Source organism: Budorcas taxicolor, chromosome 25 (genome assembly GCF_023091745.1).
Source record: "Budorcas taxicolor isolate Tak-1 chromosome 25, Takin1.1, whole genome shotgun sequence".
Lineage (NCBI taxonomy): Eukaryota > Metazoa > Chordata > Mammalia > Artiodactyla > Bovidae > Budorcas > Budorcas taxicolor.
In genome coordinates this window covers 9,441,439-9,729,796 of record NC_068934.1, presented here as the reverse complement: position 1 = coordinate 9,729,796, position 288,358 = coordinate 9,441,439, and the positions used below count along the sequence as shown (strand labels likewise).

At 46.6% G+C, this 288,358-nt stretch overlaps 3 protein-coding genes and 1 non-coding gene across 4 annotated transcripts; 2 read left to right on the top strand and 2 right to left on the bottom strand.

The window, feature by feature from the left end:
• The first annotated feature begins 2,207 nt into the window (after positions 1–2,207).
• CCDC81 (coiled-coil domain containing 81) lies at positions 2,208–41,427 on the top strand. Its single transcript, XM_052662430.1, has 15 exons — positions 2,208–2,286; positions 8,014–8,075; positions 11,230–11,386; positions 12,856–13,112; positions 17,140–17,219; positions 19,884–20,005; positions 24,689–24,812; positions 27,502–27,595; positions 28,017–28,163; positions 28,824–28,928; positions 32,207–32,379; positions 33,998–34,076; positions 34,752–34,972; positions 38,814–38,939; positions 41,286–41,427. Exons 1-15 carry the CDS (start codon positions 2,208–2,210, stop codon positions 41,425–41,427), a joined length of 1,968 nt encoding a protein of 655 aa, XP_052518390.1.
• An 11,310-nt stretch (positions 41,428–52,737) lies between these two features.
• Positions 52,738–53,259, top strand: LOC128068997 (protein tyrosine phosphatase type IVA 1-like). Its single transcript, XM_052662280.1, has one exon. It carries the CDS (start codon positions 52,738–52,740, stop codon positions 53,257–53,259), a length of 522 nt encoding a protein of 173 aa, XP_052518240.1.
• A 7,066-nt stretch (positions 53,260–60,325) lies between these two features.
• On the bottom strand, positions 60,326–286,312 carry ME3 (malic enzyme 3). The gene is made up of 14 exons (XM_052661742.1): positions 286,130–286,312; positions 179,015–179,148; positions 175,707–175,856; positions 139,700–139,775; positions 127,142–127,303; positions 112,817–112,920; positions 86,420–86,529; positions 70,638–70,735; positions 70,250–70,363; positions 67,832–67,937; positions 67,089–67,231; positions 66,512–66,685; positions 62,190–62,288; positions 60,326–60,561 (listed from the first exon to the last, which is right to left on the bottom strand). The coding sequence occupies exons 1-14, from the start codon at positions 286,310–286,312 to the stop codon at positions 60,400–60,402; spliced, it is 1,815 nt and encodes a 604-aa protein (XP_052517702.1). The 3' UTR covers positions 60,326–60,399.
• LOC128069297 (small nucleolar RNA SNORD30) lies at positions 125,284–125,353 on the bottom strand. The gene has a single exon (XR_008201551.1). It is a non-coding gene; the product is annotated as a small nucleolar RNA SNORD30 (small nucleolar RNA).
• Positions 286,313–288,358: the final 2,046 nt, after the last annotated feature.

Here is a 288,358-nt window from a genome sequence, read left to right as displayed (position 1 = left end):
TTATCATATTTATTATTCATTGAGGTCACATCTATTAAACATGGGAAAGTTCTATTAGACTTTTATCCTGCAAGTGCACCAGGTAGAGTGGTGGTAGTGTGCTATCTATTACTTGACATGTTCTTTTTTTTTAATAGTCTGACTTGAGTTTTCCTACATTTCTTCCTTGGGAGATTATTCCATAGCTTAGTCTCAAAGTATTCTCATCTGTAATATTATCTAATTTACCTTTCTTCAGTTGTGTTACATCTTTGCCATTTCGTCTGTCAAGCGTTTATAAACAGCTGTCACTCCCAATGACATAAATCACTCTGGGGTCAATCTTCCCAAGACATGCTTTTATGCTTTTAGTTATTGGGTGGCTTTCCCTCATCTCTGTCAGAAATTTCTCTGATTGCAGTTGACCTTGAACAATGGGAGCAGGTAAGGTTTGGAGTGCCAACCCTCCCCACAGTGGAACCCCCTCCCCAACTTTACAGTCAAGTATCCCTCATGCCCCTCTACCCCCACCCTGATATCTGCTGTTCCACATCCATGGATTCAGCTATTCCAGGATCTGTGTTACTATAGCATATATATTTAGTGAAAAAAATCTGCATGCAAGGGGACCTGGGCAGTTCAGATTTGTACTGTTTGAGGATCAACTGAATAGTTTCCATCTGACATATAGATTCTTTATGCCACATAATGAAATACCAACTCCATTTTAATACTGAAGAATATAATAGTCTGTGTGAGTGATCACGTCATCTTATCCCAAAGCCTTCAGGAGCCATCTACACCTTCAAGTAAATCCCCAATCTCTTTGCTAAGCTTTCAAACCAGTCGTCTCAGAAGTAACCTCCCCCTCCTTGTACCACTATTACATTGTCTTCATATCTCAAATATGAGAGTTAATATGGAGAAGTCACTCAATGAGAAGCCCCTGATCTCGGCCACTAGAGAAAGCAGCACTTAGCAACAGAGACCCAGCACAGCCCAAACGAAAAAGTTTGTTCAAGAATGGTTGCAGCAACATTATTCCTAATAGCTCCAAAGGGAAACAATTCATGTCTCCCTCAACAGTGGAATGGATAAATCAAGTGTGCAATCGTCACACAAAGGGATAACATGCAACAGTGAAAATGAACAAATCGCTACTGAAGAAATCACAGAGGAATCTCACAGTGTTTAGTGACGGAGCCATACACCGAAGCATGCATACTGTATGCTTCTAAAAGTTCAAATACAGGTAAAATTAATTGATGGTATTTGTTGGAATAATGTCGGGAGGGGGAATGAGGTGCATTTCTGTGGTAATGGTGGAGTTCTATTTCTTGACCTGAATGGGGTTTACGTGAGTGTGCTTGCTTTGTGATAATTCATTGTCAGCAGAGGAGAGAGTATGAAAACAGTTCTGCAGGAGGAGATTCATTAAGTGTAGAAGGAAGGAGAAGCTGACTGTAATGAAAAAGAAGTCGACTCCCTCCCCAGTCCTCCTGCCCTCCATTTCCTGGGAGAGGAGTCTAGGAAAAATCAGACACGAGACAAATTCCAGCTCGCACTCAAACTCTCAAACAGACCCAGAGACTCAGAAAGTCCATCACTCGGGACAAACGCTTTTATTTCCAGATTTGTCCAGGGTGATTACCAAAGCGACACGTCTCTTCGCTGCTCAGGGCAAGAAGGAAAGGGAAAGAAAAAAATAAATAAAAAACATTGTTACTTCCCAATTTCTCTCTGCCTGGAGCTCTGATTCAACCGGGCCACCTGGGACCAGACACACCTAGGGGGCTGGGCCGCGGCCTAATTCGGACTCCCTAGCAACGGAGCGAGCCTTTATCGCGTCCTAGCAACACACTTTTCTCTGACTCTCGGCGGGCCCGCCCTCCCGCGGGCCCCTTACCCCGCTCCGCGCTCCGGCTGACCCTCTCAGTGGGCCTCCGAGAGGTCCCCAGAGCTTGGATTGGCGCTTTTTAATTCAAGTGCTGAACAGCTCTCTGAGTTCCTGTGGTGGGCACCTTTCAGGGAGAGCCAGAGTCGGGGGCAGGGGGTGGGGGACGGCAAGAAAAAAACGTTTAAGAAAGAAAAAAAAAATCGAGATTTGGTAATTTTTAAGGTACATCCAAATGTCCCAGGAGAGGGAGGCTGGAGAGTGGGACAACCACGTTTGTGTAAACTCCATCTGAAGAAGAAAGAGGCAGCATCTGGCCGACAGGGGACCAGAGATGCTGGACACCATCCTCCCTTCGCCGCAGGACGTCGGCAGGCACCTGCTGCCCACGCTGCCCTCGCTGAGCCAGGAGGGTAAGCGACAGGGGCTGGGGGCTGAGGACGAGCTTTACCTGCTTGGGGCAAAGCTAAGGGCTTCTCCCCATCCCCTGTCTCTGGAGGGCCTTGAAGGGCCCATGTTGCCTTGTCAAGCAGCTGGTAATCACAGCCGACTCATGGTGGACGTCCAAAGGCTCTTTTCATTTCTTTAGCTGTGCTGGGTCTTAGTTGCCCCTGGCTAACTCACTTGCTCAGTGTGGGAGGGACTTCCTTGACCCGGGATGGAACCCAGACCACCTGCACTTGGGAGCATTAAGTCTTAAGACACTTTTGTTTACTGAAGTAAATGAGAGAAAGGGGCCCGCTGAGGGGGGTTTAATTAAATGAGATAATGTAAACGCAGGGACGTGGAGTAAGTCTCAATAAATGCTGGCTACAAACAACCACCCCAAGTGGCTCCTTCTCAGAATTCAGGCAAGGCTGGTATCTCAGGCTTGTGTTAAGAAAGTGAGATCAAGGGACTGCCCTGGTGGTCCAGTGGTTAAGACTCTGGGCTTCAGCAAGGGAAGTGGGTGAATGGGCTCCATCCCTGGCTGGGGAAGTGAGATACTGCATGCTGCCTGTGGCAGCCAAAAAAGTTAAAAAACAACAACAACAAACTGAGATTAAAAAAAAGAAATGGCTGTTTGGAAGAAGACTTGACATCTTCTATAGAAAATTTGCTAGGCTCGGTTAGACAGTTTCTTTCTCAAAGTGACATCGAGATTAAAAAAAAAAAAGAAATCATTTTTGGCCGTCCTAGGTCTTCATTGCTTTGCCCGGGCTTTCTCCAGTTGCAGCGAGCAGGGGTTAGTTCCTCTTTGTTGCGGTTCTTAGGCTTCTCCCTGCACCATCTTCTCCTGTTGCAGAGCACAGACTCTAGGCGAACCGACTTCACTAGTTGCAGCCCGAGGGCTCAGTAGTTGTGACAACCCATGCCAGTATTTTCGCCTGGGAAATCCCAAGGACAGAGGAGCCTGGCTGGGTACAGTCCATGGGGTCACAAAAGAGTTGGACACGACTGAGCAACTAGACAACAGCAGTAGTACTTGGAGGGAACCATCATCACTTTACAGATGGGAATCGGTCGAAACTATTGAAGGCTGCACAGTGAGCAATCCATGGGGGCCGGAAGGCTGTAGGTCTCCAGACACACAGCACAGTGTGCCTTTCCACTGCACTATGCTCTGGGAATATGTTTCCTTGTCTAAATCATTCTATAATAATTTGCTCTGTTTGTATATCAATATTTTAGTTTTATAAGATGTTTTATAAAGTTAGGGGATTTATCTTTTCCTTTTGATATTAGTATCTATTTCAAGTATATATTATTCTGTAATATACATAATGGGCACTTGGTCTTTTGTTTTAAATAATGATTATATATAAGGTAAAGTGTTTCTACCTGGAATACATTTGGCATTGTGTTTAAAAATACGGTCTTGAAAGCACAAAATGTTTAGAATCTGAAGTTAAATGAAGGTTGAATTGATTATGGAAGGTACATCCAGGGATGATTTCTTGTGGTTCTTGGTATTTCAGTGTTTGGTCAAAATAAATAACCTCAGCGTTCCTAAAAATATAACAGTAGCATATTCTTTAGATTGCTTTTTAGACTGGATTAGAAGTATTTTTCTTTTGAGATTTAGTGATTCTTTTCTTGACACTTTGGAGCATGGAAAAAAATCAAAGTTAGAAATCACAGTCTGCAAGATTTCCAGGTCTGTTCCATTTGAATTACAGAGGCGTAAAGGCTTCATTTCCTGAAGGAAATTATGTACATGTTTTCCTTTTCCTTCAGTGAAAAATATAAAATTTCAGCTTAGAATAATAAACTCTGCTCTAATAAGACTTTGCCTATTATATTTTTATTATTTTATTTATTTATTTCTGACTGTGCCAGGTCTTCTTGTAGGCTTTTCTCTAGTTGCAGCGAGATGGGGTTGCCTTCTACGGGCAGCATGAGAGCTTCTCGCTGTGGTGGCTTCTCTTGTTTCTGAGCACAGGCTCTAGGGTGTGCAGACTCCAGTGAAGTGAAGTGAAGTGAAGTGAAGTGAAGTGAAAGTCACACAGTCATGTCCGACTCTTTGCGACCCCATGGGCTTTACAGTCCATGGAATTCTCTAGGCTAGAATACTGGAGTGGAGAGCCTTTCCCTTCTCCAGGGGATCTTCCCAACCCAGGGATTGAACCCCAGTCTCCCGCATTGCAGGCGGATTCTTTACCAGCTGAGCCACGAGGAGAGCCCGCAGATTCCAGTAGTTGCAATATATCCCTTGTTCTAGAGCACTGGCTCAGTAGTTGTAGTCCATGGGCTTAGCTGCCCTGCAGCATGTGGGATTTTCCCAGATCAGGGATCTAAACCGTGTCTCCTGCATTGGCAAACAGATTCTTATCCACTGTGCCACTAGGGAGGCCCCCCACTCCCACCCCATTAGATTTTATAGGGTAAAAGGACACAGTTGGACTTGAATGTATCTTTCAAATGAGGAAAGAGGATCTTCAAATTTCTAATTAAGCTCAGTCAGGTCTTTTCAGTAGGGTCTGGTTGCCAGCTATACAATTCCTCCTGGCCCTAATTAAATCATTTCATTTTGGTATAGATTGTTTTCCTGAAATGTGAGCTGCATATCATCACTCTAGGTGAAAGGCTTAACAGTTTTGACTTTGAAAAGTCTTCTTGTAAGTCTGGCTACAAGAGATTCTGTAACATTAGTGAATTAAATATTTTTAGTCATGATGAAAATTTAAATTCAGGAAACAGTTGAGACTACTAATTCTTAGCAGCCAGCAGCAGACAGGATTCTTTTGTCTGTAAGGGTGAGGAAGAGCGGGAAATACAGCAGAATGGGACAGAGTAGAAGGAATACTTGAGTATATTTAATCAACTGTATATCCATGATTTAGAGTGAAGGGCAGAGTTGGCATCCAGCTCGCTGTAGCATGCAGTCCCAGTTTTCTTGGTGAGTGAGTTTCCATCGCCCAACTTGTTCCTCGAGGCTCATAAGAGTTACTTCCATCTGTGCATGCATGCTCAGTCGTGTCCGACTCTGGACTGTAGTCTGCTGGGCTCCTCTGTCTACAGGTCTTTTCAGCAAGAATACTGGAGTGGGTTACCATTTCCTGCTCCAGGGGATCTTCCCAACCCAGGGATTGAAAGGTTGTTGCTGAGTTGTGAAAGATGCCAGAGTTCTTGACCTCCAGAGGAGAAGAATTCAATCTGGGACCAGAGACAAGGCTTGATTGCTCAGAGCTTTTGTGTAATAAAGTTTTATTAAAGTATAAAAGAGATAGAGAAAAGCTTCTGACATACACATCAGAAGGGGGCAGAAAGAGTGCCCCCGCTAGTCTTTAGCTCAGTGTTATATAGCTACCAGCAGATTGCTAATTAGAGAAAGGAAATGTCTCAAAACTCAAAGACTGTCACCAGGCCCCTCACCCACAACATACATTTTGAGATAACATTGGTACCAGGTGAGTCATCCCAGGCCATAAAATGATTGACATGAATCTTGCAGAGAGGCAGGTTTCCAAGTAAATATACAGTTTCATTAACATAGATTAGGAGAACAATGTATGAGTAAAACATACCGGTTTGTTGAGCCCTTATCAGTTTTGTGTCTTAAGTGGAGAAACTCAGAGTCTAGGGTAAATACATAGTTCATTAACATAGCTTAAAAAAAATTTCCATAAGAAAAATGCGTTGGTTAGCTCAAGGTTTGAGAAAAGTTAAGTTCAGGTGGAACCAGGTGTCATCATGGCAACACAAAATTTTAAGAGAAACCTTTTAAATTTGTATAGAGAAGGGGAAAAAAATCTAACACGTGTAGTTTCCTCCTGCCGCTTAAGAAAGAGATAAAAAACGTCTGACACTTGCAGTCTGTTTCCTCTGTTTGGAGACCCCTAGCCTTCCTGCCTGTTACCCTCTCAGTATGGAACTGGTATCTCCTGCATTGCAGATGGATTTTTTACCCACTGAGCCATTAGGGAAACCCATGAGTCACTGCTACTTCTCATTGCCCATCCTGTTCATTCTCTGGCATATTAATAAAAATATTTATAATGCTGATATACAGGATTAAATGAGTGCAATTTTCCACATTAGGTAGTGGTTTAAACCATTAGGAAAAAGAGTTACAAGAGTAAATCAAGCAGTCTCTAAAATGGGGAAAGAATGGGTTTTTGTGCCCAACTGCATCTATGCCAAGAAGTGGTAAGCTGGTATTTGCCACTGTTCTTGATCCTTTCTTTTGAGAACTGAAACACAGCACTCTTTTGATTTGCAGAAAGAGTTCACTAGTGGAAAATATCTGTAATAAACTCATGACTAAGTTTGGAATGGAAATGTCAACACAGACATGGATTTCTATATTTATGAGTATTAGTTACACCCAGAGTATTCCTTCATATCATACATTAACACTAGTAATTGACAACTACTTATTTTTCTACCGCAGCTTTCCTGGAACATAGCTCAGAACAAGAAAATAAGCATAGAAGGCCTCCCTCTGATCATTCAAAGTAGAGAGTGTGGTCTATGTCCAAATACAAAGTAAAGCCCTTTGGGCCCTTACCCAAAAGTCTGTTATTAAAAATTATTATTTTAGACATAATGTTAGTATATTTGTTGAAGGCAAGAGCACAGGTGATCAGAAGCAGTGAATTAAGACTGGGTGGTGAGCCTGCAGAGCACTCGTAGCAGAGAGGAGTGACAGCCGGAGTCCAGTGGTGACTATTGAGAGTGAAAGCAGTCAAGAATGAAGCAAAAATAAAAGTGCAGAGACAGTTAATGTACAGACAATGATCTTTCATGCTTTAGTGGCCCCTGGCCTCCTTCCTATATTATGGAATGGTGTGAGAATGAAGGCTCATGTTAATCAGATGGCACAGTGTAGACTCTTAGAAGCTTGTTGAATGGGTCATTAAGAAAAGCCTAGATTAGGGACCTCCCTGGTGGTGCAGTGGCTAAGACTCTGTGTTCACAATGCAGTGGGCCCTGGTTCGATCCCTGGTCGGGGAACTAGATCCCACATGCTGCAGCTAAGAGTTCAAAAGCCACAACTGAAAAAAGATCCTGCGTGCCACAACTGAAGGTTCCACAAGCCTCGATGAAGATTCAAGATCCCTTGTGCTGCAACTGAGACTCAGCACAGGCACATATGTATTTATATAAAAAAATAAAAGGCTAGATAACACTAGGTTAACTCAGACGGTTAAGAATCTGCCTGCAATGCAGGAGACCCAGGTTTGATCCCTGGGTCAGGAAGATCCCCTGGAGAAGGCAATGGCTACCCACTCCAGTATTGTTGTTTGGAGAATTCCAGAAACAGAGAGGCCTAGCAGGCTACAGTCCATGGGATAGCCAAGAGTCTGACACAACTAACAACAACTATGTTTATAGAATAAAGGGCCAGGTGTGACATTTCCCTTTATTCTACAAAGATTTTCTCCCCTTCCTCTCCACCTTCTCTTTCTCTTTTGCCTCCTCTTTCACATTTTTGGAATTTAAAGCAAGTTAACTTGGCTTATTAGGAAAATTAACTTTGGGGAGTGACTTTATTTTCTGTTAATTTTAATTAATTAGAAATTATTATCACTTAAATAATGTAAATTATTTATTCTGTATTTTGTATTCACATTTTTGTTTATGAACACTAAGATACTATCACAGGTGTGCTTTCATAAATTATTCATACATTATATTTTATTTACCTTGGATTTCAGAAGTTTCTACTATTTGGGGAAATGTGTCAGAATTTGTGGAACGGCAGCTGTCCTTACACAAGGTAAGATTTATACTTTAATTTTAATATAAGACATCAAAGAATGTTTCCTCCTTAGTCTCCAATAGTTTTGCTGGGAGCAAGATAGCAGATTTTAGAGCCATCCAGTGTAACCTGCAGTCTTGTGATTTTATGATGCTCACACTTAGGACTTGTGGTTGGTAGATTTAACAGATACGGATTTCACCCTTAGGTTACGAACGTGAAAGTTCTGCTGTTCCAGTGATAGGAAGTATATCGCTGATCAGCCCAGGTGTGTATAGAGGAAGCAGATGAATTCTGTCCATCTGTGATCTGGTAGTTCCTGGAGTGGCTCTAGGAGGATATGATGCTTCTTGTCTTGCCTCCTTGCAGGAAATGGATTTTAAATGAAATGTAAGAAGGCAGTCAGAGACTGAACTCTACTTGCCAAAACTGAGAACCTTTGTCCAGGGATGGGCATTTCTTCCCATCAGGTCTTGAGTTTGGATGCCACAGAACTGAACAGAGATGTTGGGAGTTTCAAGGGTGCTGGGATATTGTGAAATGTTTATATCCTACTCAGAGGTCCCAATATGAGAACCTTTGATCTGAATTCATCTGTGCAATCTATTTTGTTTGATCTGATAATTTAAATTAGTCATCAGAACTTAAAATTGGGAGAGTTTGTACAAATTTTTTTTTCTTGAAAAATCAGCCCATTAACAAAATCAGTTTTTGTTCAGTACATGTGACCCTTGGCTGAAGCTGACAAGGGTCTCTCCCCTTTAGATGGGGCATGCACTCCTTAGCCATCATATTCTCTGGCTCAGTACCTTCACTCCCTTGCATCCTTCCTTGGCTCCTGTAGCATTTGACTTTGTAACCTTTGATGTATGATGTTTCCAGGAAGACAGAGACCTAGAGTGATAGCCACAATCTTTTGCTTCTGCACATTAACCAAGATCACCACACTATAGCATGTATCTTGTATGTTTTGGGTTGTCTGATTTTAAGTGAGGGACATTAAACCTACCATAAAGAATGAGAGGGACTTCCTTGGTGGTCCAGTGGTTAATCCTCCATGCTCCCAATGCCAGGGGCTTGGGTCTGATCCCTGTTTAGGGTCCTAGATCCCACATGCCATAACTAAAAGATCCCATATGCCACAGCAAAGATCAAGACCCTGTGTGCCACAACTAAGATCTGGCGCAGACAAGTAAATAAATAGATAAACGGTTTTAAAAAGAGAAAGAGAATGAGGAAGCAGAAATTCTCTCCCCCTGATGGCAAGGGATTAAAATTTAAACTGTCACACAATTTCAGTCAGTTCAGTTCAGTCGCTCAGTTGTGTCCGACTCTGCAACACCATGGACTGCAGCATGCCAGGCTTCCCTGTCCATCACCAACACCCGGAGCTTGCTCAAACTCATGCCCATCAAGTTGGTGATGTGGCCAAAGTATTGGAGTTTCAGCTTCAGCATCAGTCCTTCCAATGAACACTCAGGACTGATTTCCTTTAGGATTGACTGGTTAGATCTCCTTGCAGTCCAAGGGACTCTTAAGGGATTTTTCCAACATCACAATTCAAAAGCATCGATTCTTTGGCACTCATCTTTCTTTATAGTCCAACTCTCACATCCATACATGACTATTGAAAAAAACATAGCTTTGACTAGATGGATCTTTGTTGGCAATGTCTCTGCTTTTTATTATGCTGTCTAGGTTGGTCATAGCTTTTCTTTCAAGGAGCAAGTGTCTTTTAATTTCATGGCTGCAGTGATTTTGAAACTCCCAAAATAGTCTGTCACTGTTTCCATTGTTTTCCCATCTATTTGCCATGAAGTGGTAGGACCAGATGCCATGATCTTAAGTTTTCTGAATGTTGAGTTTTAAGCCAACTTTTTCACTCTTTTCTTTCACTTTCATTAAGAGGCTCTTTAGTTCTTCTTCCAGTGAAGAAGGGTGCCCTAAGGGTGGTATCATCTGCGTATCTGAGGTTATTGATATTTCTCCTAGCAATCTTGATTCTAGCTTGTGCGTCATCTAGCCCGGCATTTCGCATGATGTACTCTGCTTATAAGTTAAATAAACAGGGTGACAGTATACAGCCTTGATTTTTGGAACCAGTCTGTTGTTTCAAGTCTGGTTCTAACTGTTGCTTCTTGACCTGCATACAGATTTCTCAGGAGGCAGGTAAGGTGGTCTGGTATTTCCATCTCTTTTTAGGACAAGAGTAATCTTCAGTTTAGTTCAGTTCAGTTCAGTCACTCAGTCATGTCCAACTCTTTGAGACTCCATGAATCACAGCATGCAAGTCCTCCCTGTCCATCACCAACTCCTGGAGTTCACGCAAACTCATGTCCATCGAGTCAGTGATGCCATCCAGCCATCTTATCCTCTGTCGTCCCCTTCTGCTCCTGCCCCCAATCCCTCCCAGCATCAGGGTCTTTTCCAATGAGTCAACTCTTCACATGAGGTGGCCAAAGCATTGGAGTTTCAGCTTCAGCATCAGTCCTTCCAATGAACACCCAGGACTGATCTCCTTTAGAATGGACTGGTTGGATCTCCTTGCAGTCCAAGAGACTCTCAAGAGTCTTCTCCAACACCACAGTTCAAAAGCATCAATTCTTCGGCTCAGCTTTCTTCACAGTCCAACTCTCACATCCATACATGATCACTGGAAAAACCATAGCCTTGACTAGACGGACCTTTGTTGGCAAAATCTCTGCTTAGAGTAATCTTAGATAAAGATTAAAAGCAGCTATGGCATCCATACATTAAAAAAATATATTTATTTATTTGACTATACCAGGTCTTAGTAGTGGCATGTGGGATAGAGTTCCTCCACCAGGGGTCAAACCCAGGCCCCCTGCACTGGGAACGCAGGGTCTTAGCCGCTGGACCACAGGGAACTCCCCATACATGTTTTTTTTAGTCCTCACAGCCTTTGAATGATATGGAGATGATGGATCAGCAAAGCACTGTGGATTGAGATATTACATTTTATACTTCTTTGAAAACTTACAGTCATGAAATACTAAAGCTGTAATGGGTCATAAAGAGCATTGAATTTTAAGGCACATGCTTAAATTTCTTCATGTGCTTTGGTATAACAGTGCAAAGGATTATTTTTCTTTACATTTCAGTGAATTCTCTCTGTTGCTTTTTTTTTTTTTTTTGCCCTTTGTCTTTTCAGGGAGTTCAGATTCCGGGACTTGGAACTTTCACTTTCATGAGACAAAAGCTTGAGGTGGGAAACAAGAAGTTTTTCCTAATTCAGAGGCCGGTATTTATCATGGCAGAGAAGTTAGTACAGATCCATGGACTCAAACAAAACAGAGTATATACTCCTGGTAAATAGATTTTATTTTAAAGACTTTCCCAGTATGTGACTAGACTGGGGATGAAAATGAAAAGGCAATGCTTGGGCAATTGTTGCTTTACTGGTTTTTGCTTTGAGAAGCTCTCTTTTCATGTGGTACCTTTGTCAGAGGGAGGGGCTGAGGTAGGGAGTAATATTCAGTCTTCTCGTAGGTCATTTTCAACCTCAGAAGCTCAAGGCCGGATGTGACATCAAGGCACATCACTGACTCATACAGATTTTTATTCTTATTTCAGATCTAAGAAATTAAAAGTGGTCATAAAGAAGAGAAAGTTAATTAGGGTTACTGGTTGGAAGAATCACAGTTAATATCAACTGGGAAAAGATCAACTGTGTTTCTATTGTATATCATCTAAATTATTGAAATTTAAAAGTTGTTAGAAGGAGAAGGCAATGGCACCCCACTCCAGTACTCTTGCCTGGAAAATCCCATGGACGGAGGAGCCTGGTAGGCTGCAGTCCACGGGGTCACAGAGTCGGACACTCACTGAGCAACTTCACTTTCACTTTTCACTTTCATGCATTGGAGAAGGAAATGGCAACCCACTCTAGTGTTCTTGCCTGGAGCAACTTAGTAGCAGAAGGTTAATAATTCTGTAAAGACTTAAGACCTTATACACCTCTCACATCCTAAAATCTTCCTTCTTTCCTTTGCTTCCTTATTCCCTTCCTCCCTCCTTCTTTTCCCTCCTTCCTTTTTCCCTTCCACGAATGTTTACTAAGGACTAACAACATGGCAGGCCTTGTCCCTCGTGCTAGAGACATGGCGGGGGAGACATGACACCTTCCCCAGGAGACTTGCATTCCAGTTTCAGGGTGTGGCTTTGTGTGATACCTGCTCTGGTTACTTGTGGTCGGAGGGTTCCCTCCTAATTTCTGGTTGTGTTCCTTTTGACTTTCCTTATCATATCTTCCTGCATCAGACTTATATCTGGATAAAGAGACTTCATCTACCCCCAATGCTGACAAGATGAAAGGACTGGAACTTGCCTTTCAATTAACATCTCTGGAAGTTAATTTGCAGAGTAACTTTCTACCAAAAAATGGTATATTGGAAAAACAAATGCCAACAAGCTATACTTAGAATTTGTTATGCCTGTATTCTGTATGGTAAATTTGATGGATTTTTCGACCGTTTAAAAATTTATTTATTTTTGACTACACTGGGTCTTCATTGCTTTGTGTGGGCTTTCTCTTTCAACAAAAGAGAATGAAAAGCTTGTCTGTAGCACAGTTTAGAAAGCTAATTGTGCTTGTTCTGAGCAAAAACATTCTACTTTTAGGGAAATTTTAATTGAGCATTAAAGAGTACAACTAAAGGCTTCACAGGTGCAGTTCTGTTTTTAAGTATTAAGTGAGAATCAAGTGACTATTTGTGAGTGTGTATGATATGTCTTTGTTATAATCTCCAATTCTTTGCTCTCCCCCTTTCTCCTCTAGGTGATATCCCAATAGTTCCACTTAATTTTGTCATGATATCCTTGGAGGGTCCATTTAGCAGAGATATAGTGGAAGGATGTGTGAAGGAGACGCTGCTTTTTTTGTCACGATCCATTTCCATCAAACAAAATGTGGAGTTTACATTCAAAGGAATTGGGGTCCTCATGATCAAAGACAGCAAAGTCAAGATGAGATTCTATAAGGACTTCCTTTGTACAATGGATGGAAGCGGGGCTTTGGCAAAAGCCCTAGCAAATGTAAATTACTATTTTCCTTCTCCTAACCCCTTCTTTTTTTTTTTAATTTAAATTTATTTATTTTAATTGGAGGCTAATTGCTTTACTATATTGTATTGGTTTTGCCATACATCAACATGAATCCGCCATGGATGTACACGTGTTCCCCATCCTGAATGCCCCTCCCACCTCCCTCCCCATACCATCCCTCTGGGTCGTCCCAGTGCACCAGCCCTGAGCATCCTGTATCCTGCATCGAACCTGGACTGGTGATTCGTTTTTTATATGATATTATACATGTTTCAATGCCATCCTCCCAAATCATCCCACCCTCTCCCTCTCCCACAGAGTCCAAAAGACTGTTCTATACATCTGTGTCTCTTTTGCTGTCTCGCATATAAGATTATTGTTACCATCTTTCTAAATTCCATATATATGCATTAGCATACTGTATTGGTGTTTTTCTTTCTGGCTTACTTCACTCTGTATAATAGGCTCCAGTCTCATCCATCTCATTAGAACTGATTCAAAGGTATTCTTTTTAATGGCTGAGTAATATTCCATCATGTATATGTACCACAGCTTTCTTATCCATTCGTCTGCTGATGGACATCTAGGTTGCTTCCATGTCCTGGCTATTATAAATAGTGCTGTGATGAACGTTGGGGTACACGTGTCTCTTTCAATTCTTGTTTCCTTGGTGTGTATGCCCAGCAGTGGGATTGCTGGGTCATATGGCAGTTCTATTTCCAGTTTTTTAAGGAATCTCCACACTGTTCTCCATAGTGGCTGTACTAGTTTGCATTCCCACCAACAGTGTAAGAGGGTTCCCTTTTCTCCACACCCTCTCCAGCATTTATTGCTTGTAGACTTTTGGATCACAGCTATTCTGAGTGGTGTGAAATGGTACCTCAATGTGGTTTTGATTTGGATTTCTCTGATAATGAGTGATGTTGAGCATCTTTTCATGTGTTTGTTAGCCATCTGTATGTCTTCTTTGGAGAAATGTCTGTTTAGTTCTTTGGCCCATTTTTTGATAGGGTCATTTATTTTTCTGGAATTGAGCTTCAGGAGTTGTTTATATATTTTTGAGATTAGTTGTTTGTCAGTTGCTTCATTTGCTATTATTTTCTCCCATTCTGAAGGCTGTCTTTGCACCTTGCTTATAGTTTCCTTTGTTGTGCAGAAGCTTTTAATTTTAATTAGGTCCCATTTGTTTATTTTTGCTTTTATTTCCAGTATTCTGGGAGGTGGGTCATAGAGGATCCTGCTTTGATTTATGTCGGAGAGTGTTTTGCCTATGTTCTCCTCTAGGAGTTTTATAGTTTCTGGTCTTACATTTAGATCTTTAATCCATTTTGAGTTCATTTTTGTGTATGGTGTTAGAAAGTGTTCTAGTTTTATTCTTTTACAAGTGGTTGACCAGTTTCCCCAGCACCACTTGTTAAAGAAATTGTCTTTAATCCATTGTATATTCTTGCCTCCTTTGTCAAAGATAAGGTGTCCATAGGTGCATGGATTTATCTCTGGGCTTTCCATTTTGTTCCATTGATCTCTATTTCTGTCTTTGTGCCAGTACCATACTGTGTTGATGACTGTGGCTTTGTAGTAGAGCCTGAAGTCAGGCAGGTTGATTCCTCCAGTTCCATTCTTCTTTCTCAAGATTGCTTTGGCTATTCGAGGTTTTTTGTATTTCCATACAAACTGTTAAATTATTTGTTCTAGTTCTGTGAAAAATCCCATTGGTAACTTGATAGGGATTGTATTGAATTTGTAGATTGCTTTGGGTAGTATACTCATTTTCACTATATTGATTCTTCCAATCCATGAACATGGTATATTTCTCCATTTGTTTGTGTCCTCTTTGATTTCTTTCATCAGTGTTTTATAGTTTTCTATATATAGGCCTTTTGTTTCTTTAGGTAGATATATTCTTAGTATTTCATTCTTTTCATTGCAATGGTGAATGAAATTGTGAAACTCTTTTTTAAAACCTTTTATTTTGTTTTGGGGTATAGCTGATTAACAGTGTTGTGATAGTTTCAGGTGAACAGTGAAGGGATTTGGCCATACATATACATGTATCCATTCTCCCCCAAACTCCCCTGCCATCCAGGCTGTCACATAGCATTCTTTGAGCAGAGTTCTAGGTGCTATATATACAAGTAGGTCCTTGTTGAGAACTAATTGAATCTGAATGTACTAATTTGGGATGGATGAATTGGATTATCATGAATGTTATATAATCTTGTGACCCATAGAACAAAAGCCTGACTTTCTTTTTTTTAAATGAAAGAGCTGTGAAAGAAAATGTTATACATATGGTTTAATTCTCCCTTCTGATTTCTTCTTTTACAGTGCTCTGGGATGGGGGTTTAGGAGATGGAGTAATGCATACTTAGGCCCTTGGTGTTTTCTCCACATCATGGCTTCATACATGTTGACTCAGAGGGATGCCAACCCTGTGTGTGCAGAGTGGAGACACACACACATGAGTATCACCCTCTCATTTTCATTAAAACACAGGCAGGATGTGCAAAATCAGAAACAAGGCCAAAGGTTCCATCTCTCACCCTCAGGGATTCTGCAGAACTTTGTAAGCTTTGATACATGTTTGAAGACAGGATAATGCTTCATTTGGCCTGCTGTACTCTAAGATGTACCTTTTAAGGAGAGTTTTCCAAAAGAACTGCTCTTGATGGGTATCCTATAAAAAAAGCTCTATGGGCCAAAGCACATAGGTATGTTAAAGGACCTGAGAAGTCTGGCTGGAAAGAAGCAGCTTTAACTGCCTGAAAGTATTTAATCATGGAACTTTAGGTTGAGTCAATATTCATTAATGCCTGTAAAACAGATTTTGGGAAACTGCTTAAAGTTGTGAGAGTGACTGCTTTTCCCCTAAATGTTCCATAACGTAAACCCGAGTGCTGTCTTGTAGAAGAGTTCTCTTAGGAAGTTGTGTGCCAATTTCAGTGATGCTGCTTTAGCTCAAAATATTTTTAAAACTTTGATCTTTAGAATCTCCTTCAAAGCCTTTTGTAAACCAGATCATTAATCCAAAAAGAATAATTTTACCTGTTATTCTATACTAGTATAATTTAATAATGTAATTATTATATATAATATAAAATTATTAAATAAATTATATTATAAATACAATTTGTAGATTATAATAAATATATATTATACATAATAATTGTAATTGTCTCTATTTGTGGAGTGCTTTTATGTGCTAGCCACTTATATATAGTACCTCCTAAAAGTCCTCTGAATTTGATCCCACATATCTAGGGTCTAAAGCTTTATAGCTGTTGTTTTTGTTCAGTCCCTCAGTCATGTCTGACTCTTTGTGACCCAAGGACTGCAGCATGCCAGTCTTCCCTGTCCTTCACTATCTTCCAGAGCTTGCTCAAACTCGTGTCCCTTGAGTCGATGATGCCATCCAACCATCTCATCCTCTGTCACTCCTTTCTCCTTTTGCCCTCAGTCTTTCCCAGTGTTAGGGCTTTTCCAATGAGTCAGCTGTTTGCATCAGCTGGCCAAAGTATTGGAGATTCAGCATCAGTCCTTCCAAAGAATATTCAGGGTTGGTTTCCTTTAGGATTGACTGGTTTGCTCTTCTTTCTGTTGGCAGTGTGGGCATTTAAACATGAGGGTAGCTGACTCCAAAGTCTTTCTCTCAACTACCTAGTTTCAGAGTTATTTGGGTCAAAAGTGGAACTAGCCAGCTTGCTCATATTCCTGAGAGTTTCAAGAAGTTGGCTGTCCTCTTAAAGTTCAGGAGCTGTCAACCCTGAGGGCAGTTTCCAAGGAGGAAATGGTTTGAGAAAAGGCAGCACAATGAAATTGGGATGGGACCAAGCAAGGTGACTTGTTTGATAAATGAGGTCATTCTTCATTGGATGTTAAGTTCTAGACTTTAAGCCCTAAACAGAAATAACAGTGGAGGGTATCATGGTAGTCTGAGGCCTTTGAGCAGCCTGTGGCTCTGATTGTCTGTGTCATGGACCACAGCCCAAATGTAACCTGTCTTTTTCCCTGTCCCCAGAGGCCTGACACAGTGGACTCAGTGTTGTCTAGCAGAGAGAACTTGGGGAAGCGACCCAACAGCGTGCTTGCATTTCCAAGGTCAGTGCTTTCCTCCATAGGTTCCTCCGGGCATGGCTGTCCTTGCCGACCTGTCGATAGAACTGGACAGTGTTTTGCACCTGAGTTTTCTAGCCCATGCTCCATCTAGTGCAGCTCTCTCTTGCGCTCTCTCTGTGTTCTAGCGAATGAGTTTATCGCATGCCCTTTCTGTAGTTAAGTTAGAAAATAATGGACACTTAGAATACTTTAAAAAATAACAACTCTCGGTTCCCTGGGAATTCCCTTACTGCCTCCTACCAACCTTAGTCCTTGCAAGTATCAGTAAAATTTTTCTCATCCACTAGGCTTTCTTCTACCTTTCACCCCTTCCTCTAACCTAGTCCCTTCCTCATCATGCACTCTAGACTAACAGCTGTCTAAGCTTTGATTTTTACCGCAGAAGGGGCTAGAAAGACAAGGTACAGCTTCACCCCAACAGCATAGTGAGTGTTTTCAATGGCTGCTGATGCTCCTGAATATAATGATGATAATGATAACAACATGATAATATTATAATGACAATAATAATAGCAATCATCTATGGAGCACTTACTAGTTGCCAGATATTGTTAAGCACTTTCTTAATAGTCTTGCATTTAATCTTTACTACAACCACTTGAGATATGTATTATAATTTTATAAAGGAGCAAAATTAATTATAACATCAATTCTATTTTTAATTAAAAATTTTATTGAAGTATAGTTCATTTGCAATGTTGTGTTAGTTTTAGGCATTCTTTTTTTTTTTTAACAAGTGAAGTATCTTCAGTTAGTTCAGTTGCTCAGTCGTGTCCAACTGTTTGTGACCCAATGGACTGCAGCACACCAGGCCTCCCTGTCCATCACCAACTCCCAGAGTTTACTCAAACTCATGTCCACTGAGTCAGTGATGCCATCCAACCATCTCATCCTCCGTTGTCCCCTTCTCCTCCCACCTTGAATCTTTCCCAGCATCAGGGTATTTTCCAATGAGTCAGTTCTTTGCATCAGGTGGCCAAAGTATTGGAGTTTCAGCTTCAGCATCAGTCCTTCCAGTGAATATTCAGGACTTATTTCCTTTAGGATGGACTGGTTCGATCTCCTTGCTGTCCAAGGGACTCTCAAACGTATTCGCCAACACCATAATTCAAAAGCATCAATTCTTTAGCACTCAGCTTTCTTTATAGTCCAACTCTTACTTACATCAATACATGACTACTGGAAAAACCATAACTTTGACTACATGGACCTTTGTTGGCAAAGTAATCTCTCTGCTTTTTAATATGCTGTCTAGGTTGGCCATAATTTTTCTTCCAAGGAGCAAGCATCTTTTAATTTCATGGCTGCAGTCACATCTGCAGTTTCAGGATGCTGTATTAAAAGCACTGAATAGGAGTCAGGAGACTTGGGTTTTATTTCCAGTTTGGTCGTTACTTACCCATTATGAGCTCTTAATCATTTTTTTAATCTTAATTGCTGTGCCACTAACTACTATGCATTTTGGGTAAAGGAAGTTTGGGAAATAGTAAACTATTTTCCAAAATAGTTTTCTCATTTTTTTGTCTCAGAGTATTTTCTCTTTTTTGGGGGGGGCGGGGGTGGCGTCTGACACAGCTTCTTCTGTTTGTTGGTTTGGAACCAGTCCTTCCTGGAAAAGCTATATGATACAGATCTCAGCATAGTCAGTGTGAGGGGGAGAATAAGCCTTAAAGATTAATTAGTCCAGCCTCTTCATCTTCCAGATGAAATGATTTCACAGCAGGGGGGCCAAGTCGGAAATAAAACCGTGGCCCCTGACTGTCTCAGTGCTGTTTCCACTGCAGCATCTTGCCTTACCCATTAAAAAGAAAGCCATGGGTTCAAAATAACTTTATTTTGATTGTATTTTGGGAGGCAAATTTGGCTGTCCCCTTGGACATAGTTTGGCTTAAGCACTCCAGGAGGGAAATAATTGCAGTTAGTTAAGGGACAGATGGACGGTCCTGTCCATTAGAGAGCCTGGCAATGGACAAGAGGACTCAAATCCTCAAAGCAACTGTAGGCGTTTTCTTTATGTGAAGCTTGGCCTCTGAATGTACTGCAAGCACCATGCCCGCCCCACCCTTCCTTCCCACCTCTAACCCAGCACCCCATTCCTGGGACTAGAGAAGAGCTGCCGTTACTGACATCAACTGAACAAACCCCTTCCCCCTCGCCTTTGTAAGCCCCTCACTTTTGCTGGGGAGAGGATGGAGCAGTGAGGAGGAGGAAGAGGGATGAGAGGAGTGCTCCCTTCTGGGCATACCCTGCCTACCAGGCCCTGAATCCATGCCTCCAAGTTATCCAGTGGCCACCACCCACTGTGTCAGGACTGTGGCATCTGCTTACAGAGCTAGAGAAGACAAACAAATTCAAGCTGAAATAAAACCCTGAAACTTTAATCCAGGCCTTCAGAGCAGTTTATCTATATAAGAGCTTCTTTGGGGTCCTCAGTATTGTGGGGGAGAGTCTTGGTTGGCTCCAGGCTTAACCCCAAAAGAATGAGTCAATGATTCATACTCAGCAAATAAAAGCACTCCCGCCCCCCGCCCCCCCGCCTTGAAACACGTAAGCTTATTTCATTCAGAATCCGTCAGCTCACTTGGCTGCTTCTCAGAATTAAGAGATTTACACATTCGCCTATGGACACATCTTGGCTCATTCCAGGATTGAGCTCAAGGAGATGGAGAACAAACCACCTATGGAGACCATTACAGAAGAAGATGGACAGAATAGACAGAGGAAGGACAAATTAAAAGACCAGTCAGACAAAGAAGAAGGTATCCCAGGTAGGTCATTGATTTCTGGGTATAATCTGTGACTTTTTACTACTTGTGAGCCATGCCATATTGCTTAGCAACTCTGATGGCCAAAATAAGGTTCATTTTGTGAATAATCACTGTATTCTTCTAATAAACATCTATTCCTGGAATCCTGTATCTCACCCTAACCACTTTATGACACTCAGACTTTTAGACTGTGATCTCTTTGCTGAATCTCCACTACTCAAAACTCAGCTGCCTGCAAGATCCAGCCAGGTAACAAAAATGCATGAACTGGGCTGGATGTCACGTGGTAGGGAGACATGTTAACATCAATATTTTTTATGAAAAATGAAGAGTGGTAGCTTTACATCTTTGACATCTGGATTTATAGAAGATAGCAGATTCTCATATCTGTGTCATCATATAATCTGTTGTAATATATTATTTTGGTTGGGGCATGTGAGGAAAATCGTAGGACTTCAAAGTCTTTTTTAAAGACTCCTAGGGATTCCCAGGGGTTGCCAGACTATATACTTGGAGACTTATTCCTCTAGCAGATTATTGATTTGTGGAAATGTAAGCCAGTTCAGTTCAGTTCAGTCGCTCAGTCATGTCTGACTTTTTGTGACCCCATGAATCGCAGCACGCCAGGCCTCCTTGTCCATCACCAACTCCCGGAGTTCACTCAGACTCATGTGCATTGAGTCGGTGATGCCATCCAGCCATCTCATCCTCTGTCGTCCCCTTCTCGTCCTGCCCCCAATCCCTCCCAGCATCAGAGTCTTTTCTAATGAGTCAACTCTTTGCATGAGGTGGCCAAAGTACTGGAGTTTCAGCTTCAGCATCATTCCTTCCAGAGAAATCCCAGGACTGATCTCCTTCAGAATGGACTGGTTGGATCTCCTTGCAGTCCAAGGGACCCTCAAGAGTCTTCTCCAACACCACAGTTCAAAAGCATCAATTCTTCGGCGCTCAGCCTTCTTCACAGTCCAACTCTCACATCCACACATGACCACAGGAAAAACCATAGCCTTGACTAGACGGACCTTAGTCAGCAAAGTAATGTCTCTGCTTTTGAATATACTATCTAGGTTGGTCATAACTTTTCTTCCAAGGAGTAAGCGTCTTTTAATTTCATGGCTGCAGTCACCATCTGCAGTGATTTTGGAGCCCAAAAAAAATAAAGTCTGACACTGTTTCCCCTGTTTCCCCATCTATTTCCCATGAAGTGATGGGACCGGATGCCATGATCTTTGTTTTCTGAATGTTGAGCATTAAGCCAACTTTTTCGCTCTCCTTTTCACTTTCATCAAGAGGCTTTTTAGTTCCTCTTCACTTTCTGCCATAAGGGTGGTGTCATCTGCATATCTGAGGTGATTGATATTTCTCCCGGCAATCTTGATTCCAGCTTGTGCCTCTTCCCGTCCAGCATTTCTCATGATATACTCTGCATAGAAGTTAAATAAGCAGGGTGACAATATACAGCCTTGACGTACTCCTTTTCCTGTTTGGAACCAGTCTGTTGTTCCATGTCCAGTTCTAACTGTTGCTTCCTGACCTGCATCCAGATTTCTCAAGAGGCAGTTCAGGTGGTCTGGTATTCCCATCTCTTGAAGAATTTTCCACAGTTTCTTGTGATCCACACAGTCAAAGGCTTTGGCATAGTCAATAAAGCAGAAATAGATGTTTTTCTGGAACTCTCTTGCTTTTTCGATGGTCCAGCAGCTGTTGGCAATTTGATCTCTGGTTCCTCTGCCTTTTCTAAAACCAGCTTGAACATCTGGAAGTTCATGGTTCATGTATTGCTGAAGCCTGGCTTGGAGAATTTTGAGCATTACTTTACTAGCGTGTGAGATAAGTGCAAATGTAAGCCAAGTGGTAGCAAATTGTCTAATATTTCAAGAGAAGCACAGATCCTAACTTGTGAAATCTATTAATTGTTTTAATTTAATTTATTTTAATTGGAGGATAATTATTTTACAATATTGTGATGGTTTTGCCATACATCAGCATGAATCGGTCACAGGTATACATGTGTCCCCTCCCATTCTGAACCCCCCTCCCACCTCCCTCCCCACCCCACCCCTCTGGGTTGTCACAGAACATCAGTTTTGGGTGCCCTGCTTCATGTATCGAACTTGCACTGGTCATCTGTTTTACATGTGGTAAGGTATATGTTTCAAGGCTATTCTCTCAAATCATCCCACCCTCGCCTTCTCCCACTGAGTCCAGTGTTCACTACTGTATTGACATTCAGGAAAAAAAAAGCTAACTAGGCCAAACAAAACATTTATCAGTGGGTAAATGTTGGCTTGTGAATGTTGGTTTTGTGACGTGTGGCCTATAGGATTGCACATCAGCTTTTAGCCTGATAGACGCTTTCATTCTTTAGCTTCACTGGTCAGTTTCCTATGGACTCTTTCTAGAGTTTAAGTTGTCTATCATATTCTCCTAACATGCCTTGCTCTTCCTTGACTTCAAGCTTTTGTTCACTCTCCTCCTGCCTGGAATTCCCTTCCTTTTCTTGCAGTCTATCCCAATCCTACTCTCCTCTTATCAGCCTTTTTTTTTCTTTTTCAATTAGTTTTCACTGGAGTACATTTGCCTTACAGTGGTGTGTTGGTTTCTACTCAAGAGCACAGTGACCGAGCTGTATCTGTACACATATCCCCTCTTGCTTGGACTTCTTTCCCATTCAGGCCACCGCAGTGATTGCATTAAGCAGAGCTCCCTCTCTGTTAAGTGTGTCCTCATTCATCATCTATTTTATACTTGGCATCAGTAGTACCGCTGGATCATGGAAAAAGCAAGAGAGTTCCAGAAAAACATCTATTTCTGCTTTATTGACTATGCCAAAGCCTTTGACTGTGTGGATCACAAGAAACTGTGGAAAATTCTTCAAGAGATGGGAATACCAGACCACCTGACCTGCCTCTTGAGAAATCTGGATGCAGGTCAGGAAGCAAAAGTTAGAACTGGACATGGAACAACAGACTGGTTCCAAACAGGAAAAGGAGTACGTCAAGGCTGTATATTGTCACCCTGCTTATTTAACTTCTATGCAGAGTACAGCATGAGAAACGCTGGGCTGGAAGAAGCACAAGCTGGAATCCAAGATTGCAGGGAGAAATATCAATCACTTCAGATATGCAGATGACACCACCCTTATGGCAGAAAGTGAAGAGGAACTAAAAAGCCTCTTGATGAAAGTGAAAGAGGAGAGTGAAAAAGTTGGCTTAATGCTCAACATTGAGAAAATGAAGATCATGGCATCCGGTCTCATCACTTCATGGGAAATAGATGGGGAAACAGTGGAAACAGTGTCAGACTTTATTTTTTTGGGCTCCAAAATCACTGCAGATGGTGACTGCAGCCATGAAATTAAAAGACGCTTACTCCTTGGAAGGAAAGTTATGACCAACCTAGATAGTATATTCAAAAGCAGAGACATTACTTTGCTGACTAAGGTCCGTCTAGTCAAGGCTATGGTTTTTCCTGTGGTCATGTGTGGATGTGAGAGTTGGACTGTGAAGAAGGCTGAGCGCCGAAGAATTGATGCTTTTGAACTGTGGTGTTGGAGAAGACTCTTGAGGGTCCCTTGGACTGCAAGGAGATCCAACCAGTCCATTCTGAAGGAGATCAGTCCTGGGATTTCTTTGGAAGGAATGATGCTGAAGCTGAAACTCCAGTACTTTGGCCACCTCATGCAAAGAGTTGACTCATTGGAAAAGACTCTGATGCTGGGAGGGATTGGGGGCAGGAGGAGAAGGGGATGACCGAGGATGAGATGGCTGGATGGCATCATGGACTCGATGGACGTGAGTTTGAGTGAACTTCGGGAGTTGGTGATGGACAAGGAGACCTGGCGTGCTGCGATTCCATGGGGTCGCAAAGAGTCAGACAGGACTGAGCTACTGAACTGAACTGAAACTGATCAGTAGTACTGGAGTACATAGTATAGTACCATAGTGTAGTAGTATTGGGATATGCCAACCCCAGTCTTCCAGTTCCGTCCACCCCTCACCTTTTCCCCCTTTGTGTCTGTATGTTTCTTCTCTATATCTGTGTCTCTATTTCTCTTAGTAGCCCTTTCACATCTCACTTCCTCCATGGAAACTTCTCTCATCAATGGATTCTGAACTGGCTCCCTTCATCTCCTCTGTCAGACTGTTAAAGATGGCACTGTTTATCTGAGATTCAGATATTCTGCAACCTTGTCCTGAGTTGCTACTTATAATGTGTATAAAACGCTTAGTATTTTTGGCAGGTGGAAAGACCTCCACAAATGAGAGCTCTCGTGTTTTCTGTTTGTATCTTAATTTTCCTCTCCAGCTATATTTATTGAAAAATCTTCAGGGGCAGAGACTTGCCTCTTGTATTTTTTAAAGTGCCCAGCCAGAGTCTTTACATGTAATAAGTAAACAGCAAAATAGATATTTTAACCACACTAGGGCAAGGGCTGCTGCTGCTGCTAAGTCGCTTCAGTTGTGTCTGACTCTGCGACCCCATAGACGGCAGCCCACCAGGCTCCCCTGTCCCTGGGATTCTCCAGGCAAGAACACTGGAGTGGGTTGCCATGATTTAAAATGAGAAAGTGCATTTTATGTGAAAATTTTCCCAAGTAAAATTATGAGTTTTTAAAATCGATGTTACATACAAACCACTGATTGAGAGTTGAAAGGAAACTCGCTTTCATTCATTCTACAGAGATTTTATCACCCAAGACAGCTCAAGATAGACCAGCTGTCTCTACTGCCAAAGGGACAAATGTCAGTTTGCCAAATAAACTGGAGCAGAATGGGAGTGGTGGGAAGAATATGAACCATGAAAGGTAATGCACTGGGTATTTTTTTTCTGTTGCATTTTACTAAATATATTTTCATGCCCTTTCTTGATGTAGGGAATTTTAAATAAGCATTCATTTTTTTCATTCATTCCTTCATCCACTATTCCTGATGCTACATTCTAGCATCTGGATGTTACACCTGCATGCCAGGTGATGAGGTGGTAATGATGACCAGCACTCACAACCTGTGGGAAAACCAGAGTAATAAATTATGATTCAGTAGGATAAATGCTACCACAGAGGTGGAAACAAAACAGCACAGAGGAGAAAACATCTAACTTCCCTCATGAATTCGGGAAAACCACTCTTATTTTCTGTGTGTGGATATTATAATATGACACAGGTTCATGTTTAGATCAAATTGGAAAGCATTTTTGCCAAACATGGCTTTGTTGTTGTTTAGTCACCAAGTTTGTGTGACTCTTTGCAACCCCATGGGCTGCAGCACGCCAGGCTTCCCTGTCCTTCACCAACTCCCAGAGCTTGCTCAAACTCATGTCTGTTGACTCAGTGATGCCATCCAACCATCTCATCCTCTATCGTTCCCTTCTTCTCCTACCTTCAATTTTCCCCAGCATCAGGGTCTTTTCTAATGAGTCAGTTCTTCGCATCAGATGGCCAAACTGTTGGAGCTTCAGCTTCAGCATCAGTCCTTCCAATGAATATTCAGGGTTGATTTCCTTTGGGAGTCTAATTACTAATTATTAGTGATTCCTAGTAAAGTTTTCCTATAGAAGTTGACCAAGCAACCAATTTTTTTTCTTGTTTGTTTGTTTTTGTTGTGTGTGCTAATTACAAAAGTAATATGCATTTGTCAAAGAAATTTTAGAAGAAATGAGAAAAGCAAGAGATACAAAAACAATCACCCATAACCCCACCAAACAGAAGAAGTTTTCTGTAATGTTATGGGTGTACATCCTTCATTTCAATGCATATATATTATAACATGGGCATATATTTATACTTGAAACATGTACATACATTATAAAGAAAACTGAGATTATATCATACGAACCTTTGCTATACTTAACAATTTAAGTGGTGAAAACTTCCCTATGGCTTTAAATATTCTAAAACATGAACAAATGATTGCTCATCTCATTTATTAAACCTTTTGTTTAACAAATCTCCTGTATACATAGATTATTTTTAGTTTTTTATAAATGTTGAAACAAATATAATCACATAATTCTTTGCACACACCTGCATATTCTATAGGAAAGAAGCTTTAAAGTGAAATTTCAGAGATAAGTGATGAGTCCATTTTTCATGTTTTTGATATGCATTACCAATCATCTTCAGGGCTTCCAAAGTGGTGCTAGTTTTAAAGGACCCACCACCCAAAGCAGAAGATGTAAGAGATGTGGGTTTGATCCCTGGGTCGGGAAGATCCTCCGGAGGAGGGCATGGCAACCTGCTCCAGTATTCTTGCCTGGAGAATCCCATGGACAGAGGAGCCTCGTGGAGTACAGTTCATGGGGCCGCAAAGAGTCGGACACAACTGAAGTGACTTAGCATGCATGCACCATGCACCAGTTACCCTCAAGTAGATAATACCAAAAATTATCTTCCTAGTAACGGAAATATGAAGAACTGCTGTGTTCTCTGTAGCTTTGCTAATACTGGATATGGCTCCCATTCAATGGCTGCATTCTCAACGGCTCCCTCTTCATTCTTCAGTGGCTCCCATTCTCACCCAGGATGAAAGCTAAAGTCATTACCATGGCCTTCAATATCTTGCCTGATCTCTGATCTCTCTCTTACTTCCTCCAGCCACATTGAACACAGATATGCTCCCACTTCAAGTCCTTAGCATTCATTTGCTCCACTAGATTCTTTTCCGTCAGATATCTGATTATTATTATTCTTTTACTGCCTTCAAGTTGCTCAAATGTCACCTTTCTGGTGAGAATTTCCCTGGCCATTGTATTCATGATTTAATACTCCGTTCCCCCAGCACTGCATGGTATTTGTCACCATCAAACAGACTATATAATTCATTCATCTTGTTTATTGATTGTCTACTCCCATCAGCATGTTAATTCCATGAGGATGGAGCTTTTTTTTCATATGTGTGCTTTGTTCTTCACTGCCTCTCCCATGCTGAGAGCAGTACACTTAGCAAACACTCAATAAATTTTTGTAGAATGAGTAAGTTTTATCCCAGTTTCACTGAATTGGTAACTGAGACTTTGTACAATTATCCAGTTTGTCTAATGCCAGTCAACTTCTAATAAAGCCAGGTTTTGAACCCGAATTTATCTGATATAAAGGTTAGGTTTTTAATCTGTATACATGTAGATACTCTAAAGAAAACTGCTGAGATATTTTTTATTTTCTTATATTTATGTGTGCATGCATGCTTAGTCACTTCAGTCACGTCTGACTCTTTGCAACCCTATGGACTGCAGACCACCAGGCTCCTCTGTCCATGGGATTCTCCAGGCAAGGTCACTGGAATGGGTTGCCATGCCCTCCTCCAGGGGGTCTTCCCATCCCAGGGATCGAAGCTGCATCTTTCATGTCTCCTGTATTGGTAGGCCAGTTCTTTACTACTCGTGCCACCTTGGAAGCCCTCTTATATTTATACTTGCTTCTAAAATTATCATTCATCATTGGTTATAATTGATGTCAGGCTACATTAATATTAATTAATGTTGCATTGTTTTTATAGTGTATCATTTCCAGGTGGACTGAAAAATGATCATGCATTGAAGCCTAAAATTTCTCCAGGCACTTCTTGCAAGGACCATCATAGGGCAGGACAGGTACAGTGTCTTCAAAGAAACAGAGCCCAGACAGGCTCTCCTTCTGACTTCTGCTTCTCAAAGAGAATTCGAGGAATTGCTCTTTCTTTAATACACGGGTATGGCTCAAGTACACAGGACCTATAATGGGACTGTGATAAATCTATCTACTAGTCAAAATCTACTAGCTAACAGAGATAGGTCTGGGAAATCTCTAATTTTCAGTTGCTTTAAACACATCTGTTCAAGTAAGAGTTGAATAAATCCTCTGGAATATTTGCAGGGCCCTCTCTGAAAAATCCCATTTGGATAATATCACAAATACATCCTTTTATGAAGTCTACTTCTTGACACCCCTAGCCTTTGGAGAGCTTGGGAAGGAGATGCAGAGCAAAAAAAGTAAAAGGTAAAAATCAATTTGCCCTAAAACTCGATGTTATAGGAAATGTGTTACATATGCTTGCAACGAGCACAGCGAAATTCCCCACTGAACTACACCGAGGAGAGGAGGAGGAGAGAGATGGAAGATGAGCGAGTCATCCAGGAGTATCTCATGTTGAAAGACCAAGAGACTATCTTCAAAGAGCAGGTACTTCCGCACCTCGGTTAAGGAGTGTTTAACATGGGGCAGGAGAACATGATTATCAAGCGCCATTTAAAAAGCTCCAGCGTGTAGCTTGATGGTAGTGTATTTAATCATTTATCTACTGCTGAATTCGAACTTAGGTTATGTCCAAGTTTTCACTAATAATAAACAGCCCGGGGATGAATATCTATGTAGTTGGTGTTTGCACCTGCTACTGATTTTTTTCCCTTCCCTAAGGACTGAGTTTTAAAGGTGGAATTCCTGGGTGTATATGGCTTTATTTCTGGTTTGTCATAAAATAGAACCCCAGGCAAGTCTTTCCCCTTCAGATTCACGGCCTGTCCTGAGTAAAGATGGAATGGTACCTTCACCTTCGCTCTGTCCTGATTTCCGAGCTTTTCAACAACTGGCTCTACTGCCTTCTTGTGATATCATAGGGAACCATTCCTGGAATCTTCCTTCCTTCTTACGATCCCTGTAGAAGTGGTGCCTAGAGTCCAAGAATGAGAAACAAAAGCCCACTTTAAAAAATATATATACAAACACATCAGAAAGTACCATTACCTCCCAAAGGCAGGTTTCTGCCTTAGTTGGGTTATTTTAATGTAGTAGAATTAAATTTTTAAAGACTCTCTTTCAACATGTAATGATTTTTTTTCAAAGATGAGAAGTCTGGCTAGTAGAGAACAGAATCAAAAGAATGCCGCCTATAATCTTGGAGTTGCTGAAGCTATAAGAATCCACAAGAATGAGAAACCTGAATTTTATGTAAGACTCTTTTCAAAATTTTTGTTGCTGATACCTGCCCTAGTTGTGAGCATTTGGGTCTACTCATATTGCATGTTGTGCCATTTTTTAAAAGTGGTAAGGCTGTGTGTGCGAGGTTGAAGTTTCCTTCTAAGGCAGGAGTGGTCCACTGTCTGCCTCCGCATGTTCATGTTCACAATACAGTTCCTGTTGTTGGTCACTAGAGTGCTTGTCACGGATAGCAATTCTCAGGTGGGACCTGGGAGAGGTGGGGTTAGGAGAATAGTGTATTAAATTCCTGCCCCAGGATTAAGTTAAGTCAAGTCACTCAGTCATGTCCGACTCTTTGCGACCCCATGGACTGTAGCCCACCAGGTTCCTCCATCCATGGGATTCTCTAGGCAAGAATACTGGAGTGGGTTGCCATTTCCTTCTCCAGAGGATCTTCCCTACCCAGGGATCGAACCCAGGTCTCCCATATTGGAGGCAGACGCTTTAACCTCTGAGCCACCAGGGATGCCCCAGGATTATATGATCTAAATAGAGAACAAATATCTCCTGGGAACTTGCTGGAAATACAGAATCTAGGGTGCCACTTCACACCTCACAGAATGAGAATCTACATTTCAATAAGATGCTTAGGTGATTTGTAGCTTCCTTAAGTTTGAGAGGGGCTTTCCAGGTGGCTCAGTGGTAAAGAATCTGCCTGCCAATGTAAGAGATGCAGGTTCAGTCTGTGGGTTTGGAAGATCCCCTGGAGGAGGGCATGGCAACCCACTCTAGTATTCTTGCTTGGAGAATCCTATGGACAGAGGAGCCTGGTGGGCTACAGTCCATGGGTTCGCGAAAGAGTTGGACACGACTGAAAGACTAAGCAGTAAGTTTGAGAAGTCCAGCTTCAGAGGGAGGTGAGCCATCTGCCTTGCCATTAATTGTTTTCAATCATGATGTGCCTGCCTTTATTTCTGCTTGTTCTTGCTTCTTTTTACCTCACTATCTAGGTAATGTGACACTCTGGATGTACACCTAATAAAACAGATTTTCTTTATTTAACATCAGACATTTCATTGAATTATTTTGTGCTGGCCACTGTACTAGTAAAAGATGAAGAATAAGACAAAGTCCCTCTCTAAAGACGTTTCAGGATAATGGGGGAAACAGATTTAAAGAGACAAGAGTGTGATAAACTAAATGCTATGATACATCTTTGAACAGGGCAAAGAGGGGAGTCACTTAACCCAGACCAGAGATCTGGGAAGACTTCCCGGCATACAGGAGTTAGGTCAAGAAGTGAATGGGGGAAAACCTTCCGGTCAGGGGCAGCAGGGAGTGAGGAAGAGAGAACACCATGATTTTGAGCTGTAGGCCCGATCTCTCTCTCCTCTTAGGTAGATTTAAGGTTCAGATTATATGTTTATCACTGCCCAATTTGAATCTCCTCTTTGTTATAACTGTAGATGCTTGAAGTGAAAAAGATCAAAACAGAAGTTTCGATTTCCTTTCTCAACCTGTTCTCCCAGCCTTCCCATTTTAGCAAGTGGCATCACCAGCCAGACAGTTGCATGAACCCTTACTTAAAGTGATCCCAGATCCTTTCTCCTCCATCCCCCCTCATCCAGCCATCTTTAAGCCCACTTGCCTTCATCTCCAAAATGTATCCAGCATCTCTTCACCTTCAGTGGTACCCGACCCTAGCCCAAGCCACATTTCTAGAAGGTCCAACTTTTGTGATGCTTTCCTAGGTAGGCTCGCTGCCTGCCTTCCTACAATCTAGTCTCCACATAGAAGCCAAAGTGATCTTTTAAAACTGTTCACCAGAACACACCATTCTCCATATAGAGTCTCTAATGGCCTTCCATTGAATTAAAATAAGTCTAAACACCTGACCTTGACCTCTCACATTCCCCTGGTTTGGCCCACCTCTCTCTTTGAGCCCACCTGCCATGTTTTCCCCCTGCTCACTATGCCTCAGCCACATAGACCTTCTTTCTGCTTGTTTTCATCTAGTGTCTTTGCACTTGCTGTTCCTTCTGTATGGGTCCCTGATATTTGCAGTGGAGGTGACCCAGTCACCACCTTAATAAAAGCCTTCCCTAATAACCAATTAACCCCATCTGGTTACTTGCTATGATAAAGAAGACCTCATAGCACCTTGTTGCTGTTCATGTCCAACTCTTTTACAACCCCAAGGACTGTAAGCCCACCAGGCTCCTCTGTCCATGGGATTTCCCCAGGCAAGAATACTGGAGTGGAATGCCATTTCCTTCTCCAGGGGAATCTTCCTGACCCAGGGATGGAACCCACGTCTTACACATTGGCTGCTGCTACTGCTGCTAAGTTGCTTCAGTCATGTCCGACTCTGTGCAACCCCATAGACAGCAGCCCACCAGGCTCCACTATCCCTGGGATTCTCCAGGCAAGAACACTGGAGTGGGTTGCCATTTCCTTCTTCAATGCATGAAAGTAAAAAGTGAAAGTGAAGTCGCTCAGTTGTGTCCGACTCTTGGCGACCCCATGGACTGCAGCCCACCAGGCTCCTCTGTCTGTGGGATTTTCCAGGCAAGAATACTGGAGTGGAATGCCATTTCCTTTTCCAGGGGACTCTTCCTGACCCAGGGATGTAACCTGTGTCTTACGCATTGGCAGGTGGACTCTTCTCGATTGAGCCACGAGGAAGCCCTCATAGCACACATTAATTTCTTAAATTATCTGTGTGTTGTTGCTTGTGACTGGCTGTCTCTGGCACCAGCATGTGGGATCAGTGAGAGTGAGGCTCTCTGTTGGCCTCTGTTCTTGGTCACGGCTGGGTTCCCAGTGTCGGGATCGGCCAGGCCCAAGTAGGTGCTATATTCTCCTTCTTCCACCCCCTTGCATTCCTGCTGATGCTTCTGCACTCACTCAATTTCTTCTTCTTTCAGTAAGAATGTGTAAGTACTAGTGGAGGACCAACTCCTTGAAGTCCTTTTTCATCTCCCTCTCAGTTATGAGGCTGTGGTCAGTACTATTCAGATTCATCCTTAAGTGTGCTCATATTAATCTGTGGGTCACTAGCTATTTGCCATGTTGAAGACTGGGCAAATATGATAACTTAATGTTTTCTGGTTGACATTTTCTGAATGATTACCTTTGTTCTTTGATGCTTTTTGGAGAAGGAAATGGCAGCCCACTCCTGTACTCTTGGATGCAAATTCCCATAGACGGAGGAGCTGGGTAAGCTACAGTCCATGTGACTTCACTTTCACTTTCTTTGATACCTTTTATGATTCTAGAATAAATGAGTTGCTTCTCTTTCATTCTAGAAATCCTTCCTATTTGATAAACGGCCACTCAGTCCTGAGATTAATGCTTTTAAGCAAGAGGAGTATTCCCAAAGTCTCCTGAGACAAATGGATCACAGACGGAAAAAGGACATGAAGCAAAGGCAAAACAGAGAGCTGATGGACCGCCTGGAGCAAGTGCAGCTCACAGAGGAGTGAGTCTCCAAAAAGACGGGTTTGGAATGTTCATGGGACACTTCTTCCCCTGTAGGATTGAATCATCGCTGGTAGTCCCGTTAGTACAGCTGTGCACATTAACCCAGCTAGCAGCCAGTACCATAGCATAACACTTCATTAGCAACGAGAAAAAGCCAGCATTATTATAACTATCATCATAGTAACAATGGCTGCTTATAATCATTTTGATTACAGAGTATCATTTTGTATTTTTAAGCAAGATATTATTATTTTTAAACTTTATTAATTTGGCAGCATCGGGTCTTCGTTGTGGTTTGTGGACTTTTCTCTAGCTGTGGCGTGCAGGCTCCAGGGCTGCAGCCTTAGCTGCCCCATGGCATTTGGGATCTTAGTTCCCTGACCAGGGATCCAACCTGCATCCCCTGCATTGGAAGGCAGGTTCTTAACCACTAGACCACCAGGGAAGTTCCCATTTTGAACTGTTTTGTGGTCGCTAATCCTTGTAGATGGCGGAAAGGACTTGTCTCGAGCAGGCTTCGTTCTGTTATTCCCAGATGATCTCAAGGCAAAGCTGAGTTTTATTATAACTAAGAAGGGGGGGTCCCATGGAACCCAAGGGCAGAAATGTATGGGAGACCCAGGAGGGCTGAAACCAGGGTCTAAAATCCTTGTAAAAATGCTTTCCATCTGCTAATATCCACAGCTCCTTAGTTGATATGGTCTGTATTCCAGCTGACACTTGGATGAATTTCAATCTCAATTCCAGATTTTTAGGAAAGAATCGATTTGTCCTGCATGGGCTATCGGAGACCTAGGTTAGGTCCAGGGCCACAGAGTTCAAACATGCTAGAGGGAATACACTTCTGCTACTGGAGAGAAATTAAGGAGGCTGCCGGGGTGAGAGAGAGACTTCCAAAACAAAAAAGCAGCTAGATTCTGTGGCCAAAAAGCTGTTTTCTATAAAATGCATATGTTTTGTTATATTCACTTTACAGATCATGTGGAGGTGGCATAAAACAGATGCGTGTTACAATCGGAAGATCATTCTTATACAGGAATCTTGTGATGAATCAGTTTATTGTGTTGTAGACATTTTCCGCTTTCCTATCTAGAAGTTTTAAGCATGTGGGGAGAAGGGGTGCCTGACTTACTGGCGGTGCATTTGGAAAATATGCTTGGTCAGTTGCTTATTCTCTACCTGTCTGTCCTGTCTGAGGGCTTTCCCAGTGGCTTAGAGGTAGGGAATCCGCCTGCAATGCAGGAGACCTGGGTTTGATCCCTGGGTTGGAAAGATCCCCTGGAGGAGGAAATGGCAACTCACTCCAGTGTTCTTGCCTGGAGAATCCCATGGACAGAGGAGCCTGGTGGGCTACAGTCCGTGGGGTTGCAAAGAGATGGACACAACTGAAGTAACTTAACAACAGCATCAGCTGTCCTTGTCTACTAGCCTATGGATTTGGATTTCTCTTTTCTTTCTTAAAGTAAAAGTTCCTGGAAGGAAAAAATATCACTTTTTGTTTACCAGGTTCTTATTCCTATTAATATGTATTAAACACATGTTGTTGATGTTAATCTGTGTTACGAAAAACTCTGTAAGAAACTGTGCCCTCACCTCCTCTTATTTGTAACTGCCAGACTTGCGGCGCAAAGAGCCAAATATATAAAAGATAAGATGGAAGAAACACAGTGTTACAAGAGAGCTCTGGATGCCCAGGTAAGGTGACAATTATTACTTTAAAACTGTGCAGTGTTTCTGGCTGCTTTTGGTCCCCAAGGATGGAGTCATTGAAATCTGTAGGAATGAACTGCCAAGGGCTGGAGACGTGACATATTTGGGAACAATTCTTAAACTGATTAACTAGCTGTAATATAGATTGCACTGATGCTGTAAAACCTGGACCTTGTGGGTATATCTGTTCCCAAATAAGTGTTCTCTCTCCTTTATTTCTGTAAACAGTGATGTCCATGTAGCACATGTTTAACTTTTTAAATGTTTCCCATATACGCTGCAAACTACTGTAATTTACATGTGTTTCCTTGTTGTAAATAAGCTTCTCCTCCTATCCAGATTTTTTTTGTGTATGTTTTACCAAATAACTACGTTTGCAGTTTTATTCCTTTATTATTTTTCCTACTTTGTTTAGGGAAAAAAATAGAAAAGCTGGAATCCCCACCCTCCCCTAAAAAGGCGTGCAGTGTTTCAATAGCATTCTAAAAATATGTGTGAATCGTGTAATGTTATGAATGCCCTTCTGTGTTATCCATTTGGTATTTTTTGAGGCCCTTGTTCCTCCCACCCAAGTGCTGGTTTTTGCTATGCCACGGCCTTGTGCCTGACGTCTAGTCCCTGGTTTAACTATAATCTGCATTCTGTGTGTCTCTGCCTCAGATAAAGAACAGATGCCCTCAGCTGCCTGTGTTTGAGCCAGACTCTTCTAAGCCCATCTTTGGTAAGAATGAGGGTGAGATGATGGTGGAAAAGCGAAAGAGAGACCAGAATTACATGAAACATCAGATGGAGGCCGCTGCTAACAACAAGAGGAGAGCCATCCTGCACCAGCTGGTGGACCAAAAACGGGATTTGCTGATGCTTCAGAGGACACACAAAGAGTGAGACCCCTGGCTCTTTCCTCCTCCTCCTCCTCCTCCTCTCTGCCCTTCAGAGAAGCAATCATAACAGTGAACACACTGAAGAGTTACCATGTGCAAAATAATTGTTCTACACTTATTATATGCTTTATCTTGTTTCGTCCCTACAACTCAACCTATGGACAAAAGCTTTGAAATTAATAACAGACCCATTTAAAAGGAATATTATGTATACATGTTTCTATAAACATACATATTATATAATGATGTAAGATAACCAATAATGAATTCCAAATGCATTATCTAGATTCTTATTTCATATTCTTTTCCATTATGGTTTATTATAAGATGCTGACTATAGTTCTCTTACTGCTTTTCTATTTTATATATAGTAGTTTGTATCTGTTAATCCCAAACTCCTAATTTATCCCTCCCCCGCTCCCTTTCCCTTTGGATAAGCATAAGTTTGGAGAAGTATCTGTTTCAGTCTCATACCCATTCTTATCACATTATTTATTTGCTATATTTACTATTTTGTGTTGTTTGCTTTCTTACTGTAGAGTTTTAAAAATACTCTTTAATCTCCATTAAAAAAAAATTGAAGTACTTAGCATTTCACAGTTTTAAAAGCTTTCTGGTGATTCCATTGGGCAGCTAAGTTCACAGGTGACATCTAGGTTCTGCAGGTTGGGTTAAGAAGGATATCCCTTTGGAACTATGTATTACTTGGTTGAGGTTTCCCCGGTGGCTCAGTGGTACAGAATCCACTTGCCAATGCAGGAGACAGGTTCGATCCCTGGGTCAGAAAGATCCCCTGGAGAAGGCAATGGGCTACCCACTCCAGTATTTTTGCCTGGGAAATCCCATGGACAGAAAAGCTTGGCGGGCTACAGTCCCATGGAGTCGCAAAGAATCGGGCACGACTTAGAGACTAAACAATAACAACAAAGTCTCAAACAAACTTTCTTGATCCTACTTCTCCCTCAAGTTAACTTTCCATAGTTTTCTTTCCCTGTACAGGACAATGTCTGAAAAGAGTTGTCCACCCCAGCATTGTCCATATGTGAGTCACAAATATGTTGTCCTGCTCAAGTGGACACAAAGATATGAAACTCAGATCCTTTCTCAGTTCAGTTCAGTAGTCACTCAGTCGTGTCTGACTCTTTGTGACCCCATGAATCGCAGCACGCCAGGCCTCCTTGTCCATCACCAACTCCCGGAGTTCACTCAGACTCACATCCATTGATTCGGTGATGCCATCCAGCCATCTCATCCTCTGTCGTCCCCTTCTCCTCCTGCCCCCAATCCCTCCCAGCATCAAAGTCTTTTCCAATGAGTCAACTCTTTGCATGAGGTGGCCAAAGTACTGGAGTTTCAGCTTTAGCATCAGTCCTTCCAAAGAACACCCAGGACTGATCTCCTTTAGAATGGACTGGTTGGATCTTCTTGCAGTCCAAGGGACTCTCAAGAGTCTTCTCCAACACCACACTTCAAAAGCATCAATTCTTTGGCTTAGCTTTCTTCACAGTCCAACTCTCACATCCATACATGACCACTGGAAAAACCATAGCCTTGACTAGACGGACCTTAGTCAGCAAAGTAATGTCTCTGCTTTTGAATATACTATCTAGGTTGGTCATAACTTTTCTTCCAAGGAGTAAGCGTCTTTTAATTTCATGGCTGCAATCACCATCTGCAGTGATTTTGGAGCCCAAAAAGATAAAGTCTGACACTGTTTCCACTGTTTCCCCATCTATTTCCCATGAAGTGATGGGACCAGATGCCATGATCTTTGTTTTCTGAATGTTGAGCTTTAAGCCAACTTTTTCACTTTCCTCTTCCACTTCCATCAAGAGGCTCTTTAGTTCCTCTTCGCTTTCTGCCATAAGGGTGGTGTCATCTGCATATCTGAGGTGATTGATATTTCTCCTGGCAATCTTGATTCCAGCTTGTGCTTCTTCCAGCCCAGCATTTCTCATGCTGTACTCTGCATAGAAGTTAAATAAGCAGGGTGACAATATATAGCCTTGACGTACTCCTTTCCCTGTTTGGAACCAATTTGTTGTCCCACGTACGGTTCTAACTGTTGCCTCTTGACCTGCATACAGATTTCTCAAGAGGCAGGTTAGGTGGTCTGGTATTCCCATCTCTTTCAGAATTTTCCACCATTTATTGTGATCCACACAGTCAAAGGCTTTGACATAATCATTAAAGCAGAAATAGATATTTTTCTGGAACTGTATGATTCCATAATTCTACTTCTGTGTACATAACCAAAATATTTGAAAGCATACTCTTTCAGGGATATTTGCACACTTATGTTCATAGCAGCATTATTTATGATAGCCAAGAAATAGCAACTCAAATATCTAATCACAGATGAATGGATAAGTAAAGTATGGCATACACATACATGGAATATTATGCAGCCTTAAAAAGAAAGTGCTGACACATGCAACAATGTGGATGAACCTTGAGGACATTATGTTAAGTGAAATAAACCAGCCACACACAAAAAGACATTGTATGACTTCATTTATATAAGGTAATTATAGTAGTAATTAGAGTAGTCTAATTCATGGAAACAAAGTAGAAGGGTAGTCGACAGAGGTTAGGGGAGGGAAAAGTAGAGAGTTGTTTAATGGGTTTAGAATATCAATTTTGCAAGGTGAAAAAGGTATTTTATATATGTTAGATATATTCCCACTGATTGCACAACAGTGGAACATACTTAACACCATATCTGTATGTTTGGAAATGGTTAAGAAAGTCAATTTTATGTGTTTTTTTTTTTACTATAATTTAAAAAACTGAAAAGATAAAAAAGGTTATGAAAAATGTGTATAATAGATACCATTCAGTCACTGAACTCCCATTGTGTGATAGGAACTGGCACTTTCTGTACATTATCCTACTTAATCTCCAGAATGACCACACAATAGCTATTGAATCAACGCTTGTTAGAGGATCATGTGGCTGTGCTATTTTAGAATAAGTGAACCAGCACAAAGCATGTGACAGGTTTTTATTGGCGGGTCCTGACACCTAGTGGCGGTTGGTACCTGTAACACAAGAGTCTTCAGAGCAGCAGGGTAAATCAAGGGTCACATTCAGTGAAGTCCCTTCCAGAATTTAATGAGAACTGACTATAAGAGTTTTAGCTTGGCAGGAAAGAGACACATTTATATTGAGGCCAGTTTAGGGTGATTCACAACAGCTGTGAGTATGTGTTTGGAGATCAGAGGTAGAAACAACATTGGGAATGCTGGAACACTCTACTTGAAGGGAGATATTATACTGCAGTCATTTCTTTGATGACGTGACCCTCATCAAACAGTTTTGTTTTTTTTTTTTTAAACCTTCTTCACAATGTTGGATACATTCTCCATTCACTTTCTTTTGCCTAGTCATTTGCTTCCCCCTCCCTTTCTAACCATTCATTTATATGCCTGTCTACACTGTCTTGTAAAACTCCTGGAAGAACTGGTGGGCCGGCTACTGACAGGTGAGAGTCTGGACTAAAAGGAAAGAAACAAAGTATGGGAAACCATGTGAGATGAATCTTCAGATCAGCTAAATTAGCCTCAAAGGAAATAGATGGCTTTTAAAGCTGAATTTAATTGAAAGGAGGTTTTAATACTACCTTTAAACCCAGATTGATGATGAAAAGCCTTAGATCCAGAAATTATTTGCAGGAGTTTCACCATGTTTTTACAGTGTTCATGTCTCTTAGTCTGTTTCAAAGGGTGCGGAACAAAACCAGGAAGTTTTCTGTTTAACTTAGAATAAAAGGAATGGGGCTCCTAAAGCTGGTGCCTTTCCCAGTATTACAAATGGAATCAGACTTTTCTGTTCTCTCTAGGCACTTGGCAGACAGAAATGCTGAGCTTGAGCGAGTGAACAGAATCAACCAAAGCTTACAGGATGATTGGGAAAGGAGTGCTGTCATGAAGAAGCATCGAGACTTGGAGGAGAAGGCTTTTGAGCGGTAATACCTGATTGCACCTGAAGTTTTATTTGCAAAGCAAATCCCCTCTGCATCTTGTTTAGTTCCTGCTAATCCTGGGATGACAGATAGGTTTTAAGTGTCAACTTCAGTTTATTAGCGTTGACTGCTTAGAGAGCTTAGTGAGGAGGAGAGGATTCTGGGTTCAGTGGGAAATACTGCTGTGACCTGGGATGGCAATTGCTGTGTTGTGTGCTATATGTTTGCCATCTCTGTGCTGATCTTTGCCTCTGTGTAATAGGTTTGTTTTCTTTTTGTGGAGGTTTGGGAGGCCTAGGGAGAGGGGAGGAGGGTGGAAATTCTCTTTGGAAATAATTAGCTGGAAATAGGAATAGAGTGTTTCTGCCTGAACGCATGTTAAGCTTATGGAATGGTCTCATAAGAACAGGGTCAAGGGGCTGTGGATAAGACTGGCAATCGGAAAAGTGAGATGCCCAACCAAGAACACCTTCCTGAAATGTATTATATTCCTGCTCACTCTCCCCTGCTATCTATTTACAATCTAGAGTCAGGGAATCTAGATGTTTTTAAGAATTAACACTAACTTTGGAGAGGCACCTAATACTTTTTGCCTCATTTTTTATTTCTAAGGTGGCGAAATTAAACATTTGCCTGGCTTGGCTAACACAGGAATTTGGGGGATCAAATAAAGAGATAGAAAAACATTATACTTTAAAAATTGAAAATGCTTTACACATATAAGGTATGATTTCATAGAATGTTAAAAACTTGAAGAAACAAAGTCTATACAATCAAACATTACAAAAACCTGAAAATACCAAAGTAACATTCAATTGCTAATTATCAACAAAGTTTTATCCTAAAAAGTTGTTACAGTTGGATCTTGATCTGTAACTAACCTTTTCCTTTTAGATTTAAAGGCATTCCTCACCTGTCTTTCTAATGGGCAGAACCCATATTTTGTGCCAATGAAAGAATGAGGGATGATGTGGAAAACAGATTTCAAAGAAGTGGGGTTGTTTGGCCTAGAGAAGAGGAAGAGAAAGGGAAGTTGGATATTTTAAACCATTTTCTTAATGTTGTGAAAAAGCAGGTAAAAGGCAATAAGATTAGTGTGAGGGAGATTTTAGTTGGATTTTGGAAGAAGGCTTGGCTAATGTTGCAATAAAGGATAGTGACACAACATATGCTTGAGTGGCAGGATGGCCTGACTGCTCCACGGACACAGCAAAATGGACCTCTCACCAGAAGATGTAGGCCAAGCTGTGGGCAGGGACTCAAGTGGCTGGCAGACAGGGAGGAGGAATTGGTTGGTGTTAAAAAGAAAACAAAGTAAAAGCAAAATTAAGGTTCACGTGTATGCAGATGGCTTCCCTGATAGCTCAGTTGGTAAAAAAATATCTGCCTGCAATGCAAAAACCCCGGTTCGATTCCTGGGTCGGGAAGATACACGGGAGATGGGAACGGCTACCTACTGAAGTATTCTGGCCTGGAGAATTCCATGGACTGTATAATCCATGGGGTCGCAAAGAGTTGGATACTACTGAGCGACTTTCACTTTCACTTTGTAGGCAGTTAGCTTGTGATACTCCTTCCTATCCCCAAAGGAAGCCAGGTAGGTCTCCCCTGCCCATTGACAAGGCCTTTTTTTTCTTTTGAGTATTATGAGTGATGTGGTTTTTTTTTTTTTTCAGAATCCCATCTGTACAGGAATTTTGATAGTGTAGGGGAGAACACCGTGGAGACTGTCCTGCATCATGGAGGAAAATGGCTGAAGTGGAAAAGCAGCCACTGCCATCCCTTCATCTCTGCTTTCAACTGCTTTTGTCCTCTTTCTCTGTCTCCACTTCCTTTCCTGCCCTCCACTCTCCAGAGGCTCCTGGCCCTCTGGGTCTTTTCACTGAAATCTAGTTTTCCCTGTCTTCACTGTTTGCTGATAACCAGCAGCTCAATGTCTTGGTCTTCTCTCAAAAGGTGTCTCCTGGGAAGCCCGACAGGTGAAGGCCCCACACAGGGCCAAGCAGCAAACACCAAAGCTCTGGAGTTTTCCCTTTGGCGCTGACTGTGTGACTCTGGGCGAGTCTTTTGTTCTCTGAGGGTTTAGGTTGGCTGGGTGGAGAGGACTTGGGGTCAGACAGGAAGGAACCACTCAGAGCCTGTTTTGACCAGGAAGGAGACGCGGGAGATGGCCTTCCTGGGGTGACCAGCAGGTGGCAGCGTGGGGGATCATGGATGGACCGGAAGCTCCTGGAGGGCAGGAGCCCAACGCTGCTCCTGAATGCTGTCCTGGCTCCAGCTTCCAGGTGAGGCGCGCAGCAAGGACTCAGGGGGCGCTGGCCAATGACCGCTCTTCCTCCGTCTCTGCAGGGCCTCCGACAAGCTCTTCCTGCTGGACCAATGTGAGAAGTACCGGCGCTGCAAGCAGTGCCAGAGGCGCACCTCCAACAGGGGCGAGAGCAACCTGTGGCCCCTCAACAAGTACATGCACGGCTCCCGGTTGTTCGTATAAAACCCAGAGTCTGGGCCTGCGTCTCCTGGGGAGTCTTTTTTTTAAGGGTGATGGTGAAACTTCATGTTTTTACTTTAGAGGAAAAAAAAAAAAATACTGTGCCATTCTGGTGCTTTTTGGAGTAGATCAGATTCCCGTAGACGGCTTCTCCCTGCCCGTCTCCCTCCCAGTACTCCCTAGGCCACCAAGGAGCCTGGACTGGGAAGAGGAGCCCTGCTTCACTGTGGTTGAGAGGGGGTGGCTGATCTAACCCACCACCCCCTCTGTGACTTTGTTTAGGAACCTTTATTTTTCTTCATCTATGATGAAGAGTGTCGTAATAAATACTTTCTACGAGTTTTGACTGTGCAGAACAATTCGTGATGGTGAATCATACCAAGCCTTCCCCAGCCCTAGATTTTCCCAAGGCTGGAAATGTGTGAACCGCCCAAAGGTAGGTCAGGCTATTTGCCTCAGGCGGTCATAACAATGCTTCTGGAGTTTTCTAGTTGATGACACACCTGGGACTTGTTGGGATATCTCAGGGGTATTTTTCCCTTGGTGAGCTTCTGGCCAACCATTCCACCATTCTGCCCCTTTCTGCACCACTACTGACTGTAGGTTTATTGTTTGGATAAGTGAATACTGTGAGGGAAGCCTGGCTGGCTTGCCAGGGTCCACTTTCTTCTCTCATTGCATCCAATCTGTTTTTATTGGAGTATAATTGCTTTACAATTGTGTTAGTTTCTACCAACACAAAGTGTTTTCAGACACACACATATGTATGTATATGTCCCCTCGCTCCTGAGCCTCCCTCCCTCCCACAGCTCCATCCCATCCCTCTAGCTAATCACAGAACCCCGAGCTGAGCTCCCTGTCCTATAGAGGTTCCCGCTAGCTGTCTGCTTTATACATCACAGTATATATTTGTCAATGCTACCCTCTCAATTCATCCCACCCTCTCTTACCCTCCCTGTATCTGTTCTCTATATCTGCGTCTCTACTCCTGCCCTGCAATAGGTTCATCAGTACCATTTTTCTAGATTCCGTGTATACCTGGCATCCATTCTTAAGCTGTATGTGCTATGGGTGAGGAAGAGCTTTGTGTTGAGGGACTGATATTCAGTTAAAGTATATGTGCTCTTTTTAAAAAATATTTTCTTTTTTAAAAAATTAAAATTTGCTTGCTTTTAATTGAAGGGTAATTGCTTTACAATATTTGTGCTGGTTTCTGCCAAATATCAACAAGAATCAGCCATAGGTATATGTATGTCCCCTCCTTCTTGAACCTCCCTTTCGCCTCCTATGGTTTATGTGTTCTTAACCAAAACTTTTTTCACTTATCTTTACCCTTTGGCTTTCTTCTCCCTGCCCTGTCCTACCACTTCAGGTGAAACAATTAACAAAGCAGAGCGATGTCTGGATTTCTGATATGTAAAAGCTAGGCAGAAAGTCCCTTAGACACTCTGCTTTCTGCCTGCAACGTTTTTCTTAGAAAGAAACACGTGGGGAGACACTGAGAACGTTGTACTTCCCTGGTGGCTCAGTGATAAAGAATCCGCCTGCCAACGCAGGAGACAAGGGTTTGATCCCTGGGTCAGGAAGATCCCCTGGAGGAGGAAATGGCAACCCACTCTAGTGTTCTTGCCTGAGAAATCCCATGGACAGAAGAGCCTGGCGAGATATAGTCCATGGGGTCACAAAGAGTCAGACATAACTGACTAAACAACAATCTAGAACATTGTTTGCCCTATTCCAAATACAAAATAGGAACGTTTTGAGCCTTGAATAATTGGGAAAGTATTTACTTAAATTGATATTGGGCAAATTTTGTTGCTGATGTTATCTTTTTCTATAGAAACAAGTATGCTCTCTGGTGACTGGAACTGTCTGAAGCTCTCCCCTCCCACATCCTGTATTAACCTCTTCCTTCCATTTCCCCAGAAGGTCCCTCCATGGGGGTTCCATCATCCCCAGTGTTTGAAACAATAGCCTGTCCCCAGGACTGCTTGACTTGCTTGAAAAACCCATCCCTGCCACACCCTTGGAGTACTTCTCTGTCTCTAATAAATAATAAATTCCTATAATAGTGTTGTATGAGTATATATATACAGAGAGAGACTGCCTTGTTAAAGAAAAAAAGACTTTAGGCAATGTTGATACGTTTGGGTGAAAAGATTTAAATTCATAGATATTTTTACTGTAGGAACTGACCTTATACTTTATTTTTTTAAGTATTTATTTATTTTGACTGCATCAGGTCTTAGTTGCAGTATACAGGATCTTCTAGTCGTGAACCGTGGGATCTAGTTCCCTGACCAGGGACTGAACCTGGACCCCCTGCATTGGGAATGTGTGTCTTAACCACTGGACCACCAGGGAAATCCCTGAACTTATAATGTGTTACCCTGGGTAGCAGTACTGACTCTCAGTCTGTGTCAAGCACCAAGCTAGTGACCTGGAGATTAAGACCTCTTCAGTCCTTGCCTGCCTTGGGAGCACTCACAGTGTAGTGCAGAGATGTGACTTGGAAAATCTCCCTGTAACAAAGCAGATACCTAATAGTGCTGTGCATTGCTTGTTTTGGAAAAGCAAGGTCGAGCCCCTGAGTCAGGTTAGCTTGTCAGGGAAAGCTTTTGAGAGGGATGAAGGCTGAGCTGGGTTTTTAAGGAGAAATAGGACATAGCTAGGTAAAGACTGACAAGGAGGCATGGCAACAGATGTCAAGGCCCTGTGCTCCTGTCTGTTGAGATTGAGATGGAGAAGTGGTTATGTGAGCTAGGTTATAATAGCTAATTTAAAAAAAATCATTCAGTCATTTTAAGAATCAAATTTTTTTTGATGTTCATGAACTTTAAAAATTTTTTATTTGGAGAATAATTGCTTTACAATGTTGTATTGGTTTGTGCCATACAACAACATGAATCAGCCGTAAGTATACTATATCCCCTCCCTCTTGAGCCTCCCTCCCCCAGGTGACCTCTCTAGGTCATCACAGAGCACTAGGCTGGGCTCCCTGTGTCATACAGCAGCTTCCCACTAGCTGTTTCACACATGGTAGTGTGTCTATTTCAATATTCCTCTCTCAATTCTTCCTACCCTCTCCTTCCCTTACTGTGCCCACAAGTCCATTCTCTGTATCTGTGTCTCTAAGAATCAAATTTTATTATAGTCCTGAATTAAAATAGCTGATTTCATACAAAAAAAGAAGGCACAGTCTTTTTTTTTTTGGAGCAAGTTCCCCTAATTTGGTACCTTGTTCACTGACCTTAACTGCTAATATTGTTTTAGTTTAATCCTGCTATTAGGCCAGACTCAATGAGAATGTCTTTTCTAAATCAATTTGAATTACTGTCTTCAAGTTCTGTCATTTCTGGAGCTATGGTACTGCCAGACCAGCTTAATGTATCAAAGGAGTTCCAATTTCAGTGGTTTTTAATGTTTTGGACAGTTGGGAATCTTTTGAGAATCTGGTGGAAAATATGGACTATTTCCTAGAAATATGCACATCTTCATATACAACATGTTGCATGTGATTAGGGGTATCCTAGAACACCTGGAGAAGGAAATGGCACCCCACTCCAGTACTCTTGCTTGGAGAATCCCATGGACGGAGGAGCCTGGTGGGCTACAGTCCATGGGGTCGCAAAGAGTCGGACACGACTGAGTGACTTCACTTTCACTTTAGAACACTTGGACCACAGGTTAAGAACTCTTACTCTATAAAAAGCTTTCCTTCAATGCTATTACAAACTCAAACTATCAAAAGTGAGCAAAGTGAAGGACTTTGCTTTTGAAAATGCCCTGTTAGTTCTAGGGAACTATGCCCATTTTTGCCGTCCTCTTTGACCCTACATAAAAACAGTGCAATGAAATTGGAATGGCTGTTAGAAAACACTCCAGTAGTTTTCAAAATGTTTTGAGTAAGATTCAGTAAAAGAAATACACTTCATATTGAAACACAGAACTTGTGCACACATGTAATGAGACAAAAGTTTTACAGGGCTCTACTTACCCTACCTATCTGCAATGGATTCTGATGATTTCTATTTTATTTCATTAAACATTTCTGATTAGATTGAACAGAGGTGATTTGACAGTCTGCTAGTATAAATAGATAATTTTCAGTTTGATAAACATAGTTTAATTGAATTCTTCCCTCTCATAGTGCTTTGTCAGTTCAGTTCAGTCGCTCAGTTGTGTCCAACTCTTTGCGACCTCATGAATCGCAGCACACCAGGCCTCCCTGTCCATCACCATCTCCCGGAGTTCACTCAGACTCACATCCATCGAGTCTGTGATGCCATCCAGCCATCTCATCCTCTGTCGTCCCCTTCTCCTCCTGCCCCCAATCCCTCCCAGCATCAGAGTCTTTTTCCAATGAGTCAATTCTTCGCATGAGGTGGCCAAAGTACTGGAGCTTCAGCTTTAGCATCATTCCTTCCAAAGAAATCCCAGGGTTGATCTTCTTCAGAATGGACTGGTTGGATCTCCTTGTAGTCCAAGGGACTCTCAAGAGTCTTCTCCAACACCACAGTTCAAAATCATCAATTCTTTGGCGCTCAGCCTTCTTCACAGTCCAACTCTCACATCCATACATGACCACAGGAAAAACCATAGCCTTGGCTAGATGGACCTTAGTCGGCAAAGTAATGTCTCTGCTTTTGAATATACTGTCTAGGTTGGTCATAACTTTTCTTCCAAGGAGTAAGTGTCTTTTAATTTCATGGCTGCAGTCACCATCTGCTGTGATTTTGGAGCCCCCCAAAATAAAGTCTGACACTGTTTCCCCATCCATTTCCCATGAAGTGATGGGACCGGATGCCATGATCTTTGTTTTCTGAATGTTAAGCTTTAAGCCAACTTTTTCACTCTCCTCTTTCACTTTCATCAAGAGGCTTTTTAGCTCCTCTTCACTTTCTGCCATCAGGGTGGTGTCATCTGCATATCTGAGGTGATTGATATTTCTCCTGGCAATCTTGATTCCAGCTTGTGTTTCTTCCAGTCCAGCGTTTCTCATGATGTACTCTGCATAGAAGTTAAATAAGCAGGGTGACAATATACAGCCTTGACGTACTCCTTTTCCTATTTGGAACCAGTCTTCGTAGTTGGCTGGAATTCATTAGTGGTTGAGATTGTATTATAATGGTATTCGACCAGGAGACTGAGAAATGTTTAGGTCCTGTCTGGTAACCAGACTGCCTTCTCCTGAGGAACTTTAAGAAAGTGGCTACCTTGTTAAGATCCATTGTAGGATACTGACTTTTTTTTTGAGCAAGCAAAATCTTGACATTCAGAGTGCGAGTTCTATCTCACCTGTGGGTAGAAGAGTCAGCCTCATCTCTTCCAAAAGCTTTCCCTGTCAGTCAATCCTGACTGCAAGGGCTCTGCCTGGCTCTTCCGTAATTCTCCAAGCCTGTGTTTCTTTTGGTCTATTTTTCACATGTGCGGCTTGGGAGTAATCCTGAGACTTGTGTCAATTCACACACAGATTTAAGGGATTTCTTTCTCCCGCTTTCTCCTCTCTGGAATTTCTGTGATGTTCTCCAGTGTCTTATTTCTAGTCCTCTGTCTATAAAGCCAGAGTTTTTCTTGGAGCTTTAGCAAACCAGGGCAAACCAGAAGAGGAGCAGTAAGGGACAAGACAGAAACAAACAACAGAGATTCATCCCACACTCTTCTGACCGTGGGGTGCCTTTTCCTGCTTCCCCTGGCCAGGAAGACAGGCGCTCTCAGCATCTCAGGTACTCGGAACGCCACCGCCATCACTGCTGTCACTCTGCAGTTCATGACTGCAGCTGGTCTCGGCACATGCCACGGAGGGGGAGGAGGACAAAAAGGGCTTTCCCTTTACACTCTAGTTCACAGGAAACCCCTTTCCTGTTTCTCTGGCCAGAAAAGGGGATTTCTCTTGAGTTTATGCTCTGTGTGTCATTCTGGATCTTAGATTGTCCTCAGGGCAAACCAGAAGAGGAATAAATTCAGCAGTAAATTCATCACTATGCTGATCATTCTTCAGGTTTTGACTTGCTTACATAATCCCCCTGCTATTGTTTGCTTTTTAGAGTCCTACTTGCTTTCTATATTCTGTTCAGTTACAATCAGTTGAAGAGAAACACTGTGGTGTGCTTACTCTATCTTGGCCAGCAGCAGAAGTGTTCTTTTTGGGTCTGAGTCTCTATTCTTCCTTTCACCTTTCCCCCAAATCAGGTGGTATGTCAGTCCTTTCATTTAAATTTTATTAGTTAGGATAGCACCTTAACAAAGATTAAATACCAGTAGCTTAACCACCACAATAAGTAGCTTAACCATTTTTTCAGGAAACAGTCTAGGAGCACATAGTCCAAGATGGTAAGGTGGTTCTACCAGATTCTCCTGTGGTTTCCACTACTGGGTCAAGGCAACTGTTCCTGGTATCATCTCCTAACTAGCAAGTTGGAAGAAAAAGGCAGGGTAGCCAGTGTGCTTTTTTTTTTTTTTTTAAGGAGTATAACAACCTGGAAGTGGTACCATTATTTCTGTCCATGTCCCATTGGCTAAAATTTAATCACATGGCTGCACCATGCTGCAAGGGATCTTGGAGACTGAAGTCTCTAGCTTGGTGGCCATGTGTGTAGTGAAATACTCAGGAAATGCTAGTACTAAATATGGGGGAAATAGATCCTATCGGACAACTGCCAGTCTGCCATATCCTAAAATTATGGCTGGAAGAAGCTACGAAATACCTAACAATGCCAGCTATGATATTTTTATTTTTGGAATATAATTGCTGTACAATGTGTTAATTTCTGTTTTACAGCAAAGTGAATCAGCTATATTTATACATATACCTCTCCCTCCCCCACCCCACCCCTCTAGGTCATCAAAGAGCAGAGTTGAGCACCTGTGCTATATCACAGGTTTCCACTAGCTATCTATTTTACATATGGTAGTGTGTATGTCACTCATAATCTCCCAATTCATTCCACCCTCCCCCAATATTTTAAAAATCTTTAAAAAATATAAAGCTGCAAAAAACATCTCTAGAGGCAGACACAAAGTGGGAGCAAGAATTCAGAGAAGCAAGCATCAGCTGGTGGGTTACCTATGACTTGGGCCTTTTAAATTAATGCTAGAGATAATTTAAAATTTTTCAAATAATTTCAAGCTTACAAGGATTCAAGAATGGTAAAAATATCCCACCCCCTGCCCCCAGAACTAAATAAGGGTAAGTTGATAACAAATCCCTTATCACTTCTAAATACTTTAGAGCATAATGCCTAATAAGGATAGTCTCCCATAAAACCACAATATAGCCATCAAAATCAGAAAATCAACATCTATTATTACTATATAATCCAACAACTCAATGAAAACTTTGCCAGTAGTTCCAATAATATCCTTTAAAATTAAAAAAAATTATTTTATACTTTTGGCTGCGCTGGGTCTTCGTTGCTGTTTAAGCGTACTCCTCGTTGCTGTATACAGGCTTCTCATTGTGGTGGCAGATGGCGTCACTTGTTGTGGAGCATGGGATCTAGGCATATGGGCTTCAGGAGTTGTGACATGCAGGCTCAGTAGCTGTGGCTCATGGGCTTTGTTGCCCCAAGGCATGTGGGATCTTCCTGAACCAGGGATTGAACCCATGTCCCCTGCATTGGCAGGCAGTAATGTCCTTTTAAGCAAGAGTGCAATCTGTGATCATGTTGACATATGTAGTTGACATTATTTTCCTAATCTCCTTCTACCTGAACAGTCCTCAGCCTTCACTTGACTTTCATGGCTGACACTTTTGAAGATTTCAGTCCTTCCACCTGGATGTATGACGTTTCCTCATGATAAAATTCAAGTAATGTATTTTGTTTCTCAGGAATATCACAGAAGTGCTGCTATGTTCCTTGCATGCCATTCTGTTAGGTGGTACTCAGTCTTTCTTATTACTGGTCATGTTAACTCTGATCATTTGATTGTGACCTGCTGGGTTTACCACTATCAATTTGTTTTCTTTCATAACTAATTGATACTTTATGGTAGGTACTTTTGAAAGTAAATATCCATTCCTCATCAAATTTCACTCACTAGCATGTATTGATGTTTCTTTGCTAAATGCATAATTGTGATGATGGTTGCTAAATATAGATTTTTCTAATTCCACTATTGCTGCTACATTTATTAGTTGGCAAAGAAAGCCTAAGGCAAAGTGTTTTCTTCTCCCTATTTTTATCCATATAGACTTAAGGTTTTTTTAATTTTATTCAGTGACTAGTAATTCAGTACTATTTTTGATATAAAAATCATGATCAGTGGGAGATCTTTAAGGTGGCTTCTGTGTTTTTTGTAGTTTTAAATAATTAAAAACAATTAGAACGGTTTTAGAGAATTCCTTGTACACTCCTCAGTTTCCCCCACTGTTAACATCTGTTTCTATGACATATTTGTTATAGCTAAGGAATCAACATTGGTACTTTACCATTAATTAAAGTTCACACTCTATTCAGATATCCCTTGTTTTACCCTGATACGCATAAAATGTTCTTTTGCTGTTCCAAGATTCCATCTAGTATAGCATACGTCAGGTTCTTTTTTGTCTATGTCCTTTTGTCATATGCCTATTGTTTTTTGAACACTTCCGTAACTTTGTCATAATAAATGTTCTAGGCTAGTCATATTTTTGCTGCCCTACCTTTGGAATTAGCCATTTCCCCTAGGGGACTTTTTAATGGAGAATGGTATTAGGAAACCATGATCTGAGTGCTAGTTGTTCTCATTGCTATTGGGTTGTCATTGATTTAGGCCCTCTCTGCTCTCTGAAGATGAAGCTGAGGAATTCACACACACACACACACACACACACACACACACACACACACACCCTTATCTATATTTTATATATATATTTAAATTATGAGTTTACAGTGATGCAAACAATGCCAACCCCAAATCCTACAACTAGTTATACTTTTTCCCTTTCCATATTTGTAACTCCTGTCAGAGCAGGGAGAAGCCTAATTCCCATTATTCTCAATGTATTACTAAATAAGCTCTTATGTAATCTTACTGGATAAACCCTTATGTAATCTCCGATCACCACTGCTTTCCTCCTTTGTACATGTCTTCTGTACCCTGCTTGAGCTCTGACAGTTCACACTAGGTTCCAACTGCCAGCCCACCTTTCCTTGAATGTTGTCCTCATCCATTTCCCCAGACTCCAATATCTTCTGCGTTCTCCATCTCTCATCTACCTCACAGACAACTACCTTGCTCCCCTCCATGTAGTGGACTCAGTTATTAAAGAAGTGAAGGATGGAAGAAAGAGCAAAGAATGAAGGAAGAGGAAAGAAGAAATGGGCCCAGTATAGGCCAGTAAAGAAAGCCTATACATTTTAGAAAATTCTAAAACTATTAGAAAGTTAAACTGAAAACAAGGGATATCTTCAAAGGTCTGAGAAAATATCACTGTAGAATTGCGTACTCAGTGAAACTATCAGAAATGAAAGCAAAGTAAAAGAATTATAGAAAAAAGTTTATTAAAAAAACACATGTCTACCAACAATAAAAAATATTTTACAACGATGAGAAAATGCATATTTTAAAGATTATATAAAATATTTACCAAAGTCGGTCATACAATAGGAACTAAAGGAACTGCCCCAAAATGCTGTTAGATCAGGAAGAATACTCTTAGAAGAGTTGAGATGCAAGAAATAGTGAGCAAATAAACCGCTGACATATTGGGCAAATTTAAACAAACCCTGATTTTTATAAAGAATGTTATATGTGGGGTTTAAAAACTGCTTGACAGCATTAATTAAAATGTGTTGAGCTGGGCTCAATAATAACTGCTGGGCTTCCCAGGTAGCGCAGTGGTAAAGAATCGGCCTGCCAATGCAGGAGACACAGAGAGGCTGGTTCCATGCCTTTCAACCCTGGAAGATTCCCTGGAGTAGGAAATGGCAGCCCACTCCAGTATTCCTGCCTGGGAAATATCAGACAGAGGAGCCTGATGGGCTACAGTCCATGGGGTGACAAAGATTCGGACAAGACTGAAAGAGTATGTTTGTATGACTTAAAGTAGTAGCTGCTAAGAACTTTAAACCACAATTACACATTTTCAAAACAGTGGAAAGAAAATATGAACTTAGGGGAAGAAAAATCTTACTCCAAAATAAATCAAAAGATAAGAAATACACAAGTATGTAAAATAGCACAAAATGAGAAAAACAGATGCAGAGACAGCAATAACAACATGTAACGTAAAACAAAATAATGTATAAAAATAATGTAAATAGACTTAAGTTCTTTAAAGACAAAGTTTGTCAGACCGAATCTAAAAAAGGCCTAGCAATATGTCATGGCTAAAACATGAAGCCGTCGGAGGAAGCTACAGCAGGGTCAATGGACGGGGTTCTTCCACTACCTTTCCTTTCCCACCTATCTCGGTTCGCCTCCGACTTGCTTCAGCCTCTCCCAGGTTTCGACCCGGTCCATTCCCGCCCCCAAGTCCCTCCTCAGCCCCTTTCCTCCGCGGCGGGGGGCGGGGAAGCGAGGAGGCTTAACGTCCAGCCCGTCTCCCTACACCAACCGGCTCGCTCTCCCGGCGGCCGCGGTGATGTTGCCGGGGGCGGGCCCCACACTGTCGCGCTCTATTTCTCGGCCCGCCTTTCCGCGATTGGTGAGGAAGAGCGTACGTCACGCTGCCTATAAAAGGAAGGGTTTGTGACGCAGGCGCGCCTCGGGGAGCGCCGATTGGCTCTCTGGACGCGAACGCTCGGCGGATGTCGGAGTCGTGCCGCCGTTCTCTCCGCGACGAGCGCCATTGCTCTCTCCTCTTCAGCCGACGCCACCGCCGCCTGTGCTGCGGGACCGGCTGTATGGTTAGGCCACAGTCTTTAATGAGTAAACTAAGTCCTTCCTGTGGTGGTGTTGGTCACGCATTTATGGAGTTTCTGAAGGTCCCCGGAGACTACTGCCAGGCACAGCACGACCTTCATGAGGAGAAGTGAACTGTAAAAATTCATCAGTGCTCCACCCAGAAGCCCCCATAGGAGCGTCACCCTGGACACAGACGTGTGTTCTTGAAACCATCGGAGCCTTTTACAAGAATTCCGACCCGGATGGGGTAAACCTTGGTGCTCTTCCTTTCCATTGACTCAGTCTTACTGAACTGAAGGATGGCTTCGTGTTAGGAGGTTCGTTTCATTTTCTCATTACTCCCAATTTCGTATCTAAAGCATTGAGAATTTCGAGTGGGGCATATTGGAGTAGACTTCAGTTTCTTTACATCATTTCTGCGTTCGGAAATTTAATTTTTTTTCCCGTAACCGTATCGATTTTTAAAAAAACTAAATTAACATGGCTCCACTGAACCGCCCAGCTCCTGTGGAAGTCACATACAGGAACATGAGATTTCTTATTACACACAATCCAACCAGTGCAACCTTAAGCAAATTCATAGAGGACCTTAAGAAGTACGGAGTTACGACAATAGTAAGAGTGTGTGAAGCAACTTATGACACTGCTCTGGTGGAGAAAGAAGGCATCCAGGTTTTGGATTGGCCCTTTGATGATGGTTCATCACCCTCTAACCAGATCGTGGATGACTGGTTAAGTCTTTTAAACATTAAATTTCGGGAAGAACCTGGTTGTTGCATTGCTGTTCACTGTGTTGCAGGTCTTGGGAGAACTCCAGTGCTTGTCGCCCTGGCGTTAATGGAAGGTGGAATGAAAAATGAAGAGGCAGTCCAGTTTATAAGACAAAAGCGGCGTGGAGCTTTTAACAGCAAGCAACTTTTATATTTGGAGAAATATCATTCTAAAATGCGGCTGTGCTTCAAAGACTCCAGTGGCCATAGAAACAACTGTTGCATTCAGTAAAACTTGCCTGCCTCATGCTGTTGCCTTGGACACGGAACTTGAGACAGGACTTAATTTATCATATATATTAGCATAGGCTTAATGAAGGGCAAGTCTAATGAAGCCTCCCATAGGAATACTGAAATGACACAAGCGTGACAAAATTGTAGCCTCTTTAGCTTACTACTATTCCCATGCCAGAAATAATATACAGGAAACAGAGATTAGGTACCAAAATACTCCTCAGCACAATACTGGGATATTTTTAGTATCATGTAGACTAAAAACCCAAAGAATTAAGAACAGCACTGTAAACCATATGAGGTTTATTCCTCTAGTCATCTCAAATATCGCAAGTAAGGCCTTTATGGTTATTTATCTGCTCCTATGTTTACCACCTGACACGTGTACCTGTGTACATCAGGTTTGTGTGACAATTGATTCTGTTGAATTCTTACTAGGACTTATGGTGATTATTGTCTATCTATAAATCTCATTTTGTGCTGTTGTGAAAGGCTCCAGTTTGAAAAAAAAAATCACATCTCAGAGTTCATGTAAAATATACATCATACAGAAACACGTGTGTGTTTGTAATATTTTTAGACAAAAAAAGTTTTAGAGTCAATCTGTTTACACTTGGGATGCAGTTTTGAAGGGGAGGGCCTGAAGACAGAATGGGAAGAGGCTATGGAAAATTTGTACTAGAAATTCCATGTTGCCTTAATCTTGTGCAGGATGTATAGAATAGTTCCTTTTATTTAGTAAACTTTAAAAAGGGAAAGATACTTTGTAGCTAAAACATTTCTTAATTATAAAGTTTTTGAATGTCTTGTAGTTCTTCAACACACCTATTGGAAGTTATTAACCATTATTTTTAAGTGTAGTATTTTTTCCTTGTCTTTTCAACCAAAATAGAAGAGAGTTTCTACTACTGAACTGATCAGACATCTAACATTTTATGATTTTGAACTGTGTAACTTAATAGTTAGATACTTGATACTTTGTTTTATTATGGAATTGATAAAACAGTGGTATGTATCAGGGTTAGTTCAACCATAGATTCATAGTGTGTGGAAATGTAGTTCTGTGGGAGAAATAATTTGTTAGTATTTACCTTTCATCAGCTAGTACAAAAGCTTAAACATCTAAATAATGAATTATAGGAGAGTGAGATGAACTAAGCAAGATGGTATAGCTGTGTCATTTTTAGTAAAAGTAGAAGCAAGGCATGACTAGAGATAAAATCATTACTTAAAATTTCAAAAGTTCACTTCAACAGAAAGTTACAACAATTCTAAATTCTATGTATCAAATAACATGGTTCAAAAATCTACAAAGCAAACATGGAAAGAACCACAAGGAAAATGGACAAGTTTACCAGAATGATAGGAAATTTTATTATTTTTCTTTCAGAAACAGATCAAGTAGACAAAAATTAGTAAAGATATAGATTTGAACAAAACAATAAGTTTGATCCCATGAACATAAGGACATTGCATCCAACAGTGAGCATCCATATTTTTCTAAGAGTATATGAAATATTTTATTAAATTTGACTGTATATAAGATCATATATAGTTTCAGCAAAATTCTAAAACATTTGAATAACACAAGTTTTCTGACTACAATTAAATTAGAGAAAAAAGTAACATTGGAATTTTGAAAATCTGTGTCTGGAAACTTTCACTTCTAGACAGGATGTAGTAGGTCATGGCAGCCCAACACCCTCTCTGCAATATCCATAAAAATATGGGTAGGTTTCAAGAATCATATGTTTAAAGATGTATGAGAGCTGTGAGAGCAGCATGGACTAGGTGAACAGGAATTCCGAACAGGAAGGAGTTCTCCTGAGGTGAGTGGCCATTTTGTTTGCTGGGGGCATTTACTAGGACGTATTTGCTGGGACATGGACTAAGGATCAGGCTTGGTTCTTGCAGCAGGGTCTCTACTGAGGGAAAAAGAAACCCAGTGAGGCTTCTCTTGTCACTTTGGGGCTGGTGCAACAGATTGGAAAATGGAGAGGTTTGGGCAGTTTCATGTTGCAGGTCAAGTTTCTCAGGAAACAGGTAGAGGTTTGCACTTGGAGGCTTACTGGAGCATCATCTCAACAACACTGTGATGGAGCAAGAGAACCAGCATGCTGCAGAAGCCGAATGGTGATACATACAGATGCAACAGTAGCATTAGCCAATCTCCCAGGGAGCTGTGAAGCTGGGATGGCCATTTAGGGATGTCCGCAATTGTGGCAAGGGGCTTGGACCTTTGGACTCCAGTCATTAGATGCAGGCTGTCCCTGGGGATGAGGGTGTAACCTTGAATGAAGCATCATCTTTCAGTCAAGTGCAGCTCCCAGGCAGCGCTGTGAGCCTGCAGCTGATAATACTGTTGGAGGCTGGCCATGAATGTGTGTTTTAGACCATGCGAGGGATCTGGGTGGTACTGCCACAGCATCCACAGGTACAGCCACTATACTGAAGGACACTTGCTGAGTTCTGGGACCAAGTATGAGAGGCTGGGGATTTAGAATGAAGGTTTTTAAAAGATGGAGGGTAATTTCCCTCAACTTCGTAGTGCTTAGGAGACAAAGCCCTGCTAGAAGAGGTTCTAATTTTCCCCAACACTTGGACTGTTTCTCTCTCTCTCTCTCTTTTTTTTTATTATAGCCATTCTGGTGAGTGGGAAGTGGTATCTCATTGTAGTTTTAATTTTAATAAAACTGTTAAACATCTTTTCATGTACATGTTAGCCATTTGTAATATATCAACTCAAATATTTTACCCATTTTTTTCAGTTGGGTCTTGTCATCTTACTGAGTTGTAGAAGTTCCTTATATATTCTGACTCCAATGCCTTTATCAGATATATAATTTGCTAATACTATCTCCCAATCTGTTACCTGTCATTTTCTTTCCGTTAATGGTTTGTTTCAAAGTACAGAAGTTAAAAAATTTAATGAGGTACAATTTATCTATTTTCTCTTTTATGGATCATGCTTTTAAATTGTATCTAAGAATCTCTTCAATCAGTCACAAAGACTTTTTGGCTATGTTTCCTTCTAGAAATTGTACAGATTTTAGCTCTTACATTTAGATCTGTGGTCTGTTTTGAGTTAATTTTTGTATATGGGGTGAAATAAATATCTCTTTCTCTATGTGTGTATATGTATATTTACATGTGGATATCTAGTTGTCCCCAGCATCATCTCTTCAAAAGACCATCCTTTCCTCCACTCAGGTACTTTAGTAACTGAAAAATCAACTTACCATAAATGAAGGACTCATTTCTGAATTCTCAACATTGTTTCATTGATCTATATGATTACACAGTCTTGATTACTGTAGCTTTATGGAAAGTTCTGAAATTGGATCATGTACATCATCCTTTTTCAGAAGTTTTTACTATTCTAAGTCCTTTGCATTTGCATATAAATTTTAGGATCAATGTGTCAATTTATACAAAAAATAGCCTGTAGGGATTTTGATAGGTATAGTGTTGAATTTATAAATAATTTGGAGAGAACTGCAGCCTTGATAATATTGAATCTTAAACATGTACATGGAAAATTTCCCTTAAGTTTAGTTTCTATCTTCAATGTTTTATAGCTTTCATTGTGCAAGATTTGTACCTCTTAAATTACATATTTTTTTCTTTTTGATGGTATTGTGAATGCAATGTTTTCTTAATTTTATTGCTAGTGTTCACTGCTAGTCTGTGGAAATACAGTTGATTTTTGTACATTGACTTTGCTTTCTATGAGCTTCCTAAACTCATTTGTTAGGAGAGAGAGAGGGGGAATGAGGAAGGGAGGGAGAAAGCAAAGCAAGTGCTGTTCTGTTCTTTGGCATTTTCTGCTTACAAGAATATGTCATCTGTAAATAAAGGCAGTTTTACTCTTTTTTTCCCCCAATCTGAATGCCTTTACTTTTTTTTTTTTAAATTGAATTGGCTAGACCCTCCATGTTGACCAGAAGTGGTGAAAACAAACTTCCAGATCTTAGGGAGAAAGTATTCATTCTTTCATCTTTAAGCATGATGTTAGCTGTTGGTTCTTCATTAGGTTGAGGATATTCTCTTCTATTCTTAGTTTGTTGAAAGTTTTATCATAAAACAGGTGTTGGGTATTTTAAAATGCTTTTTTCCACATCCATTGACATGATCTGGTGGTTTGTGTCCTTCATTCTAGTAAGATCATGTACTATATTGATCAGTTTTTAAATGTTAAAACAACTTTGCATTCCTGAGATAAATTCCACTTGTTTGTTGTATTTAATTCTTTTATATTGATACATTTGGCTTGCTAATATTTTGTTTAGAATTTTGCATCTATATTCATGAGGGATATTGGTCTGCAGTTTTTGTGTGTTGCTTTTTATCTGGTTTTGACATCAGGGTAGTACCAGTATTATGGAATGATTTTGGAAGTATTCCATTCTCCATTTTCTGAAAAAGTTTGTGAAAGATTGGTATTATTTATACTTTAAATATTTGATAAAATTCACCCATGAAGAATTCTTGGCCTGGGCTTTTCTTGGTGGTAAGATTTTGAATTACTAATTCAATTCTTTGATTTTTTTATAGGTCTATTGATTTCTACTCTAATCTTTGCTTGCTTTGAATTCTGTTTGCTTTTCCTGTTGTAGTTTCTTAAGGAGAAACTTTGTTATTATTTTAGGACTTTCTCCCCCCCACCCCATATTGGCATTTAAAGCTCTAAAATTTCCCTCTAGGCACTATTTTTAGCTGCTTCTGTTGCTAAGTCACTTCAGTCGTGTCCGACTCTGTGCAACCGCATAGACAGCAGCCCACCAGGTTCCCCCATCCCTGGGATTCTCCAGGCAAGAACGCTGGAGTCGGTTGCCATTTCCTTCTCCAGTGTATGAAAGTGAAAAGTGAAAGGAAAGTCGCTCAGTTGTGTCCGACTCTTAGCGACCCCATGGACTGCAGACCACCAGGTGCCTCTGTCCATGGGATTTTCCAGGCAAGCATACTGGAGTGGGGTGCCATCGCCTTCTCCGATTTTTAGCTATAACTCATTAATTTTTATTTTTCTTTATTTAATTCAACATACATAATTTATCTTGTGATTTCTTCTTACCTTGACTTACTTAGAAATATACTGTTTAATTTCCAAAGAGTTGGAAACTTCCCATTTTCTTTTTTACTGTTGTTTATTTCTAATTTAGTTATTAACTCTATCCAAGAAGACAGTGGCACCCCACTCCAGTACTCTTGCCTGGAAAATCCCATGGATGGAGCAGCCTGGTAGGCTGCAGTCCATGGGGTCGCTAAGTTGGACATGACTGAGTGACTTCACTTTCACCTTTCGCTTTTATGCATTGGAGAAGGAAATGGCAACCCACTCCAGTGTTCTTGCCTGGAGAATCCCAGGGACGGGGGAGCCTGGTGGGCTGCCGTCTATGGGGTCGCAGAGTCGGACATGACTGAAGTGACTTAGCAAGAAGACTTCCTGGAGTCAAATGTATTTGCACTCCAATGAGGAATGATGTCTCCAGGCAGAAAGCTGGTTGAACTGAAATGTAACAAAGGGCAGAGAAGCAGAGGGAAGGACTTTGCAGGCAGAGACCAAGCATGTGTAAGGGCACAGGCCTGAAAGCGCATGTGTTCAGTGTCAGCAAGATGATCCTTGTACTTGGAACACAGGAAATGTAATTATCTTCTTTTCGTTTCCATCAGTATAGCTAACGTTGGTCATTTTAGTTGATCTTGTCAACCTGGTTTCACTGATTTTCTCTACTGTTTTTCTTTTCTGTCACATTGAGTAGAAAGAAGGTGCGGTTGGGATACAGAGGAAGTTGTGGGACAGGATGTAGAAAAGATAGGTGAAAGGCTCCCTGGTGTTCAGATTCCAGCATCACTCTTCAGCCCCTCTTCTGATCACGAGAGGTTCTCGGTATGAGGCCACAGATTACAGAACAGGGATGTTTCCTCAGGGTATTCTTGGCTGAGCACCAGCACCCAGGAAGGAGGTGTTGGAAGAATTAGACCTAGGCAGGGGGTGACGTGATGTCTCTGCTAGTCACTCTTCCAGGATCCCAGGCGCCCCCCTGGCCTGTCACTGAGGGGTGGCACATAGGGCCGGCTCATGGTGGGCAGTGGAGACCCTCAGGCTGAGCCGGCAGCAGGAGGGCAGACAGTGGTAGGTCTCTGGGCATGGATTGTTCTTTCTGGTGTCACTCAATGAAAGTGGAGGCTGGATGCTGCCATGCTGGTAGATGTTAGCAATTTAGCAGGGTCTTCCATTGTGGGGGCCGCAAGCTCATTTCCCCCCCCCCCCCCCCCCCCCCCGCAATCCTCCCCAGGGCTCTGCTGGACACGACGGAGGTGAAGGCTATGACCAAACCTGGTATTAGAGACACTGTATGAAAGCTGTTCCAGTTTGCTGAACTACTTGAGAGTGTGAAGGCCTGGAGAGTTCATCCCTGAGTCAGGAACATGAAATCAAGTCTTCCCTCACACTCCCCATGGTGCCCTTCCCCTCACAGCCTCTCTCCTGCCTTGATTTGCTGCCCGTCCCCACCCACATTTCTCTGGTTTTCCTTTTGGTAATAACCACAAAGGCATGCCCACACTCAGCAGCCCACAGGGCAGTGACCGTTTCTGACTTGTGACTTGCTTTGAGCCAGACACTCAGCCCTCACGCCCTCTGAGTCTTGAAGGGTGTGTATTTGTCCAGCAGAGACTGAACTCCCTGGTGGGTGGGTCGCCATGAAGCCTTCTCTTATGCCCTCATAGGAAGGATCCTCTCCCTTCTCTGAGCACATGACCTTTATCTGCAGTTCTTTCAGGGGCTTAACCACTTTCTCCCTGATGGCAAATTGCCTTGTGCCCATATTTCATCTCCTCTACTAGACCCCAGACCTTGTCAAGGCAGATTCTAGATTTCCACAAGGTCTAGCCAAAAGTTGGCAATTGGTGGATGAAGAAATTCTTGGGAAGGAAGCCTGAGGAGGGTTACAGGAAAGTGAACCCAAGGCCTCCTTCAGGGACAAAGCTCTTACTCATCTTATGCCTGGGCCTCTCCCCTCACACCAGAAAGTTCAAAGGAAAAACACAGTGACAAGGATGGCCATTTTTGAACCCATTTATATTGTCAGTGTTACCCTGGGCTTCATCCAGCCCTATCCCAGCCTTTGAGCTTGCATCAGATGGTCTGAATGTTCATGGCTTCCTCAGGCCAAGTGTAGCTGTCCAGCGTAAAGGAGTCATATTCTGGAGTATAGACCAGGGACCTTACAAAAGCCTCCTTGTCCTCGGGCTCTGGGTAGTAGGAGGCCAGGTTGTGTTTGTACGCGAAGTCGAGGACCTAGGGAAAAATATGTGTGATTGAGGAACTGGCTCTAAGGAGGAGCCTGCCTGAAGACCCTCGCTTGGGAGCTTGTGGAAGGGGATACACCCGCGGCAGGCATGTGGCCCCTGAAGCCACTGGAGGGGAAGGAGCTAGAGCTTTCTGCCTCATAAGGGAGCTCTGACACAGTGGGATAAACATAGTCTGGGTCAAGAGGCTTCAGGCTAAAGTCTGCTTCTGCTTCCGACTGCCTGTGGGTCCTTGCTAGTGATGCCATCCTGGCGGAGCCTCAGTCCTCGCATCTGTGAAGTGGGGGGAATGACAGCTTCCTCTGGCATGGTGTGAGGATAAAGCTAGGTAGCAGGCAAAAGTGTTCAGTGCCTGATACTCTGTCTCTCCTCAACGTGGCTTGAATTGGGAGAACAGCTGGGACAATGTTCTTTGGGTATTAGCTTTGGCTTCACAAGAGTATGAAGCTAAATATCCCTGAAAGGAACTGGACAGGGTGGAGCTGGACTATCAGCTGGACAGTTGGGCTTGAGGACAACAAGCCCCACAGTCTGATTCTGGAACCCACACAGGACAACTCTTGGGGAGTGCGTGCTGTCTGTCGTACAATGCGTTTTCTGAAATTACTCTTAAAACTTATAGAAAATGTAAAATATGTATTAATAGAAATAACGATATAATAAACCCTCACATATTTGTCATCCAGATGCAACAATTATCAGTGTCAGGTCAGTCTTTAGGGTGCTATGTTCTGGTTCTCTGAATACCCATCATCTCTGCATCGTCTGTTGGGTGACATTTATACTTAGACTATTCCAAGAACTTGATCACCCCGTGCCCAGCCATCCTGAGAGAAAGAGAAAGCATGAGCATCTACTCTGGCCAGAAAGGTGCCAAGCGTGGAGCTTTTTCAAGCTCTTCTCGTTTAATGTCCTCCAAAACTCTGGGAGGTGTTTAGTTGCTCAGTCCTGTCCAATTCTCTGCAACCCCGTGGACTGTAGCCCGCCAGGCTCCTCTGTCCATGGGAGTCTCCAGACAAGAATACTGGAGTGGTTTGCCATCTCCTTCTCCAGAGAATTTTCCCAACCCAGAGAATTTTCCCAACCCAGGGATCGAACCCACATCTTCTGCTTGGCAGGTGAGTTCTTTACCACTGAGCCACCAGGGAAGACCCAAAACTCTGGGAGAGAGGAATTCTTTGGAAAAGAAGGAAACTGAGGCTCAGGGAGGTGCAGTGATTGTCCTGAGGAGCCTCTGCTGCTGACTGGCAGGGCTGGGACTCCACAGCCCAAGCTCTTTCCATGATGCTATGCAAGCTGACCTTTTTGTATAAATGGGCACTTATGATTCATTAAAAAAAAATCCCACCCACGTTCTGGTCCACAAAACTATGGACTTTGATGACCTTTCTGCCTGGTGTCTGAGGGGAAGTGCAGGAGCTTCCCAGAACTGCCCTGAGTGGGTGTCGGGATGGGGCTTGAGCTCCAGGCCAGAGTGTGTCAGCAGCCTTTGGGGAGCAGGCAGTATAGGCCAGGGAGCCAGGACATGTCCAGCACTGCCCTCCCTTCAGTCCCCCTAGAGTCAGAGGGAGTTGACAAACGCCGCTACCCGTGTTACGGGGGTGAGGTGCCCCTTACTTTGATGGCGATTCTCAGAGACACGTCTCGGATGGTGCTGAGGGGCGGGTACAGTCTCCCCTGTGACAGATGGTGTTCAGAGACCTCTTGGGCAATTTGCTGGGGAGAGACAGGGAGAGGAGTAAGCTGATTTTCTGCCTTTCCAGAACAAGCCCGACCCAGTACACTGGAGACTCGCCTTACCCCCACAGGTGGCCAGTCACTGCCGTTTCCGCTGTTGTCTTGCCACTTCGTGGCCCTAGGGTGCTTAAAGCTTAGGCTTACAACAAGGACACATCCTTTATGTCCTTTGAGACTAGCCGAGGCTTAAAACAACATGAGGCACTCTGAATTCTGAAGGAAAATCACTAGGGCCAAGATGAATAAACTAGTGACTTGCAGAGCAGCTGGTAAAGAACCCGCCTGCCAGTGCAGGAGACGCAAAGAGGTGGATTTGATCCCTGGGTCGGGAAGATCTCCTGCAGAAGGGAATTCCGACCTACTCTGGTATTCTTGCCTGCAGAATCCCATGGACAGAGGAGCCTGGTGGGTTACAGCCCCTGCGGTCGCAAAGAGTCGGACATGACTGGGCTAACTAAGCACGCGTGCACAGAGCAGACTCCGGGACCCCCCTGGCTGGCCTAGCCTGTTGCCTGGGGACGCCTGAGTCCCTCGCTTCCTAAGCTCCAACCCCTTCCACACACTTAGGAGCATCCTGGGCGTCCATCATGACCGTCCTGTGTCTCTGTATTCAGGGCTCCTTGATTCACCGTCCCAGCCCTGGCCCTGGTGAGGACTGGCTGCTTCTCCACCGAGTGACCCCACAATGGGCAGTACCTGCTCCCTGCATAAATGCTCCGAGCCTTCACCCTGGGACGCCCTCCCTGCTCCAGGGTTGCTCTCTGAGGGGCAGCCCTCCCCCGCAAGCCTCTTCCTCCTGCTGGGGGCCTGGTGCTCAGCCAGCCTTGCAGAACAGCCTTTTTGATGTGGCTCTGAGTGCACCCCCATCCCGCCTTCTTGTGTCAAGTTTCAATCTGGGGAAAAGCCACATGAGAAGTCTTGTGTCCCGGAACAGACCGGGAAAGGAGCTGGTCTTGCCTCAGAGTCTGGCAGATGGGAGGGACATGGGCCATATTTTCATGCTTGGCTTTCTCCTTTCCATTCACTCAGCCCAGCCTTCACAGAGCCCTGTGACTTGCCAGGCTCTGCACTAGGTGCAGAAGGGCATGGCGGAGAAGCCAGTCTTTTCCTTCCTGGAGGCTCAGTGGAAAATGAATGATTAGAGTGATGGCAAGGAGAGGGGACAGACAGGCACAGAGGAGGGCAGGGCCCAGCCCTCCAGGGGCCCCGCTGGTGGTCCAGTGGTTGAGACCCCATGCTTCTAGTGCAGGGGGTTTTGTTGTTTGGTCGCTAAGTCATGTCTGACTCGTTTGGGACTCCATGGACTATAGTCTGCCAGGCTTCTTGTTCATGGACTTCTCCAGGCAAGAATACTGCAGTGGTTTGCCATTTCCTCCTCCAGGGGATCTTCCCAACCCAGGGATTGAACCTGAGTCTCCTGTGTTGGCAGGTGGATTCTTTCCCACTGAGCCACCAGGGAAGCCCTCCAGTGTGGGAGACACAGGTGGATGTAAGTTCAGTCCCTGGTCAAGGAACCAAGATCCTACAATGCCTCGTGGTGAGGCAAAAAAAAAAAAAAAAGAAAATGAGGCAAGGCTGGTGACATGGGAGAGGAAGAGGGAGCAGCCGAGGTAGAGGCAGGCAGCAGAGAGAGAAGGGTAAGACCCGGTTCAGAGAGAAGAGCCAGGCGCAAACTTTTAATAAAAAAAGGCGTCCAGAAGAAAAGACAGAAGCTAAGACCTGAAGGGCCAAGTATGAGTTCCTTGAAGAGAGGAGAAGGAATAGCACACGAAAATTCTTGGAGAGGAGAGAGAGCATGACTGTGAAAAGGATGGATAGGCTGATGGCAGGGGGAGGGAAGGAGGGCCTGGGATGAGCCGCGTGAAGGGGTTTGGACTTTCCTGGGAGCACCAACGAGCCATATAAAAGTCTGAAGGTTAGGAGACAAGAGGGCCTGTTCCTGGCTTCGAAGGATCCTCTTTGTGGAGCTGTCGAGGATGGGTTGATCAGAGGGAAGCAGGATTCCCAGGGATAGATCTGCAGCTAGAAAGCTCCTGCAGTGATGAGTTAGATCGCAGTAGGTGTGGTTGCTTCTAAGACGCTGGGCATTACCCATGCTCTGATGCAGCTTCAAGGCAAATTGCCTGGGGCCCTCCTGGCGCATTGCTCACAAGCCAGGTGACCCGGGGCAAGCAACTTAAACTCTTGGTGCCTGTTTCCTTGTCTATAACACAGGGATGATCGCTGTATTTTACCAGGCTGTCAAGATGACGAGATAGTGCATGTAAATCTCCTAAAATACATATTACTTTTTATATAGAGAAATCAGATGCAACTGAAGTTATCTTAACTTAAAAGCACCCTTTTCAGAAATGTAACCTGCCACGACTTTGAAGACCAGACTGTCAGCTCCAGGGAGGCAGGGGTCTTGTGCACATAACAAGTAACTGAGAAGTAGATTGAGGAGGGGTTCCTGCTTAATTCATGGACACTATTCTGGAAACTATGGAGCAGAACTGTTCCGGAAACTAACAAGTAACTGAGAAGTAGATTGAGGAGGGGTTCCTGCTTAATTCATGGACACTATTCCGGAAACTATGGAGCGGAACTGTCCCACAGCACGAGGTGGGGGTTGGGCAGATGTCTCTAGGGCTTGCAGAGGAAGGCTCTGGCAACCGTGTTTCTGCACAACAGGGAAACTGCTTGCAGGCCAACTCCAAGCAGAAAGTGACTCTTCCTATCCAGTGGGAGTTTCAGACATTTCTGCCCATGATTGCCAAAGCACCACCACCACCAATCAGAGCAACCAGAAGAAATACAAACACAAAATACTTAGATAAGAGGGACAGAGAACCACAGCACAAAACCAGAGCTAGTGTGCACAAGGCTTGCGTGAGGCTGACGGGCCTCCAGGAGACATAGGAAGAAGGAACTTGGTGCGTGAAGCAGTTAGTTTCTTGGGGGGCTCATAGGAGCAGGGCTGGGTATGGCTGTGTGGAAGCCGTTCTGTGTCATGCTGGTTTAGGGCTCTCCCCAGTGCCCTGGTGAGAGGGGAATGCAGACACAGGCCAGAGATCACAGCTGAGCCTTTGGAGCTCACTGGGGATGAATGTATTTGATATTTGTTTATAGTTTTCAGAGTCCTTTGGACTGTAAGGAGATCAAACCAGTCAATCCTAAAGGAAATCAACCTGAATATTCACTGTAAGGGCTGATGCTGAAGCTAAAGCTCTAATACTTTGGCTACCTGATGTGAAGAGCTGACTCGTTGGAAAAGACCCTGATGCTGGGAAAGGTTGAAGGCAAAAGGAGAAAGGGGTGGTAGAGGATGAGATGGCTGGATGGCATCACCAACTCAATGGACATGAGTTTGAGCATACTCTGGGAGATAGTGGAGGACAGAGGAGCCTGGTGTGCTGCAGGCCACGGGGTCGCAGAGTCGGACACGACTGAATGATGACAACAACATAGTTCGGATTAGCTTAACTTTCCAACAGAAACATTTCTACTGCCGTGGTTCCGCAGAGTGAAGATAAATGTGAAGTGCCTGGTATTTAGTAAGCGACTGATGAATGTCGGCCACTGTAGCTGTTATTAAAAACCATTATTTTGAACGTGGGCTCTCATTCTCAGTGAATTGTTTCACTGTTTTCACCGTGTCCAGTAAAGAGCCCTTCTGGGAGCTTTTCTAGTAAGGTTCCTGGGGCAGGTGTACACCCACATCTGTGCTCAAGCTAGGGGTACTCAGAGCAGGCCAACCCAGCCTGCAACCTTCCTTATAGAAAGCTGCCCTAGTGGGGCTTATTTTGCTCCCGCTTACCAGGAACGTGGCCAGCACCCATGGTCGGAAGAATCGATTGCTTGTCATGGTTCATGAGCCCACTGTTTGAGGTGGCTTTGGTGACATTTCTGTTCTTGGCAGGCACACGAGTACTGCCGGGAGGCAGGGAGCCCCACCAGGTATGTCCCCTCAGTGCCAGGGCCTCCTGCCAACACCCCCTCCCACTGACTCTTCCTTACCCAGCTTTGCGCCCCTTAGAAACCCTGTGTGTGTTTTCAGAGACGTTCAAGCCTCAAGGTGATCTTGAGAAGCTTGACATTGGAGCCCTTTGGAGAACCACTGAAGGACTTAGCGGGCAGGGAGCAGCAGAAACAAGACAAAGCGTCTTCAAGGACTAGGGTAGGCCCTCCCGGGAGCGCGCAGGAGCAGGGAACACGGATACCTCTGCCGTCAGGAGGAAGATCTCATCCGGGATGTGCCGGATCCCGCCGGCGATGACTCCCAGGGCCACGCCGGGGAACACGTAGGCGTTGTTGCCCTGCCCGGGAAAGAAGGTCCTGCCATCTTCCAGAGTCACGCTTGGAAAAGGACTTCCGCTGGCAAAGATCCCTCGGCCCTGGGGGCGGGAAGAGAACCAGAGACGGAGCTTGGAGACGGGTTGCGGGAGTGATGGTGGCCTAGTCTGGTCTCCCGAACGTTGACCCCTTCTCCGGCTTCTCCCGAGTGCTCGGCGTTCTGCTGCGGGTGCTGAAAGCAGGCCTGTTCATCTGACCGGAAAGCCGAGCTCGCCACCTCCCCAGAGAGCCAAGCCAGGTGTGCAGACTCTACCAGCGCCTCGAGTTCTGGTCAAAGCTCTATGTGAGGGGACCCTGGGCACCAAGGCATAATGGTAAGAGCCGGGGCTTTGGAGCCAGACCTGGGTTTGGGGGCCAGCTCCATTTTTCTCCCCACCCTACTCATAGGGTGACTCATAGTCACTGAGTCCTCTCAGCCTGGGGCAGGAAGCACTCCCCGCTGACCTCGGTGACCCGGTAGCACTTCTCAGCCGTGCACTCGGCCTTGCTGGTGGGGTTGCTCAGGGCAAAGATGATAGGGTGTTCGTGGAAGGAGGCCATGTCCCTCAGGATCTGCTCCGTGAAGGCTCCTGCGATCGCGGCAACACCTACGGGGAGAAGGGGGGTAGTGGGGATGCCTACACTTTATAAACACCCCATTCCTCTCCTGGTGGTGCTGGCAGGCGACTAGATACAGCGCAGAAGGCTCAGGAGTCTTGGGGGGTGTCATCGGCCATGGGGACAACAGAGGATGAGAGAAAAGGGTCTTCCTGCTTGAGCTGGCTGAGACCCCCCATTAAGTCCTAAGGGACCACTGGTCTGTCCCAGGCCCCTGGCCAGTGAAGATACACCTGTGAAGGCATTCCTGGCCACTGCCCTTTAGGGTGGGCTGCTCCCTCAAGGAGATGGGTGATGCCAGGGTCCCCTCCAAGGAGCTCATTTCATCTTGGTCAGAGAGACCAGCCTGCGTTTTTCCACTCTATGGAGTAATTCTGCATCATGAAGCCCAGCGTGGTGCCTCCATTCTATGGTTCACATGCAGCAATACCTCAATAAAACTCAATAACTCAATAAAAGCACTGAATTGGACGTGAGGGGAAAGAGCTGCGTCTCCACAGGTTGCTGAAGCCCCCTGGTTGAGCCTCAGTCTTCGCCTGCAAGTCAAGAGAATTAGCTGGGCTGAGCAGTGGGCGGCCCCCTCCTCCTACCTATGATGGCTGTGGGCTTCACCAGCCTCACCACCTCCTCCAGGGAGTTCACTTCGGGGTGGTCCTGGGCAAACATCTCCTTTTCATGGTTCAGGTGGCTCCTCCCCTGCAGGGAAAGGAGGAGCACAATGCAGCTGTGGTGATGAGAACCACCGGGTAGGGTGGGGATGTTCCGGAGACTCTCAGAACCTTTCCTGCAGAGCCCTGTGCTTTGGGCTGAGCTGTCAGAAGTGTTGAGGCCCGTCCTCTAGATTGGAACCTGAGGTGGAAGCTAAGGATTTGAAACGTGAATGTTGTGTGTGTGTGTGTTTCTTTAATCCAAACCACATATGGAGAATCCAATAAAGCCTTTCTTTGAGCTGCTCGGGTTGTGGCTTCCTAGGCCAGGACAGAAAGGCTCGGAGGAAACGCCTGAGTCTAACTGAGACTCTTGACCCCAAGACATACAACACACAGGCCCAGTGAGGGATGGGGGCGCAAGGCACCCAGCATCGGGGTGTATTTGATAAGAGCCATTAACCTCCCCACGGGGTCGCAAGGAGTCAGACACACGATGGAGTGACGGAACTGAAACTGAAATTAACCTCTCCAGTGCCTCCCTGGTGGCTCAGATGGTAAAGAATCTGCCTGCAGTGCAGGAGACCCGAGTTTGATCCTTGACTCAAAAAGATCCCCTGGAGAAGGGCATGGCAACCCACTCCAGTATTCTTGCCCGGAGAATCCCATGGACAGAGGAGCCTGGTGGGCTACAGACCATGGGGTCGCAAAGAGTGGGACATGACTGAGCGACTAACACTTTCTCTTTCGTTAACCTCCCTATAAATAAGAATAAGCTGGGATCCAGAACTGGCTTGCAATGGCTGGCTGCTCCCAGTGAGCTCGAGATTCTTTCCACTTCTTCCTTTACAAATTTTATTGGAGTCTAGTTTATTTGCAGTGCTGTGTTAGTTTCAGATATACAGCACAGTGATTCAGTCATACATATGCATATATTCATTCTTTTGCAGGTTCATTTCCCATATAGGTTATTACAGAATATTGAGTGGAGTTCCTTGTGCTATACAGAAGGTCCTTGTTGGTTATCTATTTTATACATAGTAGTGTTTGCATGTTAATCCCAAGCTCCTAATTTTTCCCTCCCTCCCATATTTCCTTCCCTCCCATATTTCCCCTTTGGTGATGGTAAATTTGTTTTCCAAATCTGTGAATCTGTTTCTGTTTTATAAATAAGTTCATTTTTTGTGTGTGTCATATTAAAAAATTAGATTTCACACAGGAGTGATATGTGCTATTTGTCTTCCTCTGTCTGACTTACTTCACATTGTGTTAGATTCCTTCCATGTCTTCACATAGGAGGCAGTGGGTCACAGGCTGGTCAAGGATGACTCCCCTGGGTCAATTGGTCCCACGAGAACCGGAGTGAGAATGGCAGCTCTGACAGACCGTGGAGGAGGGGCGAGCTCAGTTGAGCAAAGTGATAATGAAAGGTGGGCAAGAGGCAAGCGCGGCAGCCTGCACCCATGCCTGGACCACGCTCTGGAAGGCTCTGGGGCAGGAGGCGGGGTCCAGGTCCCGGTCCCCTCCAGTGGGAGTCTGCCCTGAGAGGGTCTGTTGCTGCTTGTGGGGGACTCCACTATTCTTGGCTGAGACCCTCTTGTTCCCATCTCTGTCTTAAAAAAAAAAAAATCTCTCATGGACACATTCTATGTTAGTGGAATTTTGGGAATTAAAACATGGAGCTCTGAGTGAAATCCTAAGGAAGGAGGCCATCCAGCTGGGCCCTCAGCACACTGCAGTCAGAAGCTGGACTGTCTCCCTTACTCATTCCTTCACCAATGCCTCAGATATCAATTATGTTCTTATCACATGCTGGACACGGATATCAAGACTTACAGCCTCACGGGGAGGGAGACCAGCAGAGAGGTGCCAGCCCCATAACGTGACAAGTGTAATATCAATACACGAAGGGCAGACGGCAGTTTCCTCTAGGAGACTAACTAAGACCTCAATGCTCAAGGAACACTGCTTGAAGGAGGTGACAGATGGGGCTGAGCGGGCATGTGGGAAGGGAGATGGGCACTCGTTCCAGGCAGAGGAACAACATATGCAAAGATGGGGAAGAAAGGGAGCATGTCACTTTGGGACAACTGTGGTTTAATATGGCTGGAGGTGAGTGCAAGACAGGAAGCAGGGAGATGAGGCTGGGAGCAGGAGGCAGACACACTCGCACACACATTCAAAGCTTTTGGACAAGAGTGTTAAAGCTCCTGCGGGATGAGTCATTTGCTGTGGAGATCAGGACACTGCTGTCCTGCTCTCTATTCTGTCTGAGCAGTTTGCCCCCTGGAAGATCTCCTCCAGTCCCCTTCCGAGAGTTGCAGGTCTCAGGAAACCTGCAGGTCTCCAGACTGACAGTACCTTGACAATGAGCCCCTTGGAGTCCACCATCCAGATCTTCCTTGTGGCCTCTGCTTTGGGTACACCTTCTTTCTCTAGGGCCATGACAAGGAGGTGGGCAATGCCCATGGCTGCCTGCGAGGTGGTGTTCAGACAAAAGGCCAGAGCTACTCAGGATTTATCAGACACTTCGCCAAGATCCTCCCTTCTTCCCCCAGTCCTCCCAGGAGGCCTTGTTAAGGCCCTGCCTCGAGATACCCAAATGGTGGGGCCCAGGCGGGTGCAATGATCACCATGCTTCTGGGCTGTTTCCTCTCCTCCGGAGCCCAGAAGGCATCCCCTTGTTTCTCCTCCCCGTATTCTTATTCTCCTTCTGGAGCGACTGTAGAGAGCCCTCGCGGGGACTCACCTCACCAGCACCTTGGAAAACAAACACGTGATTGGAGAGCTTGTTCTTGGTGATCCGCAGAGCAGCCAGGATCCCTGCCACGGCCACAGAGGCTGTGCCTGCAACAGAGTGGACTGAGATGACCGTCTGGCCCCCGGGTCCCCCCGCCAAGACCCTTGGCAGAGTTCTCCGTACCTAGAACCTGTGATGGAACAAGCAGCTTTCCCTCGCCCTCACAGAGTCAAGCCTGTAGGCACGCAGGGTGTCCAGCAACTCTCTTTCGCATAATACTCTGCACGCAGGGGTGTGTCATAGCACTCCAGTGCTTCAGAACAGAAATTAACAAATCTTATTGCAATGAAAGAGAGGCAGAGCTGCTGAGGGCACAGATCCTTCAGAAATGAAGGTCTGGGTCATCTTACTAAGGGACGCTGGCAAGCCGAGGTCTTGTCGGAGAATAAGCAAACGTGGCACGGGAGACTGAGGAAGAAATACATAAACACCAACCATGGCTGCATGACTGGTGATAGAAACGAGGGATGTAGTAACCATGCAAAGTTCCTTCCTTGACTATCATGTGATGGAATGGTTCATATTAACTAATTTACTCTCCCTTTTTCTTCCTCTTATAAGTTTTGTTGAAGGTTAATTCTACAATTCAGCCTCTGGATAACAGAGTTTTCAAATGTGACTGAGTTGGAAGAGTAGTTAATCTTGCCCAGATTTGTGACTATCTTCCAGATATAAATATGTGGATTGAAAAAAAAGTGCACACTGTCAGAGTTGAGAGTTAATGCTTATTTGGGGGCAAAATGAGGACCTTAGCCTGGGAGACAGCCTTTCAAATAGTTCTGGGAACTACTCAGCAGCGATGAGGGGGAGGTCAGTATACATGTGATTTTAGGGAAGAGGGCACTGCAGTCAAGTACACATTTCGGCAGGAAGGCTGCTGCTAGTCACCAGAAGGTTATTCCTGGTCACGAGAAGCAGATGTCTCCACTAATGACTTTATGCTTTTGCAGATATGACAAGATGCAAGAAACTGGGTTCATAAAATCTTCTTCTGAAAATATCTAACTATCTGAAGGCCTGTTCTGCCTGTTTTTCCCAGGGCACAGAGGACCCCATCCTTATCGCTGCCCTGAACTCCTTTCAGGGTGTGTTGAAGGTTGGCGACTGCAGGGGCCAGAGACTTCATTCTTGTTGAAACAGACGATGAGCGACATTCTTTAGCTGGTAAACAAAAGAACTGTGGAGACTGCCTCTCCCCATTTCAGGGAGAAGGTAAGAATGTCTGCACCAGTTGGAAAGATAGTTGCATTTTATTAGGCATTTTGTTAGAATTGTTTATATTGTTATCTGGAAGTATCAATGTGTAGAATGGGTGTGCACTGATGCTGAACATCTAAAAGGGTGGGCTCTGCCAGTTACTGGATAATTGTTGCTCCTTGGTCTGCAAACCACTTTCCAGCCTTACCAGTTGGCTTTATGGCGGGCTATGCCAATAGGGGGTGCCAGGGGGTGACCGAAAGGCCAAATGAGGAGGGAAAGAACACTTTTTTCAGCATCATCCCCACCTGGGAAGATTGCTTGGTAAAATGTAAGACATTCAGTTAAATCTGATTTTTAGATAAACAAGAAATGTTTTTTTTAGCATGTGTTCCATGCATTATTATATAAATATTCTAAAAACTTATTTGTCTGAAACTCAAATTTAGCTGATCATCTGCATTTTTGTTTTTGCTAGATCTGGCAACTCCATTGTCTTGGGTTTTTTTTTTTACTCTTACAGCAGCAGTTTGTTCCAGAAGCAGTGGTTAAATCCACTTTGCACTTTGTCCATTACTTCTAGAACTAACCTCATAGCGCTCCCTACATCATCTTCCCTATGTTACCCCAGCCTATGGGGGTGGTAGCAGATCCTTAGTATTTCTTCTTGGCTTTTCAGTTCTTTAATGTATAATCCACAAGTCTTTATGTCAAGTTTTCTTTGTTAAAACCACTGATTTGGATGCTGACAGAGTCACAGTAAAGTACCTGCAGCTGGCAATGCTAAGCATTTAGGATGATCAAAGAAAAGGAAATTCAAGTGGGATTGTTTATGGCTGGTTAAAATTATACAAATAAAAAAGAAATCAATATTATCTCTGGCTGGTGAGGGAGGAGGGAAAAGAGTAAAGTCCCAGCCCACATTCCATTCTAAAGAGCTACAATCCTTTTTGGAAAACTATTTCCCAATATAAACCAAGGCATAAAATGTTTTTGCCCTTTGACCTCATGCTTCTACTTTTGGGAATCTATGTATGAAAAAAATCCAAAAGGTATGTTGTAGGGTATTTATGACACTGTCACTTATAACACAGAATGACTGGAAAAAACAAAAAATCAACAAAAGAGTGACGTTTAAGTAAATTAGCTAATGTAGACACTGAGTAGGATATTGCAGCCATTAAAAATGCTCCTTATGATAGCAACATAGAAAATGCCATGAAGTTAGTAACTGACAGCACAGATTATTCAGAGTGCTTTATAAGTCTTTTTTTTTTTTAAATTTTTTCAGAGTGCTTTACAAGTCTTAATGTAAAGACATTTAATTGTATCATAATCATCCCCATTTTACAGACTGGGAAAGTGAAGTATGGAGCAGTTTGCTGAGTTGGCCAAGATCACATAACAGAGTGAACTCGGGGAATCAGGCTCTTGGGCTGGTGCTCTTAACCCCTCCTATACGTCACTTAATTAGTTGGAAGGATGTGCGAGCATGCTCAGTTGTGTCCAGCTCTGTATGATCCTACGTAGCCCGCCAGGCTCCTCTGTCCATGGGATTGTCCAGGCAAGAATACTGGAGTGTGCTGCCATTTCCTACTCCAGGGACTCTAAATAAACACATTCACTCGCTGTGGAGATGCCGGGATTGAATCCAGGGCCTCATACATGCAAAGCATGTAATTAGTTGGAAGGAAGAGAACATTAAAACAGTCTACATAACCATGATTCTAACTGTATCAAAATATACACACAGAATCTGGATGGTGCTGTAAAATACTAATGGTTGCAGGGTGAGAATAGGAGTGTATTTTTCATTTCTGTGTCCAGTTTTCCATTGGACAGAGAGCAAGTTTTCACCTCATCTAGTTGTATTTCAGGACAGCCTTCTGCCTCCTGAAGAAAGGCAATGAAAGAATCCCAAAGAAAGGCAATGCTGAAGAGTGTTCAAACTACTGCACAATTGCTCTCATCTCACACACTAGCAAAGTCATGCTCAAAATTCTCCAAGCCAGGCTTCAACAGTACATGAACTGTGAACTTCCAGATGTTCAAGCTGGATTTAGAAAAGGCAGAGGAACCAGACATCAAATTGCCAACATCAGCTGAATCATCAAAAAGGCAAGAGAGTTCCAGAAAAACATCTACTTTTTATTGACTACGCTAAATTCTTCGACTGTGTGGATCACAACAAACTGTGGAAAATTCTTAAAGAGATGGGAATACCAGACGACTTTACCTGCCTCCTGAGAAACCTGTATGCAGGTCAAGAGGCAACAGTTAGAACCATATGTGGGACAATAGACTGGTTCCAAATCCGGAAAGGAGTCCGTCAAGGCTGTATATTGTCATCCTGCTTATTTAACTTCTATGCAGAGTACATCACGAGAAACGCTGGACTGGAAGAAGCACAGGCTGGAATCAAGATTGCCCGGAGAAATATTAATAACCTCAGATATGCAGATGACACCACCCTTATGGCAGAAAGTGAAGACGAACTAAAGAGCCTCTTGATGAAAGTGAAAGAGGAGAGTGAAAAAGTTGGCCTAAAGCTCAACATTCAGAAAACTAAGATCATGGCATCTGGTCGCATCACTTCATGGGAAATAGATGGGGAAACAATGGAAACAGTGAGAGACTTTACATTTTTGGGCTCCAAAATCACTGCAGATGGTGATTGCAGCCATGAAACTAAAAGACACTTGCTCCTTGGGAAAAAAGCTATGACCAACCTAGATAGCATATTCAAAAGCAGAGACATTACTTTGCCAACAAAAGTCCATCTAGTCAAAACTATGGTTTTTCCAGTAGTCACGTATGGGTGTGAGAGTTGGACTATAAAGAAAGCTGAGCGCTGAAGAATTGATGCTTTGGAATTGTGGTGTTGGAGAAGATTCTTGAGAGTCCCTTGGACTGCAAGGAGATCCAATCAGTCCATCCTAAAGGAAATCAGTCCTGAATATTCATTAGAAGGACTGATGCTGAAGCTGAAACTCCAATACTTTGGGCACCTGATGTGAAGAACTGACTCATTGGAAAATACCCTGATGCTGGGAAAGATTGAAGGCAGGAGAAGGGGACAACAGAGGATGAGACAGTTGGATGGCATCACTGACTCAATGGACATGAGTTTGAGTAGACTCCAGGAGTTGGTGGTGGACAGGGAAGCCTGGCGTGCTGCAGTTCATGGGGTCGCAAAGAGTCAGACAGGACTGAGCGAGGGAACTGAACTGAACTGAACTGAACTGAACTCTGCCTCCCAAAGAGATGTACCAAACATAGAACACCAGGTGGCGCCAGAGATATTTCATCAGAGGACCTCTCAAGGACCCTGCCTTCTTGATGGAGCTTGTCCTCCTTGGATGTCAAGTATCTCTGTGGTTAAACCTGCAGGCTGAACAACAGCTTACCTGCAGAAATTCAGTGCTGGATGGAGAGCACGACAGCCAACAATGGTACAGATGAGGAAACTGAGGCCAGAGAAGGACAGTGGCTTCCCCCGTCAGTCACCAAGTAAAGTGTAGTAAACAGGAAGTAACGCAGGTAAACCCGGGGTGCTGTTCCCGCCCGCTGCCTGGTCTGTGCAGCTTAGACAGCCTTTCCTGACTCTGGAGTTGAAGGCAGCAGCAGTGGCCTCCTGGGCTTTCCCTGTGGCGGTGGGGGGGAACCTGCGAAGCAGGTGGTAGTGGAGGTAGGGAAGTGAACTTAGGCTGTGGACATAATTGTTCAGCTGTGACTCTGGAAGTGGTGGAAAACACAAAAGCTAGGGAAATCTGATCGAAAAGAGTCGAAAATGTTCAAAGAATACAATGGCAACCTCTCCGAATTGATTGTTCTCACCGTGACCTTGGCTCTGTGCTATGTATATGCTTGCCTGCATTTATTTCTTCATTTATTGTTTACAACAACTCTGGGAAATAGGTACTACTGAGCATTCTTTTTTTTCTCCCAGCCCCCTCTCAGAAATGGAAAGAGAAGTTCAGGAAAATAAAAACAGCCAGGAGAAAAGTGAATTCTCTGACCATTAGGCCTATAAAACCTCTGCCTCCGGTCCGTACACTTCGCCTTTCCTCCTGTTACAGGGATGAATGATCCCTGCTCTTAGCGAAAGCCACCTCTGGGTGTGGACTGGACCCTGCCAGGTATACCTACTCCAGGAGTTTGCTTTGTAATTCTCTTCCTTTTCCTCCTCTGGCATCCTCGACTGCTCCCTTTCTAGTGGACCACTGCCATCAGCATGCAAATACGTCGTCAAGTTGCCATCCTTAGAAAGCCTCTTCTTGACCCTATGTCGTTGCCACCCCATTTTTTTTGTTGCCGCTGTTGTTTAATCACTGAGTCGTGTCCCACTCTTTTGTGACCCCATGGACTATAGTGTGCCAGGCTCCTCTGTCCATGGGGTTTCTCAGGCAAGAATACTGGAGTGGGTTACCGTTTCCTTTTCCAGGGGATCTTCCTGACTCAGAGGGTGAACCCATGTCTCCTGCATTGGCAGGTGGGTTCTTTACCACTGAGCCACCTGGGAAGCCCACCCTGCCTCTTACTTCCCTTTATAGCCAAGTTCCTTTATAGAGCTTGATACACTCATTGCTGGCTTCCCTGGTGGCTCAGATGGTAAAGAATCTGCCTACAACGCAGCAGACCTGGGTTCAATCCCTGGGTTGGGAAGATCCACTGGAGAAGGAAATGGCTACCCACTCTAGTATTCTTGCCTGGGGAATCCCATGGACAGAGGAGCCTGGTGGGCTGTAGTGGATGGAGTTGCAAAGAGTCGGACACGACTGGGCAACCAACACTTTCATACTCATGGTCTGCATTTCCTTGCTTCTTGGTCTCCCTGAAACCCAGTCCCATCCAGCGAACCTCCTGTCTTGATGCCACCAGTTCCTCCCCCTTGTCAAGCTCAGTGTCAGTCCTCAGCCCCGCTCCTCCCTGACTTTTCATTACCATTCGATACTGGTGTTCATTCTTTCCTATGGGAAACTCTGCACGTGGCTTCTGGAACCTCATGGTCATTGGCTCCCTTGCTGGCTACTTCTCATTCTCCTTTCTGGGATCTTCCTCCGAGGACATCCTCTGAAGAGGCCAGTGACCCTAATCACAGTCGAGAACTCAAGAGGGAAAACAGCAGTTCTCAAATCCTGTGTTAGAAAGTTTGGCAAATAAAGTCATCTCCATCATTAACTTTCATTTAAGTTTCATAAAGTTTCATTAAAGTTAATGAGGAGGAGGAGGGTCTTGGGTTATGCATTAAGGATTTAAAAACAGAGAGGAAGGAAGCTGCTTAGCTTTCTGGAATCAATCACCTAGAGAAGCCCGGGGGTCCAGGGTAACATCGCTTGCGCCCACACACGCCACGGGCAGCTGAAGGCATGGTTATTTGTTCCTTGTTCATGATGAAAGAAAAACAAATTTTCCTTTTCAGAGGGAGCTTTCCATAATTGCACTTCCCGCAAGCTGAGTACTGGAGGTTGTAGGTACAGAAAATAGCATAGAAGGACACGCTGAAAATGTAGTTGCTATTGGGCTTTTAATAGTCACTTTTAAATTTTATTTATTTTTTATTTTTAATTAATTGTCACTTTTGACAAAGTTGAAGAAGGTTCTATCCTAAACCATGGGTTATCAGAGAAAAGGGGAAGAACTGGCTATGTCTCAGGTGAGACGAGGCTGCCATCCTGGGCAATGAGGACAGGGAGTTAGGCTCTGCCAGGGTGTGGCCAAGGGGCCTGGAGGCTTGGAGCCAGGGCACTGGGAGGCCTCTTGAATAAGGTTGGGCCCACTTTCACAAGTGGGCTGGTCACCTTCTGGTGGCTCAGATGGTAAAGAATCCGCCTACAGTGCGGGAGAGCTGGGTTTGATCCCTGGGTTGGGAAGATCCCCTGGAGAAGGGAAAGGCTACCCACTCCAGTATTCTGGCCTGGAGAATTCCATGGACAGAGGAGCCTGGTGGGCTACAGCCCATAGGGTCGCAAAGAGTCGGACACGACTGAGTGATTTTCAGCAGGGGGAGAGGCAGCAGACCCCTGAGAGCTGGAAACAGCCCCCTGGTGTCCTGGAAACAGGGCAGACCAGCTGGACAGACGTCAGAGCTGGGCCGCTCTTCCCGCTCTGCCCCTTTCCCACCGTCCCGGCACCTGAGTCCGGGGTATTTTGCAATATTGTGCCAAGTGGGTGACCATTGCCCAATGTCACTCCTGGGCTCCTGGTGAAGGGCGGGGTCATCTTGGGGGCTGTGGAACAGGTTTGGCCCTGGGTGGGGTATCCTGGTGGGGGGCGGCGCTGAGGTTTGAGTCTTAAGGACAAAGAGAAATTGGCCAAGAGCAGAAAAGAGTTCCAGGCAGCGGGACCAGCACATTTGGAATTGCAGAGCTGGCATGAAACCCATGGAACTGAGGAAGTCAGGGGGCTGCAGAAACAGGGTGGGTGCGGAGAGTGGAGAGAGGTGAGGTGGAACCCGCCTCGCTTCTCAGCTCCCCCTGTCCTGTGCTCACACTGGTCCTCACCCCGCTCCCATCAAAGCCGCTCTGTTTCACCCCTCCCTCCCTCCCCGCCTTATGTGATTTGCGAGCCTGCGGTGCACCAGGCGTTTCAGTACTTGGTCCCGGAACCGCCTCCGGTTACATGCCTGTTCCTGCCTCTGCATCACTGCAGCCCTTACGGTAACCTGGGTGGCAGTGGGAACATTTAACAGTGCATCGGCAGAGTGTCCGTCCAGCCAGGACTGATGCTCACCTTAGCGAAGCATCCTGGTCTTTCTGGCAGTACTGGCTGAGCGCCTTTCGTGACTGTCAATACGATCATGTTCCTCTTACAGGTAAGGAAAAGAAGGCTGTGAGGAGTTAAGCCACTCGGCCAAAGTCCCAAAGCAGAAATCCCAAAGTTGGGGATTTCGACCTAGGCTTGTCTTGGAAATACAGCTCAGGGGTAGAGCATCTGACGGCAGACCCAGGCTTGTCTGAATCCAGCATCTGACGGTTAAGCACCCGGGCTCACAGATGAAAATTTGAAAGCATGAGGGCTGACACGGTGGCCTGGCACACACTGCAGGCCCCCTGAGCGGCCGTCTGCTCTCAGGAGCGAGGCAGGTCTTGAGGGCAGGGAAGGTCCAAGGAGGACTGGCGGGGCGGGGGGACGTTCTGGAGCTGACAAGCCAGCCAGCTTTCCTGGGTCCATGCGGGCAGCCAGCCATGGGGCCTGGGGCCCGCGCTCACCAGGCCAGCAGCCTCCTGGAGCTGGCTTCTTGGGAAGGACACAGCTGGTGAGTCCCCGGGGCGTGACCATTCCTATCGCTTTTCTCCTTCCAGGTCTCCCTCCTCTGCTAGGAGTAGGGACGCTTCTCTGATCCCAGCTGAAACAACAAAAGTCACCTGAGCCTCTGCCTTTTCCAGAAATTCCTGACGAGGCTGCCAGCGAATGAGTCAATGCTGGGGCGGCCGTGCTTGCTGAGAACCAGCCCGGTGGGAGGAGGCCTTCCACCAGCCTGAGCGGGAGCGGGCTGGAGCAGACATGCAGCCCTGGGGGGCCCTTGACCCTCCAGTGCTGGGGCTCCAGACGCCCCGCCGTGGGGCTGGCCACGTGGGCTTGGTGACTCCCAGCAGGGTGGAGCAGAGGACTGCCTAAGAGATGGCTCGAATCTTCTGCTGAGCCCCAAGCATGGCCCTGCCCTCCTGGAGGGTAACCCTATGGCCTTTACTCATATCTTCTCTTATTCCACGGAGGACGTGAGGCTGGGCTGCTGTTCCTTTTGTTGACTTAAAAAATATTCACGACTTAAAAGTTGGGAGTTAGGTTTTATCTGATGGGAATTTTTAGGACTTACAAGCCTGGGAAGACAGCATCTCACTCAACTAGCCCTGAGAGAACTGCTCTGAGGAGTTCTCTGAGGAGTGAGGGGTTAGAGGGGGAGAGGAGCCAGGTTACCTAGAAATCTGCAACAACGGGCAGGTAATCTGAACGTCAAAAGTATTTTTGTGAATTCAAGAAAACCAGGGTTCCCTTTTCTCCACAGCCTCTCCAGCATTTATTGCTTGTAGACTTTTGGATCGCAGCCATTCTGACTGGTGTGAAATGGTACCTCATTGTGGTTTTGATTTGCATTTCTGATAATGAGTGATGTTGAGCATCTTTTCATGCATTTGTTAGCCATCTGTATGTCTTCTTTGGAGAAATGTCTGTTTAGTTCTTTGCCTCACTTTTTGCCTGGGTCTTTTATTTTTCTGGAATTGAGCTTCAGGAGTTGCTTGTATATTTTTGAGATTAATTCTTTGTCCGTTGCTTCGCTTGCTATTATTTTCTCCCGTTCTGAAGGCTGTCTTTTCACCTTGCTTATAGTTTCCTTTGTTGTGCAGAAGCTTTTAATTTTAATTAGGTCTCATTTATTTATTTTTGCTTTTATTTCCAATATTCTGGGAGGTGGGTCATAGAGGATCCTGTTGTGGTTTATGTCAGAGAGTGTTTTGCCTATGTTTTCCTCTAGGAGTTTAATAGTTTCTGGTCTTACAAATGCAAACTAGTACAGCCACTATGGAGAACAGTGTGGAGATTCCTTAAAAAACTGAAAATAGAACTGCCATATGACCCAGCAATCCCACTGCTGGGCATACACACCGAGGAAACCAGAATTGAAAAAGACACGTGTACCCCAATGTTCATCGCAGCACTATTTATAATAGCCAGGAATGGAAGCAACCTAGATGTCCATCAGCAGATGAATGGATAAGAAAGCTGTGGTACATATACACAATGGAGTATTGCCCAGCCATTAAAAAGAATACATCTGAATCAGTTCTAATGAGGTGGATGAAACTGGAGCCTACTATACAGAGTGAAGTAAGCCAGAAAGAAAAACACCAATACAGTGTACTAACGCATATATATGGAATTTAGAAAGATGGTAATGATAACCCTGTATGCGAGACAGCAAAAGAGACACAGATGTATAGAACAGTCTTTGAGACTCTGTGGGAGAGGGCGAGGGTGGGATGATTTGGGAGAATGGCATTGAAACATGTATATTATCATATGTGAAACAGATCACCAGTCCAGGTTCGATGCATGAGACAGGATGCTTGGGGCTGGTGCACTGGGATGACCCTGAGGGATGGGATGCAGAGAGAGGTGGGAGGGGAGTTCTGGACGGGGAACACGTGTACACCCGTGGCGGACTCAAGTCAACGTATGGCAAAACTAATACAACATTGTAAAGTAAAATAAATAAATTAATTAATTTAAAAAAAAGAAAGAAAACCAGGTATCTTAGGTTAAGGAATTTAGCACTTTCCTGTGTATGGAAAGATGTAGGAGTCTGGGCTCCTTGAAGCCATTCCTGTCACACGTATCTCAGCTGTGGGGCCAGGACCCTGCGCTTTTCCATATCCTGAGCTCCCTTGAGCTCACTGTAGGGAGTGGCTGCAGTCTGATGGCTGCGAGAGTAGCCTCTCCTTCCTGAGCGCCCTTGGCTGCTGCTGCTCCTAAGTCACATCAGTCGTGTCCAACTCTGTGCGACCCCATAGACGGCAGCCCACCAGGTTCCTCCGTCCCTGGGATTCTCCAGGCAAGAACACTGGAGTGAGTTGCTGTTTCCTTCTCCCCCTGAGTGCCCTTAGGGCTCACCAGTTGACCCTGGAGGACTGCCGCTGCATTCGCTGATGACTGTGACATCCTTGTTTACTGATGTGGCAGAAAACATTCCACTTCTCAATTTCACATGGGCAGCCTGGTTCCAGCCCCCGCCTTTATGGGATTCTAGGAGATTCTGACCACGCATGCTGCTAGAGGCCTGTCCCCAGTGACCACATGGGACACGGCTGTAGTGTTGGTTTACCACTGGGATTCCTCCCACCTTCCCTCCCCACTTTCTCCCAACCTTCTCCAATTCTGTGCACTCAGGCACCCTTTCTATTTTTGAATAGATGCTTTTGAACTGTGGTGTTGGAGAAGACTCTTGAGAGTCCCTTGGACTGCAAGGAGATGCAACCAGTTTATCCTAAAGGAGATCAGTCCTGGGTGTTCATTGGAAGGACTGATGCTGAAGCTGAAACTCCAATACTTTGGCCACCTGATGTGAAGAACTGACTCATTGGAAAAGACCCTGATGCTGGGAAAGATTGAAGGTGGGAGGAGAAGGGGACGACAGAGGATGAGATGGTTGGATGGCATCACCGACTCAATGGACATGGGTTTGAGTTGGTGATGGACAGGGAGGCCTGGCGTGCTGCAGTCCATGAGGTCGCAAAGAGTCGGACATGACTGAGTGACTGAACTGAACTGATGTAGTTACAGGTTTCTTTTTACTTTTTATTTGCAAGGAAAGGGGGTCAATTCTTCCACGTTGTCCCATTAGCCCCGGACTCCTCACTAGTCTCTAACTCCCCATTCAGCAGTGAGAGTGCACAGCACAGGCTTCCGGTCCTGGCCCATCACTCACCAGCTGGTGACTGAGTGAGCCCGTCCCTTTCCCCAGGCCCCCTGCTGGGATGTGGGGACTCTGAGCCTCAAAAAGAGTGGATGGAGGAGGTGAAGAGAGCAGTGACAACCACACTGATGTGGGGTTTGGAACGTAATCCTCGGCAAAGAGGCTTTCCACCTCACCCACGGGGGCACAGGCAGCCTGACTGCTCGGAGAGACAGTGCAGAATTCCGGGTGAGAAATAATTAGGTTCTACCTACCGGATGGGCTTCCCAAGTGGCACTAGTGTTAAAGAACCCACCTGCCAATGCAGGAGATATAAGAGACGTGGGTTTCATACCTGGGTCGGGAAGATCCCCTGGAGGAGGACACGGCAACCTACTCCAGTATATTTGCCTGGAGAATCCCACGGACAGAGGAGCCTGGTGGGCTGCAGTCCATGGCGTCACAGAGAGTCAAATACAACTGAAGCGACTTAGCATGCATGCATGCACCTACTGAATAGCGCAGGGAGCTCTAGTCAATGCTCTATGGTGACCTAGGGAAGGAAATCCAAAAAAGAGGGACTATATTGGCTCAGGTGGTAAAGGATCTTCCTGTAATGTACCAGGGTTGGATCCCAGGGTCAGGAAGATCCCCTGGAGAAGGAAGTGGCTACCCACTCCAGTATTCTGGCCTGGAGGATTCCATGGACAGAGGAGCCTGGAGGGCTACAGTGCAAGGGGTCGCAGAGTCGGACACGACCGAGCAACTGCGCACACAGCACAGCCCTGGCTTTATGTCCAGCTGTGGGACCTGGAGCAATACGCTCACCAGCGACGGGGACCACGATGTCCGTTCGCCCTGCAGACGGAAGGCGGGTGAGCCAAGGGAGCTGTGAGGCCGTGTGGATGGAAAACCCTCTTGGAACCTAAAGCTCTGTGTGTGTCTGCACACCTGGAGCCTGCTTCCCCAGCTGCACTTGCCCATGACGGCTTGTGTTCCACTTCCACCCTCCGGCCTGGGCAGCCGGGGGCTCAGGAGGATGATGGCTGTCCTGCTGCCGACTCTTGGGCGAGGGTGTGACCTGGGAGCCAGTCAGGGGCTGGCAGGCAGGTGTTTCCTCCAGGGCTGCAGGCACACCCTACCCGCTGGGTCAGCAGCGAGGGGACCGCTGTTCCCGGACTGTGCCGTGTCTGCACAGCACCCCGCTTGTCCAGGGGAGGCTGGGCTGGCACCACCAATGCCTGTCCCCGACCTGGGGATGGAGTGGTGACAGGCTAGGGGTGGGGTCACCATGCCCCAGCGTCTCCTTTCCGGGCTCCTCTCTGGACACCTGCTCTTCCGGCATCGTGTGTGTGTACACACATTTTGGGTTTTCTTGCTCGTTGGGTCTTTGTTGCAACGCACAGGCTTTTTCTGGTTGCGGGGAGCGGGGGCTACCCTTGAGCTGCAGTGCGCGGGCTTTTTCGGGTTGCGGGGAGCGGGGGGCCACCCTTGAGCTGCGGTGCGTGGGCTTTTTCTGGTTGCGGGGAGCGGGGGCCTCTCTTGAGCGGCAGTGCGCTGGCTTTTTCTGGTTGCTGGGAGCCGGGGCTACCCTTGAGCTGCAGTGCGCGGGCTTTTTTGGGTTGCAGGGAGCGGGGGGGCCACCCTTGAGCTGCGGTGCGCGGGCTTTTTCTGGTTGCGGGGAGCCGGGGCCACTCTTGAGCTGCGGTGCGCGGGCTTTTTCTGGTTGCAGGGAGTGGGGGCCTCTCTTGAGCTGCGGTGGGTGCGCTGGCTTTTTCTGGTTGCGGGGAGCGGGGGCCTCTCTTGAGCTGCAGTGCGCGGGCCTTTTCTGGTTGCAGGGAGTGGGGGCCACCCTTGAGCTGCGGTGCGCGGGCTTTTTCGGGTTGCGGGGAGCGGGGGCCACCCTTGAGCTGCGGTGCACGGGCTTCTATTGGGCAGCAGGGCTCTAGGGTACAGGCAGTCGCCCCATGTGGGCTCCATACTTTCGGCTTGCGGATTCCAGAGCACAGGCTCAATAGTTGTCGCGCACAGGCTTAGTTGGGCACATGGGATGCTCCTGGACCAGGGATCAAACTCGTGTCCCTCGCATTGCGAGGCAGATTCTTAACCCCTGGACCGCCAGTGAAGCACCCGTGACCACCATAGTTTCATCTGAACTACCCTAATCCGCCTTTTAAAAATGTATGAAAGTGAAAAAGTGAAAGTGTTAGTTGCTCAGTCATGTCTGATTCTTTGCGACCTCATGGACTGTAGCCTGCCAGGCTCCTCTGTCCATGGGATTCTCCAGGTAAGAATCCTGGAGTGGGTTGCCATTCATTCCCTTCTCCAGGGGATCTTCCCAACCCAGGGATTGAACCTGGGTCTCCTACATTGTAGGCAGATTCTTTACTATCTGAACCACCAGAGAAGCCGCCTCAAAATATGGAATGCCTCACGCATTTGCATGTCATTCTTGACCAATGCAAAAAAAAAGATCATATATCATATTTCTTTAGCCTTCAGTGTGGACCACAGGGAAGGAAGAGGCATTTGGTTTTGTGATATGAGTACAAAATCTGGGTGGGGGATTATAAACTTGGAATTCAGAGTCCAAATGCCTGGTTTCAAATTTCAGCTCTACACTTACTGGCTATGAACATTAGTTACTCTGTCTGTGCTTCTGTTATTTCATTTACAAGACAGGGTTGGTAATATGTGGTAGGATTAATGTGTAAAGTGCTTAGAACCATGCTTGATGTATAATTAAGATTCGGCTCTAATCCTTAGCTATTTCTGACTAGTCTTGAATCCACCTCGGTTTCTCTCTAACTCTAGTACTTTGGCCACCTCATGCGAAGAGTTGACTCATTGGAAAAGACTCTGATGCTGGGAGGGATTAGGGGCAGGAGGAGAAGGGGACGACAGAGGATGAGATGGCTGGATGGCATCACTGACTCGATAGATGTGAGTTTGAGTGAACTCTGGGAGCCGGCGGTGGACAGGGAGGCCTGGTGTGCTGCAATTCCTGGGGTCACAAAGAGTCGGACATGGCTGAGCGACTGAACTGAACTGAACTGTCTCACTTGGAGAAAAGTTGAGACCTCTTTGGACCTCATCTGCAAGATGCTGGCCCATCTTTAAGTCCCAGGGACCAATACCTGTCCTCTACCAACTTGTTCATATTACCTGACATTTGAAAAGTTCCTCAGTTTGAAAACATCTTGCTTGCCAAACTTCATTTGTTAAATAATAACCTACAAGTCATCAAGGTTTCCATCAGGCTTCATAAAGTACTAGGAACAGCTGGCCATTCTCCTTACTGAGAAATCCTGGATGAGGTGAGATAAGGCCTGAGGGACCACCCCTCCCACTCCAGTGACATGCTGGCCTTGCCACAGCAGGAAGCAAGTGCCTTCAGATACTTCTAGCTCACTGAACAGGGCACCAAGCTGACTCTGAATGAGAAGATGCTCTTGGAGTATTCCAGGGCTCTGGTTATCACTGTGAGAGGCACTTATTCCAGCCAAGTTAAATTGCTGGTGTTTAGTCACTAAGCTGTGCCCGACTCTTTGCAACCCCATGGACTGCAGTCCACCAGGCTCCTCTGTCCATGGGATTTCCCAGATAAGAATACTGGAGTGGGTTGCTATTTCCCCCTCCAGGATATCTTCCTGATCCAGGGGTTGAACTTGCCTCTCCTGCTTGGCAGGCGGATTCTTTACCACTGAGCACAGGGGAAGCCCCCAGCCAAGTTAAGGGAAGGCCTTATCCTGCTTCCCTGACAGTGATACACCTTATGTTCAGAAACTCCAAGAGTGAGTTGTGGCTGGGGAAGGCCATTTTTATGGTGGCTGATGCTAATCATAGCATTGTTGAAAATATCTTTCGTGTCCCTAATCACCTAATTCTTGTTTTCCTCTGAAACAGTAATGTTGTACATTTTACAGGTGAGGAAACTGAGGCTTAGCAAAGCTAGAGGATGTGCCGAAGGTCACAGAGCTAAGAATTAGCCAAGTGGGAGTAAAATCTAGGTATACTGCTCTGTTTTCAACAGCTGCTGGCGGTAAACTGGCTCTCAGGGGGCCCCGCCCCACCCTGGCAGCCAGGTGAGCCTTGTGAGGCCTCAACCCGAGCGGCTTTGTCAGGCTGGGTGGAAACCTACCTTGGATGTCATCGTTGAACATGCAGTACTTGCCGCGGTATTTGTTGAGAAGGCGGAAGGCGTTGGCATTGGCAAAGTCCTCAAACTGGATGAGGCAGTTTATTCCAAACCTGTGGGGAGGGAGAGGAAGGGGCACGTGATTGCCTCCTCGAGCTGGTCCCTGGCAGATGTCAGCCTGCCCTGGGGAGGGGGAGGTGCAGGCCAGGGGCCGAGGGCACGGCTTACTCTCGCGGTGTGTGCCACGTGGCGGGCTCCTGGACTTCTGGCTCTGCCCGCCCCACTAGGGAGGAGGATGGGGAAGGCAGAGGGTATGTATGGGACCAGCTGGAGGCCAGCCAAGCCCATATCATTGTCTCTAATGTGGGCTGGTGGGCTTCCCTGGTGGCTCAGTGGTAAAGAATCCGCCTGCCAATGCAGGAGACACGGGTTTGATCCCTGGGTCGGGAAGATCCCCTGGAGGAGGAAATGGCAACCTACTCCAGGATTCTTGCCTAGAGAATCCCATGGACAGAGGAGCCAGCCTGGCAGGCTACAGTCCACGGGACTGCAAAGAGTCAGACACGTTTGAACGACTAAGCATGCTGCCTTATTTAAAATCTACACTAGAACTGCCTCGTAGGTTTCAAGGTCAGAAAGAAGGTTGTGTTTCCTAAAAAATGACCGGCCTGGTGACCCGTGCTTCCTGTTTGCGCTGTGTGTCAGGAAGCCGAGAGCTGACTTCTGCCCTTTATGGCCGGTTCCGTCAGCCGAGGCTCCCTGCACGTGCCTTCTCCTGACTCCATTCTGGCTCTTGGATCCTGCTTTTTTGCGTTGTATTGTGTCTTCTTGGAGTCTTTCTGGAAGCAAGTGTGATGTGAATTATTAAAAATGACTTAATCCATGAGCCAAAAGAGATGTCATCTCATGGGTCAATTTGTGACTGACAGCATCTGCAGTCATGTTCATTGAGAAAAAAATGCCCTGACTGATCTGTATTGGGGTGTCTGGGCACGAGGGCAGGAGAAATGCCTGCTAGTCCCAGTCGTGTGAACTGCAGGCCTGGGATCAGCTTGGGACCAGCTGTGGAAAGAAAGATGTCTGCCCTTGCAACTGGGCACACGTGGTGGGCGTCCTGTGTTGTGGAGGCGTGTGTCTGATGAGGCTGGGGGCTGTGCAGGGGGTGGAACACCAAAGTGGCCCAGAACACACTGTTTCCAACCTCAGAATTCTGTGCATGGCTTATCCTTCTTTTTTTTTTTTTTTCCAGAATATTTACCCACTTTATTAAGGAAATGGCAACCCACTCCAGTGTTCTTGCCTGGAGAATCCCAGGGACGGGGGAGCCTGGTGGGCTGCCGTTTATGGGGTCGCACAGAGTCGGACACAACTGAAGTGACTTAGCAGTTATTAACACATTGTGATTGCTCTACATTTTATCATGCATGCTCAGTCGCTTCAGTCGAGTCCAACTCTTTGTGACCCCATGGACTGTAGCCCATCAGGCTCCTCTGTCCATGGGATTCTGCAGGCAAGATTACTGGAGTGGGTTGCCATGCCCTCCTCCAGGGGATCTTCCCAACCCAGGGATCGAACTCGTGTCTCTTGCTACATTTGTGGGTGACTTCTCCAGCACTACCACCACCTGGGAAGCCCACATTTTACCATCTTACGCAGAAAATACTGGAAATACAAGCTACTTTGTAAAACCAAAGACAAACATTGAAGCCAAAGATAAGCTATGCTTTACACAATAGACCCTTATCCTGTGGCTAGTATTAAATCTTAAATACCTACTTCTTTTGTTAAAATGATTAACCTACATACTCCTTAATTACATCCGCATTACAAGCACCAGTAATTTTCAGAAACTGTTTCTAGAGGCTTGTTCTAAAAGGAGGTGCACAACCAGAAAAGGGAGAAAGCAAAAATAAGCACAGTAGAAATGTGTGCTCCTACCGCGGTCCTTCCAGAAGCTTAGTGAGTCAGGGCTGTTGATGGGGGGTCTGGAGACAGGTTCATGTTACTGAGCTGAAATGGAGAGGCGGTCACTTGCCACAGTCCGTCAGGAGGGTCAGGAGGGTCAGGAGGCTGGCGGGCCTGACCTGGCGCGGCCACTGCGACCGAGTGGTCTTATGCCTGTCACTTCTGTGTTATGCCTCAGCTTCCTGTCAACAGGCACCATAATACCCATCTGGCCAACTCTGGTGGGCTGTTGTGAGGGTTCAAAGCTGGGGGTGATTTTTTATTCGCTCACTTTTGGCTGTGGTGGGTCTTTGCTGCTCTTTTGGCTGTGTTGGGTCTAGTTGCGGTGGGCGGGGGCTTCTCTAGTCGGTGTTCGGGCTTCACACTGTGCGGGCCTCTCCTGTTGCAGAGCGTGGGGTCTGCAGCCTGGGCCTGGTGGCTGTGGCACTCAGGCTCGGCTTCCGCGTGGCATGTGGGATCTTCCCGGACCAGGGATTGCACCCGTGTCTCCTGCACTGGGAGGCAGATTCTTAACCACTGAGCCACCAGGGGAGCCCTGGGGGCGATTTTTGTCTTTTTATTAATTTTTTTTGATCTTTGGCCACACTATGCGACTGGCAGGATCTCGGTTTCCCAAGGGGGAACTGAGGTCCCTGTAGGCGATTTTTACACTGTAAGGTGCTAAACGTGTGTCACCCTGACCACAATTCTTATTTCCCGTCACAGAGCAAGTGCTGGTGGGGGCAGGGGTGGGGAGCTAGCCACGTCTCCTGACTCACCATCCCTCTTCTCCTTGTACAATGAGTATAAATGGTTTTTTCAAAAAAAGCCCTTTGCTGCATAATTATAATGCTATACTCGCCAAACCAAAATTTACTGTGAATTTTTGCTCAGGGTGTGAATTTCAAGTATTTGGATGGGGACTGGGGAACAGAATGTCTTTGGTGGCTGGTGACATTTTGATATATAGCGTCCTCACAAGACTCCCAGTGTTGCTCCCCCACTAGCCTGGAGCTAAAATGCCGAAAAGGTCAAACGGCGAAACACTGTGATGCACGTTCTCCTTTCTCGCCCATCTCTCTTTCACACACACAAACACAATCTGACCTTTAAGCAACGCCCCTCTTAGGTTAAAAAAATAAGGCAAGGATTAGAAATAAATGCCTGGGTTCAGTACATTATTGCTCTTTCATGTCAGATTCAGTGTCACATAAAAGAATCTTCCCAGGCAGTAATCTGATGAGATATAGGGTAAAATCTCATTTATTCAGGTCACTTTAATCTAACTTGGAATTGGGCAAAAGGCTATGTGAATTGCCCAGCCAGTAAACTAGTTTCAGAGTTCCTGGACCTCCTTGGATTTAAGGGCCTCCAGGGACCCTGTCCACCGAGGATACCATCCCCATGGCTGCTCCCTGGACCTTTCGTCACCAGGAGCGACTTCCACACTGCCTGGATCAGCCTCTGACCACGGCCTTTCCTCCCACCTCGCTCACTGCCACTATGCCTGTTCTTCATCTCCAGTGAGACCTGTGGACCTGTCACCATTTCCCCCCAGTCCTTCAGTAGTTGCGGCACATAGGGTTAGTCACTGTGCGGTATGGGGGAATCTTAGTTGCCTCACCAAGGATCGAACCTGCGTCCCCCACATTGCAAGGCAGATTCTTAACCACGGAAACATCAGGGAAGTCCCCTGCCAACTCATGAAACTGATTAAAAGCCAATTAAGAACAAAAATACAGTTTCAAAGTGAAGATTTAAAAAGCTTAAGTGGCAAAAGCACGTCTCTCAATTCCTTCATGTAGATCCAAATACAGGTAATGAATGGACCATCACACCAATTTCAATGTTAATGATAATATTCATTAAAATATTTCTACCAACAGCAGCAGTGACAAAAACAACTAATGGTTACAGATGGAGCTGGGCATCTGGTTGAGTTCTTTAGAAGGGAAGGTGGAAGGTGAAGTCGCTCAGTCGTGTCCGACTCTTGCGACCCCGTGGACTTCTCCAGGCTTCTCCGTCCATGGGATTCTCCAGGCAAGAATACTGGAGTGGGTTACCATTTCCTTCTCCAGGGGATCTTCCCGACCTAGGGATCGAACCCGGGTCTCTCGCATTGGAGGCAGACGCTTTAACCTCTGAGCCACCAGGGAAGCCCTCTTTAGAAGCATTATCTCAACTAATCTTCCCATGACCATATGTGGTAAGTGTCCTTTCAGAGAAGCAACTCTGAGCTACAGGATGGTCAGTTACTTGCCCCAGGGCTATTTATTCTCCTGCAATTGAAAAGTGGTGGAGCTGCAATCTGAACCTGGCTCTTTCTGACTCCAGAACTTAGTTTAGATTTCACAGCAATATGATTTTTGTAAAAGATAAAGTAGATGTTAGATTTCTTTGGACACTGAACTGGGAAACAGGAAAATCATGTTCTCCTTCTGACATAAACTCCGAGTTTTGGGTGAATTCCTTTCTCTCTGGGTCTCAGTTTCTGCTCTGAGAGCCTCAGGGGAAGAAGTAGGAGCTACTTAACATAGGGTTGGAATAGATACACTAGAAGCTTCTCTCAGATAGATGGTTAAGTCCATTGTGGGGTAGTCTGACCATTCCTGCTGAGGGTCACATGTGACAGGAACACCAGTGTTCCTGAGTCTTTTTTGAGCTGACTCAGAGCAGACCATCCGAGTGAGCAGGCCTGAGGCAGCCACCACCCAGGTCGTAGGGCTGGGGTTGCAGCAGCCCCTCCAAGGGCCCCCCGCTCAGACCCCCTGCTCAAGGCCCCGGGCAGTTTCCTGATTTCGGTGCTAGCGGCGTGTCACTGGCCTTCCACCTTGCCAGAAGCTGGCCCTCACTGGGGAGGTGGTGGTGTGTCTGTCCCCTTCTGCACTTGTGAACTCTTCACCCTGAAGCCCTGGCAGGGACTGAGGAACATCTGATGCTTCTCAGTGGAGAATTCCTGCGATGGAGAAACAGGCGCATCCCCAAGCCACACACAGAGCCGCCCAGACAACTCCACCCTGGGGACTTCGCTGGGAAAGGGCCTTGGCGCTGCCAGGGAAGGCACGCTAAGGCCGGGGCTCATTTAAAGACACAAGGCTGATGGGTGGATGTTACAAGCATTTTCCCCTCCAGCCCTCAGGCAAGAGGAAGGCTAAAAATGGCAGCTTGTGGCTGGGAGCCCTAGGGAGCTGAATGCAACAGTGAGAGGGGACCACGACGGGGCCCACCGAGCTGGGGACCTGCTATCTGGGCTGCGGGGTCAGGAGATTCTCAGGTGGCTGCTCCTCCCCTGCAGCCAGCCAACCAAAGTCAGCTGGAGAGATGTGGTGAAAGCCAAACATTCCAGGGGCTGCAGACCCGGTTTCTTTGCCCCGTAGGTCAGGACCTGCCATTCTTTCAAACACCTGGGTCTGACCTCTTTTGGGCCTGAACAAACACAGGGGACCTGGGAAGAGCAGGTGGATTTGCTCAGCCTGTCCCCAAACAGAATGACTAAAACCTACCCCTCACATTTCCATGGGAGCCCATTCCATGCCCTAACAAAGCACACACACAAGACTCCCCAGTGGCGTGCCCTCGGATGACATCAGTTACTCACGGGGGAAAGCTATTTCTTCTGTTTATTTTGTCCTTCCAGGAATGAGAGCGGACAGAATCACGAAAACACTAGATCTTGGTTTCTATTTTATCCAATCCATTAAATTCTAGTCCCTTGAGTTGCTCTCAGAAAGAGGTTACATGGCTCAGTCTGTCTGGGAAACTCTGAATGTTCATGTAACATGTACAATGTATTATATTAAAGGCTCTGAAAAGTGCTGCATCAAGACACCTGTTTAACTCAGCATATTCTAAACATATTTCACTAGAGACCTTACCCTTCTGGTGCAGCTTGACAGACATAGTTCTCTGCAGAAAGAACTCTGTACTGGGGTTGAGGGGTGTGTGTGGAGGTGAGTGGATTCAAGGGAAGGCCATCTCTCCCTGGGATTCCTGCAGTTGTTACTTCTGGTCAGGGTCCTATAATAATGGATCTCACCTCCAGCCTTATTCCCCTCCTGCCAATCCATCTACTCTATCTTTCTAAACACAAATCCTTGCACACCATTTCTGTTCTGAAAATCCTTACAGGACCCCACTGCCTTTGTGTTCAGACTCCTGAAATGGCATTCACTCGGTCCCAACCTTAATGATCACCCCTGCTCATGTCTTCCAGCACTGTGGGCATATTTTGCTGCTTCCCAACCACTGTGGGCCCTTGCACTGTTTCATATCTTTGCTCAGAGGCCTAGGAGACCTCCTTTTATCCTGGCCAACTCCTACTTAAACGTTGAGGCCCTTATGAAAGGTCATGTCTTCGAGGAAGCCTCCCCTGATCCAGCAATTTCCTTATCCGGGGTGGCAGTAACTCTTCTGTGTCTGGGCTGCCTTGCTACACTGGGCACATCTGTTAGCATGCATCACACTGCATCACAATTATTTACAGAGATTTCTATTTTAATTAGTAAAGGAATGTGTTGGGCAGAGGGTCCTCCTTGTGCCAGCAACTCTCCCGGGTATGACAGAAACATTGAGTTCAGCAGACATGTCTAAGGGGCCCACTGTGAACCAGGGACTGTCTTCCCTGCTAGATGACCAAGGCAAGTTCAAGAATTTCAAGTTTGATGGGGACACAAGAAAGTGAAAAAAAGCAGTGGTGACATCCTTCGACAAGGGCAATAATGAAGGTATGTGCTGGGAACGTGGGAAGCCTCAAAGGGAGCAGACAGCTGTGCTGGGGAGGCAGGGAGGGCTTCCAACAGCAGATCTGGAGGTGCGCCCCAGGGCAGGGCAGAGGTTCCTGGCAGACGGGGCAGGTGGGGTGGGGCGGGGGGGAGGGCGAAGGGCGCCTCAGGCAGAGGAACAGTACTCGTTTGTGCAGGGGTGGGGGTGGGGGGGGGCGAGGGGGCTTCCTGGAGCTAAAGGAGCTACCCAGAGCTGGAGCTCGGGAGGGGTGAGGACGGGGAGGCTTGGGGGGCGGCGGGGCTGGCTGGACTCTAGGGGCCGCCCTTTACACGCCTGTGGAAAGAGCCTGGACCGTCTGGGGGCAGTGAGGCCCACTGAGGGGCTGCAGGCAGGAGACAGTGGCTGCTGTTAGGACATTCGAGCGGGTGTTGGATGGACAGCTGGGCGGCTCAGGTCACGGGGCTGGGCGGGGGTCTCGGGCAGAGCGTGTGTGCGGAACGGGGAGCTAGGCCGAGGACGGAGCCCCGGGCGCAGCTGCAGCCGGGGAGCAGCAGGGTGAGCGGGGGCTGGCAAGGTGGAAGGGGCCTGCAGAGCAGCTGCCGGGCTGGGGGTGAAGCTCGGATGACCCCGTGCACTCTGCCAGAGCACGTTCAGCAGGGAGGTGGCGGGGGAGACGTTCTGCACCTTCAGGACGAGGCTTGGCTACAAACAAGGGCAGGGAGACGGCCCGTGGCGGGTGTGGGACGCAGGGACGGCCTCGGCTTTGATGGGAGGTCTGCGTAAGGGACGGAGGGGCCAGCAAGGAGGGGAGACGCGAGGGGCAATGACGGGGGTCGAGGGCCTGGGGAAACGGGAGGAGGCAGGAGCCAGAGTCCAGCTGAAGAGGGAAGAGGGCACGGTTCCTCCTTCCGGGACCTCACAGCCTCGCCGAGGGCCAGAGACGAAGCTCTGAGCCCGAAGCTCCACCACAGACCCGAAGAGGGGCTGACGCACCCTGCAGGGTGTGGTGGGAAGGGATTCAGCAGGAAGACAGCGAAACGGGTCTGCAGGTGAAGAAACTGGAAACCACAGATTGGAGAAAGGGGGACTATGGCGTCGGAAGACGAAATCCCAGTGGAATGAGGCATGAATGATTACCTTCAAAGACACGAAGGACCATTCTGTGGATGGGGAATGAAGGTAGACTAATCTTTTGTGGCCTTAAGGGAAAAAACAGAGCCGACAGGGGGCGGTCAGAAGACCAGCGATTGCAGGGCCGTACAAGGCAGAGAGCTCTAACGCGGGACGGGAGGAGGCTGTCCCTGGAAGCGATTCCAGGCTCCTCGGAGCTCTGCTGGGCGCTGAGGCTGTGGAAGGGGCTCCAGGCGCCACGGCAGGGGGTGCGAGGGGTGTGCAGGCCCTTCCCTCCCTGGTCCCACGCCGGACGGTCCCCTGGCGTGCCCGGCTCTGGCAGCCAGACTGGCGGGCTCCTGCGGCCCCCGCCCCCCGCTAGCCTGATGGGGGGAAACTCCCCCCTGGAACAGCAGTCACCGGATGCAGCAACTTCCGAGCCCAAGTGCCAGAATAACGTGTCCCTTCCGCGGTCGCTGATCTGAAGGCAGGCCCAGGCCAGGCAGAAAAAAACAAAAACCTCCAGGAACAGTGTGGACTTCCTCCTCAATTTCCCCGTGTGTCTGAGTTCCTGGGCAAACAGGCAAATGGCGCCAGAGAGCCCGGGGCTGGGCAGAGGACGGAGGCTGACCTGCCGACCTCTCGGCCTCTCAGAGGTCAGAGGCCAGACCTGAGTGCTTCCTCCAGAGCACATGGCTCGCTCCCCAGCCTCCTGCTCTTCAAGCCCAGGCGCCTTCCCAGCCACCAGCCCATGGGCGGCCGAGGGCCATGGGCTCTGATCTGCCCAGACTGTATGTTCCAACCATCCTGGGATGACAGGGTGTCCTCCGTGAAGATCCTCCGATTACTCTGGCCCACCCTGATCTCTCTGTCTGGGTGTACTGCCATTGTATCTGTTCCACACAGTCTGTCACACAGCTATGTCTTGGACTTCTAAGCATCTAATGAACTGCCCCTCTCACACGTGTCTTAAGTCACTTCAGTCGCTTTGCAGCCCTATGGACCATAGCCCGCCAGGCTCCTCTGTCCATGAGGATTCTCCAGGCAAGAATACTGGAGTGGGCTGCCGTGCCCTCTCTCATGAAACTGGCTAAATTCTACACTGAATGATGAGAGCCTGGGGTGGAGGACAATAAGGCCACAAAATCCAGTCTGTGTTTGTGGGCTTGTGAAACTGCTGTGAGTCAAAGTCAGAGAGGGGAAGCAGGGCAAGACTAAGCCAGGGTAGGGGACAGCCTCGATCCAGGCAGGCCCGGGGCAGGGTCCCTTGAGGGCAGGGAAGGTGTCTCGCTCCCCTCGTGGTGCTTACTCCCCACGTGGTGCATGACTGCTGAAAAAAGGAGCTGGAACTGACCGCCTCTTCTGCGCCCTGCTCTGAACAAATCTGCTTGAGACATCTGAGTGAGAAGAGCAAACCCACCTGTGGCTGTTTGCCCGGGGCTCTGGGCTTGCCCCGCTCAGCCCTTGCAGGTGAACAAACAGAAGCGTGGATGGTGCCTGCCAGAGAGCACTGCCCTTCCCAGGGTGGCCAGTCACATGTAGCCCATGGGACACCCTGGTCCCTGGGGGCCTGCTCTCCTCTTCCAGAGGCCGCTGTGGCCAAGAATCTTTGTATCACAATAGCTCAGTCCCGTTCCTTTACCCCAGGATCCAAGTCAATGCAAATAAGTCCACAGGCAGGAAAAGGCTTTCCAGTGAGGCTGGGAGAGCCGGCAGGAGAGAATGGAGAAAAATACCACCAAGTGTGGAGTCAGATGCATTTGGGGTGGGCCTAGATTCTTCCTTTTCTAGCTGGTGATTTTGGACAAGTTACTGAACTTTTCTGAATCTCAGTATCTTTATCTCTCAAGGTTGCTGTGATAATTAAAAGTCAAGCACCCAGTACAGAGAAAATTCTTTAGAAAAGTGAGTTGCTAGCTCTTTCCTACGAAGAAAGTCATAACTTTTAACTCCATCTAAATGTCCCAGGTGTTTGATTACCATATTCTCCCATCAACCTCAACTGACACTGCAGGCAAAGCCATTAACTAGGCGGGTGTTAAATCTACACAAACTCAGCAATAATTATTTAAGCATATTTCTATCTTTCCCCAGTCAATTAAAAACTTCTTGAGAGACAAAGGATTAATTTCCAAAATATACAAGCAGCTCATATGACTCAATACCAGAAAAACAACCCAATCAAAAAGTGGGAAAAAGACCTAAACAGACATTTCTCCAAAGAAGACCTACAGATGGTTAATAATCACATGAAAAGATGCTCAACTTTGCTCATTACTTGAGAAATGCAAATCAAAACTACAATGAGATATCACCTCACACCGGTCAGAATGGCTTTCATCAAAAAGTCTACAAACAATAAATGCTGGAGAGGGTGTGGAGAAAAGGAAACCTTTGCACTGTTGATGAGAATGTAATTTGATAGAGCCACTACGGAAGACGGTATGGAGAGTCCTTAAAAAACTAGGAATAAAACCACCATATGACCCAGCAATCCCACTCCTAGGCATATACCCCAAGGAAACCAAAACTGAAAGAGACATCTCTATCCCATTGTTCACTGCAGCACTATTTATAATAGCTAAACATGGAAGCAACCTAGATGTCCATTGACAGACGAATGGATAAAGAAGTTGTGGTACATATACACAATGGAATATTACTCAGCCATAAGAAGGAACACATTTGAGTCAGTTCTAATGAGGTGAATGGATGAACCTAGAACCTATTATATAGAGTGAAGTGAGTCAGAAAGAGAAAGATAAATGACATATATGTGCAATCTACAAAAATAGTACTGAAGAATTTACTTACAGGGGAGCAATGGAGAAACAGACACAGAGAATAGACTTGTGGACGTGAGGAGAAGGGAGGGGAGGGTGAGATGTATGGAGAGAGTAACATGGAAACTTACGTTACCATATGTAAAATAGATAGCCAACAGGAATTTGCTGTATGGCTCAGGAAACAGGGGGTCTGTATCAACTTAGAGGGGTGGGGTGGGGAGGGAGATGGGAAGGAGCTTCAAAAGGGAGGGGATATATGTATACCTATGGCTGTTGAGGTTTGACAGAAAATAGCAAAATTCTATAAAGCAATTATCCCTCAGTAAAAAATAAATTAACTTAAAAAAAACTCCTTGAGAGCAAAGTGTATTTCTGACTTACCGCTATGTTCAATAAATATCTGTCTATTAAATGAATTAATGTATGGGCAAATATATGAATAAATAGATAAAAGAGTAGTTGAATGCTGCCTTGAACTGTTTTCTGATTATTTTATGTGTCCATATTACAGTCTCAAGGGAGAATTGAACTCTAAGCAGGTCATTTCTTTGTACTGGCCACACTCTGGGACACAGTGAAGACATGACAACTACAGGCTAAATGGGAACCTGGAAGAGATTTCATGGATGATGTGAATGAGAGCAAGCAACTGGTAAGCTTCCCCTCATTTCCCACTTATTTTGTTATTATCTGACTGTGGGGAGAGAATTTTCTTTCTGGGTCTCAGTTTCTCCACCTATAAAGTGATGAAGTTGGATCAGAGAAGGTCGTTTCTTGCTCAGGTATTCTAAGATTGTGAGACTACAGCCCTAGGGAGGGCCAGGTGGGAAGATAAGACACAGATTGCACTGCAAAAGGCATTCCTAAAATTCAGTGTGCATGAAAACACTGAGCAGTGACTGTCTCAGCTAAGAGGGACTCAGTGAGTGAAAGCTCCTTGAAACATTACAATCAGGATTTAGAGCTAACATTAATGCTCTTTACAATCTTTCAAAATTAAAACCTTGAAACTTTGTCTGTAGCCTGGATGCCCTAAGCTGAGGGTTTTTCCTTTGTATTGTTTAAAACCACCAGAAGCTTGGAGCCAGAGGCTCAGTTTTTCCCCTGGGGCCCGACAGCACTGGCTGGGTTTGCAGCTTGTAGAGAGGCCTGCAGGGGACATCAGTCCCGGTGAAGGACGGGGCAACTAGTCCACTAGGCATTCGGCAGTTAAGAAGGAAGAACTGAGAAATGCCACCCAAGACCCAGATGCTGGGGAATTTTCCCCACCATCAAAAAGGAAAATGATAACTGATGTAATAGAAGCGGTATAATTATATTGCAATATAGTACTGTATCAAGTCAACAGGCTGTATGCCTTAAACTTATACAATGCTACACTTCAATTATAATTCAATAAAAAGAGAAAATAAAAAAGAGGGCGCCTCCCTTGCTGAGGGTGGCTAGAGAGTCTGGAAAATGGGAGTTGATGGCTGATGCCTCCATCGCCTCCCTGATGTTGAGAATGGGTGGGTCATTAACGCTGCCTTAGAACAAGGTGGAGAGAGGAGACACGGATATGGGAAGCACTGATAGACTGGTTTCCACAGACCGTCCTCCCCTTTGTCCTCCTTGCCCGCTGCATCAAGGAGGTGTCTGGAGTAGGTTGGACAGTCTTTTCTTTCATGTAGAAGAAAAAGCACAGAGATTCTCCAAGTCAGAGAGTAGGTTCTGGAGCTAGACCACCTGGGTCACAGCTTGGCTTCACCACTGTTAGAGGTGTGACCTTGGACAAGATCCCTAACTGCTCTGTACCCCGGTTTCCCTGTCTGTAAAGGGTGCCCTCATTCAATAAATGTTTATTGAGAGTCCATGCTGTAACTAGGCATCATTCCAAGCGCTTGAGATACAGCAGTGAACCTGAGACAAGGATCTCTCCCTGGAACTTATATTTTAGTGGGACAGGACAATAACTGTATCTACTTACTAGGATTATTTTGAGTATTACATGACTTGATGTATGTGAGTGACTTTATCGTCCGCAGAAGCCTAGATCAGACTAACACTCACTTTACCAGAAGGTGAAGCCTGGAATGCTTGCTTGCTCCTTTGCTTTTTTAGTTTTTAAAAAACACAAGGAACTGTCTTTGAGAAAGAATTGCTGCTTAACTCATTATTTTAAAAGAAATCCATTGCTTTTCCTAATTTCAAAAGAAATGCCTGCACACAATCAAACATCATAGAAATGACTGACAGCGAAAATCCTGGCAACCTCATGCTCTGACTAGTCACTGTTAATGGCCTGATGCATGTACATGCAGATATTTTTTTCCTTTATGTAACTTACCTTTTTTTTTAAAAAAATTATTTACTTCTGGCTGTGCTGACTTTGTGTTGCTGTGGGCAGGCTTTCTGTAACTGCAACAAGCAGGGGCTACCCTCTAGTTGCAGCGTGCGGACCTGTGGCACTGGCCTCTCTGGTGGGGCACAGGCTCTTGGGCTTCAGCAGTTGCGGCACAAGGCTCAGGGGTTGCAGCTCTTCGGATCCAGAGCGCGGGCTCGTTACTTGGGGCAAACGGGCTCAGCCGCCTTGAGGCATGTGGGGTCTTCCCAGACCAGAGACTGAACCGGTGTTCCCTGCATTGCAAGGCTGATTCCTGACCGCTGGACCACCAGAGCAGACCCCATCACTTATCCTGACGGAAGCATTTGCTTTCGGGATTATGCCCTCCCCCATTTCATTAGGCTCAAACACATTAAAAATCAATGTGCTTGAGCCTAACAAAATGAACGCAGTAGAGTAAGAAGGGACCGCATGATATGCGTGTGTGAATGCGTGAGACATGGAGAAGGAGACACGAAGACAAAATGAGAGCAAATGTGCCACGGGGGTGGGGTTGCCTAGAACTGCAACATCCCCTCTGGCGTGCGATGATGGGGCTCAGATTTGGGCGCTCCAGTCTTCTCTATCCTTTCTTTCCCTTAAGAGAAAGGCTCTTTTCATCAACGGTAACTCAGAAAAAAAAAGTCTTTCCTGAGTAGAACACCTGGTTTCCCAACTCTTTTTGGATCGCCAGCAGTAGGAAAGAAGGGTCTCTGAAATGCCCGCAGGCCGTGATTTTTAAAGATTTGAGTTTTCTGGTGGAGCTTGAGCTAACACTAGTGCACTCTGCTGAATTTCTGTGACTCTGTTGTTCCTTTTCAGAAGTTTGAGCTGTTTCTTTTTCATATCTCCTTGCCATTTCTTAAAGTACTGTGTACTTTCCCTATTACTTCATTCTTGTAAAACATATCTCTTTATTACATCTCAGTGTAGCCACTTTACAGCCTCTCAGAATGTTCCTCTCCTTGGGGTTCTAATTCTTCCATTAGTTTCTGATCTTCCCCACATGGTGGCTTGTTTCTGTGTGGCTTACTGTGAACCATGAATTTACTTCACTAGAAATTGTTTCTTTCCTTCAAGGAGTTCTACACAGCATGGGTGGTGGGCGTGTCACTACAGAGAAGTTTGCTTTCCCTCTGCCAGGTCCTTCAGCCGTGTCACTGGTAGGGACACTTTCATACCCATTTCTTAACTTGGGAATTTCTGCATCATGTGGACATTATAACTGTGGATTCTCAATTCCACATGTAGTGAGACTCAGTTTGCTTTCTTCCAAGAGACATTCCTCTCCTCCCTACGTCACCCCAACCCCCAGCTCCTGTTATTCCCCTGGGATTGGTGAGCAGATCCTATTTCTTCTTCATGGAAGGTCCAACCATTCAAACCTTGCAGTTTTCTGCATCTCAGTTCCAATGTTCTGCCTTGTATAGGCCTCAGTACTTGACCCCACCTGAGTGTGTGGACTCATCTCCAGGTCTGAATAATGAGAAGAAAACAGCCGTGAAAACGGACGGATTTTCAAGGCTGGGGAAAGAGCAAGCATGAAGGCTCTGCAGCTGTAACAGACACGACCTGTGGAAGGAGGAGCAGGAGGGTCGGTGTGGCCGCAGCTGAGGGAGCAAGGGAGGGTGGAGGGGGACGACGTCATCAAAGGCTTCCTTCCAACATCCAAGAGCAAAACACAAGGGATGCTATACGTGTGGTCCCTGAAGAAGTCAGTATCAGTGGGCTGACCTTAAAATTCAGTGATTTTCTATCCTTGGGCAAGTTTCCGGTTCTCATTTCTGTACTGAGAAATGTGTCCCACAGAACATTTTCAGTTCTGCATGGGGCAAAGCTCTCAGAATGGTGGGTCTGTAAGGCCCACCCCTTAGAAAGGTAATCCCTAAGAAAAGCAATGCCAAAGAATGCTCAAACTACTGCACAATTGCACTCATCTCACACACTAGTAAAGTAACACTCAAAATTTTCCAAGCCAGGCTTCAACAGTATGTGAACTGTGAAATTCCAGATGTTCAAGCTGGATTTAGAAAAGGCAGAGGAACCAGAGATCAAATTGCCAACATCTGCTGGATCATCGAAAAAACAAAAGAGTTCCAGAAAAACATCTATTTCTGCTTTATTGACTATGCCAAAGCCTTTGACTGTGTGGATCACAATAAACTGGGGAAAATTCTGAAAGAGATGGGAATACCAGACCACCTGACCTGCCTCTTGAGAAACCTGTATGCAGGTCAGGAAGCAACAGTTAGAACTGGACATGGAACAACAGACTGGTTCCAAATAGGAAAAGGAGTACGTCAAGGCTGTATATTGTCACCCTGCTTATTTAACTTCTATGCAGAGTACATCATGAGAAACGCTGGGCTGGAAGAAACAAGCAGGAATCAAGATTGCAGGGAGAAATATCAATAACCTCAGATATGCAGATGACACCACCCTTATGGCAGAAAGTGAAGAAGAACTAAAGAGCCTCTTGATGAAACTGAAAGAGGAGAGTGAAAAAGTTGGCTTAAAGCTCAACATTCAGAAAACGAAGATCATGGCATCCGGTCCCATCACTTCATGGGAAATTGATGGGGAAACAGTGGAAACAGTGTCAGACTTTATTTTTTTGGGCTCCAAAATCACTGCAAATGGTGATTGCAGCCATGAAATTAAAAGACGCTTACTCCTTGGAAGAAAAGTTATGACCAACCTAGACAGCATATTAAAAAGCAGAGACATTACTTCGCCAACAAAGGTCCATCTAGTTAAGGCTATGGTTTTTCCAGTGGTCATGTATGGATGTGAGAGTTGGACTATAAAGAAGGCTGAGTGCCAAAGAATTGCTGCTTTTGAACTGTGGTGTTGAAGAAGACTCTTGAGAGTCCCTTGGACCACAAGGAGATCCAACCAGTCCATCCTAAAGGAAATGAGTCCTGAATATTCATTGGAAGGACTGATGTTGAAGCTGAAACTCCAATACTTTGGCCACCTGATGGGAAGAACTGACTCATTGGAAAAGACCCTGATGCTGGGAAAGATTGAGGGCGGGAGGAGAAGGGGAAGACAGAGGATGAGATGGCTGGATGGCATCACTGACTCGATGGACATAACTGAGTAATCTCCGGGAGTTGGTGATGGACAGAGAGTCCTGGCGTGCTGCAGTCCATGGGGTCGCAAAGAGTCGGACATGACTGAGCAACTGAACTGAGCTGAAGGCCCCCATAACACTGCGCTGAAACAGCTACAGAAAACGGAGCTCTCACCCACGCATATTCACACGGATACACAGAATGCCTCTCCGTCAGGTGGGGGTGGGGAGAGCTAAACTGAATAGGTGAAAGGGCTGATCGCACATACCAGGCATCTGAAAAGGGACATGGCTCACAGCAATGCTGCCAGGGCTGTTGTTTTTATTTCTTAAGAGGAGCAGCTGGGAAGAGAAACTGGGGAAGAGAAGGAAGGTATTATTGGAACAGTGGGGATGGATGAGTGGGGGACTACGGAAGAAAAAGATGGATATATTCACGGACAATTTAACTGAATGCATGAATGGGGGAGCACTAAAGCATGGCCTAAAGGATGGTGACTTTGGAAACTGCGTAAATTATTGTTATTCATAATAGCAAACATTCATGCTTACTATTACCCAGTTATAACATTTACATGACTTGTCTCATTCATTCAGCAGAAGCATTCTACAAGTTAAATATTAAAGGTGCATCTTGGAAGTGAGGACGCTGAGGCCCAGATAAATTAAGTCATTTGTTAATAAGGGGCAGGCGGAGGCTCAAACTCAATAATCGCTCTGGAAGTAGTGCTTTTAACCACCATTGTTAGTGGGCGGGGTCTTAATGAAGGGCTTCCCTGGTGGCTCAGACAGTAAAGAATCTGCCTGCAATGCAGGAGACCCACGTTTGATCCCCGGGTCAGGAAGACCCCTAGAGAAGGGAATGGCTATCAAACTCAGGCATTATAGTTAACTATAGTTAATGCTTTTAACAACTGTTGTTAATGGGTGGGACCTTAATAAGGCCCCCTTTCTATTTATTTCTTTTTCTTTTTTTAAAATTTATTTTTTTAATTAGAGGAAAATTTCTTTCTTGTTTGTTTCTGCTGTACAACAATGCAAATCAGCCATAATTATACATACACTCCCTCCCTCTTAAGCCTCAGGCCCCCTTTCTTAGAGAGCTACTTACACTTTATAAGCTTCAGTTTCCTCATCCCCTAAAATAAAGCTTATAACAGTAGCCACCCTAGAGGGCTGTTGTGAGAATTAAATAAATTAGTATTGTATGAGAGCTCATATTAGTCTGTGCATAGCAGGTAATAAGTAAAAAAATATAGTTATTGTCATTTTATCATTATTGTTATCAATTCATTATTCTTTCGTCTCCTCTGCTATAATATGAAACTTTCAGGTCTGGGAATAATTTTATTCCTATTTTGATACCAGGTAGTACAGTCCACCTCTTGGGGAAAAATGAAATGGGAATAACCAGTTGGTGTCACTGAATCCATCTCCCCAGTTACGTGAACTTCCTCCATCACATTTTGGCCTCTATTTAATCCGCTTGGTCAGGATAGACGCTAATAGGGTCCTAGAGAGCTCGATGCTGGTTTGCATTTTGCTGCCGCCTTCCAGCTCTCTTTGTAACTGCTGACAGAGTCCTCACAGGCATGAGAGTCTGTTGTTTGACAGCATCCGGCTCCTGTTCAGGTGGGAAAGTGTAGAAGCTGGACTGTCAACAATTAGCCATGCAAGGCTGAGACTGAGAAACGGTCCTGTTTCTTCAGAGGCCAGACAAGCTAGAATGGGTCCTGCTGTTCCTTCCTCCAAGCTTCCTTTTGTATGTATGCTTGGTCGTGTCCAACTCTGTGTGACCCCATGGACTGTAGCCCATCAGGCTCCTCTGTCCACAGAATTTTTCAAGCAAGAACACTGGAGTGGGTTGCGGTTTCCTCCTCCAGGAGATCTTCCCGACCTGTGCATCAAATGCGTGTCTCTTGTGGCTCCTGCGCTGGCAGGCAGATTCCTGACCATTGGGCCAGCTGGGAAATGCCTGAGCTTCCTCAGATGCTGGCCAGTTCACAGCCTTCTATTCACTTTGACTGACAGCTAGCCTGGTGAGGGCTTTCAGCCCCTCAACCAACCAACCAACCAACCATCCAACCACCTGACCCCAATCAAAGATCCAACCAGTCAACTCCCACGCTCACCATTTATGGCGGGTCCACCATGAGCCTAATCACACACTGTGCCCCCAGGGACTACCAGTCTGGTAGAGATGATGCAGAGGTACAGACTTGAGGAAGGAGAGTTCTCCAAAGTCCGTCAGTCCGGCCTAGGCTGGTACTTGAACCTCTCTACAAGAATCCAGGCACATCTTTGCCTAATTTCTGCTCTAATGGTATAAAGACCAAAAAAGGTTATAGAAAAGCTCTAGACCATTATAGAAAAGATGTCATGATGTGATGCATGGTTAATTAACACATGAATTACGTGGTCATAAGTTATGCTATGATTACAAACAGGGCAAGGGTTTCAGGCCAGGCTGGTCAGGGCAGACTTCCGTGGGAAGGGCAGAATTTGAGTTGGGGTGTTACCATGGCTTCTGTTCTCGTCTTCTCCCACTTCTTGTCAATTTCAATACTTCTGTTGCTCAAGAACCTACCAAGCCTCCCTGCTGCTCTCTGCATCAGGTTCCAACTACGGCTTTGTGAGGATTGATAATTTTCAAACATTTTTAGTAGAAGTTTTTTTTTTTAATTAATGAAATCTTGAACAGAACCATGATACAGAAAGCAATTAAAAACAATGATATTTTTCTTCAAATAGTTTTAGTCTTGTATGGTTGCTGGGAAATATTCATTTCTAGCAGCCTGGATGCACTTCTGTAAAAGCCTGGAGTCTGAGGAAGCTTGGTTTACAATCACCTAATTATCGGGACTTCCCTGGTGATCCAGTGGTTAAGAGTCTGCTGTGCAATGCAGGGGACAGGGGTTCAATCCCTGGTCAGGGTACTAGGATCCAAAGTGTTGCAGAGCAAGTAAGCTCGCACACCACAACTACTGAGCCTGCACGCCCTTGGAGCCTGTGCCCCAAGTAGACTTCCTAAGCTGCAATGAAGGATCCTGCATGGTGCACCGAAAGTCCTGTGCGCCGCAACTACTCAGTGCAGCCAAAATGGAGAAACAAACACACACATAGATATTGAAGAGAACACTGGGTTAGATAGCTTAAGTCCTTTCTAGTTCTGAGCTCTAATAGTTGCAACCCTCTTCCTGGATTCCGAGGCCTATCAAGCAGCCCACTCTGCTCCTGTGTGTGCTTAGTTACTCAGTGCTCAGTTCTATCCAACTGTTTGTGACCCCACGGACTGTAGCCCGCCAGGCTCCTCTGTCCATGGGATTTCCCAGTCGAGAATACTGGAGTGGGTTGCCATGTCCATCTCTAGGGGATCTTCCTGACCTGAGGATTGAACCTTGAGTCTCCTGCATTGGCAGGAGGATTCTTTACCACTGCACCACCTGGGAAGCCCCTATACCTACTTAACTTTATTTTGAGCCAATAAACACCCATCTCTGTGGGACCAGTCCTCTGGAGTCTTTGCCTACTCCTTGCCTTTGCTGTGTGCTTGCCTTCCTCACGATGCATCATCCATGTGGAATGTGCTCTCTCTCCTTGGCTTACTCACATTAGGCCCTGCCTCTGTTTACTTTCCATCTCTCCCCAGTCACCCGATTGCTCCTTTCTCTGAATTTCGATTGAACTGAAGGCCAATACTGAACAGTCGAGTACTTAATTCTTCTCTAATTACTTCCTGTTCAAAATGTTGTCTCTTTGGAAGACCTATAAGAATCACGAGGACACAGTGCATGTCTTTTATTTCTTTAGAATTTCATTACAGGGCTTAGTCAAGTTCTGGGCATGCAGTCATTATTCAAACGCCCTGGAAAAGCATGATTAGCTCCATTGTTTGTGCTGCACTCAGCTTTCTCAGAGCTCCTCACCTCAGTGCTGAAAATAAAGCTCAGTTCCCAGGATTAAGAGACCCATACCTCCTGTTCTTATCTTTTTGCCAAAAATTCATTCCCTCATGGGTCGAGTTGGAAAAGTCAAATTCTGAAAAAAGTAGACAAATTTGTTGGGAGGGTGATGTGACTTTCTGTATTCCACAGGAAGTTTTTCATAAGAAATCCCCTGAACAAGAGAGTCACAACTGTTGTTACTGATTTATCTATGTGTTAATACTTATTTTGGGCTGTACTGGGTCTTTGCTACTGTGCTCAGGCTTTCTCTAGTTGTGGCGAGGGGGACTATTCTGGCTGAGGTGTGGCTTCTCTTGCTATGGAGCATACGCTCTGGGCTGCTCGAACTTCAGTGGTTGTGGCCTGAGGGTTCCAGAGCTCAGGCTCAGTAGTTCCAGTCCTCGGGCTTAGCTGCTTCACTGCGAACGGGATCTTCCCGTACTAGGGATCAAAACCAGGCCCTCTGCGTTGGCAGACGGGCCCTCACCCACTGGCCCACCAGGGAGGCCCTTGGAGTCTGTATGACTGATACCTGTCCGGGTGCATCGAGTGCCAGGCCGGGTGTGGGAACCACAGGTCAGTATTCATATGCCTTCGTGTGTTTGACCCACTGCTTTCTTCCAGCGTGGGTGGCGGGTGGGCATGGGGGTGGAGGGTATCATGGGAGCAAAGTCTATGATTTGTAACTCAAGAAGCAGCTGTAATTTCATGTGGATCTAACAGACAGGCTTGGTGTAGTTCTTGAAATATTCTGAACACCTGGAGATGAGAAGTCTTCAGCCTCCAGGATCCTCTGGCCTCTGAGTTGCTCCTGGGCTTTAGGGGTTGCAGAAGGACCAGCACACGTGGGTGTTCATGGAGCCTCAGATGCTGAGGCCACAGGCTCGACCAGATCCGGGAGGTGAAAGCACGGCACACGTGCTGCCACGCCTCACTGCCCTGCTCAGGGCAGACACTGCTGATCAGCCACAGCCCCGTTTCCAGTGGTGCTTAGACAGGCCTCAGAATCCCAGCAATCAGTGCTAGCACAAGGAACAAAACCTTTTACTCTCCTTGCCGCTCCTACCAGCAATATCCTAGTGTACCCCTGGTGGCTCAGCTGGTAAAGAATCCTCCTGCAATGCAGGAGGCCTGGGTTCGATCCCTGGGTTGGGAAGATTCCCTGGAGAAGGGAAAGGCTCCCCACTCCAGTATCCTGGCCTGGAGAATCCCATGGACTGTATAGTCCATGGGGTCGCAAGGAGTCGGACACGACTGAGCGACTGTCACAGTGTACACCCAAATTTTGTTGAGCAGATTATCTTGCAGTTATTCACAGGGCACAGTTTCAAAATCAGTAGTAAGACACACTCTCTGCTCTCTTTTCCTAGGTGGACCCCATCATGCCCTTGACCTTACACGTGCGCACTCGTGTGTGTGTGTATGTGTGTGTGTTAGTTGCTTAGTTGTGTCTGACTCTTGGAGAGCCCACGGACTGCAGCCCACCAGGATCCTCTGTCCATAGGATTCTCGAGGCAAGAATACTGGAGTGGGTAGCCATTCCCTTCTCCAGGGGATCTTCCCAACCCAGGGATCAAACCCAGACCTCCTGCATTGCAGGCTGACCCTTTACTGTCTGAGCCACTAGGGAAGCCCTTGACCTTACATACCATCTATGAACTGGTAACTCCCAAATTTATATTCCCACCCAGAATTCTTCTTAAGAGACTCGGAGGCTGAGAAAGCTTAGAGGTAAGGTCTGAACTCCAGGAGGCAGATAAGAATATCTCTGCATTCACAGACCCTTGAGAGCAGACTGTTTATTTCTCTGAGGATTGCCGACTACACTTGACACAGCGTCTTATATACAGCAGGCACTCAGTAACTGACTGCCAGCTGTGCATGACGCACCTCCCTGTTTCTATGTGGAAGGAGGCTGTTTTTCTTCTCTGCCCTTCTTGCATTTCTGGGGCACAGCCTCTGGTAGTGCTGGCTGCCCCGTTCCTTGTCCCTCCCAGGCTGGATGGGGTGTGGTTGTCTGTTACCTTGGTGGCTCAAAATGAACCATGCCTCCTGATGTTCAGACCCTCATGTTGCCTTTCCCCCTTGGAATCGGGTGTGGACCTGTGATGTGCTTTAACCAGTAGAATGTGATGGAAGTCATTCTGTGCTAATCCCACTATGGTATGAACCTCAGGTCTCTGGTGTAGGATGGTGTGTGTCTGTATGTGTGTGTGTGTGTGTGTGAGAGAGAGAGAGAGAGAGAGAGAGAGAGAGAGAGAAATAGAAAACCAGAGAGAAAGATGGAGAGACTCAAAAAGACATTTTCCTGGAGCTAAGACGCAGATGACTTTCTTTTAAGTCACGTTTTAAAAAATCTAATATCTCCCTTCTTTGTTATCACTCTTATCAAGAGTTTAGAAATCTCTATATTTGGAGTTTGGGGAGCTAGAGAATGGGGGTGACTTCCTCTTGTGGCCTGCATAAAGGCTGAAGCCGCTGCTTCAGACATCAAACGCCTGTCCAGCCCAGGCCAAGCATCAGACAGAACTGGGGCTCCAGGGGCAAACTTAGAATAGACTCTGCTGTAAGTAACAGAAATGAAAAACGTAAGTGGAAACCATTGGGAAAAGCCGATGACTGAGGTGCATCATTCCAGGGTCCAGCGCAGGGCAGGGAGAGTGTGGGGAGCATGGAAGGACTGGTCTTCGCCATGGGAACACCAGGCTGTGCGTCAGCTCTGAGCCGGACACGCACAGTGGCTCACGGCTGCGGTTCGCAGGTAACACGGAGATTCCTTCTGCCCTCGTGGGTCTCCCCCAGTGGCCACCCCCTAGGGCAGCAGCTGAGCCATAGTAACTTTTTTTGTTCTGCCAAAAACTCTTAAGATGAGCGGGCAGAAGCAAGCTGGTGGAGCTTTTACTTGCAGGACTTTTGAAAAGAGACGAGGATGTTGAAGGCAGGAATCAACGTTTCCCAAGGCTGTTTCTTAAAATACATGGTGTTTGGCCTCAGGGGGGCTGACTCACCGGCTGTCCCGGCCGGGCACCCCATCATGGGGCTACTATAATCCCAGGAGACCGGCTCACTCCCCACCTACTGCATCCACAGCAACATCTGTTTCAGCTTATTAGAAAGTTTAGCAAGTGTCAACCCCTCATCTTTTCCACTTAAGGACACATTCCTCTTGGCTGACGCACATCCCTGCCCAAGGGTTTACCCCTGGACTGTGGGAGTGTGTCTGTGAGACTGTAAACTGATTTTAATGATAATTTAAGGAGCCTCTTACATCCTAGTTTATTTAACCTCCTCACACGAATAGCAAGGCTTCTCTGTGGGGAATCACGGAATGACTACTGACTTTACTAGATAAGCAGGGAGCCCTGGAAACAGGAAGCCAAAGAAACGTGCTCTCAAAGCCAAACGCATTCCCGTGTGTCATCCACAAGTAACTGCAGAAAGCAGTCTGGCCTTGGAGTCAGCAGACTCATGGTCAGTTCGCTGTCCTGCCAGGTGCTGTGTGACCTGGGACAGGTTCCATGACTTCTCGAAGCCCTCAGATCTCTGCCCTCAGATCTCTCGTCTGCTATCCTGCCGGCCACACGGGATCTTCAGAAGTCTGAATGGGCACCGGGGTGGGGAGGCTTCTCAGCGGACAACTGATGCTTTGCTTCCTTCTATGACAGCACCACCCAGATGCCATGCGGCCCGAGCTTGAAACTGTTCTCACAGAGCGCCTAGTGCACTGCGGGTTAGCTCAGATCTATTCTGAGCTGAAAACTTCCTCCTTTAACATTCTGTCACCTGGTTCTTCTCTGGGTGAAACAAGAGAAGAAATTTACAGAAACAAGCCCGGTCCCTCCTCCGTAAGAACACCTTGCAGGTTTCTGGAGGGAGTTCCGCACCCCTGTGACCCGTCAGTCCTTACACCTTCTCCCCACCAGGCCGAGCCTTTGCTCCTGTTGTGGTTATTGGAGAACTATAACCGTGATACCTGCTGTGGTCATTGTTTTCCAAAGGCACGTTAGGCAATTTACGATAATTTACCACCCTCAAGGTATCTTGTCTGGAACTGAATGTGGTATTCAGGATGATCTAAATGGGGGAGAATCAGGTGAGACATTCACCTCTTTTGTTCTAGATGATTCTCCCCTGCCCGTGTGAAGTGCAAGTCGCTCAGTCGTGTCGGACTCTTTGAGACCCCATGGACTAGACAGCCCATGGAGTTCTCCAGGCCAGAATACTGGAGTGGGAAGCCGTTCCCTTCTCCAGGGGATCTTCCCAACCCAGGGATCGAACCCAGGTTCCTGGGTTGCAGAAACCAGCTGAGCCACCAGGGAAGCCCTCTGTCCATGTAGCTGACCCTTGAATGGGCTGTTTCAGTGGTCCCATCTCAACAGCAATACTTCCTTCACAATCCCAGCTTTGAACCCTTGACTTTCTGATTATCTCTTCCCTTTCCTGCTTATTCCATCTGGTACCCAACTCAGTAATTCTCAGGCCTCACCAGGACCTACTGTCCACAGTCCATACCACACTCTCAGCCCTCCTCTCCACCAGACCCTCATCTATCCCTTCTTCCCTGGCCTAGACCTCATGACGCATCATTGCAATCATCCCCTTGAGGACACTCTCCAGCCCTTTCCTTCTCTTTCTCTCGCTTGCCTGGCAAAATCTCAACCCTGATTAAATCCTTCTCTCTGTGTCTTCCCGTCCTGTATTCAGACAGTGGAAACCAGTTAGAGAAAGTCACAGGTAAGTTAAACTCATGACCTAAGTTAAGTTCATGGCCAGTAACCTGAAGGGGGTCCGTGAAGCCACCCAGCAACCATTCTCTAGCTCTGAGTCAGGACATTCCAGGTCCTGCCTCCTATGCCTCAAACCTGCATCCCTCAGTCCCCATCCTCACTTTCAGCCGATGCCCCTGCCATCCAGGAGAGCTCCCACGGACTCCCCCACATCTACCTACCTGCCAGCGTCTGTGCCCGGTGCACAGCCTTCCCTCTGTGTGGATGGGCTCTGTGCTTCCATCTCAGACGAAGCACCCAGGTGGACACTGGACTCTCATCCCCCCGCTTACTGGGCCCATCCACCCCCGTACTCCACACTCCGCTGTCAATCTCATGTTTTCTATAGAATCATCCCCACCACATATAGCTTCACTATTACTTTCCTGCATCTTCAAAAATGAAACCAGGGACTGCCCTGGTGGTCCAGTGGTTAAGAATCCACCTGCCAATGCAGGGCACGGGGGTTCAGTCCCTGGCCCAGGAGGATCCCACGTGCCGCAGAGCAACCAAGTCAGTGCGTCACAGCTGCTGAAGCCCAGGTGTCTAGAGCTGGTCCTCGGCAACACGAGAAGCCACCGCAGTCAGAAGTTCGCGCACGCAATGGAGAGTGGCCCCTGCTCGCCGCAATTAGAGAAAGCCCCCACCCAGCAACTAAGACTCAGCACAGCCCCAAATAAAATAAGCAAATAATTAAAAAAATAAAGACAAAAACAGTAAAACGCTTTCTTCTTATCCCTGGATAAGGAATCCAGGTAATCAGGCTTTAAAGTCTGGTAACCTGCCCGAGGTCACAGACCTGGAAGTGGTGGGGTGGGTGTGTCCACCCCCAAAGCCCACCCAGATGAGATGTCCTGGGCTACAGAGGCCAGTCCAGCTCTCTCTCCAGCCAATCGCTGAACCCAGACAACGAAGTCCCTTGTCAAGGATGTGCAGACCAGCTCTGCTCTCCCCGGGCACTCTTGGGGTGGCAAGCAAGGCTGGAGATTTTCAGTGAGAAGGGACCTCTGGATCTGTGGGGACCAGCTGAGCTGCTGAGACTGTCTTGACTGACGGGCCTGTCAGACTCGGTGTGGGAGGACGGGGGCTGTTTCCAGAACAGCTGGCATGCCATCCCAGCAGCATGCCAGTCCCTGTAGGGAGAGCGGGTGGCAATGATGGCAGACAGATGGGGCAGGCTGGGGCGAGGGGCAGGAGCTGCCAGCATGGCACACCCTTGTGCAGAGATGACACCTCGTAAATCTCGCAGGCCTGCCCGTGTGGCCTGCAGCAGTGGCTCATTAACACCGCCTGGTCGTTGGAGCTGGAAAATGACAGCTAACAAGGCCAGCTGCCTTGCAGGCCATTCCATCAGAAGAACACGCTTCTCTCCCCCAACACTAAGAACATCTCTATTTCTGACAGGAGCCCAGAGCAGCTGGCCCAGGGGGGTTTTCCTCCCAGGACATCAGATACTTAACTGTCGCCCGATTACAGGGCCTTCAGCCGTCACCCCTCCTCTCCCTTCTCGGCTCCCCAAGATTATCTGAGAGAGCGAGCCCGTTTGGCTTTGAGATTTCCAAGGACACCAGGTCAAGTTGGAATTTTTGGACCATCTGGAAAAGCACGTGTCTCTGCCAAATCCTGTGTTGACTTAGTCATCCTATCTCTTAACGATCCTCTTCCACAAGGGGCGGGCTGACCCACTTACTTGTCCGTCACAGCCTGCATGAACTCGTCCAGAAGGTCGTCATACTCCTGCCCGCGGACGCGCCGGTGCTTCAGGCCAATGTATAGGGGATCCCTGAGCAGCTCCTGCAACAGACAGCATCTGTCTTGTGAAGGGTCCTGGGTTGGCAGGAAGGGGGCGGTGAGGAGGGCTGGGGGGCACCTGTCCCCCACTCCCACTCCCCCGGTGCTGCCTGGAAGGGTCTGGAGGCGAAGCCACTGACGCAGCGTGGACCTCTGGGCAGGGGGTCTGGAGTTTAGGAACCAAGGATGCTGGAACTAGCAAGACTCTCTGATACAGTCTTCCAGCCTCTGGCTGCAGCTCTGGGTTCATCCCAGGGCTGCTCAGCAGTAATGCCATGGACACTTTGGCCTGGACAATTCCTTGATGGGAAGGTGAACCTGCATGTTGTAGAATACTTAACGTAGCAGTGTCTCCAGGTTCTCCCCGCTTGAAGGGAGTAGCACTGCCCCAGGTTGTGACAATAAAAAAACGTCTCTAGACACCACCAGATGTCTCCCCAAAGGAAATTTCCTAAAGGAGATCAGTCCTGGGTGTTCATTGGAGAGACTGATGCTGAAGCTGAAACTCTAGTACTTTGGCCACCTGATGTGAAAAGCTGACTCATTGGAAAAGATTCATGCTGGGAAAGACTGAAGGCAGGAGAAGGGGACGACAGAGGATGAGACGGTTGGATGGCATCACTGACTCAATGGACATGAGTTTGAGTAAGCTCCAGGAGTTGGTGATGGACAGGGAGGCCTGGTGTGCTGCAGTCTATGGGGTCGCAAAGAGTCAGACACGACTGAGCTACTGAACAGAATTGAACTGAAATGTCTCCCTAGGGGACAAAAATTGACCCCGTTAAGAACTGCCACAGGCAACATCTGGATCGAAGTGCTGGGTCTCAACCAAAGTCACTGATCTGTACTCAAATTAGGAAACCTTCCCTTCCTCCCTCCTGTCCTTCCTGTGAATGCTTACTGAATACCCATCATGTGCCTGGCACTGTGCCAGGCCCTGGGGACACAAGGAGAGACTGATACAGCCAGCATTTTCCATTCAGGAAAGAAGCCTGCTGTAAGCAGCCCCGTGCCAGGTGCCCCCATTGTCTGTGTCTGCACTGGTCTGGCGGCCCCTCCCGCCTCTCCTGTACCCCTCACACACACGCCTACACAGAAGCTGTGGGCTTATCCATGCACGACACATTTCCTGACCCTTTACTGACCTGCTAATGGCCTGCTGCTCTTGGGTCTCTCAGGGGCTTTGTGGGTAAGAGATGGTCTCTGCCTTCAAGGCGCTCAGTCTACTGAAGGTTGGCTGATGAGTCAGTAAACTCGACTACAGACTGACATTCCTTCAGCACAAAGTGTGGTCCATGGTAGCAGAGAAGGAGCGGAGAAGTTCCCACCAGGGACAAGTGGGGATGATGACATAGAAGGAATGGTCAGCATTTAAAGATGAGCAGAGTAGGGGAAGGACTTGGGGGAGGGGTGGTTAGGGAGTCTGGGATGGACATGTGCACACTGCTGAATTTAGAATGGATAACCAACAAAGACCTCCTGTATAGCATATGGGACTCTGCCCAATGCCAAGTGGCAGCCTGGATGGGAGGCAAGCTTAGGGGAGAATGGATACAACATTGTTAATCAGCTATATCCCAATACAAAATAAAAAGTTAAAAAAAAAAAAGACAGATTTTGCCAGGTGGGCTGGGCTCTCCAGGCTGAGAAGTCAACACAAAGACTGGGAGCTGGAGGTAAAAGCAGGAAAAAGCACCTGGTGAAGAAATAGGAAGCAATTTTATGTGTTAAGGTTTTTGGAAATTATGTTTTTGTGTCCTCCTTCCCCAAATATGCTTCCCAGGTGGCGCTAGTGGTAAAGAACCTGCCTGCCAATGCAGGAGATGTAAGAGACAAAGGTTGGATCCCGGGGTCGGGAAGATCCCCTGGAGGAGGGCATGGCAACCCACTCCAGTATTCTTGCCTGGAGAATCCCCATGGACAGAGAAGCCTGGAGGGCTACAGTCCATTGGGTCACAAAGAGTCAGATATAACTGAAGCGACTTAGCACACACACCCCTAAATATGAGCTCCTTGGGGTCACGGTTTTGTGTTATCTTCAAATCTCCATCTGGACTGCTCCTGCAGGATTCAGAGACAAGCATGTCATGAGTCCTGCCCTCAAGGGGCTCGGCATCAAGTCTCAGCTCCAGCACTGACTAGCTATGTGACCTCAGGTAAATCATGTGACCTCTGGGAGCCTTCTTTTCATCTGTTCAGTTCAGTTCAGTCGCTCAGTCGTGTCTGACTCTTTGCGACCCCAAGGACTACAGCATGCCAGGCTTCCCTGTCTATCACCAACTCCTGGAGCTTGCTCAAACTCATGTCCATTGAGTCAGTGATGCCATCCAACGATCTCATCCTGTTGTCTCCTTCTCCTCCTGCCCTCAGTCTTTCCCAGCATCAGGGCCTTTTTCAGTGAGTCAGTACTTTGCATTAGGTGGCCAAAGTACTGGAGTTTCAGCTTCAGCATCAGTCCTTCCAAGGAATATTCAGGACTGATTTCCTTTAGGATGGACTGGTTGGATCTCCTTGCAGTCCAAGGGACTCTCAAGAGTTTTCTCCAACACCACAGTTCAAAAGCATCAATTCTTTGGCACTCAGCTTTCTTTATGGTCCAGCTCTCACATCCATACATGACTACTGGAAAAACCACAGCTTTGACTAGATGGATCTTTGTTGACAAAGTAAAGTTAGATGGGAATAAGATACCATCTGCCCAGCTTGATGGTGATGAGGAAATGAAATAATACTGATATATGTGAAAAAGCTTTGTGAATCATAACATATGCTGTAAAGTAATGGCAGCAGCTTTAACATTCATAGTGTTTCCTATGTGGCGGGTACTTCAGAAGGAGGGCCAGACACAGCGAGGTTAAGAGACTCGACCAGCCCTGGGGCTAGTGAGTGGAGGAATCTGGATTCAAACTCGTGGCTGCCAGCTCCAGAGCCCATGATCCTAACCTCTGGGCCAAGCTGCTTCAGTGGTTTTTTGGCGCATCAACCAGAACTGACTTATCCTTTTTAAGACACCAGTCTAGGTCCATATTGTCTTGATGGTGCTGTAGGAGGTGGTGGGGGGAAAGTGTAGGGGACAGAAAAGATCAGGAAATATCTACCTTCCCAACCCCTCACCCCCCAATCCTCAGTCCACATATCTGAGGTGGATTTAACACTTTCTCCAAGGAACCACACGGCTACATCTGAGAAACGTGGAACCTAAACTTGATTTCTCAGTCTCTTCACTTCCTGGGTTATGCATCCCTGAGACTGTTTAGGACTCTGCTCTAGCGGTTGTGTGTGTGTGTGTGTGTGTGTGTGTGTGTGTGCATGCGTGCACGTGCACGTGTGGGCAAATGATGTGAATGGGACATATAGCCTGTCACCGGCCACTTTTACAAAATGACCATCTGAAAGCCACTGAGAGACAGCAAACATCCAGCCAAGGGGACCAAAGAAGGGAATGATGATGTAACAACAAGATGGACAAGTAGGCGGCCACAGAAATTGGGTTAGGCCCGTGCAGACCCCTGGACAGACATGTATGAGATGATTTAAAATGGAAAAAGCGGGAAACAAAACTGCACAGATATCCCAGTGTCATCTGTCTGAAACACATCAACTCAGAAAAGGCATACACAGAATGATAAAAATGGTATAACTCTTGGCATTTGCAGGAAACATTCACTTTTTTCAGTTCTTACAGAGATGAAAGGGTCCATGGTAAGTTATAATTTGTCATGTTTCCAAGAGACAGATTGATACATTAGGCAGCCAAGAATGGCTTTCTTGGTGCTGCATATGTGGTTTCTGGGGGCAAGTCCAATTCTCCAGTGTTATTGAAGAATTTTAGAATTTTCCAGAAGCTTCTCAGTATATCTGCCTTTAAGATGAAGGGTTAACCCTAATGCAGTAGTAGAGTTCTAAAAGTGGCTAGGAAGCTTTGAAAAAAGTCTTGATATTTTATAGTACTTATTTTATTTATAGTAAAACATTTTATATCTGAAATATTTCAAAACTAAGTGCACCAAAAAATTGGGGAGAAAGTTTCTATGTGGAGATGACGCAAAACTATAGCTTCTCATACTTGTACAGAACTTTCGAGTAATTCACTTGTTCTGAATCAAAAGTAGCTTGATTCGGGACTTCCTCGGTGGTCCCGTGGCTAAGATTCCGAGCTCTCAGTGTAGGGGGCCCGGGGTCAGTTCCTGGTCAGGGAACTAGATGCTGCACGCCGCAGCTAAAGATTCCGCGTGCTGCACAAAGGCAGCAAGTAAGACCTGGCACAGCCAATAAATAAATATTAAAAAGAAACCATGTGAGGAATATGATGCAAACATTTTTCTAAAAAAGTAGTTTGAGCCTTCTGTCTTGCATGTTCTCATGCCCATTTTACAGATGAGGAAGGTGGAGTTCAAGGGTTTAAGTAAATTACACAAGTTCACACAGCCAGAAAGTAGCAAAGCTGAAACTGAGCCTTGCTTTGACTGGATCGCCTGATGGGGCCCTTTCCACCCCATCATTTGACATTGCAGGGACCAGGGAATGTGGCTCCTGACCCCTACCCTGGTCCTCCTGAGAGTCCAGGCGTGGCTGGAAGCTCCAGCTGGTGCTGCTGACCCGGCTGGGAGCAGCGACAGCGGGGTGGGGTCTGGGGAAATGCCTTTGTCCACGTCTCCAGTCAGCTGGTGGTCCTTCGGCAGGAATGAAGATGGCTTCTCATGAACAGCAGAGGGTGGAGCTTCCACACTGTCTCACATGGAACAATTCACCCTGTGTCCCACCAAGTGACATAAAGTGGGCTCTGGGATCAGACGTGCCTGGGTTTGCATTCACGCTCTGTCACCCAATGAGCTCTGAGACTCCGGGGACTCGCCCCTGCTTCGTTTTGCCTCTCTGTCCAGTGGCGATAATAATTATTTCTCTATATATTTCATTGAAATATAGTTGACTTACAATGATCTCCACTGCATAAGTTCTTTGAGGAAAGGGTCCTTATTGACATGCGTCTCCCTAGTGATGTTTACAGTGCTGTGCATGGCAGGCCATTTAAAAGCATTTATGATGTGAGTTGCAATTATGACTGGGCTAAGGAGATGCTGAATTAAAAACTACGCAGGTCAAAAAAAAAAAACTACGCAGGTCTTAGAAATCACTTGGATTGGCTTCCTCCAAAGGAGTTTTTGAGGCCCGGAAAGGTTAAGTGAACTGCCTATGTTCACAAAACGAATCTGGTGGAAGCAAGAGGCTGGCAATGACTAGAGCATGGGGTCTTCCCAGGAGGGACCAGCGTCCTCAGCTCCAAGCCTGCTGCGTTCTCTCTGCTAGGTTGTCGCCAAGTTCCCGCTGGCACTAAGTCAGTCTACAACAGTAACTTCAGGTTGAGGCTTTACTCAAAGCAGAGTAGATGAACCAGGTGGACCAGAACTTTCTCCACTGCCATGGCAGTTGAGTGTGCCCTCCATGGGTGTCTGCCTGGCTCTGACTCTTTTTTTTTGAAGGGGAAAGAAAGTACTTTATTGAATCACAAAACTGAAGAGTATAGACGTAGACTGACTTCAGATATAACTGAAGCCAGGTACCAAAATAATCATCGTAATGCTCATTCTTGCTGTTTAACCTCTCTCTCCAAACCCTAATTTCATAGCTCTTCCTTCTTCGTGTTGCATTCAGTTTTTTTTTAATTGTGATAAAAGTCACATAATATAAAACATATTATTTTAACCATGTTTAACTGTATAGTTCAGTGGCACTAAGTACCACTTAACGTACCACAATTGTACCTTATTGTAGAATTCTCACTATAATCCATCTCCCAAATTTTTCAGCTTTTCGAGCTGAAACTCTGTCCCCATTAAACACTAACTCCCCATTCTCCCTTCTCACCACCCTTGCCCCCGACCACTGGCACCTACCAAATATACTTCCTGACTCAATGAATTTGACAATTTTGGGTACCTCGTATAAGTAGACTCAAACAGTATTTGCCTGCGCCTAATGCATGTTGGAATGCGGGCTTCCTCGTGGCTCAGCAGTAAAGAATCTGCCTTCTATGCAAGAGCTGAAGGAGACTTGTGTTCGATCCCTGGATTGGGAATATCCCCTTTAGGAGGGTATGGCAACCCACTCCAGTATTCTTGCCTGGAGAATCCCAGGGACAGAGGAGCCTGGCGGGCTACACTCCATGGGTGGCAAAGAGTCAGACACGACTAAAGCGACTTAGCACACACAGGTTGGAATGCATTATTAAGGTTAACTTAATATATGCTGGCTCTGACTTTTCAAGGTGAAAAATTTTGGAGACTAAATGTCATGGAAAACAAAATGGCTTGCTCTTCACCTGCTGTGTCATCTTGGTCTGGAAAAATACTTATCTTGCACAGCAACAGGCACACAAAGGTGTTATTCAGAGAACATCTGGGGTTCTGAGGAGGTCATGGGATTGGGTCCAAGGTGTGGACACAGGGCTGTTTCTCCCTCCAGGTGGCAGCTGTGCCTACCACGTACTTCTCTGGAAGCTTGGTCAACCCAAGGGTAAGCGACAACGATCCTAGGCTGGGCCTCCTCACTGGTCACAGGTGCACAGACAGCCAGCGCCTGAAGGCGCTGTGGGTGAACCACATTATTATCTGCAGTGACGGCAGTCTTGTCAGGGAGGAGTCCTTCACCCTCCGGCTCTGGGGGTGATCCCATGCTGCCTCGGCAACCAGCAGCCCCCAAGGCACCGACGACCAGGCTCTGCCCGTGATCCGTCTCCTCCACCCGCCTCTTTAGTCTTTCCGATGAGACTCTCTCAGAGTCTCCTTGAGAGGAGATGCCATCAAAGCCCCATAGAGACTCTCACAGCGTCTCCTTGAGGGGAGACTCCATCAAATCTCAAGATGTGGGCAGGAGAAAAAGCGAGGGCTGAGAAGCCAAGCCCAGGTTGCCCCATAGAATCCTTGGCACAGAGTGGGACAACCGCTGGGTTTGCACTTAAATCTGAGGGAAGTCATTTCTGCCCTGGGGCCCCTTTTCCTGTGTGAAACCAGGGAGGGTGAGCCAGAAGCACTGACATCTAATATCTTGTGTGTGTGTGTGTGTGTGTATGTGTGTGTGTGTGTGTGTGTGTGTTAGTCGCTCAGTTGTGTCCAGTTCTTTGTGACTACATGGACTGTAGCCCATCAGGCTCCTCTGTCCATGGAATTCTCCTGGCCAGAATATTGGAGCGGGTTGCTATTCCCTTTTCCAGGGGATCTTCCTGATTCAGGGATCAAACCCAGGTCTCCCATATTGGAGGTGGATTCTTTACCTTCTGAGCCACCAAGGAAGCCTAGGGGTGGGGGATGGGGGTGGGGGATGTGTGTGGGGGGGTGGGCCAGAGCAGGTGCCCTGCTGAATGGGGCGGGGCTCCCTCTCCCTGGCGTTTGGAACATCATGGGATGGCCCTCCCTCATGCGCTCATGCCTCACATATTTATTTTTCCAGACCTCCTTGGTGTCGGCAGGTAAAAGTGACTCAGAATTTCAGGGCTGGAGACACAGATGTTTTCCTTGAACAGGAAACCTGGAGGGGTGTTTTCTTTGACTCTGATTAAAGCTCCTTTTGCTTCAGGAGTTTTTTTTTAATAGACACACACACACAGTTGGTCTAGTTGTTCTGGACACAAGCCTTCACTGCAGCATCCTCCCTGAACTGGCACAGAGATGGTAGCTCAAGCAGGCACTCCCTCTCCCGTGCTTGCTCTGGGCAAGAGATGTGCCCCTCAATTTCAGGCAGAAAAGTCTTGCAAACTGGTTATTTTCAAAAAGACCTCTAAGGTGGGACACCACGTAGTGAATGTGTTTGTGAAGAGAGAGATCACTGTCTTCCATCTCCCAAGGTGGGCCTCTTTGTGACTTCCTTAAAGATAGTCTGGAGGGAGCTCGCCTCTGCTTGCCGGGGGAGGACTGTGAAAATGGCATCGCGAAGCCTTAGTTTGATCCTGATTGTCTGTGGAACCCGAAGTGTGGGAAACACCTCCTTTCCCACTCTTAATCACCCAGCCTATAACACAGATGCTTGACATCTTGGAGCAGTGTGCCATGGTAGACAAGGCAACTCTGGCAGCCAGGGAGAACCTGGGCTCAAATCTCCGCTCCGACACTTAGAGCTGTGGGGCCTGAGGAAAACAATTAGCACGATTCAGTCTCAGTGTCCTCAGCTGTAAAATGGGGAGACCAAGCTTGTTTAACTTCTATGCAGAGTACATCATGAGAAATGCTGGGCTGGGAGAAACACAACCTGGAATCAAGACTGCCGGGAGAAATATCAGTCACCTCAGATATGCAGATGACACCACCCTTATGGCAGAAACTGAAGAAGAGCTAAAAAGCCTCTTGGTGAAAGTGAAAGAGGAGAGTGAAAAAGTTGGCTTAAAGCTCAACATTTAGAAAACGAAGATCATGGCATCCGGTCCCATCACTTCATAGGAAATAGGTGGAGAAACAGTGGAAACAGTGTCAGACTATTTTTTGGGGCTCCAAAATCACTGCAGATGGTGACTGCAGCCATGAAATTAAAAGACGCTTACTCCTTGGAAGAAAAGTTATGACCAACCTAGATAGTATATTCAAAAGCAGAGACATTACTTTGCCGACTAAGGTCCATCTAGTCAAGGCTATGGTTTTTCCTGTGGTCATGTATGGATGTGAGAGTTGGACTGTGAAGAAGGCTGAGCACTGAAGAATTGATGCTTTTGAACTGTGGTGTTGGAGAAGACTCTTGAGAGTCCCTTGGACTGCAAGGAGATCCAACCAGTCCATTCTGAAGGAGATCAGCCCTGGGATTTCTTTGGAAGGAATGATGCTAAAGCTGAAACTCCAGTACTTTGGCCACCTTATGCGAAGAGTTGACTCATTGGAAAAGACTCTGATGATGGGAGGGGTTGGGGGCAGGAGGAGAAGGGGACGACCAAGGAAGAGATGGCTGGATGGCATCACGGACTCGATGGATGTGAGTCTGAGTGAACTCCGGGAGATGGTGATCGACAGGGAGGCCTGGCGTGCTGCGATTCATGGGATCGCAAAGAGCCGGACACGACTGAGCGACTGAGCTGACTGAACGTCTCATATATAGCTGGCATGAGAATGGAATGAGACCGAACCACACCAGGTCCTGGCACACTGTGGGTGGCGGCTGAGGTCTCCCGGGACTGGGTCAGAACTGCTTTCTCTCCCACAGATAGTGTTGCCTGGTCAGGGTGTGCTCTGTCCTCCAGCTGGGGAACTCTCTGGTCCTTTCTAACAGGAGGGAGTAGGCCCAGGGGAAGCTCTCTGCCTTCCACACCCAGGAAGGAGAGGTGATGCGGGGGCCAAAAGCCACAGGGGAGGTGGGGGGGAAGCAGACCCTTGGAGTAGCTGTACCCCTTGAGCCATTAAAATGATCCATTATGTGACAATGCTGAAACTCGGACAGCTAGACCAGTCCACCCACGCCTGGCTCTCGTTTATCTCCCGCAGCCTCACTGAGTGCCTGACACCTACTAAACACTTCATAAACTTGAAAAAAATAAGTAAAGAGAAAGTGCTGACAACATAATTCTCACTGAAGAAATCAGAACAAAATTAGGGGTACGGTGTGACGACAACTTGGCAACAGGACATCCATGTAGACGCACCAGGGACACGTGGGATGGGGCACTGATGTGGCACAGCGGGAGAAAGGCCGCTTCCTTCTTCCTTTAGAATTCTGAATAACGCGCTGAAGTTACTTTAGGAATACAAACTCTAAAAGTCCAGAAGTGCCTTTTCCTCATAAAGCGACCAGAACCTGGGCAGGTGGTGTGGGGAGGAGGACACAAGTGGTTAGGCCCCCTCCTGCCGAGGCAGGAGGTAGACGGGCCCCTGGGCTGGACACCTGGGGTCTGTCCAGTGGAGGGAAACTGAAGCTTTGCTCTCACCCAGACACTCCTGGGACAAAGCGAGCTGCAGGAGCTGAGCTCTGCTGAAGTGAAGAGGGAAGGTGACTACTCAGGTGACCACTCCTAAGGTCAGGAAAACGTCCCTGTCTGCACGTGCTCAGGAAGGCTCCTCGGGGGTCACAAAGGGAGGGGGTGCCAGCCCATAATAAGTGTGGACATACCCCCACAGGCCTCTGTGGTAGAGTCCATCTTAACAAAAAGTTGTAGTCATATCTTGGAAGAGTCCTAGGACAAGTCCCATGTGAAAAAAGAAACAAAATAATTGGCCAGATACAAACAAAGGCCTTAAAGGACCGTCCTATGTAAGTGATTTAAGTCAGCTCTCTACTGCGCGCCTCACTCAGGATTCCTGCACTCCTCTCCAGGAGCATCTCTGCCTATCTTCTGACTTCCTGTACTCCTCATTAGAGAAGGCTTCCCCGGTAACTCAGTGGAAAAGAGTCCATCTGCAAAGCAGGAGCCGCAAGGGACTCGGGTGAATCCCTGGGTGGGAAGATCCCCTGGAGGAGGGCATGGCAACCCACTCCAGTATTCTTGCCTGGGAAATCCCATGGACAGAGGAGCCTGGCAAGCACCTCATTAGAGAGGATGCCTATTCCCTTTGTCTCCAGGTGTGTATTTCTGCCTTGCTTCTGTCTTAAATATTAATAAACAAACTGTTTCGCTGTGAACTTTGTACCTGTTATGACAGTTTTTGCCTCCTTGTAACATTCTTGCTTTCAGATGAGGGAAAGAACCAGGGAACTTTGCTTCTAGCCTCTAGCCCCTGGCGGTCTGGTGGTTAGGACTCCTGGTTTGCATCCAGATTACCTAGGGTCAGTTCCTGGGCAGGGAACTAAGATCTCTCTCCAGGACCACTCACTGCTCTGCCTCCAAGATCTCTGCCGTTTCTAGCAGATCTTAGGGAAATTCATCTCTCTGGGCCTCAGTTTCCTCAGCTGTAAAGAGGGTAATAACTGATGTTCCACCGATAGGGTTACTGTCAGGCTTAACCAGGGTGGTCCATGCAAGGGCCATGGTTACTCCTACTTTCCACCACCTTTTCTGATGGGTTTGTCACAAGTGGTAGTAGCGCCGTTGTTCAATCATGTCCATCTCTTTGCCACTCCATGGACTGTGGCCCGCCAGGCTCCTCTGTCCATGGAGTTCTCCAGGCAAGAATACTGGAGTGGGTGGCCATGCCCTCCTCAGGGAATCTTCCTGGCCCAGGGATTGAATCCAGGTCTCCTGCACTGCAGGTGGATTCTTTACCATCTGAGCCACTGGCGAAGACCCTGGTAGTTACAAGTTGAGGCCCACTCTAAACTGTAGCACATCATTGCTGGGTGCTGGACTTTTAACGATAAAGGATGTCAGACACCTGCTAAAGGCAGCCAACAGCCTTCCAAGGGATGCAATGGCCTCAGGATCAACCTCAAGCCATTCCATTTCTCATCTAGAAACAGCTTTTAGGAGAGAGAGGGGGAAAGGTCTCGATTACATCCAGTTGGAACACAGCAGGAGGTGATGGGTGGGAATAATAACAGAGTTTGCTCTCCTCATCCACATTTACACGGCTTCCCCACATGTTCTTTGTGGTTGAGGGACAATTTCAGCAAAACTCAGGCATCTGGTTGGGCAGGGGAAACCACAGCACGGGGCAGACCTTAAAGACTGGTCTTGATGAGCAATGATAAGGCGTGTCCCAGTGCCCAGCTGCCCTGCTCCTAGGCTGGTGGGGAGGCATGTGGAGAAGTGCTTTGGATGTGGGAGCGCACTCGGTAACCTTCTGGCCCAGGCTCCAGTTTCACTGGCAGGGCTGGAGTCTGGAGGGATACAGGGACTTCCCTGGCCATCAGGGCTGGGGGTCAGGGCCCGTGTTCCCAGCCCAGCCCTTTGGCTGCCGGCTTGTCCTCCGCCAGCCCCTCCCACCCCCACGGGTTCCCAGCCTGAAGCCAGGTCTGTCTGCGTCTCCCTCACTTGACTGCATCTGGGGATGAAACCTGAATAAGCATCATTTCTCACTAGGGGCTACAGTGTGTATTCTTGTTTAGAAATGAGAGTGTTGTGTGGTGTCCAGAGGGGAAGGAGACCTTGGGAAGAGCCATGAAAAGTCTTCCTGAGAAAGATCACACAGGATACCAACAGTATAAGCTTTTCTGACAATGACCATTCTCTTTGCCTCAATATCTCTGCTTGTAGGAGTTTAACCTTGGGAAATCATCAGGGACAGGAAGACTGACCTGCAAAAATGGGGACGAGAGCACAATTATATTTCCAAGAAGACAGAGACAACCTGAGTGTCCAAGAGTGGAGAGTTTCTTACGTGCACTGGGAAACACCAGGCAGCTATGTAAATGACATTGTGGAAGAATGGCTGTGAGAAAACTCCTGACACACACTACCTTTAAAAAAGCAGGAAACAAAATTGTATATGCAACATAAACTTCCTTTGTTTCTTTTCTTGAGAAAATCAGATTTCTGAGTCTCAATAGCAAATCATCAGCTTAATGAGATTTTGTGTAAATCATCATGTATTTAATTTGGCTTTTATAAAAGCTAAATTTGGTGGGGGTAAGGCTGGAAAGAAATATTCCAAATTGCAAACAATGATTACTGGTTGTGTGACTAATATCGGAGAAGGCGATGGCACCCCACTCCAGTACTCTTGCCGGGAAAATCCCATGGATGGAGGAGCCTGGTAGACTGCAGTCCATGCCAAGGCTCGGACACGAGTGACTTCCCTTTCACTTTTCACTTTCATGCACTGGAGAAGGAAATGGCAACCCACTCCAGTGTTCTTGCCTGGAGAATCCCAGGGACCGGGGAGCCTGGTGGGCTGCCGTCTATGGGGTTGCACAGAGTCGAACACGACTGAAGTGACTTAGCAGCAGCAGTGACTAATATTTTATTTTTAATACTTCTCTGGGTTTTTCTCAGATGGACATGCACTGATTTTAAATCCAGAGATAGATGTCATTAAGAAGGAGTTCTTTCATGTTCTCTGACACAATGACACAGAGCTGTGAATCGCAGATAGCATGAAGAACATGACCCATGGTGGTGGTACCCGGAGCAGACAAACTACTGGCTGGGGTTTGAGCTCCTTAAACTATAAATTTCCCCAAAGCCTGCAGGGGCTCCCAGCCAAAGTTTGGGTCAGTTTCTCCCCATGGGTTTACAGGACACTCATGTGCCTGATCCAGGCATTTCAGCCATGGCCTCAGTGCTTCGAGTTTTAATCCTTTTACAGAAGTAGTAGTAGTTGTTTACTCACCAAGTCATGTCCGACTCTTTGTGACCCCAGGGACTGTAGTCTGCCAGGCTCCTCTGTCCATGGGATTTCCCAGCCAAGAATACTGGAATGGGTTACTATTTCCTTCTCCAGGGGATCTTCCCTACCTGGGGACCCAACCTGTGTCTCCTGCACTGGCAGGCGGATTCTTTACCACTGAGCCAGCGGGAAAGTTCTTTACAGAGGTAGTTTGCCTCTAAAATGCTGAAAAAACTGCCCAGCAGCCACTCCCACCTCAGTGGCTTTCTTGGTTAATGGATTAGAGAGAGAGAGAGGCCACCAGGGTAATGGAAACTGCCTGGGGTCACAGAACAAGGCAGCACAGAAAGCCTGTGCAGGGGCACCTTGGCAGGAGGGAGGGGAGCAAGAAGACCCAGGGGTAGGACAGTGGGGCTGGGAGGGCGGGGTGGGCAGCCAGGATGGAGAGAGGTCTTTGAGTCACTGCTGTGCAGGCGAAGTGTCCTAGCAAAGAGGACCCCAGAGAGAAACAGCCCCCTTGCAGAGAAAAGCCAATTCTGTGTCCATGTTGTAACTGTTTCTTTGACTTGCTTTCTTTTGCTTTTGTTATTATTTTTAAAAAATGTAAAAAATAGAATGGCATGCTTCAGAGAATCCTGCCCCTCTGCCTGACTGCTAAACTAAAGTCCCTTTGTTCAGGACCCTGTCCACCTGTGGACAGCTGGAAGGAAGAAATGAACACATCCCCTGCCTGAGGTTTGCCATTCTAGGAGATATTTGCAAGATTAATGGCCTTTTTACTTTGCTTCCTCACTTCCCCCATCTCTGAGCTGCAAAAGAACCTGGCATCCAGCCCCTGTAAGATGGTTATTTTGAGACATTAGTCTCTCGTCTTCTCAGATGGCTCTCCGAATAAATAAAGTTGCATTCCTTGCCTCAGCACCCCATCTCTTGGGTTTACTGACCTGTTGTGCAGAACAGCCTGATGCTGCATAGACAGATCACTGCACAAGGGTGCTCCCCACCCCAGCCCAGCTGATACCCTCCAGCTCCCGGCCAGGGCAGTACATTACCTCGTTGTTGGTGCCCACATCCAGCAGCACAGGGAGGCACTGCCGTGGGTTGACGCCTCCACATGCTGTGTACAGGGCCAGCTTGCCCACAGGGATGCCCATGCCATAGCAGCCCAGGTCTCCCAGGCCCAGAATGCGTTCCCCGTCAGTCACCACCACCGCCTGGAAGGACAGGTAGGACATCTGTATGAAGCGCCTGTTTGTGCAGCGTGTTGGGCCTGACAACGATGCTTACTGTGGGAATGGCAGGGATGTGTGTGCTCAGACGCTCAGTTGTCTCCAACTTTTTGTGACCCATGGACTGTAGCCCTCCAGGCTATTCTGCCCATGGGGCAGGGATAGAGTAGGATAATCAAAACGTTAGCTTAGAAACCCCACTAAGGAGGGAACTTTAGGGGGATTTGAGAGACCACAATAAGACTAATGATCACTCAAGAAAATAATGAAAAAATTCTGAAGCACTATGGGCTTGCTTCACTCACAGAGCAAAAGAAGCCCCTTAGCATCAAAGCCAGATTGGATGCTGAACAATAAAATCAGGACAACTTGCTCAGCAAGTTAAACTATGCGACAGACAAGCCCCCAAACAAAACAATGGAGAGGTGAGACTCACATCCCGCCCAGTGAGCTCAGTTAATTAGTAACCCCCAAAACATGCGCTTTGGCCCTGAAGACATGTTCTTTGCACACTGACCCCCAAACAATAAAACAGTAGTAGCGAATAAAGCCTACAACTTGCCCAGTGGTGTCTTCAGGTTAATGACCCTCAAAACATGCTGTGTGCACACAAAAAACAATCATTTATGGAAAGGTGACTTTTCAAAATGAAAGACCCTTATTGTACTGAGACCTGGAAATATTTTTCCAAAGTGCTATGACAGTGCTGGCTGGACCATATAGGGACAAGAAAACTTCCCTGCCCTACCTGGGGGAGGAACTGATGAGGGAAACATGATGTCTACTCAAGAAAGACAACGAAGATCTTCTCCCCATCCCCTCTCTTCCTGTGATTATGAAAATGCAACCCACTGAGTACTCAGGGCAGTGAGAGCCTGCCCAGGAACCTTACAACCTTACAAGTGAACCAACTCTAGTAAACTTTGTGTGCAAAGTTGCTTCAATCGTGTCCAACTCTGCGACTCCATGTAGCCCGCCAGGCTCCTCTGTCCATGGGATTTTTCAGGCAAGAATACTGGAGTGGGTTGCCCTTTCCTTCTTCAGTGGATCTTCCCCACCCAGGGGTTTAACTCATGTCTCCTGCACTGCAAGCAGGTTCTTTACCGCTGAGCCATCCCTGGGTCAGGGCACTTTGCAAAAGACACTATGCTAAAACCTAGGGGAAGGAGCTTCAGTTTGCTTATCTATAAGAGCAAGAATGCGTGGACCCTGCCCTTGAAAGGAATAAAGGGCAGAAGAGAGATGGAACGTGTATATTTACACTGACTCTGGGGTAAAGTATGAGAGCTATGTCGTAGTTCAAAAATAGCAGAGACAGAAGGGAGAGGCGCTTCCTGCAGGGCAACCCTTCTTGGATGCGGGGGAAACACACGCCAGACCTTGGAAAGGTGGAGATTACCCATTTGATGCAAAGGAAATTAAGGTCCAGGGTGGAAGTGGTGGGGGTAGAGGATGTGTGTGTTGGGGGAGGGCAGGTTCGGGTCCCAGGAAAGGAGGCAATGGAAAATCAGGCTGGAGTCAGACTGAGGGGAGCCCTGAATGTCAGGCCAAGGGGAGCCCCTCAGGGTGACAGTGAACTTGTTTGTAGGTCACCCCAAGCTGCTCCCCAGCACTGGTTCCCTACATCTCCAAATGAATGGAGTTTACCAGGCCACCCAGCCCTCCCCTGGAACCAGCTTTGGGTCAGGACGTAGGACCAGCTCTGAGATGTGGATGTCCCGGGCACTACAGGGGTCACTTTACTCCACATGGCACAGTGCTGGGCCCCGTGGATAAAGAGATGAAGACTCCATTCTGCCAGGAAGGGTTTAAGATCCAGCACCCACAAGCTCTGTAGAATCTTCTCTCTCTTTCTCCTGGGGTGAGAGAGCACACAGGGCCTTTTAATAGAAACTGGTGTATGGATTTTTTAAATACCCCTTCACCTCTGGAAAGGGGGCTCTTGAGAGGGCAGCGGACGCGTGACTATCTTGCTGTCTCCTTGAGACTACTCTCTTGCCTCTAGGGCGAGGGCCCCTCCCCCGACCCTGTCTCACATCTCACCTGGTTTTTCCCACACCTGGCAGGGAGGCAGGTCTGTGATGGTTATCCCCGATTCACAGCTGAGCAAACTAAGCTCCTGGACCTTCACGTTCTGTACATATTTGCTCAGCATCAGCCCCATGCCAGGCACTGCACTGGATGTTTCCACAGCAGTTATCTTAGAAACGCTGGGTGACTTACCAAGGGCACCTTGCTTGTGAATATGGCAAGTGGGGGTTCTAGTTAGGCTTCGGGTTCCTGGTCTGGGCTCCCTCTACTCCCCGCATCCCAATCCCCCCACCATTCAGCTGAGAAAAGCACCCGTGCTCTTGGCAAAGTCCCGCCCCATCTCCCATCCGACCTCTCCGCAGCCTTCCTCTGACCCCCTCCTGGCCGCTCTCCCCGAGTCCTGTCTTCACACTGTCCCTGGGGGCCCAAACTTTGCACATTTCCCTACCATCTCTCCTAGCTAAAACCCCCTTATTCTGAGTCCCAATCTCTCACACTTTCCCTCTGCTGAGGCGCAGAGAGAGACACGGAGTTCTACAGAGGAAACCAGCTACGACTCCAGGGTGCTCTCCTTACAGCTCTGGGGCTTTTCAAGATGGTGGTGGGGGACTTCCCTGGTGGTCCGCAGTTGAGACTCCGCATTCCCAAGGCAGGGGGCATGGGTTCGCTCCCTGGTCGGGGAACTAAGACCCCGCAGAACACACAACATGGCCAAAAAACAAAAGATGGTAGCAGAGGCCTGACAGAGTGCCTCCCAATGTGGAGACTGCGGGCACTCGACTGCATGCCTGGCCCCTCCGAGGGGATCTCTCACCTCCATCTGCCATCCACTCTCAATCCTCTTGTGCTAACAGTTGCGTTGCTTATTAATTTTCCTTTTTAAAAAAACTGGAGTGTAATTGCTTTACAATGTTGTGCTAGCTCCTGCTGTACAACAGAGTGAGCCAGCCACATGCATAATATAGCTGTAGCCCCTCCCTGCCACCCGCCCTCATCCTGCCCCTGCAGATCATCTCAGGGACCTGAGCTGAGCCCCCCGTGCTATTCAGCAGTGTCCCCCCAGCTATTTCACAGAGCCTCCCTGCGGCTCAGTGGTAAAGAATCCACCTGCCAAGCAGGAGATGCGCAGTCAATCCATGGGTTGGAAAGAGCTCCTGGAGAAGGTAATGGCAACCCACTCCAGTAGTCTTGCCTGGGAAATCCCAGGGACAGAGGAGCCTGGTGGGCTACGGTCCATGGAGTCGCAAAAGAGTCGGACATGATTTAGTGACTAAACAACAGCAAGTGTATATATTGCAACAGCTTCACAACCAGGCTCAAAGGCCTTTTTTCGTTGTTGTTCAGTTGCTAAGTTGTGTTTGACTCTTTGCGACCCCATGGACTGTTGCCTGCCAGGCTCCTTTGTCCGTGGGATTTCCCCTTTACTGCCTTCTAACTGTCCATGAAATAGAGTCCAGAAGGCTTATCTCTAATGACAGGAACCCAGCACGGCTTCTGGAACTCATCTGCATGCAATTGCTCTCTTTGGTCAAATTGGCCTCACTCCCGCCAGAGGAGGGACACACTCTGTATTTACCTTTGGTCTCTCGCCTCTCAGCCTCTGTCTCCTCCTGCGCTTTCCCCCGCAGTGCAAATCCTGCCATTCCAGCCTAATGTGATTGCTGCTAGCACCTGCTGTATTTTCCATGCTCCTGGCCTGCTCACCCTTCCTGGCTGCCCGCCCGCCTTCTGCAAACAATAATTAAGCACCTAAAGCCCTTCATAAGGTGCAATTAAAGCCTTTGATAGTAACAGCATTTGCATTCTTATTTAACATTTAAAAACTGCACATTTTATCTCACCCAACAGCCTAAAGGTTAACAGCATGGGTTTTGGCATCTAATAGCCAGCACTTGAAACTAGGCTTCTTGATAATGTACCATATGTAATCTTGGGTCAAACAGTAAGTTTTCTGAATTTTAATTTCCCGTAACGTTAGAATAATTAAAATATCCAACTCATTAGAAAGCTGTTAGTCACTCAGTTGCGTCCGACTCTGCAACTCCATGGGTAGAGATGAAATTAAATAATAAATGTCTCATTTTAACCAGGGGCCTTGTACAATAAAGTAAATGATTGGCAAATGACCACTGCTCTTATGATTATATTGATGATTATTATTTAGGGCAAAGGCTACATATTAGAATTTTTAATTGTTTCATCGCTCTTTAATTCAGCCTCACCGCAGAAAGGCCATGCAACAATCGTCTGTTAAACGAGGGCGTGAAAACGAAATCATGGCAGACCTCAGCAACTTTTAAGAAAGTCTGGCTCTATGGGCTTCCCAGGTGATGCTAGTGGTAAAGAACTCGCCTGCCAATGCAGGAGACGAAAGAGACCCGGGTTTGATCCCTGGGTCAGGAAGAATCCCCTGGAGGAGGAAATGGCAACCCACTCTGGTGTTCTTGCCTGGAGAATCCCATGGACAGAGGAGCCTGGGGGGCTGCAGTCCTTGGGTCGCAGACAGTGGACATGACTTCGAGACAGCATACATGCACCTGGTCTTTCTACTCCTGCATCTCCTTATCCCATTTCGTTTTTCAAAGCACACCTCGATCTGTCGTTTTCTTGCCCCCGCACCTCCAATGGCTCCTGATGCCTCTAAAATAAAGCTCAAACATCTCCAACTGACACTTAAGGCCTTCCATGATCTATGTCCAATCTAATCTTTGAATTTCCCTTTTTATCCATTCCATGCTGCACCCAAATGGAAATACTGCTAATCTTGTATAAGGTATGTGTTTTCTAGCCTACATGCTATTTAACACCTCAATCCCTATACCTCCTTGATCCAAATCCTACCATCCTTACATGTTTCAAGGAACAGTTCAAAAGACACTTTCCTCCATATGAAGCTTCCCTTCTGGAACATATCACTCCCAGCTCTGAATTCCTATAGCATTTTAATCTCCCGTGTCACCTAAGCCTTTCTTCTTTGTATGACAGTTATATCTATGTCCTTGTCTTTCATAGCAACTCTTTAAGGGCAAGTAAAGGATCCTGTCCTCTTTGATTCTTTAGCACTTGGCTTGGGATCTGCAATGCAACCTGAACTCAGTAAACGATGGGCAATGTGATTGGCCCAACAGAGAGAGCAAAGGCTCTTCTCGGGACTGAATTCAGACCTGGAGAAGACAGGCAAGTTCAGAGAGAAGACGCTGCCTCCTGTTTTTCGTGACATCAGGGGACCTGGGCCTGGGACCACAAGAGCGGAGGGAGTCAGAAGGCTGAGTGCAAGCTGGAGCTGCAGCCTGGGGTTTCAGAGCCTGGCGATGGCTACCCCGAACCACAGCATCACAGTTACCACGCCTGGATGGCCTTTACAGCTCGTGACCCCTCGGTATTTCTGATAACAAGGAGAAGATTCGGATGACTGGGGGATGCTGTGCTCCCTTCTTCCTCTGTCCAGCCGGCTTCTGACTTACTGTCCACCTCCCTCAGCCTGCCTGGCCCCAGAGAGGCTGACCCAAGACCGATGCAAGGGCCCCGTCTCCTGGCCTGCCCCGGCTGTGGTTACCCTGGGCTTGAAGCTCTGGGCGTGGGCCGCCCTCAGCACTGTGTGTGAGGCCCTCTTCCTCCTCTTCCTTCTCTCTCACCCTTCCCATCTCCTCCTCCTCTCTGCCTCTTCTCGTCTCCCCAGGAAATAATGCCCAGGCTGTGGTTTCAAATCTTGGTTCCATCCCTCACTGGCATTGAACCTAACTTCCCAGTTGCCTTGTCTATAACACGGGGGTGACAATAATTCCTGCCTCTTGGAGGGTCGCTGGGAGAAGCCAGTGAGTTCGTCCGTATAAAGCACTTAGCGGGATGCTGGCAAGTGGATGCGGTGCGGTGCTGTCCAGACCCCCTCAGAGGAGAGAAGGGGTCATTGCCTGAGCTGTACTTTCAGCCTGCTTGGGTTCCTGCTTGACTGAGGAGAGCTACCTTGATCACCGTCACGCTCCGTTCCCAGGGCAGCAGCCCACAGCCAAGGACCGAGGGACCCCTTGGCCCAACTCGGGATGATGGAAGAGCCATCCCTGCTCCTGAACCTCCTCTGGCACCCCGCTGGGTCTCCTGGGGCCCCCCAACTCAGCCCAACCTATCCCTCTCCTCTGTCCTGCCTCCTTTCCTTCTAGAGGCTGATCCCAAGAGCCCTTCCTAACACGCTGATCTCCATCCAAGAGAAATGTTTCCGGGGAAATCCAACTTCTGACACTGACTGGGGCTTACCCCTTGGTGGGTGTGGGCAAGGCAGGCAGGCACTTGGCACTAAGTCTGGTCCAGGTTTAAAGGCCCAAGAGGCTGGTGCCCATAGGCAGGGGATGCACCCTTGGATCCAGGGCTCAGCTGCCTCTCGGCACTGTTAGCTGTTAGGCCTGGGATGAAGGAGGGATTTAGGAGCCTGGGAAAGCTGTTGAGAAAGAGGGCTCTTCTGAGCCGAGCCTTCCTCCCGGCTCCGGGAAATGGCCTCTGTGGGAAAGAGTCAGAAAAGCAGTTCTCAGTCCCCTCTGTGATTTACACTGCAGGGCTCTGGGGAGCGGCGGGGCAGGCGGCTCTCCCTCCCTGCGAGAGAGGAGTCCCCCAAACCCCATGGTCCCCCAGCCTGAGACCGTGACCTTACTTCCCTGACAGCCTACTCCTCTTTCTGCTCAGTTTTCAGTCCTGCTTTCCGGCTGGGAAACCAGAGAAAGTCCTGTTTTATTTTCTGAGTTTTCAGAAGCATCTCTCTCTCTCCTCTTTTTAAAGACTACCTGGCTTTTCTTCCAACGCTGCGGTCCCACTTTATATACCCGTCGACAACGAACAAGCGCTCCAACTGCTCCGTATCCTTGCCACCCCTCCTTTTCCACTTCCTGCATGCTGATGGACATGCTGTGGTAGCTCACGGTGGGTTTCTTTCAGTTCGTTTGTTTATTTTTGGCTGTGCTGGGTGTTCGTGGCTGCACCTTGGCTTTCTCTAGTCTCGGTGAGCTGACTCCCCACTGTGGAGGTTTCCTCTGTTGCTGAACACAGGCTCTAGGGCGGGCTTCAGTGGTTGCAGCATGTGGGTTCAGCAGTCGTGGCTCCCAGGCTCCAGAGCACACGTGCAGTAACTGTGGTGTGCGGGCTTAGTTGCCCTGCATGTGGAATCTTCTCAGACCAGGGATCAAACCATGTCCCTTGCACTGGAAGGTGGATTCTTAATCGCTGGACCACCAGGGAAGCCCACAGAAGCATCTCCGGGTCACCCCTCCCCTCCAGCCAAGAGGCGAACTACATGAGGGTGCAGAAAGACCTGCGCCTTGAAAAGCTCTGCCTGCCCTGCTCAGCTGCTGGGCTCTGGCTGGCAGCGACACTTACTAGTGGGGACCGTGGGCATCACTTCACCAATAAACAACAAAGGCTGTGGCTTAGAAGATTCTGAACTTTTGGAAGGGTAGTCCTGGAGTGAGAGGGAAGAACCCTCCAGAAAAATGCTGTCATGGGGCAGGGTGGCGACTGGGGGCAGCCTGACCGGTCCTAACTGACTTGTATGTGCGTGTGTGTGTGTGTGTGTGTGTGTGTGTGTGTGTGTGAGTCATTCTGTCCATGGAATTCTCCAGGCAAGAATACTGGAGTGGGTAGCCATGCCCTTCTCCAGGGGATCTTCCTGACCCAGGGTTCAAACCTGGGTCTCCTGCATTGCAGGCAGATTCTTTACCGTCTGAGCCACCAGGGAAGCCCAATTGACTTGTACACATGACAAACCAGGGGCCCAGTATTCATAGCTCCTGCCTTTTCTAGAGAAGTCAGAAATTCAGGGTTTTCAAATTTTCAAATTTTGTGTTTTATGTTTTGTGTTTTTTCAAATGAAGTCTCTTAAATTTAAAATGTTGCCTACAAATTAAAAAAATCTCAAAAATCACTGAAAAGCAATAGTGTCTGAGAGCCAAATTGCCTGGCTGTGCTTTTGTGGTCTGCTGGCCCCAGGTGAGGGGATGCCCTCCTCGGCTGCCCTCAGGCCCCTGCAGTCTCCCCGCAGCCTCGCTGTGTGGGCTTACGGCACTCTCCAGCGATGGCAATGCCCACCCCAGTGCCCGTCAGTACAGTGCAGACTTCATCGGAGTTGGCCCTCACGATTTTCTGCTGTGAGGTCAGAGAGGCTATCAGCCCACATGGCAGCTAAATGGAAGATCCAAGACCAGAACCCAGAACCCAGGTCTGCCTGGTTGCAAAGCCAGAGCTGACTCTTCTACATAGCTTCCAAGACGACCTCAGGGTTTCTGCAAAGTGGAACAGCAGTTCTGCGTGGAGGGGAGGTGGGGGCCCCAGGGATTCACCCATCCGCTCTGGGGTACCACAGGGTGAGTGGTCAGGCGACCCTGTTGCTCCTTATTCCCACACTCCTCTCTTCGGCAGCACAGACAGAACATCTCAAAGTGTTAGCCGCTCAGTTGTGTCCAACTCTGTGCGACCCCATGGACTATAGCCCACCAGGCTCCTCTGTCCATGGGATTCTCCAGGCAAGAATACTGGAGTGGGTTGCCATGTCCTTCTCCAGGGGATCTTCTTAACTCAGGGATCAAACTTGGGTCTCCTACACTGCAGGCATATTCTTTACCATCTGAGCCACCAGGGAAGCCTCGTTGGACATTTTATTTACATAGTCTCAAAGTGTTAGTCACTCAGTCGAATTGTTTCTGGGTCAGTCTAACTGGACTTCAAGCTCCTTGAGATGCCTGTACACCATCTTTATCCCCAAGCCCTCAGGGAAATCTTACAGAATAGATGTTTACTAAATGGCTGTTGGGCTTCCGTCATAGCTCAGTCAATAAAGAATCCGCCTGCAATGCAGGAGACCTGGGTTTGATTCCTGGGTCAGGAAGATCCCCTGGAGAAGGGGATGGCAAACCACTCCAGTTTTCTTGCCTGGAAAATCCCACAGACAGAGGAGCCTGGCGGGCAACAGTCCACAGGGTCACAAAGAGTCAGACACAGAGGAGCGACTAAACCACCACCACCACCAAATAGCTGTTGAACACAGCTGAATTAGACGCACTGGCTCATGCAACTCGCACTTTCCCTAGAGGCACTGGATGCTTCTCCTTGTCTGAGCCCTGCCTCATTCCACCTCTTCCAGAATGACCCCAAAGCCCCTGTTTCTCCTCTAAAATCACAACAGGTGCTGTCTTCAACTCTCTGGTAAGTAGCACTTAGTACTTGGAAGGTTCTTAAAATATGTTGGTTGAAGTCAACAGATACTGAGCAGCTAAGGTTCGAGTTTGAATTCATATCTCGATTTCCCAAGTGGAGGGAAGCCCTTTGGGGTCAGGGTCTGTGTTCTCCCTATTCTGCACTCCTCGGAGCAGAGCTCTGGGTGCAGCTTTGTAAGTTATGCCCTGACAGGAGGAGAGATGGGAACCTGAAATCCAGCCCATGAGCCGTCAAGGCCCTGTGCTAGTCTGGAGGAAGGAAGGAGAGCTTTTTTTCCTTAAGAAAAGAGGGGATGTCTTTTCATCATTCTTTTAAACTCCCCATAGCAGGTGGCGCTAGGAGTAAAGAATCCGCCGGCCAATGCAGGAGACACAAGAGAAGTAGGTTCGATTCTTGAGTCAGGAAGATCCCCTGGAGAAGGGATAGGCTGCCCACTGTAGTATTCTTGGGCTTCCCTGGTGGCTCAGACAGTAAGGACTCTGCCTGCAGTGTGGGAGACCTGGGTTCTATCCCTGGGTTGGGAAGATCCCCTGGAGTAGGGCATGGTATTCTTGCCTGGAGAATCCAATGGAGAGAGGAGCCTGGTGGGCTACAGTCCATGGGGTTGCAAAGAGGGGGCAAGACTGAGTGACTGAGCATGCGTGCGTGCATGCACGCACACACACACAGAGAGCTCACACACACACACAGAGCTCACACAGAGGCACCACAGATGTCAGTGCAGACCCCATGACTCTGCCCCTGGCACAGGCCTGGTATCTGAAAGATGCTCATCAGGTCCCTCTACTAAGTTCATTCAGTTCAGCAAGCATCTACTGAGCACCTACAGGGGACAAGTCTCTCCATGGCTGAACTGTCCAGGAAGGAGGAAAGATTACACAGGGCAGGCTGGAGTTAACTTTCCATCAGGTGAGCTGGCTCCCCTTAATGAGCTCAAGATTTCATTATACATTCATCCTGACACACCCTGGAAGCTTGCTTCTTCTGAGACTGGGGCCAAACCCTGCAGGGTCAAGACCTGCCTGTAACCAGAGTCTAAGAAGACAAGCAGGAAAGAGGAGCACCAGGCACTTCACGTGCGTGACTGCATACTCAGTCTGGTCCGACTCTTCACAACCCCATGGACTGTAGCCCTCCAGGCTCCTCTGTCCACGGGATTCTCCAGGCAAGAACACTAGAGTGGGTTGCCATGCCCTCCTCCAGGGGATTTTCCCGTCCCAGGGATCGAACCCGAGTCTCTTCCATCTCCAGCACTGGGATGTGGATTCTTTACCACTGAGCCACCTGGGAAGCCCCAGGGCACATTACACCCAGATGGAAATGTTCCATCCGAGCTCTTCACTGAGGTCAGGACTGGAATCCAAGGGCCCTGGCTGTGGCGCCAACCTGGCTCCCAAGAGCCAAGGTCCTGTCCTCCTTGCTGTGGTTCTGAACCCCACCACGCACCCAAGAGGGCCAGAAGTGGGTGGAGCCCAGGAGAAGGGTTAGAGAGAAGCTGCGCTTGGTGCCTGGTGGAGGGAGGCGGCCCAGGGAACGGGCTGGGAGCGAGGGAGGGAGAAAACGACTGTCAGCCTCTCAGCAACTGGGTGAGGTCTGCTCCAGTCCCTCCCCTGCTCATGTGCCAGAAACGCCCCCACCAGGCAGCCAGGAGATGTTCTGTAATTCTGCTTCAACCATTTGTTTGCAGGGGCTTCCCAGGTGGTGCGCAGGAGACCTAAGAGATGCGGGTCCTTCCTGGGTCTGCAAGATCTCCTGGGGCAGGGCGTGGCAGCCCACTCCAGTATTCTTGCCTGGAGAATCCATGGACAGGGGAGCCTGGTAGGCTACAGTCCATGAGGTCGAAAGAGTCAGACAGGACTGAGCAACTAAGCAACAAAAATAATGTACCAGCGCTGTAACGGGTGCTGGGAGCATAGCAGTGGGCCACAGAGAGACATCCTGTCCTGGGCGCCCGATAAGCTGATGGGATCTGACCCATTAAGTATATTCCTTTCAGATACAATCTTTACAAATTTCAAATACAGGATTATAGAATCATAGACGTGAAGAGACAACAGAGGAGATATTCCTTTAGCCCAATGCCTTTCTGCCCTCGGCTGAGGTTCACACCTCTTTTACAATACATCAAGTGATCATGCGGTCCCTCCTTGGATACCTCCAATAGTAGGTGATTTACAGTCCACAGGGTCACAGAGTCGGACATGACTGAATCGACTTAGCACACACGCATGCATGGCGTCATTCAATAAGATTTGTTTGCAGAAGTGATGGTGATGTTAGAACCCAGAGTCCCTGAAATCTTCCACAAAAGTCCCCACGAGAAGAGATCTGGCTACACAGCCAGAGGCTAACGATTTTCTTCAAAGCTGCACTGATATTGCCTTTTATATTATATCATTTATTATATAAAAAATACTTTTCTCCTTAAATGTTTTCAGTAAAACTGGAAACAGTGCCAGGTTCATTTTGTCACTCTGCACATACATCCCTTCTCTCCCACACTGTTCCCCCACCCAACACATACACTGCTCTGCACACCCAGGTGTGAAGATGTTGCTCATCATAAACCTTTTCTCTTGGTGCAGAATGTCCCTGCCCTCCATCCTAGTCCCTCCAATGCCTGACTGTCCAAATTCTACCCCTCAACTCAATGCTTTGCTCCAATGTCACCTCTTCCATGAAGTCTTCCCAGATTACCCTGACTGAAAGGAAACTCTTTGAACAGCCCCAGCTCTTCTGTGTGCCTCATTAATCTCTGATCAAGTTCCACCTGTTAGTCTTTTGAGTCTCTCTCTCTTACTTTTCTCATGAAAAGTTAGCTACTTGAGAAGAGGGTCCATGCTGGATTTTACCTGAACCCACGATGGAAAGCAGCAGTGAATATTCAGCTAGTACTCAATACATGCACTAGTACTACTATTAATAATGATGACGATGATGACAGACAGTTTCACAAGGGTATCTGGTTAATGCAAGCCTTCACTCCATGGTGCATTTGTGCTTGTCTATAACTGGACTATGGTCTGGGACTGGGGGAATGGATTTGGTGTCCTGTCTTCAGTGTTGCAATGGCCCCTTTTACAGTTCAGAATGACTAGCGCAGGCTGAAAGGATTCATCCAACAAGAGAGCAATAGCAAAGAAAGCAGGATCATACCTTAATATCGTCTTCAGGCCAAGAGTTCAGCATTGTTGCGAGGTGGCCCTTGTCATGAATGGTGATAAACAGCCCACTAGGAAAAATAAAGCACACGCACACAGACAGACCAGTCAGACCAGGAACACAGCAGGGACCACAAGTACTGTGTATCACTGTATCACTTAATTTTGGCCACAGATCTGGGCTGAGGGGGTCCCCGTTCAAAGTCCAACTAGTTTACAGGACCCTGCACTGGGCTTCCTTCAACTGCTCCCCACAGGGGAAGGTCTCCATGGGGCCAAGGGATGTATCTACCTGGAGTCTGTGCTCGCCGCAGCCTGTACCTTTCTTCCCCTAGACCAGGCACCCAGGACCCCAGAATTATCTCCCTGAGTGGTCCCAGGCTGCCTTCAGGGGCTGTGTGGGCCTCTTCTCTGGGCACCCCCTTCCAAGGACAGACCACACTGCAGTGGGTGGGTCCCCGAGCCTGGGGCCATGCCTGGAATTGGACGTGTGGGCGGTGATGTTCAGATACATGTCCACATGGTCCCTTGCCGTGGAGGATGGAGCTGGGGACAGAAAGGGGCGGGCTGCCAGCCACGAGCCTATTTCCTCTGTACTACTTGAATCTGAGAATTCTAAATTCAAACTTGGCCTTCCAGACCATATGAAGATATATCTGTAAAGTAGGAGGATGAAACATATTTTACTTGACAGTTTGTTGGCTTGACTTTGAACTTTTAATGTTTGGACCTAAGTCTGTGGATATGAATCTCCTGTCCTGGGATCAGTGGTGAGAAGACAAGTGTGCCTGGTGGGGAGGTTGTGGGTGGTGCAGAGGATGACAAGTGGTCTGGACCACTTCTTCCCCACCCCCCCCCCCTTTTTTTTTTTTTGACCAATGCACCCAAGAGAGAGAGGCTCCTTTGAGTTGTGAAGTACCCAGGCCCAAACACTCAGTCTGTTTTTGCCAGTGTGAGAGGGTTGGGGAAGTGTGTGGTAGAAGTGTGGTTCCCTGTTCTGCTTGCCCTGCCTAAATCAGAGTGCTTCCCCCAAATGGCAGCCCCGGCTTCACCAGCTGCTTGGATTCTGTGACCCATTACTGAAGTCATGCCCTCGTTAACACTGTAAACACCATGGCCCTGTTCTTCGGTCCTACCGTCTTGTGAAACCCTCACCCTTAAGAAAACCCACTTTCCGCTCCCTGTGCCTTCCCAGCCAGGCCGCCGAGGGCAGATGGAGACAGCCCTGCTACAGGGCAGACTGATCGCCCCCACCATCCACTCTCGGCATCAACCCAGACTCTCAGCATTGACCGGTCTCCATGCCTACAGTGTTTCTCTGATCAAAATTCACTCTTCACTCTTCGCAAAGACTGTTTTAACTTCTTTGCTCTCAGACCTCCAACTGCCTCACCTTTCCCCTCACTGCCCTAGTGACCGTGTCTGTGATGTCACAGGAAGCATCTCTTGTCAGTTTTCCACCAGCAAACCTATACACTTCTGTATCTACAGCCAATCCCCCCATTGCAGTGATAATTACAGAGCCTGAAACAGACAGAAACTGGAGAGGAATCTGCCTCTGAGAGCAGGAATTATACCCTTTGAGATTTGCCAATCTGTGGCTTTTGCTTGAGGGCAGTCTAACACACAAGTAACCTGGGGCAGCAGAAAGCCTCAGTCCTACTAGTTTGAGGTGTCAGAGAAGTGAGTTACAGCTGGTAGAGCACTCAGAAAGTGAAGGGGAAAGTTCTGGAAGGGAGGGAGATGCAGAAAGGATGAACATCCAAGTTTGTGTATAAAACCTGCCCAAATAACTGGCTGATGATTCAACTATACATACCCAAGGGTCTAGCAAAAAAAACAAACAAACAAAAAAAAACTTCAGCTGGACACTGAAAGAATCCAGCAGAGATTTCCACTGCTGCCCATCAGTAGGGACAGTTTGGAACTTGAGTCCAGCCTACTTAGACTCCAAAATCACTGTGGATGGTGACTGCAGCCATTAAATTAAAAGAGGCTTGCTTCTTGGAAGAAACGTTATGACAAACCTAGACATCACATTAAAAAGCAGAGACATCACTTTGCCAACAAAGGTCTGTATAGTCAAAGCTATGGTTTTTCAGTAGTCATGTACGGCTGTGAGAGCTGGACCATAAAGAAGGCTGAGCACCAAAGAACTGATGCTTTTGAACTGTGGTGTTGGAAAAGACTCTTGAGAGTCTCTTGGACTGCAAGGAGATCCAACCAGTCAATCCTAACAGAAATCAACCCTGAATATTCATAGGAAGGACTGATGCTGAAGCTCAAGCTCCAATACTTTACCACCTGATGTGAAGAGTGGATTTCTTGGGAAAGACCCTGTTGTTGGGAAAGACTGAGAGCAGGAGAAGAGGGTGGCAGTGGATGAGACGGTTGGATGGTATCACCCGAATCCACCGACGTGAATTTGAGTAAACTCCGGGAGATAGTGAAGGAAAGGAAAGCCTGGCGTGCTGCAGTTCCTGGGGTCACAAAGAGTTGGACACGACTCAGCAACTGAACAACAACAACAAAAATTAAAATTACTCTTCTGAGAAACAAAACAATCCGGAGTTCACAGAATTCAGGGCACAGAGAGGTCTATTATAATAGCCTGCTTACTTTATCTATGTTAGACACCATCCATAGTAAAAAATTTAAACAAACTAAAACAAGAAAAACACCACTGAACTCCAAACTATTCTTGACTTCCACGTTCCTTGCCAAGGCGGTTTCTTCCTTCTCCTCCCTCCCATAGCTAAACTTCTTGGAAGCGCTGTCTACACGAGCCGCTTCCATTTTCCCATCTTCCACTGAAACGTGTCGTTACTTAATAATGTGCAGCCAACACTGCTCGTGCCAAGGCCCCGGACGACGTCCACTCCAGAAATACAAGCAGCTTTCTGGCCGTCGTCTCCTTTGTCTTCTCAGCAGCATCTGACACTTTGAGCGCCTGGCTTCGGTGACTCCGCTCCCGTGGTTTTTCCTCTACCTCTCAGGCTGCTCCTTCTTAGGACATTCCTGCCGGATCGTCCCCCCACTAGGTGTTAGAGCTCCTCCTGAGTTTGCACTGCCCCATTCGCCTTCTCACTCTTCCTCTTTCTCTATATGGTCTCATCAGTGTCCAAGGCTTTTGGCCAGTGACTCTCAAAGATCTGCAGGCCAGAGCTTTTCATTTTTGGTACTACTGACGTTTTGAGTGGGATAATTCTTTGCTGTGGAGGGTGGGGATGTCGTGTGCGCTGTAGAACGTTGGGCAGCGTCCCTGTCTCTACCCACTAGATGCCAGTAGCATCCCCCACACTGCTGTGAGAGCCAAAAACCTCTCCAGACATCGGTGAATGTTCCCTGGGGAGAAAATGTGCCTCTGAGTTTAGAGCCATTGTTCTAGACATTTATTCAACTGCCTGCCTGCCATCTCCCTTCATATGTCTCAAAGGCACTTTAAACTTCACCTGTCCAAAACCAAATTATGATCTAAACGTGCATCTCTATGAGTCAAAGACAAGACAAAAAAACTCAAGACAAACCTGATTCTCCTCTCCTGCTCCCTTTCGCAGTGACTATTTCCCTCAGGCATGTAGTTTAACAATCCCAGAGCCCTGGAAGCATCTTCGACACTGTCCTTTTTCCCTTCTATGTAACCCCTGCCAAGTCCTTCACGTCTGCTGTGGAATTACCTCCTGGTTCATACACTTCTTTCACCCATGACACCACTGACCTGGTCCAGACTCCCAGTACAGCTGTTCCCTAAAGCACCACAATAACTCGGTGACATCCTCTCCTCCTAATCTAGTATCTACACAAAAGAAAGAGCGATGCTCTTGAAATCAAAGCCTTACTGTGTTTTCGGCTATGCCTCTCAACTTGCAGGCTCTTAGTTCCCTGATAGGGACTGAACCTGGGCCACGGCAGTGAAAGCACCAAGTCTAACCACTGGACCACAGAAAACTCCAAAACCTTACTTTGTTATCCCCTGTGATAAATATGCTTCATGTCTTTCCACGGTTCTTGGGACAAAGACTCAAGTCCTCAGCCTGGTCCACCTACAAGGCCCTGTGTGGTCTGGCCCTTGACAACTTCTTCACTTTATCCTTATTTCTTTCTCTAGTCACTGACCACGCTGGCCTTCTTTCCATTCCTCCACGTGTCAAGACTGTCTTAGTCCGTGGCCAGTTCACACACTGTTCCCTTTGTCTGGCAGCCCTGGTCTCTGCATTCTATCAATATGCTTAGTTAATTCCTACTTATTTTTCAGATGACTTCCAAGTCAAATTTGGGGCTCTTTGTTATAATTCTCAAGTATCCCATCCTTACACACACAAACCTATTGCAGTTATTTATGTGGTTATTTAGTTAAATGCTACTCTCATTAGACTGTAAACTTCACTGGGGCAAGGCAAGCATTTACTCTCTTGTTGTTGACCACTGTATACCTAAACCTAGTCCATAATAGATACTCATACATAATTTTTGAAGAAATGAGTAAGTGAACTACAAGGATGGTTAAAGGTTGAGTGATGAAGATGAAACGTATAGAGTTTGGTATAAGTTGGGTGTAAGTTGGAGTGAAAGAAACTTTCATGTGGCCTATGTTGTATCATGCTCAAGGGATCAGTGTGCTGGGCTTGGTGGTACTGGGCTGTGCTTGTGGCTCAGAGCAGGGAAATACATCTATGAAGGCAGTGGACAGGCCAGTGGGGAGACAAATTCCAGAGCCTAAGACTTGGGAGTTGCCAGGCTCTTTCCACCATGTTGACTGGGGACAATGTGGGTCTTCGAATTAACTTACTCATTAGGTTTGAGAGCAAGTTCCAGGAATTTTCTGGGCTACTCTAAAATGACCATAGGGCACTTAGTTGTATCCATCAAGACAAAAACAAGAATCAGATTGGTTTCCTGGAACTTGTTGCTAAAGATCATCTCTATGCAGTTTGAGTTTGGAAAAAAATCATACTGTGTTGATAGTAATGAACTTCAAAGACTTCCCTGGATGAGAGAAACAGTCACACATGGTGGGCATCCTGAAGTTTAAATACTGGTACGTGCCTTGGGGTCTTCCCCAGTGGCTCAGTGGTAAAGAACCCACCTGCAGTGCAGAAGACACTGGTTCAATCTCTGGGTGGGGAAGATCCCCAGGAAGAGGGCATGGCAGCCCACTCCAGTATTCTTGCCTGGATAAGCCCATAGACAGAGAAGCTTGGTGGGCTACAGTCCACGCGGTCACAAGAGTAGGGCAAGACTGAAGTGACTTAGCATGCACGCACGCATCTGCCTTGGTGTCAGCAGCAGGGTAAGCGGGCCAAGTTGAGCCTGTATGCCTGGGACCTTTCAGAGAAGCACTCTCTCTATTTCCAACCAGCTGCTGCTCTGAGGTTTGGCCTGAGGAGGCCTTGTTAGGGACTGTGACTCTTCGTTAGCTTCTATTTTTCCACAGCCGCAGTTCTGATATTCATAAGCAATTTCCGCACCCCTCCCCGGCCAGGTCGTCTGGAACTAGTCACGTGGAACAACAATGCTAACAAAGGGGCCCATTCTTTCCAGCTGGAAAAACCAGGTCTCAGCCCAAGGCTCACTGATGACTCACCGGGTGACCTTGGGGAAGTCATTTACTCATGTTAATTAATTCTTATGACGCATTCCTGGCCTCTAGAAGTTCTTAACCCTGACCTGTTTTGGAAATGTCCCTTAGAGCCAAACAACTCCTCTTCTCAACATTACTTTTTACAAGATAGAGGCTTAGTAATGATATTTAGCAAAAAGCTCACATGTTAAGATTCAGGCACCATTTTAGACCTTAGCAGAGCTCTCAAGTGATTAATTCTAAACACAGGAAAAGTATGATTATGGAAATAATTGGCTACATTAAAATAGGCTCTCTTTGTGGCAGATAAGAAGAGGGTGGAGGGACATTTCAAATGATTGTTTTTAAACTGAGATTTGAGCTACAAAAATTTCAAAAGATGACTTTTTTTTCCTTTTTTGCATATATAATTTTATGCTCTGCAGGGATCACAGTGCAAAAATAAAACTGAAATATATTAACAGCTTTTAATGACTTCTCAAAGTGCATTTCCATTTATTACATAACTCACAGCTACCAAGCTTCCCCAAAGGATTGCCCTGGAAGAGGATTTTGAGATATCCAGTCCAAAGACCTCACTATATAAACGAGGACATGGAAATTCAGAGAGGTGAAGTGATTTCCCTGAGGTCACACAGCTCACAAGAGGCAGAACCTACCTGAACCAAGATGCTGAGTCCAGTGTTCTTTCTGTTGCCCCAGACTGCCTATTCTTTCCAGAGACCTAGTTCCCAATGAAGAGCTAGGGACTTGGACCAAAACAGGAGCATCATAGATGCTCATTGGAACTACTGATGAAAGATTTCTCTTGATGTATGTTGGTGAGGAAGTAAAATGTGCAGAGTGAGGGATTATGAGGTTAAACAAATGGACTGTGGGTTCCAGCGGGATCCTAGGGGGAAATCCTTTGCCCATCCCTCCACTTCCTACCTAAACTGCATCCAGACCAGCTCAAAAAGTAGGTATTTCCAGGGAAGAAGACCTCTTAGATGCCCTCAGCAACCTATTTTCAGGTTTAACTACTTCCACTCAAAGGATGGGGCGGGCATTAGTTTTTCCAGCAATACATGGTGATGGGGTTGGTTCTTATCTCTGCCGTCATGAGGTTCTGACCAAATGAGAAACGCAGACGCTCACTTCTCTGCCTTCCTTCTTAGTGGCTTCAGGAAGAATACTTCAGTGCCTGGGAGGGGCACTGACCCACACCTGCTCAGTCTCACCAGAGATCTCTGGCCCATGCAGTCCTGGGCACTGGCAAGGGGATTTTCAGGGATTACTTCCAATAAAACAGATCACTAAGAGTGATGAGGGTGCAAGCGACTCCAGAGAAGTTCAGAGAAATGGCAGGGGGAGGTGGCAGAGAGGAGGGGTTAAATATATGTGCTCTGTGGCCGCAGCACCAGGGTTCAGAGCCTGCCTGCCTTCGCTCCTCACTGGCCGAGTGGCTGTGGACAGGTCGCCCTTCCCCAAGCTGCAGTTCCTTACCTGTACGGTGGAGAACCTGACCGAGCTGCTTCATGCCTGTTAGAAGGATCAACTGCGACAATGCATATTCAAGGAGTTTACTATGGCCCCTGCTGGTGTGCAGTCAGTGCCCAACAAATGGCAGCTCTAACAGTTGCTGGGTTGGCGTAGTTAGTGGTTAGGAGTGCAGGCTGGGGCGTCAGCACCCAGATGCTGGCAAGATGCCCAGCGAGGAACTGCTCATAGTAAGTGCTCAGTAAACACTCAGAGCTAATTATTCATTCATATTTTAGTGAGACTTCTACCAAGTCAATGTGCGTGCTTGTCAGGAACTAGGGTTGACAGTTCAGTGTGCCTTTGGTGAAACAGGAAGGCAATCAAAGTTTGGTAGAAAATCTTGCAGGATGAGGGTCACCGAACGAGGGCAAGACAGAGTTCTTTGGTGATGCACTGTTGGGACTAAAAGTTTCCATGTTCCCTGCAAGAGCTAGTGTTCAATAAGGATGAGATCAAGGGCAGCTGGAAAGGGAATACACGTCACGGAAGAGCAATATTCATCCTCTCTGTCATTCAACCATCCATTCGCTCATCCACTGAACAGGCTCTTTGATATCTCTGGAACCCTGTTTAGCCCTTTATGTACATCATCTTATTTCTCACACAAAGCTCTCAGATGGGCTTCCTCCCCATCTCTATAGATGAGATTCAGATGGAAGTGATGTGAAGGCAGAGGTGAGGTTTAAACAGAGGATTCTTGGAAGTTTGGAAACATGGCTCCTTCATGCGTGTGATTTGGGACCAGTCATTTCAACTTCATGGCAAATAGATGGGGAAACAGCGGAAACAGTGGCTGGCTTTATTTTTCTGGGCTCCAAAATCACTGTAGATGGTGATTGCAGCCATGAAATTAAAAGACACTTACTCCTTAGATGGAAAGTTATGACCAACCTAGACAGCATATTAAAAAGCAGAGACATTACTTTGTCAACAAAGGTCCGTCTAGTCAAGGCTATGGTTTTTCCAGTGGTCATGTATGGATGTGAGAGTTGGACTATAAAGAAAGCTGAGCACCTAAGAATTGATGCTTTTGAACTGTGGTGTTGGAAAAGACTCTTAAGAGTCCCTTGGACTGCAAGGAGAGCCAACCAGTCCATCCTAAAGGAGATCAGTCTTAGGTGTTCTTTGGAAGGACTGATGCTGAAGCTGAAACTCCAATACTTTGGCCACCTGATGTGAAGAGCTGACTCATTGGAAAAGACCCTGATGCTGGGAAAGATCGGGGGCAGGAGGAGAAGGGGACGATGGAGGATGAGATGACTGGATGGCATCACTGACTCTATGGACATGGGTTTGAGTGGACTCCGGGAGTTGGTGATGGACAGGGAGGCCTGGCGTGCTGCAGTTCATGGGGTCGCAGAGTCAGACATGACTGAGCGACTGAGCTGGACTGGCTTCAGCTCTCCGTGTCTCAGTTTTCCCTTCAGTAAAGTGGGAACGGTGGCTTCTCCATTACGGAGTGACCGCGAGGACCAAGCAAGGTGAGTTCACACACTCTGTACACTGTAAAGGCCTGCAGACATGTGAATCCTTGTAGCTGTCTGACCTTGGGACAGGTCAGATAGCTGTGAGAATCCTGGGAGTTCTATGGGGATTCTGAGCAGGGGCGGGGCCTCTCTGGTTTCCTGGCGGCCCCTTCTGGCTGAATGGGCTAGTATTTTGGGTGCCAATTTGCTCTAGGTCTGTTTCAATCTTCTCTCGGTGAGAAGAAGCCACCCTCCCCCACAACCCTGAACCCTACCCAGAATGCGGCCACGTGAGACGCTGCCGTGATGGCTGGTGTGATGCTCTTGGCCTATTCTGGGGCACAAAAGGGGGCAGGAAGGCGGGGAGGTCCAGGGAGCACTGGGCCTGGCTCCGCTGAGACGCACAGGCACTTCCGGCTTTTGAGTGAATGCAGGCGGCCCGGGGAACCCCTGGGCGCTGAGCACCCTGCAGGGAGCTACGGTAACCTGAGTGCTCATCAAGGCTAAAGACTCCTCTGAGCAATCAGAGCAGACGCCCTTGGCTGCTCCTGGTGCTGTGATGACGGGCCTCTGTCTGAGAGGCGCTCACAGGGATCTCTCACGTTAACAGCCCTTAACTGAAACAAGAAAAAAAACCAAAAATAACTTTGGCTTCTGATTACTTTCCCCAAGTTTTTCCTGTTTACTTCAGGGAAACAATTTTAAAATTTCAGGAAAGAAAAAAATAAATATATACATAAAGAATCCAGCAAGCTGCCAACCTATGGAATCAGGGCTTAAATGAATATATGCCCTGCTTTACAGAACATTCCTGAAAAGTTGTGAGTTGTGTCCACCTCTTTGAGGCCCTATGGGCTATAGCATGCCAGGCTCCTCTGTCCATGGGATTCTCCAGTCAAGAATACTGGAGTGGATTCCCATGCTCTTCTCTAGGGGATCTTCCCCACCCAGGGATCAAACCTGGGTTTCCTGCGCTGAAGGCGGATTCTTTACTGCTGAGCCACCAGGGAAACAAAATACACCTAAAACAATACTGTATGTGTATTTGGGAGGTTACTGTTTAAAGGGAGACTGCAGAGAATTGTCCAGGAACATAAATCACTGTCCCCTGGTTTACAGCTTTCACAAATTTGGACCTTCCTACTTTGGTTTCTAGAAATAGAACCCAGGTTCCTTCTCAGCCGATGCTCGGACAGCAGGGCCTGAGCCGGAGTGGCTGGAGACAGCGCGCAGCCCTCTCCCGAACGGAGTTCTGGGCTAAATATGTGGCCAGGGAAGGGAAAGCATTCGTGCCTAACAAAAGTGAAATACCTCTTTTATTCTCGCACGTACTTAAACTCATTTGGCCCAGAAGACATGTTTGCTCCAGGTCTGACCTGACACTTAGGGGCGCGAGTGGAAAGCTAGTCTGTAATTCACCGTCTGCTCCTTCACTGGGGCCGTCGGCACTGTTCCAGAGGAGGCCACCGCAGGACCCGGCGCTGGAGTGGGGATGACGCTGAGCACAGGCCCCGGGTGACCCATGGGTCATGATGCAGAAGCAGCGAGTAGGCTTTCAGGGCTGCGTGTTCCACAGCATCACCTAGCCACGGCCCACGCTGTGCCACAGCATCCTTCAGAGGTGCCCGCGACGTAAATCGAGATACTGGTGCTCTGGGTAAAGCAGAGGTAAGAGCCTTCCGTCTTGGAGGATCTTCTCATTACTCTTCATCTCAGCAATCACTGTTCCTACAGCAGAGCTCAGGCAGTGACAGCAGAGGAGAAGAATTCCTATTTGGAGCCGGTGCTATGGCACTGCAGGTTAGCGGCTGTTATTTAGAACAGTACGTCTTCGGTGCACAGCTCCTCCCTTGAAACAGCATGTTCTACGAGGGCAGGATGACATCGGTCTTGTTCACGCTGTAACCCTGGGGGCTCAGCATAGCACCTAGCACACAACGGGTGGTCCGGAAGACAAATACGTGTTGGGTATGCTGAGCGGTCCAGAATGTGGGTGCTGAAATGAGACAGAGCTGAGCCTTTATGTTTTTAGTTAGAAACAGGGCATACAATAACACCTATCTCAACGTGTTTCTGTGAGGATTCAATGAAATAACAGGTCAGGCAGAGGGATAGTGCTTGGCGTGCAGTAACCACTCGCAAATGGTGGCTGATACTGGTTACTTAGACTAGGAAGCTATAACATATCCAAATATTTTCTGGGTGACAGAAAATACCAAGCCAAGAAATTAAAACAATTCAGAATTGAATTGTGTGCCTCCCTCTAAAAAGACATACTAAAACCTTAACCCCTGGTACCTTCTGTGGAAATAGGGTCTTTGCAGATGTCATTAAGATGAGGTCATTAGGTTGTTTCCATGTCCAAGCTATTGTAAATAGCGTTGCAATGAACATTGGGGTGCATGTGTCTTTTGGAATTATGGTTTTCTTCAGGTAAAATAATAATAATAAAAAAAGATGAGGTCGTTAAGGAGGTCTTTCACTCAAAATGGGGTTTCCCACATGGCTCAGCAGAAAAGAATCCGCCTGCCAATGCAGGAGACACAGGAGTCATGAGTTCAATCCCTGGGTAGGGAAGATCCTCTGGAGCAGGAAATGGCAACCCGCCCCAATATTCATGCCTAGAAACTTCCATGGGTAGAGGAGCCTGATGGGCTACAATCCATGGGGTCACAAAGAGTCAGACACGACTCGGTATACACACACTCCATCCAAAATGACTGGTGTCTTTATGAAAAGAGGCGAAGATGGAGACATACGGGGAGAAGAAGGCCCTGTGGTGATGGAGGCAGAGGTTGGAGTGGGGTGTCTACAAGCCAAGCGATGTCAGGGACCACTGGCAAACTACAGGAGCTAGTGGGAAGGACTCTCCTCTACAGATCTCAGAGAGACCTCGACTCTGTCGCCACTTGTCAGGCTTGCAGCCTCCAGAACTGTGGGACAATGAATTTCTGCTGTTTTCAGCCACTCTGTTTGTGGGCCTTTGTTACAGGGAAGCTAGTACACCAGTCTCCAATTTTTGTGCAGTGCCTACAGCCAGGGGTGATCCTGATTTCTTCTCTGAACCTGTCTTAAAACAGTCTGTTGGGATTTTGTCAGGGCAAGTGCAGGAGAGGTTTCCTCCCACTGGCAAAGGCCTGTAAATGACAACGCTATCTCCACTTTTCATCAGGAGCCAGAAAATTCTCTTGAATTTTAGAATTCAGTTACACCGAGAAAGAAAAACAAAGATAACGCTCACTTAAGAGAATGCTTTTTCTTGAGAAAAAGACTCTTAGCCCTTATCTCCCCCTGCAGAGGAGGGACCCTCAGAAGTTTCCTAAAATAGAAGTGAGAGAGGAAGAAAAAAAAAAACCCAACAAAACCCACTCAAAGAGACAACATTCATTTAGGCTTCCTGGCACCAAGTCCAACAAAAAAAGGAGGACTTAATTAAAGCAGGGTCAGTGACATCAGGCAAACCACCGAGGCCCGGCTCAGGAGGAGGGAGGTGAACTTTCAATTTGGGAACAAAGGCTCGCTGTTGCCACGGAACCACCATTCCGCACATTTTTGGCAGCAAGGAAACCTGGCCTCCGAAAGCACGCAAGAGGCTCTTTTTAAAGCCTAGCAGCAGCCTCCTGGTCTCAACAGCACAGCTGGAGAAAGTAGGTCGGAGAAGTCCCAGGGCCTGGAGGCCCAGCACCTGGCGAAGCAGAGGCTGAGGATGCGGCGAGGTAGCCGCCCTGCTGGGAGGAATGTAAGCATCACGTTCTCCTCTGGTTCTGCGAAACGTCCGCCCGCGGGGGAGTGTGAATAAAGGTGCGGGGAACACCTATCCGTGGCAGGTCACTCACAAGCCTGCCTGGGTTTTAGTTTCCATCTCGAGGGACGTTTTGACTCTTAACCCACTGAACCATAGCTCACCTGCCGGCCCTCCTGCCGCCCCTGCTGTTGTTTCCCCTTGTCTCCCTCGGAGGCGGGCAGGTGTCCCCTCCCACCCTGAGATGGCCCCCTTTCCTCCTGGCCCTCCAAGATGACAGTAAGGGAGGGTGCCTGCCTTCGCAGTGAGGCATAAAGGCGTGAACTGGAGTTCCAACCGGGCCACTCGACTCCGGCAGCGGGGCTGGGGCGGGCGGGGCTTCCTTGAGGGTACCGCCTGCCGTGCCCCTGGCTTCATGCATCCAGCTTTAAGCAGCCAGCATAGTGCTGGGATCCTGGGAAATAAGGAAGAATGGGACTTTACCTCTGATCCAGTGGAGTTTTTTGTTCTAGGCAGACTAGGAAAGAAAAGAAAATAGAGTATAATGGGCAACAATGGAGATTCGCTTAGAGGGTGGGGAGATGACAGAACAGGCCACCTCTGGATGGCTGTCATAGAGCCGCAGAGCTGGGCGGGGAGCCCCACTGGGCCCTTCCCTCTCACCCTCTCTCCTCTTGCTGCTGTTGGACAGTTTCCTTCAAGTAGACCTGAAGCATCTGGAGAGAAGGGACCGTGTCCTCCACTGATGGCCATGGGTCCCCCCAGTACAGCCCTATAAACATTGTGTCCACTTCAAAAGGGAATCTCTGAACAGACTGCTTTCTCTCCTCTGTGTGGGAATGGAGTCGTCGGGAAAAGGGCACTAGAAAATTTCCACTAGTATATCCAGCTCTGTGAGTGTTAAAAAGTTATAAGATGTCTCTGAGCTTGCTTCCCCATCTGAAAAATTCATCAATAGAAGGTAGATCACATAGCCTGTAGAAATCTACGGGTCTGTGACATAATCTGGGCTTCCCTGATGGCTCAGTGCTAAAGAACCTGCCTGCCAGTGCAGGAGATGTGGGTTCGATCCCTGCGTTGGAAAGATCCCATGGAGAAGGAAATGGCAACCCACTCCAATATTCTTGCCTGGGAAATCCCATGGACAGAGGAGTCTGGCAGGCTACAGTTCATGGGGTCACAAGAGTTGGACACTTAGGTATTAAACAACAACAACAATGACATAATCTAGCAAGCCCTGAATGTTAGATCTAGAACGGTTGCAAGAGCATGAATTTGCAGGTAGACAGACCTGGACTCAAATCCCAGGTCTTACCCTTAGTATTACGAACCTCACTGAGTGTCAGTTGCTCATTACTAAAATGGGGCTCGAGTTAATAGTTAAATCCATCTCATTAAGCCAATGTGAGCATTAAATGAAATAAGGTCACAAAGCAGCCTCTTAAAAAATCTTAAACTGGAACATAAGATGTGTTTCTCAAATGAATGAATGTCAGTTTCTCTCTAAGAGACACAGAAATGCATGCTGTGGTTCCTAAGTAGGGTGACCACATATTCTAGTTTGCCTGTGTCTTGACACAATTATTTGTTTTTCCTTTCACTCTCAAAAACTTATAGAACTGCAGGTCCAGCCTATTAAATTCAATACTGCAAACATGTATTGGGAACCTAGCAGGCAGAGTCAGGGTCATTTTTTGGTGGCATCATTTGAACCCTTTCCCAGTGTAGTCTTTAAAGTCATTAATATGAACCCTACTGGCAACAAGCATCTGTGAAGTGTGTAGTAGCACCAACAGTCTTTTGCTCTCTATGAATTTTGGGAACAATCTACAACATAGCCTGTGCCAAACTCTGCAGAGTGGGTGTTGAATCCACACAGAGGAGGGAGCCTTCAAGGCTTTAAACCTACGAAACTCAGGCTTGTCTTAGCTCTTTGAAGGCCTGGTCTTTGGCCTCAAGTAAGTCATGTCATTTTTACTGCAGTTGTGATAAGTAAAATGAAGAGAGAAAGAGAAGAAACCAGTATTTGTTTCATTCCTGCTATGGTCTGAATGTGTCCCTCCATATGCTGAAATCCTAATGTCCAATGTGATGGTATTAGGAGGTGGGGCCTTTGGGTGGAGCCCTCCTGAATGAGATTAGTGCCCTTATATGTGAGGCTCTGAGGAGTTCCCTAACCCCTTCTACCATGTGAGGATAAAAGGACAAGTCTATTACCAAAAGTGAGCCCTCATCCATGCCATTGACCATGCCAGTGCTCTGATCTCAAACTTTCAGCTTCCAGAACTGCAGAAATAAACTTCTCTTGTTTATAAGCCACCCAGTCTGTGGTATCTTGCTACAGCGGCCAGAATGGACTAAGACAGCTCCCCGTGGGAGCATTTTATAAATGCTACACCATTTCCTCACCACCGTGAGCCCAGGAAGCTGCCATTATTATTCTCATTCACACCTGGGAGTACTGAGGGTCCTTGAGGCAACATTGCTGAGGCAGGAAGTAGCCTAAACAGTAAGGCAAGCAGGTAAGAGGTCATCACGCTTTCCCATCTGTCTTGCTGAAGCTTCAGAAGATATTTGTAAAACACTAAGCCCCCTAATAGACAGGCTTCTATTAACATAGAGAAAAACTGGAATAAGTTTCTAAGTGTTCCAACTATTTTTTTTTCTTCCTGGAATTTGCACATATCATTCGCTGCTCTGATGTCTTTGATTAGGAGATGCTTTTTGGCAGGAGAAAATTGTTCAAGTCGAATTCCAAGGGTTGAGGAATTTCTCCATCTGTTCTCTTTGAATCAGGAGGATCATGATAAGGTGTAGAATAAGAAACTGAAAGAAAGTGTGGTTTTCATTTTTAAGAAAGCCTGTGTACACGGAAAGCTGGTGAAAAGTGTATTTCCATCACATCATTAGCTGAGTGAACAATTTATAATCCGGAGGGAAAAAAGGACCCATAGATGAAAATTTCAGCTGAAACTGACACCCCTGTTCAAATAGCAAATCACTTCAGAATCTGAAAATTCTAATTTTGCAACTCACAGACGCTTCCAATTAGAACGGGGAAGGTTAGTGTGGTTTCAGCTGTTACTTGAAAATATTAAAACATGCCAAGAAAACTCAGAGTTGGTACAAAGGAGTTTCTTTTTCTACTGAAATATTTACTCCTCCAAAAATAATAATCACAGAGACGTCAGGCCCCGTTTCCCCCAAGAAGTCACACTTAACACTCTTCACTTTCTTTTATGGCTGGGAACGTGGCACAGACCCACACATGCCTCCACTTTATAAAACAAACACACACCTTCCTGCCGTCTGGAAGGCCTTGAGTTAATCTGGGTCTGTGGGCAATAAGTTTTTGGAACGTGGCTCTGTTCTGACATGAACTTCTGATTTATCCAAGCAAATAATCATCAAACCTGAGAGTCTGAAACTGCTATACCTCTGACTCAGAGGCCCTGCCAATAAGTCGCTTGTTTACAGGTATGTGCAAGATTGGGAGAGAGAAACATCCTGTTTTTCCAAAGCAGGTTGAAGAAGTAGCCAGCATATTTTTTTCCAAGTGAGTCATAAATCTCTGTAGCCTCAGTTTGAGGAACAGGCTGGGAGCGCAGAACCCTGTCGAGAAACAACAGGCCTCTAAGTAAAGGGCCAGCTGAAGTTGTACAAGCTCAGATCCATTTTATGCTAGCATGTAGGAGATGATTCTATGGGCAGACATCTGAGCCCTGTCTTGAAGCAATTTGTAAGCGGAAGATTCTGCCCACTTTAATTTGTCGTGTAAACAGCTCTGGAGTTATCACCGCATATTAGTCATGAAAGCTGGAATCTGATAAAGAGAGCTGAATGCAGTTTTCAGAGAGGACAAAAGTTCACTGGGAAAACATATGTGCAAACCTCAGGGACCCTGATCAGTGGAAGCAAATGCAAGAGACAGCTAAGTGCCTGGAACCAAATGAATGAGAGAGCCACTCATCAGGTGTAATCAAGTGGGGATGAGGGGGGTGTGTGTGTGGGGGACATTTAATTTAATTTATCATTTTGACCGAGTTTAGCCTTTAGATCTTGAGAAAACTCAAGATCAGGAATGTTCAAGGCCGAGAAAATATTTGCTCTGAGATGGCTGGAAAACAACATATGTTTCTCTGGTCAGGAGAAAGTTCCAACTAGATCCACTCAATTCAAAGCCCCAGAGTTACGGTGAAGCTCGAGAGCAGAAGCTCAGATAGACTTAGGCTCAAATCTCAGGTCTTCTGATTAGTAGCCGAGTGACCTTGGCAAATGACTACATCTGAGCCTCAGTTTCTTCATCTGTAAAGTGGGGATAATAAAACATTCCTAATCAAGTTGCCTGAGACAATTAAAAGAGATAACATGTGGAAAGCAGTTAGTACAATGCCTGGCACATTTAGTAAATGTGCTCAATAAATGGAAGCTATTTCTACACTTATTCTATGTAAACTATCCTAGAGAATCATTGCTATCCCAGGCTTACTATGGATAGCAAAACATATTGAGTAAGGATGAGAAAAGTTAACTTGATCCGATTATATAGGTATGAGCTATATGCTTGCAATATTACTTCTGTTTCTTGATTAGAATCCCTTGGGTCTATAGAGCTAAGCCTCAAACTGTTAGATGACAGAAATGTCAAGTGGGGAGCTTAATCATGACTTGTCTGGGAGACTGTGCTTACGCTGGTGCCACTGTGAAAAATTTGTACTGGTACACTGAGAAACATAGCAGGTCCAGCCTTTTCAATTGGTTGTTTAAGCTAAAGCACTCATTCATGAATTAATTCAATAATTACTTTTTGTGACAAGACCTGTTCTGGGCACTTGGAATGTTCATTTCAGTTAATAAAACAGGCAAAATCCTCTGCGCTTATGGAACATATATTCATCCATTCACTCAATCAGAGCAGAGATTGATGGAGCACATCTCTAAATAACTACCGGATAACAATGTAGTAATTTCATTAGTAGCCTAGTAGCGGAGGCCATTGTGGACAGACTTAGAGGAAGGAGCAAAATATTCTGAAAGCAAGAGTGTGGGGACACAGGGACCTCCCTGGTGGTCCAGTGGCTAAGACCCTGCACTCCCAACGCAGGGGGCCCAGGTTTGATCCCTGGTTGGGGAACTAGATCCCTCATGCTGCAACAAAGATTTTGAATGCCACAATTAAAGATTCTGCATACTGCAACTAAGATCTGGCACAGCCAAATAAACACACAACTTAATTAATTTTTTTTTTTAAGTATGGGCACAGAGACTAAGGAGGGAGCAAGAGAAGAAGACATTTTGGATGATTTTAAAGAGTAAGCAGGAATTTGCTGTTGGGTAAGATGGGGAAGGACTTCACAGGTAGAACCCACCTGCCGATTCAGGAGACATAAGAGACGTGGGTTTGATCCCTGGGTTGGGGAGACCCCCTAGAAGAGGGCATGGCAACCCACTCCAGTATTCTTTCCTGGAGACTCCCATGGACAGAGAAGCCTGGCAGGCTACAGTCCATGGGGTCGCAAAGAGTGAGACAGGACTGAAGTCACTTAGCACACACACACAAAATAAGAAGGAGCATTAGGCAAAGCAAACAACTGCTGGTTTCTGTCAATTAGGGAAGCATTTGGTAGAATGTAAGATTAAAAGGAAGCATAAAATATAAAGTGCAGTAGCTTATTTCAGAAACTCATCTGTCATCAATCACCGACTAATTAAACTCTGGTTTTTATTTTGTTTCTAAACTAAGGCTAAGTAGAAAACAGCTTTTATTTTTCCCTAAATTCTCCCATCAGATGAGAACAGCTGAGTCGGCTCCAACTTGAGTTTGATTTCTGATGTTCTATTTACCCAGAGGAGGCTTTATGAAATTATGGTCCATGTGCTACCAATATAGTCTATAAATTTCATGCAGAATAATAAATTGTGGACAGTTTTAAGACAGAGATTCTTGTGCTCCACTCCTGACTCAATGAATCAGAACCTTGGGAAAGAAAGCTGGAGTCTGTAATTTCTTAAAGTGGACTCTTAGGACAAAAGTTTAAAACCAATGGCCTGGGAAGAGGTTTACTTTTAAACACTCCTCCCCTCCCCCTCATTTTTGGTTTGATCATCAAAATCATTTAGTTGCCTATTTAATTGCTAGAATTTTCTAGCCAGCACGTTGCCTGATTTTCTCTACTGCTACGTGAATTCTAATTTAGTGCGCCGTCTTTGTCTGGAAAGAGAGAAGTTTCTCTGCTTGTCACTCCTGGTTACGCCCACTCCCACCCCCATATGAGCCTAGGAGGTTTACTCCAGCTTCATCTATTCTTCCGATCAGTGAAAGCGTTACCATGACAACCTCACATCCAAGTCCGTCCACTTGGCTGCACATGAGAAGCACAGCTGGCTCATGCCAGGTCCATTTTGCACTGGCAGGCAAGGGCAATCTATTGCCCTCACCACCTATTCGTAGTGAGGACCAGACAAAGTTATTAACCCTTTTGAACCGAAGATTCTGGAAATGCAGGTCCTGATCTCATTGACAGGCCTGGATGTGGGGATAAAGTCATTTTGCAAATAATAAACTCTTTTCTTTAATTATCCAGTAACATGGAAACTCCCTGCAGCTACATTTATGTCCCCAGCCTCACTTTTAAATCCAGTTAAACTCCAGAGATAGTTATCAAGTTCCTACTATGTTCCAGTCCTGGGCAAGTCTTCCTGTTGAATATTTTTAAAGGAATCCAATGTAATTTATATTAGTATTAAAAAATTAGGGCATAATGCATTTTAAACAAAATTAGAGTTAAAGCTCTTTGTTTTTAAGTAAGGAGCCATTAATAGAAGCTCACTCCCCAAAGATCTATTAGAAGTCATCAGGAAAATAAGACTCCAAGTTTCTTTTACCCTGTTTTATCCTGTTCTATCTACTGATCCTTCCATCTGTCCTTCCTTTCACCTAACAAGGCGTGTACCTAGGCTCTGTCCTGGGTGCTGGGTATCAAATGATGAGCTAAACAAATATGGCTCCTGCCCACTGGATGCTTAGAGTCAGTCCAGTACTGGAAGGACTCCTGAATAGCAAATAGAAGAAAAAGTCTAGGTTCTGTTCTCTTACAGTTAGTGCAGCCTGGGGAGTCAAGCTCTGGATCCCTCATTTCCTCATGTGAACAGTGTTGCCCTCTCTGTTTCAAAGCTCAGTTTGGTGGGATTGTATTTGAATTCATTTTGAAACTTCAAAGTGCTAGACACAGACAAGTAACACAAATCAAGCTTGGTTCAAATGGTGGGAAACACCCCTCTCTCTCTGCACAGAGCCAGGGGACCTGACTTCCAGCCCTACTGTTTCTACTGACTTGTGCCCCTGGGGAGGAGGTGCCATGTCCCATCTAGGCCTTGATTTGAGCTCCATGATCCGGTCACCATAGGCTGCAAGCAAAGGCAAACCTGTGACGCGCTGAGCTCAAGGGTCTCTTAAGAGCTAATTGATTCCACCTCTTTACAGCCAGGGCCTCACCTCCTCTTTACAGCCAGGGCCTCACCTAAGACTCCCTGGAGAGATGTAACTCTTCTCCAAGTCCTCTGAGGAGGTCAATGTCTCAGCCTGTTTCAGAACCCAGAGCAGGGAGCTGTGTGGGTTTTGGGGAGTGGGCCGCAGGGGGCACACAGGTAACAGCTGTGCTGGCTGTGCATGGGGTGGGCTTCAGTGTGGGGCCATCGGGTAGCGACTCAAGGGCGTATCACGAGAGCAGGATCCATGAAGTGCTTGGTGTGTCCTCGCTATGTGCCTGAAAGACTGTGCCTGCCTGTGTGGGTGTAAAGATTCTGCAAGGTGCCAACCCCAGCTCTCCTAACCGGGCACCCTGATGTGGCCCCACATCGCCTGTCTCCAGCCGAGACCCTTGCACACGGGTTCCTGTAGATCCCTGTTGCTAATTTCATTCAGTCTAAGGAACATGTCAGCTTAGCTGTTGTTCTGGAGAGGACACATGTGTGGACGCATGACTCGGGAATGCTGAGTATCAGCCATGCAGATCTAGAGGGGGTTCCCACGTGGAAGGAGGGAGAGGCCACGGGGCAGGACAGACTGGGGTTTGAGTCCTGCCACTGACCAGCGCTGAGGCTCCGGGCTCGTGGCCCATCACTTCTGAACCTCTCCCCTGTGACTCAGGGACAGGAGCACTTCTGATTTCTCACAGCTGGTTTGAGATGCTAAGAATACAGGTCACGTGACCATGGTGGTCCTGAGCCCTCCAGAGATGCTGATCTGACCCAGATCATTGCAGCAGCTCTGGAGCCCGAGCTCCACGCTCCACGCTGACACTGCACTGCCACGCAGCGCACACCTAACGGTTCTTCCTCTCACGTTCACCTTCACATCCCGCACATCTCCACATCCTACCGGTACCCCTTTCTCCGCATCCTGTGTTTTCACCCTTCATTTCGGCCTCTCAGACCCTGCAAGGCCCTTGTCTCCCTGGACTTCAGCTAACACAGCAATGCCCCATGGGCGCTCCTCTTAAGGCCTCCGAGGACGATCCTCCTTGCAAAATGCTTTCCCGGAAGCCCCTCCTCAGAAGCATGACCGTGATCCCTGAGGAGCACAATCCTAAGTCCTCACTCGGCTTCACGCTGTCCTTACCTTCCCCGCCCAAGTGATGGAGCAGTCTCCTTACATATGCCATCTGCGAGGTGATGGTGAGTCCTCTGTCCTGGAGAAGCTCCATCACCAGGGACGAGAGTCTCAGAAGGATGTGAGGGGCTTTCCAGCCGGGGTTGGAATCTCGGCTCATCCGGGTACTAGACGCGTAAGCTAGTTCAGGTTATTGAATCTCAGTGCCTCAGTTTCCTCTTCATGAAAATGGGCTTAATATCACAAAACTGAAAGAGACATTGTGGGGCCTGATTCAAGCACCTGGAGCATCGGAAGCTCTGAATAAATGAATGTGAGCCCCTGTTCTAAGCGAGGTGATTCAGACATCCCATCAGGAAGGAACACTGCTCTCAGCTGTAGGTAACAGAAAAACTTTGACTCAACTGGCCGGAAAGAGGAAATTTATTTCTCCTAACAAGAGGTGCAGGGGGAGGTGACTCAGGATTTGTTTATTTGCTGGCTCAAAATATCACCAAGGGCACAGGTTCCCTCCGTGACCATCCTTGGTGTTACAGGCTTGGTCCCTGCCCTGTTTTCGTGATGGCAAGGATGATCACCACAGTTCCCAGGCAGACCGAGGACATCCGGGAAAGAAGGAGCTCTCCTGGGAAGAGAAAACCTTTCCAGAAGTCCTTGGGCAGAGTGCCCTCCCAGCATTTGGGTCAGAATTGTCACTGGTGAGGGAACTTCTCTGTGACTGGCTAGGGATTAATTAGCTCCCACTCCTTGGGGTTGCAGAGGACCAAGACTTCTCAAAGTACACAGCCATTTGGGGGAAGAAAGAACTGGAAAGAAATGTGGGGTTTTTGTTAAGAGGGAAGGAGTGTCTCCTATATTCCCAGTCCTAAGAGCCTGTGTGATTCTTGTTTGTCCCAACCACATCTCTTGCTTATGCAGGTCCTCCTGCTTAGAACTCACACAGTAAATCTTTATGCCAGGAACTGTGCTGGGCCACCTTCCCACCTTGAATCAAAATCCTATTCTCAAGATTTAGATCAAGAACCAACAATTCAGTGGAGATACTTCCTACATAATGTTACCTCTATGTGTTCAAAGTAAACCAGTCAATCCATACCATGCTTTACTAATTGGTTTATATCACCTTAGAGCTGTTCCTCTCTTCAGGTGGGTTGTAAACTCCTTAAGGTCAGGGACCATGAATAAACTATCTTATTCCATTTGGATCTTCCATGTATTTATGGTGGCCAGCCATAAAGATGGCACTTAATCAATGCTTGTTGAATGGAGTCTGATCGGAAGATAGTTAATCTTTAAGTGCTTTCTCTGGTCAAGGCCTGAAGATACCATGCTGGCACCATGGGACACACAGGGCAGAAAAAAACATAGTTCATTTCCCTCCTAAGGGAAATGCAGGAGAGGAGCTCGTATGAGAAGTTGTGTCCAGCTGGAGAAGTCCATCTTTCACCACTCGCTTTACCCTTTGTCTTTTTAGCTTTTTCAGTTGTTCCCCTCCTGTAGCCTTCTGGACGATGCTGATGCTGCACTGGGGCTCCCTGCCTGAGTCTTGCTTCTGTCTCCAGCACCGCAGACACAACCTTCCTGATCTGTTCTTTCCTATTGCTTTTCCCATTCATACAAAACCTCTTCTTCCCAAGTCCCAATCCCTGTGATCTAGGCACAGCAGTCCCCAACCTTTGCATCACCAGGAACCAGTTTCATGGAGCACACAGCCTGGGGAGGGGGATGGTTTGGGGATGATTCAAGTGTCTTACATTTATTGTGCCCTTTATTTCTATTATTAGTACATCAGCTCTACCTCAGATCATCGGACATTAGATCCTGAAGGTTGGGCACCCCTGGATGCTGGTTTAATGTTAGTCTCTAAGAAACTAGCTTATAGATAAAATTTTCAGTGTTACCCATTCAGGGCACCTGAGAAATCTGGGGGATTCCTGTGGGTGCAAGGACATGAACACGACACTGGATTTTGGAGGCTGGCCAGCTGGTGGTGGGGTTCTTTCTGGCAAGACAGCCTTCACTTTTCTTCAAGAAATTCCACAACAATGATCTAACTTGTCCTCTAGTCTGGGACCTTTCAAAACAGCTGCTTTATTTGCAGCATCTCTTAAGAAGCCACTCTTTTGGGAGTGAACTTAGCTTGCGCAAACACAAGCTTTTATTTTTATTGACATATAGTTGATTTAAAATAATACATTAGTTTCAGGTATACAGCACAGTGATATGATACTGTTATATATTATATTTCATTTAAATTTATTAAAAAATAATGGCTATTTCCCCCTGTGCTGTATAATATATCCTCGTTGCTTATCTATTTTATACATAGTAGTTCATATCTCTTAATCCCACACCCCTAACTCACCTCTCCCCCTTCCTTCTCCCACTGGTAACCACTCATTCATTCTCTGTGAGTCTGTTTCTGTGAGCAAACACAAGCTTTCGTGCATTTTACAGGCTAATGAGAAATCAAGGTTATTTGAGGAAAGGTCTACTCTACTGCTGCCTGCATGTACGGATTTCCTTCTCAGTAAGGAAATTCTCCCACACCTATTCTTTTGATCACCATGGTTGGGATTGCCAGGGACAAAGGAGGAAAAGGACAGAGTCAGATAAATCAGAAACAAAAATCAGTTTGTTTAAACTGCCAGGGAAATCTGCCTTCGGCTAAAGGAAGTCAGACTCAGAACATCCTGTTCTAGTTAATAAAGCTCATCTGCTTCCAGCTTGAACGGAAAAATAAAATCTCTGCGTCCATGTGGGGCCACTCAACTTTTCACTCTCAGCCACCTACACCCAGCCAGGCTCATGGACAGAAGGGTGGCCTCTGTCCTCCCAACCCAGCAAGCTGCTCCTTCTGAACGCTAAAGGCAGGTCACGTGCAATGAAGCACAAACTCACTTGCTTGTACATATATCTTTAAGCCTCCTCTAAAAAAGGAAGTCTGGAAAAGAAAATGGCAACCCACTCCAGTATTCTTGCCTGGGAAATGCCATGAACAGAGGAGCCTGGTGGGCTACAGTCCACAGGGTCGCAAAGAGATGGACACAACTTAGTGACTAAACAGCAACAAGAACAAAAGAAGCCATGTCCCTCGGTGACTGAAACCGGTGTAATTCAGACACAAAAACACCAGGATCCTTAGTGGTTTCCAGGAGCAGGGGAGGGGAGGGACAGACGAATAGTCAGAGCTCAGGGTTCTTAGGGCAGTGAATACACTTGGTATGATGCTATATAAAGCTTTTATTCAGATCCACAGAATGTATGACGCCAAGAGTGAGCTCTAAGGCACTCTAAGGACTCCAGGTGATAATAAGGTGTCAGTGAAGGTTCATGAATTGTGACAGAGGGACCACTCTAGCGGGAGATGTTGATTATGGGAGAGGCGATGAATGTGTGGGGCCAGGGAGTATATGCAAAGTCTCCATACTGTCCCTTCAATTTTGCAGTGAACCTAAAACTGCTCTTAAAAGAATAGTCTTTACTAAAAAAAAAAAAAAATCCTTCTCTCCTCCATCTCTCTGTCCCAAAGTGATTCACTGATGTGGGATCCAGATGCAATTTCACTTACTCCACGTGACGCGTGCATCAGTAATAGCTGAACAACTTCACGCTCGGGGAGGACTCCTTCAGATCTACTCCAGCATCAGTTCCCAATCCTTGGCATCGAACCATCCCTGAACAGCCCCCGGGCCGCCCAGCTGGTCTGTCTAAGAAGATGCCCACGTGTGAATCAGATTCTCAGCCAAATGACACTTCTGCAGATAAGCCTGAACACTTTTTCTTGTCAGAAAATGTGTGTTCATCTACTTTTGTGTTTTTCTCCCTTAAATGCCAGAAATCTTAAGAGGCGAATTTATAGCCACCATGTTCCAATCTGCTCAAAAACTACAGATTATAAGGATTGGAGGGAGCCCCCTAGATCACCTAATAAAATGTTCTGATTTATAGATGAGGAAACTGAGCTCCATAAAGAGGGAGGGATTTCCTGAGGGGCTCTGCTAAAGGACTTCTTAGTGGCTCAGTGGTAAAGAATCTTCCTGCCAATGCAGGAGACCTGTGTTCAATCCCTGAGTTGGGAAGATCCCCTGGAGAAAGAAATGGCAACCCACTCCAGTATTCTTGCCTGGAGAATCCCCATGGACAGAGGAAGTTGGCGGGCTTCAGTCCACGGGGTTGCAAAAGAGTCAGACACAACTTAAGCATCTAAACAACAACACTTCTAAAACTGAGACCAAAACCTTCATCTCAGGACTCCTAGCTTTTTCTGCGAATGCACAGTGGGGTCTGGAAATGCCTACTTCTTCTGCTTCCTTCAGATCGTCTTAATTCATTTCTCAGTGAGTGACTTTTCATCAGCCTTCGATCAAGTGGCTTTCTTTTCTTTTTCAAAAAATATTTATTATTTTTGGCTGCATTGGGCCTTAGCGGCAGCATGTGGGACCTTTTCATTGAGACACGAGGGCTTCTCGCTAGCTGTGGCATTTGGGCTCAGCAGCTGTGGTGCACGGGCTTAGGTGCCCCTGGGCATGTGGGGTCTCAGTTCCCTGACCGGGGTGGAAGCCGAGTCGGAAGGCAGATTCTTAATCAATAGGCCACCAGGGAAGTCCCTAATCAAGTGGTTTTCAAAGCGTGGCCCTTGCACCAGCGGCATCAGCAGTGTCTGGGACTTGGTGGCTGGGTCAAGTCTCTGAATCTATTTTAACAAGCCCTCCGGGTGACTTCAGTGCACCCTAAAGTTTAAGACTCTAGTATCCTTGCCTGGGAAAGTCCACAGAGGAGCCTGGCGGGCTACCATCCACGGGGTCGCAAAGAGTTGGAAACGACTTAGCAACTGAACAATGATAACAACTGAAGTCTGAGACACCCTCCTTTAATCTGTTAACTCCGTCCAGCAAGGAGATCGGGGGACTAATCAGGTCCATCTAATTTCATCTTTTTCAACCTGGCTCTTCCAGTGACCGAAATCAGAGGTTCACCTAAGTCACCTTTGGAGAAACAGAGTTTATGGTAAATTTGTGAAGAACTGGAGTGGAAAGCCAGGGTGAACTGAGGCAGCTCTGGGGACCGTCCCTGCCTCTGCCTGTTTTGCCCTCTTTCTTTCCATTTCCCGTCTCCCTCCACAGATCTGTTCCTATACTTCCTGCTCTTTTTCCCTTTCCTTTATAGCTGGCGTTTGCCTTTGGTCTACCATGACCTGAGTCAAAAGTCTAACTCGCAGCATCCTTTGGCCTTGATTTCCCTTCCCACCTGGAAAATTCTCTCCATATAACCTTTCCTGTTAGTCCGTTCAAGTTCCTGGAAAGGATTCCGACTGGCCTCCCTTTTGAGCTAGGCAGCACTGGTCATATCCTCACCCAAATGATGGGTCACCTTTGGCCTGAGGCTTTTCCTGTCTCATCAACTGCTGACAGAGGATGGGTTGCAGCTGGGGAGACGGGTGACTTCTGTGCAGTGACAGAGGCTTCAGGAAGACAGTGGGGGTGGGGACGGGGGGAGAACACGTGTGAGATTGCCTTCCACCTGCTGCCCACTTACGCCGCTCACTGTGTGCGTGAGACACGAGGGCACTTGGCCCTGGGACTCAGCAGTTAGGTTGCTGAGGGTTGAGCTGGAGACGTTTCTTTAACATTATCATGACCCTAACCTCTTTTTCTTTTTCAATTTTTTATTATCGATTTATTTTTGGTTATCCTGGGTCTTCACTGCGGTGTGTGGGCTTTTCCAATTGCGGCTTGAGGGCTCGGTAGTTGGGGCATGTGGGATCTTAGTTCCCTGACCAGGAATTGAACCCGGCCCCTTGCATTGGGAGTGTGGCATCTTAACTCCTGGACCACCAGGGAAAATCCCCCTTGTCTTCAATGTATTTGGTTTGGGTATTGAAGATCTGGGCCTGGAAGATTTGGGCTGCAGGTTATCGACTCTCAGCAAGTCACAGAGGATCCAAGCTGGAAGGGACTTCAGAGATCACCCTGCTCAGCCATTCCTCACCAGAATCCCTGGGGAGCTTCTGAAAACTAAAGCTGCCTGGGCCCACCTCACAGATGCTGCTTAAAAGCCCCCAGAGGCTCTCGATGCACAGCTGCCACTGACAGCTACTGCTTAGACTGACCTCTTAATTTATCAGGGGGGGAAACTGCAGCTCAGTTCCAAAGCATGACCGTGGCTCAGCTGAATATCCCGCTTCCAACGTGGTTATGGAGTTCGGGTTGTTGTCGCTGTTTGGTCGCTTAGTCGTGTCTGACTCTTTGCGACCCCTTGGACTGTAGCTCGCCAGGCTCCTCTGTCCACGGGGATCTTCCACGCAAGAATACTGGAGTGGGTTGCCATTTCCTTCTCCAGGGGATCTTCCCGACCCAAGGATCGAACCTGCACTTCCTGTGTCTCCTACATTGGAAGACAGGTGCTCTACTCCTGAGCCACCAGGGAAGTTCAGGGTTTGGGTTACTAGATGCTGAATGGCTAGCACTGAAAGAGATCACGGAAGCCGTGCACTCAGCCCACCACCTTCTCCTGAGTCTAAGGAGCTAAGTGACCTGCTAAGGAGTCAAGGCCAGAAAGAGGGTGCGAAGGCTATAACGCGGGTCTCCTGACCCTTACCCAGAGCTTTGCTCATAACCCCAAGGCTGGGGGACTAAAAGGGCCAGATGGGAAGAGAAGCGGACCAGCTGCCAACCTGCACTAACTCTGCACTCGGGAGCCTTTCCGGCCGCACAGCTGAAACAGCCTGGCAGAGGGACCTGGGCAGGACTGGCCACGGAGCGGGCTCTGGCAGAGGAGTCAGCGCTGGTGCCCTGAGGACAGGGAGGAGGCAGCTGGTCTGAGGAGACAAATCCTTGCTTTCTGCCTGCCTCCCAATTATGCTGGCAGTGTGTGTGTGTGTGTGTGTGTGCGCGCGCGAAGGTGGCTGAAGATAAAAAGGTCCTAGGTGCTGATGATAAGGAATTCGCCTGCAATGCAGGAGTCGCAGGAGATGTGAGTTGGATCCCTGGGTCGGGAAGATCCCCTGGAGGAGGAAATGGCAGCCCACTCCGGTATTCTTGCCTGGAGAATCCCATGGACAGAGGAGCCTGGCGGGCTACAGTCCAAGGGGTCACAAAGTTAGAGTTAGCGCGCGGTGTAAAAAAGAGAAAAATGAGGCCAGGGCTCCCCGGGCAGTGAGAGAGGGAGGCAGGAAACCCAAGTGTGTGAGCATGAGCTTTAACCTTATCCTTTTAGGTGGGTGGGGGACGGAGAAGAGGTGAGAAAATAAACCCCCCTCAAGCTTGTGAGGAGCTCTCCACTGATAAAGCACGTTCACACACAGTCAGCTCGTCTGACCTTCAGCTCAGCCCTGCGCGGTGAGCAGCTTCTGTGACCCAGGCCCAGGGACAGGGAGCACCGGGGCTCCGAGGCGACACGGCCATTACCCGGGGAGCTGGCCCAGCCCTCGGGGCTCCAGCCCGGGGCTCTGACCACCGTGGGATCCTGCCCTCCAGGTGTGTGTGTGTGTGTATGGCCCTCAAGAATGTGCTTGCCTGTGAGGGGTCATGTTTACCGGGGCCACAGCAGCTGGAAAACGTACAGGGTTTGGTTATAGGGCGGCTGTGAGGTCTTAGACAAGCTAATTCTCATCTAAGAAACAAGCATCCTGCGGGGCTACTGTAGGGCTCAGAGATAAGTACACGAAGCACCTAAGCCAGGCTTGCCAGGAGCCTGTGAGCACTCAGCAAATGGTAGCTGTTAATACCCTGTGTACTTTTAGTGGCCTGGGTACAGAAGTGTATCTGTCTTTAGAAAAAAAAAAAGAAAAGAGCCTGGCACAGGGCCAGGGCTGCTGGCTCTGTCCAAATGCAAACTTGTCCTCAGGGATCTTCCCCGAGGCTCGACGGGGGAAAGCAAGTCCCACTTCCTACCCTCAACTTTCTGACTCTGCACAAGTACCTGCTGATGGATTTGCTAGTTAGACACAAATACAGATCACTAAGGTCCCTGGTGGCTCGGACGGTAAAGAATCTGCCTGCCAATGCAGGAGACATAGGTTCACTCCCTGGGTCGGGAAGATCCGCATGGAGAAGGGCATGGCAACCCACTCCAGTCTTGTTGCCTGGAGAATCCTGTGGACAGAGGAGCCTGGAGGGCTGCAGTCCATTAGGCTGCAAAGGGTCGGACACCACTGAGCAACTTTGACTTCAGAAGGTCAGCGTGGGTGGCACTTTGGAGGCCTGAGACAGTCTCAGAAGTCAACGGTTGAGACTCTGGGGTGGGGTGACTGCATCAAAGGATCGGCTGGGGTGGGGAGGGGCTGGGGGGCCATGTGGATCAGAGCTGAGCACATATAAGGACACTCACGTGGCATCGCACCCAGTCCTCACAAGCGGCCATGTGGACAGGCGTTTCTCCCATTTCACACGAGGAGGCTGACGGGGTGCTCAGTTACTTGTTGAAAGTCATTTTTTGGAACTGGGATTCAAGGTCAAGTCTGCCTGGTTTCAAAGGCTATGCTCCTTATACCACCTGCAACCCAGCCCTCGCCACCCATACAAGTGAGATCCCACAGGGAGGCTGGGAAGCGCTAGGTCTACAGGTGTGTTTGTGTGTGTGTGTGTACACGCGTGCACATCACTTGGAGTTCAAGGAGGACTAGGAGCGTGAGGCCCAGGCCGGCTGTGGGGTTCAGCTGTATTCCTCGCGCCACCCCTCCACTTGGCTTTCACTTCTTCTGAGTCACACACTGAAGACCTTCAGGCCAAGCTGGCCAGGACCCACGGCCCACGGAAGCACACAGAGCGTGTACAGGGGAGAAGCAGGAAGGGGCAGGGGAGGCTCCACAGAGCCCAGACCCTTCTGCTGTGTCTCACCTGCCTGGGGTACTCAGGTGTCCTTGAGCTACTCGGGCATCTCCCTAGGGGTTCTGAGGTGATGCAGAGCCCCAGGGATGTCAGAGCGACAATTTCAGCCTCATGCATGCTCAGTCGTTTTCAGTTGTGTCCAACTCTTTGCGACTCTATGGACTGCAGACCACCAGGCTCCTCTGTCCATGGGATTCTCCAGGCAAGAATACTGGAGGGGGTTGCCATTCCCTTCTCCAGGGGATCTTCCTGACCCAGGAATCAAACCCATGTCTCCTATAACTCCTGTGTTGGCAGGCAGATTCTTTACCGCTGGACCCCAGGGCAGCCCATTTTAGCCTCAGCTGGATCTAATTAGCTTTGGGGGTGGTGGTGGGGGCACGGAGGGGAGGTCTTTGCACAGAGGACTGACAGGAATGGTTATCATTTCAGAACTGATGAGCTGCTGGCTGTCTCCCTCCTGCCCTTGGGCTGGCCTCCTGTCGGACGCTAATCTGTGAAGCCCTTCCCAGCCAGGCTCAGAGGACGCTCAGGGCTCGGGCGGAGCCCAGACTCTCCCTTAGGAGTGAGACAGGGATGCAGTCAACACCTGGAAAGAGGCCAAATGGACGCCTGGAGCAGCTGCTCAGAAGGTCACAAGTCAGGTAGCTTGACTGGGTAATCATCTGAGGAAAGGTTCTGCAAAGCATTTGTGGGAAATCTGTACCCAGAGCGTGTGGGATGAAAATGCACAATGTGAGAGTTGTGAGTTTAATTTTATTGGGGCAAAATGAGGACTGCAGCCCAGGAGACAGCACCTCAGATGGCCCTGAGAAACCGCTCCAAAGAGGCAGGAGGGGAAGGTCAGCATGTGACGTTTGGTGAAGAGGGGGAATACATGCAATCAAGCACATATTTTCCAGATTTCTACTCATCTCATGAAGCCTTAGCTAGTCACAAGGAACAGTCATCGCCATGGATTTCAGTGCTTTTCTAGATGTGAAGAGATGGAAGAATTGGGCTCATAAAGTCCGATCCTGAAAAATATCTAAAGACGACCTGAAGACCTGTCCTGCGTTTTCCCCCCTGAGCACAGAGTGCCTCATTTGTGCTTTCCACCCTGAACTCCTTTCAGGGTGTATTGAAGGTCAGCAGCTGCAGCAGCACACGACTCAATCCTTGTAGAGGCAGATGGGTAGATGGCAAGAGCCAATTAGTCACTGACAAACCCAAGGCGCCGGCTCACTCTGCCTGTGTCTGCCTCAGCCCTGGATGAGGGGATCATGCCCTCCCAGGAGAGGCTCTGGAAACGAATACAGCAACCCCCATCTGAGACCCCCAGACAATCATGTTCCAGGAGTGGCACCCCATCCCGAATACCCACCTAATGTGCACAGCCCCCAACTACAGCAAGCATCGTGAGGTGCTGCTTACCTGTCCACACTCTGGTTCAGACTGTGTGGGTACGAGTCTTGGCTTTGCTGGCTATGAGCTGTGTGACTCTGGGCAAGTTTTCTCTGTGCCTCAGTTTCCCTATCTACAAATAGGCTGATAACAGTGTCTATTTCTTAGGGGAGCTGTGATAATTAGATAAGTTTATCTATAGACTGCAAGAAGATCAAACCTGTCAATCCTAAAGGAAATCAACCCTGAATATTCATTGGAAGGACTGATGCTGAAGCCGAAGCTCCAATACTTTGGCCACCGGATGTGAGCAGCCTACTCACTCCAGTGAGACCCTGATGCTGGGAAACATTGAAAGCAAAAGAAGGGGGCAGCAGAGGATGAGATGGTTAGATAGATGATTGGCTCAATGGACATGAGTTTGAGCAAACTCTGGGAGATGGTGAAGGACAGGGAAGCCTGGCGTGCTGCAGTCCATGGGGTCACAGAGTCGGACACAACTTAGCGACTGAACAACAATCTATGTACAGATCTTAGGATAGTGCCTGGCCTTTAGCCAGCAGGTATTATGATGATGCTTTTCTCCTGGTTCTAGTTCAGCTGCCCGTCTCCTGCCTGGACACACATCTGTCTTCCCTGCTACATGTACCTTTGGCAGCACCCTCTCTATACCCAACTGAGGCTCCTGGGCTCAAGTGAACCCCCTTGAGGGGTTCACTCACATGAACCCCCACTCTGCTGTTATGATCCTCTCCATCACGAACGCACTGGAGAACCACCAGCGAGGCCTGGGCCTGAATGTGAAACAGCTCCCTGTGAAGCCAACCGCCTTGCATGGTGAGAAGGAGGCTGCGTTTTAGGTAGAACCACTGATCAATTCTCCTACCCCGCCCCTCTAGTCCCCTGTTTCACCCACTGTGAGGTCTCAGAGGCCTTACATTCTTTCCAGGGGGAGGTGGGCGTGCTTGGGTCACTGTAGGCAAAGACATTCTATCTCAGCTCTTTGCACTCTTCTTTCAGGCCCAGCTCAAATGTCATCTCCTTGGTGTGGCTCTCCCCAGTTCCCACAGTCAGAACTCTCACTTTACAAATTGCTTGCCAATTGTGATCTCAGACAAGTTCCCTTCCTCTGCTACCTCAGTTTGCTCATTTGTGAAATGAACGACACCGTTTCCAAATGAACCTTCCAGCACATGGGGAAGATTCATTATCAGCCAATGGATGTAAAGGCCCAGGCCCCTCCCTTGGCCCTCCGTGCCAGGCAGAGGAGATGGGGAGATAACTGAGTGAGCTGACTGCCCTGCTGTGTACAGAGCTGATAAAACCAAGCCCTTTCCTGGAATGCCCTTCCCTCGTACTCCACACACGGAATTCCTACTCAGCCTTCAAGGACCAGCTCAAATGTCATCCCTCCCGTGAAGCATTCCTGCTGCCCTCAAGAAAAACAAATTTTCCTCTCCCTTTCACTCCTGTAAGCCTTTGTCCCTATTAAATCTCTTGTTGCGGTATAACTTTTATCATATTCAACTTATAGCTTTAGGTCAAGGATTGCATTTTGTTCTTTGGAGGTAGCTTCACAGTGTGTAACATGATGCCCAGCAGCTCCAGAAATGCTCATTAATTCAAATTTCTGGATTCTGGAGCGGACCCTGGAGGAAAACTCTACCATCACTGCGTGTGTGTGTGTGTGTTAGTTGCTCAGTTGTGTCCAACTCTTTGCAACCCATGGGCTGTAGCCTGCCCGGCTCCTCTGTCCCTGGAATTCTCCAGGCAAGAGTACTGGAGTGGGTTGCCATTGCCTTCTCCACTACCATCACCAGTTGGCTTGTTTGCTCAGTTGCTAAGTCGAGTCTGACTCTTTGTGACCCCATGGACTGCTGCACACCAGGCTTCTCTGTCCTTCTCCACGTCTGGAGCTTGCTCAAACTCATGTCCATTGAGTTGGTGATGCCATCCAACCATCTCATCCTCTGTTGCCCCCTTCTCCTCCTGCCTTCTATCTTTCCCAGCATCAGGGTCTTTTCCAATGAGTTGGCTCTTCAGACCAGGTGCCCAAACTATTGGAGCTTCAGCTTCAGCATCAATCCTCCCAATGAATATTCAGGGTTGATTTCCTTTAGGATGGACTGGTTGGATCTCCTTGCAGTCCAAGGGACTCTCAAGAGTCTTCTCTAGAAGCACAGCTCAAAAGCATCACTAGTCTGATACTAGTTTATCTGAAACCAACAGCTGAATTCACAGTTTAGTCCATCAGAGCCTGTGGAGAAGGGCTCCCAGACAGCCTGGGAGTGGGAGGGGGAGTGGGCTGGCCGTGTGCTTCTGTACAATCTCAGCTGCAACGCTTACGGGTTAAAGGGCCTTTTCAGGAAACAGTAAATCTGGAAGAGCCAGACCTTGTCTGTAATTACACATTAGTTCACTGTATGTTTGATGACGCAATTTTCTTCGCAAACATTGAAAAATACAGACGTGTAACATAACTCTGCACGTATCAGTCCTGCCTTCCTCCTACGGTAGTTGCTGAAGGAACCTTAGCACGGATGCCAGGAACCCGGCCACGTTACCACATTTCACCTTCACAACGATTATTTCAGGCAGGCAGCCTTACTGCCTTTGGTTGATAAACGTGGACATTAAGGCCGAGAGAGGTTAAGAAACTTGCCTGCGGGTCAGAGAGACGAAATCACAGAGCTCACTGTGAAGACCTAGCTCTTTTTCTCACTCAGTAGGCGACACTGTCCCATCAGAGTGTCAATTACTGGCCCAATGGATCTGATGCGTTTCCAGCTCCCTCTAGAAACTTGTGTCTCAGTACAGGAGGTTGGTGGTTTCTCAGATGACTCAGTGGTAAAGAACCCACCTGCCAAGGCAGGAGATGCAGTTTGACCCCTGAGTTGGGAAGATCCTAAGGACATGGCAACCCACTCCAGTATTCTTACCCGGAGAATCCCATGGACAGAGGAGCCCTCCACGGGGTTTCAAAAGAGTCGGTCATGACTTAGTTACTATACAACAGAGGGGGCTGGTACACAAATAGTTAAAAATACAAAGCACCAAAAATAAAACTATGGAATAGAAATATGTGTAATGGACTGGGGTGGGGGAGGGTGGAGGCTGAGAAGGGTTCAGGCTGGGGCAGATCAGGGAGGGTCTCTCTGATCAGATCAGAGAAGCTGACTCTTGGAAGATGGGATAATCTGAGTTTTGCTGGGTAGAGAACGAGGAAAGGAGAGAAGGCAGGAATCTGAGGCAGAGGGGACGGCATGGGCAAAGGCTTACAGAGAATGCCAGACATGCTTGGGGAAGGAGACTAGACCAGGGTAGCCAGAGCACGGGATTTCTGAGGACGAGCTGGGCTGTGCCAGGCTTAGTTTTGTCAAAACGTTGGCCCTTGCTTCGCTAAGCCCCGGGCAGCTGCTGATGGCCGCAGAGGAGGGCAGTGGCACTGGTGCAGTGGTAAAGAATCTGCGAGCCAGTGCAGGAGGTGCAAGAGATGCAAGTTCGATCCCTGGGTCGGGAAGGTCCCCTGGAGGAGGCAGTGGGCACGCACTCCAGTGCTCTTGCCTGGGACATGCCATGACAGAGGAGCCTGGGGGGTTACCGACCACGGGGTCACCGAGAGTCAGACACGAGTGAGCACACGAGCCGTGTGCGGAGGCAGGCTCTGCCAGGGCCCGGGGCCCTTAAACAGGCTCCCGCTTCCTTCAGGAATGTGCCATCCGCCCCCAAGGCCTCGGTCAGGGCTGGTTTCAGGGGGGACTCTCTTTCCCGTTGAAAGAGGCAGGCTGAAGACCAGATCAGCTATGGAGTCTGGGCGCACTGTCCCCTGCCCCCAGGATGGCAGAAACACGGCTGCTCTGCGCGATGAGGTCAAATATGCTGTAGCAGGTGGACATGCCCACCCAGAGGAAGTGGGACACACTGCCCTCTACCCAGGGTAACACCGGGAACTCGCCGGGCCTGCAGTACTCATTCCAAATGCTGGCTTCAGAACTGGAATACTGCTTATCCAAATTAATGAAAGATGTTCTAGACCCATGATGACATGTTCCGGACACAGTGCATGATTTATAACACAGATTTATAAGTTCTACGTAAATGTAAATTACACATCTGTGCACAGTATTCTAACACAGGCTGAAACAATGTCCCATGACACATAATAAACTCAGGAGCTCTTTAAGCATCAGTGCTAGAACTACATGTTGACAATCACCTTGCACTGAGCACTTTGTGAAAATCCTTCCATTTTTCCCTTTTTCATTTTTAAAAATATATATGCTGAACTCACCATGAAAAAAACAAACAGGTGATCTCTTTAGAAAACTGCCCCCAAATTCTTTCCGAAAGAAAATTCCGTGCCAGATTTTTGCCGAATAAAGCGACATTTTGAGTGGAATCTGGGTCGAGCCCAAATAAAGGAATGCTGCTTCTTTGAATCGGCAAAAGAATTCAGTTGCTGGTTTCCAGCACTCCATTATTCATTGACCCGAATTAGCAGGAGAGCTGTCTGCACTTTGGAGAAGACTGGGAAAGTGGGGTTTGGAGGGGGAGAGGGAAGGAGGTGGTGGGTAGATAAAGGAGAGAAAAACAAGCTGAAATACCTCCCGGGCCAACTCTGAACAACATGTTGGGTGTTTCCTATTTGGAGGTGGACAGGCTCCGAGGTCCCCTTGCTAGACACTGTCTCAGCTCACCTCTCTGCACATGGGCTCATTTCCCAGAGCGAAAGCTCAAAACAAACATCGTGCTGGGTTGCTTCCTCCCAGGAAGCCCCTCCAGGGTCCCAGCAAGCAAGGCCAGAGGGAAGACTGATTCCCCGGCCAGGAGACGGCCCCTCCCCGAGCCCTGGCCCCAGGCCGCTCACCGGGGTCTGCGGAAGGTCAGGCCGTAGTGCTGGCAGGCCAGCCCCACGGTGGGCGTGTACACGATGGGCAGGAACTTCTCCACGTCTGAGGTCAGCACGCGGTAGAAGAGCTTCTCGTTCCGGTCCTGGAGTGTCATGAGGATGATGTACCTTGGGAGAAGAGGCAAGAACCAAGCTGAACACCCCGCATGGCAGCACGGACGGCCCCCGGTGTAGAAACCCAGGGCTCCCACTCAGCTCCTTGCAACGGCACCTTCACGGGCAAATCACCATCTCCACTGAGCAGGAGTCTCATCATCTCAGAAATGTGGAGAACATGACCTGCATTATGGCGTCCGTGGGGTCACCAAGAGTTGGACAGGACCGAGTGACTAACAATAACAACAATGGCCCTTCTTATTACACACGACGTAGGTGCCGTTCTCAACAGTTTCATAACTAGTCTGACACGGGGAACATGCCTCCCAATGACTTGTATGTGTGGTTAGTCGCTCAGTCATGTCCAACTCTTTGCGACCCCATGGACTGTAGCCTGCTAGGCTCTTCTGTTTATGGAATTCTCCAGGCAAGAATTCTGGAGTGGGTTGCCATTACCTTCTCCAGGGGATCTTCCGGACCTAGGGATCAAACCCATGTTTCCTACATTGCACGGGGATTCTTTAATGTCTAAGCCACCAGGGAAGGCCCCAATGACTTGTAAGGTGGGTAATATAATTCTGGTCATTTTATTTTTTTTATCGGGTATAATTGCTATCTGGCCATTTTTAGAGACAATTAAGCCACAGAGAAATGAAATAATTCACCAAGAGATCTGAACCTATGCAATATAACTCCAGAATCTGTGCTCTCAGCCATGATGCAAGATGGCTAGTTAGGTTATAGTTATGTGGACAGTAATGAACGACAGCAGAATAACAGCATTCTGGGGCTGGGGGAAGGTTGGGAAAAATGCTAGGCAGACCGCTGATATATGAACTGGTCCTTCCTGTCACACAGGCCTGGTTCCTGTCACAAGCAGAGTTCACAAGTGTTTGAGCACCAAGTGATCTCAGGAAGCATGTTGCAAACATGCCTACTTCCTGAAGCCTGAAATCAGTAAGGCAGCAAAAGGGTCTTTCATTCACACTTCACACAGAATAGTCTGGGAGAAAAAAACTTAGGGACTGAAATTCCCAGCAAGGTGTGAAATTGAAAGTGTTAGTTGGTCAGTCGTGTCTGAGTCTTTGCGACCACATGGACTGTAGCCCGCCAGGCTCCTCTGTTGGGGATTCTCCAGACAAGAATACTGGAGTGGGCTGCCATGCCCTCCTCCAGGGGATCATCCTGACCCAGGGACTGAACTCGCATCTCCTGCAGCTCCTGCACTGCGGGTGGTTTCTTTACAGCTGAGCCACTGGGGTAGCCCAATGAGGTGTAAGCAGCAGCTGATATCACAACCTTTAAGTCTTGGAGAGATAATGAGGGCACATGAGGCCCTGGCATGGAGTGGGGTGACAGAAATGATCTGGCAGGGGAATGATCCCCGGGCGAGGCATCAGGTTCCTGGGTGTGAATCTCAGCTCTGCTGTTCATGAGCTATGTGACCTTGAGGAAGTCTTGTGACTTCTTGGGGCTTCAGCCTCTTCTTCCTCACCAAAGGCACTGTTCCATTACTATGCTCTAGAAGGCACTTTCAGGAAAGGGGGATTTATGCTTAGAATAGTCAGGATCTTAGCTCATTACGAGTGTAACGATTCCCTTACTAAGCAGCCACTAGTACACATCTCTTTTCAATTCTGTATTCAGTGATGTCAAGTTGATAAGCTGCAATTGACCTTGGCGGGAGTATCTACATCATGAAATTGGCAAATGCTTTAAATCCTCACCCGATGGCCCCAGAACTGGTCCTTAAACACTTACCAGCACACCACTGTCTTTACCCATAAGCTGGGGAGCCTCCTTAGCCTTTCTCCCTAAGCACCTGCTGGAATGAGGGGCTCCCGTAATGAATGGGTCAGAGAGGTCCTCAGAAGCAAGCCCCCTCGAGCTCACAGGATCAGGCACATCCATCGCCCCCCGGTCTTCCCAGGCACGTGGGTGAGGCCCATCTCGCTGGAAAGAACTGGAAAGGGGAGGATTCTGGACTTCGGTTTTTAAGGTTTAATATCTTTAGGAAGGTGAATTGCGTTTTGGACTAAGGAACTTTGGCTCTTAAGTGATAGAATGAGGATCTGAACTCAGGCTAGTTTTGTAGCCACTAAGCTTCAATACCTCTTAGCTATGGTGTAGCAGAGAGGTTCAAAGCACAGACTCTGGAGTTAACAGTGTTCAAATCCTGGCTGTGCCAAAAGTCACAGCCACGAGACCTGCCAGGTCACTACCTTCTTTAGTAAGATGGGTAAAGCTGACCCTGTGCATACCACTGACTCTTCCTGTCGAAATGCCCACCAGGAGAAACCAGAGGGGAGGCGGGGCTCTCCCTAAACTTCCAATGGATGGCATCCCAGGTCTGCCCAAGGTGACCCTGTCCATTTCCCCTCTGCTCCACCACGTTCCTTTTATTCCAGGAACCTGGGCCACATACCACTTCCTTAACCCATCTGTCCCTTTATTTTTTACTATAGATTAATTTTTTTTTTTTTACTTGGAGGATAATTGCTTTACACTGTTGTGTTGGTTTCTGCCGTATGGCATGAATCAGCCGGAAGCACACACATGTCTCCTCCCCCTCAAACCTCCCTCCCACCCCCAGCCCCAGCCCAGGCCTCTAGGTTGTCACCGGGCGGTAGGTTGAGCTCTTCCACTGGCTATCTATTTTATATATGATAATGGATGTTTCAGCACTACTGTCTCAATTTGTGGCACTGTCCCCTTCCCCCGCTGTGTCCACAGTTCTCTACGTGTGTGCGTGCTCAGCTGTGTCCGACTCTTTGCATATACGCCTACATTTTTGCTCCCCTCCTTCCCACTGAGTGAAATGCTTCCGGGAACCCCACTGCTGAATGCTAACGTCCACTGGTACTTCCACTGGTACTATCGCTGCTTCCTGGGCTGACTCTGATTTCCTCACTTCTGGAAGGCCCAACCAGATCCCCCTGGTTGGAGTTCAGGCAACCTTCTCAGTCCTCCCAGGACACACGGACCATGGCTCGATCACAACAAGCCCTGTCCCTCAGGGAGACGATCGCCCTGTAGAAGGCAAGGCTGGGTCTGGGCTCTCTCGGGGCTCTCGGCCTTTCCTAGCTAGAGAGCGTCCAGATAACCGTCTGAGGATCGCGGGAGACAGCTGAGCCCGGCGCTGGGTGAGAGAGCAGACGCCCGGCACTCACTTGTCCAGGTCGCTCTGCTGCCGCTCGTAGTATCTCATGACCCGGAGGAGCTGGACATCCTGGCTCAGGAAGCAGGGGGGGATGAGGCCGTGGATCCCAAGCTGCAGCCTCTCTTCAAGTGTAAAGGCCATGCCCTGGGGAGAACAGGAAAGAAACGCACGCACGTAAGTGGGTGTGCAGGAAACGGGGTCCATCCCCAGATCGGCCCCAGGCACTGAGACTCAGCAGCGAGGTCCCGGGCGCAGAGCCCACCGCTGCCTTTTAAGTAGCCAGGCCATCCTGCATCAGTCATTTTGGCTCTCCTGGAGTCTAGCTTCCTCTTAGAAAAACATGGAAAATATGTATATTGCCAGGGTTTTTCAGTTTATACTTCTTTTTAAAAATGTATTTTATTTTTAGAACAGTTTTCTTTTTTAATATTTATTTATCTTTTGTTGTTCATTTGGCTGCACTGGACCTTAGTTGCAACGTGTGGGATTCGGTTTCTTGACCAGGGATTGAACCTGCATTGGGAGCATAGAGTCTTTGCCACTGGCTCTACAGGGAAGTCCCCAGAACAGTTTTAGATTTATAGAAAAATTGACAAGATAGTACTGAGTTCCCTTATATCTCCTCATCCAATTTGCCCTATTAGTAATATCTTCCATCCCTTTGATATATTTGTTAGAATTCATGAATCAATAATGACACATTATTATTAAATAAAGTCCCTGGTTTATTCAGATTTCCTAGTTTGGTTTTTTTTTTCCACCTGTTTCTTTTCTCATTGTTCTTTTAGGATCCCATCCAGGATCCCACATTCCATGAAGTCACCAGGTCTTCTAAGGCTCCCCGTGGCTCTGACAGTTGCTCAGACCCTCCTTGGTTTTGATGACCTTGGGGTGTCTTGAGGAGGGCTGGTCAGGTATTTTGCACACTCTCCCTCCACTGGCATTTGTGTCTTGCTTCTCTCACGGCAGAAGTGGGCTAATGGGTTTTGAGGAGGAAGACCACGGAGCGCCATTCTTATTGCTTCAGATCACTGCACATATGAGCAACACAACTTATCATTGCTGCCGTTGACCAAGACCACGCGGCTGAAGGAGTGCTTGCCAGCTCCCTCCACTGTGAAGTGACGCCTTTCTTGGACTTCCTCTCCATAGGAGATTCGTCTCTTCTCCCTCACTTATTTATTTATTCAGCCATTTATTTATATTAGAATGAACTCATGGCTATTTGTTTTATGCTCTGGGTTATAATCCAATACTGTCTTATTTTTTTCGCTCAAACTGTTCCAGCCATCGAAAACTTTTAGCTGGCCCTGTATCCCTTGAGGAGCTTCCCAGGCGGCTCTAGTGGTAAAGAACCCACCTGCCAATGCAGGAGACAAAAGAGACAGGAGTTCAGTCTCTGGGTCGGGAAGATCCCCTGGAGGAAAGCATGGCAACCCACTCCAGTATTCTTGCCTGGAGAATCCCACGGACAGAGGAGCCTGGTGAGCTACAGTCCATGGGGTCGCAAAGAGTCAGACACAACTGAAGCGACTGCGTGTGCATGGTAAGACTGTATTTAGCTTTTTAAGAAACTGCCAAACTGTTTTCTAAAGTGGCTGTAAAACTTTGCACTCCCACCAGCAACGAATGAGTTTCTGTTGTTCCACCTCCTCTCCAGCAATTGGTATTGTCAGTTTTAGAAATTTTAGTCCTTGTAATGGATATGTGTGTGTGTCTGTTAGTCGCTCAGTTGTGTCCGACTCTTTGAGACCCCATAGGATGTAGCCCACCATATGCAGCGGTATGTTATTATTGCTTGAAATTGTAACTCCTTATTAACATAGGATGTTGAACATTTTTTTTCATATGCTCATTCTTCACCTGTACATCTCCTTAGAGAGGTATTGTTCAAAAATTCTTGCCTTTATTTTTTTACTTTTTTTTCTTATTGTTTAGTTTTAATAGTTCTTAGATCTGCAGTTTCAATGCAATCCCTATCAAAATTTGAATGGCCTCTTTTGCAGAAATAGGAAAGTCAATTTTCAAATTCATACGGAATAGCAAGGCATCCTGAGCAACCAAAACCATTTTTAAAAAGAATACTTCAAAACTTAATATAAATCCACAGTAATCAAAACAGTGTGTTACTGGCATAAGTACATACAGATCAATAGAAAAGAATCAAGAATTCAGAAATAAATCCATACATCTACGAAAATTGGTTTTTGACAATGATGCCAATTCCATTTGATGGAGAGAGAATAGTGTCTTCAAGAATGGATGCTGGGACAACTGGATTGCCATGTGCAGAAGAATTCAAGGGGATTCCTACTTCACACCAAAACAAAAATTAATTCAAGTGGATCAACAGTCTAAACATAAGAACTAAAATCATAAAGCTCTTACAGAAAACACAGGGGTAAATCTTAGTGACCTTGGGTTTGACTATGGATTCTTAGATATGCACCAAAGCAATGGCAATAAAGACAAAATTAGATAAACTGACTCCATCTAAAAACTTTTGTGCATAAAGGAAAACTGCCAAGGAAGGGAAAAGACAGCCTACAAAATGAGAGAAAATATTTGGAAATCACAGGTCTAATAAGGGCTTAATATTCAGAATCTATAATTTCTACAACACACAACAAAAAGAAAAGCAACCCAAGTAAAAAATGGGCAAATGACTTAGAAATTTCTCCAAGGAAGATATACAAATGGCCAATAGCATAAGAAAAAATACACAGCATCATTAATCATGGCTGTTTAGTTGCTAAATCTTGTCCGACTCTTTTGCAACCCCACAGACTGCAGCCTGCCAGGCTCCTCTGTCCATGGGATTTCCCAGGCAAGAATAGTACAGTGGGTTGCCATTTCCTTCTCTAGGGGCTCTTCCCCACCCGGGGAAGGAACCCACGTTTCCTGCATTGGCAAGTGGATCCTTTACCACTGACGCACCTGGAAAGCCTATCATTAGTCATTGTGTGTATATGTTAGTCACTCAGTCGTGGCCGACTCTTTGTGACCCCATGGACTGCAGCCCGCCAGCCTCTTCTGTTCAAGGGATTTTCCAGGCAAGGATACTGGAATGGCTTGCCCTGCCCTCCTCCAGGGGATTCTCTTGACTCGGGTATCGAACCCGGGTCTCCTGCATTGCAGGCGGATGCTTTACTGTCTGAGCTAATAGGGAAACCCATTAGCCATCAGGGAAAATAAAATCAAAACTACACTGAGATAACCATTTCATACCCACTAGGGTGGCTGTACTGAAAAAAAATAAAATAACAAGTGTTGGTGAAGATGTGGAGAAACTGAAACTCTTGTACATTACTGGTAGGAATGTAAAGTGTTGCAGCCTCTATAGGAAAATGATTTTGAATTTCTTCAAAAAGCTAAGCACAGAATTACCATATGACTCCCAAAATTCCATTCCAGAAACTGAAAGCAAGGACTTAAACAGATGTTCACTGCAGTATTATTCACCACAGCCGAAAGGTGGAATCAACCAAAGTGTCCACCAACACATGAATGGATAAACAAAATGTGTATATGTACAATGAAAATTATTCAAACATAAAAAGGAATGAAGTTCTGACACATGCTACTTCATTGGATGAACCTTGAAAACATTATGCTAAATGAAATAAGCCAGATACAAGAGGACAAATATTATATGATTCCACTTACAGGAAATATCTGGAATAGACAAATTCATCACAACAGAAAGTAGATTAGAGATTACTAAAGGCTGGGTGGTGGGGAAGCCATGGTGAGTTATTACTTAATGGTAACAGAGTTTCTCCTTAGGGCAATGAAAAAGTTTTGGGAATGGATGGTAATGATGGTTGCACAACATTATGAATGTACTTAGTGCCACTTAACTGTACACTTGAAAATGGTTTACCCAAACTTTGCTTTATATGTATACTTGACCACACCTTAAAAAGTTAAAACCAGATTATCTCCAAAAATCACTGAGCTGTATCCTTAAAATGAGTGAATTGTATGGTATGTGAATTGTAACTCAATAAAGCTGTTTTAAAAGAATTCTTTGCATATTTTGGATACAAGTTCTGCATCAGACGTGTGTTTTGTAAATATTTCTTCCAGTCTGTGGCCTGTCTTTTCATTGTCTGACCAGTGTCTTTCACAGAATGGCCCTTTCTGGTTTGGGCACCAGCAGGGAGACATGGGGGATAAGTAAGACGTCATGGAATCTGCTCCCTGGCCCAGTTAAACCCTCTGGAGATGGTGTCTGCTGGCAGAAGTTGCAGAAACTGTTCTCATAAGGGATACTGGGGGCCATGAGCACTCCAACTGCCCTGCCTTTATCCTGAAGTGATGAAGAGCAACACCCTGTGAAAAAAAGACACCTCTTCCATGTAGGACTCCGGGTAGCTCTGCTGAATGAGGGCTGCCCTAGAACTGCCTAGAAACCAGTGTAGGCTTCCTCAACCTTCTCACCCTGGCAGTGGCCAAAGCGGTGAGCCCCAGAGTGGCTCCATGGGTGGCAGACATTAACAAGAAAGGGACCAGAATCCCCAAGGTGGGGGGATTGTGTAGGGGACTGAGAACAGTCCTTAATTAACTAATTCAGTGATTAATACTGCTCTGATGACCCCCACTGTAGTCAAGGCTGATGATACCTGGGGCAACGCAGGTTAAGCCCTCTCTTCATAATGAGCCTCAGGTAATGAAGGTTCCCTGTAGAAGCGAAGGCTGTAGGTGATACGTAAAAACTAACTGACACTTACGGCTGTCTAGCGTCCCCAGATTTCCTTGCAGAGGAGGAGCTTGAATGGGTAGGAAGCACCAACTCTTCTCATTCTTCCACCAGCTGGAAAATACCTCATCTACAATGAGCATAGTGCTTCTTCTTGTTTAGCCATGAAGTTGTGTCCGACTCTTTTGTGACCCCACGGACTGTAGCCCGCCAGGCTCCTCTGTCCATGGGATTTCCCAGGCAAGAATACTGGAGTGGGTTGCCGTTTCCTTCTCCAGGGGGTTTCCTGACTCAGGGGTCGAACACAGGTCTCCTGCATTGGCAGGCAGGTTCTTTACCACCGAGCCTTTACAGGGAATTTAACAATGACAGGGTGATTCAAGTCCATATACTGATCATCCCACCTAGCTGATGCTATCATCAGTCCTAAGACAAGGACCAATAAATACCCAACCTCACTCCATCCTTAACAATCACCTTGTGAGGAGGCTTTTGTACCCTCTACTGTACAGAGGACACAATTGAGCGCAAGACGTTAGTTGGTGCTCCTGAAGTTGCACAGCTATTGACCCGTATTTTATCGTTTCTTAAACCAGGATGCATCTTACAACCATTCGGTGTGATAACTTTTTTCCTGATGATTTCTTTGACTAGAGGTAAGTGACACAACCAAGAGTTGATCACAGGCTGCATTTTTTTTTTAAAAATCTGGGGTGTAGTTACTTTACAATGCTGTGTTAGCTTCTGCTGCAGGGTGAAGTGCATCGGCTATATGCGTTCATATATCTCCTCCCTCTTGGGCGGCTCTCCTGCCCCCGCACCATCCCACCCCTCTAGGTCACCACGGAACACTAAGCTGAGCTCCCTGAGCTGCACAGCAGCCCCCCACTAGCCATCTGTCTCACACATGGCAATGCACACACATCAGTTCCAGTCTCCCAGCTCATCTCCCTCCTCGTGTCCACACGTCTGTTTCTTCCTTCCGCGTCTCTATTCAGGAGCGGCTGCAGCTTTGCCACTTATATAGTGTTCACCCTGCCAGGACCTTGGTGAGATGGACCTCAGAAAATGTGAGCTGGGATGGTGCGGGTGAAGGAAGGGTGGGAAAAAAAAGAGAAATAGAGGGGAAAAGTAAATAAAAGTTAGATTCCTTGGCTAGTCCCAATTCCTCTTCCTTTTTGTTTTGTAACTTGGGAATCTCTGGAACTACGAGTTCTGGGCTGTGGTTATGTTTTTATAAAGGAGCAATGATGATTCAGCTTATAAAAATCCTGAGGAATTGTTCCTCCTCTCAGAAGAACTGCTGGAACTGTATGAAAAACCTATCTTAGGAGAGGCTCAGCTCTGAAAATATGACTCATGGCACTTTGCAAAGCACTCTGGGCACATAAAATTCCTACTGTTTTCTTCATCAAAGCCCAAAGTCACCAGTTCACAAATTCCCTGTGCTGGCCATCACCTCTGCAAGCTTGGTATGACACCGAGGTCCCTGATTCTTTTTCAGGAAACATCTTGTACTTTCACTAAACACTATTAGGCAGGTGAGTCTTTACTGGTTTAGTAAAGACTGGAATTGTCTTTCCTTGGACCCAGGATCCCAGGCAGGCCAGGACATTTAATTATGACATCATCTTTGTTAATGACCACTTGGCTTTTAATAACAGCTCAAGTCTCTCTACAGGCTGTTTCTCTTGGCTTACTGCCACCAAATTCTTTGGTATTTCAGGAAAAAGTATGACTGTTTAGCAACTGGTAATTTCAGGGATTAAAAAAAAAAAAGAAACTTCTATAAGCTTCTTTTCACCCTGAAAGTAATGTTAAGGCAACCTCAGATTTACAAGTTTGCAGAGAAGAAATGCAGGTACTTTAGCTTTACTGTGTACTTTTAGCTTCCAAAATGGGACGGGCACAAAATGACTCATTAGGGTGTAAGGAAGAAGTATTAGAGCTCTACAAGAGAAAGCACTCAGGCTCTTGGCCTGGATAATTTCCATAAGGGATACCAGGAGTCCTAAGGTAGGAGTAAGGTTTGTACAACATGGAGAAGTTGATAGTGGTGGGGGTGGGGGCTAGGGGGTAATCCTTAATCCTTACTGCACTGAGAATTTATGGCTTCTGTGTGCCTAGCCAAGTAAAGTACTGCCTCATATTATCCAGTTTTTGTTGTTGTTGTTAAAGATTATTTTATTTGATTTTTTTGGCTGCACTGGGTCTTCACTGCTGCATGCAGGCTTTCTCTGGTTGCGCTGAGCAGGCTTTCTCTGGTTGCGCTGAGCAGGCTTTCTCTGGTTGCGCTGAACAGCCTTTCTCTGGTTGTGCTGAGCAGCCTTTCTCTGGCTGCGCTGAGCAGGACTTTCTCTGGCTGCGCTGAGCAGGACTTTCTCTGGCTGCGCTGAGCACGACTTTCTCTGCTTGCGCTGAGCAGCCTTTCTCTGCTTGCACTGAGCAGCCTTTCTCTGGTTGGGGTCCTGGGGCTTCTCACTGTTGTGGCTTCTCTTGTGGCTCCAGGTCCACAGGCTTCAGGAGTTGCAGCACGTGGGCTTGGCTTTTGGGCTTAGTTGCTTGTGGCATGTGGAATCTTCCTGGACCAGGGATTTAACTGGTGTCCCTTGCATCGCAAGGCAGACTCTTAACCACTGGACCACCAGGGACGTTTTATCATCAAGTTTTAACACAGTCTTCAAAATAGGACAAGTGGGTTTTGAAAAATGTCTGATTCTCTTAGCAGAAAGCGATCTTGGGGTGTTTAGCTATGACACTCCATTAGTAATCTACCAGTTGTGACTTTTTTGAAATATCTGAATTGCTACAGAGCCACTTCTCTGACTACTTCCCCCAACCAGGTGCCCCTCCCAACCTGCTCTGGCTTCTCCCAGGGTACCTTTGGCACCTCCCCAAGATCAACAAACAATGGGTTAACGTTTGGCAGAGTGGGTGGCTTCAACATCCTGCTCTAGCAGGAAAGGTCTGGGACTGTTTTTATTGGTCGGTGCCTACGCTGAGGCAGGGTTAAGCTTTCAACCATCACCCCTGACCTTACCTATCTGATCATCTTCCCTGAATGAGCATCTCTGGCCCAGCTGCTGAATTCCACTTGTAGGCTCAACCCAGGACAAAACTTATTGGCATCAGAGACTGGCACTGGAGATAAGACATTTAAATAGATTCCAGCATCAAATACTCTGGAGAAGGGAATGGCAACCCACTCCAGTAATTTTGCCTGGAAAATCCCATGGACAGAGGAGCCTGGTGGGCTCCATCGTCACAGGAGTTGGACATGACTTAGCAGCTAAGCACACACACCATCAAGTGGCTTGAAGGCAGTGAGCCTGTCAGGCTGGGCCCCGCCCCAGCCTCCTGCTGTCCTGAGACCCAGGCTTCCCAGTGCCCAGCTCCTCAAAAACTAAGCTTTCCCGCCAGGAGGGCTCCCTGCCCCTCTTGGCAATCTGCCTATTTCCTCCGGCTCCAGAGTCCTGCTGTGCACTTGACACTCTTGTTTCATTCATTGTTCAAGCATTTATGAGTTCCTACTTTGTGCCAAGGTGCACCCCGTTAGGCAGCCCGAAAAGAAATGCGCTTCTGGGTCGACCAGCAAAGACACGTGGATTAACGTGTACAGGCAATCCAGAGCCTCTGCCTCGCACAGGACACTTCTCCAACCTAAGAAATGGGATGTGGGCCATGTCACGTGTGGTGGCATTCACTGAAATACTGGTGTGAAATGCTCAGCACGGGTACTGGCACACAGGAAGTGCTCAGGGAACACCACATATTCCCCTTATTACCACTGTTATCTGTTCATGGGGCAGGGTGACACAGGAGAGCTCAGGAGCGATGCTGGAGACGAGCCCTGGAGGGTGGTTGGGAGCTCGTCCAGCAGAGAGGGGCTGAAGGGACGTCACCACATCCAGTGTAACCGCGCCTCCAATGGCTCAGGCCAGGCTCCTGCCTCTGCAGCTCCCTGCGCTCCCCACGCCAAACTGCCCCCCCGCCCCCAGCAGACGCGCTCACTCTGCCTGTCACACTCTGGTCCACATCAGGACCCCTGCCCAGTGTGCTCTGAAGCGTTCCTCTCCCATCTTCCAATCCCCAGTCGAGGCCACCTCCTCCAGGAGGTCTTCCCTGATACCCTACCTCATTCAGCTCTCCCCTCTCTCTTAGAGTCGGTGCCATACATTTTAGCACATGAAGGGCATTTCCTGCTTGGTTTCTTGAGCATCAGTTAATTAACAAATGCAGGGTAGTGCGAACTAGACACTTGGAAGCAGCTAATACAGGCTGAAGCACAAAAATATAATCGCCAATAACAATAACAAGAGCACCCACGGGGTTAGGTCGGGCACTGAGATAGGTACTTTGTACAAGCCAGACTTCAGCAATACGTGAACTGTGAACTCCCTGATGTTCAAGCTGGTTTTAGAAAAGGTAGAGGAACCAGAGATCAAATTGCCAACATCCGCTGGATCATGGAAAAAGCAAGAGAGTTCCAGAAAAACATCTATTTCTGCTCTATTGACTATGCCAAAACCTTTGACTGTGTGGATCACAATAAACTGTGGAAAATTCTGAAAGAGATGGGAATATCAGACCACCTAACCTGCCTCTTGAGGAATCTGTATGCAGGTCAGGAAGCAACAGTTAGAACTGGACATGGAACAACAGACTGGTTCCAAATAGGAAAAGGAGTACATCAAGGCTGTATATTGTCACCCTGCTTATTTAACTTCTATGCAGAGTACATCATGAGAAACGCTGGACTGGAAGAAACACAAGTGGGAATCAAGATTGCCGGGAGAAATATCAATAACCTCAGATATGTAGATGACACCACCCTTATGGCAGAAAGTGAAGAGGAACTCAAAAGCCTCTTGATGAAAGTGAAAGAGGAGAGTGAAAAAGTTGGCTTAAAGCTCAACATTCAGAAAACGAAGATCATGGCATCTGGTCCCATCACTTCATGGGAAATGGATGGGGAAACAGTAGAAACAGTGTCAGACTTTATTTTTGGGGGCTCCAAAATCACTGCAGATGGTAACTGCAGCCATGAAATTAAACGACACTTACTCCTTGGAAGAAAAGTTATGACCAACCTAGATAGCATATTCAAAAGCAGAGACATTACTTTGCCGACTAAGGTCCATCTAGTCAAGGCTATGGTTTTCCCTGTGGTCATGTATGGATCTGAGAGTTGGACTGTGAAGAAGGCTGAGTGCCGAAGAATTGATGCATTTGAGCTGTGGTGTTGGAGAAGAGTCTTGAGGGTCCCTTGGACTGCAAGGAGATCCAACCAGTGCATTCTGAAGGAGATCTGCCCTGGGATTTCTTTGGAAGGAATGATGCTAAAGCTGAAGCTCCAGTACTTTGGACACCTCATGCGAAGAACTGACTCATTGGAAAAGACTCTGATGCTGGGAGAGATTGGGGGCAGGAGGAGAAGGGGACGACCCAGGATGAGATGGCTGGATGGCATCATGGACTCGATGGACGTGAGTCTGAGTGAACTCCAGGAGATGGTGATGGACAGGGAGGCCTGGCGTGCTGCGATTCATGGGGTCACAAAAAGTCGGACACGACTGAGTGACTGAACTGAACTGAACCGATCGTCTCATTTAATCCCCACCACAACCCTGAGTTAACAATCCTATGATGTTATCCCCATTTTATGGACTAGAAAACTGAGTCTAGAAAGGTAGTTAGGCAAGGTCACACAGCAGGTGGATGGAAGAACCAGGAGCGGAACCCAGATCCATGTGCTTCCAAAGTTTACACTCTGCTCTGAACTGCTCCTGAGAGTGGCCAGGTTAAACAGTTTGTTGACTGCATTGAACTTCCCTGGTGGCTCAGACGGTAAAGAATCCGCCTGCAATGTGGGAGACCTGGGTTCAGTCCCTGGGTTGGGAAGATTCCCTGGAGAAGGGAATGGCTAGCCACTTCAAGTATTCTTGCCTGGAAAATCCTACAGAGAGAAGAGACTGGTGGGCTACAGTCCACGGGGTCGCAAAGAGGTGGACACGACTGTGTAACCAACACTTTTGACTGAGTTGACTTTGATTTGATTAGAGATGGAATTATTCTGCTTCTCCAAATACAGCCAGTTACCTTAGTGGTTCAGCTCTGCTCCTCTGTGTTAGCACCGGGCCCATCAGCCTATGAGAAAAGCAGGTGTGCTTGTGCCTCCGGGATTATGTGCTTGGCCCATGACATACACGTAGCCAGTTTCCTTGGAGCAGTGTCGCTGCTGGAAGGAAGGATTAGCAGACACACGTGTAACAGCAAAGGTTTCTGTCCCACCACCATTACGTCATGCTTTGGGCTGAAGGCTTATGCTGTGGCCCACTTCCTGCACCAATCAGCTGCAACAGCAGAGAGGAGCCACGGTGGGGGACAATCAGCTGCGAAACTGTACAATTAAAGCTGATTAGCTGTTAGGGGACTGGAAGGCATTTCCTCCTGCTCTTGCCTAATTTTTCATGACTCTGCTTGGGTGAGGGTGACGTGGATTCCCACTGGCGATAGGAAGTGAGATTACTGTGGCTGCTGCTCTCTGACTGAACCCCAGGTTTACGAAGGCCCCTGGGCATTCCTTTGAGATGGATATTTGGGGGGCTTCAGAAGCACAAGCATCGGGAAGTCTTAGCAGACACAGACCTGAGAATGGCCTTCCTCCCAGACACGCTTCTGCGAACAGGGGCAAAATCACAGATCCAGAAACACATTATAAATGCCCAAAAGGAGAGTGGAAGATACATTGCTCCTGAGTGCTGAGAACGAACCCTAAACAAGTTTTGGGCTCAAAGACTGGGCTTTGGTGCCGCAGGCTGCAAGGGTACAGAGGCTGCCTGGCTACAAGGTGCACACAGGGGCACGTCTTGTTCTGCGGGACCTACAGTTCCGTCTCCCTTCCGTGGGACGACCAGGACAGGGAGGTGCTGCCCTCACACAGCCCGTGTCGGCGGGCGGACCGAAAGACCGAAGCGCTAAGGCCCTCCACTCTCCAGCTGTGTGATTCTGGGGGCAGTGACCTCATCTCTCTGAATTTGCTGACACAACTGAACGGTTGTGCCGATCGAGTAAGAACACTGATGTTGGGATCTCTGTAAATGCAAAGGTGTGGCAGGATCTAGGAGTTCTGTCCTACCTGAACAAGGGAACAGAGGGGGATAGCGGGAAGGCTTATGAATCACTCTGTTGGCAAAATTCCCTGTGGCGTTTGAATGCTTCATGGCCCTCTCTTCCCAAGAGGCTATTATTTAAAATTTAAATACTATTGCTCTTGGCACCCCGTTGGCCCTCTAACTCAGCTAACCCTCAACAGAGCATGGGCACAGGAAGGTGATGGGCAGGGGAGCCGCTGAGGGCCAGGGAGCACCACTTCCTTCCTCCAGCAGCACCGTGGCTCCTTGACCTGCCCAACCTGGGACGACTGGGTCATAATGTGAACTACGACCTGGGGAGTAAAACACACACTGAATAGCCATTGTATCAGTACACGCATGCCTGGTGCACGCCGACACTTGGGTGGGGATGCCAGAGCCGGACGTGAGAGCAAGCAAGGACAAGCTCAACTTACAGGGCAGCTGTCCAGCAGATGACTGTTAACCCGTTCCACCCTGGGGTTAACTGAGTCCTCCTCCTCCGCCTCCCGGGCCTTGAGCTCAGCTCTGCACACCATCAGGTGGAGCAGGAGGAGATCATTTCGTCCTGGAGACAGATGACCGATGTGCACACAGGCGATCAGGGTACTCCGTCTCCTCTGTGGTGACAGAGGAAGACAGGAATTGTAGGTCCACAGTCACTTTGGACTGACTTTATAACAACTGTTTATAGTGATGGCTTCCTTAGGTTGTACGAAGTGATTGCATTTCCTTTGTTATATTTGACAATCACAAAACCCCAAAAGAATATCCTGATGAGAGCGGTTCCCGAATTTTGCTACCTAGCAGAACCACTAATGCACGCATGCTAAGTCACTTCAGTTGTGCCTGACTCTTTGTGACCCTATGGACTGTAGCCCTCCAGGCTCCTCTATCCATAGGATTCTCCAGGCAAGAAGACTGGAGTGGCTTGCCATGCCCTCCTCTGGGGGATCTTCCTGACCAAGGGATTGAACCTGCATCTCTTACGCCTTCTACATTGGCACATGGGTTCTTTACAACTAGGGCCATCTGGGAAGCCCCAGAACCACTAAGGGGCTATTAAATGCCCAGGTCACACCCCATATCCATTAAGTCATAATTCTGGGAATGGGAAGTCTGTATGAAGAGTTTTTAGAGGTCCACAGGTGAGTCCAAGGTACAGCAATAGGGAACCACCGCCCTAGAGGTAGGCTATGAAAGTGTTTTGTTCATTTTGTAAACAGTAACTGGGAGGCTAACAGAGTTTAATAATTTACCTAAATTTAAGACCCTAACAGCACCTTGGGATAGGACTTGAACCTTGAATTCCACTCCAAATTGTTGTCAATTCATTTACATAATCATGCATTTAACAAGCACGTTTGGAGGACCAGCCACGTAGAAGGCACCAGACATACGAGAGACCAAATAGACACGGCCCCTGTTGCCAAGGAGTTTCAGTGTAGTCATCTTTCTAGCCAAACCAGTGCACTCTGCACCCCTTGATACTTTGGAATCAATTCAGAAGTAAGCAGACTAGTTCAGTGCCTGGCAGGCTGTGGTGCTCAGCAAAATAGTGCTAATGGTATTTTTGTTGGCGTTCTGGCCTGTAGTGTGCAGACGACCCATAACAGGCCATGGCGGAGGGAGATGAGGTTTTGAAGGCACCAGTCCTCAATTCAAATCGTGACTCTTCTTCACCAGCTGTGTGATCCTCAATAATATTCTTAACGTCTCTGAGCCTCAATTTGCTCATCTATAGAGTGAAGATAGTAATTTGTTGTTCCTGTTATTGTTCAGTCACTCAGTCGTGTCCGACTCTTTGTGACCTCACGGACTGCAGCACGCCAGGCTTCCCTGTCCTTCACCATCATCTGGAGTTTGTCCAAACTCATGTCCATTGAGTCAGTGATATTATCCTACCATCTCATCCTCTGTCGCCCTTTTCTCCTCCTGCCTTCAATCTTTCCCAGCATCAGGGTCTTTTCCAAAGAGTCAGCTCTTCACACCAGGTGGCCAAAGTATTGGAAGTTTCAGCTTTAGCTGATTCCTTCCAGGGAATGTTCAGGGTTGATTTCCCTTAGGATTGACTGGTTGGATCTCCTTGCTGTCCGAGGGAATCTCAAGAGTCTCTCCAGCACCACAGTTTTCGAAAGCATCAATTCTTTGGTGTTCAGCCTTCTTTATGGTTCAACTCTCACACCGGTACACAACTACTGGGAAAACCATAGCCCTGACCTTGTCAAACAAAGTATCACCTTTGTCAGTAAAGTGATGTCTTTGCTTTTGAAAATACTGTTTAGGTTTGTCATAGCTTTTCTTCCAAGGAGCAAGCATCTTTTAATTTCACAGCTGCAGTCACCATCTGCAATGATTTTAGAGCCCAAGAAAATCGTCTGTCACTATTTTCATTTTTTCCCCATCTATTTGCCATGAAGTGATGGGACTGGATGCCATGATCTTAGTTTTCTGAATGTTGAACTCTAAGCCAACTTTTTCACTCTCCTCTTTCACTTTCATCAAGAGGCTCTTTCGTTCCTCTTCACTTTCTGCCATAAGGGTGGTGTCATCTGCGTATCTGAGGTTATTGATATTTCTCCCAGCAATCTTGATTCCAGCTTGTGCTTCCTCCAGCCCAGTGTTTCTCATGATGTACTCTGCATATAAGTTAAATAAGCAGGGTGACAATATACAGCCTTGACGTACTCCTTTCCCAGTTTTGAAGCAGTTTCTTGTTCCATGCCTGGTTCTAACTGTTGCTTCTTGACCTGCATACAGGTTTCTCAGGAGGCAGGTAAGGTGGTCTGGCATTCCTATCTCTTGAAGAATTTTCCAGTTTGTTATGATCCACACAAAGGTTTTAGCATAGACAATGAAGCAGAAGTAGATGTTTTTCTGGAATACCATTGCTTTTTCAATAATTCAGTGGATGTTGGCAATTTGATCTCTGGTTCTTCTGCCTTTTCTGAACCCATACATCTGGAAGTTCAGTTCACGTACTGTTGAAGCCTAGCTTGAAGGGTTTTAAGCATTATTTTGCTAGCATGTGAAATGAGTGCACTTGTGAGGTATTTTGAACATTCTTCGGCACTGCCCTTCTTTGGGATTGGAATGAAAATTGACCTTGTCCAGTCCTGTGGCCACTGCTCAACTTTCCAAATTTGCTGCCATATTGAGTGCAGCACTTTCTCAAAATCATCTTTTAGGATTTGAATTCCAGCTCAGCTGGAACTACATCACCTCCACTAGCCTTTTTCGTGGTAATGCTTCCTAAGGCCCACTTGACTTCACATTCCAGGATGTCTGGCTCTAGGTGAGTGATCACACCATCGTGGTTATCCAGGTCATTAAGACCTTTTTGGAGCAGTTCTTCTATGTACTCTTGCCACCTCTTCTTAATATCTTCTGCCTCTGTTAGGTCCAAACCATCTCTGTCCTTTATTGTGCCCATCTTTTTAGGAAACATTCCCTTTGTATCTCTAATTTTTTTGAAGAAATCTCTAGCCTTTTCTATTCTATTGTTTTCCTCTATTTCTTTGCGTTGTTCACTTAAGAAGACTTTCTTATCTCTCCTTGCTATTCTTTGGAACTCTGCATTCAAATGGGTATATCTTTCCTTTTCTCCTTTGCTTTCCACTTCTCTTTTTTTCTCAGCTATTTGTAAGACCTCCTTAGACAACCATTTTGCCTTTTTGCATTTCTTTTTCTTGGGGATGGTTTTAGTCACCACCTTCGGTACAATGTCATGAACCTCCATCCACAATTCAGGTACTCTACCAGATCTAATCCCTTGAACCTATTTGTCACTTCCATTGTATAACCATAAGGGATTTGATATCAGAAGTTAGCAGTGAGAACTAACTGAAGCCTCCAGCGTGGTGGTCAGCACATCTGAGGTCCTCAGTAAACACAGCTGTGGCCAGGTCCCTGCCCGATGCTGAGTGCGGTGGGGAATACGGGGGGCTGGAACCTGGTGCTCCTGAGAGGGCCAGCAAGCCAGAGTGAGGGTAGAACGCCTCATCCTATTTACCCTTCTAACCCTTTACCATCAGCCCATTCTGTTCATCCTCCTTGGTACTCAGTGTTGGGACATCATTTACTTGGAAGCTAAGGCTAAGTGTCCAGTAAATTTTCATCAGGGATGGAGACCAAAGGCAAATCTAAAATTAGTGAGAGGAACTCAAAGGGGACTGGTTCTTGCTGTTCAAGTCATATCTGACTCTGCGACCCCATAGACTGCCGGGTTTCCCTGTCCTTCACTGTCTCTCAGAGTTGACTGGACTGAAAGTTAAAGGCTGAAGTACTGGGACTGCTTTCTGAACTGTAGTTCCACTTTTAAATTAGATTTATATTAAAAGAAAGGGAAAGGAAAATGCAGACCATGTGAGTTTCCCTTCTTACCAGCGCTTAGTTTATACCATCAACATTAAATTGTTTCTCTATTCCCTTATGAGATAGAATATAATCCTTGCTCTTAATGAACCTGAGAGGCTCTTTAAAAATTTCTCATTTCATAAACATGATTAGCTCTGGGACCTCTGTGCTGAGGGACTACAGGTGCTTAATCAAATTGCCCTTTTCCACTGGCGATTTCCTAAACGGTAACTGGAATTCTTGCACGTGTGGCCTGGCTGCTATAGAGCGACCCTGAAGGAAGCGAGAGATTCGCAGAGGACTCCAAGGGTGACCTTTCCTCCAAATTTCCAAAATAAACAGCTCTATGCCCAAGGCTATATTTAGTGCCATTAGCTACCAGACTCTTCTGAAACCTATATCCTGTGATAAGTACAGTTAATATTTAACGTCTCCTTTAAAGGAACAAGGAAAAGTTTATTCTAAATTTATGCTGATTGACTAAATACACCACTGAATGAGTGACTGGGACATTGCTGAGTAGTGTGGAAATTTACTTTGCTTGTACAGATGAATATTAAGTTGGTAAGTTGGCTTATATTTTATAAGTGAAGTCGCTTAGTCATGTCCGACTCTTTGCGACCCTGTGGACTGTAGCCCACCAGGCTCCTCTGTCCATGGGATTCTCCAGGCAAGAATACTAGAGTGGGTTGCCATTTAAAAAGATTTTAGTACTGTTTTTTAGTGCCTACTGAAGGAGAGGCTGTTTCGATACTGAATGAACCAATGCACTGTTTGAATGTGATCCTTCCACAACATCCATATGATATATAATATCTAACCAATGCTATAGAGTTATTAAGCTATGGAGCTGGAACATGAACCCAGGTCTGTGTTGCCACTAGAGTCCATACTCGTAATCACTATTTTGCACACACTGTTTTTCATCCTTCGTTCTCATTCTGAACACTCTGCAATAACCTTAGTCAGCCACATTAAAGACAGAGTTTGAAGGACTTGTGGGCACACACGGAGAAAAGGAGAGGGTGTGACAAATTGAGAAAGTAACACTGACATATATACACTACCATGTGTCAAATGAAAGTGAAAGAGGAGAGTGAAAAGGCTGGCTTAAAACTCAGCATTCAGAAAACTAAGATCATGACATCTGGTCCCATTACTCCATAGCAAACAGATGGGGAAACAATGGAAACAGTAAGAGATTTTATTTTGGGGGGCTCCAAAATCACTGCAGATGATGACTGCAGCTATGAAATTAAAAGATGCTACCTCCTTAAAGGAAAAAAGCTATGACCAACCTAGACAGCGTATTAGAAAGCAGAGACATTACTTTGCTGACAAAGGTCCATCTAGTCAAAGCTACAGTTTTTCCAGTAGTCATGTATGGATGTGAGAGTTGGACTATAAAGAAAGCTGAGTGCCAAAGAATTGATGCTTTTGAACTGTGGTGTTGGAGAAGATTCTTGAGAGTCCCTTGGACTGCAAGGAGATCTAACCAGCCCATTCTAAAGGAGATCAGTCCTGGGTGTTCATTGGAAGGACTGATGCTGAAGCTGAAACTCCAATACTTTGGCCACCTGATGTGAAGAGCTGACTCATTGGAAAAGACCCTGATGATGGGAAAGATTGAGGGCAGGAGGAGAAAGGGATGACAGAGGATGAGATGGTTGGATGGCATCACCGACTTGATGGACATGAGTTTCAGTAAACTCCGGGAGTTGGTGATGGACAGGGAGGCCTGGAGTGCTGCAGTCCATGGGGTTGCAGAGTCGGACAGGACTGAGCGACAGAACTGAGCTGATGTGTAAAATAGATAACTAAAGAGAGGCTGTTATATAACACAGAGACCCCAGCCTGGTTCTCTGTGATGGCTTAGAGGGGTGGGATGAAGTGGGGTGGAATACGGGGATGGGAGGGATGGGATATATGTGGATATAATATATATATAGTTATATAGTTATGATTGATTCACCTTGTACAGCAGAAACCAACAAATACTGCAAAGCAATTATCCTCCAATTAAAAAAAAAAGACTGAGTTTGATCAGTCTACTGAAGTGAGAGTTTCCTGGCTGGCGGTATCCCCCCAGACCCCAGGGTATTACCTTTAACACCGTTCTCTGGGGAGAAAAGGGCAAAGCATTTAGCAATATTTAGCATTCTGTCCCCAAAGGTGGGGGAATAACAAGGGCTGAGAACAGAAGGGAAATACTCTCCCCAGGAGAAGTAAGTATGGCTCTGCTTATCAAACAAGCCAACTCTGGCTTTGAAATCAACTTAATAGGGAACAAACAGTATTTTAAAAATGACATAGATTTGTGTAGAACATACCAGGCTGCATCACATTTAGCAAGGACAAGTACTGTTTTGTAAACGCTTGCTTAGTTTCAAGAGTATGTGTGTGCACGCATGTGCTCACGTGTATGTGTGTCAGGGTACTGACCTGTGATGTAAAGTGTATTGTTAACTAAAGGGTGTAGTGTAAACATCTTGAGGAACACTGTAGCGTAGGATAATGATCATGCGTGGAGATAGACCACCAAAGTCTGATCCTCAACGAGATGCCCAGCCTGAGTCCAGTACCTCACTTTTCAAGGTTCAAGTTCCTTGTCTGTAAAACTGGGCTGATAACAGAATCCACTTGGTAATTTGTGTTCCATGTCACAGAGTGTCTGATGCTTAGTAGGGACCCATTAAGTAAATATCAGCTATCAATATTTTAAATAAAGGAGCCTGGGTGTTAATTTGGTGGCAAAACCATGTTTTGCGTAACGTCTCCAGAATAATTTTCATTCTAGATGCAGACCTCCATCAGCTTCCTGGGCATCCCCCCTACAAGTCTTCACGCTACTCATCAAGCTCATCTTCCAGGCCAAGCCTCCCTCCTACAGTCTCTACTCGACAATGGTACCACCCAGTAGCTCAGCAGAAACTTAAGAGTCATCCTGAATTCCTCACATCGCAGCCCATCACCAAATCCGGATGACGTCCTAGCTCCTGAATAGTTTGAGACAGAGTTTGAGATTCCACTATTGTCCGCCTCCCCATTCTCATCTTTCTCTTTTCAAGATGGAAATCGTCCTTGCCCTGTTCATAAACAATTCTGCAATTCCTTGACTCCAGTCTTAATTCCCCCCGCCCCTCGCTCTCATTGTCCCATCCTTGGAATACACCCTTCAGAACTTCTGCTGGACTGACCTTTCCCAAAAGCCAATTTTGATAACTACACTCCCTGACTTACACATTTTTATCTGACCTAAAGATTATCATACTGAGTGATGTGAGTCAGACAAAGACAAATATCATATGATGTCACTTCTGAAAAAAATGATATGAGCTTACTTAAAAAACAGAAATAGACTCAAAGACATAGAAAACAAACTTTTGGATGCCACAGGGGAAAGGGGGTGGGATAAATTAGAAACTCGGAATTAATGGATACATATGGGGCTTCCCTGGTGGCTCAGTAGTAAAGAATCTGCCTGTAAAGGCAGAGACCACTTGCACTGCAGGAGACTTGGGTTCGATCCCTGGGTTGGGAAGATCCCCTGGAGAAGGGAATGGCAACCCACTCCAGTATTCTTGCCTTAGAAATTCCATTGACAGAGGAGCCCGGCGGGCTACAGTCCATGGAGCCTCAAAGAGTTGGACACAACTGAGTGACAAAACCGCTTTCACTGCTATTATATATAAAGTAGATAAACAACAAGGACCTACTGTATAGCACGGGGAAATATAGTCTATATCTTATAATAATCCACAATGGAAAATAACCTGAGAAAGAACACACATATGTATATGAGTATCACTGAATCTCTTTATTGGACGCCTGGGGCTTCCCTGATAGCTCAGTTGGTAAAGAATCCGCCTGCAATGCAGGAGACCCCGGTTCAATTCCTGGGTCAGGAAGATCCCCTGGAGAAGGGATAGGCCACCCACTCCAGTATTCTTGGGCTTCCCTGGTGGCTCAGCTGGTGAAGAATCTGCCTAAAATGAGGGAGACCTGGGTTTGATCCCTAGGTTGGGAGGATCCCCTGGAGAAGGGAATGGCTACCCACTCTAGTATTCTGGCCTGGAGAATTCCACAGACTGTATAGTCCATGGGGTCACAAAGAGTTGGAAACGACTGAGCAACTTGCACTTTTGCTTTATTGTACACCTGAAATATTGTACGTCAACTGAACTTCAATTAAGGAAAAAACCCTCCTTTTCAAAGCCTGCAAGGCTCCTCATCAGCTGTGCACCACCCTTGGCTTCTTGTCCTGCCGACCTCCACCAGAAGCTCTCAATACAGCAAACCCCTTTCCCATCTCTAGAGGCAGCGGGCATTTTCACGTCTGTGCATGCTGGTTCCTCAGCTGAGCATGCTCTTCTGTGCCTGTCATCACTCTAGCGCACAGAGGGATGGAAGGTCATCAGCTGAAACTTACAATCTAGTACCCCGATTCTCAGAAATCAGGGTACATGGGAAGCACCTTGGTTGCTGGTTTATAATTCAAGTCCTAAGTCCTGTACCTGTGACTGTTGACCCCTGCAGAGTCAGGGCTTTTCATCTGCACCCCCAGTGACTGTAAGGAACTGCACCAGAAAGGGAGACAAAAGTTTTGTACAAATTTGAACCCACAGCACACAAATTCAGGAGTACACATAAGTATCTTGTCCTTAGGAAACATCTCAACAGAAATGCAATTAGGAGAGGCTTCCCTGGTGGTCCAGCGGTTAAGAATCTGCCTGCCGGTACAGGGGACACCAGTTCAGTTCCTGATCTGGGAAGATCCCCCAGGCCATGGAGGAACTAAGCCTGTGCTTGACAACTACTGAGCCTGTGCTCTAGAACCAAGGAGCCACCACTACTGAAGTCCCCTCGCCCTGAACCCCTGCTCGGCAACAAGAGAAGCCACTGCAATGAGAAGCCTGAGCACCGCGACAAAGGGCAGCCCCTGCTCGCCACAACCAGAGAAAGCCCGGGCGCAGCAATGAAGACCCAGTGCAACCAGACACAAAAGGTACAGAGAAAGGCTATTAGGAGAAATTCTGAAAGAGGGGGCGGGGGGTTGGACCCTGACTTCTTAGGAAAGATTTCTCTTTCAGGATGAGCAGTAATGACAGGAAAGAAAAATCCTGCTATTTAATACAATTATTTATCAGTGTTATTGCCTTAAAATACAAATACTGCATAGAGCCACAGAACAACGATGGCGCTAACCAGGCCACACTCTTGCAGGAAGGTCTCTCATTGTTCCTAGTGGAAAACCCTGGCCAGAGTCCTGGCATGGGCTAAGTTTATAACAGAGAGAGAATCAGCTGCCACACCTACGCGGGAGATAGGAGCCAAGTTCTTCCCACTGAGTCTCACTGCTCTGTTGTTTTCCCTAGTAAGAAAAGAAAAAAAAAAAAAAAAAGGACAGAAGCTTTAAGTTAAGTATCTGGGCATTCTGGGCAGTTAAACATTGATGAGACATCAAGATCCTTAAACACTGGTGAAAAATTAAGACCAGAGACTGACTTTTTATAGGGAACAAATCTGTGAAGCATTTTTATGGCTGAGCATTAACGCGAAGCAGATAACCCGAGATTTGCAGATAAGAACCTTAGGTAGCTTTTCTTACTGCTGCCACTGTTGACCTGTTCACCATCTGGCCCACCCTTCTGACTCAACCTAGCCAACATTCATTCATTCATTCATTCAGCTAGCAGGTGCTGTGTGACATGCACAGTTCTAGGTACAGGTGAGAGATGGCAAAACCCATCTCGCCTTCCAGCAGTGAAAATTAGCACAGATGATACAAGCCAAAGTGACGCATCATTCATTTTAAGTTACAAAATAAGGGGATGTCATTCGTTTGACAAAAATTTAAGTACCTACTTCGTGCAAGGTAATGTGCTGTGCAAAACAGAAGTTCCCACTTCTGTAGGGAAGATAAGTGTTCAACCAAACAAAAAACGACCACATAATTGCCTCACGATGAGAAGTACTACAGAGCAGATGTAGAGGATGCTATGAAAGCGTGGAAGGAACCGGGAGCCCTGATGTGGCTTCCTCTGCAGGGAGGGAGTGCCTCCCCTACGGAAACCACCTTTGAGACACGATATGAAAGACAAAGAGTTAATTAGGCCAAGCGCCAGGATAGACTTGAGCAGAGAAACATCCTAAGAAACAGCACGTTCAAGGCTCGGAAAGAGGGAGGCAGGACCCGGATGGGACAGCACGCGGGCGACTTTGCTAAGGACTGAGGTTTTCGGCCTCAGGGCAATGGGAAACAACAGAGAAGTGTTAGACAGAAGAGAAAGAATTTGCTGTGGGTGTCTGGGAGATCACTGTGGCTACAGCGGGGAGAACTGGGGGTATCACTGCCATGACGGACGACTGTGTCATGGAGACGGGACGCGAAGTGATCTGGGTGTGCAGGAGGAGCTGGAAGGAAAGGAACACACCTCAAATTGTACTTTATACATGCTGAGTCTCATAACCTCTGGAATAGCCATCTGACGTCAGGCGGACACCTGGGTATCTGAAGTCAGGGTCTCAGAGAGAGGGCTGGAGGATGAATCTGAACATTGGTAGCAAATCCGTGGTAACTGAAGCCACAGCAAGGGTATATTCCTCTACAGAGAGAGGTCAAAGTGAGGAAGGTCTGAGCTTTGAGAAACGCCAGCATTTGACGGCCGGATAAAGGAGGATGAACCGGGCGAGCAGGCTGAGAACAAACAACTGGAAGGTGCAGGGGAACCAGATGGGTTGTCACTAGATGGCCCACGAGGACAGAGCTTCAGGAAGGCAGGCGTGGTCAAGGCAGCTGAGTGCCTCTGAAAGATAATGAGGACAGAAAACCCTGCTGGAGTCAGCCAGTGGAGGTTCCCTGTAAGCTGGCAAAGACCGGCCGCAGTTGGACTTCGTGGTTTGAAGGGAGAGTAGGAAGGGAGGAAAGGGAACCAGCAGAGAGACACAATTCTTCCCAGACCTCTGGCTGCAAAGGGGAGGTTAAAGTGGAGAGACCGAGAACACGTTTAGATGCTATTGGGGTGGATTCCTCAAAAATGGAGAGAATGGGTGCCAGAGCCAATCGGCGGGGGTCGGGGACCGCCTGCAGGCAGAGGGGGCCACCTCAGCATCTGTGCACGTGTGCTAGGTCGCTTCAGTTGCATCTGACTCTTTGCAACCCCATGGACTGAAGCCCGCCAGGTTCCTCTGTCCATGGGACTTCCGAGGCAAGAACACTGGAGTGGGTTGCCATTCTTTTCTCCAGGGGATCTTCCTGACCCAGGGATCGAAGTCGCATCTCCTGCTTCACCCGGCATTGGCAGGTGGATTCTTTACCACGGAGCCACCGGGGAAGCTCAGCAGTGAAAAGACATAGAGGCAAAAGCTGAGGGTGCTGTCGGGATGAGCAGGAATGGTGACCCTGGGCTTGAAGCTGGACTGGACTAGGTCAGCGGGCGGGAGCAGAGAGCTGCCTGGGTAGAGGGCAGAGGAGGCTGGAGACTGGTGAGTTCAGAGGGCAAGGCTGAGCAAGCAGCAACTCTGCTCAGAGAATGTTGTTAGGCTCACTGACTCCTATGATTTCAATGATTCACATAGACAGATTCCACACGATGCCAAGGTCTGGGGTGTGACTGCAGTAGTAGCTGAGGTGGGTTGCAAAAGGAGAGTATTCCAGCTGGGAGAGGTCTGCATGCTGAGGGAATTAGCCCTCTGATTCTGAAGTCATCCAAGGTGAAGGCAGGACTGGGGTGGAGAAAGTCTATAAGCTGGTGCCAAAGTCCTCAATGAATGAAAGATGGTAAATCACAATGACGAGAAGGAGGAAAGGTCAGTCTCTCTAAATAACACAACTCTTAGAAGAGGCACCAAGAAGTGGGTTTTGTTGCTGTGGAAACTATTTGTTTAAATAAGAGGATGGGAGAGTTCTAAGAGTGACCCTGGGGAATAAAAGGCTCCCTACCTTTGGCCTGACTTGGAAGCTTGAGGAGTGTGAAAGGAGTGTGAGAAGCATTTGGGAGAAGCAGTCAGCTCAGGCTGGGGGTAGGGCTGCTACTAGATGGAGCTGGAGAGAATGGCCTGGAAGGGATTGACGATATGAGCGAAGTTCATTATTCCTGAAATCCGAGCGGAAGGGTATGGGATGGAGAATGGGAGGCTGGGCTGGGGGCGAGGATGTACCGACATGACAGTCTGACAGAGAAAGAAATGCAAGTAAAGGAGGAGCTGGGAGTGTAAGGGGGCTCTCCTGCTGGCTCAGACAGGAACGAGGCCACCTGCAACGCAGGAGACAGGGGTTCGATCCCTGGGCTGGGAAGACCCCCTGGAGAAGGAAACGGGAATCCTGTCCAGTACTCCTGCCTGGGGAACTCCATGGACAGAGGAGCCTGGTGGGCTACAGTAAGGAGAAGGGGGTTACAAAGGCAGTGGACAGGTGGGCTTTGCAAAGGTCACATCCAGCTGTGATCAAGCAGGAGTTCTGCTGATGGGCAAAGGAGCGGGGAGGGCCCCAGGGAGAAGAGTCAGCATGCACAAAGAGGCAGAGGCCTGCGAGGCATGCTCTTCGTGGGCAGTGCAGCTCTCTTCAGTGGGACTGCGGGGCGGGGTGGAGGTGGAGATCGGCCCAGAGGCCTGGGCAGGCACGAGGCAGGCGGATGCCGGTCACGGAGGGCTCTGGGGTCCAGCTACGGGCCCTGCGGCTTAGGGAGCTCCTGGAAGCTTTACAGCGGGGCCGAGCCACAAGCCCAGCTCAGCTCTGTTCCAGAGATGAGCTGTTCCAGACTCACCTGGGGGTGGGTCTTTGCTCTCCTCATCACCCCCTCCATGCTTTGGCTCACGCGGTCCACGGAGAGCCCAGCCCGCACCCTCTGACTAAATCCTACTCATCCCTGAGACCTAACTCAAGTCTTAACCCTGGAATAAAGCCCTTCGTGACTACTCCAGCCCAGACCTTCCTTCTTTTCTGCAGATGTTTTCATTCTTATGGCCAAAATCCGACCCCAAAGGAAAGGCAAGGGGAGAGGTCTTTGTGTCAGTGAGCATCGGCACCCAGCTAGAGAAAGAGATAAAATTATAACGATGAGAGGGTAACCTGTCTGTCTCTTCTACAAAGAAGGCAGAACGAGACTTGTTCCCCGAGCATTGGGAAAAAGGACGCCTTCTCTTTTCTGTTTTCCTATCAAAAGAAAAAAAAAGAAAAGAAAACTGCCTTAAGGTTCAAGTATAGACAAGGGATCAGTTTGAAAGCTCTGGAGTGGGTGGAGGGCCCCTTCCTCTACTAACTAATGGGCTCAATTCATTTCTGGAGAAAGCAAGCCTGGGTTTCCCTAAGGTTTACTCATGAGTGACCAGGTCATTCAAAAATCTCGGGGCACAATGGCTTTCTGAACTCCCCAGTAGCCTGGGACAAAAGAACCAGGGTGCACGCGCTGGCCCTGCCCATGGTGCAGCAGCAGCTGTGGGATTTCCCGGCCCTGCAAACCCCTCCCTGTCCCCCTTCACTGGCCAGCACCTGCACGGCGCTCTCAGCACCGCTGGGGGTGATGGCTGAGCTCGGAGGCCTGGGGGTGGGGGTGGAGGCTCTTAACAGAAAAGCTTCCTCTTTTATTCCTTTAGCGCCAGCAGGATAGGGAACAATCTCAGCAGCTAGGGAATTCAGGCAACTTATTTTGGGCACTGACTGGAAAGCCAACTGCCCTCTCCTTTCTTGGTAACCTCGCTGTCCCCTGCACCGCCCTGGAGCTCTAAAGATAACTGCCAAGCGGCTGCAAGGGTTTGTTTACAAGTCTGTCTCCCCATTTAGACACCTAGGCGTCCTTCCGGCAAGTCCCACTTATCTTTATGTTAGTTCTTGACTTGCAGTTGGAGCTAAAAAAATGTTTGAAGAAAGAGAGAGAGGGAAGGAGAGAGAATAGAAGGAAATTAATGGATGGATGGATGGATAAGTGAATAAATAACAGACTCTGTCTCTGAGGCTGGACAACTAGCTTAAGAGATGCCGATCTGGACTCTGAAGACCCTAGAGAGTCCTCACAGGGTGCACAGAGCTGTCGAGTGGAGGGTGTCGTGAGAACAGATGTCCATCTTGCTACTCCCATGCAGTTTAACTCTGCTTTTGTGATATTCATTGAACTTCCTTATGTGAGATTTCGTGTGAATAAAAGGTTCTGTGGCTAAGAAAGTCCCTTGAAGGGAATATTGGGCTAGATTTTCCCTCCTTAGATTTCCTCCCACTGTGCTATTTTCCATGATAGGCAAGTATTTGTATTTTCTCTTGGAGGACTTCCCTGGTGGCTCAGCTGGTAAAGAATCTGCCTGCAGTGTGGGAGACCTGGGTTTGATCTCTGGGTTGGGAAGATCCTCCGGAGAAGGGAACAGCTACCCACTACAGTATTCTGGCCTGGAGAATTCTATGGACTGTACAGTCCATGGGGTCACAAAGAGTTGGACACGACTGAGCGACTGGCACTTTCACTTGGACCACAGGCTTCCCAGGTGGCGCAGTGGTAAAGAGCACGCCTGCCAACGCAGGAGTCGCAAGAGATGCGGGTTCGATACCTGGGTTGGAAGAGCCCCGAAGGAGGAAATGGCAACCTACTCCAGGATTCTTGCCTGGAAAATTCCATGGACAGAGAAGTCTGGTGGGCTACAGTCCACTGGGTTGCAAAGAGTCAGATAAAACTGAGCGTGTGTACACACACAGACACACAGCTTTGGACCACTGGTAGAACATCCTCCTGTTCTCCAAGAACATCTTATTCTTGGAAGGCAGGAAGACGGACGTGAGTGAGGGCATCACTTGCCAGGTACTCTGAGCGTGCTCTGTCTGGGCCAGAGCCCCAGCAATTAAGCGGCTGCCTCCCGGTCTCCTCCACCCCGGGTGTCCTTACACGTGTGCTGTCCCCCATCGCAGTGATGGGGCTCTTGAGGCAAGTGGTGCTTGCAGCTTACCTCCACGTCCATTTTTCACACCTGATTTTAATGTAACTTATGTTGCACTTGATTGCACTTCTGCTGACAGTCCCAAACGGGGAGGGGACTAGGCGCCAGAGGACGGAAGTGCTACTGCAGACGGGATGGCCACAAACACTGTCACAGAAGAGCTTGTCACTCAAGTTTGAAAAGGACATCATCAGAGAACCAGACAAGCCCACAGCCTGGATCATCGTAAGGGTTAGAGAGACCCCCACAACTTCATCTATTAACTAACTGTGTGGCTCAGATGCTCAGTCGTGTCCGACTCTTTGTGACCCCATGGACTGTAGCCCACCAGGCTCCCCTGTCCAAGTGGTTCTCCCAGCAAGAATACTGGGGTGGGTTGCCATTTCCTCTTCCAAGGAATCTTCCCACTCCTGGGATCAAACTCACGTCTCCTGCATTGGCAAGTGGGTTCTTTACCACCAGCGCCACCTGGGAACTAACTCACTATCGAGGGTCTATGTGTGGGACTGTGGAGAGCTAGGGATGAATGGGAGAAAGTCCTTTTGTTAAGGAGCTCCCATCCTAGCAATGGAGACAATGTTAAGAAAATGAAACAATTCAAGAAGTTAAGCACAGACACAGAATCAAGCCCTGAAGGATTTCAGAACAGAGAGAGAACAGTCCTCCTTGAGGGCTGGGGGAGGAGTGGAGAAGGCGGCCCCAAAGAGCAACATTTGAATGAGACCTTGACTTTTTTTTCCTGAGTGGACCATTTTTAGTCTTCATTGAATTTATTATGATACTGCTTTTGTTTTATATTTCAATTTTCTGGCCAAGAGGCATGTGGGATTTTAGTTCCCCAACCAGGGATTGAACTCCTTGCATTGGAAGGTGAAGGCTTAACCACTGGGTCACCAGGGACATCCTTAGACTTGAACTTAGGACAGTTCTTCAAGCCTGGAGGCAAGAAATGGAAGCAGGGCAGACATGCAACACTGAGCAGGATGAGATGGCGGTGGGGTGGGGGTGTGGGGCTATATTGGGGAGTGGGGCTGGATTATGTTGAGGGGTAGGGCTGAGGGGAGGGGGTTTTCATCAGGCAGTCAGGCTGGTGAAATGGGCTTTGCAAGCTTTGCTCATTGTATCACCCTGGGAGTGGTGGGGAGCCACTGATGGTTTACAAGCACAGTTTCATATGTCACACAAATGAAGGCTGATTATCCTGCAGGCGATGAGGAAGGAAAGCCCGCAAGTACTGATCCAGCCTTCACAGTGAGGAGCCCTCTGGGTGGAGGGCTGGGGAGGGGCAGAGGCTCCGTGCTCGAAGCAGGGACAGGCTCTGGCCATGGTCCACATGAAGATGGGAGATGCTCTTCTCAGAGCAGAGCAGACGAAACCAAGCGGAAGAGAAAGGGGAGCTTCAGTGTACGTTTCAGAGCCTCCTAGAGCGTGCAGCCACTGGGGGAAAGGAAAGGACGTGCAGGCCTGGGGGACCGGGGCCAGCCCTCAGGCCTGTGGCTTAGCACCACGTGGGCATCCTGGAGGCTTGGGTCCTCACAGTCGCACTGATGCTGCTCTCTTTCTGGGGTCTGATGAGCCACTGCCTCACTGGAGGAGCTGCTGACACCTGTCAGCCCTTGTGGTTCCGAAAGCCCTAAGTGACTGCTCAGCTCTGATTGTTTTATCTGGTTTCCTGTAGACCTGCCCCGTGAGGTTGCATTCCCTCCACATTCGTGTGTTGAAGTTCGAAACCAAGGTACCTCAGAATATGACTATTCGGTGCTAGGGTTTTTAAAGGGGTAACTGAGTTAAAATGGGGCTTTGCTGTACCTAAATCCACTCTGAGTGTCCTTTAAGAAGAGGAAATGAGGACAGAGAGTCAGAAAAGGGACCAGGAAGGCACAAGGAGAAGACGCCTCCTGCAAGCCACGGAGAGGGACCTTAGAAGAAACCAAACCTGCCGGCACCTCGATCCTGAACTTCTAATCTTCAAAACCGTGAGAAAACAAATTTCTGTTGTTTAAGCCGTCTGGTCTCTGGAACTTTGTTATGGCAGCCCAGCAAACGAATGCACCTCCTGTGAACAAAGTCTTACCTGGGACCAAACCCACCTGAACCCACCTAGGCAGGCTAAGCAAAGGCCGGGAACTGGGGCCATGTTCCCTGCTTTGATTTCTCCAGCCAGTCTAGCTTCTCCACTGGTCCAATCCTTCACTATCGTCATGGTACCACGACAGTGATGGGCAGATGAGTCCATGGAACTTGCTCATCTGAACAAGAATGGCACTGTTATTACCCACGGGGGACTGCTGCTGTTTTTTCTAAAGAGCCAGTCAGTGGGTTCACAAAGCTCACAATAACCCAGCTCTCAGCGCCTGCTCAGAGCTGCTTTCTTAGGCCTTAGGAGAGAGAGAATATTCCGCTTATGCCAAAATGCCCATTGAGCTCTGTTGATCAGATACCACTGGAAGAACAATGGAATCTGTCTTCAAGAGGTAAAGGCTATCAGAGGGGTCAAGCAGCGCTTCCCAGCTGACTTCATCACCACATCCGAGGCAAGAAAAGTGGGAGCCCTATGGCCTTTATAGGCAAACACAGGACATTTCACTGTGACTGACAGCTTCACTAGACAATTACTGGATGTGGCCAGGTCAGCCCCCACATCTGAGATAAGCCATGGGTCTAAGGGTTGCTACTAAAGCCAGTAACAAAGGAACATTTTATCCAACTCCTTTCTAGACTTGGAGATGCCAGTTTTTCTTCATTTCTGGCTAGCAACCACAGAAAGGTTAAAATACTGCTGCCTGGAATATCCCAGGAAACCCCCCAATTCAGCAAGACCTGAAGAATATAGTTCCTAGTCACTCCTCTGGAAAGGAGTCCAGGAGGGGAGAGAGTACAGAACTTAGGAGCCAAAAACACTGCATTTGAATCCTGGTCCCAACAGTTTACTAAGTCTGTGACCTTGGGCAGTCTCTACCCTTCCATGGGTCTTGGCTTTTTCATCTATCAGTTCAGTTCAGTCACTCAGTTGTGTCTGACTCTTTGCGACCCCATGGACTGCAGCACTCCAGGCCTCCCTGTCCATCACCAACTCCTGGAGCTTGCTCAAACTCAAGTCCATCTTAGTGGGTAATGCCATCCAACCATCTCATCCTCTGTTGTCCCCTTCTCCTCCTGCTTTCAATCTTTCCCATCATCAGGGTCTTTTCCAAGGAGTCAGTTCTTCCCACCAGGTGGCCAAAGTATTGGAGTTTCAGCTTCAGCATCAGTCCATCCAATGAATATTCAGGACTGATTTCCTTTAGGATTGACTGGTTGGATATCCTTAAAGTCCAAGGGACTCTCAAGAGTCTTCTCCAACACCATAGTTCAAAAGCATCAATTCTTTGGTGCTCAGCTTTCTTCATAGTCCAACTCTCACATCCATACATGACCACTGGAAAAATCATAGCTTTGACTAGATGGACCTTTGTCAGCAAACTAATTTCTCTGCTTTCTAATATGCTGTCTATGTTGGTCATAGCTTTCCTTCCAAGGAGCAGGCACCTTTTAATTTCATGGCTGCAGTCACCATCTGGAGTGATTTTGGAGCCCAAGAAAAGAAAGTCTGTCTCTGTTTCCATTGTTTCCCTATCTATTTTCCATGAAGTAATGAGACCAGATGCCATGATCTTAGTTTTCTGAATGTTGAGTTTAAGCCAGCTTTTTCATTCTCCTCTTTCACTTTCATCAAGAGGCTCTTCAGTTCCTCTTCACTTTCTGCCGTAAGAGTGCTGTCCTCTGCATATCTTGGGTTACTGATATTTCTCCTGGCAATCTTGATTCCAGCTTGTGCTTCATCTATAACCCTGGTGTAATACAGGCCCCTTTGCACAGCGTTATTATGAGGACTCAGCGTGACCACATATGAAAAGAGAACAAAGAAGCTTCATGGAGATGTGATGGTGGGCTAGGCTCACAGCCAGGAAAAGGACTCATTTCTGTACCCGAGAGTACAGGTCACTGTTATTCTGACAAGTTAATGTGGCAGGTCAGCAACTCCTCAACCTTTCTTTATTCACACAGTAAAAGTCACCCAGCACTTGAATTGCCAAATACACAAAACAGACAGGGTACCGCCCCCACCTCCAGGAACCGACAATGCCATTCTCAACACACCTCAGGAAAGGATACTAACGACAGCTCTAGACACCTTTTTCAAAAGATACTACTTTGCTACAACAGTTATAAGAACAACAGCTATCATTTCATACGTTAATTTTATGCTTTATTTTGTTGTTATTTAGTCCTTAAGTCGTGCCCAACTCTTTGTGACCTCATGGACTGTAGATGCCCATGCTCCTCTGTCCATGGATTTCCCAGGCAAGAATACTGGAGTGGGTTACCATTTCCTTCTATAGGGGTTCTTCCTGATCCAGGGATGGAAATTGTATCTCCTACATTGCAGGCAGATTCTTTACCGCTGAGCCACCAGGAAAAGTCCCAGTTTTATGCTCGGTATTTTATTAAATGATCTGTTTACATATATCACATGAGCCACGTAAAGTCTTTGGAATGTCAACACACAGCCAGCAAGGTGCAGAGCCTGGTCGCAAGCCTGATCTCCATCTGCCTCTAACTTCAATAGAAATTTTGTAACATATCTTTTACCTAGGTTTAACAGTAACATATGCTTATTATAGTGGCACAGTGGTAAAAAATCTGCCTGCCAATGCGGGAGACCCCAGATTTGATCCCTGGGTGGGGAAGATCTCTGGAATAGGAAATGGCAACCCATTCCAGTATTCTTGCCTGGAAAATTCCATTGGCAGAGAAGCCTGGGGGGCTACAGTCCATTGGGTCACAAAGAATCAGATACAACTAAGTGCACACACACACTGAAAAGTTAAGAAAAATTATCAAAATCACACCTAATCTCATCACTCAGAGAAAACCACTGTATCATTTTGCTCTATTTCTTCCTGTATTTCCTCTGTGCTTAAAAAAAAACTTAAAACAAAGTTGAGATTTACTATATGTAAAATTTCATATACATATGAATTTTTCCACTTAAAATTATATGATAAACATTTTCCCACATACTAAAAGTCTAAAACATCACTTAAAATTGAAAACTTCAACTGATTATCTAATAATGTCCCTGTTTTGTATAATTGTTTCTAAACTTTCACTATTATAAATTATGCTGTGCATATATTTTTATTTGGTATTTATTTTATAAATTTATGCACATATAAAAGACTTTGTATTCATTTCTGACTTTTTTTTTTAGGTTGACTTATTGGACTTAAGAGATTGATGAGTCTTTCACTCATTAATTCAATAAATATTTAGTGAGCACCCACTAAGTGCTGGACAACATTCAAAATTGGTAATGTAGAAACAAGCAAAAAACAACTGAAGACAGACAAAAATACTTGCCTTCTTGAATCTTACATTCTAGAGAGGTCTAAGTAATTTTAATTCTTCTTAGGCATATTCTCAAATCACTTTCAGAAACGTTGGAGCAACTTACAACTCCACTAGCAGTGCCTCAGTAGCCATCTCAGTGCATGTTCACCAGCACAGAGTATTATGGTTTTACAGTTTTTTGACAGTTTTGTAACAATTCACAGCAATGTTGCCTTCCTTATGGACCTTTCCCCTACCCTCCCTCCCTCATTTATTCACCCCCTTACAAGACACAAGCAAACTGAAGAGATATTTAAATTCCCAGCCAAATGTAAGTTTCAAAGTTGTTTTTTTCCCTCCAGTGGGAAAAAAATCCCAGCCCCCAACCATGGATGGCAACAGTGGAATTGCCGCCTCTACTTTGCAAGGTAGCCAGAAATAATGATGACAAATCCATGTCCTGTTAGGGCTTCTGTGTCTGGGAGACAAGCCAGCAGTGAGTTTCTCCAGCCAAAGACCAGGCTTCCTTGGAGGATCAGCCAGAACAAGGCAGGTGGGAACCCTGCAGGGCAGTGGTTGAGGTCAGGATCAAATGCAACTCTGTCACCAAAGCAGTTGGTAAGTTAAAAAGTGCTGAGCAGTAGAAGCAAGTTTTATTCTTTTTGATGGGGGCTTTCAGGGGATGTTTAAGTCTTTTGTAGGGCCTCATACCATGTATGGAAAATATATAAAAATAAGCAAAGAAAACACCAATAAAGAAATAAAAGTAAAAATACTACATACATAATATTTTTGGAGTGTTAATCATGTGTTAGAAATTTTCAGAATTCTCTTTTTATGATAAATCCATAGACAGTGCTTACTCTGTGTCAGGCACTGTTTTAAGCACTTTTGACCATGTGATCATCATAATCAGCTTACGATGTAGATATCATCATCTCCATTTGACAGATGAAGAACCTGAGGCATAGAGAGATTAGGCACTTGTAAAGCAAGGATCAGATCCCGGCTGTTCTGCCTTTATTTTCTTTAACTTATTTAATACTGGCAGATAGCCAATTAACGATGTTTTGATAGTTTCAGGCGCACAGCAGAGGGACTCAGCCACACATGTGGATATGTCCATTCTCCCCCAAACTTCCCTCCCATTCAAGCTGCCACGTAACACTGAGCAGAGTTCTCTGTGCTGTATATGGCAGGACCTTGTTGGCTACCCATTTTAAACATAGCAGTGTATACACGTCCATCCCAAACTCCCTAACTACCCCTTATAAGAAGGAAACTTCTGAACAAATCAGGTAAGTAATCAACCTGATTCAAAAGTTCAGGTCAAGAGGGATTGACTGAATGCCTTCTATGCACCAGGCACTGTGCTGGCCCAAGGTCACAGAGCTCATGAGTGGGAGGGCTGGGAGCTCGGATCTGGCTCAAAGTCTGTCTGACTCCAGGTCCTCACTATTGCTCCATCTTGCTTAAGAGAAAATGCGTTCTTATTTGGGCTGACATCTAAGAGGCAAGGCTGGCACAGGGCATGGTGCTCTGGGAACAAAATGCCACAGCTACAGAAACAGAGGCTCAGCTGTGCTGTGCTTTGGGAGGCAGTCCTGTTAGTAGGCATATCTGGGTGAGCCTCTCTTCATTACCTTTGAGGGCCCCAGACATTCTAATATGGTCCAGGTGGTTCAGAATTTATCTTTTCAGCTCAGATGCCTGCGTGCAATGAAAACAACAGTTTTTAGAATTGCAAGAAGTGTTCTTAAAATCCTGGATCTTGGCTTTAGAAACTGTTGAGCCTCCAGTTATTGAAAACTCTCTTACATTTCCCTCATGACAGCTCACTCTGAGCCTCAGGTCGCTTTGATAGCTCCCTTAACGGTTGCCTTCACATTTCAAAATCAATGAAATTACATATTTAAAGGGATTATTCATTTTTTTCCCTAAGGAAAGCATATACACCCCATAATGCTTTAATAACGATAACCAGATGGATTTAAGGGTCTTTGACAAGGGGTTTCTTCAGCTAATTTGAGAACATACTGAGTTTCAGTCTCTTCTCACTGGTGCAAAATGAGCAGCGTGTAAAGAGCCCTGTAAATTTCCTTCTTGTGCAATTTTAATACTTTCATCACTGTCAGATGAAATACATTTAAAGCTAAGTCTCCCCTTTCTCCATTTTGAAAGTACAGGTTTTATTCAGTGAAGTCCAGAAAAACGTCTAACCAGAACTGGTTACCCCCAGGAGTTCCCACTCAAAATTCACCCCATAATACCTCCCAATCATGCGTATGCTCCAAGCTCCTTCTTTCTTGCTCTCAAAAAAGCCTGAGAGACTTTACGAAGGTTATGTACCTACATGTGGAATTATAAGACACCAGGAGTGGAAGGGACCGCAAAGATCATCTGGTCTACCTCTTCCACCTTATAGCAGAGGAAATTAAAGTTTCAGAAAGGTTCCATGATGCGGCCAAGATCAGGAACACAGGAAGTGGCAGAGTTTAGACTTGAACTTCATTCTGAGTGCAACGTACATTCATTATATCACGTTCCCTCTCTCTTCTGCTTTCATTTTCTGAACTTTATCTCCTCTCTTTATGTTTCCTACTTCTCATGTCAGAACCAGGTCTTGGACGATGATGGAATGGGTCAAACCATCTTCAGTGGTTGTGAAGTGGCATCACATTGTGACTTTGATATTCATATCTTTAGTGAGTCATGATGCCAATCTTTTCCTGTGCTATTGGCCACTTGTATATCTTCTTTGGAGAAACGTCTACTCGACTACTTTGCTCATTTTTTTGGTTTATGGATTTTGTTTTGTTTTGTTTTGTTTTTGTCTTTTTGTTGTTGAGTTGTAAGAGCTTTTTATATATTCTGAACACTAAATCGTTATCAGATATATGACTTGTAGACATTTTCTCCCACTCTGTAGCTTATCTTCTTATCTTAAAGCTTGGTATTTACATCTGTAGCTTATTCAAAGAGACTTCTTAAGATACTAAAATGTTTGTTTTCATAGTCCTAAGTATCTTATTTCATACGCTTGAAACTATAAATATTTGCTATGGGAAACTACATTTGTTAAAATTTGTTATTGAAACTCATTATTAAACTTTTCAGTGTGCAGAAGAAAAAATTAACAAGTACTTATTAAGCATTTACTATGTCTCTTGTCCTCAGTGAATTTTGATTTAAAAATGTGAAGCGGAAGACTTTTACTTCTGACATGGTTCCACCACACGTCATCCAGTGTGATGCACAAAGTGCTGGAATTAGTGCCCAGAGAAGCTGCATCACCTCTGCCCCTGGGTTCTCCTTACCCGCAGGATGGGAGTGAAAATATCCTCTTTGCCTCCCGCTGAAGGCGTTGTGAGGCTCAGACGAGAGGGATAAGAACCAGAGACTTCAGTGGCATCGCCTGGTCCCCTCCCAACGCATACACACAAACGCATGTCATAACAGCATAGCGTCATAACAGCACATCATCACAGTCATAACAGTGGAACTGTTATCCATGCGCTGCTGGGGTCCTCAGCGGGCCAGGCCACGTGGGGTCCTTGCAGCACTGCTGAAGTGGGTTTCCCAAAACACACATCTGACTGCTGCGTGCTCTGTCCTCTAAAACCCTATGGGGGCTCCCTCTCTTCTAAGAAAGACTTGGTGGTCCGATTCTTCGGCCTCTCCTCGGGCTCTGATGGTCCTGAGCCTGGCCGTGCCAACCTGGCTCCCGTCTGCACCTCCCTCGGCCATCCTCAGAGCATCTGCAGGTGCTGTTCCCCACGCGCTCAGTTCAAAGCTTGGCTATGCCTCTGGGTCATGGAACCCGAGACCTGTATCCAGGTGTTGGTCCTGGGAAGCATCTTAGAAGTGTGACAGAGAGGAAATGACTCCACCACTTGGAGACTTTTGTTGGAAGCTCAGTTCTGCCACCAATAGCCTTGGGACCACCAATAGGCCAGCCTTCTGGGGCCTCAGTTTTCTTATCCATTAATTCAGGTGAGCTCAGCATCCCTTTCAATCTATGACCTGGCATTTCTTCTATGAGAAGCAGTTTTTTAGCTTTACTGAGATGTAACTGACAAACAAAACTATACTATATTTAAAGTGTACAATATAATGTTTTGATACACATATAATGTTTTGATACACATATACATTGTGAAAGGATTCCCTGCATTGAGTTAATTAGCATATCTGTCACCTCAATATTTACCCTTTGCTAAGTATGTGTGGTAACACAAGTTCTACTCTCTTAGTAAATTTCAATTATACAAGAGTCACCATGTTATATGTTAGATCAGATTCTTACAATGGAAAGTTTGTACTCTTTTACCAACCCTTCCGAATTTACTCCATTCCCAGCCCCTGAAAACCACCATTCTACTCTTTGTTTCTATGTATTCAATTTTTTTTAAGATTCCACATATAAGTGATACTGTGCAGTGGTCGTATGAACAAGTATTTTCTGTTGCATTTTACTGAATCAGCGGTCATTAATAATAGTCATTATTCAGTGACATTTACTATTTAGGCTCTATTCAACTGCATTATTTTGAATCTTTGTAACAACCTTTTAAAATCAGATTTATCAAAATCATGGCCCTTTTAGAGATAGAATGGACAAGTAACTTGACTGAATCAAACAGCCAGAAAAGGAGGCGCTAACTAGGGCTCACAGCCAGACAGTCTGACTCCAAAGCCCATAGTGTTTTCACTTCAGGTCCCTTCCTCCAAGTCTCCTGCAACAATGGAATCTTCCCCGAGTTTGCCTCCCTCAGCTGCCCAGAAACATTTGATTACTTCTCCACTCCACCAGTTTCCTAAGGGCTTCCAAAGCCCACAGCATCCCTCCCAAAGAGCCGGGAGTCCACTCCATGCACCAGAGAGATCTGCTCCCCAAAGCTACCTGAGCTCACGTGAGCAGAACAGTAACAGTGATATCATGTGGCCCTCACATAGCAAAGATCTGCTTACCGCTGCTGTCTGTTACCTCCCGAGACTCCTACAGCACTTCTCTAAGTCACGTGGGGACTGCTTTTATAGATGACATGACTGAGGCTCAGAGAACTCTCCTGCTCGTGGTGACATCGCTGGCTCCAAGTTTACACCCTTTCAATCCTGGGCTGAGCTGAAGTTTGGGGAAATATCTCAGGGGCATGCTTTCCTACGGTTCTCTTTGTGAACAGAAAAGGGGAGGGGGTGTTTCTAGTTACCAACAGCCACACAGCTAAATGCCACTCATATGGAACCCCGGCCTTGACCCTAGAGAACCCATCAGCGGCTGGTCTTTGCTGAAGCTATTTTCAGGGCCCCTCCAGTGCTCTCACATTCCGCCTCCAGACTTCCCCCGTGCTGGGCTCCAGGAGCCTGACAGGCCCCCCAGATATCCCTGACGACCTCACGGACTGATGCTCACCAGATGCTTTCCAGCCCTCACATTCTCACGTGGGGATGAATAAACCCACCTTTACCCAATGGGAACTGACAGTCCTTGGTGCTGTGACTCTTCCCACAAGGAAAAAGGAGAGAGGAGCAGTGAAGTGACTTTGGTTGGCTGACTGACTTTGAGCTGGAGGTCATTTGTCTGGCTTTGGATTATCTGGTGTTTACCATTCCTGTCTTAATCACCCCTATTTCTTTTTCTAATCCATGCATCACCAGCAGAAAGAACTGTAAACATGTGAGGCTGCTGTTTTCAGCAAATTCACTCCGTGATCAATGCCAAACCAGGCTCTGCCTGAAAACCAGACGGGCGCTGACAACAAGAGGCGGGGATAGGGTTACATTTCTTGTAAACTGGCAGCTCGATTTTCATCTTGGCGCATGGTGGATTTTGTTATTGTTGTTATTCTGGACTGAGGGATAGGCTTATTTTTCATAGCTGGGTTTATGGTTTAGTGTAGAATTGCTTCTTGAAACTGGCTGAATTTATATGCTATTCAGCTTATATTCCCAGTCATTAAGAATTTTAGCAATTCACTCTCCTCTCAGAGTGCATTTCTAAGTTGCAATTATGACGGTGCTCCTTCTTTGGGGGGAATATTCTGGTAAAAAAAATTACTTTCCAGACTTATTGATTGGGCTGATATTTACCAGATATTCCAGCAGAAATGTGAAATGGCTGTGAAATGTCTGGCCCCTGTTTTGATTCATTTAGCTAACTGCCATGCTGCTGCTGCTGCTGCTAAGTCGCTTCAGTCGTGTCCGACTCTGTGCGACCCATAGACGGCAGCCCACCAGACCATACAGGTCATTGAATATTTCAGATGTTACTCCCATTTCTTAATCTCTACTTTGACCCTTACACCGTTAAGCCGTTATAGAAAACACATAATGCTTTAAATCAACCACAGTTTCCTATTTTCTCACACCTTTGAATGGAATCTTGCAGCTTCCTCTAACGCCTCTCCTTTTTCATTGCTCTCAGCTTAGGAAAGCCTCCCTAACCCTTTCCCCCAGCTCTCCTCCCACCGTGCACACTGTCAGTCACTCTTTTCTCTGATTCCATAGTACTTGTAACACCAATGAGTTAAGTGATGGAGTTTTTCCACTACAGGGAAGAGTATCTCCCCAGAGTCAGGTCAGTATCATCAGGAGGAAGCAAACTAGGAAACTCAATCCTTCCCTTAAAGATTTACAGAATCTTAGAGCTTGAAGGGAGCTAAGAGGGTCCTTCCTACCCCCTTCTGAAGTATCCTGGGTGGATACTTTTCAGCTTCCCATCAAGCACTTCCAGAAACGGAGAAGTCAATATGTTCTGAAAAGTTTTTCTTTACATTGAGCAAAAGTTGATCTCACGATCAACTCTGCCCATATGCCCCTGGTCTGCCTTTTGGAGCTGCAGAACAAGTCTAGTTCTCATTCTGCCTGGTATTTGAGAAGAGCTTCGTCTCCCTGCTGTCCTTCAGAAAGAGACGGAGGTCCCAGAATCATTTTTCTTTCATGCTAGAGTGAAGATCACGCCATGACTGTCCCTTTAAGCTAAATGTACCTGTCAGGTTATTTCCCAAACACTTGGCACCAGGCTGTTGTTTGGCAGGGAACATAAATACACTGTATTCAGAATTGATTAGTTTAAGCATAAGCAGTATACCCCTTAAATTCAAGATTACAAATGAAAAAATTTTTAAATAACAGAAAGTATTTATTAGAGAGCAACATTCTGCAACAAATCCAGTAGGTTAAAGCTCAGCTGCAGCTCATTATTTTGAAATGTTATGCCTGTTTCTTGCGGAGGAACGAAGAGGCAGTCAAAAAGATAGGGCTATGTGTCTCTGAGAGACCTAACACGCTGGCTTCACTTTGGAGAAAATTCCTAGGTGGGGCCACTGTGGGGAGCTGGAGACCACTATGAAATGAAAGTGAATTCTAGGAAAATTAAGTATGCATGTGATGGAAGCAACCTGGGCAGTGTCTGAATCTATTTTGGGAAGTGATGCTGGAATTTTTCTCTGAGAATCCATTCACAAGAATGACATTTTCAGGTATGATTCAAATGCAGTTTTGCCCAGAGGCTGAGCAGTGGACTCAAATACCCACTAAGCTCCCTCTAGAGGTTCGAGTGTGCAGCTGCCCCAAGAGCTCCTGGGCTGGGAAGCCTGTCCCAGCGCCCAGAAGAGGGGTCAAGAGATGCAAGGAGCTTCTGATTGTTTCTGGTATTTAGAGTCAAATTTGTGGGCTGAAACAAATTAGAAAGCAAAACAAAACTCCATTCTCTAAATAAAGCTGAGATACAATACATTGTGAATATACATTCATAGAGAAGCGGTAGCAACTGGGAACATTCTAAAATTTCATATTAGGTAATAGGCTGATGGTTCACAGCGCAATGAAAAACGCAAAAATTCTTGACGACATCCTAGATGTGCTGAAGTCTAAAATGGCATGCATTTTGGCACTTACATTGTATTTACAGCTACTTACATAGCATTAACCTTGTATTAAATATTGTAAGTAACTTAGAGGTGATTTAAAAGTATATGGAAGGATATGCAAATACTGCCAAGGGCATGGCAACCCACTCCAGTATTCTTGCCTGGAGAATCCCCATGGACAGAGGAGCCTGGCGGGCTACAGTCCATAGGGTCGCAGAGGTGGGCACAACTGAGTGACTAAGCACAGCACAGACACGCAAATACTACGCCATTTTATACAAGGGACTTGAGCATCCTTGAATGTTGGAATCGACAGGGTGGAGGATGGGGTCCCAATTTCTCCCACAGCTCTCCCCCTCCCCAGGGATATGGTGTACACCTTCACCTCATAGGACTGTTGTAAGAATTAAATAATCTACTAAGCATGTTTCTATCACATATTTAAAGTGCCTGGCACTGCAGGGGTTAATTCACTTCTTATCTGAGATAATTGGAGAAAAGCACTTAATCTGTTGTTCTTCTCTTGACAAAGTCCCATACACACAAACTGTATACTGTCCTATAAATTTTTTTTAAAAAAATGATATGCATCTTTTGGTTCATGGGTAATGTAATCAACATGATCATTATTAGAGAAACCAACTGTTGAGCACCTTTTCTGTGTCAGGCACTGTGCCAAATACTTTCCCTGCATTTTTAGTCCCCTTTTGGACAGATACTATTATTAGCACCAGTTACAAGGGGGCACCAGTTACAAGGGGGCAACAGAGGATAAGATGGTTGGACGGCATCCCCGACTCAATGGAAATGAGTTTGAGCAAACTCCGGGAGATAGTGAAGGACAGGGAAGCCTGGGATGCTGCAGCCCATGGGGTCGGACGGGACTGAGCAACTGAACAACGACAGATCAGGAAGCGAGGACTTGAGGAAGTTAAGTCCTTTGTACAAATTCATGCAGTTCATATATGATGCCGGAATTGGAACTCATCTGTGCTTTTAAACGCAATAAAATAATTCTTTCTCATTGGCGGAACCTGAACTCATCAAGATTAATGACTTGGCATCCAGGAACCCAACAAGCAGTGGTGCCATTAATGAAGGGCTTGACTGAGGGAGCATACATACAAAACCATTACAAACATTCAGCGGTAACCTTCCCCTCTGAAACGATCACCAATCTGATTTCATGTGTCTTGTGTCTCCTAGAGCACAGAGGATATTTAATCTTTGCATTCTGTCACTTAGACCTGTATGCTGCCTATAATGGCTGCTGAGCACATATTTGTTAAATGAATCAATGACTGACTAAATGCCACTGCCTGTCTTCTAAGAGCTTATAATCTGCTAGGAATGATAAGACATGTGCATACACATACACACACACACGAGTATAATTATAACACTAGCCAAAAGTGAGCTAAAATATGCAAAAGATATAAATCAGCAAGTCTACACTATTCCATTATCTGAGGTCAGAAAAAACTTGCCCATGCACATGGAGACATGCAAGAATGTTGACTGCAAAATTACGGCTAATAATAGAGACAAGAAACAACTACATTTTCATCAACAGAAGCATGAAGAAGTGCATTTCAGTGTACTGTTACAACAGAACATTATATACAGAAATTAAAATGAATAGTCTAAAAGTAAATGTATTATACAGCTAACTCATGAAACACAGTAAGTGAAAAAATAATAATAGTTTGACTTAATGCAATTTGCATGTATTAACTCATTTAGTCCTCATGACAACCCTTTGAAGGTAGATACTGTCACCAAACTCGCCTTAGAAACGAGGAAGTTGAAGGATACCTACATTTGATATAATTGCAAAGATGTTTAAACATATGCAAAAAGACTCATATAAGAATAAATCCGAATGCAATAAAAGCATTAAAGCACACACAGGAACCCCGAGATTATGACAGTGGTTACACGAGGGATGGCAAAAGGGAAGGGGCCCTGATGACAGAGGGGAAGAGAGCAAGCATCAGATGTATTTATGTTCTGTTTCTCAAGCTGGATGATGGTTGCAGATACTCTGTATTTTTTCTATGTCTGAACTATTTCATAATAAAGTGATCAACAAAAAGAAATTAAATAGCTTGAAGGCTCAAAGGAAATAAATGTGATTCCTGATACTGCCTGGAGAAGGGGACATTTAAATGAGGCCTGGGTACACTACGCGTAGCCCTAGCAAACGTGGAAGTTGGAGCCTGTGCCGAGTGAGGGACACGAGCCCGGGGGTGGAGGTGCAGGAGAACTAGGCTGCTGGAAAGACATTGCACTTCCCATCCCAAGGCCCCCGGGGGACCAGCCTGAGGGGCTCAGGCATCGGACTTTCTGGTTCCAATATTTGCTTGGTCTTTTTTTCTGTGGCTGTAGAACTGGGGGACTGGGTAGTCCCAGCCTCTTCCCCAGGGTGACCCAGGTGGCTGAGAATGCTTGAATTTGCTGGCATTCTGACACTCTCTCCTGGACTGCAGGGGAGGGGGCATGCCTGCCTGCTGCTCAAAGGCAGACTGGCTGGATGTGGAAGTCTGTTCAGAAGCATGAATAATGACCGACAGAGAGTCTCCTTGGGAGTTTCGCAAGGAATGATGAGGACTGGCTGCAACTGGAAACCCCAGCTAGCAATAAGGGAAAAGGGTTTTGCTGAACAAAACTGAGCCCACTGTTGGCCAGAAGGACCAGGGCACTTTGGAAGGCTTCAGACACTCAAGTTTTCAGACAGCCGTGGCACTGGGTCTGTGTATATGTGTGCTAAGTCACTTCAGTCGTGTCCAACTCTTTGCGACGCTATGGACTGTAGACCCCCAGGCTCCTCTGTCCATGGGATTCTCCAGGCAAGAACACTGGAGTGGGCTGCCATGCCCTCCTCCAGGGGGATCTTCCTGACCCAGGGATCGAACCCACATCTCCTGTGCCTCTGGCGTTGCAGGCGGATTCTTCCCTGCTGAACCACAGGGAAGCCCAGCACTGGGTCTTGACCGCCCCAAGCCCCAAACAGACCGGCCACACAGTCTTGACTCTGGGCCTCAGTCTCTTTCACGCTCTCCTGCCTGTGCCTATGGGGACTGGCCACACTGCTGACCTCTTCTCACCAGCTCTTTAACTGTTTCTGGTCTGGATCAGAAAATCTGGGATGGCATAACTTAGAGTCTCATCCCTATTCTGCCAGAGCTTCTGGGTGCAATAGCTGGTTTCCCAAGCGCACACTCAAAAAGCAATTTGCAGCAACATGGAGGGACCTAGAGGCTGTCATACTGAGTGAAGTCAAGTCAGACAGAGAAGGAAAAGCATCATATGGCATCCCTTACATGTGGAATCTAAAAAGAAATGACACAAATTTACCAAACAGAAAGAGACAGACTTATGGTTGCCGGGGTAACGATGGGGGGAAGGGATAGTTAGGGAGTTTAGGATGGATATGTACACATTGCTATATTTAAAACGAATAACCAATAAGGACCTACTGTATAGCATAGGGAACTCTGCTTAATATTATGTGGCAGCCTGGGTGGGAGAGGAGTTTGGGGGAGAATGGATTCATGTATATGTATGGTTGAATCCCTTTGCTGTTCAGCTGAAATCATCACAACTGGCTTTAGTGTAGCGTGTGCTCAGTTGAGCCCCTGGACTGTAGCCCACCAGGCTCCTCTGTCCATGGGATTTCCCAGGCAAGAATACTGGTGGGTTGCCATTTCCTTCTCCAGGGAAACTTCCCGACCCAGGGATCAAACCCACGTCTCTTGTGTCTCCTGCACTGGCAGACAGATTCTTTACTACTGTGCCACCTGAGAAGCCCCCAATAATCGGCTGTGTGAAAGTGAAAGTCACTCAGTCATGTCCAGCTCTTTGTGCCAGAATACTGGAGTAGGTAGCCGTTCTATACTCCAATATAGAATGAAAAGTTAAGAGAAAAAGAAGCAACTGCTCAAAAGACACTTGTTATTTGACTGATAGAAGTGAGTGTGTGGTTGGTGCTGCATTCAAAGGAAGCCCTTTGTTCTGCAATGGGAAGGCCTAGAAGCTACGTCTGAAGATGGGCCTTGCAGGTTGGCACTTCCTCTGCTTCTGTATATCTGCTCTTGAACACAGCTTCTCTAAGCCTCACTTTCTTCATCTGAAAAGTGGGGCCACAGCAGCAACCACCTAAAGAGTGGCTGTGATGAGCAAAGACAAAGCACCACCAGCCACCACTTACTGATGCTCACTCTGTGACCAGCTCTGTGCTTAGCACTTTGAAACAGAATTTTACATTAGCTTCCCAGCATCTCTAAAAGGAGCTGGGGAACAGAAAGCTTAAGTAGTTTGCCCCACTCTTTCTCTTTTAAACTGTGGGATAATTTACTTTCTTTTTTTTTTTTTTAATATTTATTTGGCTGTGTTGGGTCTTAGCTGTGGTATGCAGGAGCTTCACTGCGGCTCAGGGGCTTGGTTGCCTTGTAGAATGTGGAATCTTAGTTCCACGACCAGGGATCGAACCCATGTCCTTTGCATTGGAAGGCAGATTCTTAACCAGTGGACCATCAGAGAAGTCCCTGTTTTCCTCCAGCTCTTCTTTATTATTACTATTATTTTGTTTTTGGCTGGGCTTGGACCTTTATAGCTGTGAGCGGGCTTCCTCTAGCTGGTGAGTGGGGGCTGCTCTTGGCTTCATGTTGCGGTGGCTTCTCCTGTCGTGGGGCACAGGCTCTAGGCGCACGAGCTTCAGTAGTTGGGCACATGGGCTTAGCTGCCTTGTGACATGTGGGATCTTCCTGGACCAGGGATCAAACCCCTGTCCCCTGAATCGGCAGGGGGTTTCCTAACCACTGGACCACCAGGGAAGCCCCTTCCCTCGTCTCAAATTCACAAATTGTGGATCTGGTATTCAAACCCAGGTCTGTCGGGCTCCAAAGGTGATTCCAGCACTGGAGGCTGCAAAATGCTTGGCAAGTGTGTTTCTGTAGAAGTTATAAATTCATCTCAGTGTGGTTAAAACATCCTTTCTTGAACTGACTTGATTTGGGATTAATTTAAATCCAAAACACGTAGGCTGGATTACATTCTTGCTGTGAGTCCAAGACCCTCTTTGCTCCATATAAGCAGACTGGGTCCCTGCTGTCTGGGCCCTCAGTGGGCCGGGGTTGGAACTAAGAGCTCCCTGCTAGCAAGAACAAACTTCCCTGGGGGACCCAGATCTCTCCATTAAGACGGTGGTGCTTTCACCTTGGACCTCAGTTCTCCGTCTTCACTGCTTCTTCTTGGCCATAGTCACCAACCAGGTACCAAGAATGTTTTCTGATAGTGTTCCAAAGCTAAGACCTCAAACCCAGATATTCATTTCACTAGCCAAACTCTTCCCCAAATTTTAAGTGTTCTGGAGGTTAAGCTTTTCAATAGTTTCTCTGTATCCACTAACCCATGAACAAGTCAAGCTGCTTTGCCTATACTGGTGTTATTCTTAATATTGAATTAAATATTGAGGGCTTGGCATTCCTAGTTACACAATGCCTACCACCTCAAATAAATTAGTGAACTACTTTACAAAATGTCCAAAATGTTAAATCATGCCAGATGTGGCCACAAAAGAACTTCAAGTTTTTGGCTGTAAGAATTCATCCATTTTTTCTTTTTATAACATGATCCAGCATGAAAAACCAGGAGCGATGGCCTTCAACTAGAGGTCCTTTGGAGACACACTTTTGTGACTTTTAGAAATTAAAGCAGAGATTTATACGCTATTCTCCCATTTGAATAGATATTAATGAGTTTCTCGCCACATTTAAACCGTACATATTTTTCAGAGTCACAAGTTGAAAAGTTGTAGCCTCTGGAAAGACTTCCCCGGTGGCTCAGTGGTTAAGAATCCACCATCAATGCAGGAGATGTAGGCGGCGCAGGTTTGATCCCCGGGTAAGAAAGATCCCCTGGAGAAGGGAATGGCAACCTACTCCAGTATTCTTGCCTGAAGAATCCCACGGACAGAGGAGCCTGGAGGGTTACAGTCCATGGGGTCGCCAAGTCAGACAGCACACGGCCTCTGGAGAGTGGATCACAGCACTTTTGAGCTGGAGGTTACCTGAGAAATCATCTAGTAGAGGATTGTTAAATTCCCAGTGAAAAAAATAGCTGTTCAGTCTCAAGCCATTATATTAAATACCACCCACTGAACACCTACTGTGAGCCACGAACTGTTCCAAGCACTTTACAGGTATGAACTTTTTAAGTCGGGAGGCCCCAAGTCTCATAAGGTAGATATTATTATTATCCTCATTTTGTAGATGAGGAAACAGAGGCACAGAGTTAAATAACCTGCCTAATGCTTAAATCCAGGCAGTGGGACTGCCTTTAACCCCCTCTTTACACTGCCTCTTGATTCAGGATCACAGAACTGATAAGGGTCCACCTCCGCCTCAGCCTACAGTCAAGCTGCCGCAGCTACACCCTTTGTCTTCAGAGAGCTGTTGAGGAATTGGGAGTGTGTACACGGGGTGTGTACACAGGGGTGCCGGTGGTGTCAGCGGGCAGTGGTGCAACGGCTCCTACCTCTTCTCAACCCCCCACACTCAGAGTTAGCTTCCGACTGCAGGGACTGTTAGAGCTTAGGGGTTACGGACAGAATGAAGCTCAATTCATGCATCTTGCTCTCAAAGATTCTTCCGCGTAATTCTTTTCAATTCACAGAATATTCCTTTAGCGATTGAAGAGTATATTCTTTTGAAAACATATAGTTTTTAAATGGAAAAAACCACAAACATCCTAACGCATGGAACGTTTAGAGAAGCAGAAGAAAGTGAAACTTATATTCCCACTACCCAAGGACAATCACTGTTGCTGTTAGTGTACTTTCTTGCAGCCATTTTTGGACAGTTGTTAGCTGTGACTGTAATGAATATGCACTGTTACATCTTGCTTTTCCCACTAAATAGTGTCTATACTATTACCACCCTTTACAAACGTCATTTTAAAAGGTTGTATAATAAACCATTATGGAATGTACCATAATTTGTATAAATAGTCCTCACTTGTTAAGCATTTAGGCTCTTTCTAAATGCTTTATTATCGTAAATTGTACTAAAGGTAATTTCTCTAAATAGAGTTTTTACCATCTTTTGGCTTACTTCTCTTGGAAAAACTTCCAGCATGAAAATATTGGAACTTCTCTTTACTTGACACATCACTTCATTAGGAAATTCTCAGTGCTGACATTAATTATCAAGCTATCAATTGTCAAATGGAAATAAGAACGTCATTATGAGACTTTTAATTATTTCATATTTTTAAATGAACACCCTTCTTTTCTCCCAGTATCACACTAGAGCTATAGTTCATTCTTTGGTAGAATGGCAAGTAGCAATACTCTTCCTGGGACTTTCCTGGTGTTCCAGTGGTTAAGAATCTGCCTTCCAATGCAGGGAATTCAGGTTCAATCCCCGGTCAGGGAACTAAGATTCCTACCTGCTGTGGTAAAACTAAGCCCTGATGCATCTAAATAAATAATAAATATGTAAATAAATAGATTTAAAAAAAAAAGAAATACTCTGCCCATTCATAATATTGGCACGTCTGAAAATGACACAGAAAGTGTTTGAGAACAAGGGTTCTGCCTCTGTTATATTCTTTCAAAAAGCACATAACCCCAGTCTAATCATGAGAGAACACTGAACTAACCCAGCTAGGGGAAGGGCATTCTACAGGTCAGGACTTCCCAAGAATGTCAAAGTCGTGAAAAGTAAAGAATGGCTGTCATAGATCAGACATCATAGAGGGTCACAGCAACCAAATGCAATGTGATACCTTGGACTGGATCCTAGAACAGAAAACGGACCTTAGTGGGAAAAATGGTGAAATCCAAATAGAATCTGCAGTGTTTAGTTAATAGTAATGTTCTAACATCAGTTTCTTAGCTTTGACAAGTGTACTATGGAAATGTAAGATGTTAGCATGGGGAAGACTAGGTGAGTGGCATACATGAACTCTCTATAATAGCTTTGTACTTTTCTGTAAATCTAAACTATTTCAAATCAAAAGTTTGTTTTCTTAAAAAAAAGAGATGAAAAGCAGGTTTCTGGAGCCAGTCTGATCTGATTCTGAGTCCTAGATCTGACATTTGTTACCGCTGAGTGACCTTAGACAAATGACTTCTTCAAGTGAGGTTCATCTATTTTATATGAAGAAAACTTCTATGCAGAGTACATCATGAGAAACGCTGGGCAGGAAGAAGCACAAGCTGGAATCAAGATTGCTGGAAGAAATATCAATAACCTCAGATATACAGATGACACCACCCTTATGGCAGAAAGTGAAGAGGAACTAAAAAGCCTCTTGATGAAAGTGAAAGAGGAGAGTGAAAAAGTTGGCTGAAAGCTCAACATTCAGAAAATGAAGATCATGGCATCTGGTCCCATCACTTCATGGGAAATAGATGGGGAAACAGTGGAAACAGTGTCAGACTTTATTTTTTGGGCTCCAAAATCAGTGCAGATGGTGACTGCAGCCATGAAATTAAAAGATGCTTACCACTTGGAAGGAAAGTTATGACCAACCTAGATAGCATATTCAAAAGCAGAGACATTACTTTGCCGACTAAGGTCCATCTAGTCAAGGCTATGGTTTTTCCAGTGGTCATGTATGGATGTGAGAATTGGATTGTGAAGAAAGCTGAGTGCCGAAGAACTGATGCTTTTGAACTGTGGTGCTGGAGAAAACGCTTGAGAGTCCCTTGGACTGCAAGGAGATCCAACCAGTCAATCCTAAAGGAAATCAATCCTGGGTGTTCATTGGAAGGACTGATGCTAAAGCTGAAACTCCAGTACTCTGGCCACCTCATGCGAAGAGTTGACTTACTGGAAAAGACTCTGATGCTGGGAGGGATTGGGGGCAGGAGGAGAAAGGGACGACAGAGGATGAGATGGCTGGATGGAATCACAGACTCGATGGACATGAGTCTGAGTGAACTCCGGGAGTTGGTGATGGACAGGGAGGCCTGGTGTGCTGCGATTCATGAGGTTGCAAGGAGTCGGACAGGACTGAGTGAACTGATGAAGAAAATGTCTATCACAGAGGGTTATAGGTCTTAACTAAAATAATGCAGATAAAGCACTTAGCATTATTCCAAGCACAAGGTGTTCTTGACAAATGTAAACCATGTAATTATTTTATTTAGTTTGAGGACTTTTCTGTTCATTCTTCGTTTCCTCTAAGGTAAGAAGGAATTTTTATGCACAGCTCTGCTAAAAGTAGAAAATTAAATAGCTTCATTAAAATTACAGACTCAACACAAAGGAGACAAACTGCCCCGAATCTGGAAACAGTAACTAGTGTGGGCTTTTGGGTCCTTGCTTTTGTTTTCTGTATAGCTATTGGGCTGTTTCCTAAGGGTAGGTGAAGTGAGAAGATGCCAGGTTTTGAAGATAGACCACATTCTAGCACTGACTGCCCTATGTAACCAACATATAAATGCCCATGGTAAGAGTAAGACATAAGAATTCTCTCAGTTGAACTGCTTAAAAAAACAATCTTGTAGAGAATTGAAAATGGTCCATGCTTGGCCTCTACCCAAAGGCAAATTATTTTAGTACAAAAGTCTGAGGAAAATAATTTAACCACAAGCTATGTGAGTAGGAAAAGAAAAATAACCAAAGGATAAAGAATAATGCACCCTGGCTCTATCATATATAAAACTTCTTTTTTGGGTGCTAAGCTGCAGAACAGATGTGAAACTTGATCTATAAGCTAGGGTTTAAATGACAAAAGGAAAATAAATAATTCAAGATCTAAAAAATATTCTGATACTGGACCTCAGGAGAAGATGAAGGACAGGCATGGCTAAAACCCATGATTCAATACAACTGGACCTGATGTTCAGGACCTGAATTCAAGTTCATTGATAAGAAATAGAGACATCAATTACCTAACAAAAATCACCTAGCTTCAGGTTTCTCAGTCCTCAAGGTGTGAAACTATTGGTAATATATCTATATCATGAGATTCTTTGAGACAACATAAAAATTAAATGAGCTAACGTGAAAAATGCCTTACATAAGAGCTTGCATATAGGAGACAATGGATAAATATAAGCTACATTTTTCTGTCTGTAGATACACAGAGCTAACCTGATCACCTTTATGACCTTGTTTCTTATGTTAAGGAACCCCCAATCTGGTTGATGAGAAAAAAAAAAAAAAACTATCCACATGAAAAAGAACAGAACAATACTGAAACTGCATAACAGTGTTAATTTGAGTGTTAAAAATATAGTACTAATGTCAGCTTCCTTTTGGCTGTCAAATTCGACCTTACTCATCAACGTGATACTTTTTGGAAATGGAGAGAAGGAAGGATTAAATACCATACATAAATTAAGGCAGGACATTTATCTCTTTGGTGGGAGACTAGTTAGCTGACCAGCCCTCGTCCAACTTTGTGATTCACAGTAATTCATAGCAACAAATCATTTCTCCAGGGAATGAGATCTTCCATATAAGTAGATTTTCCAGTATAATTAATGGTACCTTCTAAGGCTTCAGCAATATGTGAACTTCGAACCTCCAGATGTTCAAGCTGGTTTTAGAAAAGGCAGAGGAACTAGAGATCAAATTGCCAACATCCACTAGATCATCGAAAAAGCAAGACAGTTCCAGAAAAAACATCTATTTATGCTTTATTGACTATGCCAAAGCCTTTGACTGTGTGGATCACAAGAAACTGTGGAAAATTCTGAAAGAGATGGGAATACCAGACCACCTGACCTGCCTCTTGAGAAACCTGTATGCAAGTCAGGAAGCAACAGTTAGAACTGGATATGGAACAACAGACTGGTTCCAAATAGGAAAAGGAGTAAGTCAAGGCTGTATACTGTCACCCTCCTTATTTAACTTATATGCAGAGTACATCATGAGAAACGCTGGACTGGAAGAAGCACAAGCTGGAATCAAGATTGCTGAGAGAAATATCAATAACCTCAGATATGCAGATGACACTACCCTTATGGCAGAAAGTGAAGAGGAACTAAAAAGCCTCTTGATGAAAGTGGAAGAGGAGAGTGAAAAAGTTGGCTTAAAGCTCAGCATTCAGGAAACTAAGATCATGGCATCTGGTCCCATCGCTTCATGGGAAATAAATGGGGAAACAGTGGAAGCAGTGTCAGGCTTTATTTTTTTGGGCTCCAAAATCACTGCAGATGGTGACTGCAGCCATGAAATTAAAAGACGCTTACTCCCTGGAAGGAAAGTTATGACCAACCTAGATAGCATATTCAAAAGCAGAGACATTACTTTGCCGACTAAGGTCCGTCTAGTCAAGGCTGTGGTTTTTCCAGTGGTCATGTATGGATGTGAGAGTTGGACTATGAAGAAAGCTGAGCCCCAAAGAATTGATGCTTTGAACTGTGGTGTTGGAGAAGACTCTTGAGAGTCCCTTGGACTACAAGGAGATCCAATCAGTCCATTCTAAAGGAGATCAGTCCTGGGTGTTCATTGGAAGGACTGATGCTAAAGCTGAAACTCCAATACTTTGGCCACCTCATGCGAAGAGTTGACTCTTTGGAAAAGACTTTGATGCTGGGAGGGTTTGGGGGCAGGAGGAGAAGGGGACGACAGAGGATGAGATGGCTGGATGGCATCACAGACTCGATGGACATGAGTTTGAGTGAACTCTGGGAGTTGGTGATGGACCGGGAGGCCTGGCGTGCTGCAGTTCATGGGGTCGCAGAGTCAGACATGACTGAGGGACTGAACTGAACTGAACTGAAGTGCTAAAAAAATCCAATATTTTTGGACAAAAATTAAAAATAAAATCTATCTATCTATTTCACACCCCAGACTTCAAACACGCATCTTCCTTTAAATGTCTACTGCTAATGAAGCACAGTGCCTGGCAGCCACTAATGGTTCCATAAGGGAAAGGGAAGTCGCTCAGTCGTGTCCAACTCTCTGCGACCCTGTGGACTGTAGTCTACCCGGCTCCTCCATCCATGGGATTCTCCAAGCAGGAGTACTGGAGTGGGTTGCCATTTCCTTCTCCAGGCTACTTCCCGACCCAGGGATTGAACCCAGGTCTCCTGCATTGTAGGCAGATGCTTTACTGTCTGAGCCACCAGGGAAGTCAAGGTTCCATAAACATTTGGCCAAACTGCGGTGTATGATATGCACATATTTCTACCTTCTTAAGGAGTGTCAGGAAGATGCCCTGAAGGAGGGCATGGCCTCCAGTATTCTTGCCTGGAGAATCCCCATGGAGAGAGGAGCCTGGGGGACTACAGTCCAGGGGGTCGCGAAGAGTCGGACACGACTGAAGCGACTGAGCATGCAAGTAGCATTTAATGAATACGATCCAACCTTATCTTAATGACTACCATCCTTATTCTGAACAAAATAGCTACATCACCTCCTGTGAGTTAAGTCATCTGAAGCTATCTGCCTTCATAAAATGAACGCAGACACATAATCGTTTAATTTTTCAGCTTTAAAAAAAAAGTTTTTCATCTCCTCTCATGTCACGTTGTCAGTGATCTCTGCTAGCTATTATCATATTGTCACCTTTCAGGATCTTCTCTTTCCTAATCTGTCATGAGCCAGGAAATGAGAGAGCCCATTCATTGGGATGATTTCTAAAAATAAGAGTCAACAGGCTCTGTGCAGGGACTCTAGGGCTGCCTTCAGAATAAATCAAACAAGTTGTGTTGCTTGGTTCCTTGGAGGCTCAGCTTTTATCAGAATGCTCAGTTGCTTCAGTCATGTCCAACTCTTTGTGACTCCTTGGACTGTAACCCACCTGAATTCTCCAGGCAAGAATACTGGAGTGGGTTGCCATACCCTTCTCCAGGGGATCTTCCCCACCCAGGGATCACACCTGGGGCTCCAGCATTGCTTTCATTTAGTCATTAAAAAAATATGTATTGAGTGCCTTTTTGGGTGCCAGTCACTGTTCTAGGGGCAACACTGAAATAAAAAACTGGCACAAAGGACTTTATTCTGCAGGATATCCCAGTTGGGAGACAGATAAAAAGGAATAAGCATCGTAAGTGAGCCAAGAATTCATCAGTGCTAGGAAAGAAAAAAAACAAAACAAAACTCAGATGGGATATGGAAGATCTGGGGTGAGCAGGTCACGGTATTAAAAAGTTGGTCAAGGCTGGCCACTGTGAAATTGAGACTGGAAGCAGATGAGGGAGTTTGCCGAGCAGCTGTCAGGAAGAACCAGGTTCCGGGCAGGGAGTAAAGCAGAGCAAAGCCCACAAAGCCAGACGGGAGAAGAGCAAGGGGACCAGCGCGGCCGCAGAGGCACAGACAAGCGGAAGGCAGCAGCAGAGGCTGGTTTGGGAGGGGACGCAAGCAGGGCCTCGTAGGCTACTGGGTTTTCCTGGTGAGGGAGATGAGGCAGAGGTCGTGGTTCCATTTTCCAGATGACCCAGCTCAAGATCAGGGAGCTTCTTAAAAATAATTTTATTTATTTATGTATTTCCCCTTGTAGCTCAGTCGGTAAAGAGTCTGCCTGCAATGCAGGAGACCTGGGTTCGCTTTTCTGGGTTGGGAAGATCGCCTGGAGGAGGAAATGGCAACCCACTCCAGTATTCTTGCGTAGAGAATCCCACGGACAGGGGAGCCTGGCAGGTACAGTCTACAGGGTCGCAGGAGTCCGTCATGACTGAGTGATTAAGCACGCACACACGTGTTTTTGACTGTGCTGGTCTTCATTGCTGGGTGGACTTTGTTCCAGCTATGGTGAGCAGGGGCTACTCTCGAGCTGCGGTGCTCGGGCTTCTCACTGCAGTGCCTTTTCTGGCAGAGCACGGGCTCCAGTCCGTGCAGGCTTCAGCAGCTGTGGTTCCTGGGCACTAGCACAAGCTCAGTAGCTGTGGCTCAGCCTTAGTTGCTCTGTGGCATGTGGGATCTTCCCAGACCAAGAATCGAACCTGTCTCCTGCATTGGCAGGCGATTCTTTACCACTGAGCCACCAGGGAAACCCCTAGGTCAGGGAATTTAAGCATCATTCGGAGGCATCAGCGCCTGTCACACTGCTTCCCTTTGCGGGGGCGGGGCGGGGGGTCTTCTCTTTTATAATATGTTAGAATACAGGTCTTCTCTTTTCTAGTATGGTCAGGCTTTATTCAAGGGAATTCAGTGTCTGAAGTCAGGGCTTTGGGTTAGAAATGCACGCCTCTTCCAGATGCAGGAAGGATGTCGATTACACGAACTGAACAATCACTTAAGGAAATTGATCACGTGATGCATCTGCACATTAATGCTGCTGATTACACAAGACAGGGTCACCTTAGGAGCACCTCCACCAGGTAATGCCCTTTGAGGAGTTAAGTTTCAGCTACTTGCATACCTTAGTGTAATACATCTTTCTCCTGATCAGATATTTTATAATTCAGTCATTTTGCTAATTCAGCCAATCTCTGCTCTCCAGGGTCTTAGTCCAATTTCCTGAGGTTTTACATAATGGGATCCATCTGCCCGAGGGTCACTTGTCTGAGTACATTTTCCCATCAGAGCATGAGGGTTCTCAGGCCTTGTGATTGGTTAAATAATGCTACAAAGTCCAAGCTCTTGACTAGGCCTCCTCCGAAGTAAGGTCTGCGTTTGGATCCACGGCACGGTGAAGAGAACTCTTTCAGACCTTGTGGAGAAGTGTACAGAACCAAAACGCTTCTGTTTTTGAGCCCAGTGCAGAATATCAAAAACCACCTATCTGTGCCAACTCCAAATTTCTCCATAATTGCTTTGGGAAGATTGTTTGCCTACTTGAAATACGTTCTTTGAGGTTAATAAAAGGAGCAAAATCACCATTTTCAACCATTTTAACCCGGCACCAATGGAAAGAAAAACTGTTTTTATTGGCACAGAACTCATGGGACTTAAGAACAATAAAGGTCAACTGCATCGTATTTTTAAACTTTTTTTTTCCCTTAGTCTTGGCTAATCTGTAAGCAAGATTCTCAGAATTCTTAAACAAAAATGCACAACTTTGAATTATTTACAATTGGTCTGAGAATTTCTCTTGGGTAATCAACAGGCCAGGCGTGGTTTTATCACTTCTCAAAGTTTTTACTTTTTTTTCCCCTGAAGTACTTTAAAATTCAGGGCTTTCTTTCCTCACTTATTCACTGTTTTTGAAAAAGCAAATTCCCAAACTTTAAACTTGTGTTTGCAAACAGTGATGTATTCAAGTTCAAGTTGACCTAAAACGTAAGTTTAAGGTCAAGTTAGTCCAACTTTTTAGCGTAATTTATTAACAAAGTTTTAGAGGGTTTCAGAACAAGCAACATTCAAATCATAATTACAATCTAGATTGGAATAACTGGAAGAGGGACGGTCTGCATGAGACTTTAAAAATCAAAATATTAAAATATTTGTTGAATGAGTTTTTATATAGATGAAAATGAAATCTTTAAAGCAAAAAAAAAAAAGGAATTACTGCTTTCTTTTAAGAGAGCTATGGATTTTAAGAATTTACAGGAGCTCTGTGAATCATCTAGTCTAGAGATAACAAGTTTTATCTGCAAGCCAACCTGAATCAATGGTAAGTGGGTGCTGGGAGCTCTGTGATAAATACTGAGAAGTCTCATCTGAGTTCAGACAGCAGTGTTATGATTGATTAACAGTGTCTGCCAAGGCCAAGGAAGGATGTGGAAGACTGCAGGACATAGAAAGGACATGTGCGGAAAGACATATTCCAGATACCTTTCATTGACCCAGCCTAACCTACAAGCTTGACAAAGGAGAAATCTGAGGCTACAAAGAAACTGTCTGCCAATGGTCTGCCAGTCTGTGACAGAGCCAGAATTAAAGCTTAGCAGTTTGGATTCTCATTCGAGATCCTTCTATCAATGGAAGTCATTTTATGTGTTACAAACTTTCCTGCCATAGTCAACAGATTAAAGGAAGACACTTGCCATAATCCAGTGATGCCACAGGGTGACAGGGGTGCACAAAGCTTGCAGCCCGGGGCTTTCCAGGTGGTGCTAGTGGTTAAGAACCTGCCTGCCGATGCAGGAGATATAACTCCCACCGTGCCTGCTGGAAGCACAGACCCTGAAGTAGACTGTTGGGGTTCAAGTCCTGACTCCACCCCTCATTGGTAGTGTCACTCTGGGTAAATGACTTCACCTCTCTATGCCTCAGCTGCCAGATCTATAAAATGGACATAATATTGGTATCTACTTCACGGCATTGTTATGAGGATTAATTTAAATGAATTAACAAAAAGTAATGGGGTCAAAAGAGTCAGACACAATGACGTAACAACAGCAACACAAAACAACATGCTTAAAACAGGGTCTGGTATGTTAACGTGCCATGTACGTTTTCACTGTTCTTACTATTATTGATGTCACACTGTTTGAGGCAGCCAGACACTCAGGAGTCAAATAACTAAGGCACTGTTACAGAAATAACAGCTTAATCCACAGCTCAATTGATAGATCATTTCACAGGTACCTCTGCGGGCCCTTCCAGCAAGCAGTGATCAACTGTTCTGTGTGCCCAGACGTGTCATGGACATGTTTTCCCCAAGGATTATAAATGCCCTTTTAAAAATACAGTAACATCTTTGGAGTGCCTGTCCAGATCAAAATCACCACCACCCCCATCACCAACACACACGTGTTCACCCCCCAGCAGCCCTGATGCACAGCGATCCTTCTCTCCAGTCACTGACTGGACCAGGGTGGCCACCTGACTCAAGCTGGACTGATCAACTCTTTCTTTGATAACTTAGTATTAGGACTAAGAGATGGCTTTATGTCTTTGAGGCTGGAAGTTTAACATAAACTTGGGAGCTGTGGGGCAGTCATGTTTCCCACAGTGAGAAAGTGTGAAGTAGAAGAAGTTGGCTTATTGGCAATAAGAGAACAGAGAAGCCAGCAGATTTCTGAGGACCTACCAGCCCCTGTTCCCAGTTATTCCCTTGGGCCTGCCTGAATTCCACTGACTGGCTCTGTCTGGCCAATACTTGTATAACTTTCGATTCTCTATTTTTCTTAATTTAGATCAAGTTTGTTTCTGCTTGCCTTCATGTGTGTGTGTGCGCGTGTGTGTGTGCCGTACCACACAGCATGTTGGATCTCAGTTCCCTGACCAGGGATGGAAGCGACACCGCCTGCAGTGGAAGTGCAGTCTTAACCACTGGACCAGCAGGGAAGCTCATCTCTGCTTGCGAGCAGAGATCTAGGGTCTCCTTTCACTAGTGGTGGCTATGAAATCTGTAGATTCTCAGACAGATGCCTGCAACCCAATAAACAAAACCTCAAAATAAAAATAATATGCTTACCAGACAAATAGCTCTGGGACCACTCCCTATATCCCTTCTCCCAGTGCCCCATCTAACCAGCTTACTGCCCTGGATCACTCTTAATACAGAGTTTCTGGAGCTGCTGCTGTTCATGGGAATACTTGTGACAATCGGCACAGGAAACGAAGATTGACGTCATTGGTTAAAAGAGACCACATAGAAAACTCAGCTGACCATGTTGAGTGACTATATCTTCCTGGTTGGGTAAAAGGTGAACTGAATGAATGAATGTTTGGGAAATCTACTGCCCTTCTGCCTTGCTCTGCTATTTCTGTCTGATTGTTCTGAGCTTCTGTGCTGGCCACAGATGGAGGAATAGAGAAAGGGCACCCGGGCTGTTCTGAGGGTACACCACGTAATGCCTCACATACCACCGTGGGGATGTTGGCTTCACCCTGAGTGGACGGTATTGCAAAGGTACACAGAAAAGAGGAAATGTAGCCTTTGGAACCTTGCAAGTGGGTGAGCAATGTGGGGTAGAGAGGTTTAGAAGATGACATGCCCCAGCCCCCAGCAAAAGCAATCTCCTGGTGGTCCAGTGGTTAGGACTCTGTACTTTCACTGCTGAGGGCACAGGTTCAATCCCTGGTTGGGGATGTAAGATCCTGCAAGCAGCAATGCAGCCAAAAGAAAAAAGGGTGACATGCTGAGGGGCACGAATGTTGTCCTGAACTCATGAACATCATTTGATTTTGTTCAGATTTATTCAAAGAACCACTGTTGTTTTTCAATATTTTAAATACAACATTTTCTTTATGCTCTTTGTAAAAAAGAAGAGCATATGTATGAAGTATCCTCTTCTTAAAAAAAAATCCAAATCCTAGAACAGGAATTTTACATGGAATAAAAAGTACAAGAATCCCCTACCCACATTGCTAAATGCCTTACTGGACATGACTACATTTGGTTAACACAGTATTTGTCTGAAAAAGCTTTACTAGAAGACTCAGCTCCCTGGGTTTGGGGACTGTATTTACAGAGCACAGTGATTTCTCTCCTGCAGCCCAATCAGGGGGTGGGGAATTACACACGTATATTTCACACATTCTGGGTAACCCGAAGACCACAAGGAACACTACAATTTGTCCAAAACACAGAGAACAGCGGTGAATTTACAGTGCCTTGGGGCCATCATTATGTATAACTGGCTGGCAAGCACACAACTGCCAGCTCATGCCTGAAAAGAATATGGATTCCAGAGTCACACAGACCCGGATTTGAAACCCAGCTCTGACAGGTACCTGTTGGCTTAACTTTTCTGTGACTGCAATTCCTCATCCATTTATTCATCCATTCAAGAAATCTTCACTGAAAGCCTCCTGCATGCCAGACCTTGTGGCAGGCATAGGGGAGGCAGTGATCAGCAGGAAGAGACCCAGTGCCCGCCCTCACGAAGGCAGTCTAATTTGGAAGGCGCATATTGAATCGAGATTCACGAAAATAAAACTGAAACCAAGGGGGAAGGGCTGTGTGGTTTAGAGCCAAGATCCTGGAACACAACTGCTGAAGTTCAGTCTTGTTCTTTTACCTACTAGCTGAGTGGCGCCTTGAGTAAGTTATTTCAACTTCTCTATGCCTCAGTTTCATTATCTGTAAAGTGGGAATAATCTCAGTATCTATCTACACAAGGTTGTTCTGAGGATTAAATCTTGAAACTGTGATTGTTTGCTGTTATTATCATTAACCACAGGAAGTGCTATGGAGGAAAGGCACATGGCACCATGACGATACGACGGAAGGCCCTGAGCACATGGTGGAATTCAGGGAAGGCTTCCTGTCCCGTTTATTAAATTATGATCCTTAAACCTACTCCTCTACAGTGTGCGTTGTGATCTGGGGGGCCAGGGCTCTGCAAACGACATTTTTTGCTTTGCAAACTGCTTTTTTGTTGGGCTTTTCCAAGAGGGCATGATGGAGGGAGATGGAAAGCCTGGCGCGGGGAGAGACAGAGCCTGCTGCTTTCTTTCTGATGCCCCTGGGCTTCCCGTATCCGTGGGTGGCGCCTGGCAAGGCCAAGTGAAAAGTGAAAGTGTTAGTCGCCCACCATGTCCGACTTTGTGATCCCCATGGACCGCAACCCACTAGGCTCCTCTGTCGATGGAATTCTCCAGGCCAGCATATTGGAGTGGGTTGCCATTCCCTTTGCCAGGGGATCTTCCCGACCCAGGGGTCGAACCCGGGTCACCCGCATTGCAGGCGGATTCTTTACTGTCTGAGCCACCAGGGAAGCTGGTGCAAAGCTGAGGCTTCTTGACTTGCACAGCAGTGACCCCTTCCCACAGCAACAGCGTGGGAGGATGCGCGGTTTTCCTACTACTCGTGGAACAAGCTTCATCACACCCCACCTCAGAGATAGCGCACCAGCCGCAGCTGCTCCCTTCTCAGAGGTCTGGGTTGCAGGCCTTGGGTCCCTTCTTTAAGCATCTAAGTTTTCTTAATTGCAACTTGCAGTTCCAGAGTGGGTAGCTGCACTCACAGTTGTCACCTCCGTGATGCCAAAGAGCACAGATTGTCAAATTTCTTCTGTAAAGTCACAGTAGTAAATATGTCAGACTTTGTCGGCCACATGCCTTTTAAAAAAATTTTTATTTATTTATTATTTTTGGCAGCATGTGAGATCATAGTTTGCTGACCTGGGATCAAGCCCATGACCCCTACATTGGGAGGCAGATTCTCAACTACTGGACCACCAGGGAAGTCTCACTTTTTAGAAAAATAACAACTATTAACAACTGTAGAAACTATTCTTAGCTAACAGGTCACACAAAACCAGATCCTGAGCTGGATTTGGCACACGGGCTGTAGTTTCCCACCTCTCTTCTGTTATCTGCTTTATAACACGGCACTTAGTTGATAAAATACTGTGTTATAGCCCATTGGTTTGAATAACTGGTGTGGTTTCAGTCTCCTGCCTGGGCACTGACTGTTATACTTTCCTTGGATCTGAAGGAAACAGTAAAGGGTAAAGGTCAATTGGAGGCTAAGGTTTGGGGGGTGGGAGAAGGGGTTCCAGGAGAGGGGAGCACGGGTGTAAGTGCCCTGCAGAGGGAGGGTGTGCATGCGTGCTAAGCCATTCAGTCATGTCCGCCTCTTTGCAATCCCATGGACTGTAACCCACTAGGCTCCTCTGTCCATGGGAGTTCTCCACGCAAGAATACTGGAGTGCGTTGCTATGCCCCCCTCCAGGGGATCTTCTTGACCCAGGGGTCGAACCTGCGTCTCATTATGTCTCGTGCACTGGCAGACGGGTTCTTTATCATTAGCACCATCTGGGAAGTCCACAGAGGGTGGGCACAGGGCTCACAAGAGAACCGCTGGGTTGGAACAGGCAATGTGGGGCCAGCCTATGTAAGACCTTGTGGGCCACATCAAGTTTCGGTTTTCCATTCTAAATAGCTCTGGAAAGCCACTGAAGGTCTTTAAGTAGATGGGTTACAATCTCATATTCGTATTTTGAAAGTATCTTCTTGGGTAACATAGAGTGTGGCAAGTATGAAATGATCTACCCTTTACCAAACAACTGGTACAAATCAAACAGATGCTCAACAAATTTCAGTTTCTAACTTCTACACCCTTTTGGTATCATGGCTACAAGGCCTATTGCTGGATTTCTGACTAAACTGTCAGCAAACCGGCTTGCCCTTTGTGACTTTCAACTTTGGAAGGATGACTTTTCAAACTGTCAAAGTTTTTCTGCCCACATGCATACAAATATTAGGTATATTATTTCTTTATTCTCGTCTTGCCCGAGACCACAGATATGATTTTTCAATCAGACACAGTGAAATTGCCCAGTTTTAAGAACCACGGACATAGCCATTTGGCAAGCATAGACTTGGCAGCCTTTCTGCTGACTTGTGAAATCTGCCTGCCCCCCCCCAACCCCAAAGGCTCTAGTATCAACCTCAAAATCACAGCCCTCAGGACCCAGTGACTCTCCTTCATGCTTTTCTGGCAAGGCCAGTCTCACCAGCAGCAGAAGCCTGCATACCTGCCCCAAAGGGAAAGCACAGGAGGCCAAAACCTTGTGGCAAGAAGCTGACGGACTTGCCAGGAAAGGGTGGCTTCAGTTAGGTTCTGCACAAGCACGTCCCCTATTTCAGACATGAAAGCAGAATGGCTTCCACAATGAATTTATGTGAAAATATTACCCTTTCCAAGGATGACCACACCTCCAGTGAAAGTTCCCCAGCATCCTCTGTGTGTCCCAGGCACAATGTGCTGTGATCTGCAGCTTAGAGATGGTCAAGGAGGGTAACTATAGGCCCTGCCCTCCAGAGACAGGGCATCTAATGAAGAAGATGGTAGACCTCTTCTGGGTTCTAGTATCTGAAACTCAAGAGAGCTTATGACCCATTTGGAGAGTTCAGATTTAAGTACACAAAGTAGTTACCAGCCAGCACATGATAGTCAACCCCTTGGCTCCCACCATGGCTGCCATGGGCGGTTAGCAGGACGGTTTGGTTTCCGGTCTCGGCTGGGGTCTATTGCCTGCCTCCTCGCCCACCTCTCTTCCCAGTACTGCCGGGGTCACTAGAATGCCTCCTGGGTCCTGCCCTTGGTGCAGCAGACATTTACGCAGCTCCAGCCTCACCTTCTAAGACATCAGTTCTATCTTTCCTAAGCACTGGTTCTCAGTTTTGGTCTCTGCTTGCTCAGTCACTCAGTTGTGTCTGACTCTTTGAGACTCCACAGACTGTAGCCCCACAGGCTCCTCTGTCCATGGGATTTCCCAGGCAAGATTACTGGGGTGGATTGCCATTTCCAGGGGCACTTCCCAACTCAGGGACCGAACCCATGTCTCCTGCATCGGCAGGCAGATTCCTTACCACTGAGTGACCTGGGAATCACCTGGGATAGTTTAAAAATTTTTGATGCCAAGGCCATACTCTAGACAATTTTTTAAATAATTCTCTGTAGATGGTCATTAGTATTTTTAAAAAATAATTATTTTTATTTATATTATAAATACAATTTATATTATAAATATATATTTATATTATAACTTTATATACAGTCTAGATATAATATAAATAAGTAAAATATAGTTATAAATTTATTTATAATAGTTATAATTATTCTCCAAATAATTATGAAGCATAGCCAAAGCTGAAAAGTAGTGCCCCACAGTGGGTCTGCCCCTGCTTTTATACTGTTTGAGAATAGAGCTTATTCCTTGATCCACGGATCAGTCCTACCCAGAAATTTTAAAAACATTTCCGTTCTGGTTGTCTGCCTAGGATCCCAACTCCATTTTAGGTAACGAGTTAGGTAAGCAAGACAGGAGATGGAAATACAGACTTTGGATTTACACAGACCCGTGTTCCAACCCACTGTGTATACCTCGACTCAATTATGGGTTTCTGAGCCTCAGTTTCACAGTCTCACAGAAAATTCTCTATGATGATAGAGGAGACACTTCACATGGAAAGAAACTTCTAGATCTAGCATTTCTCAATGGCAAGTATGGGATGAAAAACATCAAACAAAGGAGGTGACTGGTCGTCATCTGATTAGCCCAAGCATGGAGCCAATCCACTTTTCTTCCTTCAAGCCCTGCATTAACACACCCAATTAAACAGTCTCCGCAGAGAGAAACCGGTGAGCCTCACACATACCCCTTGCTCCTGAAAGAGCTAACTGGTGATTCAGAGAATTCAATGGGCCTGACGGACGATCTGTCTTTTGGGGAAAGAAAATCCAAGCCTGGAAACTGGAGCCCTGCTATCTTTCTCACCGGGGTCATGAGAACGTCTCGCATGGTGAGTTCATGTCCCCGAACTTGTATTCCTTTGTCATAACATCCAGAGCAGCTGGACTATTCCCAGAGGCCAGGCTTTGTCTACGGGGCTTCAGAATACACTTTGAGAGAAAGATGCAGGGCTTCTACTCATTTATTTGTTTTCTTAAAGAAGCTTTCACTCTAGAAAATAGTTTTCAGAAACTTGGGGGAGCTTCTCTAAAGCTTAAAAAAGAAGGCGGGCCAAATGTCAAGCTTTAGACAAGACTCCTCACCTCTCCCCACCTGCAGCCCCATGGTTAAAGGACACCCAATTTCCCATTGCCTGCTGGGACTGGTACACTTAGCCTAACTGGTATACTTAGTCTGGTTGCAACTTCCTTCATCAACTGGAGCTTTAGGCACTGTAGAAAGATAAAAATCACTTAAAGCTTTAGTTTTCCTCTCCTATGGAAAAAATCCTAGCTGGTCTATACCATCCTCCAAACCTAAAGTCATTTCTTACTGTCCTGGGCATCTGCTGTGCCCTAGTTTCCAATACCACTTCCAGAGGTCAAACATGGCCCATTGGACACAGGGCGGGGGTGTCTGAAGTTTTGAGCAGAGCAATCATGCTTACATAAACGACCCTGCTGGGGCTTCCCTGGTGGCTCAGTGGTAAAGAGTGGCAACCACACCAGTAATCTTGCCTGGGAAATCCCATAGACAGAGGAGCCTGGTGGGCTACAGTCCATGGGGTCACAAAGAGTCAGTGGGACAGGACTGGGCAACTGAACACGCAGAGACCAAAACTGAGAATCACTGTTTAGGAAAGACAGAGCTGGTATCTTGGAAGGTGAGACTGGAGTTGCTTAAATGTCTGCTGTACCAAGGGCAGGGCCTGCCAATGCAGGAGAGGCAGGTTCGATTCCTGGTCCAGGAAGATCCCACGTTAGTTGAAGCAACTAAGCCTGTTTGCCACAACTATTGAGCCTGTGAACTAGAGTCTGGGAGCTACAACTACTTAAGCCCAAGCGCCTAGAGCCCAATCCCCACAACAAGAGAAGCTACTGCAGCGAGAAGCCTGCACCCCGCAATTAGAGAGCAGCCCCTGCTTGCCACAACTAGAGGAAGCCCACGCAGCAACAAAGATCCAGCACAGCCATAAATACGTAAATTTGAAAAACAGAGAGAAATTACCCTGCTGGCTGGGCTTGCCACCCACCCACCATTGCCAGGAGCCTCCCTAGCCAGTTTTGACGGGTGAGGAATTGTGATTGAGGCTGGATGTGAATGACAATCTAAATTGGAACCCTTGAGGTTTAATTCTGCTAAACCTGCAGCATGACAATCAGACAGTACGAAGCATCCAGAGGTCTGAACAACGCCCACATGGACAGACGCTTGTCTCAGAGCTGCAGCATCCGCGGAGCTTCACCAGGTCCGCAAACAACGGTTTGCAGTAAAGCCCCAAATCCCCCGATGAACCTTCCATTGCTTTGATCTGTTTTCTGTTCGGGGTTTCCCCAAAGAATTCTTTTGACAAAGAGCGTTCAAGGTTATGCCACTAGCAAATGAACAAAAGGCTTGAGCTGCACAGATTCACCTCTGCTACGAATAAAGGAAAAAGAACAAGCAGCAGAAGTAGAGCCGTCTGTCACGAGGCCCTGACACAAGACATTTGTTTGAAGTGTTTGACAAATGAAGCCAGGCTTTGCAGACCTGGGCCTCCCACCCCAGGGGCCTGAGCTGGACACCTGACTGTCCCCAGTCACTCTCCGGTCTCCCATAAAGCCGTGAATAGCGCCATCTCTGGGTTTCTGCAAAACTGGCCACCGGGAATGTGCTTTTGGCCTTTTCTCTTCCACAGAAATTACAAAATGACTTGGTGCTTTACACACAAGCTTCCAAGCCCCAAAGCAACACTACAATTTTAGGTAAAGAACCAAACCTCCTGGGGTGTTTACCTCAAACAAGTCTAGAGGCCAAGAAAAATCAACAGTATGTAACAAATTTCATCAAATCAGGCCTCCGGCCTGGAGGAAACGCACTTGTTGGCATCTTCTCTGAATATGGACCTCCAGCATTTCTCCTCAGAAACTGTTGTTGTTTCGTGAATAATCACGTTAATGAGGGTTGAGTAATCTGTTGGAGACCTGAGTCGGGATTTTCAAAGGACTTTTCAGGCCCAGGCTGGTGCCCAGGCAGCTCAAGTTTGCAGGCAAAGAAGGAGGTTTGAAAGGAAGTGACAGTTGACGAGCAGCCCCCGAGGGCGACTGATGGGGGGCCACCCAGAACCTGGAAGGGGGTGGTGGGGACAGACTGCAGGCCGCTGGAAGGCGCTGGTGGGTGCCTCTGTCACGACAGAGAATGGACAACATGCTGGAGAGGGCATAGTCACTGAGCCACAGATGAGCCCAGGCCATTGCGGCCCTGGGGAACAGGAGGCCCAAACAGCTGCCTCGGAGAAGAGACGCTACGTACTGAATTTTAGGCGCTGAGCAGCCCTGAACGCTTAATAAGCAGCTCAGAAACGCTGGTCCTGGGGCTTGGCTTGGGGGGCTAAAGGAACTTGCTGAAGGTTACGTGCATGTGTGTATGCCCAGTTATATCTGACTCTGCGACCCCGTGGACTGTAGCCCGCCAGGCTCCTCTGTCCATGGGATTTCCCAGGCAAGAACACTGGAGTGGGTTGCCATCTCCTCCTCTAGGGGATCTTCCTGACTCAGGGATTGAACCTGTGTCTCCTGCATCTCCTGCACCAGCAGGCAGTTTCTTTACCACTGAGCCACCTGGGAAGCCCTGCCAAAGGCCACACAGCCAGTGAAAGGCAGACTTTGGATGTGACCACAGGGGTGCCCAGTGTTGAAGCCCAGTGTTTTCAATCCCAGCACTCGCTGCCTCTTCAGAGAACCCTTCTTTGCATGTCAATGTCTTGGTGGGGTGTAGCTCATTAAAGAAGGCTAGACAAATTAGAGACTGAGTCAGAATTTTCCAAAATGAAGACCAGCCCACATAAAAAAAATTGGTTTTAATTTGTAGGGAATGAAAAAATGTGAAAGAACCAGAGCCACGCTCAGGACAGGAGAACTGGGAACTGAGGGGGCTGTGTTCCTTAGTGTACGTCAGAACCCCCTTGGTAAATTTTTAAAAAAAGGTCCCCACCCCATCCCAGACCTACTAAATCAGGCTGTATCCTCTACAAAGCTCCCTGGGTGATTCTGAGGCCTCTGGAACCACTGACATAATAAAGATAATCTGAGGGGAGATCTTTAAGATAACAGACAATAATAAATAAGAGCTCCCCACATTAGATGTCTTACTGCACGCCAGATGCTGTTCTGAGGGCCGGCTCTCATGATTTGATTTAATTTAGTGCAGAAGATGACAGAAGAAGAAACAGAGGCTCCAAGAGGCTCAACAGCTTGTCCACGGCCCCCCAGGGGCCTGCCTGAGGCCAAGGTCGTGGTGTGGATGGAGGGGGCGTGGTCCTCCAGCAGGGATGCGTTTGGGCGACATGCGGAGTGTGCCCTGAGCAGCCTGCGCAGAGCGTCTTTCCCAGGAGGGCTGCATGCCGACCTCCCAGCTCGCCGGGGAGAGGAGGAACAGAGAGCTGGGATGGGAAGCGGATGGCTGGCTGGGGCCTGGCAAGCGGGCTCTGCTAAGCTGTGTACCTGGGACTCGCTCACCCGAACCTGATTCCACCCACACCTCCAACCACAGCCAAGCAGATTCATCCTCTCACTTTAACGAGGTTTCCTGAACACGAACTTGGGGATCAGAGCTTCAGGCTCCAGTCTTGTCTGGACTTTGGACTCGCCCGCTTCTCCTGCGACATCAGTCCATCTACAACAGGAGAAGCTCCTCTGTGCTGTCTCTGAGGTTCCTTCCAGCGTCGATTCCCTGTGACGACCAGCTGCCCCATGGAGACGGTGGTAGGGGGATAGAGAGGAGCTCAAGGCGCAGAACTGCCTTGGCCCAGCACAGGAGGTGTGAGGGACAGTGCGGGCAGGCGGTTCCTTCAGGTCAGCCCAGATGCTGTGGAGTCACAGGAAGCCCCCAACCGGCATTGCTCTTTCTTGGAAGCCCCAGGCCCTGCAGCAGGGTGGTACTGACAGGAAACCCACAAGGAGGCGTACGCTTCCCGAGTCCCCATCCTTCAGCCCCCTCGTTCATGAGTCAGTCACCACAGCCAAGCAGCGGCACTTAGTCACTCTCCTCCCCACACGAGCCCGGGCCTGGGACGCAGAGGCAGGGTGCCGAGGGTTCCCACAGAAGAACGCTGTGGGCCTCAGCTATGCATTCCAGCAACGACCACCGAGTCACCACTGAGTACCACATGGCCTGGGGCAGGGTCTGGTTTCTTATGCTTTGGCCACTGGAAGTCGTCTCTGCAAAGTATGAGGCGCCCACATGGTCTTGTCAGCTTGTTGCTGTCTTGCTGTCCTGACACACAGGACAGATGTGACCCAGGACAAACTGAGAGTCAGTCACTTACTGTGTATCAGGCAATGTTTCGAGAGCTTCACGGTACTAATGCATTTCGTGCTGGTAACAACCACAGAGGGGTAATCAACCCTATTTTATTGATTAGGAAACAGTACAGTATGCTTAGGCAGTCTTCCCAAAGTCACAAAATCAGGGGAGACAAAGCCAGGATTTGAACCCATGTGAAGGACTGGACATGGAACAACAGACTGGTTTCAAATAGGAAAAGGAGTACATCAAGGCTGTATATTGTCACCCTGCTTATTTAACTTCTATGCAGAGTACATCATGAGAAACGCTGGACTGGAAGAAACACAAGCAGGAATCAAGACTGCCGGGAGAAATATCAATCACCTCAGATATGCAGATGACACCACCCTTATGGCAGAAAGTGATGAGGAACTAAAAAGCCCCTTGATGAAAGTGGAAGAGGAGAGTGAAAAAGTTGGCTTAAAGCTCAACATTCAGAAAACTAAGATTATGGCATCTGGTCTCATCACTTCATGGGAAATAGATGAGGAAACAGTGGAAACAGTGTCAGACTTTATTTTGGGGGGCTCCAAAATCACTGCAGATGGTGACTGCAGCCATGAAATTAAAAGATGCTTACTCCTTGGAAGGAAAGTTATGACCAAGCTAGATAGTATATTCAAAAGCAGAGACATTACTTTGCCGACTAAGGTCCATCTAGTCAAGGCTATGGTTTTTCCTGTGGTCATGCATGGATGTGAGAGTTGGACTGTGAAGAAGGCTGAGCGCCGAAGAATTGATGCTTTTGAACTGTGGTGTTGGAGAAGACTCTTGAGAGTCCCTTGGACTGCAAGGAGATCCAACTACTCCATTCTGAAGGAGATCAGCCCTGGGATTTCTTTGGAGGGAATGATGCTAAAGCTGAAACTCCAATACTTTGGCCACCTCATGGGAAGAGTTGACTCATTGGAAAAGACTCTGATGCTGGGAGGGATTGGGGGCAGGAGGAGAAGGGGATGACCCAGGATGAGATGGCTGGATGGCATCACTGACTCAATGGACGTGAGTCTGAGTGAACTCCAGGAGATGGTGATGGACAGGGAGGCCTGGCGTGCTGCGATTCATGGGGTCGCAAAGAGTCGGACACGACTGAGTGACTGAACTGAACTGAACTGAAGGTGGTTCAGGTAATGCAGTGGTAAAGGGTCTGCCTGCCAATGCAAGGGACATAAGAGACGCGGGTTCAAGCACGGAGTCAGGAAGATCCACTAGAGGAGGAAATGGCAGCCACCCCAATATTCTTGCCTGAAGAATCCCATGGCAGGCTATAGTCCATGGGGCTGCAAAGAGGTGGATGCGATTGAGTACACACTCACATGATGCTGGTTCTGAAGCTCTTAATGTTAAACGCCATGCTGCACTGTCTACATCAAAATAACCAGAAAATAAGACCATGGAGAGGAAATGTAATAAGAGAAATAAAAGGAGACCAGACAGGATGCTGAAACCACACTGCTTTGCGAGAGGTGGACGTGAGGGAGAGGAAGGTGTTGGGTTGGCCAAAAAGTTCATTTGAACTTATTTTCAGTATTTGCGCTGGTATCTTTATTTTTGGGGGGCTCCAAAATCACAGCAGATGGTGACTGCAGCCATGAAATTAAAAGATGTTTGCTCCTTGGAAGAACAGCTATGACCAAACTAGACAGCATATTAAAAAGCAGAGACATTACTTTGCCTACAGAGGTCCATCTAATCAAACTATGGTTTTTCCAGTAGTCAGGTATGGATGTGAGAGTTGAACTGTAAAAAAAGCTGAGTGCCGAAGAATTGATGCTTTTGAACTGTAGTGTTTGAGAAGACACTTGAGAGTCCCTTGGACAGCAAGGAGATCCAATCAGTCCATCCTAAAGGAAATCAGTCCTGAACATTCATTGGAAGGACTGATGCTAAAGCTGAAATTCCAATACTTTGGCCACCTGATGCGAAGAACTGACTCATTGGAAAAGACCCTGATGCTGGGAAAGACTGAGGGTGGGAGGAGAAGGGGATGACAGAGGATGAGATGGTTGGATGGCATCACTGACTCAATGGACATGACTTTGAGCAAGCTCTGGGAGCTGGCAATGGACAGGGAGGCCTGGCATGCTGTAGTATATGGGGTCGCAAGGATTCGGACATGACTGAGGGACTGAATTGAACTGAACTGAACTGCACTGGTATCTGGGACACTGATCTAGGTTGATTGGAAAATAAGCCCATGCTCTTCCCCAGACCAGAGGGCAACAGAGTGTCAGAGGGGCCCAGAGGAGGAAGACACGTCCGTCAGATGCATCGTGAAAGGTTTCTCAAGAAGCATCAGCCAAGGGCCTTAGGGTTTCCCAGACACAAGTGAAGATGGAGGCTGGTCCAGAGAGGTCCCTTCAGGAAGTGGGACTGCTTGAGCAAAGGCAGAGAGGCGGGAAGTCAAGGCACTCTCAGGAAGAATAGGGACTTGTGCTTTCCTGGGTCACAGCACAGATGAAGAGGAGTGCCGGAAGGAGCCCTGCTGGGGAGGCCTGATCACAGGAGACCTTAGACAACGGGCTAAGGAGGCTAGGCTGTATATATCAGGCCATGGGTGACTGGGTCTTCCCAGATAGGACAGCACACGACGGAGCAAAGCCTTCAGAAGCTGGCTTGGTGCAGGGCGTGTGGCTGCCGGAAGCGAGCAGTCAGGACAGCGCTGTCACAGACGCCAACACATGATGAGGCAGGGACACAATGAGACAGGGACAGCGGCACTGGGAACCCGACGGTGGCGGACGCACTGGAAAGGGAGACTCAACAGGACTTCAGGATAAGAAACATTTGTATTAACATGTGTGGCAGTGTGCAGAGGCTTGCCGGGTTGAGATGGAAGAAATCAACAGACCAGAGGTGCCTACCCTGAGTGTCTGGCAGAACAGCCAGGAAAGAGGTAGATTTTCATTTGACATGGTCTAGAATCTTGGAGATGGAGCAGATCCCAGCAAGGGCAGACAAGATGGGTGGCTGGGGGCTCCCAGTACAGAGGGCTGAGGCCACTGCACAAACGGAAGCCAGGGCACAGTGAGGACAGGAGTGGGACGCTGTCTACTCTACCAGGACCCGAGCATCTTCCTCCTTGTCAGACTATGGCTAGTGGACTTACCTGGTGGCCAGGTGGTTAGGACTCCACACTTCCACTGCAGGAGATGTGGTTTCCACACCTGAGTTGCCACTCAGCCTGGCCAAAAATAATAATAAAAAGATTGTGGCCAATGTTTATAATAGAGTGGTTAAGAGCCCAGGCCCTGGAGCAAAAGAGCTGCGATTTGAAATCCAGCTCCCCCATCCACTAACTGTGTGATCTTGAGGGAGGTACTTAATTCTGTGCCTCAGTTTCAAATCCTGTAAAATGGGGATAGTAATAGTACTTACCTCCAAAAATTAGGATGAGATACAAGAATCAGTATACATAAAAGATTTTGATTGGTACTTGGCACACAGAAAGTGCTATGACTCTTGATGTTATAATTAATATAAGTGCAATAAGTAAATAAAGAGCATCTTTGAGCCATATGCACACTGGCTATCTCACTGGGTTATCACAGAGATGCTATCTAGATGGAGAACTGTGACCCAGAGCAGCTACACGGCTGCCCACCTGCAGTGGCAAAGCCGAGACGGGAGCCGCCCACTCTGCCATCATGTTGCCTTTGGAGTCCAGATGGGAAGAACGAAAAGGAACCAAAATTTCCTTCTTCCATTTATTCTCCATGTTCCACTAATTCAGTCCCCAAACCCCACCCAAAATACACCCTTCTCCTTCCATTCCAACACACAGTTATCCTGAGCAAAAGAAAGGGAAGAAGGCAAGAAGGAGGAGAAAAAGAGGGAGGAGAGAGATCAAGACCAGAGACAAGGTCAGGGAAGTCTCTACCTGTCAGTCAGAAGTGGAGGCCCTGACGTAAATCCCCCAAATGAACCCAGGAGTATGGGTGTTGCGGGGAAAAGCCAATTCTGACTCCATGTTGGAACTCGTTCTTTGACTTCCTTTTTGTTGTTTTTGTTATAATCATAGGTAATGGCCTGCTTCAGAGAATCCTGCCCCTCTGCCTGTCTGTTAAACTCAAGTGCCTTTGTTCAGGACCCTGTCCATCTGGACATGGCAGGAAAGAAGAAATTGACACATTCCCCTGCCTGAAGCTTGCCACTCTAGGAGATACTTGCAAGATTAATGGCCCTTTTACTTTGTTTCCTCACATCCCTCCATCTCTGATTTTTAGAAGAACCTGGTATCTTAGACCCCATAAGATGGTTATTTTGAGACATTAGTCTGCCATCTTCTTGGTCAGCTGGCTTTCCGAATGGTTGTATTCCTTGCCTCAACACCTCATTGTTGAGTCATTGGCCTGTCAAGTGGCGAGCAGAGTGAGCCTGGACTCAGTAACATGGGGACCAGGGGCACAGCCAGGGGCACGTGCCTCTACATGTGAGTCACTTGCACCCACGCTGGTGCTGGCTTCTCCCTGCTCTCAAGGCCCAGCAGCCTGGGCAGCTGCAAGGCCTCCTGATCATGTTAGTTAGTTGGCAGTATGTCCTCTGGGAGTGCAGACTCCCTAGCTTTCTCAACAAAAATCAGATCCTGTGCTTACCTGTCTCTCAAAAAAGCCAGGGTTTTGGGTTTGAAATCAATGGTCATGCCTCCAAAAGAAAATTATCCAGACAACAAAAGGTGACTAGTAGCATTTTAGTCCCATATCCGAGGCACTGTCTACTATGTGTGAACCTCAAGCAAGACAGAGGATCACATTCATGGGTAGAAAATGGTTCTGGGTTTTCATTTTACTTTGATTTGTTCTGGAAAAAAGAGGGGCATAGATAATGGCTGGTTTGTCCATTGTCATCTTTCTGGGAAACTTTTAGGTAGGTTCCTTTAAACACTATCTGTGGCCTGCTCCCTTAGGACGCATTGAAACTGCAATTGATGATAAGGAACAATAAAAGTGTATTTAGACAGAGTTCTCCTGTGGCATTTCTTGAAAGATGACATTCTATCTTTTCTCTATTCTGCATGTCACCAGGCACTGTTAGAAAATTAGGAACTGTCCATGGACTTGGAGAAGTAAATGGCAACTCACTCCAGTATTATTCCTGGAAAATCCCATGGACAGAGCAGCCTGGTGGGCTACAGTCCACGGGGTTGCAAAGAATCAGACACGACTGCACGACCAAGCACACCAAGTGCATGGACTTGAGGCATGAGAGCTTTGCAGGGAACCTGAATACGACCCCCAAGCCTGGAGGTCTTAGTGGCCGGTCCTATAAGCTTCTTCTTCCTCATTAACATCATGATGAGGAATATTGCAGATAGAGGGCTGAATGTCTGTGTCGCCTCTAAATTCCTATGTTGAATGAAGCTCCAGTCTCCAGTGTGAAGGTCTTCAGAGATGGAACCTTCAGGAGGTAATTAGGTGAAGACGAGGTTTCGAGGACAGGGCTCTCGTGCTGGAAGAGACACCAGAGTTTTCTCTTTCCACAGGGGCACACAGCCAGGAAAGGCCACTGGGGCCCACAGTGAGAAGGCAGCCAGGAAGAGGGCTCTCATCAGAATTCTATCATACAAGCACCCTGATCTTGGACTCCAGCCTCCAGAACTGTAAGAAAGAAATGTCTGTTGTTTAAGCCACCCAGTCTCTGGTATACCGTTCTGGCAGCCCAAGTCACTAGGACAAGGCTTTACTTATTACAGAGAACCTGTGTCATTTCCTAGAGCAGCTCAGTGAGGTTGCTACCTCATTTTACAGATAAGGAAACTGACTCGGAGGTGGAGGGACCGGCACAAGCTGGTTAAATGGTGGAACCATGATTGGAACTCTGGTATTTTGACTTGATTATTTCCTTCCCTGGTTCTTCTGGAGCTGCTTTGTTCAACCTAATCCCCAAGTCCTGGAAAGGCTCCAGGCTAAAGTTCAGATAGTGTCAGGCAGAGGGGGCAGAGACCACTTACCAGCCCAACGGGGTCACAGAGAGGAAATCTGGGTCCTTGCAGAAGTCTGAAGCTTCTATGGGTGGAAGAAATAGGAAGAAGTTCGGCATAGTGGTCAGAGAGCTGGGGTGCAGGGTGAAAGAGGTCTGGCCCAAGACTTCATGAGTTTGTGTGTAAGACTTTACAGGATGCCTATTACATCCTATGTGCTTCAGTTCAGTTCATTTCAGTCGCTCAGTCGTGTCCCACTCTTTGCAACCCCATGAATCGCAGCACACCAGGCCTCCCTGTCCATCACCAACTCCCAGAGTTCACTCAGACTCACGTCCATAGAGTCCGTGATGCCATCCAGCCATCTCATCCTCTGTTGTCCCCTTCTCCTCCGGCCCTCAATCCCTCCCAGCATCAGAGTCTTTTCCAGTGAGTCAACTCTTTGCATCAGGTGGCCAAAGTATTGGAGTTTCAGCTTTAGCATCATTCCCTCCAAAGAAATCCCAGGGTTGATCTCCTTCAGAATGGACTGGTTGGATTTCCTTGCAGTCCAAGGGACTCTCAAGCGTCTTCTCCAACACCTCAGTTCAAAAGCATCAATTCTTCAGCATTCAGCCTTCTTCACAGTCCAACTCTCACATCCATACATGACCACTGGAAAAACCATAGCCTTGACTAGACGGACCTTAGTCAGCAAAGTAATGTCTCTGCTTTTGAATATGCTATCTAGGTTGGTCATAACTCTTCTTCCAAGGAGTAAGTGTCTTTTAATTTCATGGCTGCGGTCACCATCTGCAGTGATTTTGGAGCCCAAAAAAATAAAGTCTACCACTGTTTCCACTGTTTCCCCATCTATTTCCCATGAAGCGATGGGACTGGATGCCATGATCTTAGTTTTCTGAATGTTGAGCTTTAAGCCAACTTTTTCACTCTCCTCTTCCACTTTCATCAAGGGGCTTTTTAGTTCCTCATCACTTTCTGCCATAAGGGTGGTGTCATCTGCATATCTGAGGTGATTGATATTTCTCCCGGCAGTCTTGATTCCTGCTTGTGTTTCTTCCAGTCCAGCGTTTCTCATGATGTACTCTGCATAGAAGTTAAATAAGCAGGGTGACAATACACAGCCTTGATGTACTCCTTTTCCTATTTGAAACCAGTCTGTTGTTCCATGTCCAGTTCTAACTGTTGCTTCCTGACCTGCATACAGATTTCTCAAGAGGCAGGTCAGGTGGTCTGGTATTCACTCCCCTCTCTCTCAGAATTTCCCACAGTTTATTGTGATCCACACAGTCAAAGGCTTTGGCATAGTCAATAAAGCAGAAATAGATGTTTTTCTGGAACTCTCTTGCTTTTTCCATGATCCAGCGGATGTTGGCAATTTGATCTCTGGTTCCTCTGCCTTTTCTGAAACCAGCTTGAACATCTGGAAGTTCACAGTTTACGTGTTGCTGAAGCCTGGCTTGGAGAATTTTGAGCATTACTTTACTAGCATGTGAGATGAGTGCAACTGTGTGGTAGTTTGAACATTCTTTGGCATTGCCTTTCTTTGGGATTGGAATGAAAACTGACCTTTTCCAGTTCTGTGGCCACTGCTGAGTTTTCCAAATTTGCTGGCATATTGACTGCAGCATTTTCACAGCATCATCTTTCAGGATTTGAAATAGCTCAACTGGAATGCCATCACCTCCACTAACTTTGTTCATAGTGATGCTTCCTAAGGCCCACTTGACTTCACATTCCAGGATGTCTGGCTCTAGATGAGTGATCACACCATTGTGATTATCCAGGTCATGAAGATCTTTTTTGTACAGTTCTTCTGTGTGTTCTTGCCACCTCTTCTTAATATCTTCTGCTTCTGTTAGGTCCAATTTCTGTCCTTTATCGAGCCCATCTTTGCATGAAATGTTCCTTTGGTATCTCTAATTTTCTTGAAGAGATCTCTAGTCTTTCCCATTCTGTTCTTTTCCTCTATTTCTTTGCACTGATCGCTGAAGAAGGCTTTCTTATCTCTTCTTGCTATTCTTTGGAACTCTGCATTCAGATGCTTACATCTTCCCTTTTCTCCTTTGCTTTTCACTTCTCTTCTTTTCACAGCTATTTGTAAGGCCTCCCCAGACAGCCATTTTGCTTTTTTGCATTTCTTTCCCATGGGGATGGTCTTGATCCCTGCCTCCTGTACAGTGTCACGAACCTCATTCCATAGTTCATCAGGCACTCCATCTATCAGATCTAGGCCCTTAAATCTATTTCTCACTTCCACTGTATAATCATAAGGGATTTGATTTAGGTCACACCTGAATGGTCTAGCAGTTTTCCCTACTTTCTTCAGTTTGAGTCTGAGTTTGGCAATAAGGAGTTCATGATCTGAGCCACAGTCAGCTCCTGGTCTTGTTTTTGCTGACTGTATAGAGCTTCTCCATCTTTGGCTGCATGGAATACAATCAATCTGATTTCGGTGTTGACCATCTGGTGATGTCCATGTGTAGAGTCTTCTCTTGTGTTGTTGGAATAGGGTGTTTGCTATGATCAGTGCATTTTCTTGAGAAAACTATTAGTCTTTGCCCTGCTTCATTCCGCATTCAGTTGAGGCTAATTATGGTATTTACCTTAAGAGATTTACCTAAGGAATTTTTATAAAGCATAAACTGAAATAATGATCATGAAGGGCTCTTAGGATGCTGTCCAGCACAGAGTAAACCCTCATAAAGAGGGATTAAGGACACGGCTTGGACTGGACAGCAGTGGCTAGGCATTGTCTGACCACTGCAGCTAGCCCTGGTTCAGGAGAGGCATCAACCAGATGAAAGGCCAGAGCATCTATACTCCCTATACCAGGAGACTTGGGACAACTTGCACAGCCTCCTTCCTTCCTCTTCCAATTCTGGGGAAACAGGATTGAAGAGATAAAGCTGTCAAGCAGAACATGCACAGGTTTGAAAACCAGAGATGCAAGTGTACTTTGGAGTTTCTGGGTGCTGTGAGTGGGATCTTGGGCAGGTTTCTTAACTGCTCTGAGTCTCCATTTCTTCATCCTAAAAAAGTGAGTTGACTATTGTAAAGTAATTAGCCTCCAATTAAAATTAATTAATTAATTTTTAAAAAGAAACCATAAAAAAAAGTGAGTTGATAAACAACTACCTCCAAGGGCATTGTGGGGAAACAAGTGAGCAAGATATGTGAAGATGTCCCTAAAATGTTATTTTCTGTTTTTACATTAAGAGCTTTGCTGGTATTTATAGAGCAGCTGGTAAGCGGCGGGGTGGGATCCTAAAATCTAAACTTTCTGATGCCACGAGGCCACAGGAGTGCATCTACATAGCAAATGAGAAATTAAAGATTCACACTGCCGGGGTCCAGCCCTGGTGGATCCAGGGTAATTCGAAACGGGGAACAGGGGGTTTCCTGAGGCTTGATCCTACCTTTGCATATGCCAAAGCCTCCTTCCTCATGACCCTTGCCATGGGCAGAGTTCCTCATGCTGGTTCCTGGCACCACGCATCTAGGATTTGTTGTTTGCCTGTTCTTACATCTCCTTAAGGACTAAAAGAAGTATAAAATGGAGTCCAAAGCAAGCACTGATGGTGTCTGTCTGTATCCAGAATTTTTAAGGGGTTTTAAGACTAACGATGGCTGGGTCTCAATCAATAAATATTAGAAAGTACCTGCTATGTGTGTGAAGCCCTAAGCCAGGCTCCTGAGGCTGTAAAAACTGTTAAAAGAGTTACTATCTGTAGGGGATCCTATTAGAGGGGGTAAGATAAAAATAAAAGCCAGAAACAACTCATCAGGGGGGTGACAAGACATGGCAGTGGAATAAACACGGGGATACAAGGGGAAAAAAACTGTATTTGGTCTGGAGCTGTCAGGAAGGACTTCCAGAGAGTGGTGCTGGCACTGTCAAAATTAGGAGGAGCAGGGGACCGGCAGGCACAAAGATCTGGGATGAGAGACGCCCGGCGTGCACTAGAGAACTCTTCACAGGTCTGGTACAGGCACTCACAGGTCCGCGGGCAAGGACAGATGAGGCCGCCAGGTTGAGTCCGCTTGACAGGGGCCTTGGACACTGCATTAAGGAGTTTGAACTTCGTGGTATAGATGGAAGGAAGCCACAGAAGGCATTTTAAGAAGCAGAGGGCCTCCTTAGTGGCTCAGTGGTAAAGAACCTGCCTGCCAGTGCAGGAAACACGGGTTCGATCCCTGGTCCAAGAAGATTCTACACGTCTCAGAGCAACTAAGTCCACGTGCCGAAACTACTGAGCCTGTGCTCCAGAGCCTGGGAGCTTCAACTACTGAGCCCGAGTGCCCTGGAGCCCGTGCTCTGCGATGAGAAGCCCCTACACCACCACTAGAGAAAGCCCGTGAAGCAATGAACACCCAGCACAGCCAATAAGAAACAAGCATTCAAATTATTTTTTTTAAAAAAAACAAAGGTTTAAAAAGAAGAATAGGAGTGTCCCTGATTTTAAAAATTTCATCTAGTGGAGGTTGAAATAGAAAGTTGAACTGAGAGGGTAGGAGAAACTGGAAAGAAGGCAATAAATAAGGAGGCTACAGAGATGTCCAAATGAGAAAGACAAGGTTGTGAACTTTGCACACGCACACACACCTACACACACATTCAGCTGGTTCAACCTGCACCGAAACACCTTGGCATGAATTGCACCTATTTTCTGGCTCCCATTGGCGTGCCCCTGATGGGCCTCTGCTGGGTTCCCTTAGATATGCCTCCATTCTCTTACTTCTCGGCTGTGGTCAACCCAAATAGATTTTCATTTCCAGACTAACCTCAGACCCAGAGTTTGAGGTGATTAAAGGTGGCCTGTGAGGTTGTGGTTCTGGACACTTCCTCCCAAACAATGTTAAGTACAGGGAGCATTGTGTGCTTGGACCCACACACAGCACAGCCAGGCCGGCTCGGACCTAGGTCACCAAGGCTGTGCTGGGTTCCACAATCAGACCTTTAAATTAACACGCAATTACAGCCCCCAAGGGAAGGGAAACAGGCATTGACTATTGATTTTATAAACAAATGAAAAAAAATCAAAACCCACTGCATGCACAGAAGGAAATAAATAGTAGTTAATGTGCCTTTGTTAAAATAAAATCTCTTACTGGGAAAAAGATGGAAGCTCCTGAGGAGTGTAGGGTGAAGGCAGAGGACACACTGTCTTTCAAGCTTCTGGAACTCTTATGAATATGACATCAATGCTAGCAAAAGGGCAGGAAGCTCACTAGCGTTCACTGGGTGCCTGCTGTGTATCAGCAGCTGGGTTAAGCAACCACTTCAAATGTACTTCATGACTTTTAATCCTTAAAATGACCTCTGGAGGTTGGAATTGTCTTCCATAATTCTCCCAATCAGAGACAAATGGGATTACTTCCCCACAGACTCTGTGAAAGAAAGATGTAGCCTTCCCAAGATCACACAGCTAATAAGTGTCAGAGGCAAAAGAGAAACCCACATCTCTTGAATTCCACCCCGAAGCCTGAGCTCCTCCCACTGTGCCCTCTGCTTATCTCCATATGAAAATGTGAACAGCTGGACCCCCACAGTAAAAGTGTTAGTCGTTCAGTCCTGTCCAAATCTTTGCGACCCCATGGACTGTAGCCCACTAGGCTCTACTGTCCATGGGATTCTCCAGGCAAGAGTACTGGAATGGGTTGCCATTTCCTCTTCCAGCGGATCTTCCTGACCCAGGGATTGAACCTGGGTCTCCGGTATTGAAGGCAGATTCTTTACTGTCTGAGCCACCAAGGAAGCCCTTTCTCCCTTGTACCTCCATAGCTGGCTGAAAAGTCCCCAAGGAAGTCACTCCCTTAGGGTCCTGTTCATATCTCTGAGTGCTTAGTGTTCAGTCATGGCTGACTCTTTGTGACCAGCCAGGCTTCTCTGTCCATGGTATTTTCCAGGCAGGAACACTGGAGTGGGTTATCATTTCCTATTTCAGGAGATCTTCCCAACCCAAGGAATCAAACCCACATCTCCTGTGTCTTTTGCATTGGCAAGTGGATTCCTTACCACTAGAGCCGCCTGGGAAGCTCAGGTTCATAGCTCTAGGGAATGTTGGCCTGGAAGGAAACTTGGAAGTGATCAACTCCCATCTCCCAGGATAGGGATCAGAGATGAATGGGATTACTTCCCCACATCCCCCAGCTGAGAGGAGGGCCTCTAACTCTCCTGGTCTCCTCTCTTCCTGGCCACTGTTCTCTTTGCTATAACAGGCTGAGGTCTCGTGTCTCAGGTGTCAATGATTTCCTGCAAAAGTTTGTTCTTGCCGTTATTTTTTTAATATTAAGATTTCTATTCTTGCCTGAATCTAAAAAGGAGGTAGGGAAGTAAATAATAAGGCCTTTTCCTCCAGCAGATTTACTCAATGGAAAAGCATGAGCTGTGACTCCCTAATGTAGCTAGTCTGCCTTCCATAAGATCCTACAAGAGAATGAGTAAGAAGTGATTAAATCACAGTGAAATGGTTTCATTTACAATTAGTTCTCAGTGTTCTGAAACACAAACCTCCCACCCAGATATTTATCCTAAGATAAACATCTCCCCAACATGTTGCCATAACCAGCTCCTGCTGCCACAAAAGTATACATCTAAATACCCGTACCCAGAACAGAAATGATGATTTCCATACAAAGAGCTCGGAGGACACACCTGTGCAGCGATTCTTGTCCCAGAATCCTGGATATAAGCTTTCTATTGGGTCTGGATTCAAAGCTAATTTTTTCTCAAAGGAAAAAAAAAATTCATAAACTCAGTTACTCTGACCTCACTGATGGCCAGAAATTTCTCTTTTTCACAAATTGAGGTGCTGAAAGGAATAAAAATGAAGCTCCGCATTAAAGCATAAAACTTCAAGTTAAAAGAAGTCTGGATAGTCTTTCAAACTGAGCTATAAGCATCAGTTTTTCCTTAAAGTCATGTGATTGAAAGTTTCCAAGATGGGCAGATGACTGGGACACAGTCCTTCAATTATGCTTGACATTGGAGGGTGACTCGAGGCTGGGTGTGGTTAGATGGAGCAGGAACAGATGCATGAGCTGGTAGGAATCAGAACCCACCTCTGAGCACATGACCTGAACATCTACCATCAGAGACAATGGACATGAGGCCAGAACCTACCTTTGGCCTCAGGTCAAACCTTAGCCACCCACAGGTTTCTACTCCAGCTTCTACTGTTCCCCCACCAGTAAGAAGTGGGTACAGCTAAATGAGAACCATTTGAGAGGTCCTTGGCACAGGAAGAAGGGACAATGAAATCAAGACTGCATGACAGTCTTTGGTGCTCAGGCCAGACTTCTGCGGGGTCATCTCTTGGTACACTGGATCCTGCCATGGAGGTGATATATCAGGCTCAGTGGAGATCCACAGAGCATATTAGCTTCTGACATTGAAGGCCACCACAGTTTGGAAAGTAAGAGTCTGGGGCGTCCCAAGCTGGAAGGCTTCTGAGTCTGCTTCCCTTGAGCCCCAGGGTCCCTGACGTTCTTCAGGCTGCAGATGTGCAGAGTGACTGCCATGGATAGTGAGGTCTCACCTCTCACACTCATTGGCTGTGATCCCAGTGTTTGGGCCAACAGCTTTAACATGTGACACTACATTTAATATATGCTCGAATGACACTTCAGGGACCTCAGGCTTCCTGCACTGATGGGCAGGTGGCAGCCATCCAGTCCAGTTTGGTTTTTTTAAGCAGTTGCCTCACCTTTGCAGAGGGGTCTAGACCCAAGAAAACAGTAGGTACCCAGCAGTCCCTCATTCGGAGGCTGGACTATCTCACCCCATCTACTGTAGACCTTGAACCTCACTCTTTCCTTTCTTCACCTTTTCCTATCTGGCATGTTACGCCTGCAATCATGTTCTCCAACACAGTACACAACCCAATTCTTCTTGGTCTCTACCACCGGCCCACCTTCCCATGAGGCTTTCCTCTCTCATTCTCGGTTTGGAGTTCCCGCCACTGATATTTCAGGATCCGTTCCTCCCTCTTAGTTCATTCCCAGGCTCAGGACCTCATTTCCAGGATAAGTGCCCCCAGACTTGAACACTTGTTCTAATGGAAAGAAATAGGGAGAAAGTGTTTCTGACTCCCTAGAGGCTAACATCATCACATTCAACAATTGGGAATCCAATTAAGCACACATAATCTGCTCTCTTTTCACTGAGGGAAAATGAAAGGCACATCAGTATATCCTAACAGTATGACTGTATGTTATTCCTCAGTCCCTAAGTCATGTCCAACTCTTTGCAACCCCATGGACTACAGCACACCAGGTTTCCCTGTCCTTCACTATCTCCCAGAGTTCACTCAAGTTCATGTCCATTGAATCGGTGATGTCATCCAAACATCTCATCCTCTGCTTCCCTCCCCTCCTCCTGCCTTCAACCTTTCCCAGCATCAGGGTCTTTTCCAATGAGTCATCTCTTCACATCAGGTGGCCAAAGCATTGGAGCTTCAGCTTCAGCATCAATCCTTCCAATGAATATTCAGGATTGATTTCCCATAGGACTAACTGTTTTGATCTCCTTGCTGTCCAAGGGAATTTCAAGAGTCTTTTCCAACACCATAGTTCAAAAGCATCAACTCTTCGGCACTCAGCCTTCTTTATGGTCCAACTCTCAGAACCATATATGACTAGTGGAAAAACCATAGCTTTGACTATATGCACCGTTGCAGGCAAAATGATGTCTTTGCCTTTTAATACCCTGTCTAGGTTTGTGATAGACTTCTTTCCAAGAAGCAAGGATATTCTAATTTCTTGGCTAAAGTCACCATCCACGGTGATTTTGGAGCCCAAGAAGAGAAAATCTGTCACTGCTTCCACTTCCACTTCTGCTTTGAAAGTATAATATATATTTAAATTACACGAATGTATGTGTGTATGAATGTATTCAGGTATGAATGAATGTATAATATATAGTAAAATTACATATAATTCTCAATAACCCTCATGCAATTCTAGTGGACAGAATGCCATGTCCTGAGACCAAGTAGAAAAGAAGAAAGCAGGAGAAAAGTCTTCTCACTCACTTAGTAAGGAAAATAAGAAGGCAACGGTAAACAAACCAGTTCAAGGCAGACATAGAATTACAACACAAAAACCAAATAAACGCTCCTCAGGAATGGTTATTTGATCAAAGATGTTAATGAAGTACTTGGTCTCTGGGAGGGCTGATGGGAACTATACTTCAGAGGCGAAGTCAACGGAATAAATGCTTCCCCCATGGAAAATAGGGACGGACGAGTCCCTCAGATCTCCAAACCATCAACTAAATGGATGCAAATGTGTTTATAGCCCTCCTTCTTTGAAGCTACAGTATTATGAAATGTTTACAGTGTTAGGCCCCCCTTATAAAAATTCACTCTTTTGAAGAGGAAGTGAATTAAAGTTATACTACATAGAGTAAGTTACACAAGATCAAAGACTTGGGACACCCATTGTGTAAAACCAAAGATCTTTCATGATTTTGCACGACCTGTAACATGCCTAGCCTCCCAAGAATTTTCATTCTGGAAACGCATTTTCACCACTGAACGTCCTGTGTTGTCCACAGCTTCATGGTTACAGTCACACCATGTGACAGATCACCTTGTCTAAACAACACCAAAAAATGTACGAGAAACAAGAGTTGGCTTTCTATGGTACTCTTATTGCTGATTCTATTAAAACTTCATCTCTTCTTAAAAATCTTTAGCTATTTACCTAGACAAGTGGCCGAGACTGGGTCGAATTTGCCAAGAAAATCATTCCTGTAAGCTTCTGACTTTCTCTTTTCCTTCTCCAGAAATCACAGTTCATAAACACAAACCAGGACTCTGCAAAGAGAAAGGCGAGCAAAAATCCAATCCAGTGGAGAAACTGACAACACTTGCCAAGGAGGCCAAATTTGTGAAAGGTTCCTATTGCATGAACTTCAGATTCTTGTTCTTAGTCCATCTATGTCTTCTCAAAAAAAAAAAAAAAAAAATAGAGGAAGGAAAGAAAAAAATACCTAGAGCAATGAAATTCTCATCTAGAAAATATACTTGCCAAATTATGAACACTTTCCATTTTCAATGCAAGGAATTACTGTTTTTCCAGAAGATGGAGGGAAAACATAGAAGAAGGACATCCCGTGAGCTCCTACAAGTGTAAAAATAGCATCTCACCCACATCTTTGTGATGGGGGGCAGTGATGTCAAATACTGCATGGGATGCTGGGCACTGTCCCCACAATGAAAAAAATGTCAGTTAATGACAGTCTCTTGGACACCAAGGAGATCAAGCCAGCCAATCTTAAAGGAAATCAACCCTGAATATTCATTGGAACGACTGTTGCTGAAACTGAAGCTCCAGTATTTGGCCACCTTGATTTGAAGAGCCAACTCATTGGAAAAGACCCTGATACAGGGAAAGATTGAGGGCAACAGAGGTTGGAAGGCATCACTGACTCTATGGATATGAGTTTGAGCAAACTCAGGGAAATAATGAAGGGTAGGGAAGCCTGTTGTGCTGCAGTCCATGGGGCTGCAAAGAGTCAGACACGACTGAGCAACTGAAAAACAACGTGACCACATACTCAGTGAGTCAGCACCTTCCTTTGGGAGATAAAATTATAATCAAGAGTGCAGCTTTGTGAGAAAAGAACAAGAATAAGGATGCTTAATTAGATAAAGGTCAATGACAAGAACAGTCACAATAAAACCACTCTTAAAATAAACAGAACCCAAGTCAGTAATTCATCTCATATTCACCAGTCCCAAAGCAGCCCTTAAGGAATTTTATGTTTTGAAAAATCTTGATTGATAGTAAATTTCTTTTCCAATGTTTAAGATACATGTAACCGGCAGGCAAAACTTTGGCTACAGGCATGAGCTCATCAGTATTAACAGCTTTATTTTGTTTAATTCCAGGCGAAGACAAAGGAGCATGATACTCTGATTAAGCTGTACAAGTTTATGTAGGTACACAGAAAGTTTCCACTAGGTTTTTTGTTTTTGTTTTAATATTGACAATAAACCTCAAGAGTCCTTTTGTTGCTAAGGAGCTCAAGAAATTCTGGAAGGGACACAGTCTCCTCCTTCTTCAGTGCCGCCCCCCGCCCCACACCTGTGTCTACAGCACCACTGGCCACCCCAGGCCCCTCTCCCTCGTGGGAATCGAACTCCTGATTCTCTAGTCTCCCTGACTCTGCCCTTGTCCCCTCTCTGGGGCCAAAGTGATCTGCCTGTAGCTCGATCCCCACTGTGTCCCTTTGCAGTGTTCCCCCTCATCTTGAGGACTCCTGTCCAGCTCTTTCCCAGGCAAAGAGCAGCCCCGGATCCCCCCTGGTGTCTGGCCCTGCCTTGCTATCCAGCCCCTCCCCTCCACACACCCTGCCCACCTCCAGAATCGCCCACAGCTCCTCACGTACCATGTAGTTCTGCTGTATGAACTTGGAACGTCTTGTTCTCACTTTGTCCGCCCAGGGAATCCCTGTATATCTTTTAGGTCTCAGCTCCAAGAAAAAAATATTGACCTCTGCAGCGAGGTCAGAGCAAATTTTCTTTGTTTTACCTTATGCAACATGTTATCTGTGAGATTCAATATAAGGATCCAAAGTCACCCACTTAAAGAAATGCCACCTTCTTTCTCCTCGCCAAGAGAAAAATTACTTGGACATTATTAATTTGTTGTTGTTTAGTTGCAAAGTCATGTCTGACTCTTTGTGACCCCCTGGACTGTAGCCCACCACGCTCCTCTGTCCATGGAACTCTCCAGGCAAGAATACTGGAGTGGGTGGCCATTCCCTTCTCCAGGGGGTCTTCCCGACCCAGGGATGGAACCTGCATCTCCTGCATTGGCAGGGGGATTCTTTGCTACTGAGCCACCAGGGAAGCTGTGGACATTGTTAATATCATACTTTCAATACAACATAAAACCTATCATACTGCAATTCATTTACGATCTTGCCAGTCTGTCTCTTCCTCTGAACTCCGAGAGCAAGAACCATGACTGACTGATTGATCTCTTTATTTTTTTTTTTTTGACCCCAACACAGGGCCTGGAACACAGTAGGCACTCAGTAGGTGTACAAACCAACGCCTGGTCTCAAGAAATCTGGGTTGAGTCTTGTTGCTGCCCCCTCACCGTCCAGGAGACCACGGGCAACTCATTCAGGCTCTCTGGGTCCCCGTGTCTCCCCATAAACAACGACAGTAACGCTTGCCTTGTGAGGATGCAAGGAGGTGCCCGGTCAGGAAGCCCCCAGGGTAGAACACAAACACGCCACTTCCCGGCTACTATGAGGCAGGGTGCCGAGGAGGGCCATGAAGGAACTGAAATCAACAGGGGGGCAAGGGCGCAGAGCGGGGACACACAGACAGAGTCCAGGTGAGTCTGAAGGCAGGGGACACAGGGGCCAGGCCTCACCCATTCTACGTTCAAACCTGGCTCCCAGTCCAGCCGCCTCCCTCCTCTCCTTGTCTCCTGTCTCTGCCTCCTCCCACAGCCCAGCCGCCACCACCTCGGGCGCCCACTGCTGCAGGGCCTGTGACTGGGCTAGAAAGCCCACTCTCGCCCCCTCCAGCCTGTTCTCCACACACAGCCAGAGAGATCCTTCATGGATGTAAAGTTGATCATGCCGCCTCCTGGCTGTGTCCCGTGTTACAGAAGATGAAAGCCAGCCTGCATCCCCCAGAATCCAGGGTCCTGCACAGATCTGAGACCCTGAGCCGTTTGCACCCTGATTGGAGGCACACTGCTCAGCACACCCTGACTGGACTGCCTGTGTCAGTTCCCAGAACCTGCCAGGCCAAGTTGTTCCTCGTCTCCGGCTCGACATCTACTGCTCCTTCCGCCCACAGCACGCTGGGCCTGGCTCCTCCGCCAGCTGGCCCCTCCGCCAGCTGGGCCCTCTCTCTCCAGCTCTTTTCTCAAATGTCATCTCCTAAGAGGTGTTCCCTCACCACTGGAGGGGACCCCAGTTATTCTCTCAGGCCATACCCTGTTTGTTTCTTCTCTACCGTTAAAAACCATCTGGGCACTTTTGCTTCCTTACCGTCTTTCTCAGTAGATGGTATATTCAATAAGAAGGAGGATCGTAGCTGTCACATTTACTTTGTTATTCCCAATACCTAAAGTGGGAAGTCAAGAAACACCTGCAGTAACAGGCAAATTTAGCCTTGGAGTAAAGAATGAAGCAGGGCAAAGACTAATAGAGTTTTTCCAAGAGAACACACTGGTCATAGCAAACACCCTCTTCCAACAACACACGAGAAGACTCTACACATGGACGTCACCAGATGGTCAACACCAAAATCAGACTGATTATATTCTTTCCAGCCAAAGATGGAGAAGCTCTATACAGTCAGCAAAAACAAGACCAGGAGCTGACTGTGGCTCACATCATGAATTCCTTCAGACTTAAATTGAAGGAAGGAGGGGAAACCAGTAGACCATTCAGGTATAACCTAAATCAAATCCCTTACAATTATACCATGAAAGTGGGAAATAGATTTAAGGGACTAGATCTGATAGACAGAGTACCTGATGAACTATGGACAGAGGTTCATGACATTGTACAGGAGACAGGGATCAAGACCATCTCCAAGAAAAAGAAATGCAAAAAAGCAAAACGGCTGTCTGAGGAGGCCTTACAAATAGCTGTGAAAAGAAAGAGAAGTGAAAAATCAAAGAAGGAAAGGAAAGATGCTGAGGTCCAGCCCCGGTGGATCCAGGGAATTCGAAGCAGGGACGGAGTCGGAGAAGAGAGATTAATTAGAAATTTAAAGAGAGATTAGAAGAGAATGATGTAGTAGAGAAAAGGGGGCTGTGACTCCTTGGTTTACACAAGAAGCCAATAAAGTTCCAAGACAAGGAACTTGCACCATCTACGTTAGGCCACAGGCGCCTTCCCGGTCTCCCGAAGGAGCGGAGACGCAAAGCGCCTCCCCGTTTGGGTCTTAGAAGCCCAGGCAAAATTAGTAGATGCGGTGAGCCTTTGTGTTCCAGATAGGAATTCAGCCTGAAAACGAGAGGGAGGGAGAGGGAGAAAGAGAGAGAGAGAATAGACACGGGGGGAGCCAAGCTTGTGCAAAAACCCCATAACTTTATTTTCAAAAGGTGCTTATATACCCTAAGTTTTACATAATGGAAGATGCAGAGTCATGCAGGGGAGCAGTCCTGACCCTTATCGATACCAGGCTTTCTTTCTGCATATCTTTCGTATACAAAAGGTCTCAGGTGATTTACATTATTTTCTGGCCAAGAGGCCTGTTAACACTTTATGGCTCTCTTCCTTAATGAATGTTAATCTCATTTTCCCTGAAGTGCTTTTCTTTAATCTGCATCACCCTCAAAGCACTAAATAAAGTTACATCCCTGTAGAACAAAGGTGCAGTGGGTTATAACAAAGAAGGTACTTAACTCAAAGACCTAGTGTTGCTCATGCCGGGGCTACTACCTGTTTTTTCTGCATACCAACTATGTCAACAAGTAAAAGATATGAAAACTTGGCAGCAAGTATTGGCTCAACAATGAAACCCTGAATCAGTCCTATTCTAATGATTTTGACTGCTTGGAAGCCCCTACATTCCTAGGATGTTTTAAGCTTCCTGTGCCTCTCAAGGTCGGGAGGCTGCAAACAATCACATGCATAGCTGTAAGGGTCCGGATAAACCTGTCAGGCAGGCTAGAAAGCCATCAGAGGGGTTTTTGGATTGAAACACTCTTATTATGCCCAGGAGACTTATTATCTAAAAGCTCTAAATTAACTTTTTCCAGAAAAAGGTAGTGGGGGGACAGCCCCCAGTTAATGTTAGAAGAGTAGATGGAAAGCATAACACAGTAAAGCAGGCAGACTCTGGTTTTGGGGGTAGATGCTCAAGAAAGTCCAGGGGGACCCCTGAGGCCTGATCCCGCCTTTGCGTTTGTCAGGCCCCTTTCCTCATGACCTTTGCCACAGGCGGGATTCCCCATGCTGGCTCCTGTCAGAAAGATATACCCATTTGAACGCAGAGTATCAAAGAATAGCAAGGAGAGATAAAGCCTTCCTCAGTGATCAGTGCAAAGAAATAGAGGAAAACAATAGAATGGGAAAGACTAGAGATATCTTCAAGAAAATTAGAGATACCAAGGGAACATTTCATGCAAAGATGGGCTCAATAAAGGACAGAAATGGTATGGACCTAACAGAAGCAGAAGATATTAAGAAGAGGTGGCAAGAATGCACAAAAGAATTGTACAAAATAGATCTTCATGACCCAGATAATCAGGATGGTGTGATCACTAGAACCAGACATCCTGGAATGTGAAGTCAAGTGGGCCTTAGGAAGCCTCACTATCAACAAAGTTAGTAGAGGTGATGGAATTTCAGTTGAGCTATTTCAAATCCTAAAAGATGATGCTGTGAAAGTGCTACACTCAATATGCCAGCAAATTGAGAAAACTCAGCAGTGGACACAGGACTGGAAAAAGTCAGTTTTCATTCCAATCCCAAAGAAAGGCAATGCCAAAGAATGTTCAAACTACCACACAATTCCACTCATCTCACACGCTAGTAAAGTAATGCACAAAATTCTGCAAGCCAGGCTTCAACAGTATGTGAACCGTGAACTTCCAGATGTTCAAGCTGGATTTAGAAAAGGCAGAGAAACCAGAGATCAAATTGTCAACATCCGCTGGATCATGGAAAAAGCAAGAGAGTTCCAAAAAAATATCTATTTCTGCTTTATTGACTATGCAAAAGCCTTTGACTGTGTGGATCACAATAAACTGTGGAAAATTCTGAAAGAGATGGGAATACCAGACCACCTGACCTGCCTCTTGAGAAATCTGTATGCAGGTCAGGAAGCAACAGTTAGAACTGGACATGGAACAACAGACTGGTTCCAAATAGGAAAAGGAGTATGTCAAGGTTATATTGTCACCTTGCTTATTTAACTTATATGCAGAGTACACCTGGAGAAGGCAATGGCACCCCACTCCAGTACTCTTGCCTGGAAAGTCCCATGGATGGAGGAACCTGGTGGGCTGCAGTCCATGGGGTCACTAAGAGTCGGACACGACTGAGCGACTTCACTTTCACTTGTCACTTTCATGCACTGGAGAAGGAAATGGCAACCCACTCCAGTGTTCTTGCCTGGAGAATCCCAGGAACGGGGGAGCCTGGTGGGCTACCGTCTATGGGGTTGCACAGAGTCAGATACGACTGAAGCGACTTAGCAGCAGCAGCAGCAGCAGCAGCAGAGTACATCATGAGGGACATTGGGCTGGAGGAAGCACAAGCTGGAATCAAGATTGCTGGGAGAAATATCAATAACCTCAGATATGCAGATGACACCACCCTTATGGCAGAAAGTGAAGAGGAACTAAAAAGCCTCTTGATGAAAGTGAAAGTGGAAAGTGAAAAAGTTGGCTTAAAGCTCGACATTCAGAAAACTAAGATTATGGCATCCAGTCCCATCACTTCATGGCAAATAGATGGGGAAACAGTGTCAGACTTTATTTTGGGGGGCTCCAAAATCACTGCAGATGGTGACTGCAGCCATGAAATTTAAAGACGCTTCCTCCTTGGAAGAAGAGTTATGACCAACCTAGACAGCATATTAAAAAGCAGAGACATTACTTTGCCAACAATAGTCCGTCTAGTCAAGGCTATGGTTTTTCCAGTGGTCATGTATGGATGTGAGAGTTGGACTACAAAGAAAGCTGAATGCCAAAAAATTGATGTTTTTGAACTGTAATGTTGGAGAAGACGCTTGAGAGTCCCTTGGACAGCAGGGAGATCCAACCAGTTCATCCTAAAGGAGATCAGTCCTGAATATTCATTGGAAGGACTGATGCTGAAGCTGAAACTACGGTACTTTGGTCACCTGATTCGAAGAACTGACTCATTGGAAAAGACCCTGATGCTGGGAAAAATTGAGGGCAGGAGGAGAAGGGGACGACAGAGGATGAGATGGTTGGATGGCATCACCAACTCAATGGACATGAGTTTGAGTAGATTCTGGGAGTTGATGATGGACAGGGAGGCCTGGCGTACTGCAGTCCATGGGGTTGCAAAGAGCTGGACACGACTGAGTGACTGAACTGAACTGAACTGAACAATGCCTGGTAACTGGTAGGTGCTCAATAAACATTTGATGGTTGGATGAATGGACAGATGTATGGACACATGGACAGACAGACGGATGGATGGATGGTTGAATGGGGAGGCAGGGAAGGAAGTAAAGAAGAGATGAGATGCAGATCAGGAAGCAGGACTCTTTATAAGATATAAAGTCCATTAGATTGGTAGCCCTAGACATCTTAGTGATACCATGGAGAGCCTCAGAATGTTTCGAATAGAAATCTGTAAGGGAGAAGAGGCCATGGAAGCAGGAGGCAAAGTTTACCTTCTTTGTGTTTTTTTCTCTGCCTGGAAGTAATATATGGAAAGCACCTATAAGATCGCTTGGCATGCATGGCATTAGATATGTGTATTATTATTATTTCTAATATTATTATTCCAGCAGTTATGAGTCCCAAAGGAAGCAGCTGACTGTATGCAAGTGACTAGTTGTAGAACACTGAACAGCTCAGCCAAAGAAAAAGCTGCCTTGGATGCTCAAGACGCTGTAGCCCCACAGCCAAGGCTGGTTCCTGGGGGCTGGACCATCCCTGGCGGGGCAGGCTCGTCCCCCGGGCACCACGTGGCCAGCTGCCCATAGGCACCCATGCCATCCTCTTGCACAGGCAAGGCTAGGCACTGCCAAGGTTCCTCAAACACGAGGAGAAGTGACTGCCAGCTCCTGAAGTGTGAGAACAGGGGAAATCTTTCAGCTCTGACAGGTGGATTTCAAAGCCTGTTTCTAAAAATGGCTGTTAATAGGCTTTTCTTCACACCAACTCTCTCTATGCCTGCTTTATCAGGTGGCAACTGCATGGCTATTCACTGCCCTGTGGCCAGAGTGATTTCACCAGTCCAAAAAAGAAATAATTATGGGCTGGAAGAACCCCAAAATAAAAGAGATGAGAAGGGAGGGTCTGACATAAGGGTTGATTGAGCTTTCTGTCAAATGGTTGGTGGACTGTCTTCACAATCACGTTACTGCAGAGAAAAATAGAAATCCCTAAACAAAGGTGGATGTCAGGAGCATATCCACTCATTCGAGATGGACACACAGGAGTGATAGCAAGAGCCCCGGCAACGGATGTTTAGGTCTGAGACATATGCTGTTTAACATGAACGCACCTCCTTTCTACAAGAGACGCAAAAGCACTGTGCTTAAGTTAACGGAGACTGTATGTATGCTCAGTCACTCAGCTGTGTCTCTTTGCGGCCCCATGGACTGTAGCCCGCCAGGCTCCTCTGTTCATGGGATTTTCCAGGCAAGAATACTGGAGTGGGTTGCCATTTCCTCCTCCAGGGGATCTTCCCAACCCTGGCATCAAACCTGAGTCTCCTCCACTGCAGGCAGATTCTTTACCATCTGAGCCACCAGGGGAACCCAAGTTCTCAGAAATTACCACTAAAGACTCTACCTCACCTGTTTCTTGCCAGACTCACTCCTCTCTTCCCATGTCTCTGCCACAATCAGATGCACCCACGCCCACGGAGAATGAGTTTGGGTCTCCCAGTCTTCCTCTCTCCTCTGGACTGGATGCTCTAGAAGGGCAAGGACCAGGTCTCAACCCTATTAGGTCTGTGACTTCTGAGGCCACATGGGCCTTCACACTATGCTAAAGGAATGGAGCAAAATTTTTACAGATCTGGGTCCACTAAGGATTAACTGGGCACTTACAGTGCACTTTACATACATTAATTATTACAGCACTCTGTTAAGTGGGGTATTTCATTATCACCTCCATTCACAGATGTGGAAACTGAGGCTTAGAGAAATGAAGTGCCTTTCCCAAGACCACACATATAGCAAATGGCTGAGCTGGAACTGGAACCTTGGGCTTTTTGGACTCTAAATCCCTAGATCATAGCCAGTGAACTCTGCTGCCTGGTCACAGGCTGTTCCCTGGTGGGGGTGGGCAGGGAGAGGTCACACACGGTTTATTCTAACTGACTGATATCCTTCATCACCAGAATCCTTTAATCTGTTGCTAATTATAGCAGGTCTAAACCTAGGGTCTTTAAAGTAGTCTCAAAGATGAGAATATATAATCTGGTCATAAATCCGTTATTCTTTAGATGAAATGCACCTGGCGCAGTATCAGAGCAGAAAACCCTCTTGAAGAAATGGATTCGTGAAATTTATATGACCAAAATAAAAGATTTCTCTTGGTTTCCAAAATCCTCCAAGCCCCATGGAGGGATCTAAATATAATTATATTGTCACCATCTTTTTAGTCGTGTCCAACTCTTTGTGACCCCATGGACTGTAGTCCGTCAGGCTCCTCTTTCCATGGAATTCTCCAGGCCAGGATACTGGAGTGGGTAGCCTTTCCCTTCTCCAGGGGATCTTCCCAACCCAGGGATGGATCCTGCATTGCAGGTGGATTCTTTACCAGCTGAGACACAAGGGAAGCCTTTTTAGCAAAACCAATACAGTATTGTAAAGTAAAAAAATAAAATTAAAAAAAAAAAAAAGCAGAGACAGCAGATGGCCTTGTGTACTAGTCTTGACCAGAGTGGTTTCTGATGTCTCCAGGAGGGAATGTGAAAGTGATTCGCATAACTAATTTTTCTCGAGAGTATATTATGAAGAAAGCATTGTGCTGGCCACACTGTGTTGATGACAGGGTCCTGGCTGTGACGACAACAGCCAGATGGAGACAGACACATGTACCATAAGTGTCTATTGAACCCGATACAGAAGGACTTCCCAGGTGGCTCAGTGGTAAAGAATCCGCCTGCCAGGCAGGAGACATGGCTTCAATCCCTGGGTTGGGAAGATCTCCTGGAGCAGGAAATGGCAACCCACTCCAGTATTTTTCCCTGGAAAATTCCATACACAGAGGAACCTGGTGGAACTACAGTACATGGGGTTGCAAAGAGTTGGACATAGCTCACCATACACACTCACACAATGTAAAAAGAGCCAGGACTATATAAGCTAAACCTCAGAGGTGCGTGCAGGGTGATGAGTCACTTGCATGGGTCATTATCAAGGAAGGCAGCAAGGCCGAGGCAGCCCTTGAGAGCTGAGCTGAAGTATGTTGAATATTTGATATATGAACCAATGTGAATGGTGCTCCCAGGGGCTTAACAACACAAAAGCGAGGGAAAGAGCAAAATCAAAAGGCACGTCCATAGTCCCTGGAGATATATCATTAACTCTACTTGTAGAATTAGAGGTTTCATAAAATGATTTCTCTCTCTGAAAATGGGGCCCCTCATAAAGCATGGGTTTACTGCTCAATTTCTGCACATTCAACCACAAAAAGTGGCTCTACTCAGGGAAAAAAGTCTTCTCTCGCACGCTTTGATCTAGACAGCTTCTCCTCCACCACCTTCACCTGCCAGCTCTGCCTCTGCACGGTGTCGGTTCTGACAGCGCAGTCAGAGGAAGTGTTAGCACCCCTCTCTCCAGCTCCCACAGCACTAGTACAGATGCTTCTCATCACACCAACCTTCTGAACTGAAACTGTCTGCTTCCAAACTGCTGCCTACCCCCAGCCCTCTTACACGTAAGCTCCCCGAAGGCAAGCGTGTTCGCCACTGAGGTTCCCCTGCCTAAAATACAACAGGGGCTCAGCAAATCTTTAATGAATAAATTAAATAAATAAACAAATGAGTTGTGGGAGAATTACACAAATTTAGAGGGTGACAAGAAGGCATCCAGCGATCTTTCAAATTCCCTCCAAGATTCTGATTCTGACAGAGCCAGTAGGTATGAGCACAGCCCATCAGAGGGCCACAGCAAGGAATGCCTCGCCAACCCGTTTGGTAGAGTCAATTCTATGGTTTTTCCAGTAGTCATGTATGGATGTGAGAGTTGGACCATAAAGAAGGCTGAGCATGCAAGAATTGATGCTTTCAAACTGTGGTGTTGAAGACTCTTGAGAGTCCCTTGGACTGCAAGGAGATCCAACCAGTCCATCCTAAAGGAAATCAGTCCTGAATGTTCATTGGAAGGACTGATGCTGAAGCTGAAATTCCGATACTTTGGCCACCTAATGCGAAGACCTGACTCATTTGAAAAGACCCTGATGTGGGAAAGATTGAAGGTGGGAGGAGAAGGGCACAGCATAGAATGATGGTTAGTATCACTGACTCAATGGACATGAATCTGAGCAGACTCCAGGAGACAGTGAAGGACAGAGGAGCCTGGTAGGCTGCTATCCATGGGGTCACAAAGAGTCAGATGCAACTTAGCGACTAAATAACAACTACAAAATTAAACGAGTCAATACAAACCCTGGCACAATTATATCCAAAAAATCCTAGCTCTCATCATTATGACTTGGGTTCCTTCCACAAGGCATTCTACTATTGAAAGAAATTCAGTATAATATGAATCTGGGTTGGAATCTTCAACACTCTCTTTAGAAGCCAGAGAAAGAAGGGGTGGGAACCATCTACTGTGAATGAAGACCAGCGCCACTGAAGTCGTGAGGGAACTCAGCAGCCTTTGTCTCATGGGAAACATCACTGCAGAGCTCAACAACCCAGAGGATGCCACCCTGTGTGGATGCTGGCTCCTCCTACTGTTTTCTGAAAGGCCAAGGCAAACTAAAGGTCCAGTAGGGTCTGCCTCCTCCAGAGCTTCACACCACAGGGGAGTGTGTTCCGGGACCATTATGCTCCGGGCTTTGTAGACCACTCCCAAACAATGATACAGAATCCAGACAAAACACTTTCAAAAAAAAAAAAAATAATATTCTCAAGTTGCTAATCATTCAACTCTATCCCCTCTGGTCCCTCTGGCTTTCAATATCACTTTTAAAAGCAACTGCAGCTTTGATTTTCTCTTATTCAAACTTCCTCAAAAGCTGATGATCTTTCCACCAAAACTCCCTCTCCTCAAATGACTGAGTACATTTTACTTTCTACTGTGTCCTTTTGGTAGGAACTCTGTTTTCACCAGGCTGCCAGGCAACCATTTGGGTACAGAATGAATGTGTGCTTTTAACCGCTGACCCTGGCACCCCCAATCATAGGCTATCCCTCAGATTTTCATCACACAGTCACAGAGCATCTTTTGTGCTCTGCATCAGAGAGGCAGTGGGCCACCACCCCAAAGGATTTCCCAATGTACTTTCTACACATCAAAGTGAAGGTCTGGAAGCTGACTATAACCACGTCTTTGCAAACAAAAGTGCTGCACACCAGTGACCCCTCTCCAATAGCCGCAAAAATCAAAAGGCCTCCCCACAGTCCCTCACTATAAGACTGGCATTTGGAAAGAAGAGAATAGATGATGAAAGAAATCTTTGGTAGAAGTGATACAAATGCAAACTAAAATAAAGCCATAATCCGCAGAGTCCCCAAAGGCCCAAGCAGATCAAGAGACACTAGAAACAGAGGCTGGAAATGAGCCCTTGAAAAAGTCTCCACAGAAACTCTATATAGAGAGTTCAGATTTAGACTGACTTGGACGCCATTTGGTCCACGTCTGAGCCAGACAACGTGTATTTCTGTGTGGGATCTGCCCCCCAGTGCCGCTGCTTGCAGACTCTAGCTACTGTTGTTTACAACTGTTTTTAGAACAGGTGGTAGGTTCCCCGTTAACATTTTATTACATGAATCTAAACATATTGCCTCTAGAAGATAACTGATTATACATGCAGGCAAATCTTGAAATAGGACTATTTGGGAGGGATTTCTGGGCTTCCCTGGTGGCTCAGATGGTAAAGAATCTGCCCGCAATGCATGAGACCCAGATTAGATCCCTGGGTCGGAAAGATCCTCTTGAGAAGGGAATGGCAACCCACTCCAGTATTCTTGCCTGGAGAATTCCACAGACAGAGGAGACTAACAGGTTACAGTCAGACATGACTGAGTGACTAGCATACACACACACACACACACACACACACACACACACAGATTTCTATAGGATTAGAATGCCACCCTTGTGTTACAGAGGGGTCAACTTTCAAAAGTTGGTCCAAATGTTCTTTACTTGGTTCTAGAAACTCAATTTCCAACAGAAACTGTAGCCTAAATTTGAAAAGACAATAAACCATTAAGGAAAATTATATAGAGGAAATAAATCTCCCATAATTCCATTGCCCTAACACAATCATTTTTACACATTCAGTTCCATGTCTTTTTACAGAGCTACATCTTTTTACAGTAATCACACAGGTATAGATTCCACTTAGTATTTTGCATTAAGCATTCAAAACATAAGTCAGTACTTCTGAAATCTTCATAATGATCAAATGCTAATCTCACACATAATATACTATCTTTGGAGGACAATTCAACTATTTATAACAATGCATTTATAAGAAAAGACTTTCTTGATTTCCTGACCCGAGATACACAGCAGTTCCTGGTATGATGTCTTAGGCCATCTGCAATGCTGCAACAAAACACCACAAACTGAGTGGCTTTGTTGTTGTTGATCAGTTGCTAAGTCATGTCTGACTCTTTTCATGCCAGGCTTCTCTGTCCATCACCATCTCCCAGAGCTTGCTCAAACTCATGTCCATTGAGTCAGTGATGCCATCCAATCACCTCATCCTCTGTCACCCCCTTCTCCTCCTGCCCTCAATCTTTCCCAGTGTCAGGTCTTTCCCAATGAGTCAGCTCTTTGGAAAGTACTAGAGCTTCAGCATCAGTGAGGCCCCAGGGCAGCCAACAGCAGCGGTGAGGCTGGGGTGCCCTCCACTCCTGGGCGTCCTCCAATATCAGCTCCAGCCTTCCCCTATCGCCTGCCCAGCCACTCCAGCAGGGCCTTTGTCTCAACCCCTAGCCTCATGTTGACTGACACCCAATGGCTGGTGAAGGTTTAAACACTCAATGAGGACCAGAAGTGGGACAGCCAGGCCTGTCATCCAGCTATGCTGAGTGGCTGAAGGGCATGTCCCTGCTGTTTAGGGCCTGACAAAACCCGGTCCACTGCAGAAGGGAATGGCAAACCACTTCAGGATTCTTGCTTTGAGAACTCCATGAATAGTATGAAAATGATGGCTTATACAACAGAAATTTACTTCTCACAGTAAAGACCAAGTCTAAGACCAAAGTGTAGCTGATTCAGTTCCTGCTGAGGACCATCTTCCTGGCTTGCAGATGGCCATTTTCTGCACATGGCAGAAAGGGAGAAGGGGTTCCCTCCTGTTTCTTTGATAAAAGCACAAAGCCCATCATGAGGGCGCCACTGTGATCTAATTACCTCCCAAAGGCCCCAGCATCAAACACCATTGCATTTAGGGGTAAGGCTTCACATTGTGGATGGGAGGGGTGGGGGTCCATAACATGATAAGCCTTGTCTTCAGCAGGGAGGCTGCAGCGTGGGGGGCTCAGAGAAGTTCAGAGCAGAGACGGGGGCTTCCAGGGTGGGAGCTGTAGGAAGCTGGAGATGCTGACCGAAGCTGGGTTTTCCTATCTCTGGGCTACTCCCTACACATCCTGCTTTGTTTTTTAGGGAGGGTCTCAAGAATGTCTCCATCCATCTCTGGTTTCAAGTCACCACCTGTGTCTCCTAAATAGAGTTTCTTTTTTCCCCAGGCTTTGTTTAATGCTAGTGAACCTGGAAATAACAAAGGGTGAACATGTGTGTTGTGCTTCCCCAGTCTTGATGGTAAGTGGACCTCTGGGTACTCTAAGGGTTGATGTCAGACTAACCTACATTCCAGATGCAGGTGATCTTGGGCATATAAACCCCACGGGGGTGGGGGGGGCTGGGGAGGAAAAGCACCAGAGGAAAAGAAGGGGGGCTTTGGTGAGGAGGAGGGGAAAGGGAAGGGATGAAAGGAAGGAGCCTCAGCAGATGCCCCCCTGAATGATTCACTCATCCAATAACCCTTCACTGGATAACAAACACTGGACCAAGAACTGTTCTAAGTACCTTGGATACATCAATGAATGAATAAGACAAAAATCTCTGTCTAAACAGAGCTTAGGGGGGGACACACAATTGATAAACCACAGACATGATATGAAAATTAAACAGTATCTTTGCGACCCCATGGACTGTAGCCCACCAGGCTGCTCAGTCTATGGGATTCTCCAGGCAAGAATACTGGAATGGGTAGCCATTCCCTTCTCCAGGCGATCTTCCCAACCCAGGGATGAAACCCAAGTCTCCTGCACAGGAGGCAGATGCTTTACCATCTGAGCCACCAGGGAAGCCAAATAGTATCGTCAGTTCAGTTCAGTTCAGTTCAGTCGCTCAGTCATGTCCGACTCTTTGCGACCCCAAGAATCGCAGCACGCCAGGCCTCCCTGTCCATCATCAACTCCCAGAGTTCACTCAAACTTATGTCCATTGAGTTGGTGATGCCATCCAGCCATCTCATTCTCTGTCGTCCCCTTCTCCTCCGGCCCCCAATCCCTCCCAGCATCAGAGTCTTTTCCAATGAGTCAACTCTTCGCATGAGGTGGCCGAAGTACTGGAGTTTCAGCTTCAGCATCATTCCTTCCAAAGAACATCCAGGACTGGTCTCCTTTAGGAATGACTGGTTGGATCTCCTTGCAGTCCAAGGGACTCTCAAGAGTTTTCTCCAACACCACAGTTCAAAAGCATCAATTCTTCAGCACTCAGCTTTCTTCACAGTCCAACTCTCACATCCATACATGACCACTGGAAAAACCATAGCCTTGACTAGACGGACCTTTGTTGGCAAAATAATGTCTCTGCTTTTCAATATGCTATCTGGGTTGGTCATAACTTTTCTTCCAAGGAGTAAGCATCTTTTAATTTGATGGCTGCAGTCACCATCTGCAGTGACTTTGGAGCCCCCCAAAATAAAGTATGACACTGTTTCCACCGTTTCCCCATCTATTTCCCATGAAGTGATGGGACAGGATGCCATGATCTTCGTTTTCTGAATGTTGAGCTTTAAGCCAACTTTTTCACTCGTTAGGAAGGATCAGATCCTATGCAGGAAAAGTAGATTATGTGAAGGGGACCAAGAAAGTTGAAAGGACTGTTCACAGCTTCCCATGGGGTGGTCTGAGTAGGTCTCACTGAGAAAGTAAGAAGCCTTGAAGAAGGTGAGGGAGTTAATCACATGGCTATGCAGGGGCTGTGTGTTCTAGAAGAGGAACAACCAGGGCAAAGAGCCCAAGTAGGAGCATACTTGGAGTATCCGAGGCCTGCTTGGTTTGGGCAGTGAGACAGAATTAGGAGAAGAGGTCGGACAGGGTCAAATCACGCAGGACATGGTAAGAACTTTGACTCTGCAGAGTTTTGAGCAGAGGCGTGATGTGATCAAACTCTGTTTTAAAAGGATCACACTGGCTGTTGTGGGGAAGATAAACAAGAGAAACAGAACGATACTAGCTACGGTATCCTCAGATACGCAGAAGACACCACCCTTATGGCAGAAAGCGAAGAAGAACTAAAGAGCCTCTTGATGAAAGTGAAAGAGGAGCGTGAAAAAGTTGGCTTAAAACTCAACATTCAGAAAACTAAGATCATGGCATCCGGTCCCATCATTTCATGGCAAATAGATGGGGAAACAATGGAAACCGTGAGAGACTTTAGCTTTGGGGGCTCCAAAGTCACTGCAGATGGTGACTGCAGCCATGAAGTTAAGACGCTTGCTCCTTGAAAGAAAAGCCATGACCAATCTAGACAGCATGTTAAAAAGCAGAGACATTACTTTACCAACAAAGGTCCATCTAGTCAAGGCTATGGTTTTTCCAGTAGTCATGTATGGATGTGAGAGTTGGGCTATAAAGAAAGCTAAGCACCAAAGAACTGATGCTTTTGAACTGTGGTATTGGAGAGGATGCTTGAGAGTCTCTTGGACTGCGAGGCGATCCAACCAGTCAATCCTAAAGGAAATCAGTGCTGAATGTTCATTGGAAGGACTGATGCTGAAGCTGAAACTCCAATACTTTGGCTACCTAATGTGAATAACTGACTCATTGGAAAAGACCCTGATGCTGGGAAAGACTGAAGGCGGGAGGAGAAGGGGATGACAGAGGATGAGATGGTTGGCTGGTATCGCCGATGCAATGGACATGAACTGACTGAACTGAACCAGCTAGGGGGCGCTGTAATCATCCAGCAGAGAAATGGCAGCGCCTTCGGTTGGTGGCGGAGAAGGCAGTGGCACCCCACTCCAGTACTCTTGCCTGGAAAATATCATGTACGGAGGAGCCTGGTGGGCTGCAGTCCATGGGGTCGCTGAGGGTTGGACACGACTGAGCGACTTCACTTCCACTTTTCACGTTCATACATTAGAGAAGGAAATGGCAACCCACTCCAGTGTTCTTGCCTGGAATCCCAGGGACGGGGGAGCCTGGTGGGCTGCCAGCTGTGAGGATGCACAGAGTCGGACACAACTGAAGTGACTTAGCAGTAGGTCAGTTGGGGGGCCCGTGGTGAAGCAGAGGCTGGATTCCAGATGTGGTCTGGAGACAGAGCAGCAGGACTACCCGGTGAATTGGACATGGGGTCTGAAAGAGTGGTCAAGGACGTGTGCACGGTTTTAGCCTCTCAAAGTGTGGTTAACAGACACAGAGAAGGAGACTGAAAGGAGCAGGACTAGAAGTCGGAAACCCACGAGAAGGCTTCTGCCTAATCTAGACACAAGACGATGACGGTATGAACAAGGCTGCTGGTAGAGGAGATGTAGAGAAACTGATGGATTTTAAAGGCTGGGGTAAAACTGTTAGTAAATCAAGTTAAAATTTCAGATAAGCATTTTGTATCCCTTTCCCTAATATCCATTCATTCTTTCCTTAATGGTGTAGAATTTTTAGCAGGATATATGGGTGACAATGGTAACCCACTCCAGTAGTCTTGCCTGGAAAATCCCATGGACTGAGGAGCCTGGTAGGCTGCAGTCCACGGGGTCGCACAGAGTCAGACACGACTGAAGCGACTTAGCAGTAGCAGTAGCTAAAGATTACGTTTCCCTGGTTCTCTTGCAGCTATAACCAACTCTGGCCAATTGGATGTGAATGAAAGTGATATTTCCAACGTCCAAATTCTGCTAATTCCCCTGCACACTTGCTTCTGTATAGAATAAATGGTAGAGACAAGAGCAGCTATCCCGGACGATGAAATGGAAGATAAACACTGAGGATGGCTGGGCAACAAAATCAAGCCACGTATCAACGTGCTCATCATTGCCTACCCAGACTTGTTTATGAGAGAAACACACTTTTATCTTGTTTAAGCCTCCGAGTTAGGGGTTTGTTTTGTAAAAGTTGCCTAACTTTTAGCCTAATGAATATAAGTTCTTTTAGCTGTTTCAAGCACAAAGCCCTAACACCAAATGTTATCAATCCCAGGAAGCCAGGATAGTATTTGACAGGGAAGGATTTCATTCCAACCCGCCTCTGCTCGTTTGTTCTTAAAATATCTGAACAGGGCTTGAGCTTCAATGCCCTGAGTCACTGCACAGGAGGCGCATGGCCAGAACAAACTGCTGCTCATGGAACTGATGTTTACTTAATATCACACTGCTTCTTTATTGAAGAAGCTCAACCCAACATCACATCAGAATCAGAGGTCTCAAGAAGACATATTATGTCATCTGCCTCTGGAACAGAAAACAGCATCTCCAAGAAACCTCAAATTCTCCATACAACCCAATCATCACCTCCTGATTGATCAATGAGCCAAGCGTGTGAGGACAGACTCCCCCCAACTCAAAGGAGGCAAGTTCAAATTCTAAACTGGCACAGAACAAAAACATCCTTCAGTCAAAGGCAGAGCCTAACTGTGTGGGAGTCTAAGAAGTCACCACTGCATACGGCAGGGATGGAGCTGAAACCTGTGCACCCAGCACCGCAGCACAGCCCCCAGGGCTTCCATGCCCACTAATCTAAATGCATGGAGTCCATGTGGGAAGACGGTCCCCATGCTCTGCAATTTGGAGGGCCCACTGCATGAAATGCACTGGTCCATTATCAGTGACTGGACCAAGCACCCTTCATTCATTCTTTTCCTGATCATCAAGCTCAAGAGATTAAAAAAAAAAAAAAATGCAGAGAATCAACAGTTGACTCCCCTTCCCACCATGGCTGTGGAGCATCCCATTAGATGGGTGTACTGTAAATTGCTGAGCCATTCACTGGTTAATGCACATCTGGGTTGTCTCCAGACTTGGGCTATCCTTCGTAAAGCTATTATAAGCAAACAAAAAGAAAAAACTGCAGAGAAGCAGGTGAAGGTTCAGTGGAAGCACATAATAAAAATCATTGCTGGCATGTGGGTCAAAGGAGGAGGTTGACCCAGCCTGGGAAATATCACACCCCTGCAGTGAAATGCCCTGAAGTCTGGGAAGATCAAGATCAAGTAGGTGGATTTCCTCCCAACGGGCTACTTGTAAACATGTCTCCAGGCAACGAGAGCATTGGGCTAACTGTAAAGCAGTGACATTAAGGCTCGTAAAGTTGAGAGGAAAGGGGTTAGGACTCGGTTGAGATCGTCCAAAGAGCAAATATTTATTGAGCATGTCAAGTCAGATGTAGAGAGTATTGTGTGAGAAGACAGTCTCTGTCCTCAAGGTGCTCAGGGTCTAGGGTGGAAGTCACACCACCAGCCAAGACAGCAGGCCGCTCAGCACCAAAAGGAAACTCACACGGCGTGAGAAGACAAAAATGCGCGCAGACTCGAGTCTAGTGTGGGGCGTGGGGACAGCACAGCCCTTCCCAAGAGGCCGGAGGTAAGCGGAGGCAGCAGTGCTGCGGGGGCTCACTTGCCACGTGAATAGGATGGAGGGGATTCCACCCACGAAGACAGCCTATGAAATGGGGTTCATCACTTCCCATTTCATGTAGGTAAAATATTGCTGATATTCTGTAATGTGTAATCAAAGATTCACTCTGTTGCCACAATCATCTACATGGAGAACAGAAGAAGTCACTATGTAAATTTTAGAAGAAAGGTACAATATTGTTGTCTTAAAAAAGGAAATAGAAATTGAAGTATTGGTGAATCAGAAGATCTAGACCCCTGTAGGGAACTCAGAATCATCTAGCTCCAATTGTTCTCATAGTGAATATGTCCAAGTCAGCCAAACCTGATGTGAATGAGAACTGTCATTGTGATTCAGCGGACTGAAAATCAGAAGGTGGGCATCTTCTGCCCACCTCTGCAACCACTGACAATCTCTGTGGCTTTCTTTCAAGCGAGAAATTGCTTGACTTTCTCACCCTGTCTCTTCATCTGAAAATAAGAGGCTGGATGAAAACAACAATTTTAATAACAGTTGTCATTTAAAAATGACAGTTCACAGCGAAAGTTGGCATTTCACGTGGTGACTTGGTATAATACTTATATTTATTAAATTTGAATACATTTACTATTCCTTAATTCTATTGTAACCCATTTCTTTGAAAAAAAAAAAAAAAAAGCTGGTTAGATCCACAAGATAATTCCATGTCTCATAGGTTGCAACTGGAAGTTTGAACAATTTCAGGCTAGGCCATATCTAAGGGACCTTCCCACCCTGATTCTGGAACTTGTCAAAATGATCATCTAATATTTAGTGCCTTACAGTTTTCCAAAATGATTTCCCAGGACTCTCCCGGGATCCTCATAGCAGTGGTGTGATATAGGCAGAAGGTCTAATGCGAGTCATCACAGATCACAGGGCGAGATTATGACAGCGCTGGGGCCAGACCCTGTGCCTGCACAATGGCAGCGATGCCCACCCTGTTCGGTAGCTCTTCTCTAGGGGAATTCCATCTCCTGATGACCCCTGCCCTCAAGCTTCAACTTAAATGCCTCGCCCACAAAGCACATGTTCCAAGACTGTAATGTTAGTCTTCATGGTCACGCCCTTGTTACAGCCTTCAAGAACTGCCCAGTGCCAGCCACAAATGCAGGAAACTTGCTCCCTGCCCTGGAGGAGCGCTGAGTCTAGCAGAAAAGAAATCCACCCACAGGGCTGCCCACTAAGGATGTCTGCCTTTCAAAGCCACCCTTTTCTTGTTTTCTTAGTGATAATCTCAGTGGTTCTGTTGAACTCAGCAAGTCTCCCCACCTGGCTGATGGAAAGTGTCAAGCTTTCAAGCCTTCCCTGGAGACTGCCCGAGCACTGGACATCAGCAGGATAGCGAGAGGGTGGCACCCCAGGAGGAAATGTGGGGCAGTGCCCAGGCAGTGTTGCTTCCTCCGCAGTCTCCCTTCCCTCCCCAAGGGCAAATGGGGGCGGCCACAGGCTCTCTCAGCATCACCCTAGATACTCTTCTCAGCCCAGGCTTGCATCAGCTGACTTCAAGGATATACAAAAACTCTTTAACTTCATGAAAAGGTCAGGTCCCTAGATTTATGAATAATGTCCCATTTATCCTACTTAGGAGGAAAAAAAATTATATCAGGGACAAAGGACAAGGGCAAGAATGCTTTCAGGAAACCATAAACCTAAGGCTAAAAAAAAAAAAGACATTCAAGTCCTTCTTTCATTTTTTTTTAAACTATTCATAAAAATTCAGTGCTAATTCAAATACGCTAGTCCTTCTAAAGCTATTATTGTTAAAACAGTCAGAGTCAGTAGTGGGAATTTATTATTTTGCTTTCCAGCACCTACCCTTCCTCCCTCTGATGACAATACACAGATTTGCTTGGGGAGGGGAGGGGTGGGGACACTTTCCCTTTATTCTAAACCAGCTGGTATGGGTACCCCTAACCTAAACTCCATCTTTAAATTCAGGGGTGAACGCTGACTGACTGAAGTCATAGTGATCGGTTTGAGAGTAGAAGGGAGTCCAATTAGAGTCCATGGGACAGAAAGACTCCTTTCCTGAGCCTTCGGAGAGATTGTCCTTTCTCTTCTACAGGCGCTACCAGGAGCGAGTGCCTTTCAATCTCTGGATGGTGAGATGGGAGAACAGGAGGTGGGGGCCTGTGGCAGCAACGGGGTGAGAGACTCCCCAGGAGGGAACCTGAAGATGCAGTTGGACAACGCAATAGCCGAGCAGGCAGCCGGAGAGCCTGCCTCTGTAAGGATGCGATCTGGACTGCTGAGTCAAACTTCCCTGCAGTGCTTTCTTCCTCTGGACATTCAGTTACAGAAGGCTTTTATTCGCTAGGCTAGTTTGAGTTTCCTAACACCTGCCAACAAAGTAAGTCGTAGTTGGTAAAACACCTTACCTATCCCAAAGTAGTAATACACAAAGGATTTAGGGTTTCTTGGAGGGGGGAGCAGGGATCATAGTGTGACAGGTGGAGGTTCAGAGAGAAATTTTCTTTCTTAGCTTCTTCTATTAATTCTGCAGGAAACAATACTTAGCATCTAGATAATTGTTCCTATTTCTCAAAAACACCTTTTCCACAACTATTTCCTCACTTGAATTTCACAATCCTGATTCAAGGAAATTACGAAGAATTTTTTTTGGCAGTAACTGCTTCTTTACCTAGCACTTTATATACTGTCAAAATCAAATTCAGTAATTCATCTGATTGTCACAAAGGTGAATGTGGTAGGGATGGTGGGTCTGTCATAACATCCACTTTAAGCTGGAGAAAGTGGAACCTCAGAGAAATTAAACGAGAGGTCCAAGTTAATATGAGGCGGTGTTCGGAGACAGGCTTTAAACCCAGGCCTCTCGATTTTAACACCAATGGTACTAAACTCCACTCCCAGAAACAGATGTGTGTGCCCTTAAGCACTGTGTCAGCAGTGGGCTGAATCTGACCCAAGCACCGGAGATCCAGACCCAGATTTCAGTGGCAGAGTCAGAGCTAACTAGCTGGTGACCTTGGTCAAGCTTCTTTTGTCTTGTTTTCTCATTTGTAAAGGGAAAGGTTTGAATTAGGATCTCTGAGGCCTTTTCAAGGTCTGAGTGTTCCATAATTCTAGACTTTCTTGTGCCGGCTCAAATTAAAAATCTTTTTCTCAGAATAATTAGAACCTTAGCTGATATTTGTTTTCATTGGGTGTCAAGGACTGGGCTAAGAACTCTATCTCTGTTTTCTCTTTAAACCTCACAACACTCCCGACCCAACAGTTTCGCTTTTACAGATAAGGAAACTTGGACGGCCAGAGGTTCAATGAACTGCCCCAAATCAACAGAATCAGCAAGCATCAAGGTGAGATCTGACTCCAAGTCCGAATGGTTAAGAGGATCTCAACCCAGTCTATATTTGTTCTTGAAGAAATCAGGCTTCCGCATTATTGGTGACCTCCTTGCAAGCAGAAGAGGGGCGCTAAAAAGCCAAACCGAGTTACACCAAGCTTCCCCTGGAAGGGCGTCTGGGAGGATCCTCCCGGGGCCCCCGGGGGCGGGGCGCCCATGCCGCCAGCCCCGGGAGAGCGGCTTGGGCCCTCCTACCCTCTCCCGGTTACCTTGTTGAGATGCGGGTTCCTGGTGACATCGTACCCCCGCTTCTTCAGCGGCACGGGGCGCGCCGGGCGGGCCTTGGAGTGGCAGCCTCGGGCGGGAGCGGGGGTCGGCCAGCTCCGGACAGCGCCGCAGGCCCGGCCGGGCCGGAGGGTCAGCCGCGCGCCGGTGCCCAGCGCGGCGCCCATGGTCCTGGCGCAGACCTGGCACGGGAGACACCAAGGTCAGGGGGCCCTCCGGGCCGGCCAGGACCCGCGCGCGGCCAGGGACGCGTGCGCGGGGAGAGGGCGGCGGTCCCGCCGGGGCTCAGGCGCCCCCTCCTCCCCCGCGGCCGCCCGTGCGGCTCTCGCGGCTCAGCGGGAGGCTCAGGCCTGGGTGAGCCGGGCCGAAGCGAAAGCAAGCTCAGGAAGCAGATACGGTGCGGGCGGCAGCCCGCGCCTCTCCCGCCTCCATCCCCGCAGAGAGGCAGCGGCGACCCAGCAGCGAGGAGGGTCCCCAAACCTCCTAGTCCGCTCGATGGCGCGCCTCGGTCTCCCCGGCCTCTCCAGCCTACCTGTGCTGCGCCGGGAGCCGCTGTCTATGCGGCCCCGCTGCGGGGCAGGCGGGGCGAGACGCTGCGGGGCCGTTATTCCTCTCCTGCCAATGGCTGGACCGCGCCGGCGGCCGCGAGAGCGCGGAAGCGGGTGCGCCCTGCGAGGCGAGTCCCCAAACCTCTGCGCGCCGGCGGGGCTTCCCCGGGGGCGCCGCACAGCCGCGTTCGCTTGCCTCCGCGCCGATTATAGAGGAAGCTCAGGATGCGCTGCGAGCCGCCCTGTCTTGACAAGGCGAGCGCACAAAGCGGGCTCAGCGTTTAGGTATCGGTGGACCTTCTTACAGCCCCAGCATTTGGTGCAGGAGGCCCTTGGCTTCCCGACAAGGAGTTAAAACCCTCAGGCACCCAGCTCTGAGCTGCATTGGGCTGCCAAGTATATAGCCATTAGCCTCACGTGGCTCTATACTCTTAAACAAGCTACTTTAAATGGAATAATATTTAAACTCTAGTTCCTTAGGCGCACTAGCCACGTGTCACGAGCTCAAGAGCCACCTGTCCATAGTAGCTTTGGGCCTTACAGAGGAGCCCGGCAGGCTACAGTCCGTGGGGTCGCAGAATCGGACACGACGGGGGGACGCAGCACAGCACAGCACAGATATGGAACCTTTCCATCTTTGCAGAAAGTTCTAGCGACAGCGCTAATACAGGGTCACCAGTTACTAAGACATGAATTGCTGGGAGCAAATAAGAACCTTGGGCGTCTATCTCAGTCCTGAATTAATGGTAGATGTTTTCCACCCAGTAACCAGCAAATCCGTCTTTAACACGAACTTTTCAGTAGGTGTGGAGTAAAACCCAGACTCTCTTTGGTGCTCACGGGTGATCTTGTAGTTATCGTGGCTGCTGCGACTTCCTTTCTACTCTTGTCGCCATCTCTCTGAGCTCTAGCCACACAGACTCCTCCTCCCTGTGTTTCCGCCCGGGGCCAGCTCCCTGATACCTCAGGGCCTTTGCACTTGCTAAGAGCTTGGAATGCTCCTGCTCTCAGTTCAGTTCAGTTCAGTCGCTCAGTCGTGTCCGACTCTTTGTGACCCCATGAATCGCAGCACGCCAGGCCTCCCTGTCCATCACCAACTCCCGGAGTTCACTCAGACTCACGTCCATCGAGTCTGTGATGTCATCCAGCCATCTCATCCTCGGTCGTCCCCTTCTCCTCCTGCCCCCAATCCCTCCCAGCATCAGAGTCTTTTCCAGTGAGTCAACTCTTCTCATGAGGTGCTCAAGTCTCCACTAAATTTTCAACTGGAACACCTTTCCTCTTCTCCATCCAGTGTCAGCCTCCATTAGGGACTATGGTCATGAAGGAGTTTTTCCTTTCTTAAAACTTAACACATCTAGTAATTAGCTTGTCTTTCTAATTGTTTATTGTCTGTCTTCCCTTAGAATGTAAGCTTCATGGGGAAAGGCTCTTTGCCTGTAAGCCCCTGTATCCTCACTTCTAGCTCAGTGCCTGGCACATTTGTTGCTGTTTAGTCACTAAGTCATGTCTGACTCTTGCCACCCTGTGGACCGTAGCCTTGCAGGCTCCTCTGTCCATGGGATTCTCCAGGCAAGAATACTGGAGTGGGTTGCCATGCCGTCCTCCAGGGGATCTTCCCACCCAGGGATGGAACCCGCGTCTCCTATTTGGCAGGCAGAAGAC

Bases quoted from the DNA above. Each gene is read 5' to 3' on its own strand.
- CCDC81 (XM_052662430.1), top strand. From the start codon at position 2,208: ATGCTGGACACCATCCTCCCTTCGCCGCAGGACGTCGGCAGGCACCTG. The intron at 17,220-19,883 runs GTCAGTGCTTTC...GGCTCATTCCAG, and splicing joins AGCGTGCTTGCATTTCCAAG to GATTGAGCTCAAGGAGATGG. The intron at 34,973-38,813 runs GTGAGACCCCTG...TGTTCTCTCTAG, and splicing joins CTTCAGAGGACACACAAAGA to GCACTTGGCAGACAGAAATG.
- LOC128068997 (XM_052662280.1), top strand. From the start codon at position 52,738: ATGGCTCCACTGAACCGCCCAGCTCCTGTGGAAGTCACATACAGGAAC.
- ME3 (XM_052661742.1), bottom strand. From the start codon at position 286,312: ATGGGCGCCGCGCTGGGCACCGGCGCGCGGCTGACCCTCCGGCCCGGC. The intron at 179,149-286,129 runs GTAACCGGGAGA...TGTTCTCCCCAG, and splicing joins GGAACCCGCATCTCAACAAG to GGCATGGCCTTTACACTTGA. The intron at 66,686-67,088 runs GTCAGCGGGGAG...TCCCGCCCCCAG, and splicing joins AGTGCTACCGGGTCACCGAG to GGCCGAGGGATCTTTGCCAG.